Source organism: Pipistrellus kuhlii, unplaced genomic scaffold (genome assembly GCF_014108245.1).
Source record: "Pipistrellus kuhlii isolate mPipKuh1 unplaced genomic scaffold, mPipKuh1.p scaffold_m20_p_8, whole genome shotgun sequence".
In the NCBI taxonomy this organism is placed as follows: Eukaryota; Metazoa; Chordata; class Mammalia; order Chiroptera; family Vespertilionidae; genus Pipistrellus; species Pipistrellus kuhlii.
In genome coordinates, this window is record NW_023425584.1 from 64145547 (window position 1) to 64433904 (window position 288358).

The 288358-nt window shown below is 40.9% G+C and overlaps 4 protein-coding genes and 1 pseudogene across 9 annotated transcripts; 2 read left to right on the forward strand and 3 right to left on the reverse strand.

Annotated features, from left to right (window-relative positions):
• Positions 1 to 5683: 5683 nt before the first annotated feature.
• Positions 5684 to 126140, forward strand: GALNT7 (polypeptide N-acetylgalactosaminyltransferase 7). Of its 3 annotated transcripts, XM_036423777.2 has the most exons (13): positions 5684 to 5889; positions 73158 to 73618; positions 101984 to 102150; positions 106841 to 106971; positions 107217 to 107296; positions 109870 to 110052; positions 110198 to 110380; positions 113316 to 113433; positions 116138 to 116260; positions 118184 to 118402; positions 119061 to 119159; positions 120129 to 120257; positions 124863 to 126140. In XM_036423777.2, exons 1-13 carry the CDS (start codon positions 5764 to 5766, stop codon positions 124998 to 125000), a joined length of 2157 nt encoding a protein of 718 aa, XP_036279670.1. In that variant the 5' UTR covers positions 5684 to 5763; the 3' UTR covers positions 125001 to 126140. The 3 variants fall into 3 exon arrangements, with proteins under 3 accessions (XP_036279670.1, XP_036279672.1, XP_036279671.1); XM_036423779.2 differs by lacking the exon at positions 110198 to 110380; XM_036423778.2 differs by lacking the exon at positions 109870 to 110052.
• A 4774-nt stretch (positions 126141 to 130914) lies between these two features.
• Positions 130915 to 131059, reverse strand: LOC118711970 (annotated as a pseudogene).
• A 6697-nt stretch (positions 131060 to 137756) lies between these two features.
• HMGB2 (high mobility group box 2) lies at positions 137757 to 140477 on the reverse strand. The gene is made up of 5 exons (XM_036424125.1): positions 140326 to 140477; positions 139524 to 139692; positions 139098 to 139243; positions 138836 to 139010; positions 137757 to 138292 (listed from the first exon to the last, which is right to left on the reverse strand). The coding sequence occupies exons 2-5, from the start codon at positions 139671 to 139673 to the stop codon at positions 138137 to 138139; spliced, it is 627 nt and encodes a 208-aa protein (XP_036280018.1). The 5' UTR covers positions 139674 to 139692; positions 140326 to 140477; the 3' UTR covers positions 137757 to 138136.
• A 16993-nt stretch (positions 140478 to 157470) lies between these two features.
• SAP30 (Sin3A associated protein 30) lies at positions 157471 to 172407 on the forward strand. 3 transcript variants are annotated; one of them, XR_004985665.2, is made up of 5 exons: positions 157476 to 158149; positions 159950 to 160075; positions 160491 to 160589; positions 163453 to 163648; positions 172395 to 172407. XR_004985665.2 is itself a non-coding variant. In XM_036424232.2 (4 exons), exons 1-4 carry the CDS (start codon positions 157811 to 157813, stop codon positions 163573 to 163575), a joined length of 687 nt encoding a protein of 228 aa, XP_036280125.1. In that variant the 5' UTR covers positions 157476 to 157810; the 3' UTR covers positions 163576 to 163784. The 3 variants fall into 3 exon arrangements, 2 of the variants coding, with proteins under 2 accessions (XP_036280126.1, XP_036280125.1); XM_036424232.2 differs by lacking the exon at positions 172395 to 172407 and having other exon boundaries at positions 163453 to 163784; XM_036424233.2 differs by lacking the exons at positions 159950 to 160075; positions 172395 to 172407 and having other exon boundaries at positions 157471 to 158149; positions 163453 to 163784.
• SCRG1 (stimulator of chondrogenesis 1) lies at positions 169648 to 178941 on the reverse strand. 2 transcript variants are annotated; one of them, XM_036424234.2, is made up of 3 exons: positions 177943 to 178941; positions 172329 to 172582; positions 169648 to 169857 (listed from the first exon to the last, which is right to left on the reverse strand). In XM_036424234.2, exons 2-3 carry the CDS (start codon positions 172565 to 172567, stop codon positions 169803 to 169805), a joined length of 294 nt encoding a protein of 97 aa, XP_036280127.1. In that variant the 5' UTR covers positions 172568 to 172582; positions 177943 to 178941; the 3' UTR covers positions 169648 to 169802. The 2 variants fall into 2 exon arrangements, with proteins under 2 accessions (XP_036280127.1, XP_045432407.1); XM_045576451.1 differs by having other exon boundaries at positions 172329 to 172579; positions 177937 to 178941.
• Between the last annotated feature and the right edge of the window lie 109417 nt (positions 178942 to 288358).

Sequence of the window (288358 nt, forward strand, 5' to 3'; positions counted from 1 at the left end):
GGTAAGGGAATACAGTCATGACAGAGATATGTTCTGAAAAATGCATCCTTAGATGATTTTGCTGTGGGAACATCATAGAGTACACTCACACAAACCCAGATGGTAGCCCACTACATACCTAGGCTGTATGGTATAGCACGCAGGCGTCTTCAAACTACGGCCCGCGGGCCACATGCGGCCCGCAGAGGAGTCTGATCCGGCTCGCCAGGTTTTTTGGGCAGTGAGCGCAGCCAAGGTGTTACAGTAGGAATTAGTAGTTCATATAGTCTGGCCCTCCAGCTCTCTGAGGGACCGTGATCTGGCCCCCACTTTAAAAAGTTTGAGGACCCCTGGATAGCACCTTTGTATGTGCAGTCGGTGTTGACTAAGGTGTCGTATAGACACTCTGTGTGACTATACTGTGCATGAAAGCCTAGGAATGAGGACTTGGCCTGTTCCAGAAATGGAGAGAAGGCCAATGTCACTGTAGTTTAAATGGACAAAGGGGAGATAACTGACCAGCTATGAGACTGTGGAGAAAAGCAGAGGCAAGCTCACCCAAAAAGGTCTAAGTAATGAATAGGGAGTTTGGGCTTAATTTTAAGAGCAACGGGAAGCTGCTGAAGAGGTTCCAAAGAGTGGTCAGATATAAAATTCGTTTCAGTCACCTCTGAAAGAGATGACTAAATCAGAAAAGCACTTTGGAATTGTGAGTGTCCGAAAACAGTGCCGAATGATGAGGAGGTAGTGTCCTACAGTGTTAAATCTAAGAGGACATTTAAATAAGCATTGTTGCCTTCAAAACACTGTAGGAGACCATTCACCTCACCAAATGGAAGCCATAGTGACAACAGTCTTTTATTCCAGATGAGCACAACTCAGGAGTTATCCGTCTCTTAAGCTTATCATAGAAATAGCTATCCATGTCAGAAAAAAAATTCAAAGGCAAAATTTGACTTTGTTGTATTCCATACAAGTACAAATTTAAAAGTGCTGACCATATATTAACATCACAGGACCATCTCACAATTTCACTGTTGGAAGGGATGTTAAAGATCATTTGGTCTAACTTCTTCATTTACAGATGAAGAGAGTATAGAATTGGTTTTTTTCCCAAGATAATCAGAACGAAGCAATTTTTAAGATTTGGATTCTTACAGCATATCATAGTGGTAATTTAATTACTACAAATAATAATGCAAAAAACTAGTTTTCTGATCCAGATATTTGATTCCCAATACTATTTCCAAGACTTCAAAATGGCCTCCATTGATCTGCATCCAGCTAAGCCAGTCCTGGATTCCTGACCTTCATTAACTCCTTGAAATAAAAAGTTAGTTTCTTAAAGTGCTAGATTTTGGGGTAATTTGTTATGCAGTAAGAGATAACACTCTACAACACCAGTGTATGCTTCTTTATTTATTTTATTTTTCATTTATAGTTGACATACAATATATTATACTATTTTCAGGTATACAACATAGTGATTAGACATTGATGTAAATTACAAAGTGATCACCCCAAAATCAATATATCTTTTTCACAAACTTAAACTACAAACACTTACAAAAATATCTAAATATTAATTCTTTTCTAAACAACAAAATACATCTTTAACTTAAAAACACCACCACTGGTGTTCTTCCTTGAAAGAGGTGATTAAATGGTTTACAGAATGGGCAATGGGATATTTAACTGTTAATTTATAGCTAACCTATTCTAATTTAACCAGAGTTTTTGGCAACCAGACTTAGTTAAAATTGAGATGTGGTTGCAGAGAGTAATTGCCCATGGCTACATGTTCCCATTTCAATACAACTTAATTTCTTTCCTTGGTTTGAAATCTCAGTAGATACAAAAATGTGAATTTAAATTAAACAATCACTTTCTTCTTAGTCCCGAGTAGCCATAGTAGGATACAGAGTTAAGAAGAAAACAATAGCCTACCAGCTAATGATGATACAGACATGTACAATAATCACTTTTCTAATTAAATAAAACCTCCAGATAAGGAGGAAAAGGTAGTTGAAATAGCCCTGACCCCTCTTTGAAGTTTCATCTTCCCTGTATATCCTCAATCCAATTATTTATTCAGCATTTTATAAAAAAAAATATTGATTGAACCCTTTGTATAGACTAGACATAGGGATACAATGATGAACTAGATAGGCAAAGCTCTACCCTCATACTTTTATCTGGGAGTGAAAAAAGCAATGAAGCAATGACAATGTTCTGGTGATTATTGGGGAAGGAAATACCTACCAGGGTACCTATCCCACCCAGTATGTTGGTGGGGAGGGACATGTGGGATGGGGATGAGAGAGAGTGTGGGAAAACACTTTGTTAAGGTTTCATTTTGGGCAAAAAAAAAAACTTCTCCCTGTACAAAGGCCTGAAGGCAAGGAGATTCAAGATACAGTTAGAAACTCAGAAGTTCAGCTTGGCAGGAAGGAGTGGTAAGAGTCCCAGGGAGTACGCTACACCTTTAAGTCACAACCCAAGCAGGGGCACAATTCCTTTTGGTGGGGGTTCCCTTTAACAGAGCAAGTGTAGGGGAAAAAGAAAAACTAAAAAAAAAAAATGTTTAGGCCCTGACCTTCTGCATCCTGTCTGAGAACGCCTATTTATAATCCAGGTCCAAAAAGCTAATACCGTTTGGCAAGCAGTAGGCACATAGTGGCAAGAATTCTGAAGTTAGAATGGCCTGCTTTGAATCCTAGCTTGAAAACAGTAATACCAACCTCACTCGGGTCGTGTCAAAATGAAGCAAAAATATCAAATGTAAAGCGTCTTGCCCACTCGAAAAGTCTCTTCTCTCCCACTGGCTTGCTTCTGAGCCCCCAGCTGGAAGGCACCATGTCGCCATCCACTACTTATGACCCTTAACCTGGCAGAAGACAATGGTCTCTTGGCCGTCTCCTATATCTCTTAAATTCAGTTCTAGTCTACCCTCCGTGAGCCCTGGGTTAGAGAAACCAGAGGTATTCCAGCATAACAATCCCTGTCATAGAATAATGGTAGCATTCATAAAGAGGGAAAAAAAAGATAAAATTATGCCATACACAACTGAGACTTGCTTATCACATTATCTGTATATTTGCGTGTGTAATTGACCTCCATTATTCCTTGTGACAATATTGTGAGGTGAGTACTGTAGCCACTCTTTGGCAGATAAAAGTCCTAGGTTCAGAGACAGCAAGTGACTGACCCAGACCTAAGTTTTGAATGTAGCTCATTTTCTAAACAAAGTTGTGTCAACTCTACAAAGGGTGTCTCCCAAGAAATGTTACAATGGGCATACAGTTTCTTGTCCTTTTAAACATTGGTAAGACTCAGAGAAAGATGTGTTTTTACAACTATATGCCCATTCCTCAATGTCTAACTTTGTGTCCTAGCACACATAAGTTCAATTCTCTGCGTACAATTAAAGGGGTAGCAGAATTTCCCCAAAATAGTACCTTTTTTTTCTACCCAAGAACCATCCCAATCACATTAGTGATAAGTACCACTTCTGCTTTTCACATCTGCCCACCATGCTCAGAATAGTAAAACTAAAGCTTCCTAGTTTCTAGAGGTAGAAACCTGTCTTCTCTGTGAATGTGAGAGCACAAACGAAAGGTTTAATGACTTCCCGTGGACTTTGGTTGCTGATTTCAAATGGAATCATTCCCCCATATGATTGGAATAAGAGCTCTTGAAGGTCACCTGTTTCTAGCCCAGTCTCGGTTTAAGGAACTGTCTACTTTGCAACAGAGACCTCCTCATTCCTGCCTTGTAAGCTTATCTAAGTAATATTTCCCTCAGTACGCCTTCCTTTCAGTATTTCGCCAAAGGTGGCGCCCAGATGAGCTGGATCAGAATCACCAGGGGACTTATTAATAGGCGATTCCTGGGTTCCAACATGGATCCCAGTCTTCACACAGGAGTGGGGCATTAGTTTTTTTTAGTAGTTGAATTTACATTACCCAGTAAATTCAACGTGTTATTAGTCAAATATTTGATTGTTTTTCACCAAAAAAAAAAAAAAAAAAAAAAATCTTCATTAAAGTCTCCATTATCTTATACTAAAAGCAACTGGTTTTTAACAAGTGGTTGATAACACTGTTGAGTCAATCATTTGTGAAAGACACCTGATACCCCTCCTCCAGGTGCTCTGAACGTTAGGCTTTTGTGAAATTCTATGTGCAGTTATTCAGCCAACCAAGATTATATCCAATTATACTGTCATCCATTCTACATTTGCCTGTGTTGTGCATGTGGATCTCAAGTATTTTGCAGAAATTTGTAAATGCTGGCACTTACAGAACTCCCCAACAGACTTAACCCAAACAATGAAACAGGGGAGGTTAGTTTGGTACTACTAATTAATTTATCTTGATGATTCAAATTCCCTACTTCATCCAGAAAGTTAAATCACCCGGGCTTACTTGTTTTAAAGTGCTAGCAAATTGGAGAATTAGGAAAAAAGGATCAACTTTTGCCATCCTAAAACGTAGGGTAATTAAACATTCTGTTCAACTTAAAATTAGGCAGTTTCGGGGATGTTACCTTAATTAGGTCATTACATACACTTGGCCATATAGTAAAGTGATTGACATCTTCCCTGGGAGCTACAGACACAAAAACCTACTTCTCCAGGGTGAGTCATGTTGGGCAGGCATTTTTCGTTATCCTTTCCTGTATAATTCATGTCTCGGTCCGAAAAGGCGTTTGAAAAAAACACACACACACACACACAAAAAATCAAGGAACCTCCCATCACGTGGCAGAAATCTGGTACTGCGAACAGAAACTTACCAGCCCATGAACAAGGCTGACCTGATAGTGCTTGACTGCCTTTTTAGTCCTTGGCTCAAGAGAAAGCTCAAGCAATATCCATTTCCCAAGGGAGCCCCTCCACGCCAGTGACAGTCACACCTCCCACCTGGGCCTTTTGGTTGCAAATCCACCTCCTTAAGGAGCCGTGTGGAAAAAAAAAAAAAAAAAAAAAAAAAAAAAAAAAAAAGCAAGATCAATAAAGAGGGGGGGGGGGGGGGGGGGGGGAGAAAGAAAACCATCCTCCCAGCTATAAATCAGCCACGTGGAGCTGCTGCGGCGGAGGCGGCAGCCCCGACTTCCTGGTTCGCTTCCTGCAAAGCCGGCGGCGGGGGGCTGGGGCGGCGGGCGCGGGGGAGGGAGGGGCGGCCCGGCGGTCCCGGGACCGGGGAGGGGGCGGCGGGGGCGGGATCCCGCTAGGGCGCGGGCGTTCAGGGAGCTAAGGGCCCAGCCTTTCCCTAAAAGTTTGGGGATCTGGGAGCTTCAAAAGAGCTGAGCTGTGGGGCGAAGGCTTAAAAGCTAAGGACCAAGCATAGACCTGGGGAAAGTCTAAGTTAGTTACAAGGTAACGGGAGACAGAGAAGGGAGAGATTCGTGTGGGGCCAGCGGGGCAGAGAGGAGGGGGACTGCGGGTCTGGAAGGGGGCAGGTAGGCGGAGAGGCAGCGCAGAGAGCGGGGCGCACGGGCCGGTCGGTCGGTTGGAGCTCCGCGGAGGCCGCGGGCGGAGGGGGAGCGCGGGGCGCGGGGCCGCGGGGCGGGGGCGGAGGGCAGGGCCGGGGCCGGGGCTGCCCAGGGGAGTTCCGGATCGGGAGCTCTGGGAAGGGCGGGCGGCGGAGAGGGCGGCAGCCGAGGCGGCCGGGGCGGGGGAGGGAGGAGGCGAGGAGCCGGAGGAGGGGGAAGGAGGGAGGGGAGAGCAGCGGCGGCGGCGGCGGCTGCGCCCGGCTGTGTGTCTCCAGCCGCCGGAGGAAGATGAGGCTGAAGATCGGGTTCATCTTACGCAGTTTGCTGCTGGTGGGGAGCTTCCTGGGGCTGGTGGTCCTCTGGTCCTCCTTGTCCCCGCGCCTGGACGACCCGAGCCCGCTGAGCAGGATGAGGGTGAGTGACCCGCCCGCCCCCTCCGGCGGCGGCGACCGGCAACTTGTTTTGTTGGCGCGCGAGTGGCGGGAGCGGAGCGGGAGCGGGAGCGGGCGCGGCGGGGGCTCCGCAGGTGGCGCGGGCGATCGCGGCCGCCGAGCCCCACGCACTCGGTCCCCGCCGCCCGGGTCCCCGCTGCCGCCGCCGGCCCGCCCCCTCGCCGCCCCTTCCTCCCGCGCTTCCCCGCCCCGAGCACCCTGCGCTGCGGCGGCGGCTCCGGCGGCTCCGGCGCCCGTGCTGCTCGCCGGGACCTCGGGGCGGAGCGGGTCCCGGGGGGCGGGGGGCGCGGCGGCCCAGTCCCCGGTCCTCGGGGTGGGACCGCGGCGGCCGCTGCGGGGGATGCGGGGCTGGTCCAGGCTGCGGCCTGTGGCGCGCGCGGGCCTGAAGGAGGCGAGATGCCGCCGCTGCCATCGCCGCCAGCCCGGCCCAGGCCCCTCGGTCCAGCCCTCCCTCAGCCCCGCCGGCCCGGGGTGCTGCGGCCGGGGCTCCCCCTGCCCGCCCGCCGCCGGGGGCGGAGGGGGCGGTGGAAGGGATGGCGCTCCGCCTCCGGCTCTTACGGGCAGCGCCGCCGCCCCCGCCTCTCGGGGGCCGGGGGCCGGGGCAGGTGGTCGGGGGCCGGGGCCGGGGACCGGGCTGCGATGGGCGCGAGGCCTCGCCCTGCACCGGCCCTGCCTCCCGCTTCCCTGGCGACGGGAGGGGCGGTTGGCCCGATGGGGGGAGAGGCTGCCCCTCCCGCTCTGGGACCGGGTTTCTTCCCCCCTTCCCTCCCCCCGCCCTTAGACACCCCCCTTTTGGGGAAGCCCTTCTCCCGGGCCGACGTCGCTGTTCCTCTCCCCGGGCTGCGAGCGGACCGCCCGGCCGGGAAACTAACTTGTGCCGGCGCCCCGCTCGCTCAGCCCGGCGCTGTGCCCGCCGCCCGCGGAGCCAGTGTCCGCCCCAGAGCCTCCCCGCCCCAAAGGGTTTGGTCGGAACTGGACTGACCGAGCCGCGATGGGGCCGCGGTCAATGCCCGCTTCGTCTCCCGGCTGGCAGTGGCTGGGTCACCGCAGGTTGGCAGCTGCCCGGGCTCGCCCTCCTGCCTGACATCCCTTCCTTCCCCCCCCCCCCTCCTCTCCCCGCCCCAAGGAACCACTCCCCTCCCTCCTGACCCCGGGCCCTGGGGTGTCCCCGACCCTGGAGTGTTCCCCGGAGCAGCTGCCCTGGGGTGTCCGAGAGGGCGTGGGAAGTATGGGGCCACCGAGAGGCCAGGGGCCTCTGGAAGAGAGAGCTGTGCTCCGTTGTCAAGTGCCTTTTTTTTTTTTGTGCAAATATTGTGTGCGTTGCATCAGTGTGATCTCCTTTATTAACTTTGCTTCTTCCGGGAAAGTTAGCATTAGGGAGTGGATCGAGAAGGCATTTTTTTTTTTTTTTCTTGAATAAGAATCTTAGGAAGAGATTTCCCTATTAAGTGCCTGCCTATATGATGACGGGGTTTACTCTTAGGTTTTAGTATCTGAAGTTTTTTACGGTAGTGGAATCTCTTTAAAATATCGGTGGTGGGTTCCTATCCAAGCCACCTACTTTATTTATTTTTTACATTTTTTTATTAAATTATTATCTGTGTACATATTTTAACATTGCCCCCTCTCCCATACATACCCTCCCTCCCTAGAGTTTTGTGTCCATTGGTTGTACTTATATGCATGTATACAAGTCCTTCGGTTGATCTATTATCTCTCCCAGATCTCCCTACCCTCGCTGCTGTAATTTGACAATCTGCTTGTTGCTTTACTGTCTCTATATCTATCTTTTGGTTCATCAGTTTATAATGTTCTTTATTATCCATAAATGATATGATATGAGGTCATGTGGCCAAGCCACCTACTTTAAAGTTAATGGGGGTGGAGGGGGACAAACAAATTTTGCTTTTGTGGTTTTAAGCCTGGCAGCTCTCAAGGACTGGTGCCAGCCTTTTTATGACTTTACTTTAAAAATGACTCACATATACAATACAGTTGTTTGAGAGTATTTGTTTTAAGTTAAATGGCCTTTTACAAAGAGCTAGAAATGTTAAACCCATTTTCCGGGAGAGAAATTAAGGAGAACTGACAAAACTAGTCATGTTCACAATGCCCCCCAGTTCAGATGGCAAGTCTCGACCAGTGGTGGAGCATCAGTACCAATGCCCACCCCCTAACACATTTTATTTGTGCTGACATGTAAGTACCGAGTACCGTGCCCATTTAATAGCTCTTGGAGGTGGCGATATATTGATTTCGGTCAAAATTACAGTCTTGTGCCGCATAATGACATTCCAGTCAACTAGGGACTGCATATACGATGGTAGTCCCATAAAATTATAATGGAGCTGAAAAATTCCTTTCAGCTAGTGACATGGTAGCCATGGTAATGTCACAGTGCAACATGCTAGTCCTGGGACTGTGATGCTGCCATAAAAAAACCTGTGCTGCCGATTGTGTAAAAGTGTAGCGCATACAATTACGTGCTGAACACAATACTGATAATGATAATGACTGTGTTGTTAGTTTATCTATTACTGTACTTTTATCAGTATTTTAAGAGTGTGCTCCTTCTACTTACCGGTATACAAAAATAGAACTTTGCTCTAAAACAGCCTGAGCCCTAGCTGGTTTGGCCCAGTGGGTAGAGTGTTGGCCCATGGACTGAAGGGTCCTGGGATCGATACCGGTCCAGGGCACATGCCCATGTTGCTGGCTCGATTCGCAGTAGGGGACAGCTGATCAATGATTCTCTCTCATCATTGATGTTTCTATCTCTTTCTCCCTCTTCCTTCCTCTCTAAAATCAATAATGCACACTCACACACACATATATAATGTGTGTATACAGCCTTATACATGTCCCATTTACCATGTCTCTTGATTGCATCATTTTCTCTTGTGCATGATTTAACCTTATGTTGTTTTTTGTACAGTAACATGCTATCCAGGCCTGTAGCCTAGCAGCAGCAGGTTATACCATATGTAGTCGACTATACCATCTAGGTTTGTGTAAGCGCACTCTATGACATTTGCACAATGGCAAAATCTTGTAAGGACACATTTCTCAGAAGGTATCCTCATTCATCATTCAGTTTGTCAGTGGATCCAATGTAATTTTGTTTGCCAAAGACAGAAGCTAGCTTTAAGACTTTTCAAACATAATTAACATTGAAAAGAATGCTTATGGATCAGAAAAGCCAAACCCTTTTATTAACTTTGCAGGCAAACAGTAAGGTATAGAATACAGATTATAAGTCATAAGAGCATAAATAAAAGAACTATTGTCTCCCATTAATGAAAACCAAACTAGGCCCTGGCCAGTGTGGCTCAGTTGGTTGGAGCATCGTCCAGTACACCAAGAGGTGGCAGGTCTGATTCGTGGTCAGGGCGCACACCCAGGTTGAGGTTTTGATCCCCATTTGGGGGCGTCTTCAGGAGGCAACTAATTAATGTTTCTCTATCATATCAATGTTTCTCTTTCTATCCCTTCCTCTCTCTAAAAATCAATTTAAAAAAACTAAGAGTTTCTGAGATAAAGCATTAAAAAAAAAATCTCCATAATTTATGGAAGATTCTGCCCCCCCCCCCCCTTACCCTCTGGTTCTTTTACTTTGATTATAATGGTAGATTCCTTCACCCCCTGCAAGACACCTGCCTCTCCTTTAATGCTGACCCATATATGGACATTTTTGGATGTCTATAAATGGCCTGAGATAGGCTGCGGAAATCCAGTTTATCAAACATAAGTTCTGCCACGCTTCCAGCAAATTTATACTCATGGTTCTGCCCTGTGCCACTTGTCTTGTACTTGCAGTGTTCCAGGTACTAACGTCTGTTGCAGCCTGGTCCTTTTTTTTTTTTTTTTAACCTGGCCTACTTCCTTGCTTTAGATCAGCCTAGGCACTATTGCAAGATGCATTATCTGTGGTCAAGACAAGAGCAATACATTTATCTTCCTTCAATCTCGGGGCCTCGTGTCCTTTAAGGTGAATGGTGTGAATTGTACTCTGTTCAAATTGTCCTTTGTTGTGTACAGTTTGGTAGTCAGCATTTCATTTTTGAGTGCCTACTCTATCAGTGTTAGTTGTTGAGGAAACACTTCGTGCCCCTAACCTTAAATCTTGCAGTTTAGTCAAAAGAAGAAGAAGGAAAAAAAGACACATTAGTCAAGGCTCCATAAATCAACCAATACAAAGTGTGATACATGCTGTGTGCTGTGAAGGAAAACCATGGCGGGGGGAGGAGGAAATAAGAAAATGGAGGAGCTTGGTCATAAAAAGGCTTACCTGAAGACAGGGATTTTGAGTTGAAATATGAAGATTTGAAAAAGTAGTTGGAGTGGGAGAAGGCCCTGAGGTAGGAGGCAGCATGGTGACCTGGGGCGCTGGAAGAAGATCTGTGTAGTTAGAACATGCAGAGCGAGAGGAGAGGTAGGCGAGGGTGCAAATTTAAGAGTGGGTCTTGTACACCATGCTAAGGGTTAGGTCTTTAGAGCAGTGGGGAAGCCACTAAAGGTTTTTAAGTAGCAGAGAGACAAAGACCAGCTTTGTGTTTTGAAAAGATTGCCTGCAGAAAGGATGAATTGGTTTGGAGCAAGAGTAGATACTAGGCCTCCTGCTGGAGGTTTGTAACAGTTCAGGTGGGACAGGATGTTGCTTGGATTGGCAGGGTGACAGTGGACGTGGAGAAAAGTAAATTGATTCAAGGGCTATTAAAGATACAGAGGCGTCAGGACTAAGTGATTGGATGTGGGAGTGACGGAGAAGGAAGGCGTCAGGAGGCTTAGGATGATAGAATATGTATTTCATTATTGAAAGTTCTGAAGACAAATCTCACACATTCTTATGTCCTATTTTATGGTTATGGGAAAGCTTATATTTTTTTAGGCCTTGTCCTCTAGATATTTTAAGGTCAGCATTGATTAATACCATCTGTTTAGCACTTGCAAAATACAAAAAGTTCCTTTCATTAAATAAATTATTTCCTCCCAGACCATGTATCCCCGATTTATCCCTGAGTGAGTGTTGCAAGTTGAGTCATAAGCCTCTGAAAATAGAGGTTTGTAATGGAAATGTTGAAAGATCGTTAGTGGTGCTAATACAGCACACCCAGTACTGGTGCGAGCTGATGATTCTCTGTGCTGTTGCTACTTTAGTCAAACCATCACTGCCACTTGGGTTTAGAGTGTAAATAGTAGGACAAATCCAGGAACCATTCCCCAGGCAGAGGAGTTTTATGCGCTGGGCAAGTTAAGACGGGTTGACATGAGTATCACCAGGATGAGTGAATGGATTACCCTGTCACATTCCACCTTATGAAAGCCATTTTAACTCGGTGATGATTGGTTGCAACTTGGAAAACTCTGCCCTTGGCCATGAGATTTTATTTCCAAGCGAAGTGCCATGTATACTATTAGGGATGGAGCTATCACTTAGCAAAAGAATATGGTATCTGAAGTCCCTGGTGGACACTTTTGCCTCAGTTCCCCAGGCAAAATGCCTGGAATTGGTTTTTGTTCTATTTTGCTGTCCTCTCCCAGCCCTGCAATAAAAAAACAAACAAAAAAACTTCCTCATTGCAAAGTCTAATAAATTCAAGGTTTGTAGACCTCTTTAAATTAATGCAGACTTTTGTATTCACATATATTCTTCTGAGTCAAGAATCGGAAGCTGCCAGGACCGGTTTGGCTCAATGGATAGAGCGTCGGCTTGGGGACTGAAGGGTCCCGGGTTCGATTCTGGTTGAGGGCATGTACCTTGGTTGTGGGCATATCCCCAGTTGGGGGGGGGGGGATGCAAGAGGCAGCTGATCGATGACTCTCTCTCATCGATGTTTCTAACTCTCTATCTCTCTCCCTTCCTCTCTGTACAAAATCAATAAAATATATTAAAAAAAAAAAATCGTTTCCAGAAGTTGCCTGTAAATCACTCACTGAGCCATTTGGAGTTGGGATTCATGTTTTCTGCTCATGGAGTGTCTCCCAAGGTGCTAAGTCATTCGCAACCATTCACTCATGATACCCCCATAAGTCAGGAGACCTGAATATGCAGACATTCCTGAGAATTGCTGTATCTGGCCATTCTGTGGAACTGTTTCCTACTTAGTGGTCAAAAATTACCTTACCTTCTTTCCCCCAGTAAGACCCCTTTGGAAAATACCAAGAACACGTGAAGCAAAAGTCCCTGCTCTCAAGGGGTCACATCCTAGTGGAAGAGAAACCATGGGCTGGGTTCCTTCCGCTCCTCCTCAGTCCAAGCAGTATAAGGAAACAATGTGAGAGCTATCTCAGGGATACGTTCCACCAACAGCCAAAACAGTTGGTGGTTTAGAAAAGCATTCAGGGAGAGCACAATTACTAGTAAAGAAAGAATGAAAACTATTGAAAAGTCAAATTAAGATAACTATTTTGTGTATTCCGCTAGCTGTATGGAATGGGAGATAAGGTGCGGGTGACAGTGGGTTTAGCATAAGCTGTATTAGATCATTTAACAGTAAATTGGAATCCAAGAGAGAAAAATAATGCATCATGGGGATGAAAATCAGAATTCTGAGGCTGGGCCATTTGCAAACAAAGTATTTGTAAATTCTAACTTCAGAGTTACCTGAAAGAGATGGACATCAAGTTTTGAATAGCTATTGAATGTAAGAAAATGACTATCTTCAACTTTAGCCTAGATCATTGTCTTTGTTCAGATTTTGAATTCTGATTTTCATTCTGGAAGAATCTGACAAAAGGAAAAAAGTTACATACGGGGTGTGGCTAAAGTAGGTTTACAGTTGGTTTCTTGGAAAATAATGCAATAATTAAGAAATAATAATACAAGAATAAGCTCTGTTTCACATACAATTTTAAATCTACTTTTGCCTGACCTGTAGAACTTAAAGTTTAGAGAATAAAATGGCTATAGCTTGAGGCTATGAAAGAAATGATTTTATAGTTATATTATGGATGGTGGAAGAGGGAGAACGGTGGGAAGGTGGACTATATATTAGCAGTGTGGACAAACTTTGTAAGAATCGGAAGATAGGTTATAAACATGGCACTCATTCACTCAAGGAATATTTCAGATATTTATTGTCTAGCATGTGCCCATCCATTGCTTTAGGCGGTGGAGACAGTATACTGGACAGTGGAGAGATGGAAAGTTTTGGCATCACAAAGATGTTACTTAGGTCTTAATGACCACACAGTAGGTGTTATATCTGTACTAACAGCAGTTTTCTTTTGATGTGTTTTTACAGTACTTCTCAACCTCCAGCCATCCATACGCTCAAAATAACTTATTGAGGGTTTTCTTCTCTGGAAGGCACTGGGGCTGGATGCTGGAGATGGCAAGAACACAAACTCCAATCTCCTCTCAGAAGTGAGATAAATGCTGTGAATATAGAATAGTCATAAAAGGGAGATTTTTACACAGCTGTAGGATGTGGATGTTCAGAGACAAGGTGAAGATCATGGCATTTGGCTGGACCTAGAGTGGGATTTTGACAAGTACCAATGAAGGGAACATCATTCTAGACCAGCGATTTTTAATCAGTGTGCCGCAAGAATTTTTAAAATACAATACATAACTATTTAGTCAGGGGTTCTGATCTCTTTTCCTTTAGATTGTAAAATAAAATGACAACATCCAACAAAACTATAGCTGTCCAGTGCAAATGAATCAAAATTTTATCTATTTTTTGTCAAATCGGCAAAAAATGCATTGTTTGACGTGAACAGAACTTTAGTAATTAGTTTGTGTGCTATGAGATGAAAAAGGTTGAAAATCAGTGTTCTAGAGTCGAGGAATATGGTGAGACTAGAAAGAAGTCTGGTTTTCTGGTGAAAAGTGGTCAATTTAGGATTGGAAAAGCAGGTTTGGACCATGTTTTGCAGGGAACTAAGTAGTAGGATAGGGAACTGGCGTGGGGCTTTATCCAGCAAGACAGAAAAGCTCCTTGGAAGTTTTGAAGAGGAATTGAGGGATTGGTGGCATTCATTTTTTTCCATCAACTCTTGAATCACTAATTCATTCAACAAATATTTCAAATAATGATTTCCTATTAAGTATCATCGATTGTCCTAAGCATTGGAGATGCCATAGAGTAGTAAATAATAGCAGCAGTAATAGAGAACATATATTGAACCCTTACTTTGTGCCAGCTAACCATTCTAGATGTATTATGTTATTTCACCGAAACAGTGGCCCTCTAATGCAAATTTGATATAATCCCCACTTTATAGATGAGGCCACTGAGTTACAGAGAGGTAAACGCCTTGTCCAAGGTCATTTACTTGGGAAGTGGTAGAGCCAGGATTCAATGTCAGGTGTTCTGACTTCAGAGCTTTGCTCTCTGGCCCTACCCTATGGTTTTTAATAGCATAGACGAGACCCTGCTGGCTACAGAAAGGGAGACAGACAATAGCGAGGTCATTTCAAATAGCAACCATCACTGTGAAGCCAGTACAGGTCCGTGTGAAAGAGAAAGGGGCAGCAGGAACCACTCAGGCAAGGTCCGAGAGGATGATGGCTGAAATGAGGCCTACAGAGTATGAGCCTGTAAGGCAGTTCTGAGGAAGAGCATTTCAGACAGAAGTGTGAAGCCTCGGAGCTTGAAAAGGGGGCCTGTATGCTTGAGAAACAGAATGAATTCTAATCATGTAGTTTTGATAATATATAATATGTACTATGTGTAATGTAGACATATGGAAAATGATTAAAATGCACAGTGGGCAGTGTTTTGTACCCTTTTAGGCTGTGCCCTGGCTGGTGTGGCTCAGTGAGTTGGTTTGTCCTATGCATGGAAAGGTGGTGGGGTCTGGTTCCTGGTCAGGGCACATGCCCACGTTTTGGTCTTGATCCCCAATAGGGGGTTTGTAGAAGGCAGTCCATAGATATTAACCTGTTGATTGATGTTTCTCTCTTCCATCAATGTTTCCCTCCCTCTCTCTCTCTCTCTCTCTCTCTCTCTCTCTCTCTCTCTCTCTCTCTCTCTCTCTCTCTCCCTCCCTCCCTCCCTCCCTCCCTCCCTCCCTCCCTCCCTAAAAATCAATAAAAAAAAAAAAAAAATAGAGGGAGGGAGGGAGGAGGCCAATGTAACTGGAGCATGGGGAGTTTGGAGGGAATACAGTACTTGATGAGCTTGCAGATGTAGGCAGAGCTCTGGGTTGGATGACAAATTATACAATCATTGCACTCTGTGAGCTGGTCCTAGATAAACAAAATGAGCAATAACTTGTTTTGGCCACAGGTTTGTGGGCCAGACACACAAATAGCAATTGCAATGGGTGTGACAGAGCAAGCACCATCTTAGGGCAGGGATGAAGGAGCTATTGTGCAAAAGCATGAAAGATTGAAGCAAATCCTGGGGCCTGCATGGCTGGAAGATGGGAACGGAGTGGAGGGATGGAAGAGAGGACCTTAGAAAGATCATTAGAGCCGAGACTGGTTTGGCTCAATGGATAGAGCATCGGCTTGGGGACTGAAAGATCCTGGGTTCGATTCCTGTCAAGGGCATGTACATGGGTTGCAGGCACATCCCCGGTAGGGGGTGTGCAGGAGGCAGCTGATTGATGATTCTCTCTCATCGATGTTTCTAACTCTGTATCCCTCTCTCTTCCTCTCTGTAAAAAATTAATAAAATATATTAGAAAAAAAAAAGAAAGATCATTAGAACCTGAACCCTGAATAATTGAACACTTTATTATATATATAATAAAGAGGTAATATGCAAATTGACCATCACTCCAACACACAAGATGTCTGCCCCCGTGTGGTCAAAGACGGTCGCCCCCATGTGGACACAAGATGGCCAGCTGGGGAGGGCAGTTGGGAGTGATTAGACCAGCAGGGGAGGGCAGTTGTGGGCTATCAGGCCAGCAGGGGAGGGCAGTTGGGAGGGACCAGGCCTGCAGGGGAGGACAGTTTGGAGGGTCCAGGCCTGCAAGGACGGCAGTTGAGGGTGACTAGGTCAGCAGGGGAGCTGTTAGGCATTGATCTGGCTGGCAGGGGAGTGGTTAACTGGTGATCAAGCTGGCAGGCAGAAGCAGTTAGGGGCAATCAGTCTGGCAGGCAAGTGAGCGGTTGGGAGCTAGCAGTCCTGGATTGTGAGAGGGATCCCAGATTGGAGAGGGTGCAGGCTGTGCTGAGGGACACTTTTCTCCCCCTTGCACGAATTTCATGCCCCGGGCCTTTAGTAAGAAATAATTTGGAATCAAGTGCGGGCTAGATTTCAGTATGGAGAGAAATGTCTCTGTAAGAGATGTTGAGACATAACCTGGGAGAGGGGCTGCGAACATGAATATGAAAAGAGAGAGTATGGAAGTAGAATTCCCCAGGGTAGCTGATGGGAGGAGGAGTCCTACTGGCATAGGAAAGGAAGGCTACCTTTAGAAGACCAGCATTGTCTGGAGCAGTGGTTCTCAACCTCAGCAGGCATCAGAATCGTCTTGAGAATGTGTTAAAACACAGATTACTCAGCCTCGTGCCCAGATGTTCTTATTCAGTTGGTTTGCGGTGGGGCAGAGAATTTACATGCCTGACTAGCTCCCACGTGATGCTGATGCTAGTGGTTCAAGGACCACCTTTGAGAAGCACAGGTGTAGAGAACAGGTGTGTTTGGAGGCTGCAAAACAAAGCATTGGTTTGGTTTGGGCATATGGTATTTTACAGACTTGGGTCAGTCAGGTGAAGGTGTTTACCTGGTAGATGGAACTCAGAATAGAAGTCACTATTGGATGCAGAGGGCCTAGCTCATTGGCAGGAATATGATGTCTGCAGCTCAGGGAGTAGATTGATAGATTAAGGGAGCTCATGTGGATGGAAGAGAGAAACATGGGTAGGAAAAAAGAAACATGGAAAGTGCCTTATTTTAGGTGCTAAGAAGGTCCAGGCAGAGGTAAAATGCTTTACAGAATATTGCCCTCTCGAAAACAGGAGCAAAAGGTACTCTCCTTAAGGGTGGGCCCATCAACAATTTCAGATGCTGCAATATTTGAGCAAGATCTGATTAGAATTAAGGAAGTAGCAAGTGGCTGTGGAAGTATTAAGTTCACCTGTTGCCAAACTAACCAGTGGTACTTGAGAGGGACTATAATAGCCTCTTCATTGGCATTAGTAAATAAGATGACCCAGGAAAATTGGATCACATGACAGAAGTTCAAGGGGTGAAGGATGGATTTTTTTTTAGAGAACTAACTATCAAAGAGGAACATAATCCATTTGGGACTGTATCTTTTCTACTTTCACCTCCCCCCAACCATTCTGTGTCTGTATAGACTTATGTGTATACAAGGATGGGGCAAAAGTGGGTTTACAGTTGCATATATGGAAAATAATAAAATAATTAATAAATAATAATACAAGAATAACCTGTTTTGAGTACTCACCACTATAAACCTACTTTTGCTCCACTCTGTATATTTTTAATTGAATTATACTCGTGTAGTTGTGACCCCGATGTTGTAGGCCCAGGACTGGGATTTGGCCCTGTCCCCACAGGCCAGGCCAAGGCACCCACCGATGCATGAATTCGTGCACTGGGCCTCTAGTATGAACATAAGGTCTTTGGTTAATCTCTTCCTCACCCCTACCCGCTTCTTTCTGAGATCCATCAGTCTGTTCCATGTTTCCATGCCTGTGCCTCGAGCATCTTCCTCCTAGTGGTCAATGCATGTCATAGCTACTGGTCAAATGGTGGAACAGTCCCTTAGGCCAGTGGTTGGCAAACTCATTAGTCAACGAACCAAATATCAACAGTACAACAATTGAAATTTCTTTTGAAAGCCAAATTTTTTAAACTTAAACTTGTTCTAATGCCACTTCTTCAAAATAGACTTACTCAGGCCGTGGTATTTTGTGGAAGAGCCACACTCAAGGGACCAAAGAGCAGCATGTGGCTGACGAGTCACAGTTTGCTGAACACGGCTTCAGGCTTTTATATATCTAGATGCTATATGTAATGTAGACATTATATTAAAAATATGCTTGTAATACACATTAGGCATTTTTGTACTCTTTTAGTCTGAAATCCAGTAACTTGTAAAGTTGTGCTTAGAACAACACTTTAATATTTGAAGTTGGGAAAGAAAAAACAGAATAGCAAAACAGTACGCTCAGCATTTCAGTAATTCTAGCTAAAAAAAAAAAAAAAAAAAATGAGGTCTGCCGCTGCATTCCAGTTTAGCCTGGTGATCCCGAAAGCAATGCTGAGACAAGTGGAGCTGCAATTACCCAGGGCTTACATCTTTCTTGGAGAGGGAAAAACTTCTAGTGGCTAAGAATCCTGAATATTTCAAAATGAGAAATGTCCTCATTTCTGCCCCATTATAAATTCTCTTCTGGGCTTCCCAGCCTCTGGTGCATTTTTTTAAGCGTTGCTCCTGAGAAGCATTTAAACATGCCAACAGGAAGACCTGATTGAGTTCCCTGAGTATAAGAGCTGGTACAGCACAACTTGAGGAAAAATTAACTCTGCGTTATCTAATTAGGTTGATGGACTTGCTGCAGAGCACCCTGGTTTCCCAGACTGAGAGGTACAATTAGCGGCAGTATTATATCAATACCAACCAGTCCGCTAATAGGCTTCCAAGCAAAGCTATTGGAATTTGTTATTACCAGGGATATTTTCAACTGGATGGATTAAAATTAAATCACATACCATTGGGAGCAGTTCTGTTTGAGATTAGAATGGAATAGATGACCTAAGCTTTCCCCCCCCCCCCCCCCCCCCCACCTTTAATCTTTTATTGAGTCCCTGGGTTTAAGAATACATTTGGGTCTCAAGGGGTATGCTACTCTCTTCAGTATTAAATGTACATGTTTAATGATTATTTGGCTTAGACATAAATTGTAGTTCTTGTTTTTATAAAATATTTTATGGTTTGGGTTAGTGCTTAACTATTGAGGTGCTTACTATGAAAATATATATTTAGTAGTATGTGTATACTTTATTAAAAGAATTGGTATTAATTAAAGAATAAGTGTGTCTTAAATAGATATTAATTGAGAAATTGCCAAAACTTTGTCACTCTATGAGAAGGTGGATATGTCAGCATTTCTGGTTTTTAAACTATCTGTAATTATCCTTAGCCTCTCGAGTTTCCTTTTTAATAAAAACATACAAAAGCAAAAAACCTGTGATGAGATGTTCTCTTTCATGTGAGGCAGGTTTGCACATTGCTTTTGTGGCTGTGTGGATGCCTAACCCCCCTCCAGCTGGTGCCCTTGTTAAGTTGGAAGCATTGAGTCTGTCTATTGAAGTGAAACAGTGGACTCGGGTTCTCAGTGTAGCAGGAGACCCTTTAAAGAGTTTTACAGAATTTTAGGAATGAACACTTGTTAAGAAGTGATGCTGTAATATCTGTGCACTGTCTCTGTGCTTCTGTGAGAATTTCTCTTTTTTATAAACTTTTTTAGAAAAGCTAAATAGAAAAAATAGAATGCTACAGTTCAGTTGTACTTTAATAAAAATAAAAAAAAAAGTTGTAAGCCATGATGTTTGAAGTGCTCTAAAGGTTCATTACTTGTCATTGTTGACTGTTGCACTTAATAATTTTAGTCTGTTGAATTTGAACATTTCATTTATAGTTTATTAGAATCTATTATAGAGAAATAGTCCCCTGTAACCCTGCACAAAACAAATGGATCAGTATACTTAGTGAGTCACACAAATTTTATTTTGCCAGAATCCTATAGAATAAAAGGGTAATACACAAATTGACCCTATAGCTGGAACAGCTGGGAACGACCTGTCACTATGACATGCACTGACCACCATGGGGCAGGCACTCAATGCAGGAACTGCCCCCTGGTGGTCAGTGAATTCCACAGGGGGAGTGCAGCTCAGCCAGAAGCCACCTCACGGCTGTCCAGCTCAGTGGTGGTGGGAACCTCTCACACCTCCGTGGCAGTGCTAAGGAAGTCCAACTAATGGCTTAGGTCCACCTGCCAAGGGCTCCCAGGCTGCCAGAGGGATGTCTGACTGCCAGCTTAGGTCTGACCTACTGGGGAGTGGGCCTAAGCTGTCAATTAGACATCCTCTGAGGGGTCCCGGACTGTGAGAGGACACAGGTTGGGCTGAGGGGGGACCCCCCCACCTCCCCTCCTGAGTGCATGAATTTTTGTGCACCGGGCCTCTAGTAAATATATAAAAGATATCTGACAGAGATATTCAGATAAAGAAAATTGGAAGGGAGGAGCATGATATGTAGATTCTTTTTCTATTTAGATTTATATTTTATTAGTTGTATAAACATTTAAAAAAATGACTCGAGGACACATATAATATCTTAATAAAGAAATTTAAAAATAAATAAATAAATAAATGACTCAGAAACAGCCTGCAGTATATCATACTGTGGTTCTCTGTCAATATCAACCCATGTACCTAATTTAGACATTTTCTAAAATATTTGGCTCACCTGCCCAGCTAGCTCAGTCGGTAGAACATGGGACCCTTAAAATATTTGGCTTATTAAGTATAGATTTTAGTTATGCTTACTTGGAATTACTTAAATCCAACCTCCCTCCAGTATTTCTTCTGGAAATTCTTATCAGACAGTCTGATCATCATGTTTCTTAAAATTTAATCCGACAAAATAAGTCTCTTAACCTCTAATACAGGAAGGTGTCCTGTGGAAATCTTAGTTTTGATGGCTTTACAATCTGTACACAGGATGTGTTTTTTTAAATCATTTTTATTTTTCAGTTACAGTCAACATTCAGTATTATATTGTTTCAGGTGTACACCCCCATGATTAGACATTATCTAACTTATAAAGTGATCACCCTGGTAAATCTGATGCTCATCTGACACCCCACAATAGTTATTAGAATGTTATTGTCTGTAGTCCCTATGCTGTATTTTACATCCTCCCTCATGACAATTCTGTAACAACCAATTTGTACTTCTTAATCTCTTCACCTTTTTTTCTTTCTCACCACCTCACCCCAACTCCCATCCCATCTGGCAACCATCAAAATGTTCCCTGCATCTACTAGTATGAGTCTGCTTCTGTTCTGCTTGTTGGTTTATTTGTGTGTGTGTGGTTTTTTTTAGATTCAATTGTTGATATATATGTTTCTTTTTTTTTTTTTTTTTTTTTGCTTTTGAAAGAAAGCATTTAAAACCCACTGTTTGCAAGTCTGCTAACTCTTGCCAGAGTGATTTAAAATGAATAAAAAACCCATTAGATTTTTGGCAAATAAGCTCTCAATTATGGTACAGAATAAATGACTGCAAAGTGCTTTTTAATGTAATGGCCTGGAAATGACTGAAATCTTATTACTTTCCCATGCAGATTTTTCTCCTATGGTGGGGTGTTTCATTTTTAAGCTAAAACACCAGTGTCGAGATTGGAAATGTTGATCACTTAAAATATATAATTACATTTTAACATTTAAGCCAAGATTGGTAGAATTGGGAAATATAGGCATGCAATTTCATTAACTGTTGCTCTCTGCATGGTGGCCTCCCAGGAAATTCTAAGTCCAGTATTTGTAAAGGAAGGTTGAAGGAGCGTGTTCTTATTGTGGTGGCCAATTAAAGTTGCTCACAGTCCGAGGAAGTTCTAGTGGGTGGTAAAGAGAAAAATACTTTTAGCAGATACTGGTTTTCTAAAATTCTGTATCCTAAAAATGTGCTAAAAGAAGGTGACTTCCAAATACCTTGGTACATTTTCTGTACGCAATTAAAAAGCTCTTACTCTCCTTTCCATTGTTAACATTTTAAAATAAATGTAGCACAGTTGTTAACTTTGGAAATTTTAAAGAGCAGTATCAAACATTCGAAGATATTAGAGCCGCAAATACCACCCCTTTTCCAGGTCCTGCTCTTGAAGGAAGCACAGATGTCGTCTGAAGTATGGGCGAAACTGTGTATGGGCCACAGCCGTGTTCTCAAACCCCTTTCCCCTACATCTGCTTTGAGTTCTGAGGATGGTTTTCATGAATGTGGCTTCATTTTCCTTTCCATAAATTGCTATCGCAGGAAGAGTGTCGGCCACTCTGGCCTGAGCATCCTATACTTGTGACCAAGTTGAAGAAAATCACAGCCGACAGTCTAATAAATAGCTTCACGGTAGAACAATCATGTTCCATAAGAGGCAGTTAGCGTCCTTGACCTCTGCTCAATTAACTGCTAACACCAAGAGGAGAGTAAATGTCAAAATCTTTGTTGCATGTTGGCAAAAATTACTTCCTGACCATCAAGTGAATGGCTTGAAGTATGTATTCTGATTTGCACATGTGTGCTTTTTTAATCTTAAATATAAGGTACTTGTGTTTAAAAGTAAACATGTCTAATGCGATGATTTATGACTTGGAAGGGCTGATAAAATGTAGAAAGAGTAGCTAAAAGAAAATTGTAAGTGGCAAGAAATGGGTTTTTAAAGTTGTAGAAAATTTGAAACTTAAGGTAATTGCACAGATAAGGTATAGCTATCTGTTCAGTATTTTTGTTTTCTAATGAATTTTGATACCTTTCCTACTGTTCCTTCAGGATTTCATAAAAATAACCTGAACCTATTGAACTATTTTTTTTTTTCTCCCTCTGGACAGAGCATTCCTTCCTTTGATTGTGAGACATTTGTTGAGCGGTTGGTCAGTTTCTTTGAGTCCTAAATGTGAGAACTATTCCTTCAAGGTTAAAAATGTCAGTCATGCAGCTAGATAAACCGTGGGAGCCAGGAAAGCCACGCCTGCCATTTGGGCACACAGCGTGTCGCCTTTGACGGATGAGGCTAGCAGCTTAGTCATAATTTTCTAACACACTCGGGTTGCATTTTCTGAATAGTCCCAATTCATTTTAATTAAAGATAAGTGAAGCTTCACAGTCCTCTGTCATACCCATAACTCTTGTGATGGCTCAGTCCTAATGAGAAAGTAATATATTTCTAAATTAGGTATAATGAACTTTTTAAAAATTTATGCTCCTTTGGTAATCTCTGTGTACCAACTCCCACAACTCCTGTCACATGCCTCACTTTTTATTATTTATTATTATTTTTTATATTATTATTATTATTATTATTATTATTATTATTTATCTTTATTATTGAAAGTATTACAGATGTCCTCCTTTTTCCCTATAGATCCCATCTAAGCCTGCACCCATCCCCACCCCAGGTCTTTACAATGTGTCCATGGGATACGCATATAGATGGCCAAAAGACATATGAAAACACCACCCACGAGATGCAAAGTAAAATGACAATGAGGCATCCCCTCATATCTGTCAGAATGGCTACCACTAACAAATCAACCAATGAAAGGGCTCCTGAGGATGTGGAGAAAAGGGAGCCCTAGTGCACTGCTGGTGGGAATGCAGACTGGTGTAGCTATTATGGAAAATAGTATGGAGGTTCCCCCAAAAATAAAATATGTAACTGCCATTTGACCCAGTGATTCCACTTCTAGGAATATATCTTAAGAAACCCAAAACACCAATCAGGAAGAATATATGCACCCCTATCTATGTTCATGTCGGCGCAATTGACAATAGCTAAGATATGGAAACGTGCTTAACTGTTTAAACAGAATGCTTTAAGAAGCATTTGCTTCCTGTGAAATAGCAAGAAGGAATGGAAGAAAGACTGGAAAGCTGGTTTCCTTGCAAGAGATTTTCTGTTCAAGGACTGCAAGTTTTTCTTGGTTGGCATGGGCAATTAAAAATTGCCTCATATATGCAGTGATGAAAATCAAATCACATGTAAATTTCCAAGTGGAACATTTTTGTGATAAATTTTTTAAAAATGAACAACAGCCCTAACTTGTTTGGCTCCGTGGATAGAGTGTCTGTCTGCGGACTGAAAGGTCCCAGGTTTGATTCCTGTCAAGGGTATGTATGCTGGTTGTGGGCAGGAGCCAGCTGAATGATGTTTCTCTCTTATCAATGTTTGTAACTATCCCTCTCCCTTCCTCTCTGTAAAAAAATCAATTACATATATATATATATATATATATATATATATATATATAATATATATTTAAAAATGAACAACAGATTTAGAGCAGGGTTATTGTTGCTTTGAAGTGTTAATATTCTGAAAGTTGAAATACCATTTTCCTCTCTTTCTACCACCTCTCATTAGTGACTGTAAGCATTGGTTCACTTCTCAGAGTTAAGTAGTAAAAATGATGAGAACATACACAATGCATCATGAAGTCAGGTTCCTGATTTATTTAGTTCCCCATCTAAATATATATTTGATTTACTTATTTTATGTCCTCTATCCATGGGCCAGTATTAATAGTCCTGGCTGTTTTTATTTAGGATATGCAAATACACATCTAAAAACATAAATGATGATGGGAAGAGATTTGACTTGGGGTGAAAACACAATACAAACTGAAAACACAATATAACATACAGATGATGTATTTTAGAATTGTATACTTGTAACCTATATTATTCTGTTAACCAATGTCACCTCTATTAATTCAATAATTTTTTTTCAAAACCATATTTTTTATAATCGATGCAGTAATAAAAATTTAAAACAGCAAACAAAACCCACCATGCTTTCACTGGTTTATGATAAAGCATGAGAAATTTGCTGCATTTCAACCTGCTTATTATCATTTACAAATCAATTTCTTGCCCAGAGAAGCCTTAGGCTGATTGAATTCTCTTCCTTGCTCTGTGGAAACATGTAGCAGTGGGCATGACCTCATTAAATGTTTATGGAGTGACACCTGGACTCCTGAAAGGAGAGTGCCATTTAGATGCCTAACTTACAGCCATGAGTAAAGATCAATAACTTGCAAAAAGCAAAGTGGAAAAATTTATTTTGGGGAGGTTAGGACTTGGATTACTGTAATTTACTGAGCGAATTTCATGATTATCTTTGAATACAGGCATTACATTGTATGATTTTGTAACACTGCTCAAATGTTTCCTGTCACACTCAGCCTAATGAATTAGGATATTCTGGAGATTTAGCACAAGCTGCAGCTCAGGAATACTAAACTCAGAATTTCGTACTGTAGGCTGGTTACCAGGAAGTAGTGGAGGTCAAATCAGGGCTGCTGGGAGGTTTTCATTTCCTTCTTGTGTGAGCCTAGAGCCTTCCCATCTCCTGTTCTGCTTGTGTAAGTGATAACAGTTTCTGTGGTTACTCAAATTGTATGCTAGTCAGGTAAGAGACATAAACTCTAAGTTTAAGAAATTTGGTAATCTCATGGTTTTGGAATAATTTGATATTTTAGTGGTTTTTCTTTTTCTTTTTTTCTTTCTTAATTTCTTTCTTTCTTTTTTTTTGTCACTGTCTTATAAGTCCAGAATTAGTAAAAATGATTCTAGAGAAGGTATACTGACATTGGTTATAGTATTCCTTATTAGGGTTTGTGTGTAGGAAGTAGAGTAGAAAGTCCTATTAGAAGGAGGAGTGCCCAGCTAGCATGGCTCAGTGGTTGAACATCAACCCATGAACCAGGAGGTCATGGTTTGATTTCTAGTGAGAGCATATGCCTGGGTTGAGGGCTTGCTTAATCCTCAGTAGGGGGCGTGCAGGCGGCAGTGGATCAATGATTCTCTCTTATCATTGATGTTTCTATCTCTTTCTCTCCCTTCCTGTCTGAAATTAATCAATATATATAAAAGCCTAAGTGACTGGTTGACCGTTCAACTGGTCGGCCTGTCAGTGCACACACTGACCTCCAGGGGGCATACGCTCAACACACAGGGCCCGGCTCCCTCCTGTCTGGATTGGGCCTGCAGGGATAGGTCCAAAACTGGCCTCTTTATTTTACTGTAGAAATATTTTAATTTCTATATTGTTTCTAGGATATATACTGTTTTGTAAATAAATCTTTTAACATCTGTTAAGTTTAGGATTGAGTGATTTAAAGATCAGGAAAACAGAAATTCCTATATTGTTGTGTAAAACACATTGGCAAAATTGTTTTTCATCTGCTCCTTTCAAAATGTATAGATATGATTCTGACTTTTATAAGATGGTTATAAAAGTTGCTGTTGAAACTGATTAGTGCTTCCTTGCTAAACCAATAATTAAGTGGGGAAAAGCAGAAGTGAGCTGAGGAAGAATAATACTGAAAGAGCAGTTTTTCTTGGCAGTGACTTATTTCGCTCTCTTCCTTATTCTCGCCCTAGGAAAGTCCACACTTAATTTTGAGTTGCAGTTACTGGACACTCTAAAACTTTTAAGCTTCTGCTTAAAAGACTAAGTTCTAAGGAATCTTAAGTCACTGTCATGGGGTTAATTATGCTGTGTGGTAAATACATTGTTAATTTTATTTATTAACCTTGTTCCCATTGTTGTGAAGAATTTTTCTTTCTACTTGTATAAATCAGCCATTTCTGTATTTTCTCAACTATTTTCCTCCACATTATTAACATTTTTAAAAAATAACACTGAAATTATGCCCTTTTGTTTAGTCACCTCTTGGCTAGACTACACCTATTTCACTGACAGTGGAGTGGCTTCTTTTCTATGACGGTGAGTCTAATTTTGAGTCCACACACAGATTTTGTTTGCATATTTACTTAAACTTATGCAACAGGTCAGCACTGTCTCTTTCTACCCATGAAGGGAGCCAAAAATGTGTCTGCAAATTGGTGGGTAAACAGCAAGTACTAATAAGGAACTTTTATTGAATTCTTACTGTGCCCGCTCTTAGGCATGTTTGTCTTCTCAGTTTAATCTTCTGGCATTTTTTTCAGATGAGGAGATTTGCAGTTGAGAAAAGTTAAACACCTTGCCTGGGGTCACTGGCCTTGTAGGCCATGGAGCCAAACCTTTGAGGCAGGGCGGGTCACTGATTCCGTCTTAGAGTTTGCTAAGAGCTGAATCAGAGTAAGGAGTTACCTGGGTTATATCACTAGCCAGTGCTTTATGGATTGGTGTCCCTGTCTCCAGGGCAGGAATCTAGCTGCCCGGGCTTACAGAATTCTGCCTTTAGGCTGTGACTCTATGTCTCTGTTTGGCATAGCATCAGCTATCTAAATCTTCTTATATCCTTCTAAAGCTTTCTTTAACAACCTTAGACCACACTGATATCTCCCATCTCAGAAAAGGATCCTCATTATGATGCATGATTGTAAATGGCCATAATACTCTTTAGCACATGGCTGCTTCCCCAGTTAGCCCCTAAACTCCGGGAGAGCAGGCCCTGTTATTACCCTACTCCCTTGGGACCCTGCTAATTAGCCTCTGGTCTTACTCGCCTAAAGAACAGAGGTTCAAGTTCTAGTGGCTTATTTTCAGTTGACAAATGCTCATTGTTCCCTGGTCCTGACCGCCCTCCCAGTGAGACTTGCGCTTCATTCTTAATCCTCAGATTGAGGAACTTGGGTAATCATTTTACGAAACACTGACATCAATAGTCATACTCTTTTTACTGCTTTCCAGTGGGACACCACTCTCTGATCTTGCTGTATGATTTATCAAAAATGATTTCAGTTCTGTTGTAAATTATAATGCACAGTATTTTACAATTGCAGAAAAATCCTACTGATAGGTTAAACTACGTGTCTTAGAATAGCCCCTGCCAGGCAAGTCACCTACATCTTGCTCCATTGTCTCAGCAGCCCAGTGACTCTGCTAAGTATTTGTATTTAAGAATTTCTTTTCTATGGATGTTAAACAAAACTCGTTCACAGGCCAGAAGCTTATCTGAAAGGAAGGGTTTGGGGAGCCACATGCTAGTCAGAAAAGGAGCCAGCATGAGGCATGTGGCTGAAACCCCCAGCTCAGGGCTGCATGGGGAAGGCAGTGTGCCTGCCTTCCTGAAGGTGGTGAGCTCCTTCATGCATCCTGTTCTGGGGAAGACAAATGTAAGTGGTTTTGAAATAATTGAGTACAGATAAGTGGGGGAGGGGAGGTTAAGTGGGGGCAGTTCTGGGATAGATGCACAGTCCACAAGGAAGAAATAGTTACTACTTTTTATTGGTTGTGGACAACAATCCTGAAAATTCATGCATCTGCAGGAGGGTGGTGGCTGGTGGTCTCTGCTGCTTTCTAGACAGCTGCCTGGAACTTGTTTCATGGCTTCAACAGACAGGCAGGGATGTAGGCAGTCTATTGTTAATCAGTCTGCAGCTCTTGCCTCTTTCTCTCACTCTCTGGCCTGCTGTTATTTAATTTAAGACATCTCTGAATTTCTCTATTGTCACAGGGAATCCCATTCCTGTTGACTTTGGGAGACAAATGACTTTAATAGTTATTAGATTTATGTTCATATAGCAATAGACAGATGTTCAGTGTTTAAATTATGTTTCAGGTGCTGGAAACTCATTTCAAAGCAGGTCTCCAAATAAATGCTTTTACAAACATTTTGCGGACTCATAAAATGCCAAAGCAATACCGTGTATGTTATGTGGGGGCATTTTTCTGCATAGGCAAGATTGAATGAAGCTTCTTAAAATATGAGTCTAATAAAGTTTGCAGTGAAAGTGCCACCTTTTCCTTTGGAAACTCCCTGCAGTAATCATGGATATTCTTCCTTTGCTCTAAGAAACTTCTTGTGTACAAAATTAACATCATCTGTCTTGACCAGTTTCACTCCGTAGTCAGGGTACATATCGCCTCTGGAAGTCTGTGTGGTATCTGCTGGGAAACAGACAATTTCCACCACTATCCCAACCCTCCCTGGGAAATACAGGAAGAGCAGACCAAGAGTTCAGTGATCAGTTGGCTTTTTTTTTCTTTTCTTTTTTTTTTCTTTTTTTTTGGCTCAACGTGAATGTTAAGGCGTGGTAACTAAATATTTGGAGTTTATATCATTAAAATATAGATTTGACTACTATAATAGACAGACATCTAAAATGTTAGGGTTTTCCCCCCCAACCCCCTTACATAAACACCCAAACTGATCCAGCAACTCTTCATAGCCCCCTGTATGACACCATCAGGGACCATGTCCATTCTCCTTTGTTATTCTGTCACTAGAGGCCCGGTGCACGAATTCATGCTCGGATGGGGTTCCTTGGCCTGGCTGGCCTTTGGGGCCTGTCAGGGGGGCCGGCCGGCCGGCCTGGGGAAGGAACTGTGGGAGGTTGGCCAGCTGCAGAAGGTTGGCAGCCACAGGAGATTGGCTGTGGGAGCGCATTGACCATCAGGCAGCATCTCCTACATTGAGGGTCTGCTTCCTAGTGATCTGTTCACATCGTAGCAACTGGTTATTTGGTCGTTCAGTCATTCAGGCTTTTATATATATAGATTCCCAGAGAGTGGCTCTCAGGTGTGTGGTTTGAGATTTACCCACCTTGTCCACACTCCAGCAGTAGGAAGAAAGGAAACAGAAGGGGCTTTTGCTTTCTCCATCTGTACATATTTCACTTTCAGTTGCATTCCATTGGCCAAAAAGTAGTCACTCTAAGAGAAGTTGAAAATCTTTATTATGGGTGGCCATGTTCATAGCTGAAAATCGGTGGTTAAGAGGTAACTAATTAATGAGCGAGAAAGCGAGAAAGGATATTTGGAAGAATAGTAGTCTTTGCCCTAAGGTAATAGCATATGTTTTTTAGTGATAAAGTAAAAGCAAGGGTCAAAAGTCACATTAGCTCAAATTTTAGTTCCACTTAACTTTTCCTTCTCTAAAAAAGGTCAGCATGCTCTTGGTATCAGGTGTAGGTTTGGTCTTATCACCCAAACATAATTTTATTTTATTTTATTAGCTGTTGATTCCAAAACTCATTTCAAACTTGTTTGCTAAGTTCACATCAGCAGGACCAGGTTTTGAGTTTCTTTTATATACCAATGATCAACAAGCCATGCTCTCTAACATTGGTGTTCAGTAAATTTATATCACATGGAATTATGACAGATTATTAATATTCTTCCTCTTTTGTTTATTTGGTGTGAATAGAATCAGTGGTTTCTTGTCTTTTTTTTTTTCTACCAGCTGGAACAGTCCCTACTTCCTGCATCAGGTGCTTCTCCCACTCTCAGCAATGTAGAGGAAGAATGGACTTTTCAGGGTTGGTGAAGATGTATCACCAAGTCATTCTCAGGCCCTTCGCTGCAGACAGTCAAGGGACCATGGAAAGGGTTATGGGTCATTGGAGGAGGTAGCAAAAGTTTGTATTCCCATAGCAGCATTAAGAGGTACGTCTTACAGCAGGCACAGTGTAGTGGAGAATTGAAAAAGCAAAATGGGAATACTGAGGAAACACAGAGAGTGATTGCAAGAAGAGCTACCACCCATAAGGTGGAGGGGGTGGGAAAATAAAGAAGTTGGGATTATCAGTTTACAAAAATGGCCCTGCAAGTTGGGGTTCAGATCTCTAGGAATGGCTTTGACCTATTGTTCTCTAGTATAATAGATCATCTGGAATAATAGATCATCTAGGGATGGCCTTGGCCCTGGCCAGTTGCCTATTGTTCTCTAGAATGTAATGAGGCTGTTGGTAGGATGGAGCTGGGCTGGATCAGTGCCAGAAACTAGAACCATTCCAACTGCCTTGGTGAAGTGTCTTGACTTTGACAGCAACCAAAGAATAGCGATCTCTTCTGCCAGCCCGTCTCCTTCTAGAAGCCCTTGTTGGTGAAGCCTAACAGGCAGACAGTTGCACAGAAGAAATGTCTGCAGCGTTCCAGACTGTAGAGCAGAATATAGAAGGGTGGGTTTGGAGCTGAGAGATAATTGTTTACTACCCTACACAGGACAGTACTGGACATAAGGAAAGTTCATGTGGAAGGTTTAAAGTCCAACAGTTCTATGAGAGAATAGTGGCCAGCCCAGTCTTGCATTCTGTCTTATACCCATGCCACAGCCATTTCTATGCAAGAAAATGTGACTTCCATTCTTTCATCCTCAGAGATGAGGGATGCAGCTTAGATTTTCCTTTCAAAACCCATTCTGAAATTATCATTCATAAATTTCCTTGAGTCTTTCTTGAATTGGTTTATTTCTAGCGTCTGTAATTCATTAAAAAAAACAACAACAACAACAAAAACCTACCATAAAAGGGATAGGCAGAGCAATCTTCCAAAAACTGGAGGGAATCTGAATGACTGGCTCTAGTCCGAGGCTAACTTGGAAGTGTTTCCAATTTGGGACAGTTCTCTGGACCTCAGGTCTGTCCATTCCCAAAGGCCTTCAGATGCTTGAGTTGGTTCTCCATCTTCACTGGAGTGAACTTGGTAACTTCTCCAGGATCTTGGGGTCATTCTGCAAAGAAGCACAAGTGGCACATATCCACCCTGTACACTTCTCCATGCCTTCAATATCTGAGTGTAACTTGGAAACCTGTTTTCTTTCTTAGGAACACCAGATCCTGTAGATAATTTCTCATTCTAGGACCATAGTTGTCCTTACCCCGATTGATATCTTGCACAAACTGTAATTCTGTTAAGAATTGTTTTATCCCAAGCTTATGATGAATGTTGTTCCTCTTACACAGCTATGTAAATAAGTTGATGACTTGGATGAAGTAGGGAAAGGAAATTCTGCTTGGTTTACTCATATGCATAGTCTCTTAGATAGTACATCTGGCATGGAATTCAGTGAAGCTTTAAAAAATGTCATGTGGGATTTAGTAATGAGGGAAAAGAATACACATCACCCTGTGGCTTCTGTTGACATTTTAATTTAAACCCTAAAACTAAAATGCGCCAAGAGTAGCTGTCTTCAAGTTAATATGGAAATAACTAATAACCCTAGCTGCTTACTTTACTTGCTTTCAGACATGAATGAGATATTTATAGTTATTTGACAATTACATAATTAATAGGGCAAAATTAACTCTTGTACAATGCATCACATTAAGTCACATAGAACTTAATTACAGTTTCCTAGTTCATATTTTAATAGAGAGAATCTGAAGTTGGGATGCATTGCTAGTAAAGTTGTTTAAAGTGGAAGCATTGTAAGTGTTGCACATAACCTTTTAAAAAGAACTTGGAATTTGGAGCAGACATAGGCACTATTCATTGGTAACATGAAGATTGTTGTTTGATTGTCATAAAAATGAATTAGTTTGATGATTATGGTGCAATAGTGTAATAATGGCTTAGCATCAGAGCCCTTTCCATATTGTGGACTTTGCTTTGCTTTCTAACATTCTCTTTATTCATTCCTGTTGTTTAAATATCAGATGGATGTATGTTAAAGCTGGGTTCTTTGCCCGGATATTTAGAGGTACATTTGAGAGGTATTGGAGTTTCAGAGAAGGTGACATTTTTAGATCATCTTTTTTTGCTGGTTTTGCAGAAGGAGCTATCATTTCTGAATTGCCCAGGATATAAGTAGTAGGGATCTAATTCCATGAATGTTTTTTTTGTTTGTTTGTTTGTTTGTTTTTTTTGTGTGTTTTTTTGTAAGCTCTGAAAAATAACCCCAGAATTTCATACTCTTATCACTGGAATTTTGTTCCTGTCTTAAACAAAATAGTACTGCTATGAAAAATTTCTATAACCTAAGCTTCAAGAAATTTATATTGCATCTGAAGGCTATTATAACATTTTCTCTTAGAACAGTAAAGAAATGTCATATATATGAGGAAAAAATAGAAGCTAGGAATGGTTTTGATAAATTCTGGTACAGACATGCATGATACAAATAATTTGTTTTCTAACCAACTTAATTCAGAAAAAAAGTCTTTCTCCTCTTTCTCAAATCCTTCCTGTAAAGGAATGAAAAATTATCATACTACTAGTCATCAGATGTTCTTACTTTGTTTTGAGCTTAGATTCCGTAGTACCTAATGTTCTCAAATGTTAAAAAATAAATAAATAAAATAAATAAATAAAAAATGCTCTCACCATAGTTTTTCTCGGCTGGGAATTGTACCAGCAGCAGTGTAGGCAAGTGCCAGGTGTACTCAGCTCTGCTCGGTCTGGGCTAGTCCCCCCCAAAGCCCAGACTCAGGGATGACTTGGCTCCGGTTGCAGAGAAGGTGGAGGTGAAGAAGTGGAGTGCACAACGCTGGGAGGTGGCTAGGCTTTGGAGCCAAAGCTTGCTGAATCTGAGCCCTGGTCCACCCTCTTACAGAAGCTCCCAGGTGATGGGGGCATATTACCTAGTCTTCCAGAGCCTCGCCTCCCCTGATCTGTCGAGGGGAGATTGTACCACCTTCACAGGGATGCTGAGCGGATTAAATGGAGCTTAGTGCATAGTTTACATGTTAATTCTTGGCCTCCCTCACCCTGTGACATTCTGGGGAGTGGTTAGAGGAATGAGGAAGCAGATACAGGTTGGTGTAGCAGAAGATTTGAGGAAGTAAAGGAGGAAAGTGAGAAGTCTCCAGGAATATACACCCTAACTTAAAAACCCAAATTTCGCCAAAATTTGGCTCAGTGGATAGAGCATCAGCTTGTGGACTGAAAGGTCCTGGTTCAATTCCGATCAAAAGCGGGCACATCTCCAGTAGGGGATGTGCAAGAGGCAGCTGATCGATGATTCTCATCTATGTTTCTAACTCTCTATCCCTCTCTCTTCCTCTCTGTAAAAAATCAGTAAAATATACTTAAAAAAACAAACAAAAAAAAACCAAATACAAAATGTCCATAACATCACAACTGTGGAAAAATAATACAATGAAGAGAAGTAGTCTGTACAAGCCAACACTTTTAGTTGACAGTAAAATATTTCTTCTTGCATTTGGCTATTATTTATCCTCTCTGTTCAGAAAAAAAAATATCTGAAGGAAAACCTCTCCCCTTTTTTTGGTTGATGTTAAGTGTTTAGACTCATAATAATGTGAAAAGGGGGAGGAGTCTTACTTAGTTTATCCAGGGAAGGTGGGAAGTTTATCAAGTGGGGGGAGGGGGAGTATAAGTCAGTTAACGGTACTCAGCCTTACAGCCCTGAATACTCTCCCTAACACTGCTATTCACTTGCTTCAGTGACATTACTGAACCTGTTTTTTTTAGTAAAAAGTGCTAAATTGATTTTTTTTTACAGAGAGGAAGGGAGAGGTATAGAGAGTTAGAAACATCTATGAGAGAGAAACATTGATCAGCTGCCTCCTGCACACCTCCTACTGGGGATGTGCCCACAACCAAGGTACATGCCCTTGACCGGAATCAAACCTGGATTCTTGAGTCCGCAGGCCGATGCTCTATCCACTGAGCCAAACCGTTAGGGCAAGACCACTTCTTAAAAGAGTGTTCACAGCGTTGCTCAGAGTAGATACATCTCTATGTGGCCCTTCTCAGAATGTTCTCCTGTGAGGAGCTGAAAAGGTGATGTTCATACTGTCATCATCTTCATCACAGAAGACCACATACTATCATAGCACAGCCCCGATGCCTTCAGTCCCTCCTATTGGGGCCCAGGCTTGCCCATGAGAGTCTGATACATCATCACCCACGTAGGCATTATCCTTACTCAGCAAAGGAGAATAAAACTTTCTTCACCTGTTTTCTACCTACGTTAATTTTTTCAGTTAAAAAAGTTAGTTCTTGAGAATTTATGTCTTAAACTCAGTTATCTTCTATTTTGAGCAAGGAGAGAGGTGCTCATAGGGTTGAGACTAGGGTAGACCAAATCAGAATCTGCAATTAGCCATTTGCTGGCAGGATTTGTTTAGATCAGTGGTCGACCAACTGCAGCTCTCGAGCCACATTCGACTCGCAAGCCACGGTTTGCCGACCACTGGGATAGGGGCTTAATCACAAGGAACAACAGCCTATAATTATTGGAATCGAGGGTCTAGGTCAGTGGTCGGCAAACTCATTAGTCAACAGAGCGGCAAACCATGGCTCGTGAGTCACAGTTTGCCGACCACTGGGTTAGATGAGAATCATAGTTCTGAAATAATAACAGATTATCCTAAGTGCTTGTGAGGCACTAAAGGATCTTTCATGTTTCTTGCAGTCAACAAATGTTAAAATTAATTTGGCACAGTTTTCGCATTTTATGGATTTCTAAGTCTTAGAAAATTGGCAATCCACTTATAGAACTGGAAAGTCTCAGTTGCTATAAACATTGAAAACCTGAAGAACTCATTTCCTAACCATTTAGATAAGTGAGAGATTTTTACAAAGCTGAAGAAATTACAAAAATTATATTTGTACATGAAGAAGCCATTTAGCTAACCAATTACAATATATGTCTAACTTTTGAAGCAGCCCTTTGGAATTAACCTAATTGCGTTCTATTGAAAGTCACTCACCTTTTGTAACATGACAGTTTCATGACAAGAGAACGAAATGTCATGTCAGGTCTTTCCATTACCACAAACCAGATTTCCCCTTGGAGATTTAAGGCAGAAAGAAAGCCACTCAGATTCATTTGTCTTAAAATTGTTTTCTGTTATCTTTGTGCATCATATATGCTGCCATGTTCAAAGACCCCTTTGTTCTTCTCGGATACTGCTTTACCAAAATCTGTAGTTTTTACACTGAAATGTTTTTTTAAATGATGTACTCACTTGACATATTATCCTGGGGAATCCTAATTACACACTACTGGAGAGTTGACAACCTACATATTATTTTAGGATTCTATATGCAAGACTGTTATTCTAGTTATGTGAATAGCATACATTTTCCACAATTTGCTAGTAGCAATTTTATTATTCTTTTTATATTTATGCCTATATGGTCATTAGAGTATGCTAAGGAGTGGGAGGTGAATGTGTTCTCATAAAGGATGTTGAAGGAAAAAATTATTGCAGGGTATAGTTATTTCCTTTTTTTTTTTTTCTCCAAAGATTCCATAATCCTGTGATTCTATATAATAGAGTGTGTTGAATGTTGCTTTTAATTTCAGTGAGATAAAATTAATGTTCTGAATGAGAAAAGGATTAGAGTAGCATTTCTTAAATATCACTTTTGAGCCTGAGCTTAAAATAGAGAGATGTAGCACAGAAAAGCTCAGGAGAAAGGGGGGGAAAGAACATGGGACTGCTACTGTGTGCTAGGGATTTCATAGAGGATTTATTTCTTAAAATAAACCTTCAAGATCAGTGATAGTGCCTGACCGGCGTGACTCATGGTTGAGCATCAACCTAAGAACCAGGAGGTCATGGTTAGATTCCCAATCAGGGCACATGCCCGGGTTGCAGGCTCAATCCCCATTGGTGGATGTGCAGAAGGTGTCTGACCACCGATTCTCTCTCATCATTGAGGTTTCTTTCTTTCTCTCCCTCTCCCTTTCTCTCTGAAATAAATACAGTATATATATATATTTTTTAAAAAATCTGTGATACTACTCACCTCAAATAAATTTTTTCAGAATAAGTATGTTGCCTGATTGTTTTATAAATTATAGTTTTAACATTGTTTAATTCTTTAAAGTTCAGAGCCAAATTTTTTACTTACTCTTAGTAACTATATAATACCTGTAAGAATGAATTTTGTGCGTATATTCTTTTCCCCAATTGTCCTATTTTCATTTTTCTTTCCTGCCTGATAATTTCATTTTTTATTTTATTTTTGCAATATGTTTTTAAATATAGCACCTCATATCCTTTTCAGTGTAAGCTAGGGTTATTAAATTAATGAATTCATTACACATTTAGCCAGAGTCACATGGGTAGAAAATGGAAGAAGAAAATATTAATATAAACCCAACCACATATGATTAATTGCAAAGTATTTGCTGTTCCCAGTGCACCTTGTGGGATCCAGATAAAAATAAAGAAAAAAATTTAAGTGCTTTGAATGAGCTCACAGCTATTTGTCTGACTAGAATGCAATCTATTTTGAGGAAAGGAACTGGGTTATATTTTATTTCTATTCTGAGCCAAACTAGAAACTCATTTTCAGTCTATAGGATTCAGTCTACCATTGTATTAACTTAGAGAAATTGCCAACTCCCATTCAGGCCGGTGACCACCAGCAAATAATATCAAAGAGGACATCTTAGAAAAAGCACCCTTTTCCTGGTAATTACTGATTGTGTCCTACAACTTTCCGTGTTAATTGGCTTGGGTGCTTAGTAATGTTTCAGCCAGGACGTCCAGAACCCCACAAACATCTTTTTATCGATTCCCATTAGGATGCCATTGTGTGGCCTTCCCTTAATAGGAAGGTTGAGAATTTTCATGCTTCTGTGTCTCTTAGTAGCTTTTGAAATTTTGAGAAAAGTGACAGTTTTATTGTAAATGAATGTTTGACCTTCTAAAGAGAGGAAGAGAGAAAAATCTTTCTTAAACACATGAGAGAGAGAGAGAGAGAGAGAGAGAGAGAGAGAGAGAGAGAGGGAGGAGGTTGGGAGGGGAGGGGGAAATCTTTCTTAAACACACACACACACACACACACACCCTATATTTATCAAGTTCATAATAATCATTGCTTTTTCTTCTTTCTTACCATGATCATTGCTATTTCATAGCAACCTCGGTACTGTATGATACTAATTGTTGTCGTCGTTCCTGGTATTTTTTGTGGGGTTTTGGGCAAAGGGTTACACTTCTGTATTTCTGGAAACTTGAGAAGCAAACATGATTTAAAGTGCTTTTCCTGGCCCGTCCGCATTGTCGGAAATGTGGCCTGATACCAAAGAAAGCTACTCAGACATCCAGGGTGAGTGAGATTCTCTGAAACAGAAGCACAAGCCATTGTGAGTCCGGCCCATAGCAGACGTTACAGAAGTTAGAAACCACCAACTTCTCTCCATCCCCTCAGGACTTCCTTAGGATTTTCATTATTTGTAGGATTTGTAATTGTTGGGTCAAAGGGTACATACAATTCTAATAATTCATTTGCTTTTTAGAGAATTTATGTAAGTTTACTCTTCCTACTAGTAACTAGAAACCTCACCAATACTGGATATTATCATTTCAGATGTTGTTAATTTTATAGGTAAAGAAAGACATCTCATTGTTTTTAATTCATATTTTAAGTTACTAGTGAAGTTGATTTTAAAATTAAAAATCGCCTTCCAGCCAGCTATCATCTGCTTCTATCTTCCAGGGAGGCTCCTTCCTGCCCTCTGCCTTTCTCTCCTCTGTTTCCAGTTTTCCTTCCTTTGTTCCGTCTTTTTACATGGATTCCCAGGAAGATGAGAGGCAGCTGTGCCCAGCCTGCCATCTGGAACTGAACTTTATGGTGGCTTTGGAAGTATGAAATTCAAGTTTTCTTTTTCTCCAATCAAACCTACAAATGATGTTTTGCTTTCTACCTTTGATGCAATGTTTAGAAAGTCCTTCAATTTAAGGTTGTTTTCTTTCAGCACTTCCATGAATTCTTTCTTGCTTGTAAGTCTTTGTTAATTTCCAAGATGTATTTTGGTAGGTGGGATAGTTTAGAGATCTGTCTTTTATCCACATGGTTAGCCAATTGCTCCAATATAGTCTATATATAAAAGCCTAAATGACCTTTATGACCAGTCAACTGAATGACCAGTCGACCAGTTGCAATGGTGTGCATTGACCACCAGGGAGCAGATGCTTATTGCAGGAGCTGCCCCCTGGTGGTCAGTGCACTCCCACAGCCAACCTCTGGTGGTCCCTCCCCCTGGACTGGGAGAGATGGCCCTGATCAGCTCCGATCGCCAGCTCCGATCGCCAGCCAGGCCAAGGGACCACACCGTGCATGAATTTGTGCACCAGGCCTCTATTTTATTAAATAATCCAAAGTTTCAGAATACCACCTTTTATTAAATACTAAATTCTTACCTATATTTGTATCTGTTTCTGAACTTCGTTTCATTAACCTGTCACCTGTCTACATTGCTGGCAAACTTAATTGTTGTGACTTCAGAATTTATTTTAATACCTGGAAGGCAAGTCTCTCTCACATCACCCATCATTGCTCTTCTTTTTCCACGTGTTCTTAGCTGATGTTGTGTTCTCTCTTCCCTTCAGCAAGAAACAAAGTGTCCTGTATTGTACATTTTGAATGAGGCTGAAGTAGGTCAGCCCACTTCTTAGCTCTTTCTCAGTCATTTTTTCCAGCTGGGCGGGAGAAGTAGAATTTCCATGTTATACTAGTTCCCTATCCCATCTCGATTTTGTTTTCACTCACTCCCAAGAGTAGGATTGAGAAACACAGTTCATTGCCAATAATTCGAACTTTCTCTGATGTTGTGAACATGCACCTTTGCAGACATTTCTGTGTAGTAGCGTGGAGCCAAAAGAAAAGCAGTTACTAGCCTGATTACACTATCAACACTGCAGGTGTGTGCTTCCACCACCTGGCACCCGCCAGTACCTCCGGGCACCTAATATACTCTCCCTATCTCTGGCAATCTCCCCCAGCCTCCTTCACTGCCTCACTCAGGAATCTTAGATGACCTCGAGGCCTTCTCGGCAGGTTCCTTCCTGCTCCATCTGCCAACCATTCCTTGGCCTTCCCTTTCAGGGTGTGAGCACAGAAAGGTCCTGACCTCTGTACTCAGGCAGAGCTGAGCACCTAGCAATTCAAGAAAGACTCACTGAATTATCCTTACACAGAAACACTGCAGCATGAACATACTTGCTCCAGCCAGAAGAATGAGTGCTGTTTCCTGGCAGGAAGGATGCCAGGAAACCTATGCTTTGGAGTCTCTGTGGGCACAGAGCCCATGTTCGAGGTGAATAGAATTTAAGCCGTCGGAAACTCACCTTCATTGACTCTTTCATAAACATACTTAGAGCAAAATGAAAAGCAGTCACTTTTGCACAAATTCTGTCAGAAGCCACCGAGAGCAGAAAATCACTTACACTGTTTCTTTTTTCTTTTACATTGGTTCTTCAACAAAAAATTAAAATATTAAAAAAAATAATTTTTTCTGCAGAAAGTACTTTACTGAAACTGAATTCTAATGCTATTCAATAAATAAATAAATAAATAAATGCAAATCACGCACATAAATTACATTCTAGTAGCCACATTAAAAAGTTTAAAACACCCCTGCCCAGCCAGCATGGCTCAATAGTTGAGCATCGACCTATGAACCAGAGGCCACAATTCCAGGTCAGGGCACATGCCTGGGTGGTGGGCTCAATCCCCAGTGTGGGACATGCAGAAGGCAGCCAATAAATGATTCTCTCTCATCATTATTGTTTCTATCTCTCCCTCTCCCTTCCTCTCTGAAATTATATAGTTTAAAACACTCAAGTGAAATTAACTTGAACATATTTTATCCAATATGCTAGTATCTATTATATCCATATAAAGTTTTAAAATACTTTAAATTGTTTCCCTTCGAAATCTGGTTTATATTTTTTACTTATAGCACCTCACTTTGGACTTGCCACATTTTAAGTGCTCATTAGCCACATGTGCAATCATCTTCTAAATTTTAGATTATCTTAGTTGTTTTTGTATCAGAAATAACCATTTCTAGGAGTGCTTACCTCTAGGAGTGCTCATGTTAGAACCGCCTGGAAACTTTTTCAAAATAGGTGTTCCTGTCTGAATCCCCACTAGATCTACTGAGGTAAAAATTCTCTGTGTGGCCCTCATCTGTGTGGCTCGGTTGGGTGTCGTTATCCATACACCACAAGGTTGCCAGTTCAATTCCCCATCAGGGCACATACGAGGATTGCAGGCCAGATCCCTGGTAAGGGGGTGTGTAGGAGGCAGCTCATTGATGTTTTGCTCTCACATCAACGTTTCTCTCTTTCCCTCTCCCTTTCTCTAAAAATCAATAAACTATTCTTTTTAAGAACAATTATCTGAGTATGAGGCTGGGCATATATGTTTTTAAAAAGATAGGTGATTCTTACCAGTACCGTTTAGTAAAAACTGCTGAGCTAGTTCAGTTTTTGTTTTGTTTGTTTTTTATTTTACCTATGACTAAACAGGCCCAGTAGCGGATAGTATTGATACAGACCTGAGTCTTCCAGTGACATCCTTTTTGCTCTATCACGCTTCTCATCATTTTTAATATACTAAGTAAGAAAGCATACTATCGATAATATACATAGATTTTCAGTAACAAGAAAGGGACTGGCAACAAAAGGAATTTTTAGATTGCCAGAAAATCAAATGTCAAATACCATAATAGTGCGTGTGCAAGTGTGTGCATGTGCACACACATTGTCTAAGTGCTCTTGTTCATTGACATTTCATTAAGATTTTATATGTACTTCCATTCTCTTGATGTCTAGCATTATGGACTGCTATTCTGAAACTACTTTAAAAAAAAAAAGTTATGTCAAGATCAAAATAATGGTGGACACCAAGGGAAGAAGGAATAGATTTGAAGACAGCATACATACTGGTCTATCTAGAAAGAAGTGTTCAAAGAAACTGGTTTGGCTCAGTGGATAGAGTCGGCCTGCGGACTGAAAGGTCCCAGGTTCGATTCTGGTCAAGGGCACGTACCTTAGTTGCTGGTACGTGCCCGGTAGGGGGTGTGCAGGAGGCAGCTGGTCGATGTTTCTCTGCCATATTCGTTTCTAGCTCTCTATCCCTTTCCCTTCCTCTCTGTGGAAAATCAATAAAATATATTTTTTAAAAAGAAGAAGAAGAAGTGTTCATAGAAAACCCGAATAGGGCCACCTGCCATCTACACATGAATAACAATGAAATTCTTATAAACAATGCCTCAAAAAATGCATGTATTATGACATTACAACCTCAGAAAAGATAGATTTTATAACCCTAAAAGCTCAACAGTGGGGAGGATAAACAAGCTATTCCATGGCAGAGTACTAAAAATTGTTGAAATTCCTTTGGAGCTTTAACTGGATAGAGTCACCAAAATGTTCCTTTAAAATGTATATATCAAAATAGCAATCAGGTCTGTTGCAATTATTTGAATGTATCTCTGGGCAACGTGACCTAATGTAAGAGTTCTTCAGCCTATCAGTTTTAAAGTGTGAAAAATACATTGAACTCTTCAGTTTTCAGGTTAAAATTTCATCTCTTTAATGACAAGACGGCCAGATACCAGCAGGGAGTATGGTTGACTGCTCTGTAATTTTATAGGGATTCTTCATAGGGTGAGTCACAACAGCTTTCTTCTCTCTCACATACAGCTGACAAGAGCAGCTCTGACTGAAAGACCATAAATCTCAGAGAGGTCACCCAAAGGTAATGGCAGATTATTTTAGAGGAGTTGACAATATGGAGAAAATATGTTCGCTTTTTTTTTTTAATGCTTGCTTTTTAACACTGATTTTGTGTGAAGTGACTAAACTTAAAGATCATCTGACTGTTTTATTTAAGACAAATGAATTTAACAGTTAAGTATTTTCATAGTTCTTTCATTGATATCCTTGCTTATTAAAAACCAGTTTAAGTCAAGAAATTGCAAGTAATTAACGAGGCTTATTAAATGAAATAATGGCATCTATAGTGCCTTGCAAATAACTACTTGACTTTTAGAAAGCATTTTTAAAGTTCCAGACTGCTTAAACAGATTTTTAACAGTAATCAGGATGGTTATATAGCTCCCAGTTGAGCTTTGCGTATAGATTATCTAGATTATCTTTTTCTTTTTTGTAATGATTTCAGAGAGGAAGGACGAGTGAGAGGTAGAAACATCAATGATGACAGAGAATCATTGATCGGCTGCCTCCACACCCCACACTAGGGATCTAGCCGCAACCCAGGCAAATGCCCAGACCAGGAATGGAACCATGACCTCCTGGTTCAAAGGTCAACACTCAACCACTGACACCGGCTAGGCTATCTTTCTTTTTCATTATTTTTATTTATTTTTTAATAATATATTTTATTGATTTTTTTGTTTTTTTTTTTTTTTTTTTTTTTTTTTTTTTTTTTAGAGAGAGGAAGGGAGAGGCATAGAGAGTTAGAAATATTGATGAGAGAGAAATTTTGATCGGCTGCCTCCTGTGCTACTGGGGATGTGCCCGCAACCAAGGTTCATATCCTTGACCAGAATCGAACCTGAGCCACTTCAGTCCACAGGCCGACACCCTATCAACTGAGCCAAACTGCTTAGGGCTATCGTTCTTTTTTATAAATGACTTTTTCACAGTAATTTTGGATTCAGAGCAAAATTGAGAGGAAGGTCTAGAGATTTCTCATATACTTCCTGCTCACTCCCTCCCGAAAGCTGCAGAGACCCTCCATTATCAACATCTCCCACCAGAGTGGTGTGTTGGTTACAGTTGATGAACCTACAATGACATGCTACCATCACACAGAGTTCACACTTTACATTAGGACTCACTCTCAGTGTTACACTTACTATAGATTTGGACAATTATGTCATGTACTCATCATTATAGTATCTTACATTGTATTTTCGCCGCCCTAAAATTTTTCTATGTTCTACCTAGTCAACCCCTCCACCATTGATTTTTCTTTTCGTTTTTTTACTATCTCTAATTCTTTTTTTTTACAAATGGAAAATTTAGACTAAGATCCAGAAAGATCAAGGTGTTAACTCCTGGTCACATAGAGATGCCTTCTGCTCTGCCACTGTCTTCTGACTCACTTCACTGACTTTCCTCTTTCACTGGCTGTGATGACTTTTTTGGTTGGAATGTAATAGCATATTAAGATGTGACATGCTATGACAAAGTGATTAAAAATATTTTGAGACCTCCCTGTTGGATTTACACAGACAATAGCATAAGGACAATAGCAGCATGACTTCAGTGTTTCACAGTTCCGTCTGTATTTCCTTCTGTTCCTCTCCCATTGGGCATTAAATAGAGAATGATTATTTCTTCAAAATAAGTTTCTTCTGCCTGAAGGCAGGAGCCACATTTTTAAGACACCTTTTTACGGAAAACATTAAACATGGGACCACAACTCTTTTCTTCCCTTTGAACATACTTGATCAATTAGGAAAAATTTCACTTTGGGCAAGTGTATATGGTCATATACATAATGCTCTGAGAAGTACCAGTTGCTCCTAATTGACATCTAATATAATAAATATAGGATAAAAGTGTATATATTTTATTAATAATTTTAACTTGACCAAATGACAAACAGAAGACTCCTCATTGGGAGTGCTCTGATATATTCTTAGTATTCATGTTCCTTTATCTAAATAAGAAAAAATAGCATTTCTCTTCCAATCCAGTAGTACTTTTTTATGCTGGACAATGTTTTTATTGCAGAATTAAAATTGATAAACCTGACCCTCAGCTCTGTGTGCTATTCAGGTTTGCCCAGTGAGTGACTGTTCCCCATAAACCTTGAGTTCATTAGCAGCTGAGCAGTTGCCATTTGAGAATGTTAAGGACAACTAGGCTGAAGCTGGCAAGAAAAAGAGAGTTATGATTTCTATGGCAGTGTTTGTAAGAGTGGTCAGGCATTGGGCAGTCGTCTCTAAGATAATTGGACTCTGATGGACACATATGAATAATTATACATTATCTTAGAAGTGTTCCAAATTAATATTTTATTATGTGCTGTACTTCACAATCAAACAGGGAATCTGTAATTTTGGAAAGTCTGCCAACCAAAAAATTTGGAATAAAACTTAGTCTTATGAGTTTTACAAAAATACCTCTGTTCCAATAAATATTAAAGCACCAATAAGCATATAACACATCAAATCTAGTTGTATTTTCCAACTTTAGCTTTAAAAGTTTTTTTTCTCCTTAAATGAATTTCCTATTATTACTAAAAAGGATTCTAAATAATTTTTTATAGCAACTTTGATTTTAGTCGGAGGTCTTTTGGATAAATTGAAATGAATTCTTCCACCATGTGATTCTGAAATGTTAACCCCTGCACTTTCCTAACGTAGTATGTCTGACTTTATAAAGCTAATAGAGGGGATTTTCTGTTGCTCCGGGCAAATATCATAAATCACAAACAATATCTGGGTCCGCCCCAAAAAAAGATCAGAATAGCTAGGAAAAAACACACAACACAATATTTTGGGGAATGGAGGTTTGCAAGATAAAAGTAAGATGTAATTGTTGGACTGTATCATTTAATCTTGATGTTTTAGTAGAAGTTCAAGTGTTTCCTTTTCAATAATAAAGTTCAGTCCAAAAGGCAGGATAAATGCAAGACTCTTTAAAAACTCTTAAAAAAGTCCATATTGTGATAAGTATTTTAGCCTTTGGCTTTTGATAACCTAAGAAGCTTTATTTGGAGAAGTCATTAACTTGTGGTTTGACCCAGATCACTCTCTAAGGTGGCAGTAGTTTCAGGCTTATCTCACACTGGCCTTCCCTGTGGAACGAGAAGTGTGTGCCAAGAGAGAGAGCAAGATCTCAGTGTGATTAAATCGTGTCTGCAGGGCACTCAGGAAATACCAGATTTTAAGAAATCTTTAAACAACAACAAAAAAGGGTTGGGTAGACCCAGATGAGCCCTGAGGAAAAGTGAAATGCTTGGTCCATGTACACAGTGTGTACACTCTGACTAGAGCTGTTCCAGCCAGCAATCCAAATCAGTTCTCAGGCCGGGTAGAGAGTTAGGTTACTGCACCTGGCACCAGGCGCATGTAGAATGCCTCAATGGATTCAAGTAGTAACCTGTCTCCTTTATCTTTCATTTGTTCCTGAACTTAAGCTTCATGGATTTTTTTCCCCCCATTACATTCCTTCCAGCCCCAGTAGTTGGACAGCATTTTCCAAACTATTATTCAACACCTCTCTAATACCAGAGGCCGTACCAGCACACCCTGGCCTCCAGCCCACAGTCGTACTTCAGGAATACATTGGTTGCCTCAGTGATGGCCGGATGCCAGCTCCCAAAGCCAAGTTGTGGTTTAGGCGCGTGGACCCGTTCCTTTCTGTAGCCTCTCCTAATTGCCTGCTTTCTTTCCCACCCCCATCGGAATGGAAGCACCTAGAAGGCAGCTGCTGTGACTTTCGTCTCTCTTACCTCCAGAGCTGAGTCTGAAGGGGAAGTGGTGGGTGCACAAAGAAAGTAGGTCGAAGAAGCAGATCTGACTGTCCAAAGGGTTCTGAATTAGTCCCCTCAAACCCCAGGTCTTCTCTGCTTAATACCCTGGAGCCCTATGGGAACTGGATTGAATAAAGATCAGAGCCACTAGCTAGGGGAGCATTCCTTTAGATAATAAAGTTCAGGACAAAAAGCAGGATAAATACAAAGCTCTTTAAAAACAAAGAGCCTTCTGAAGATGCCTTGGGCACTCAGCTCTTTGGCTCCTCAGGAAAGTTCTAGAGTTGTTCCAGGGTCTGGGTTACAGTCCCAGCAGCAGCAGTAATATTAGTATCTTCCTCCATCTGTAAAGACAGTAATCTTACATTTAAAACAACAAGCAAAACAACCAAACCAAAAAAAGAAGCCTGTGTGAATCCATTTCTCTGGCTAACCTTGCAAAGGCATAAAATTAAAACGTGCCTTACGTCTTCAACTATGAGAAGGTTAAAATTACATGAAAATGGGATTGATATGAAAAATTCAGGAAGCAAGGTCATTTGAGTATAGAAATATAATAGTGCTTTAGGTATAGCTGTCATTGATAGGGTGCCAATTGCAAGACTTCTTCAGGTATGTGATACAGTAAAACTTAACCTTTTTTACTTAGCTGAGAAGCTTATTTCTACTTAATGAAATGTTAGAATCATAGAACGATATAAACCTATAATTCTTTTGAAACTGTTGTAATAATTAGGATTGGCTAGACAATATCGACTGCATTTTTACAGACATTTCGTTTTTGGAGACTGGCTTCATTGATTACTGAGAATGATGTCTATATGTTGTTTCTACATTAGATGATTCAGTATGTTAACTTTTCCCTTCTATAACATTTTTCAACTACTGATTTACTTTAGCAAACACTTCATAAAAAGTGCAAAGGTAAACTTAAACCTTGTAAGTAATAAACAATTCCAAAGCAATAGAAACTAAATAAATGAACTGTTTTATACATCCTACTTTAATAAAAAAAATATCACTTTCATTTCTTGTGGCAATTGTCCTTTCATTAATTTATCTTACTAAATAATAAATATCTCACATCTATCTACACTAATAAAAAGAGAAAAATGCTAATTGACCGTACCTTCGATACGCCCACAGCCAATCAGAGTGAGTATTCAAATTAACCCAACAAAGATGGTGGTTAATTTGCATGTGCTGAGGGAGGGAGGAGTGAATGCTGAAGACAGCATAGAACACATGTGTCAAACACAAGGCCTGCGGGCCAAATCCGTCCCGCCAGGCCTTGCAATGTGGCCCGCACCGCGCTATCATCACTGCACTCTGCTGCGTTTCCATCACAATGACAGTTTATGACTGTTCAGTAAACCATTCGGCCCGCGATTTAGGCTGGATTTTAGATTTTGGCCCCTTCTCTGATTGAGTTCGACACCCCTAGCATAGAAAGAAGAGGAAGGAAAAGCAGAAAGCAAGGTGGCTGCCAGAGGGAAAGTGTGGATGGGGCGGACAGCGGCAGCCACTTGCAGGAATCTTCCTGCAACGGGCTCCTAGTAAGAGTATATGGTTGAAGTGAAAAGGATTCTTTAGGTTGTGCGTTTTAAAACAATTTTCTACAAAAGAAAAAACAACTAAAATTACCTTGCATACCCTTCTTTAAGTTGGATTTAATATCTGAAGTGCCCAAAGGTCTTTTACATTTCTTTTCCTGAATGATAGGAGGAGGTGGTTTTGCCATTGGTATTTTTTCTTAAATCTTTCTATCCCACAGTAAGGATGGAATTTAATAGACATTGGACTTTTTATTTATTTTTAATAATTCTTTATTGTTGAAAGTATTACATATGTCCCCTTTTCTCCCTTATTGATCCCCTCTGGCCCACCCGGTCCCGCTACCCTCAGCCTTCACCACCCCATGAGTTATGCATATATGCATACAAGGTCTTTGGCTGGTTACCTCCCTCCCAGCCCCTTCCCTCACCTTCCCTCTGAGATTCTGCACTCTGTTCCATGCTCCCATGTGCCTGGATCCACTCTGTTCATCAGTTTATTTTGTTACTTAAATGCCACATATGAGTTAGATCATGTGATACTTGTCTTTCTCTGACTGGCTTATTTCACTTAGCATGATACTCCCCAGGTCCCTCCATGCTGTCTCAAATGGTAAGAGATCCTTCTTTTTTACTGCTACATGGTATTCCATGGTATAAATAAATGCACCACAGCCTTTAAAAAAAAAATTCTTTATTGTTTAAAGTATTACATATGCCTCCTTTTTCCTCCATTGACCTCTCCCCGGCCACTCCCACCCCCCCAGCACATGCCCTCAACCCCTCACCCCCACCCCACTGTCTGTGTCCATCGATTATGCTTATAGGCATGCATACAAGTCCTTTGGTTGATCTCTTACCCCCACCCCCAAAAAATTCCCCTGCCTTCCTGCTGAGGTTTGATGGTCTGTTCAATGAGACATTGAATTTCTGTTCCAATTTGGTGAGGCACAGATATTTTGCAGCTGGACTTCGTTCTGTCATTAAGGATTTTGCCGATAAATTTGCAGCCTTGTTTATAAATGCTATTAGATGCTCTGTCTTAAAAGGAAAAAAAAAATGCTAAGTGTGGTGACAGACATTTATAAAATACCTTCATAAAGCCATCAGGCTCCCGAGAGTTCTCTGATTAAATTTCATAATAACCTTAATTTCTCTAACTGAATCGCCTCATTAAATTTTCTCCTGGCTTCTGGAGATAGGGTAGGAAGATGAATTAAATTCCAATACCTTATGCTATTCATTGGGTTTGGCAGAGTTTCTTAAAAGGCTTAAATGAGAATGAAGATGGATTAGGAACTCTGGTTCATCCTCAAATCTTAGCATAGATGTTTTCTGTAGATTAGAAATAATTTCATTTGTGAATGAAAAATGGCTTCTGATATTTAAAAACATGAATCTTATTCAACTGCTCCAGGTTTAGACGAGATTGTTGGAATTGGGGTTGGGTGAGTGGTTTTACTCTACTTCTCTAAATAAGGAGACATGAGAAAGGTTTTCTGAAAGCTCAAAAGCTTTATCTTAAAGTAAATTTGAGAGGATTCTCTTTTATTATGAAGAACATAATAGCATCACACTTGCCTAAAATTCTCCCTGAATATTTTGTTTCCTTTGCTATGGAGACAACATCCAGCATTGACCATTGACAAGGCTGTGTGTGCTTTAATGAAGGGCTATTTGCAGGAAATACTCTATACGTACTCTACAAAGGACACCGTGGGCAAGTTTCTCAGCCACTTAGATTTCCTGTTTCTTTTTAGTTTGAGCTATACCAATTCACTGTGTTGCTTGTAGAAGGATTGATAGTATCCAGTACAAACAATAATAGTAAATAAAACTTTTCTGCTCAGAATTCATTGTAAATATTAAAATATTTTAAGTAGAGAGTGAAAAGCCTGTGTGTACTTTTACATATTGACAGTTGCCCAGTGCACCTATTCATTCATTCATTCATTCATTCATTCATTCATTAGTTTATTCATTCATTCTATTCAACAAGCAGTTACTGGCGGCCCCTGCTGTTTCTAGCACTGTGCTAGATGCTCAGCAGTCAAAGATGTCATGGTCCCTTCTCTTAAGGAGCCACCAGCTTCCAAATGCTTGGTCACTTTGGGTCTATTTTTACTTCTTTTCATCAACAACTTCCTGCAGATCTATTAGGTACTAGGGTTATAGCAGTAGGAAGCTAGGAATAGTTTTTTTCCTTATGAAGTTATTCTCTGTAGCCCAATAATAAAAGACAACATAAATAAAATAAAGAAGCAAGCAATTCTGAGCTGAACTTTTCAAATAAAGCAGAGCTATCAATCAAAAGAGTATGGAGAATAATCCTTTGGTGAGAGGCTAATTAGTAAAAGAAATAGCCGAAACCAGTTTGGCTCAGTGGATGGAGTGTCCGTCTGTGGACAGAAAGGTTCCAGGTTCAATTCCTGTCAAGCGCATGTACTTTGGTTGCAGACACATCCCTGGCGGGTGGTGTGCAGGAGGCAGCTGGTCGATGTTTCTCTCTCATTGACATTTCTAGCTCTCTATCCCTCTCCCTTACTCTCTGTAAAAAATCAATAAAGTATATTTAAAATATATATAATAATAAAAGAAGTAAAATTAGAGGTGTTTTTTTAAATAGGCTTCCTTTTTTTAGAGCACTTTTAGGTTCACAGCAAAATTAAAAGAAAGGTACAGAGATTTCTCATATGTCCCATGACCCCACCCCATTTATAACCTCCCCCATTATCAATATCCCCCACATTTGTTATAATCAGTGAAACCTATAATGAGATATCATTATCACCTCAAATCCATTGTTTATATTAGGGTTCATTCTTGGTGTTGTAACTCTGTGGGTTTGGACAAATATATAATGAAATCTATCTACCATTATATCATCATACAGAATATTTTCACAGGCCTAAAAAGCCTCTGAGTGCCACCTGTTCATCATTTTCTACCCTGGCCCCTGGCAACCATCAATATCACTGTCTCTATCATTGTGCCTTTTCTAAAATGCCTTATAGTTGGAATCATATAGTATCTAGCCTTTTACAACTGGTTTCTTAGTATGCTCTTAAGATTTCTCCATGCCTTTTCCTGACTTGACAGCTCATTTCTTTTTAGTACCGAGAGATTCCATTGTCCTTAGGCACTACAACTTATTTATCCATTCACCTACTAAAAGACATGTTGGTTGCTTCCAAGTTTTGGCAATCATCATAGCTGCTATAAATATCTGTGTACAAGTTTTTGTGTGAATACAAGTTTTCAGCTGCTCTGGGTAAATACAAGGAGTCTGATTGCTGGATCATGTGGTAAAAGTATGTTTAGTTTTATAAGGAACCACCTTATTTAAGAAAGGAGAAAAAGAAAAGAGAAACCATTACACTGTTTTCAAAGTGGCTGTACCATTTCGCATTCCCACCAACAATGGGTGAGAATTCTTATTGATCCATATCCAGCCAGCCTGTGGTATTTTCAGTGTTTTGGATTCTGATCATTTTAATAGGTATGTAGTGGTAATTTGTTTTAACTGGCATTTCCCTGATAACATGAGGAGGAGTATCTTTTCATGTTCATCTTTCCCAATTATTTATCTTCTTTGATGAGGTGACTGTTAAGGTCTTTAGATCATTTTCTTTTTTTCAATTGGAAAGGGTGATTTTTTAAAATGTTACAGTTTTCAGTTAATAATAATTAATAATTTTCATGTGTATAGCACAGTGGTCAAAGTGCTTTCCCCAATATTTCCAGCACCCACCTGGCACCATCCATAGTTACCGTATTACAATATTATTGACTATATTCCCTATACATCACCATGACTATTTTGTAACTACAATTTGTATTTCTTAATCCCTTCACCTTTTTCACCCAGTCCCTCCAACCCCTCTCCCTTCTGCAACCACCAGTCTGCTCTTTGTATCTATGTGTCTTTTTCAATTTTGTTAGAGTGTTATTTTTTATTTTTTAGATTCCGCATATAAGTGAAATCATATGGTATTTGTCTTTCTCTGACTTATTTCACTTAGCATAATACCTTCTAGGTCCATCCATGCTGTCACAAATGCCAAGATTTTATTCTTTTTTTATGGCCAATACTCTATTGTATATATGTAAGAAGGGTGATTTTTAAGTGTCTAATTGAAGTTTTAGAACCACCAATAGAAATAACAAAAGTACATTCTAAAGTAGCAGTTTTTAGACTCAGACTTGGGATATTCCTTACTTAGCATTTGACTTATTAAAAGCTTTAATATTCAATAATAATTCAATAGTATTAACTTAAATAGTTATTAAGCTGATTGGCTTTATTTAAAAAATAAAGCTTTAAAATCCACTTCTGACTCAAGTGCTGGCAAGTTTTGCTGTCACATCAGACTTTAATACATAGGCGAGGATATTAATTAATTAATGCAGGTACCTCAATGTTGTGTCATTTGGATTGATTTGGCTCTACCTATTCTTTAATTACTACTATTCAAAGAGATTGATCTAGTGAGAGATAGACTTAAATTTTACCATGAGCCGAAACCGGCTCAGTGGATAGAACGTCACCCTGAGGACTGAAAGGTCCCAGGTTCGATTCCTGTCAAGCGGGCACATCCCCAATAGGGGGTGTGCAAGAGGCAGCTGATTGATGATTCTCTCTCATCGATGTTTCTAACTCTCTATCCCTCTCTCTTCCTCTCTGTAAAAAAAATAAAATAAAATAAAAAATCAATAAAATTATATTAAAAAAAATTTTTTTTTACTATGAATCATAAAAGAGCCAGACACTTTGTTTTCATCACTTTATGTTTTATAGTACTGCTTCTCAAACTCTCTGTGCAGAGGAACCACATTTGTGGTTTATTTGTGTGGTTTTTTTTTAATCTTTCTATCTAGTCACAAATCAATACTATACTTCTATATAATACAAGTGAATCAATAGAAAAATGGAAAATTTGAAACATGCAAACTGCAGCCCTTTTTAGATTCAGAAGACATAAAATGAAGCTATCAGATTGCTTTAAAGTTTCTAAAGGCTGCCTTTTACCTTCTGTACCTACCGCCTTACGCATCCATAACACACGTCCCACCGTCTCCATGTTCTACAGCTTCAACACATGTTTGGCAGCCTCTCAGTAATGGAGGGTATTTCCCAGAGAAGATAACATGATTGTAGTATTCTATAACCCACACTTATATTTGTTATTGATTTGTTTTAAAACGAGCTATTTTTTTTTAAAGTTATGGATATGAAATGGTCAAAATTCTTACCTGCTGAACACTTCTTTGAAACTTTACACCAGTTCTAGTCCTTAATCTATTACATTGAAATAGGTCTTTTCATGTGAAGTGCTCTCCAGGGCATTCTCTCTCGGTCCTCTTGACAGCTCTGAGGTTGGAGACTTCTTATTTCCCCCATTTTGCCATCGAGTTAACTGTGACTTCTCTGAAACTTTATAGCTAATTAGTGCAAGACATGGACTGGAAACTAGAATTTCTGACTCCTATTTAGAGCTAAGATCCATCTCCTTCTATCATTGACCTCCATCAGTGTTTTAAATAAAATTGCTGCTAAGGTCAAAGCACCAGACTGCCTGTTTCTGACTCTAATCTTTTTTTTTTTTTTTTTTGGCAATAGCAATATAATTTTTTTTCACAGTGAGAATCATTCTTTAAAATTTTTATTCTAGCCTCAGCATTTATCGCTTCTCAAATTCTCAGTTCTAGAAATGACTGTAGTTCAAACCCTTCTTTTTTAAAACATTCTCTTTCAACACTCAGCATCCATTCTTTATCCCGTGATTTTCTGTGAAGAAAGGTACTGGCTTTTGTAGCCTGCTCCCCACCTGTCCCAGCAGCCTGTCCTCTCTAGGAAGCTGGAGGCAGAGCGTTGTCTGCTCTGATACGCCCGGTTCATAGAGTCCCGCTTTCACTTGGATCTGTGGATACAAGGCAGGAAACATGGTGCCACTGATCACTGCCCGCCATGGCCCTTCTGCTGGTGTACCTCGTCCCTGATGTGTGGGGGAAGGGGTGCCCTCAGCAGAAGAAATGCCTGGTTCAATTATATATTGTTAATGAGCTATTTGTTAGCTTCTTAGTTTGGAGGCATATCTCTGGCCTTTATTTTGACCTTGAAATACTCTCAGTATGTTTGTTATATAGTTTTTAAACTTAGTCATTTCTCCATGCCCTGAATTTTGGCACCCAACAACATACTTTCTTTGCTTTACAGTATTTTCAAATCTAGAAATGAAGTGCTTTAAAATTAGGCACATTTCAGATATATCTTAATATGTGATTAGTTAAAAGATAATATATATTTTTTTAAAGACCTCAAAATTAATGCTAAAATTCAACTATTCCTTCTTTCTAATTTCTATGAATACCTATTGCTTTGGAGAAAAATCAAGATGAAGGCTTTTAATTTAACCTCTTTTAAAATTTTAATTTTAAAATGTAACTCCTTTTAAAGAAGTATCTTGAAGGTGAACTGGGAGCAGGTATAAGTAGGAGAGGACAGTAGAGAACAAAGTATAATAATGTTTTTTAAAAAGAGGTCTGTCTTTATATGAAGTACTGAGGGTGTAGCAGGCTTCCGCCTCAGGAATGTCTCATTTTAGAAGATGTCATATCATACAATTCACTCTTGTTTGCTTTTAATCAGTTGATAATTGATGATTGAGTGCTTAATAATTGAATTCTTTGCATTCTGGGTTTTTTTTGTTGTTGTTTTTTTGCACTTTTTATAAAAAATTTAGAAAAACGGGTAGTTGGAAGTGTTTTTTTAATATGTGTTTACTGATTTCAGAGAGAGGAAGACAGAGGGAGAGATAGAAACATCTATGGGAAAAACATCTCTTGGCTGCCTCCTGCATGCCCCCTACTGAGGATCGAGCCTGCAACCTGGGCATGTGCCTTCAATCCTCAGGCTGACGCCCTATCCACTGAGCCAAACCAGCTAGGGCTATCCGGCATTTTTAAAAGCTAACATTATATCATAAGGATTTTCCACAATAGTTATTTTTAAACAGTTTTATAGTTCTGTATTATTGAGTCATGAAAGTACAACATAATTTTCTTGACTTCTCTTACTATAGACATTCTGTTTGTTTCTAGTATATTTGGTGATACATGCTGCAGTGAACATTTATGCATGATCTTCCATAATTAGAGTTATCTCTCTAGCACATATCCCCAGTTCTGACATTTTGTAATCAGAAGGGACGAATGTTTTTGAGGCTTTTGATACATACAGCCAGATGGTCCTACAAAGGACTCTACCAACATTATACTGTTTATATTTTTTTTCTAGGAGAGGGTCCAAGATCATTGTCACCCTAAAAAGGTTAAGAACCACTGCTGTATGTTTATAAAAAGCTATTTTATGTTTCTTGAAGTCATCTTGCCGTTTGGCTTCCTAGAAGCCTAGCCACAAGCATCGCCTGAAATAAAGTGCTAGGAATTTGTTGAAAACACGATCGAAATGAGACCTACATGTTACCACAACTGAGGATGCCCACCAGGAATGCCAAGGTGCCGCGGGGAGTGGGAATGGTGGTAACTCTTCCTTAGGGTCAATTTGAAAAACCTTATTTTATTTACTTCCTTTGTCAGTGGCAGACAAATAGATTTTTTGAAAACCATTCCATGTTTCAGTGAGACCAGAACAACAAGCATAGCGGCTCAGTGTAATGTTCCTGTATGCTAAAGTGACTAACCGGAGATAACTTCTACTTTCTCTGTAGAAATAAAAGCACACGAGATGAGTATACCATTCCAAGGTATATTGCGTTTTTCTACAGCCTGGTATTTACCTAGGCCAGTGGGCCTCACTGTAGGTTCTTACTTTTTGAAGTACTGATTGTAAGTTTAGGAGTTTCAGAAGCTTAGCCCTTTCTAAACTATGTTATTAGTAATTTTGGTTAATAATTGTATTGGTTTCAAAATAAAGGACATTGTTATCAAAATGAACATACTAAAAGTAACAGTGATGATAAAGAATATATTGAGGCGTTTGCATATTAAAAATCTTGAGGATAGTTTATAGACCTAAAAGTTAATGAAAAACTGTGGCTGTCTCCTTCTCTGGAAAGAGGAAGGTGGTTAATTAGGAACATGGGCTCTGCAGTCAGAGACCCTGGGTTTGAATTCTGCCTCTATCACCCCCACAGTTTATGGCTTTCAGACAGTTACTTAAACTTTGTGCCTTGGTTTTCTCATCTGCAGAATGGGATCATGATGGTACCCAGCTCAAAGAGTTATTGCAAGGATGAAGAGATAGGTGGCATGCAGTTGGAACAGTGCTGGTTATATTGTAAGGGTTCTTCTACCTCTTCTTCATCCTGTGATGATCATCTCCGTTGTGGTCTTCTTCTTGGAAATCAGCATAAAATAAAACACTTTCCGTGATAAATTGTTTTACTTCCTGTTGTTGTTGTTGTTGTTTATCTCTTCTATTTTTCTTGTCAAGCCTTTGGAGGTTCCGTGTTAACTTTGACAATGCTTTGACTGACACCTTGGCAGATGGTGTGCTATAGTAGCAGGAACTTCCTTTTCTGTTCCTTTATAGATACCAAGGCAACTGTGTTGCTTACCTTCATTGTACAAGGTAAAAGAAGGAAATCTTTTTTAAAGGAAAAAAAAAATACCGGCTTACTTAGTGTCAACAGAAGATGTAGCAAAATAAAACTGGTGTGTTTGGTTAAATTTGGCTGTTCTAAGTACTGTGCATATTATTTGTCAGAATTTTACCCTCAGATTTCAGTTGTACCACTTTGGCAACCACCTGAGGTGGGTTGGAAAGTGTCAGAGCAGCCAAACTTAGCATATCTGCCTGACTGGCTTCTCTCTACTAATTGATAGAATTGCTTCCTGTTGCTCACCAGCTGCTATGGTTCCTTCTTCCAAAGCCCAGACAATTTCTTGAAATGAAGTGATCGCTAATTATTTATAAGGTATTGTAGAAAGAAGTAAAGTTGTTTTGAAAATATAGTTATAAAATTAGAACATTATTTCCAATTCCTAACAGGTAATGGTTAGCAAGATTAAGTGGAACTGGTAAAATTTCTTTTTTATAGCTGAGTAATATTCCATTGCATATATGTACCTCCACTTTTTATTCACACTTGTCTATTGATAGGCACTTGGATTGCTTCCATATGTTGGCTATTATAAATAATGCTGCAGTGAACATAGGGTGCATATATTCTTTTGAATTCGTGTTTTGAGTTTCTTTAAATATACACCCAGAAATGGAATCGTCTGGTCATAAGACAGTTCCATTTTTTTTCTCACTGAGGAAGCTAAAACACTGTTTTCCATAGTAGCTGCACCAGTCTGCATTCCCATCAACAGTGCACAAGGGGTCCCTTTTCCCCCCAAGCTTATCAACTCTTGTTTATTGATTTATTGATGATAGCCATTCTGATAGGTGTGAGTGATATCAAATTGTGATTTTAATTTGCATTTTTCTGATGCATCTTTTCATATTTCCATTGGCCATCTGTATGTTCCCCTTGGAGACATGTCTATTCAGGTCTTCTGCCCAGTTTTAATTTGGTTGATCAACCCAGAGGGTTTTATGTAAAATAATGTAGACATAGAGAGAAACGCATACCATAAGATGCTATTTATACAGAGGTGTGTATAAGAGGTATATATCTAAAGAACAAAATGAATGAACAAATAAAATTGAAACAGACTTATAGACACAGAGAAAAAAAACTGATGGAGGTCAGCCATGGCCAGGTCACTCAGTTGGTTGGAGCATCCCTCTCTCTCCCTCCCTCCCTCCCTTTCCTCTCCTATTCCTCTCCTCTCCATGGAAATATCTTCTGGTGACAATTTAAAAACAAATAAAAATGATGGAGGCCAGAGGGGAGAGGTGTTGGGGGCTGGGGTGAAATAGGTGTTGGGATTAAGAAGTACTAATTGGTAGTTACAAAATAGGCAAGTGAATGTAAGGGAATATAGTTAACAATATTGTAGTAACTATGGTGCCAGGTGGGCACTTAGATTATCGGAGGGAACACTTTGTAAACTATATTACTATCTTAAACTATACATCTTAAACTAATACAAAATAGTGTTGAATATGAACTGTAATGAAAAAATAAAATAATTTTTTTAAAAAAAGAAATGGAACTGGAAAGAAATGGAAAGCCAATTTTAAGTTAACTGCATCATTTTTGTTTAATCCTCACCCAAGGATATTTTTTCCATTGATTTTTAGAGAGAGTGAAAGGGAAGTGGGGGGGGGGGGAGAAACATCAATGTGAGAGACACATCGACTAGCTGCCTCCTGCTCACGCCGACTGGGACTGAGGATCGAGCCTGCGCCTGAGATACAACTGCATCATATTTTTAATGTTCCCATATAAGTATAATCTCTTCACTGCATGATAAATCAGAGACTAAATTAGGAGGGCTCACCCACCCCTTCCCCTTTCCCTAAATGTTACCTCTTACCCATGAAAGGAAAAAGCTGTAGCTCTGGTCTTCTGTGTGCCCTGCATGTCTGAGAAATGTCTTAAGTTCCTCTCTGATTATGTGATTATTTTCTGTCATCTCCCGGTGCTCTTACTTGATAAGTTTTTGGTTAGAGTAGAATTTCAATGAAGCCATAATCATGATCTTGATCATGAATAATTTGATTTTGTTCCATGGCCCCAACAATACTTTTGATCCCAAAAAGACATGCATATCCTTCAGCGGGGGTCAAACAGCTCAGAAGGGCAAAAGAACACGTCAATGTTTACCTATGAGGGAGACTGATTTAATTATTTGGGTAAAATTAGTTTAAAATGTCTTTCCTCCTATTGTGTATGCTGCCAAAGGAAATCATCACATAATACACTGAGGAAGCAAAATCAAAACCAAGCCTTGACCAGGCATATCTCATTGTGTAGAGCGTCAGAATTGTCTGTTATGTCTAAAAAGTTGCCAAAGACAGACTTTATAATGTGATCAAAATCGGAATAAGGAGTCATTAAAGTAACCGAGACCGGTGTGGCTCAGTGGATAGAGAATCGGCCTGCGGACTGAAAGGTCCCAGATTTGATTCCAGTCAAGGGCATGTACCTTGGTTGCAGGCACATCCCCAGTGGGGAGCATGCAGGAGGCAGCTGATCAAGGATTCTCATCGATGTTTCTAGCTCTCTATCCCTCTCTCTTCCTCTCTGTAAAAAATCAATAAAATATATATATTTTAAAAGAGTCATTAAAGTATAAATCAATTGGACATTTTTAAGCCACTCAAATTAATTTTTTTTTTCTTATTTCTAAAAGGAAAAGTCATCATCAAGTAGTTTAAGTCAAGTGGTTAGCATTGTGGCTAAATGCTCAGGGTTAGTAGCCACACAGACCAGGGTTCAAGTCCTCGATCAGGCATTTACCAATTAGGCGACATTGGACATGCTATTTCATTTCTCTAGTCTTTGACTTCCTCTACTATAAAATGTGAAAATAAAACTACAGAGTCTATTGTAGGATTGTTATGAGGACTGGAGCATGTAACATACGTAACAATGTCCAGTTCTTCTATATTTTTAAGGCAACCTTTTTGTTGTCTCCCCTCCAAGACTCATTAAAACGAAACAAAACAAAACAAAAAACATAAACTACATTCTCCTTTAGAAATATGGAGCCAAGAAGACATCGTGTTTCCTGTTAAATATGATTCTTTTTTACACTTGATCTTAGCCAAAAGGCCGAGAAGCGATGAGACATGATTCTTTTTTATATGGGTTTAGGAATAAGGGAAATCGAAATGTCAGAGAATTTAGGAGAAAAGAAGATATACGTTGCTATATGAGACTCTCCTCAACTAGAGCTTTTAATCTGGTTGCAGAAGAAAAAGCTAACACATAGAATAGTTAGAGGATTATAAACGTATTAAGGAGCAGAAATTCATAAGAGAAAAATATCCCTGGAACTAGAACAGATGGCAGGGGCTGAGTCGTTATAAATGGAATTGGAACTGAACCTAAAAAGGAGGAGGAAACCAGGGCAGTTCGGGGGCCAAGGTTGGCAGGATGAGCCAAACTCTACTGGCAGGACTGAGAATGCCTGCTTTTTTGTTTGTTTGTTTTTTTAATTTTGTTAAATTTGTTGGGGTAACAACATTGGTTAATAAAATTGCATATATCTCGTGTACAATTCTATAGTATATTATCTGTGTATTACACTGTGTATTCACCACCCCAAGTCAAGTCTCCATTTGTTACCATATATTAGACCCCTTTTTTCCTCTGTTACCTCTCCCCACCCCCTTTTCTCTGGTAACCACCATACTGTTATCTGTGTCCATGAGTTCTTGTTTGTTTGTTTGTCTTGTTCATTTTTTTTCAGTTTTATATCTCACATATGAGTAAAATGTATGGTTCTTGCCTTTTTTTGACTGACTCATTTTGATTAGCATGGTATTCTCAAGATCCACCCATGCTGTCACACCTGGCAGTATTTCATCTTGGCTGATGGCTGAGTAGTAGTCCATTGTATGTCAGTTATTAGCTGCATGAAGATGTCTGCCAAATCTCTAGCCTCCAGTCCAAACTACTTTCACTGAGATACATAATATATGTTCCCTTCTTCTCCTGAATGTGTCAGACTCAGCATATCCAAAAAGGAATTGGTTGTTTTTAGTTTCGGCCTTTTTCCGTGTTTCCTCTTCCCAGATGTACAAATTGGAAACCTTAAAGCCACCCCAACACCTCCATCTCCTTCACCAGACATATCCAGGCCATCATTAAACTTACTCACTTCCCAACTAGCCTTCATCCACTCTGGCCTCTTTCAGGCTCTCTTCAAAATGCAGCTGTTTCTTCCAGGAGCATCAAAACTGTGGGCTGGTTTTCCATTGCTCTTGTATTGAGACCACACTCGTTACCCTGGACACCAGGCCCTGCTTGGTGTGACCGCTGCCTGTCCTCAGCCTCAACTGACCAGATCCCCTGACTGCTCTCTCCAGCCACACTTAGTCCTTCTTACTTACTTTAGGCCTTTTGTTGTTGTTATTTAGCAAGAGCTTTATTTCTTTTAAGTTTATTGTGGTAACATTTTATATAATAAAGAAGGAATATGCTAATTGGTCTGTTAGGTTATCTGAGTCACAACCAGTCAAAGGTGTGCACCCACAGGAGCTGAGGGGGTGGGGACTTGTGCCACCTGGATGTGAGGCTGCTGCTGGGGGCAGAACCCCATGGGAAATGTGCAGGCCCGGGGCACCACCCGGCCCAGTGGGGGGAGGGGGGGAAGGGGGTATCAGGATGGGGGCGGGATCTTGGTGGAGAGCTCTCAGCACTCCTGCACTGGATTCTGAAGGCACCAAGAGGAAGGGAGAGCACATAGTCAGTTAGGGGGTTTAGGCCAGGAGGGGAGTGCAGATAGGCAGTTAGGGGGGTCAGTTCAGGAGGAGAGAGCAAATACGGTATTTTCCGGCGTATAAGACTACCCTCCCCCCCCTAATTTTACAGTTAAAACATAGGTCTAGGCCTATATTCGCTGTATAAGACTACCCCCACTTCCAAGGCAACACCAGTTCTTTTTTTTTAATAGACCGCCTCTCTGACTCTGGCCAATCTGAGCAGGCTTTTTTTTTTGTTTCAAAAGTCATCTTATACGCCAGAAAATATGGTAGGCAGTTAGGGGCATCAGGCAGGCAATCAGGCAGGTGAGTGCTTAGGAGCCAGTGGTTCTGGATTGTGAGAGGGATCCCAGATTGGAGAGGGTGCAGACCAGGCTGAAGGGACCCTCCCCCCCCCTTCCCCGTGCATAAATTTCATGCACCGGGCCACTAGTTGGTAATAATATTATATAAATTTCAGACATACAACTTTATAATTCAGTGTCTCTGTATTGCCTGTTTACAACCAAAAGTCTAGTTTCCTTCCATTACCGAATATGTGACTCCCCTTTATCCAGTTTGCTCTCTTCCATCTCCCACCCCCTCTGGTAACCAACATTCTGTTGTCTGAATCTATGAGTTTGTTTCTGTTTTGTTTTATTAGTTCATTTGTTCTTTTCTTTCTTTTTTAAATATATTTTATTAATTTTTTTACAGAGAAGAAGGGAGAGAGATAGAGAGCTAGAAACGTCGATGAGAGAGAAACATCGACCAGCTGCCTCTTGCACACCCCCTACCAGGGATGTGCCCACAACCAACGGACATGCCCTTGACCGGAATTGAACCTGTGACCTTTCAGTCCACAGACCGACGCTCTACCACTGAGCCAAACTGGTTTTGGCCATTTGTTCCTATTCTGTTTTATATTCCACATAGGAGTGAAGTCATACCATAGGCCTCCTTGCTGTAGGGACTTTGCACAAAATGTTCTCTACCTGGAATACTCTTCCCTCCTCTCCTTACCTATAGTTACCTTCCCCTTGTCCTTCAGCTCCTGCTCAGTGATCCATCATTCTCAAGGAAGCCATCCCTGAATTCCCAGATTAGATGAGGCCCCCTGAAAGGCTCTTTCAGTGCCCTATTTGTATGGTTATTTGATTATATGTCTCCCCCACTGGACAGAGCAGGGACGCATTTGCTCATCCTTGTACCCCTAAAGCCTGCTGTAGAGAAGGTACTCAACATGTTTGTCAATCCATCAGTTAGACATTCCTTTCAGATGTCTAGGGCAGAATAAGAGGGTCTCAGAAGTGCCTCTAGCACTTTAGATGATAGAACATAGTAGGGTATTTTCCTCTGCAGCTGAGTAGGAAGTCATTGGGAGCCTGGTCTCCCCTACCCAGCTCCTGGGGCCTCCCCCAGCGGTGTGCATCACAGAGCTGACGAGGGAGCCATGCTGCAGAGCTGAGCCTAGAACACTTCCCTTGCCCGTGCCTTCAGGCCTGGGAGTTCCCATCAGTTTAACAGCTTGTCTGCAGTTCTTAGCCTGGTTGACCACTCCTTTCTTGAAATTCCTTCCCACGTGGCTTTCCCCCGTGTTCTGTTTCTAAATATTTTCCTTCTCCGTCTGAAAACATCTCCGCTTCTCTTTGCGTTCATTTGCTCCATCAGAATACTCTTTCCAGCATTCAGCCCTGATCTGGCATGCTCCCCGCTCATGCTGCCATTTGTAAGAGGATAGAGTCTGAACCTCCTGGCATTTCCTGAGAGGCACTGCCAGTATCTCCAGTCTCATCTCCTGCCACCATCCCATATGTTCCCTGTGCTTGTTACATCAAACCATTTGGAGCTTCCTGAATATTCCATGTTCTTTTATGCTTTTGTGCCTTTGCCTCCACCCCGAATGGCAGCCAAACCCCCTTGCGCCCATGCCCTTCCCTGCCATGTGTTCCCACCATCTACGTGCAAGGGAATGCCTGCTGTTTTTGAAACACAGATCATGTCACTTACGGCCTTCTCAACCATCCGCACCCCCACTCCCTCAGAGGCAGGAGAGTGCCTGGCAGATATTAGGCCTGTAATAAATATTTGGATAACTGAAAGAATGGTTCCTTTATCTTTTAATGAATCAGATAAATACTAACCCTAATGCCAAATAACGCTCATGACAAACTAGTGAATCGCTGACCGAGCATTTGCTCCTGAGATCAGGCTTGTTGATAGCCCAACAGTAAAATGTCAGATTTATTACATAAATTACCGCAACCTACTCTGAACGTGTTTTTTCTGTCTCGCATAGTAATGTTTTCTTGTCACTCCTTCCTAAGATAAATTTCTAGTCATGACATGGTAATAAAATGTTGCTCCACACTTTAAATTTGCCCTCAAAACTTTGAGGAATGTTTTTTGAGGTGATTTTTTTTTTCTTTTTAGATTTGCAAGAGAAGATTCTTATCCCCAACAAAATGTACGTGTTCCAAAGGATCACGTCGCCATACTTCTTTATGAGCTGTTACAAAAGCCGAGCTCCAGGGCAGAGCAAGGAAGCACTAGAGGAAAAGCTGTTTTATGCATTTCCAGCTGCAAAAAGTAGTAACATTTCATGTGGGCGTGATGTATTCATCCTAGAATTTCTCCCCTCGGGGATAATAGGACATTGCTTTTTCAGCTTTCAAAGGGGTATTACAAACATTCACTCCAAACACAAATACCACATTTGACCTCATTCTACTCTCACTCAGTAAATGTTTTTTCCCCGCTATCATAAGAATTATTGGTGATTCTGTTGGTGATATAATTTCTAATAAAGTTTTTCAGGAAGCTTTGGAAATCATTAGGTGCTTGCACTGGGTTGCCAGCTGTGAAGCAGAATTAGAATTACATGGTTTGGCTTTGGCTGGTATTACATTATGAAATTCATTGTGATTAGAAACAAGATTCAAAGGATAGGACTACATAAGTGCTTTCCTGGTTTTTTTTAAAGAAGTGTTAACAGTGTGGAGCCAAGGGTTGATGCTGGGATTGCTCTCTTAAAATATTTACAGTTGATCTAGTAAAGAGAATGAAAGGAGGTTTTTTTTAAATATTTTTATTAAATATGTATATGTATTTTTATTGATTTCAGAAAAGAGAGAAAAAGAGATAGAAACATCAATGATGAAAGAGAATCATTGATTGGTTGCCTCCTTCACCAGCCTTCCCCTTGCCACCCTCCCCCCATCCCCATCCCCGTGGGGATGGAGTCTGCAAACCTGGCATGTGCCCTGATTGGGAATCAAACCATGACCTCCTGGTTCATAGGTTGACACTCAAACGCTGAGCCATGCTGGCCTGGCTGAAAGGAGAGTTTTAAAATCTAGGAGGAAAGTAGAGTTGGTTGGCACAAGCTGAAAGAAAGTTCGACAACATTATGTGTGGGCAGAAGAGGAGCAGATGGGACCTCATTTCAATCAATTCAGTGTTTAAGTAGTTCCTCCTTTCTCCACCTGATGAAATGGTGTGATGTTCTATGGAAGGGTCTTATTCTTATTTCTCATCCTACTAAAGCTATTTGGTTTTAAAGTGTATATTTTCTCTCACCATGTGCATGCATAATATATATGCATACATAAGTTATTCATGTGTTTAAAAATCTTCACAGATTTTATTTTATAATTTTTCTGTCATTGCTCTGCTTTCATGTTTTTCTGCTCCTTCATTCCCTAATACATTTCTTATTCTTAGACAGGCCATTTTGTGGGAATAATGAAGTAGGGTATTTATTATGAAATACTGACAATTTTATTAAAATATTCTGTGTTACTTTCTTTTAAGAGTGAAAATATCACTCAGGAGCTTTCTTTTTAAAATTCAGTCATTACTTAGCTCCCAAACAGAGTTAAAATCTATCCATTGTATCCTTTTCTGATATATTTTTAAATATGCATGTTAAATATATTTTAATATATTTATATATTTTAAGAGGTATTAAATCTGCCTTTTACTACCTGTGGGAGATGGGGTTTTTAAATTAATTGGTGTACCTTGTATATATAGCCCTGTCTTAATGTCTGTGCTCCTACCACTGAAATAATAGCATAAATTTGACAAGAAACCTTCATCACCTTTTGAAATATACTACAAAATTATTTATTGATCATTTGTTTCATATTCACGTTTGATTCAGCAAAAAATTTAATATTAAATATTTGTAATAAAGACTTTTTCAACCTGCAAAGTATACACATGATTCAGTCCATGAGCTGAGGCACAAATATGTGTTAAATTCTCTAAAAAACAGATATTATTTTGATTTCATAAATATGTTTAAAATGTCATGTGCTTCATAGACTTTTTGGTTAGCTGTCGATGATAATACTATAACTTTGACCTGACCATTACACAGTCTTACAAATAAAAGCTTTAGTAAAAGAATAATGAGTTTGTTGGTATTTTCCTCCTACTGTAGACTTTAACCTGTATTTTGGTCTTTTAATTGCTCATTTCCTCTTTTGAGTATTACCTGATATTTTTCTGACCTGACTTAGAATCTCTATCCTATTACTGTTTTTCCAACAAGGACCAAAATTAGCAGTAAATCATTTACAAGATAAATTGGCCTAGACTAAGGACCAAGACTAACACCTGAAGATTAACTTTCTCATGTTTAAACAAAGTACTCATTTTCCAAATTTCACTTGCAGATATGCTTCATTTATCCAAATCTAAAGAAGAGAAGAAACTAAAAAAAAAAAAAAAAGAATTATTCAAATTTTAGATGTGCAGAGAGTCATGCTCTTTAGTTATCTCTTTTGGATTCCCAGAATGCTAGCTGAAACCAAGCCAAGCAGTGGCATAAGACAGTGGATCCAAAGTCAGTTTTATATTGAGGTGTTCTTCATTTCCTTAGTCCATGAAGAACCACCAGGTACCCACCATCTACCAGGTGCTTGGGACACACAGATTAATACACTCACAATCCTCAAAGAGCCCTCAGTCTAATTGGGGAGAGATATGTCAATAGATACTAAATCAGATCCAGAAGAGCAGTGCTAGTTAACATTCACCTGATTGGAAAGAGGCAGGGGGGTTACCTGGAGCCCATCCCTGCATTTAGAACTGCTGGCCTCCACCAGTGGGTACTGAAATGGTAATTTCACGCTTCACAGTAGAACATTAGAGAATGTAGTGTGAACTCAGAGATGGGTTTTGTGTGAAATCTCCCTTTTTTTCCACTTGTAATTTTAATTTATATGTTATAAATTGACAGTTTTTATTACAAATTTGCCATTTTCCCTGATACCTTTAAAAATGCAGTGTGTTGATATGGTTTTAAAGTTTTTAAAATTTTATTATAATTTTAAGCAACTTGATCACTTACTTTAGTTGAACTCATTTTTGCTTTAAATTGTAATTACTTTTGAGGAAATGTAATGGATTTTATTACCCATGCTTACTGATATCACTATCAAAGCCACTTTTAAACTATACCTTAGTCACTAGAATAATCTACAGTATAAAAGATCAAACATAAAAATTACAATAGTTTTATATTTCAAAAGTTTTTCTTTTTAGTATAGCCTCTTATCTATGAAATATTTTAAGTAAATATATGTCCTATAAAGAAATTCATGCCTGACTGGTGTGACTCAGTGGTTGAGTGTCAGTTCCCAGTCAGGGCACATGCCTGGGTTGCGGGCTCGATCCCCAGTGTGGATCATGCAGGAGGCTGCCGAGCAATAATTCTCTCTCTTCATTGATGTTTCTATTTTTTTTCTCCCTCGCCCTTCCTCTCTGAAGTCAATAAAAAAAATATTAAAAAAAAAATACTGAATGAAAACCCAAATCTGCAAATGCTGACTCACTAGTTGCATAACTATGAGAGTGATTGGGAGATTTCTTTATAATGGAAGAAACCTTATTAAGATGACTGATTAAATGTTCAAAAATGTGATACAACCAACTTTTTAGGAAGACATATTAATTTCCACTTATTCACGATAGTATAGAATAGATCTGTATTATATCCTGTATTTTATATTTTGCTTATTTGGTTAGGAGAGGTGGTATTTAAGTGACTCAAAGTGCCCTTTTATGAACCTGGTAAAACTTTCTAGTAGGTGGTTAGAGCTGCAGCCCTAACTTACCCATTTGTAACTGTGATTGCCATAGTATATCATAAATTTTGAGAGGAAAAAATAAAGGAGTAATCATTAGCTGTTATGTAATAGCAGCTCTCCACAGTCCAGAGTCTCAGTGATTCAGTTCCTGGGGTAGGTCTGGGTTGGGCTGGCTTATTGTGTAGTACTTAGCCTTGAACCAGTGGTTATCCTGCCAAAGTCTAATATATAGTGCTAGAGTTGCTGACCTGATTTATTTTGTTGGAGCAATTACTGTGATGTGTGATGTCAACCATGCTGTTTTCTCCATTCTGTTACCTGTTGGCTTATAACCTGGCCTGGTATTTTTTTTTTTTTTGGGGGGGGGGGGGGGGAGATAGTGGGAATTTCTCCCTAAGTTGTTTCTTTCAGGAGATAATTCTTCTATGAGAATGTAATAGTTTTTCCATACTGATAAGCCACACCCTTTATTTCAATTCTGCCCTACTTGCCAACAGAGATATGACCATTGATTGGCCTTAAATCTCTTCCTAGTTTACAGGTCTTTAAGTGTACTTGGAATAGGGTCCTTGTCCACAAGGGAGGACATCCTAACTATTCAAGGACTGGTAAAGCCACTGTTTAACCTTGGGTTGATCCATTTGAAACCCTCATTAAGTAAAGACAAAGTCCTTGACCCTTGCCCCTCTTCCAGTGCGCGGTAGGGCCACTGACTCCCAGTAAGGTGGACTCTCAGTGCTCTGAAAGGAGCAAAACTGGATGGTCTTCAGACTTATTTTAGTATAAAGTGGGCAGGGGCAAACCAACTTTGAATCCAGCTCTAGAAAACCAGAGAGAAACAAAGGTACTGCCCCTGGAGCACCCTCCCTTCCTCCCCCCCTCCCACACACACACACACACACACACACACTCTGCCACACGTAAGAGTCCGGGAAGGCCCAGCCTGCATGCTCACCCTGTTTCTTCTGAACCCCAGCGCCTCTTTGTTTTTACCACCTCCCTTTCTGCTCTCTTTGCCCCTGTTTCTTCTCCTTTAAGGTGAGTGTGTGCAGCTAGAGAAAGGATGCGGGTGTGATGTTTTCTAAATAAAGGTGTTTTTTTAATTAAGAGGTTTTTTTAAATCATAAAATTAAATTTGACTTAGTATGTTTTCAAGTTCTGTGGCTCATGCAGAATAACCAAATAGTGTACATCTTGTTAGCAGTGGCCACTTCCTAAAGCTAAATTGTAATTTCTCAAGAGATAGTGAGACTGCAGAAGCTTATCATGAAGGGCTTACTTTTCCAGGGTTTACCTATAATTTCAAATCCAGACAAGTCTATATTGCTTTCATTTGCTCTAAAGACCATTTTTCTAAATCCCTTCATATAATATCTTTTCTATAAAGGCACGGCCATCTCAAACAAATATCACACCTAAGTATGATATAGGGGTGAGGCAGGAACTTTGTCAATTGTGATGCATAAAGTGAATAGTCTGACCTGATTTCTAATAATCCCATATTTCCATCTAGTGATACATGGTTTTATTTTTTAGTGCATTTCCACCTTTATGAACATACTGATCTTAGAAGATTATCTGCCGATTCTCTTTTCCATTTCTAGTCTCCAGTGATTCATTAACTTTGACTTTGAATCAGCTGGTGCTTATGAAGGTATCACAGAACCAGTGAGTCACAAAGGCATCTGCTAATTTTCATTCATTCTCAGAAAGGAAGTAGTAGTTTTCCTTCTCAGGGGAGTTGAGTGATTATACAGCTTCATAGTCATTCTTTGAATCATATAACATTAAGATTTGACATGATTATTCTTAATTGACTTGGGACTAGACAGACAAGTTTCATATTTGGTTTTCCCTTCAGATTTATTTAATAGCATACAGGCTTTGAGAAGTGAGCAAATTTATTTTTTCTGCTGAATTTTACATAACATTATTAAGAGTACAATACTGTGCAGAGAATATAAAGTTATGTACCATTCTTTTGCTGAATCCATAAAGTATTTCCAGAAAGCTTATCTATGCTCCCCTTTCCCATTTCATATTCTCTATTATCTCTTCTCTTTTTCTTCTCAGAGTCTCTCTCAGACAAAGAAGAATTTTTAGGATTCATTTATTTATTCAGTAAATATTTACTGAGGGTTTACATGCCAGGATAAGCACTGGGAATGCAATGATGACAAGCATGATTGCACCCTTTCATAGAATTTATAGTCTAATGCAGGGGTCAGGAGCCAAATCTTCCCACCGCCTATCTTTATAAATAAAGTGTTATTGGAATACAGCCATATCCATTCATTTACATATTGTCTGTGGCTGCTTTTGCACTATATTGGCAGACTTCTATTTAAATAATTGCACCAGAGACCCTGAGGTCTGCAAAACCTAAAATGTTTACCACTTGGCCCTTTACTTATAAAATTAACCAATCCCTGCTCTGATAGGTATGGTGGAGAAATAAGTGCAGGTGGGAACCTGAACAGCCTTATCAACCTTGTTAAGCAGGATGAATTCTCCTGGGGGAAGTGGGCCGGTGGTGAAATGTTGTAAGAAGAGAAAGTATTTTAGACGTCACTGTGGCTACTGGGTAGAAAAATAATGAAGAAAGACAGTGAGTGTATGTGTTAGGATGAGCAACATCAAATAAAGCATAGTGGTTAAGAGCATGGGCTCTTGAGACAGATGGCCTAGATTCAAATTTTGAACCCCACTATGTACTGATTCTGACATTAGGTAACTTCTCTGTCAGATTTTCTGTCTGTAAAATAGGGATGGTAATTGTAGAAATTAATTCTTGGGATTAAGTTATAAATGTGAAGCACTTAAATTATAGTGTTTGTAATGTCAATATTATTGCTGTTGTGGTAATCCTGTTAAGAGGTAAGAGTAGAGGAGAGAAGTGGCAGATGTAGGTGCTGTACAGGTGACATCATTGGCAGGAATTCATGAGAGATTGGATGTCAGCAGGGCTGATAAAAGAGAATAGGTAGTGAGGATGAAATGCAGGTGTTTTCTTGATCAGTTGAGTGGATAGTGGTTCTAGTCCCCAAAGTAGGAAAGACAGTAACTGAAGCAGGCTTATGATGTGGGGTCAATATTAAGTTCAATTTGTGGTTTCTTAAATTGAGGAACAGGTTGATATAAGCAGAAGTGATCAGGAAGCAGTTGACGATAAGGTCCAAAGATCAGAAATGTGGTGTGGGCTAAAGAAATGGAAGTAGGAATGATCAGTATAAATCTGGTTGTCTAGCTTAGAAGCAGTATAATGCACAATGAAGGTGGAATGACAGATAGACTTTTAATAGAAGTGTAGAAAACACCAATAGTTAAAATTTAGACAAAGAACCCTTACGTTAAGAAAAGATCAAAGTAGTTTTTGGTGGAAGATAAGCATGAAGTTTGAGTCCATTAAATTCAGCTACCTTGGTGAGGTAGCTGAATTTGAGAAATATTTAAATTTGTAATTTTTATGTAGGCATAGGCCAACCTACACTATACTATCTATAATAATAAAAATGTAATATGCTAATTAGACTAGACATCCTCCCGGACTTCCTTCTTTCCAGACAAAGCTGTAACGGGTGGGGACCAAGGCAGAGGCAGCAGAGGCCCCAGGCTGTGGTGGCAGTGGCAGGCAGGGACCGGGACCAAGGCCCTTGCATGAATTTCATGCATCGGGCCTCTGGTATATTTCATAATTTGGCCATCTTGATTTTGTGTATCATCATATTCCACATTCTTCCAATATGTAATTTTTCCCCTATGAGATATTAGACAACATATTGGATGCAATGGTTATGGATGTTGACATCTGATGACCTGTTTAACCTACTTTTTTATATTTTTTTGACATTTTCTTCCTCTCATTTTTACCTCCCCAGTTACTGATTTACTGGAGCCTTGTTGTAAAAAATTGAAAAGGGGGAGAATGTGTTTCTTCTTTTTGGGGTCCAATATCTTAGAGTTGTATAATGATTTCTCTATTTCAGTTTGTTTACAACACTGCCATAAGTGAGTATAATTTTGGAAAGAGTCGGGAGGTAAATTGGAGAAATGGACACTTTTTCCAACCTCACAATCACTTCTCAGCTTCGGTGCGTGCATTTCTAATACAGTGATATCTGGCTTCCTCTCCTTAGTAAGAGGTGGTTCTCAAAAGAACCCTCAGGACTTCATGGATATAAGATTTCAGGCAGGACTGCCTTCTACCTCTTCCCCTCTGATCCTTAGGTTCACAGGTCAGGCTCCAGCCAAGTCCCTCCTGGAGGGTGTGCAGATCAGAAAGGCCTGATGCAGAAGCTTTATCTGCCTATAACACATGCCTGAAGGAAGGCAACATATTTATAGAATCAGGCTGAGTGTTGCATTTTTTTATGTTCAGTTTTGTGTTATCAGGGGAAAATTGTGAAACAACTTTGAAATGGACCAAAAAGATTACTGGTTATATTATCTGTCTCAGCTTTCTAAGGTTACCTCGCCCTTTTATTATATTTTAGCTCTTTTACAACCCTGTGAATGATAGAAAACTGAAAGTAATGCAAAAGTTTCCTGTTCATTGAAAAGGAACTTGTGTACTGTGGAATGCGATTGGTTATTGCCCTCTGGATAGCTACCAATTTTACCAGTTTTGCATCTACTTGTAAGTTCTTTGCAGTACTCTTTTTTTTATTTTTTATTTTGAGATTTTAATTGACCAAAAATCTATTCCGATCTCACTGTGCCAAACTGGAAGTTGTCAGGAGTGCTCCCTTTTTGCTGTATTCTTGATGTTTATATATTTGTCTGTTCCTTGAATTTCCCTTTTGACCAATTATAACATCTATGGGTTTCCCTTTTAATGAATGAATCAGTTGAACTCTATGTCCCATGTGCAAAAAGAATTCTCTCACTGCATATATACATGTATATTTATATAGGCATATAACATCTCTAGAAAAATTAATAGAAACTGCTGGCTATAATGGCCTCTACAGAAGGGAAAGCAGGAAAACTTGCTTTTTACAATTTGCCCTTTTGAATCCTTTGGATTTTGTATCATATGCTTACATTAAACAATGAGATAAAATTTTAAAATTCATTGCTGAACTTTAAAATCAGTTCTTAGCTAGCTCTTACCAAAACATCAACTAGATTCACATTTGAATTAACGGACTCTCTGAAAGATCTTTGTCCCTAAATAAACTACCAGTACATAACAACCTACCTGTCAACATCCTACCTAGAGCCTTATTTCTGTACCTTTTAAAGCAAAACTTTCAATTCTGTTTTTTTAAGATAACTCTAACACTGGAGAAACATTTGGTCAGATGGTACCTATTCTATTCTGCATCTATTAAAGGATCACAATCTTAGTGTAGAGTGAGGTGGTAGACCAGTTAGCCTGTTTTGCAGTCGTTCTGAATTCACATTATAAATGCGCCTTGCCTCTTGCCCAGCTCTGCATACTCAATAATTCCTCTGGTCTAATTATAGCTAGCGGCTCTCCCTTTAAGCTAGAGGTTCTCAAGCTCGGATGCACAGTGAAATCTCCTGGGAGCCTTTAAAAATCGGGATGCCCAGAACAATTAAATCATAAAGTCTGGGGGTGGGAAAGTGGTACATTTTAAAGCTACTGGGATGATGCTCAGGTTGAAAATACTGCCTCATGCAGAGAACAGTACTGCTTCAGCAGAAACTTCATATACTGCACCTTGGGAGCAAAAGCACTGTGAGTCTTGGACTGGAAGAGCAGCATCCGTGCTGAGAACGGTCCACACTGAAAAGGGGGTGGGGATGGGCAGCCTTTACTGAGTCTCCTTACATGCAGAACCTGTTTTCCCCAGGGCCACATCTGGAATGGGAAAATGAAGGGATTGGGTGTGATTAAAAGCCCAAACTGACTTGGTTACAGTTATTAGAGCTTTTAAAAAAAAATTAGTTCTCAAATCAGCTGAGGTTTCACTGAGTAGAAAATACCAAATTGGGACTGCTGGGTGCATATGCCTGCCTTGTTCCTCTGCCATTAGGGGCATGTAGCCAGCCTAGTGAAGGGTGGCATCTAATACCGCTGCCATCAGCCGGGAAAACCACATATTGTACATCTAGAGGCCCGATGCATGAAATTCATGCAAGAGTAGGCCTTCCTTCCCTCAGCTGCTGGCACTGGCTTCCATCTGGAACCCGGGACTCAGGCTTCCCTCACAGCCCCAGCTTCATCCTGAAGGTCATTCGGAAGGACATCCGGTCTAATTAGTATATTATGCTTGTATTATTATAGATGTGACCTACTAAGTGTCTATTTTTGTCACAGGTCCTAGAACTTCACTGCTCTACCCCACAACAATGGGCTTTGTTAAGAGATCTTTGATAGTTTTAGAAGGGGAGAAGTAAACAATGCATTTCCTTGGGGATCTTTGATAGTTAGTTTTAGAAAGGGAGAAGTAAATAATGCATTTCCAGGGAAATAGTCTATCTCTTGCCATGCCCTTCACTCCCTGCAAGGTATCTTCTCATGGAAGTCCTGATTACTGGCCTGCTTCGGTTTCATGCGTTAAGCCGTTTTATTGTTGCCTCCTCCATTTTAAAGACATGAAAATTGGTATCATAAACTCTGCTGTGGTTTGCCTTCATGTACTCATTGTATATCCCCCTCCCTTTTGTATAGGAAGACAGAGATGTCAATAACCCCATGCCTAACCGAGGAGGCAATGGACTAGTTCCTGGGGATGACAGATTCAAACCTGTGGTACCCTGGCCTCATGTTGAAGGAGTAGAAGTGGACTTAGAATCTATTAGAAGAAAAAACAAGGCCAAAAATGAACACGAGCACCATGCTGGAGGAGAGAACCAGAGAGACGTAATGCAGAGGCAGTATCTCACTTTTAAGCCTCAGACATTCACCTACCGGGATCCTGTGCTACGCCCCGGGATCCTCGGTAACTTTGAACCCAAAGAACCTGAGCCTCATGGAGTGGTTGGTGGCCATGGAGAGAATGCCAAGCCATTGGTTTTGGGACCAGAACTCAAACATGCAGTTCAAGCCAGCATTAAAGAGTTTGGATTTAACATGGTGGCAAGTGACATGATCTCCCTGGACCGCAGCGTCAATGACCTCCGGCAAGAAGAGTAAGCACACGTCCTCTTCTTTCTAAAACGGGGCCCGCTGTTGTTTGATAGAGATTTAGTCAGATGCTTAGAATGGAGAGAATATCTGTGCCTTTATTTCAAGGAAATGAGAGGATCTTTGGTCCGCAAAATGGCCAGAAGGAAGAGAGCTCTCCATTTATGTCTGCTATGATATGGAAGGTATGTCCTAGGGAATTCTGGGATCTTCCCCATGAGCCTGGCCCAGAATCTGGTCCTCAGACTGGCATCAGGCTGTGAGATTGTTGGTACCAATCTACAATGAGAAAATGCGCTTGCACCAGGGTGAAAATCAACTATTAAATACTTTGTTTAGTTCAACTGACAACTTCATGACAACATTTTGTTGGTATCTTGCTTTTCATTCTGGATCTAGCGCCTTATTTTGTTGTGGAACAATAGCAAATAGTAACACTGCTCTAGCCTAATACAATTTATCGGATAGTTATGTGCCTATTCATTTTTTTTTAACACCTCAACAACAAAACTCCTGAGTATGCAAAGGGAGCACGCAGGCAGATAAAATTATGGACTAAACTTTCAAATGCTTTTCCTGTAGTTTAATTTAAAATAAAAGGTTTCCCAAGTCTTAGCTTTCAATAGGTGGTAACTATGGAATGAACTCAAAGCTTTTCTCTTTCAGTTTATTCCATAACTGGTTCTACTCCTTTAGGATCTAAATTGTGTCCATTAATGTGGATGCATATTTACAATAATTCACTGCTACTGGAAAACTCACAAAATGTATTCCTGATGATGCATTATTCACTAATCCTCATTTTAAAAGGTTAACACAACATGTGCACACTGGACACACACAGCAGCATGCTTTACGACCACAAAGTAAAATTTTGTACCTAACGTAGTGCTACTCAGTAGATTTTGGACGTTAATGTTTATTGGAAAAGTGAGGGGGAAGGGGGATGTGAATGAAATATGTGAAAATGTAGAAGGTGTAAAAGTATAGAGCCATGATGGTGAGAGGCATAACCTCTTCTACGGACAAGAGTTTGAGCATCTTAAGCAACTGTAAAAGGGAGAACCTTGGGTCACTTTATTTCTAACCAAAGTAGAAATTTGCTTTGTTCCAGGGCTGGCAGATTCCACAAATGGAAATAGAGGTCTCTCAGTTAAAACTGAATTTCAGATAGCAATGAAAAACATTTAGTATAAGTATGTCCCAAATGGCGCATGGGACATACGTAGACTTAAAAATTTTATTATTTATCTTAAATCCAAATTTAACTGGATGTCCTGTATTTTATTTGGCAATTCTTCTACTCAGCACAGTGAAGATGCTTCTTAGAGAGCTAGAGCTGCCCTGCACGGACCCTTTAGAACCCATAACAGGATCTGCTGACCCTCCTCTGGAGTGTGTTCCAGTGAAATACAGCACTTGCCTCTGTTCTCCAAGAGCCTGCTGGTGGCATCTCATCACTGTAACGGAGAAAGGATGGGGACGGCCTAACATTTATTGGCTTTCCACGACATGCCTGTACTTACCATAAGTTATCTTATTCCATTCTCACGGTGAAGAGAGTTCTTACCCGTATTTGTAAAGTCTGAGACGAGACTTAGAGTTGTGCCTTTTTTATGTTCTGCCTAGCAGAATGGTGCAGCTGTGCTTCCGCCCAAGGTGGTGTAGTGAGAGCCCCTTCTCTTTCCAGCACACACCGCAGGGTGTGGCAGCATGCCTCAGTGTGGTGTTACCGTCAGAGGGTGAGCTCGGGGTAGAAGCTGAGATTTTAGCACATGAGTTATTTACAGAAGATACATCTTTGCAAACACCAGTATAAATCTAGCTCACCTTCCTATATAAGAAACATGCTAAGAAAATCAAGTGGCGTACAAAGCAGAGCAGTACCCAGGATTAGAGATATCCTTTGTGCCTCCTCTCCTTCACCCCTCACATCCATTCTGTCTGCAAGACCCCTTGTTGCTGCCACAAAACCATGTCCCAGATCATGTCTGAGTGCCCTTCTTTCATCTCTACTGCCATCACCCAAGTCCAAGACTACTGCGAGAGCCTCCTTCCTGGTCTCTCCATTTCTACTCTTGCCTCCGACCTTACTCACACAGAAGTCATTGTGGTGTTTGGTCCCACAAATAGCTTATCTAAAACCAACCTTTGCCTTCCCAGTGAACCTGGAATAAAACTCACATTCCTAACCAGCAGCAGTCCCCATGCCAGGACCCTTCCCTGCCTTGCCAACCTCGTCTGCCCCCGGTGCTCCAGCTGCTCTTCCCTCCTCCAGGAATGAGTTTCCCTTCTTGAGGCTGGCGCCTTCCCATCCTTTAGGCCCTGGTGAACCTCTTGAGCCATGCTGTCTAATTTGGTAGTGCCCTGCTTAATTTTCTATGACTGCCCTCTGGCCATTTCTTTCATAGCATTCATCAAGTTTTGTAACTAGATATTGGTTTATTTAGTTGTTTATTGATTACCTTTCTTACTAGAAGATAAGCTCTTGAGAGCAAGGAATATGTCTGTTTTCTTCACCAGCTATTGTAAGTAACTAGGAGGTTGGTAGTTCTCAGTTGGGAACTACCCAACTTATATCTGTTGAGAGGATGGTGGGAAAGGTGGGTGGGTGGATGGATGGATGGATGGATGGATGAATGGATGAAATGGTTGGATGGATGAAATGGATGGATGGATGGATGGAATGGTTGGATGGATGGATGAAATCTTCCAGGGTTCAAACCGTGATTTCATTAACAGATATGAGATCTTAGACCAGTTATTTACCCTCTCTAATGCTTAATTACATAATCTTTAAAATAGGTCTAACAATACCTATCTCCAAGGATTGGCATTATCCTTAGATGGCATTAGAAACTTAACTATTATTAATGGTTTATATTTCTGTGGCACATTTGAATGTTTTCAGTTACTATTTAACTTTGATGTCTCTGTTGCTTTTTGAAAAACATAAATGCCACACACTGCCTTATCTGCATCATCTTCCATAATGGCAAAGCCTTCATCTCGCATTTGATCATCTCAGACACAACGGTTGCAACCCTTCCAGCTCTCTGAGCCTTCCTTGCTCTCCTACAATTTCCTTCCTTTCTGTCTTTGTCTCTCCCTCCCTCACTCCCTCCTTCCTTCCCATGGTGTATCTCTCCTTTTTCCTTCTCTCCTCCCTTTTTTCCCCTTCCTTACTCCCTTCTTCCCCTCTTTCTCCCTCCCTCCCTCCCTCCCTCCCTCCCTCCCTCCCTCCCTCCCTCCCTCCCTCCCTCCCTCCCTCCCTCCCTCCCTCCCTTCCTTCCTTCCTTCCTTCCTTCCTTCCTTCCTTCCTTCCTTCCTTCCTTCCTTCTCCCATGTTTTGCCAATTATTCCCTATGTTCTTCTTTCTTGCACAACAGGAACAGTTCCTAGAAATAGGATTATTGCAAATTTCTGTTTGTCATTCCTCTATGTATGTGGGTCCAATCAAATAAAAGGACCAAGGCAATCTTAGCAGATGTTCACAACCCCTCTTTAAAATTCTCTACTAGTGAGAAACTTATTCTTAATACTTCAAAATACTCAAACATGATAACCCCCAGAAACTTTAAAAAAACTGAATACAGATTGTTTTTTAAACTTGATTCTTTCTCAGACTTTTTAAAAAATGAAATAGGCTTCATTCCTCTTTGAGCACATAAAATTCAGTGTAGAGTAGTGGATAATTTCTAAGGAATTACTAATAAATGAGAATGTGGACATCAAGAATTTTCCCTGAAAAAAAAGAAAAAAAAGAAAAGCCAACAACAAAGAAAACACTCCTAAGTTTTGTACATTATTTAATATGCACTAGCACTTTCCTGCTTTTACTGGCACCATGCGCCATGTTAAAAGCAAAACATACATCCATATCTCTCACACACACCCCTTTATACCTTCATACTCCTTCCTTGTGGAGAGCATGCTACAAGGAGCCCCTCGGTGACTGGCTTGGCATTGCTGACTCTCTGAAGCTCTAGAATATTGGCCTTCTCAGCCTTGTTCTCTCGCCGCTGTCAGACATATAAACGTGCCACCTGCCTGGCTTGGAAACCACTGCTGTGGGCAGTTTGTCCAGCTGTGACATCTGACACTGTGGTTAACTTGTTCGTTTTTGTGGCTGCTCCATAGTCTTTTCAGATGAATGTTCTTTTCCTTACCAGCAAGACAGAACTGCCCAGCTGCCAGCATGACTCATAGTTATGTATGCTACAGCTTTGAATTACACTCTCTGGCTGACTAATTTACTGGCTGTTGATTACTTGTTAAGAGTGAGTAACAGTATTTTGCATGAACTGGAGGCACTCTTTTTTAAAAACTTGAGCCAAGAATGACTTCACTTGCCTTCACACTTATTTTCTATAAAAAGACACATATGATTTTCTTCACAGTTCAACAGATATTGAGGATGTCCAATGAGCAAGGCACTGTGCTAGCCCATCGGGGGATGAAACAATGAGAAAAATATAGCCCCTGCCTTCAAGGGGTTCACCATTTACCCTTAGAGAGGGGAAATGATACCATAATATAAAAGCCATAGGAAAGATGTGAACAACATGGCATGGTTCAGAGGAATGGGAAGCCACATGGAGTTACAGGGGAGTCAGAAAAGGAGTCATTGCCTGGCCATTGTGGCTCAGTGGTTGAGCATCGACCTATGAACCAGAAGATCATGGTTTGATTCCCGGTCAGGGCATATGCCTCGATTGTGGGAATGATCCCTAGTGTCAGGTGTGTAGGAGGCAGCTGATCAATGTTTCTCTCTCATCATTGATGTTTCTATCTCCCTCTTCCTTTCTCTCTGAAATCAATTTTTTAAAGAGAAAATGATTCATGGAGGGGACACCAGGGATGGACCCCAGAAAATAAGTAGGGTTCCCCCAAGAAGAGGTTACAAATATTGAAGACAATGAAGATAGGCATTGACGAAGAGGAAAGCAAGTAGTATCGATTACTTGGATCAGGAAGTGTGTGTAGAGAAACAAAGTTGATAGGGAGGCTCATGTTTAGAAGGCCACGATGCCATGTACAAAGCCTATACTGGAGTTGGTAGTCAGGGGAGACGCACTGAGTGTTTATAAAGGGAACTTTAGGAATAGCAGAGCGGTAGAGGTGTCTAGAGTAAATTGGGATTGGAGACCTTTAATTATTAGAAGCTTAATAGCATTACAGTGGGAACATCAGTGAAGGTTACAGACCAGAAAAAGACTCAATGTAAGAGAACAGGGTTAGGTAGCATCGGTAGCTGATCGAGTAGAAAGAGGAATTAAAGCTAAATCCAAAACCTTGGAGCCTAGTAACACAAAGAATGGTGCCATTGACAGAAATAGGGTGGATGGAATTGAACAAGCTTCTCTGCCCAAAACTGGTTGCCTCAATCAGTTGGTTCCCTTCACGCAGAGCCAGTCAAGGAGCCTGTTTGTGGGGAGAGGTGGAACGTTCCATTTGTGAATATTTTTCTTCTAATAAAATTTGGGGTTTCATTTTCTTTACTGTGAGCTAACTGCTGATGCAAATTCATGGAAATTAGGTTTGCCCTTTTTTCAGCCCAAGAAGACAATCAGAGGCATATAATGCAAACGATTTTGTTTCAATTGAATTAAATATTTTGACTTGTTGAACAAATTCACCTGTTTTTAAAATTTAACCTTTCCTCCTACCTACATATCTATTGCACTTCTATTTTGTAGAAAGTTATGTTAGTTGCATTTACAAAGTGAAATAATAGACATTGAGGTGCTTCAAAAATGCTAAGAGCTATGCAAATGTTAGTTATTAATAACTCCTTGCATTTGTTGGAAATTGAGGAGTGTTTTAAAAAGAGATTTTAGTTTAGAATACATTTACACTTTATACACCAGATAACTTTCTTTTTACCTGATTTCAAAATGCTGATTTTTTTATACTGTTAATTTTATTTAAGGTGAACTATGGTCATGAGCTTCCCCCCCCCCCCCCCCATCTATATTAAAGGCTCTCTTTGATACTTTTGTTTAGAAAGTAGTGCTGTAATTACAGACTAGATGCTATTTTCAAAACATTGATTTAAATGAAATGCTATAGATTCTTATTTAATTTCAGTTTCTACATATTCTGACCTAGGGGTTTCAGTTAGAACTCACTGAAACTCTAAGGACTTGCTCAAAGTGATTAAAACAAATCGTCAGAATAATATACACATCATATGCGCGTGCGCACACGTTATGAATCACATATACACATATATATTTCAGTACTTTGTCCCAGTTTCTATTATCAGATTATATAGTGGTTCCCTATGACCCCATCTAAACTACACTGGTCACAATTATTAACAGGCGATCCTTTTCTTTAATAGATTGCCCAAATCATGTCTCATCTCTCAAAGCGCTATTTGATGGCCTTAGATCTAATCTGTAGGAAGCACTTTTGAAATTGGTGTAGATGGCCCTTGATAGACATGTTGCTTGCTTTATGTCCAAAAAGTATTATTTTCTGACTGGCCTAAGAAATTTTACTCTTAGAAGCTACTTTTTGTGAGTTCAGAGGTTTTCCAGATTTAAAAAAAATTTTTTTTTTACTCTTAGAAGCTACTTGTTGTGCGTTCTGAGGTTTTCCAGATTAACTTTGAAGAAGAATTGGGTTCTGATGCCTGGTTTCTGCTTTCTCCTTAGCACACACACAGATACAAACACATACAGCCTTTGCCCTTTGGGATTATCTCAATTATGAGGGCAGAGCTGACTTTTAAGTTTCTGGCTGCCAACAAGATGTATTTAGCCAAATTGAAATTATAATAGTGGTCAGGGGGTAACTTAAGTCACCCCAATTTCCACAGCAGTTTTAGAAGGGTACCGCATGTTTGAGTAAGCCTACAGGAAATGGAAACGGGTAATTTGTTGCTCTAAGTCACCATGAGAAAGTAGCAGCAATCTTGACTCTCCCTGTCCGTGTTAGCATTTTAGGGTGGCGAAAACCTTCTTCTACTGTGGAGACCTCAGATGGTCGATAAGGTCCTTCCCATGCTCTGGTCATTTTCCAAGTTGCTCTATTAAAAAGTGACTTAGCTCCATTTCCCATCCCTTTAGCCTCCCTGCCCCCCAAACTCCACCACCAAATGCTCCCAAAGCGTAAAGTGTGCCTGGTAGAAAATATTGTGAACGTGGGTTGCTAGCTGTTGTTTGTCTGTTTGTTTGTTTGTTTGTTTTTGTAGTCCTTTGCCCCCAAACCAGAAATTTAGAATAAGTTCCTGGAGGCTAGCTAGGAAAATACCTATGGAGGCACCACTAGATATTCCATAACATTCCACACCATTGACAGGCAATTTCGGGAAAACCTTGACTCTCCTCCCCCACTCCAGTGCTCCCACCAACGGGAGCACTGACAGGGAGACTAAGGGGTGTTTTTTATACCCTCTCCTACTGGGGCATCCCAGTTCTGGAGCTAACAGTCACTTCAAGGTGTTTAGTCATTGTCCTCTGCTATAAGGTTCTGCCCATAGACTCAGACATGCCACAGTGCAACGTGTGGACTTCAGACGCATGCCCCTCCCTCAGAAGGTTGGCATGACCCTCTTGGGGAACTCGGCTCAGACTAGGGATGCAAAGGGCCCTTAGACACAGCCTGCGACTCTGATGTGCGTTTCCTTGATGGACATTGGCTCGCGTATGTTTGGTTAATAGGGAAAGGGTGTCAATTCAGTGTGACAGCCCTGGCATTTCTAGATTTCCTCCCGCAAGTTAGTGTGACCAGGAATTTGGAAGTGATCAGGGGTGATGTTGCTCCCCGTGACAGTGAAGACTCCGAGCAGCCCTGACAGTCCTGAAGAAGTGGTTCTCTTGAGTGTGTGAGATGGGAGGCGTGTAGTGGCTTAAAGATACTCTCCACTCACCACTGTGCTGAGCTGCCTGGGGAGCTGCCGTGCAGCCCGAGGAGCGGAGAGGAAGCTGATTGATGAAAAAGGCTCTCTCTGGATCATACTCTTAATTTTGGCAGCATTACTCTGCATTCGGAGCGAATGTCTCCAAGGACCTGCAGAACGGAAAACAAAAATCCCTTGTTTTAAAGGTTCGTGATATAAACTGCAAGTGTCTGTGGCGATTTTAACTGTGCTGATGGATTTTCCTGAGGGCTCTGGCCCCAATGTTCCCTCAGATTTGAGTGGTCTGGTCCTATCCCTGTTTTTCCTTTAAATCCTATAGTTTTCTTTCTTTTTTAAAAAAACATAATTTAACAAAAAATATATATGGCCTGGTAGCAGAAGTATCTGTCTTGTACCTGTAGGGTAGTCAAAGCCAAACGGCTGGGCATTGGGCATAGTGTGACTGCAAAATCATAACGTGTTTTCCACATTTGAGCTGAGTAAGTTATATGAAACTGGTTAGCTGGTTAGTGGTTAAACCAAGCATAAACCAACACTTAAGAAAAAGAAGAACCCCAGCCTTTCCATGTATTCTAGAAGCACAGCAGCCGTTCTGAAAGATGGGCAGTCAGTGAGAACTCACATTGGCTGCTCATCCAGGAGAGATTGGCCCACGTAGAGCCAGGCCTCACTCCTGCTGTGATAGGCTGGGAAAACCCCACGTGACAGCCTCAGCCCTTCCACATATACACGTTTAGGTTTTCTCTGAAATAGCTGGTGAAAGGGCTGGTTTGGGAGAGACGAAGAAGTAGGATGTGGGGGGAGGAAGGTAGAAAAGAGGCTTTATAAGTAAATGAACCAGGTCAGAGCTTGCCTTCCTCTCAGGTTAACTTTCACGCTGATGCCTACAGCTCCATCTATGGGGCACTTTTGACAGCTCCCCCTTGGAAAGGCAAGTTCTTGGAGAGAGCTGTAAAGCAGGGATCATCAGTACCAATTGTCTTTCATTTCTAAAAACATATTTCTATTGATTTCAGAGAGGAAGGAAGAGGTAGAAACATCAATGATGAGAGAGAATCATTGATCAAGCCTGCAACTGGGCTTTGATTCCCTGACCAGGAATCAAACTGTGACCTCCTGGTTCATAGGTCAATGCTCAACCTCTGAGCCACACCAGCTGGGCCCAGTGTTTTTTTGGGTTTTTTTTTTTTTTTTACTCAAGGATTGTGGATGTAGTAATATGAATAATTTGTTGCACAACTTCTTGAATGCACTTATAAGTTAATTATCTTTGTTCATTTTATGTAAAAAATGCCCTTGGTAAATATTATAAACAGAATTGCCTTTTCATCATTCCTATGACATAAGGTGAACAAACTGAAAAAGTAGAAAGGCCAAACTACACTTGAATTATATAAAAATATCATTTAATTCAGTTATATCTTGTAGTATATCACTGAGAAATGGCCCATAGTTTCTCTTTCCTCTTCACTGAACCATGAAGTTCATGTGTAGGGGGAAAATTACACTTTTGATAACTTGTAACTTATTTTAGAAAGAACACTGCCATTTTAATCACAAGAAAAATATCCATATTCTCCAGAATAGCAAGTCCCAGTGAGCAAATCAACGTCCAGGAGAAAGGGCCGGGGAGGAAGCTTTGAGAATTTAAAACTGCACGTTCTTAAGACCCTGGAGATACACAACCGTCACGTTAAAGGAAAGAGCTGTCACATCTTTAGTGAAGGAGAATGTGAACCAGCTGCTGCTTTCATCCTCTGTGAGGCACGAGCTCCCTCCAGAGCCCAGACATGCTCAGCGGCCATCCTCGGGAAAATGGTTACACCGGCTGCTGCTTCTTGGAATGAGCGTGAGAGAGACACTCTCTCCTAAAAGCCCAGACCCCTTGTGTGTGTGTGTGTGTGTGTGTGTGTGTGTGTGTGTGTACAACAACATATTTGGAAAGAAGCATCAGATATTCTTATTTAAATCAAAGAAGAGTCAGTTTTCTAAGCAGGTAATAAAACAACCTAGATTAGGGTCTGGCCTGTGCTTGACCTATATTCTGTCATTGTGGGGCTGCCTTCCCTGTCGGATGCCAGGCAGGGGGCTGGGGAGGAGGGCTGGGATTGAGGCAGGTGTGCTAGGACATGTCCCATAGACACAGAACGACCCAGAAAGCAGGCTCCAGCCGCAGGACATTTTTTTTTTTTTTTTTTTTTTTACGTTTGTTTATGTGGTTTGGGAGAAATATTTCTCACTCGCTTTAAATGAGGGATCAACTGTGTCTTCCACTTCCACATACTTCGCTCTGTCACTGTGATGGTGCTCGGGTCCCTTAAGACAGAGGGGTCCTCAGTAAATGACAGTGGAGGTCAACAGCATCATTATCCATTTACTGACCACCTACTATGTGTCTGGCAGTGTGCCGGGTTCTTGAAAACACTGTGTCCAATCTTATAACCACACTGAAAGAGCATATTTTTGCACAGGGTTTTAGAGTGCAACTGAGGCTCAGAGAAGCAGATAACCCGAAGTTCATAGAACTAGAAGATGGTGGCGCCGAGTTTCAAATGGGGCTCCTACCCCGCATCACCTTCTTAGTGATGCTCTACTAATGGCCAGGAGGTGCGTTACGTACACCACAGCACCTTAACTTTTTAAAGGAGAAAAGGTTTTAGAAAGAGGGAACAGGGAAAGCTTTATGCCTCCTTATTGTAGAACGGTTTCCCGCCTCTCAGGCAGGAAGTCTTAGTCTCAGCATTGTTGACATTCTCTGTCATGAAGACTGCCCTGCACATTTCAAGGGGGTTAGCAGCCTCTCTGGGATCCACCCTCCAGGTACCACTGATGCGCACACACACACACACACACACACTGTCCCCGTCCCTGGCTGTGACAGACTTTGCACCTGTCAGTCACCCTGTGCGGCAGGCACCCCTGGTTAAGAATCACGGCTCTGAGAGGTCAATCAGGCTGATGCTGGGGGAGGGAGTGTTATTTCTAACACACTGTGAGTATCAGAGGTGGGATTTGTAGCAGTGTGGGGAGGAAAAGAGGGAGTTGTCAGTGTTTTTAACTTGTGTTAAACCCAGAACCCTTTGCTCAAACGACTTCCCAGGCAAACTCTGTGCTTGAGTTCTTTGCACCCTCCTGGCTTCTCAACCCAGTTTGGAGAACACTAGACTAGATATCCTCCAAGGTCTCTTCCATTTTGAAACTCATTTTTTGTATGTCTCTACCTCCCACACCCCACCCGGGTCTCCCACGCTGTTTCTCTAAATACAAAAGCTGAATAGGACGGCCCGGCCCGCCAGCAGCTGGCAGGCAGCTGTTATCCCTCCAGCTCTGCGGACTGCTTTCTGCTTGGGTTTTTGCCTCTTTCTGCTTCCTAGAAGGGCTGAGAGGCCTGGCCATCCCTGGGCCTAGGCCAGGTCTGACACCTCTATTTGGAAAGTGACAATAGATAGGATGGCTGCCGCCTTAGCCGTGCAGTGTCCGTGCAGAGGCGAGCCCTGCTGGGATTCCAGCTCTTTAGCCGACTGCAGTTTGGCAAAACGTGCACTTGGTCTCCAGCCCCTGCACCCTGTGCCTGACCTGGCAGGCAGAGCATCAGGCTGGCTGCCAGGACACAGGCTCAGCCTTCTTTGATTTCTCAGAAGCAGGAAGGGGACCGGGATGGACTAGCGAGAAGACAATCAGCCGTTTCACACTGCCATTCTCAGCCCTGCTCGCATCTCAGGATATAATCCTGCGCCGAGCACGTCTCCCGTTAACCTTTATGTGTGCCAGCTGCTGGGAAGCCCGTTTGGCCACGTCACCCAGGAAGTCAGTCCCCCTTCTCCCTTTCCAGGGGCAGCTGCTGTGTGATGAATATTTATATACATATGCTCATGGTTTCTAGAACATAAAAATGTGTTCTGTGTTCTAAAAGCTCTCCAAGCCTGTGCCATGGTTAGCACTCTGGCACCTGGGCAGCAGCGAGTAGTGCCAGCTATTTAGAGTAGTGAGGTGGTGCAGGCACTGTTTGAGTAATGGGATGGTGTAGGCACCCTCACGCTCTGCTTTCTTCTCCCACTCCCTCCCTTTCTCCCTCTCCCTCTCCCATGCACTCGGGAATTGCCTTGAATTCCTCCCACACTCCCATTCCCAGTTCCTGCCTCTTCCACTGCTGCCCTCGGAGGCCAGTTCTTTGCTTTCATCTCACCCCTCCAATGGCCCAGATAAGATCAGAATGGATGGGAGGCGAGGGCATAAGATTACACTCTTCGAGTTGCATGGCAGTTTTCAATGGGAATTGCTTAGACGCTTCAAACCTTGTTCATAAGGTATTAAATACTTCATAAACTCATAGTTTAGAACTAAAGGGGGCCAGAGTGGTCACTTGGTACTGTTCCTTCATTCTGCAAAGAGGGGACCACGAGTCCAAAGAATAGTGACTGTCCAGGATTATATGATGGCCAGGAGAGAATCCACATATCCTGGGGCCTTTCACCAAACCAGATAAAAGATCAGGAATATTTGTGTTCCAGAGCAGTCATTTTGTTGTTGTTTGTTTGTTTTTTAATTCTCATCCGAGGCTATTTTCCATTGATTTTTAGAGAGAGTAGAAAAGATAGGGAAAGACAGAAACATTGATGTGAGAGAAGCACATCGATTGGTTGCCCCCTACACGAGCCCCAACCAGGGCCCGTGCTGGGGAGGAGCCTGCAACCGAGGTGCATGCCCTTGACTGGAATCGAACCCCAGAACCTTTGGTCCACAGGTCTGCGCTCTATCCACTGAGCAAAACTGGCTAGGGGCAGAGCAGTCCTTTTAAATGTAATATTTGCCACATTTATGAAACATCTTTATAGTAGTAGAAATTTTATTTAGGAGCACAGAGTATGTCAGTAAGACCCAAAGTGACTCTCTAAACGTGACCACTAAAAATTCCAGCCGTTTGTAGCAAGGGCCACTGTGTAAATCTAAGTTGAAAGGCGCCATCCTGAGAAGAGAGCAGAAGGCCCGAGGTGTGGTCCCAGGGCAGATGTGGAGGGAGTGGGCATTGTACCACGCCTGGCACTTAGATATGTCCCAGGCCAGCTTCGGAAAATCTCCCTTGGGTGCTAAGGAGATGCTGTGAAGAGCTGTTCGCTAAAATGGGAGGACAGTTCTCCACACTTGAGAGTGTGTGCAGGTCACTGTCCAGTGGTTCTGCAGCAGCAAGAAACCATGGCCATGGCACAGACTGGCAAGCGTCTTTGGCAGTGGCCCTGCCTTCGAGGGGGCACAGCAGTGGGGCCAGCATCACAGGCCCCTTTGCAGCAGGGTAGCACGTCAGCAGCCTGAGCTAGCAGAAGAGGTGGCACTGCCTGGCGCCTGTGGGCACCGAATTCATGAGTGCACTGGAGGTATACCTGGATCCCACACAGTTAAAAAGAAAAGGATGGTCATTGGTAATGTAGAGACTTCCGGCAAATGTGGGTAATAATGTCTGCCTCATGCCGTTATTGTGGACATTAAATGTGATAAAGAGGATGCATAAAAGGCAAATATCCACCAAACACAGTGGGGAACGAGAGCCCCACTTGCTGGAGGTCACGAGGGTTGGAAGCCATCCTTGTCCCAGGCGTGGCCCAGAGAACCCTCCAGAAACTCTCCCTCCTCCGTAGCTCTCATCATGCTAGGTGTGTCATATGCAGCCTCGTCTCTAGAGTGTACGACCCTCATTATTGTCTCATCCTGTCACCCTGCTACATAAGAGGAGGGGAAGTCCTAAGGACAGGGAGAAAATACAAAGGTGTTCTTGATGTCACTTTACAGTGAAGAACTACCTGCTTGAAGGTACTGGGTGACTGAGTCTATGAATTGCATCAATAAGAGGAATAAAGGAAAAATTAAGATGCATCAGGGCTGTAGGGTTTAATTTGTAAATATTTCATAATAAACACATTTGTCATTTCTGAAAACATAAATCTCTTTTCCGATTTTACCCTTTATTTCTTTTTTTAAAAATATATTTTATTGATTTTTTACAGAGAGGAAGAGAGAGGGATAGAGAGTTGGAAACATCGATCAGCTGCCTCCTGCACACCCCTTACTGGGGATGTGCCTACAACCAAGGTACATGCCCTTGACTGGAATCGAACCTGGGACCTTTCAGTCCGCAGGCCGACGCTCTATCCACTGAGCCAAACCGGTTTCGGCTACCTTTATTTCTTATAAGAATCTGTGAAGCCTAGACTGACATCTAAGCGAGAGACCACATTGCCTTTTAAAGGGAAAGTTTGTCATTGAAACAGGCTCTTTTCTCTGTGGCTGGTGCTTGGTTACTTCCACTGCTCAGCTATCAAGCTCTCTTTCCTGTAGTTTTCAGGACCCATTTCACTCAAGGCATCCCTGAATATGTTACAGAATGTTCCCAACTTACCCTGACTTTTTATAACCTTACTGACTAAAGTTCTGTTTTCTGGCATAGTAATTGTTTCAGTTGAGAGAATGTGATTGTCTCCACCTCTTACATCTTGCAGGTTACGTTGGCACTTGCCCACAGAATAGAAATGCATCCACCTAGCACATTGCCCTTTATAATGGGCAGTCCAAAAGGGCAACAGACTTCATAGCTGATTTTTTATAACTGTTCTTTCTTATTGGTGAAATGTGTTCTTAAAATGCACGTGCATTCTGATATGTAGTCAGTTCTTGATATTGAAGTAGTTCTATAAAGTCATCATGAGCACTGGATTAGGAAAACAGAAGCATTGTTCCTAGGAGGGAATTCAGGGTTAGGTTCCTGCAAACCCCTGGTCCCATTTTGGTCAACTGATCAATACATAATGTGGTGTTTTGTGTGCTTCCGTTTAAACACGTTACTTATCACACGCTGTTAAACCATAACATTGACCTCTTGGCCAGCAGTACCTCAGACCTCAGGGAGCCTGCCTGACACACATTTTCTCCATCAGGCACAGCACAGCCTTCTCAGGCCTGGAACACGAGACAGCACTTCAGCACTGTGTTTCGGAGCCAGAGAAACCAACGAAAAGCACAAAAATGAGAAAACTGTGGCACTGAATAATAGACTGTGAAAAGGACACCATTTACAGTATCAGTTTGGAATCAAGAAGGCAGAGGCATGGTCTTGTACCTGCACACAGGTGTCTCAAATTGTACTTCACATTTTCCACGTCTGTGCATGTTCTCGGGTGACTTTGGCAGTGCCCCAAGTATTGATTTGGGGGTTACAAATAAGTTTTAGGGAGTAGACAAATACAGAATCCATGAATAATAATTCCCTCCATGTTTTTATATTTGAATACAGATGAATCACAGAAATATTCAATATATAGTTAATATGTACTGAATGTCGTCCAATACCCATTATAGTAGAAGCAGATTGCAGTAACACTTAAAATGGCAATTCCAATAGGCCAAATATGTTTTACCTATTAATTTATGCCACAAAGAAAAACCTGATAATGGCTTGTAGAAATGTCAAGGCCTAGAAGCATAGGATAGTAAGTTCTTCCACTCAACGAGCAGAAATAAACTGGCCTAGTTATTATTCAGTGTATCCCCATAATTCATCATTCCTTTCTCGTCGTGTACTCCTCCCCCCCTCCCCACTCTTCTCCTCCTCTATGAGGTCTTGCTGCTAAAACTGGCTTGGGAAGGATGCTGGAATCTAGCCAAGATGTGCTCCACAGAAGCCGGGCAGTCAGTGACCGGTGCAACCCAGGAGGGGTCTGCTCTGTGGGAATATGTATTAGACGTAGTGCTCACACAGTCGCTGTTGATCAGCAGACCTAATCTGAATGCAGAGGTGCAGATCCCTCGTAAATGTGATAGCATCGTACTCGCAGACCTCAAGCGCATCACCTTACCTAAAGGGTAAGATGCTGTGTTAGATCTGTTTAATTCTGTGGTAACTAGCCTAGACTTTTTTCTTAAATATATGAACTATGTTAATAGCTACTTGCTAAACACTCATTCAGATTGTATTGCCCCTCCTCAAGAGAAGTAATTTAGCCTTAGCTGGTTTGGCTCAGTGGATAGAGCATTGGCCTGTGGACTGAAGGGTCCCAGGTTTGATTCTGATCAAGGTTACATGCCCAGGTTGTGGGCTCAATCCCCAGTATGGAGTGTGCAGGAGACAGCTGATCAATGATTCTCTCTCATTCACGGTTCTATTTCTCTCTCCCTCTCCCTTCCTCTCTGAAATCAATAAAGAATTTTTTTTTTTTTTAAGAGAGAGAAGTGATTTAAATTCTTCCACACCTGTTTCTTACTGCAATCTTGGTCTCAAAGAAACACAGCAGTCTAATAGACCCTGGCCAGGAAGTCTAATTGGAATAACACAGGAAAAGAAATGAATGGTGTTTGAGGATCAAGAATGGCAGGCATAATGCTGAGGGTTTTCACATACTCTTGGGATTAGTAAAAGCACAGATATTTATCCCCCCGCTGATTATGGGGAAGTTGTTTACAAAAGTCCTATGTAGAAAAGAGCAAGATAATACAAATGTGTGCATATTTCTAGAGCCTGGAAATATAAAATGCTAATAAAATGTACTTTGAAGTATAACCACCCTTTTAACAATTCTGCAGCGGCCCAGAGCTACTGTTACTGGCAATATGTAAGGATGTGGTTATTTCATGGAGAGACCTTTAAAACTAAAGTGGGAATAATTTGGAGTAACTATAGACAAACTTTTTTCCTTTCAACTATCAGAGTAACCCTTATAGTTATCTGTGCTCTCCAGTCAAGATTTAACAGACTGACCTCAGCTTCAGGAAACTAGACTACAGGTAGCCAGGGGATTCCATTAAATTGCTCCTGAGGTCTTGAGTTTAGCAACTTGATTTTTTTTTAAAGTGCTATTTTTATTTTTATTTTATTTTATGTTTGGGGACTGTGTTTTGTGAATGAAATTTTAAGTGTTCTGCATTCTAATGCATCAGATAATAAGGAAGCGGTGGAATCAGCTTCCTTGCTTTCAAGAAAGTCTTTAGTGTAAAAGATCTCCTTTGAGATCGTGGCAGTGACACTAATCTGGGGAGTCCGACCCCACCACCAGCCAGCTGTCAGCAGGTGGCCCGATGGCGTGTCAGGATCGCTCAGAGAGCAGAGGGACTGGAAGTCAACTACACGCATTACATCTATATGGTTCTGAGATTACAGTGAAGTGATGTCCAATTGTAGTTATTTCAAGGAATTGAAACCTTTTTTCTCTTGAGAAATGTAATTGAGCATAGCTTGATTGCCACAGGCTGTCTAAAATGTTTAAAAAAAAACAAACTTCTTCAAAATACCTAGGATTTTTACAGCTTTTGGTAGATTTTCAGGAGATATAATTTTTCCACCCCATGCAGTACTTTATTTCTCAAATGGTGATTATTAAGCACACTTAGTAATAATATTGGAAACATTATCCTGGAACTCAGAAGAGCTGGCTTTCCTAGTTGGATTTATAAACTTCTGAAAGTTGGCAACTGGCCCTCATAAAAGATTCTCTTCCAGCGGAGCTCTTAGATCTTGTTTGTGTTTTCCTTTCCCACTTGAGCACGTTTATCTTTGCTGCTCGTTGCTGCAGCTCTGAGGAGCAGGGGCGCTCTTGGCAGTGCTGTCTGCGTAGGCTCCCGCTCCATCGGTATGACCTGTTGGCAGCTAGCTGGAAGATTATATAATCAGATAATAACAAGCTGGTGTCCGGAGGGGAAAGACCAGCGGGAGTGAAATGCAGAGGCACCGTCAGTATAATTTGCAAAGCCGTCCAATATCCTGCTACTGAATCAAAATGAGAATGGGTAGAAATAGTGATGTTTTTTAAAAATGTGCCCTAGCTCCTCAGAATAGAGATGCCTTCCAGCAAAGTCATGGACAAATGAACACCAGAGTTTGGTCTCATTTTCTTAGTATGTGGCGCTCTGGTTCCAGGAAAGGCCCGACTGTGATTGTTTCAATAAGAAAAAAAATCAGGGGTTTGGGCTGCTTATGAAGCTGTCACATAATGTTCTGCTCGCTGGAAGCAGACTTGAGTAGCATTTTTATTTTAAAGTGTTTTGCAAAAGGAAAGTGTTTATGTTTAACAGACTATTTTTAAAGGCATAAAAATCACCCAAGTTCCCTCGTAGGATTTTTTTCTAACTTTTTTTTTTCTTTTAACATAGATATTCTACTGCCTAGATGACCTCCATTGATTTCCCCAGTCCTTTATTTTGGGACATTTGGGTTGTTCCAGCTCCTCACTATTATATTCAGTGCTGGGATGAGCAGGCCTGTGGCTCCATCTTTGTGCCCACTTTGATTATTTCAGTAGGACCAACTCCTAGTGGGATTGCTAGCTGGAAGGATTAAAAACTGTTTCCTTTTACTTGGTAGTATTTTTTTTTTACTCTGGAGTTTCTCATCCATTGACCGCCACATCCCTGGTCCACACTGGTATATCAGCTTTCACCTCACACAGATTTGTTTTGCCCTTTTCCTTTTCTCTTTCTCTTTTTTGCAATGATAGTCTCCCTTGCATATGGCCTGTAGACATATTAGGAACCCAGGGACTCAGTGGAGAAAAGGTAACAAATTGATAATATATACTGTCTCCAGATGACCATTGACTGTAGGAAACCTCACTTACAGTGTCCACATGTGTTTAGTCACTCTGTTTCCTTGTCAGATTTTAATGAACTAAAATGTTTTCCAAAATCGTGGTTTGAGATTTCCTGGCATCTGCCTTTTCAGGGTCAGAATTAACATACTCTTTCAGTTTTTATCTTATAATTCCATCCCATTTGGGGGCTATAAGCCTTTTGAAGAATAACTCAACTCACTTTTGTGACTAAAGAGGATTTTATTTTCTGGAAAATTAGTAATGAAGCAAAGATGTAAGAGAGAGAGAAGTAAAGATAATTTAGTCAGTGCAGGAAAAGAGGCAGACTACTTTAATGATTTCTTGAAATGCTATCACCAAATTTTCTCCTCCACAATATTTATTAAACATCTCATGTCTATCAATTATGTTACATGTTAAATGAGCAACCTGGCTTCCTAATACCTTTAAGAAGATAAATTACTAAACGTAGTTAATGTATTCTTATTAGCCCCAGAAATTGCCTGTTCTATGAATTAATAAATGCTAACCATTATAGATTTGTCCTCTTTTCCAAATCTATATTCAGAGTTTTACAGTGGAGAGAGCCTTCAAAAAATTATCTACTGCATCTCTTCATTTTGCTGTGGAAGCATTAGTATCAATCAGTGTTTAAGACTTCCATAAGTAAATATTTTAGACAGCTTATATTGGTAGCTCCTTAGATACATATCTAATATTTCTCTTCTGGGAAATGATTTACTAACTCCAACCTGAAGTTACCAGCTACCACTGTAAGTTCATACCCTTTTTTTCAAAAGTCAGAATTTGCTTTTGGAAATACAAGTCTTCCATACGGTCAACATGATTTCCTGATAGTAATCAGAGTACATTGAGAAGACTTACAATCTCTCACTGAGTGATGAAGCATGGAATAGGAGATGACTCAATAAACATTTTAAGGAATGTTTGCAAAGTGTGATTTTCAACTCTGTGTTGAACTTAAATTCCCAACTTGGTCTCTGCACAACTGTTTTTACTGACTTTTATGTTTTGGTATAATGCCATTGGTCTCCATTGACAGCCTCCATGAAGCACAGCTCCGTGAAACTCATTACTGCCTTTGCCATAAGGAAGCCCCCTAGAAAAAAGTCCCATCTGGTCTTCACACCGAGAATATTGTACTCCCTCTGAACAACTGGTTTTTTAAACACAGCCCTGACCAGATTTCCCCGGTGGGAAATTCAGCCAAACCGGCCTACCCATAATAAATACAGAGGCAGGGGGCAGCCTCGAGGCCACTGAATCACCCAACTCAGGGTGGTGCCATTCATAGTGCATTCTTTGTGAATGGTGCCCCAGAATTATGCACACAGGAATCCTTGTACCCCCATATGCATTTTTTTTTTTTTTTTAGTTTTAAATTCTTTATTGTTTAAAGTATTACATGTGTTTCCTTTTTTCCCCATTGACTGCCCCCACCCCGTCTGTGTCCATTGGTTATGCTCAAATGCATGCATACAAGTCCTTTGGTTGGTATACAGTTTTAATGTCTCATTTTTGGTTCCTCCTTTTGTTTCTCCGTCTCTTTTTATGCAAATTTCCCCCCTGCTACTTTTACTTTTTGTAATATTATTGCATTCTGTGTGTCTCTGTAAGCTGCCTGGAGTCCTCTGTGGAATAAGATGCAGCACATTAATAACTAAGCAGCAGATTTAATCTTGTCCTGGTTCATTCTGTTATATCCAGGCCACGGCCCCCAAGCTGGATCCTTAATCCTGCTGGTGGTGGTGGTTTCAGCTGAAGTTTATTAGTGTTTGATAAGCTGGTACTTCTGTAAAATTAGACTCTGGTATGCAAGCTCATTTGAAATGAGAGTCCAATATAGCTATAAACATATGGCTCACACTGTAAAATATTCATTTTTCTTTCCCGGGGAATTTTGGAGAAATGTACCAGAACATATGTCCAGTCCTAGGATTCCCTGCCGGAATCTTTTTCTAAATTGTGGTTTGACATTTTAGATCATTAAGTGGACACATCTGTCTGAGTTTGTTTGCCTTTTCAAAAAAAAAAAAGAATACTTGAAGACAGCAACCCAATGACATAGGTCAACATTGTTAGTTCGCCCCAAGGTATTTCGTATGCTCAACCCTTAAAACCAGGCAGAAATCCACAGAGCTGTGTGCAGTCATTTTGGTTAGTGGCCATGTATTCCCTGGGTACGGAGTGAAAACAAGGAATTCATGTTCCTGTTTTCTTTACATCCATATTGTGAGTAATTCGTGGTAAAACAGGGAAAGAACCTTGGAGTCAAATATTTCATTTTAAATCTCACCTCTGTCATGGTGGCTTTCAATCAATCATATAACCTAATGTAGCCTCAGTCTCCTTGTGTATAAAATAAATAATACCGATGCCTGTTCCACCTACCTCATAGGCACCCTTGGACACTCTAAGAGCTACTAGAACTCTGGGATAAAATATCACAAGAAATAAGAGCAAATATCACAGTAAAAATAGCAAAAACGCCATTTCTTTGGCTCCACTGTGCTAGAATTTTAGCTCCCTCAAACTTTCCCGACTAGTCCTGGGATTCAGTTGGGTTGTGGACCGCATGCGGGAAGCTTGTCTTCATGGATTGATTCCTCAGAGGCAGGCTTTTGTGTCCCCTCTCCAGGGCTCCCTGCAGCGGGCTTTCCATTGTGCTCACACAGAGCACTCACTCCCCTGCTCACTGACTCCATGGCCCGAGGTCCCTGATGCCACTAATGTCCTCCCCAAAGGGACATCCGGTCATCCCTGTGTGATCTCTCTTGGCACCTCTCAACTGAGCAGTTCTTTCCTGTATCTCTCTAGTATCTCACAATGGAGACCCACCCTCACGCCGCATACCTAGTTGGCTTGGCAGGACCCTGAATGAATAGGAGCATCAGCAGGATGGCTGAGAAAGAGGTGTTCTCTAAAGCCACGCTCCGTGTTTGCCCCAGAGTGTGCGCATTATTGTAAAACGGTTGCAGATACCGCCAGCTGCGCAGCCCAGGGATGGGGTGAGCCTTTAGGAAGCCTCTGGCTGTTTAGTGGCTGGGAATGCCAACCACTCTGTGTCAGTGTTTGAGGATCATTGGCAGCTGAGCTATCATGACTAACGACTGGACAGCTGTCTCCCTCTAACTGAGGGGATGCCAGGAAACTGGCTAGCTCAGAGAAGGTAGAGAATAAATGCAGGTGCAAGCTTTTCAGGGAGCCCTATGTCACAGGAGGCCACACTTGGTCCAGGCAGATAGTGGTGTTATTCTTTGTTATATACGCCACATAAAGCCGTGGTTTTTGTAGTTCTGTTTGTAGTTTCTTGCCTTTGCAATCAGCCATGGTGAGCCAGAGAGTTTCTGGCCCTGGTGGTTCTGCTCTGCTAAGAATGTCCCCCTTTCCTCCAACATGAAATAAATCTTTCTATCTCAAAGCTCTACCTCAGAAATTGAAATCCATCCCAGAAGTTTAGGTGCAACTGCCTGGTTGGAACTGGGGGTACTTGTCTTAAAACCTTGCACAAATGGCATGTTTTTTATTTGTTTGTTTGATTGCTGTTGTTTTTCTAGATTTTGCTAATTGGGAGGGTGGACCTGGTAGAGATCATAGGCATGATGAGCTAAAGTCATGCATGGGAATGCATTCCCAAAATGCATTCCAAGCAGTGTCTTCTAAAAACAACCATAAAAAAATATTCTTTTCCTACCTATCTTCATACCCATTCTGGTTTCTTACCTTCCAAGTATAGTACCACACAGTCTACTCCAAAACAAGTGTAGCAAACAGTGGTACTTTCTCAGTCACCTAGTTATACCCTGAAAGGGGTTATACCTGAAAAACTTCTACAAGACCCAATCATTAATTCTGTGTTCATCAGGTGTTTTTACTTTCAACCACAATAGAGAAGTGAAAGGTTTATTATTCTCCTTTTCATTGATACTTAATTTGTTAAATAAATTTATTGATTTAAAATAGTGAAAAGCTTCCTTGCTGGTGGCTCAGTGGTTAGACTGAAGGAGGCTCTTGTGTTAGATTCTGGTCAAGGGCATGTACCTCGGTTACAGGCTTGATCTCCAGCAGCAGTGGGGGCACACTGGAAAAGCAACCAATTGTTGTATCTCTCTCACATGGATGTTTCTCTCTCAGCCCCTCCCTGTCCCACCTTCCCTTCCACTCTTTCAGGAAGGAAGGAAGGAAGGAAGGAAGAAAGAGAAAGGGAAGGAAGGAAGGAGGAAGGAAGGAAGGAGGAAGGAAGGAAGGAAGGAAGGAAGGAAGGAAGGAAGGAAGGAAGGAAGGAAAAGAAGGGAAGGAGGAAGGAAGGAAGGAAGGAAGGAAGGAAGGAAAGAAAGGAAGGAGGAAGGAAGGAAGGAAGGAGGAAGGAAGGAAGGAAGGAAGGAAGGAAGGAAGGAAAGAAAGGGAAGAAAGAAAGAAAGAAAGAAAGGAAAGGAAGAAGAAGAAAGAAAGAAGAAGAAGAAAGAAAGAAAGAAGAAAGAAAGAAAGAAAGAAAGAAAGAAAGAAAGAAAGAAAGAAAGAAAGAAAGAAGGAAGGGAAGGGAAAGAGGGGGGAAAAAATCAAATGTAACATATTAGACAATGGATTATTTGCCGGAAGGAAGGAAGGAGAGAGAAAGAAAGAAAAATCAAATGTAACATATTAGACATGGAAGGAAGGAAGGAAGGAAGGAAGGAAGGAAGGAAGGAAGGAAGGAAGGAAGGAAGGAAGGAAGGAAGGAAGAAAAATCAAATGTAGCATATTAGACATGGATTATTTGCCAGAATCAAATCTACTCAGCTCACTAAAAAGGGAGGAGGGGGATATGAGCACCACTTGAAAGGATATACGTAGGTTATCTCATAGAACCCAAGGTCAGGAGGTATACCTGATTGAATCAGAAAATGAAAAATGAGAATCAAAATCATATTCTCTTTCTCTCTGAGAGTTTATGAACTTTCATCTCTACTTCTTTCTCTGCTTCTCCATAAAAATAGCTGCCCAACCCTTGCCTCATGATACCATTCAAGAGCAATAGAAAACAGCTAGGGCCTCAGAAGCCCAAAGTCCCCAGAGAGGGCCTCTGATTGGCCCAGGTTGGACAAGGGCTCACTGCTAGTCCATCCTGGAAAGGAGATGACAAGATGAGGTCTCTTCTACTCAGTAACTCTGTTTTAAGGAGACTGTTACAGAAAGGAGCCTGGGCAGAACTGTGAGTGCTGGGCAGCTTTTGGAGAGTGGAAGACATTCCTGACATGCATTCCAAGTTGTGTCTTCTAAAGATAACCATAAAAAATGTTATTTAAAAAATATGTTTGGAATAAAGTAAAGAAAAGGCAGGGTAGGCAGATTATTGGAGCAAATTACATGATTTTCACATGAGAGAAAACAGATATGTGAAATACATTTTTTGTTTCTTAGCTCTCTGCAGGAGTGATCTCCATATTGAAAGTTTTATAGCCATCATGCTAAGAGGGAATTAAATTTAAATATAATGAGCACAGAATAAGAAAGTACTCGAGTCGTGCGTTAAACTTGTTGAGACCTTTAAAGCCTCTCATAGGACTAGATATCGAGGGACTTGCCAGATGACTGTGAGAGGAAGCGCCGTCAGTAATCCAGAGGGATTGTGGGGAAGAGGAGAGGTTTTAGGAAACTGGAGGTGGGGAAATGTTACCTTGTACTTTCCAAAGGGGAAAGAGAATGTCTGGTTCTGGAAACTTGATGTTGATGCACTGTTTAGATTCCAGGAAGGATCACCTATACATACTGAAGTAGCAGTCACTCTGTGCCAGCATAGGTCTAGGAAAAGGAGTCAAACCAAACTAAGTAACTAAGAAAAGACATGAGCTTTACACTAGTGGACCAGGAGACTGTGTGATGCCTAACACACTTCGATGCAGCAGCATATCTAAGTAAAGTCTTCAGATCCCTGCAGTCAGGTAAAGAAATGCAGTCAGCGATAGTGCAGTGAGATGAAGTTGGTGAGTGGAGTAATAGCAGCCTCTCAAGGATTACACATAGCTTTAAAGAACTATATTTGATCTCATATTCGTTTACATAAACAGTAGATACAGAGATAGCAATCTTACTAATCCAATTTTCAACACAGAAAAATGGGGAGTGATGTTATAATTGACAGAATTATCAAAAGAGCAAAACCTGCTAGACATACATCTAAACTAACAATACATGTAAACATGGTATTGTTTGCTGAGTTCAACTGAAAAATAAAAAACAAGAAACATTGGGCGTCACAGTAATTTGGGGAGAAAAGTTCCAGGAAACTTGTGAGCCAGCAATATGATGTGGTTGCAAAAAATAAAAAAAAACATATAGTGCCAATGTAATTTTAAATTATATATTCAAAGGATTATATCCAGACTAAGGATTGTAATACTTACCTATTTGGCAATATTATGAATTACTATAATAACTTTTCTGGGAAATACATTGACAAAATGGAACACATCCAGATGATCAGGAAGTTTAATTTATAAATTTATTTGATGCTCAGATTCTTTAATTTGTTGTGTGTAATGGACTCTGAGGAATAAAATCTCCCATAGCGAGTTTTCAAGGAGTTTACTTGGTATCATTCCAGTCAAAGTACATAGGAACTGCTACTTGGGTAAAAACCACTCCCCTCAATCTGTTTACCTTGAATGATGGGTTTAACGTTGAAAATATATATTGACTTTTGAATGCCAAATTAAATTTTATATTCTATATTATTAATTTGTTCATTGGGTGCAGCACTGCTTCATGTAAATTATAAGTATTTTCCCACTCCCTTTTATAATGGGAATGGGTAAAAGTGGTTTTACATGGACACAGGAAAGATTCTCAACTTATTTAAAAATAAAATTGTGTATTATAGTTGTTGTTATTTTTTAAATCAGTGTTTCCCAAATTTTGAGAAACTGTTTCCTATCCCTAAAGAATATTCCCTATTATACAATGCAAAATTAAAGGGAGAAAATCCCAAATGACTCTATTTATTGAGACTCTCAGGAGTAAGGGAGTAAGATACAACCTTTAAAAGGGGTAAGATGAGTAACTTCAACACACAAATACATAAGTGTGTACACAAATACACTCACACATTACTGTAGATTAATGATAGTACATATGGGTTTCAGGAACTTGCAGCCTAAAAATGTAGTTTTTCATAGTCTGCTGAATTAATGTATGTGTTTATAAAGACCAAATACAGCCAAAACCAGTTTGGCTCAGTGGATAAAGCGTTGGCCTGTGGACTGAAAGGTCCCGGGTTCAATTCCAGTCAAGGGCATGTACCTTGGTTGCGTGCACACCCCCAGTAGGGGGTGTGCAAGAGGCAGCTGATCAATGATTCTCTTTCATTGATATTTCTAACTCTCTCTTCCTCTCTGTAAAAAAATCAATAAAATATATATTTTTAAAAAGTTTGTACCGCCGGGACCAGTTTGGCTCAATGGGTAGAGCGTCGGCTTGGGGACTGAAAGGTCCTGGGTTCGATTCCGGTCAAGGGCATATCCCCAGTAGTGGGTGTGCAAGAGGCAGCTGATCGATGACTCTCTCTCATCGATGTTTCTAACTCTTTATCTCTTTCCCTTCCTCTCTGTACAAAATCAATAAAATATTTTTTTAAAAAAAAAAGTTTGAACCAAAACCCATTCATTTAAGTGTGACCTTCTATTCTCAGTTGTTCTTGAAGGAAGACCAATTCTATGCCAATAATATGTGACAAATGATGCAAAATAGGGGGTTTTACCTCAATATTATGAGTGCTTCTTTCCATACTAAGCCTTAACATCATGGTTTTGTTTATTATAAGCTCTACTCTGTGTTCTACCCAATGGCCTCATCTCTACAGAAAATCAGGAAAATGTTGCCTGAGGCTCCATGTGGGTTAGTTTGTTGGTGGAGTGGGGATTAATATCCCTATCCATCTAAAAGTCAGACATACCTTGGTCTGCCCAAGTTAGTGTCTCTCCAGAAACTATCTTCTTTCAAGATCTGCATTCCTCCACTTCTGTATTTTTATGGGTATAGCTAGTATTTTTTTCTTTTTCTCTTATTCATGTTTAACAAGATTTCTTATAAACTTACTATAGCTTTTGTTTATTTCCTGGCTTCAGGACTTACTAGCTGTGTGTTCTTAGGCAAGTCATTGATCTCTGAGTCTCAATTTCCTCATCTGTAAAATGGGAGATTAATAGCACAAAACTCAGAGTGGTGGTGGTAGATTACATAAGTTAATAAAAGTAAAGCAAATAGAATAGTGCCTGGCACATAATAAAAATAATGCTGTTATACAGCACATGCCTTCCTGGTAATTTTTTCCTCCTTATATCTATTTTTCATAGTTTAATTATACCATCTGAAGTTATAAATCTTCCATCTATGTATTTCAAAGTTCTCATAATTTCTGAATCAAATGCATACAAGTCATTCTTGTGTTTTCATCTTTTCCTCCCCACTCCCTTCCCACTTCTTTGGACTTGGTACTTTTTTTTTTATCATCCTTTTGGTTTCACCCTCTAGCACTAGCTCCAGCCTTCCTTCTTGAGGCCAAGTAGGGTTTTCCCACCAACACAGTCAGGGGAATTTTTGCTTCGGGTCTTGGGGAGGGGTGAGGGGTGGAGGGCCTCATAGGAGCCAGACCTAGAGTGTCTTCCTTGAAGCTCTGGCTCCAGTGCCCAGCTCTGATCATGGGCATAATAGGCACTTACTACTCACTCATTCAGTGGAAAGATGCAGATGATTACCAGACAGTCTGCATTTCTGAAAAAACAGCCTCTGTGAACACAGTTTAGAACAATCATGAAAGGTAACAATCACCTGGAGAAAAGGTTATCTCCCTGTACTTTGGACCAGGCCCTATGTTCGATAACAATTGCTGTTCTAAATGCTGGAATGGGTTATCAGGCTGATAAAGTGAATTATTGCTTTTATGGCTTTAAATTTAATCTTGGGATCAAGCTTATTTATGGTTCACGGAGAGCTTTGGGGGAGGGAGGAAGAGCGAAAAGCTTTTGCTTCCACTTATCAAGGAGAGGGTCATAGGCTTCAAATGCTAATCCTAAAAGTTAACTCCTGCAGAAAGAACATGGGTCTCAAATCCTTCTTGTTAGTCTGTCTTGTTTTTACTATCTTGTTCTTTCCCCCATAACCAAACTAAATATATATAGGATGTGGGTATACCTATACATCAGATATACATACACACAGAGACACACACAGATATTTATGTGTAAATGCATTCACACTTCTGTGAAACTCACTGAGCCTTCCTTAGCTCCTTGAGTCTATCAGTCCTGTTTTGAGTTTCCTTCCAACTAGAAAAAGGTTTCTGGCAACTTTAATCCTGTTACAGTTTTAAATAGTTCTGTGTCAATAGCTAGAGATCCTCTTTAGCCAATCTATAACTGTAAACAATACAAGATCTCTGCTATTCATTCATGTTAATTTTTGCTACATGCCACGGTTCAGCCTTAAAAATTTTTTTCTTAATAGTTTAGTCATATTAGAATAGGATAGCCTTTCGAACACAGTTATATAGTGGTTTATTCTTAGGAAGTGAAGTAAATGCCTTGCACCAGAAGCTCAAGTTTTAAAAAGGAAAATAAACTGAGTTCTAAGTCATGTTGTCTAAAACTACAACAAAAATCCCTTATATCTGTAAGTATTATTTTATGCATCCCAGCTAAGGAGTATAAATTCACAAATTACTTGTCTAGGAAGTAGCTTTGTCTATGAATAATTTCATCTTATAGCAGCTTCTCTCTTTTATCTTGTGTTCCTATAAAATGTAAAAGGTTGTATTTTATTCACTTACCTTAGTTAAGTCAGTCATACTTCTTCCAATCAGAAAACATAATGATAAGTTTGGATCCAAGCATTATAAGTTATTGCTATATAAATATGATGAAATGTCTCTTTTGCAGGTGCAAGTATTGGCATTACGATGAAAACCTGCTCGTTTCCAGCGTTGTCATTGTCTTCCATAATGAAGGCTGGTCAACTCTCATGAGAACAGTCCACAGTGTCATTAAAAGGACTCCGAGGAAATATTTAGCAGAAATTGTATTAATTGATGATTTCAGCAATAAAGGTAATGGCTATGGAATTGACATTTTGTCCATAAAATAAGTTAATTATGAGTAATTGCAAAAAACATGTGATTTCACAATAATTAGTCTTTAAAAAGTAATAGCATCTACTGATAGCATCTATTTTCAACAGGTGGGCACTATATCAAGCATTGTGCAATGATTATTTTGTTTAATCCTGATCGTAACCTTTGCAGTGGATATTGTTATCTTCATTTTACACATGAGGCTCAGAAATGTTAAGTAACTTAGCAACAGTCACATGCTATTCCTGTCTCAATAATGAATAGCTGTAGTCAAATCTACAGGCTCTAAGTCTGTGTATTCAACCACCTTCTTACTCTATTCCAATTCTTTGGGCCTTGGATTGTACAAAAGTTTGTCATAGAAGTAATTTATTGAAAGACTGAAAAAAATGTAATTGCACATATACTGTAATGCCACCTGGTACTCCAACCATAGTTGTCCAACTAAAATCCATATACCTATTTAATAGCCTATAATTTGCATTTTAACAATACAATATTGAATTTAACCAGAAACCATGGGCTATTTTTATTTATAATAGACAGTATCCACTAAAATTTATTTTGCTTTATATTTGATTTAGTATATTGAATAAAGGGAAATTGGTTGGGTTTTTTTTTTATTATTATAGCATTTAGGGAGGCATTGGTTAGTCTTGGTTCATCTTGGCAAGAGAACGAGATTAAGCATTGATTTTTCCCAATAAGTAGGTTTAAGTTAAAATGGTTTTTCTTTAAATAAATTACTGTAAGCAGAATATATCTTCCTAATGACATGAGTATCAAAAAAATAGATACTGCTACAGCTCAGACCCCAGAGTGGCATCCTAAATAACAAGGTGGTTGTGCTGCTGAAACCCAGATCTGGGCAGTTATTCTCTTTTGCTTGTCACAAAACTGAATTGGGTCCTTTGAAATTTCATCAAAGAACTCAGGCTAAGTAACAATAGGATATTTGTTTTATGGCAAGTAAGTTTTGCCAACAATTTTTGTGTACAATTAGTAATACCACTGACTATATGTCAGAAGACAGAACATGGGTAGCATGAAAATAACATTCAACATGGCTTTACAAAAGCATCCTCCAAAACTTCGTGTAGAGCTCCTATTGTCTGAATAAACCTCTACTATTTATACGAGGATGTGACCAGATTTTGATCTTGTACACATATGCTAGGGTGGAGAAGAAATAGAAATATGGCCTATTTCCTTTCCCCCTCATTTTTGTTCAGCTGATCACTTTTCATCCACTCGTTTTTAATTATACTAGAGAATGTATAACTTGCACTTTTTTAGTCATCAAATGCCTTTAGCTTAGACATCTTACCTTGGTTGCAATTTTTATGACAGGAATGTAGTCATTAAAAATACTTTTATGTATTTGCCTCAAGATAAATACAGGGTGAGGCAAAAAGTAGATTTACAGTCGTTCTAATGGAAAATAATACAGTAATTAATAATTATAGTAGAATTAACTCACTTACTCACAACTGTAAACCTACTTTTGCCTACCCTGTATTTAAAAATACGTTTTACTGTGATATTGTTGGTACCAATAATATTTTAGATTTTGAAAAACTTAAATCTAGAAAAATTACTGAGAAATCCCCTGTCTGTGATTGTTCTTGTTTTTAACAAGTTCTGTATTATTAACACAAGTAATATCTTAGCATATTATTTTTTAAAAAATTGTGACAATATACCAGAAAAGGAGAATAAAATTTTGGGTTTAAGTTTTTTTAGTCCATTCTACTTAAATTTTTTTGTGATCAGAGCTTCTGTTAATACAAACCTCTAATATTTATAAAGTCCATCATAGGGCAGGGTCTGCTTAGCTTATAGCAGTAGCAAGTACAGAGGTACAGAAGGCTTTAACTAATTTTCCCAATTTCGAAACAACCTTAAAATCTGTCAGTCCCCTCCTCAGTAAAAGTATATAGGCTTTGGTAAATCTGACTGGAGTGAAAATTGGTTCATTCTTTCCCCCAATAAATTCAGAAACTAGAACTTTGAGTTAGCAGTTTTCTTATTTTAAAGACAACGTATTTTACCAATATAAAACTTCACAAAGGAACAGGCTGCTCATAGCACTTGGGTTTCTGGAAATCAGAGTATTCTCTTAAAATAAGGTTTGGGGCCTTTAAATAGAGCACACCCCTGTACACATGTGCATCAGCCAGCTGAGACTGAGTGGGGTCAAAGCAAAATGCACCCCACACTCCCAGTGGCTTGTAACAACAAAGAGTTACGGTGCTGTTCTCTTGCTCTTACATTCCCTGCAGGTCAGCCCTGGTCTGCCCCACGTGGTCACCGCAGGGCCCGGGCTGGCAGAGCAGCCTGATCTCAGGCACTGCCTGCCTAAGGACAGGGAACAGAGAGACACGGTGAAGCGCTAGTGGGGTTTTAACAGTTCCACTCACAAGCACCTCAAGTCATGTTCAGCCCCTTCTCATTGGCCACAGCAAAGTGCATGGCCCAGCCTGACATCAGCGGGTTGGGGAGGACAATCACTTCCGAAGGAAAGGGGCAAACACTTTAAACACTAATAGAGTACAGGCTGCCTTAGCCTAAGATCCCAAAGAAGCCGGAAGTCATTTCGTTCCCTCTGGGGCCATCTTTCTACACATTTAAATTTGAAGAACACACCATCCACTTGGTTTTGGCTGTAAAACATTGTCACAGATTTATTTAGATAAAAGCGCCTAAAGCAATTCAGAAGGGCCTTAAAAAACAACAACTGTACTGGGCTTTAAAAAATAAATAAATAAAAGGAAGTTTTAAAAAAAAAAAGTTCAAGTTGAAGGGAAAATTACTTAGATTTTTCTGGAGGAAAAAATATAGTTCAGCAGCATGAGAATTTTGTTTATAATTGTCATTAAAAGTGGATGGCAAAATAGAAAAAGGGAAATGTTTTTCTCCTCAATTTTGAATATCCATGTGTGGGTGTCTTGGTAATTATAAGTCCTCTAAAAATGAGTAAAGTAGTAAGTATAATCTGATTTGCCATTTAGCCACTAGCTCATCACTAATTACAGCTATGTTTTCATCTGTTTTTGTATCCATGGGCTCAAAGTTTAAACAATTTAAAAATAATTTTTGGGTCTACAAGAACTATCTCTAAGGGTACAAGAGCTAGTTGTGGCTGAGATGAGCCAATTTCATGGGCTCACAGTGATGCAAACAAAAAGTGTTCTCTTGCACCTGGGAAGCCAAAATGGAAACTTAGGCAAATGTATCTTGTTTTTATAACACAAAATTTTCTCTATCAAAATGAAAATATTTATTGTTTATTTATCATGTATAAATATTATGTTATATAAATGTGTATATACTTATTTGTAAATATACATACATTCATACATAAATATTCCTGTTGATGCTTAAAATGCAGAAAATAGGGTCTCTCGATTGTTTTTTACCAACTTGATGGGAACTATATTCATTACACCAAGACTACAACCTTAGCCGAAACTGGTTAGAGCATCATTTTCTGCGGACTGAAAGGTCCCAGGTTCGATTCCGCTCAAGGGCATGTACATTGGTTGTGGGCACATCCCTGGTGGGGGGGGGGGTGCAGGAGGCAGCTGGTTGATGTTTCTCTCTCAAAGATGTTTCTAGCTCTCTATCCCCTCTCCCTTCCTCTCTGTGAAAAATCAATAAAATATATAAAATAAAATAAAATAAAATAAAATAAAATAAAATAGATACGGATTATACTTGGAGAAAAATGGTCCAGAAACAAATGTTTACCTACATCCTTTGTGGATTACTTTGAAGTCACACAATATTATTTATAAGCAGTGTATCTCAGACATCCTGAACTATTGCTACTGCCAAAAGCAAATAAAATATCATGCCTGAAAGCTTTCAAATATGACATTAACATGTGAATTTTTGAGTTTTTAATTAAAATTTTTTAAGTTTTTGTGTTAATTGACATAGTTATAATTTATTTTATTTTCAGAGAGATGTTTGATCTTTCTCATGCTAATCAGTTCTCTGAAGGCATGTTAAGTTCAAAATTTTTTTTAATTTTTAAAAATATGTTTTATTGGCTGGGACTGGTTTGGATCAATGGATAGAGCGTCGGCTTGGGGACTGAAGGGCCCCGGGTTCGATTCCGGTCAAGGGCATGTATCTTGGTTGCGGGCATATCCCCAGTAGGGGGTGTGCAAGAAGCTGCTGATCGATGACACTCTCTCTCGTTGATGTTTCTAACTCTCTTATCTCTCTCCCTTCCTCTCTGTACAAAAATCAATAAAATATATATTTTTAAATATGTTTTATTGATTTATAGAGAGGAAGGGCGGGAGGGGGGGAGAGGGAGAAACATCAGTCACATCAATGGGCTGCCTACCTCCTGCATGTCCCCTCCTGGGGATTGAGTTTACAACCCAGGCTTGTGCCTTGATGGCCTTCTGGTGCATGGGACGATGTCAACCAATTGAGCCACACTGACCAGCATGTAGTAAGCTCAAAATCTAACTCAAATTCTACCTCCACCTAATTTCCCTAGAGATTAAACATTTAATCTGGTCTGTGTAAAATCATTGAGTGCCAAAGTACTTTTGCCTGTCTCTATTTCTTGAGAAAAATAATATTATAGTTTAATTGGTTTAGATACATACATATAATTTATAATGCTGTTTGAATTTTTTATTCACAGAACACTTAAAAAAACAACTGGATGACTATATTAAGCAGTGGAATGGCCTAGTAAAGGTATTTCGAAATGAGAGAAGAGAAGGTTTAATTCAAGCACGAAGTATTGGTGCCCAGAAGGCTAAACTTGGGCAGGTAGGAAATAGTTCTTATTATTGATATTTACAATGTCATCATTTTGGATTTGGTAACTAAACAATCATATTTGTTGTAAGTACTTTTTAAAAAAACAAAAATGCTGGCCTAAACAGATAAAACTTATACTAGTATGTTAAAAAATGACTCTAATGCTAGCTTATGTTGGTATCTAACTTTAAATTGTATGTGATATATGATGTGCCATATATGAGAGTTCTTCACCCTGCCTCTCTTTTTTTAAGGTTTTGATATACCTTGATGCCCACTGTGAGGTGGCAGTTAACTGGTATGCACCACTTGTAGCTCCCATTTCTAAGGACAGGTAACATCACCTTGCTTTTTTGCTTTCCTGGTTGAAAAGTAAACCTCATCCTAAGACAGATAACATTCTCATTCTTCTGATTTCAGTTCCAGTCAACAGATAAAGTGTTCTGTTCCGAGTGTTATCACTCAGCCAGTTGTTTCCCAGGGTGGAGTTAGACTAACATTTGGGCTGATTCAGATGCAGGCAGTTGGGTGTTTGGGATAAGCCTTGGGCCATAGTCGGCAAACTGCATCTCGAGAGCCACATGTGGCTCTTGGGCCCCTTGAGTGTGGCTTTTCCACAAAATACCACGGCCTGGGCGAGTCTATTTTGAAGAAGTGGCATTAGAAGAAGTTTAAGATAAAAAATTTTGGCTCTCAAAAGAAATTTCAATCATTGTGCTGGTGATATTTGGCTCTGTTGACTAATGAGTTTGCTGACCACTGGCCTAGGGTGTCTGATTCAAGAATCATCTATGGTTGAGAAACTGCCTCTAGCTCCACAAGCTTTCTCTAAGAGTAATATTGATTGCTCCCTATACACCATGGTAACGATTCTAAAGATTTGAAGGAACAGGCTTTGAAATTATATTTATTGGTTTTTTAATTATTACTCACGATAGTAAGGAGCAGTTTTACTTGTGTCAAGGCTTTGGGATCCTATAGAAACTTTAGGATCCTATAGAAAGTTTAGAAATGGGCAGCTATTCAATGGCAATGTGCTGATCCCCATCAAATTTACAGAAATATCTGAAACAACCTCCTGGTTCCAAAAGCCTTCCCTGCCTTTAGTCCAGAATTGTCACTACTTTAGGCAAATAAGACATGGCCCTATGGCAAATGGCATGGCTCAAAGGAGCCCTCTGGAGGACTGACTCATCAGAAGAGGTAATGTAAGGCCTATTCTAAACAACTAGAGGCCTGCTGCACATATTTGTGCACGAGTGAGGCCTCTCGGTCTGGCCTGCACCCTCTCGCAGTCCAACGTTCCCCAAGGGGTGTACAGTGCCAAGCGGCAGGTGGCTGGGGAAGAGCCTGAGCCTGGGGCCTGGCCCCTGCGCTGCTTCTGCTCATCCTGGCCCTGCTGCGCCTTTCACCACTGCCACTGCTCAGTAGCACTGCTGCTAAGGCAGGAGAGGTTCCCACCACTGCAGCTGCACTCTCCAGCTGTGAGCCTGGCTTCTGGCTGAGCAGGGAGCTCACTGACCACCAGGAGTAGCACTGAGCATCTGCCCCCTAATGATCTGTGTGCTTCATAGCAACCAGTTGTTCAGTGGACCATAACACTCTCTTAGGCTATTATATATGTAGATTTTTCCATTTTTAGACCAGCTGTCTGGTTTAATCCTCACAGCACCCGTGCAGAATAGGTATTATTAGCTCCATTTACTGAAGAGGATACTGAGGCTTAGAGAAGTTAATTAATTTGTCCCAAATCAGATAGCTGCTAATCAACTGTCAAACTGAGACCTCTCTGGGACATCTTACACAGCACCATTTATTAAGAAATTTGAGACTCAAGAGAAGTGAGGAAAGAAAACCAACCTTAACCTCTCCAGGTGGAAACTAGCAGTCCTCTGGGGCAGTCAGGAAGTGATTTTCCACAGGATTTTGTGGCAATGCCACGGATCCCAGAGTGACCCTCCACCATCTCATAGGAGTGACTCCAGAGGGAATAACACACCCTCTCAAATCCACTTCCACCATATCAAAATTTTCAGCACCTAATGTTTTTCCCTTCTTGGTTTCTAAACATTGAAAAAGCACTTAATGTCCATTTTAGGAAATGCATTTTAAATCCTCTGATAAAATGAGCAATGGAAACTTAGAGTTGTAGAGTTGACTCTGCACCAAGTTATATAGTAGTAGCATTTTCCTAAAGTCAAACGCAAGGTGTGTTTTTTTACTTCACATTCTTGGGCCACACTTAAATTCTTTAGGTTTTGAGGGTTCTTTTTTTCCTTATTTTTTTTAAAGGGTAGGAATACAATACAGTATTCTTTTTTTCTCTCTTTGCAATGAAAACTGTTTGTTGCAATAAAAAGAAGTAGGACAAAAAGATCAAGAAAAAGTACCGAAACAGGTTTTCACAACTACTTCTAAGAAATAGAAAGCAACAAAGGATAGGGAGAACTGCTAAAAATGGAGCAGTATTATCCTTTTATACAGACACATACACACACACATGCACACACACACTTAATGGAGGATTATGGAGGAAAAGTAACAGGCAGGAAAATCTTGTGAGCAATACAAAATTATGAAGGAAAAATTGCCTATAGGACCAAGGTGAAAATGAGACAACACTATTAAGCTAAAAGACATGGCTCTTTGTCCCTGACATTTGTCTGTAAGCTGAGGGATAAGTCTCCTTCTTCTATCCTTCCCTTATGAAAACGGGCTCTTTGACTTTTATAGGCCATTCATTTACTTTACTTTAAGTCCCCTAGTGCAAAAAACAGACAAACAGACAAAAAAAAAAAAAAAAAAAAAAAAAAAAATCAGTGACAAAAGAGATAATTTATCTAGGCATGCTAAACTAGTGAGTTTTGGGTTCTTAAATGCTTTTTCCATTTTCTGTAAATGTTTCAGAACTACATGTACTGTGCCTCTAATAGATTACATAGATGGGAATGATTATTCCATTGAACCACAGCAAGGTGGGGATGAAGATGGTTTTGCCAGAGGGGCCTGGGACTGGAGTTTACTATGGAAACGTATTCCTCTAAGCCACAAGGAAAAGGCCAAAAGAAAACATAAAACTGAACCTTATCGGTAAAGATTACTCCTTTATTTTCTTATGTGGAATGTTTATCTAAGTCCTTTTTTGTTTTTCCTTCCCCATGTACTCATGTATATATATGTGGGTCCATGCATACCCTTCCATTTCATCTTTGCTGCTATCATCAACAAAATACAGAACCACTTGCACTGTGCCGATTATAGATGTCATAAATGGCAACACATACAAAATTGTGCCCCAAGGGGGTGGTGACGAAGATGGGTATGCCCGAGGAGCATGGGATTGGAGTATGCTCTGGAAACGGGTGCCTCTGACCCCTCAAGAGAAGAGAATCAGAAAGACAAAAACTGAACCATATCGGTAATCACTAAATCACTTACATATGTTCTTTTCTCCATTTGCTGCTAACCTATTAACCTCTTGCCAAGCTATAACATTTTTTATTAAAACTGTAGGTGCTGTATTAGATTCTGAAGACTAATTTCCCCGCACTATTTCACATGTTTAAATTCACATTCCCTTCTTTATAATTGCTTTTTCCCTAAATGCAGGTGCCACTTTTTTGGGGGGGAGGGAGAGATGTAAGGGGGGCATTTTAATGCATTAGTTCCAAATTCAATCAAAAAAGAAAAATCATCCTGTAAATTTACAATGCATAAATTATCCAGGTGCCTTAGATGTAATGTTAGCAATGAAAGCAATATCAAGAGATTTGGGGGTGTTTTGTTTATTCCTTCCTTTTGTTTTATATGCTAATTTTGTACCAGTTAAATCTGATGCATAAAAATACATGACTTTGGCAAATGTTGCATACACTCCTTTATTGTTTCCTTCTCAGAAGAGCACTTGATAAAAAGGAAACTGTATTCCAGAATCAGCCTTTGTCCTTCCCGTGACTCTTCTAATAGAACAATGTCCGCTCTTCTGTGCTTTTCGGGGTCTTTTATCAGCAACAGTTGACTGTGACTCCAAATGAACTGTTTAGTCAAATGTTAGTGTAGGCTTCTAAATGCGCCTAATTTTATTTTTCTGATCTTACAGTTCTGCTTTTGGTCTCTCTTTCCCTGTTATGCTACTGATAATATTAGAACTCTGTTTTGGGAAGATGTTTCCACTGTCATGCAAATGCTGGTGGGATTTGGGCATGTCACCATATCAAAATACTGAAATGGCAAACATAAAGAAATTATAGAACTTTAAGCTTTACTTAACATTTTCCAAATTTTTCTTTGAAGTTCTTTTTTAGAATAATTCAGGAATTTACTGCTTACCTGACTAATATAATCCTGGGAGAAAAAAATAAGGGCTAATGATTATGTTTATTTCTGACAATTCCATAGACTAGTCAAAAAAAATTCTTTAAGTGGGTTAGAAAAATTTAAGGGAGGTCTCCCTGGAAAGAACTCACTGGTTTTTATGTTAAGATGCATTTTCAAATATATGCTGAGATAAGTGGGAATATATTTAAAGATCTAAAAGGCAGAGTTATAGTAGAGTAATTTTAAATGACAGTTAAATAAATGTGACATGAAAATGTAACCAAAAATGTAATAGTGCTAATATTTAGTGAGTTAGGCAGTATACTCTAAGAAGAAAGGTTGTGACAGAATAACGTTGCCCCAATGGGATTTTTCTTTAATATTGAAAATATTACTTGATTCATTATTTATCCACTCGACAAATATTTAATGAGCACTTACTGTGGGCCAGGCACTATTTTCTGGGAATAAATTTTTAAAAGATAGGTTCTCTTGTTTCACTTACATAGCTGGTGAGACAGAAATTAAACAGAAAACTACACATAAAACCCTGGAACAGAGTTGATGGAAAGGATAACCTCATTCAGCCTGGAGGGCCCGAATGGCCTCTTGACAAAGTGTCACCGGAGCTGAGACCTGAAGGTTGAAGGATCAACCCTATGGAGGAGGGAAACATTCCGGGCTTGTGAACAGCACAGGTGAAGGCCCTGAGTCAGAAGAGAGTTTGGCAAGTTGAAGGCACGAGCCCAGCAGGGAAGAGGAACTCAGGACGGGGAGCCAGCAGAGTCTGAGAGTGGAGAGAGCTGGCATGTGGGACCCCTGTTGAATCCCTTCTGCCTGTGGGCAGGGGCAGAAGAGAATAAAAGACACAAGTTACACAGTTAATGCAACAGTCCTAGCACTGGTGGCGTGGTCCAGGAAGGGAGCAGTGAAGTTGGAAAGAAGTAGATTCAAAATATGTTTTCAAGGTAGAATTAATAGGAACAAGTGGTAGATTAAATATTAGGTGTGGTGATTTTTTATTTTTTATTTTTTAAATATATTTTATTGATTTTTTTACAGAGAGGAAGGGAGAGAGATAGAGAGCTAGAAACGTCGATGAGAGAGAAACATCGACCGGCTGCCTCTTGCACACCCCCTACCAGGGATGTGCCGCAACCAACGTACATGCCCTTGACCGGAATCGAACCCGGGACCTTTCAGTCTGCAGACCGACGCTCTACCACTGAGCCAAACCGGTTTCGGCGGGTGTGGTGATTTTTAAAAAAGACACTTTATTAGAGGCATCTCAAGAATCATGATACGTTAATTATTTGTGGTGGGAGATATAGGCAACAGGATATAAATCAGGCCCATATCTCATCTAATGATTGAGTGGCTTGTCCCTAAAAAGCTACCCAATGGTTTTTATCTTGTCCCTAAAAAATTCCAAATTCACGAGGCCGCACGGATCGCCCTTCTGAAGTCCTACCCCCGGCACAGTAAATGGCTATGTCTAATTCTTCTGTGTCGTTTCTGCCCTGCATTTGCAAACTCTGAATGAACTGTGACTGTTCTAAGATGAATTACACCCTTATTTGGCAAGCCCCCGAGCTATAAAATTAAAAAACGACACACTGCTTCCATGGTGTATGGTTCTGCTCATCCCGTAATGACTCATGAATCATTGCAGGAGCAGTTAGCAGACCAGGGCTGTATGGCTCAGTATTTTTAGGAGTGAAAGAGAAAATGCGACTTCTACTAAATCTAAAGGCTTAATTTTTAAATTAACACAGGAACCAAGGCTCCATCTAATGGTGAAATGATGCAATACTCTAATTTGCAATGAACTATATGATTCTATTTCCATTAGAAATTTCAGTAAATTCATTGAGGAATTATGAACAGATCATTTCACAAGGTTTTAAAATTTCTTAATGTTTAGCCATCAGTTTTATCTCTTCTGTGCATTATCTCGATTGTATTCCAAAAGGGTGTGTTGTCTATTGGTGAAGGGACTTATCCTTAATAGTTATTCAGCTGTTTCTTTTCCTCAGGTCCCCAGCCATGGCTGGTGGGTTATTTGCCATTGAACGAGAATTCTTCTTTGAACTGGGTCTGTATGATCCTGGTCTCCAAATCTGGGGTGGTGAAAACTTTGAGATCTCGTACAAGGTAACCATGCATTTAAACAAATGGCGTTTTCTCAGTAGTGACTGACTTTTGTGACTTTCAGGTAAAGGCTGGGTTCTTTGAAGGGGGGAGGACGACAAAACACTGTTCAATGCATTTCTTTAAATTATAAGGAATAACTAGCAAAATGTATGCCTTTGGAGGAAAGTAGACAAAATACTTACATGGCTCGTCTGAAAAATGGGGCCAGGAGGCTTCAGAAATAAAAACACCTCCTCCTCCCCCGCACCCAAAGCTTTCTGGACTTTGGAGCCTTTTGCTGTAGAAGCCCTTTGGGGAGTCTGCATGTGTTGGGGCCACATCTGACCGTCCACTGACACAGTTGCCCTTTATTACTGTAGGACATGACTCAGGACAGAGGCAGAACCCAACGACGGCTGTGTGTCCTCAGTGACAGTGCAGCTGCCTTCCTGCAGCACCCCGCACTGGGCCAGGCCTGGCGCACTAAGGCCTTCCATGCTCCAACACAACCTCATTTCCCCAAAGAGGGAAACAGAGCTGTATCCCAGTGTGAGTTAAGCAAACATGCACTGCCTCATGTCTTAAATGTCTAGTGCCTAGCACTGTGAGGAAGAAGAAGAATAACTCAGTCTTTGCTCTCAAGGAACTTACAGTCAGTAAGAGATTAGAATTACAGTAGGTCCTTGGGTTTCGTCAGAGATCTGTTCCTATGACAATGTAACTCGATTTTTGCTGTAAGTTGGAACCCACCTACATAAGCACCTTTGTCACGCACATGGAGCACATACACAGCAGTAATGAACAATTAAAAAAAAAATTAAAAGAAAGATAACAATTCCTGACCTTTACTTGTGGTAAATAATAAAAATCATAAAGCACATATGTACATACATCAAAATGACGGAATATATTTTTTATAATAAATGGGAGATGGTGAGATAACCCAAGGACTGCCTGTATACTTAACTTCATAATATGGTAAGAAGGTAGAATGCCATTTGGTTGGTGTGATTAAGAAACAGCATCTCGCTGGAGGAAGAATTTGAGGCAGAACAAGAAAGATGGATATGATATCAATAAGTAGAGGTAAAGGTGTTACTGGCAGTGTTGCCTCTCAATTCTTGAGTTTGGCAAAGAAAGAATTCAGAGCCAAGAACTCTATAGCATTGTGGAATTTTATTTAGCATGTAAATCAAAGTATACTCCAAGAAAATTGAGTGGCTGCTCAGAGAGCTGCCTTAGCCTTTTGGAAAGTCACAGAGGCAGCAGAAGTGAGCCAGCTGGGCTGCGTGGGCTCAGGAAACAAGTTACAGAGGCAAAAGAAAGGCCTTTGAGACAGATTCACCGACCCGGCTAGCCCAGATCAAACTGCCGCTGCCCACTGCTCTCCTGGTTGCAAGCCTCATGGGAACCCTTAAGAGCTTTGGAGAGAGAAAGCAGATATACATGCCTGAAGAAAGAAGGTGTGTGTGTGTGTGTGTGTGTGTGTGTGTGTGCTCTTGAGAGCACATACTGGGTCCTTTGTCTTAGGTGTCTCTATATGTTTTCTAAAGCAGGAATTTTAAGGGAAGTCTTGCGGGAAGGATCTCAATAGAATATTCATCAGCTTTCCAGGTGTGTTCTTTAATATGCTGATCCATCAACATGAGCATACAGGGTCAGGATCGTGGTCTGTATTAATTGGTCCATGCTAGGTTAGGGGTCACTGGTCATTGCATCTGGTCCTGATGCCAATCATGACATTTCTTCATCTGGTTTTACTGCTTTTCTGGGCCTGGAGCTGAAACACAGTTGAGGCCTGTTTCTGTGGTCAACAAACCTGAGGCTTTGTTCGTAACATTATGCACATTATTCGATGCTGATCAGAAACTCACTGTCCTGAGGGCTTAATGCTTAAGGGAGTGGTCATGCCAGGGAGGACGCGGGAAAATCAGGCTGCTGGATGAGGCCAGTTTGAATCAGCTGTCTATTTCAGTTTACCCATTCTACCTGCCAAGGAATTTTTCTGGCTTCTCACTTGCCTCAAAGGAAAGGGAGGAGGACTTCTAAGCAAATAGAATAGGAAGAGGTATAAAGGTGAAACGAAGAATGTATTCAGGAACCTGAGGAGAACAGTTTAGCAGAATCTGGCAGTCTGAATAAGACAGACATCCAAGAAGGTAAAGTGGATGTGTACGTTAGGACCATATTGAAGAGAGTCTTTCATGCTGAGCGAAGAGATTTTTATTTAATTTAATAAGCAATGGAAACCCATTGAAGATATTAAGCAAAGGAATAACATGACCCAAACTGCCCTTCAACTAGAATAATCTCTTGCTATAAATAAGGATAGCATTGAAGAGAGAGAAGTTAGAGGTGAAGAAGCCAGGCAGGAGATTATTATAATCACCCAGGTGGGAAATATATTAGCAATGGAAATGATGAGTGCTGTTAGGAATGGAGAATCTGCATGGTTTGGCAAGGTTACTCTGCGAAAAGGTTGCTTGGAGCTACAAGTACCTAGGAAAAGGCCCCTTAGCAGCAGTATATTACTGCTTTCCTACTGCCTCCTTTGTTATTATGTGAGTTTGGAAAACAGGCAAGTTATTTTAAGATTTGTTTAGTTTACAAATTCCCTGTGGACACTGTATCTAATTAAGATTTCAGATTTACAGTTACAAGACAAATTTTTAGCCATAATTTATTTTGGCGTTTGAAACAACTTCCACATGTTTTTTCTTGATAGATATGGCAGTGTGGCGGCAAATTACTGTTTACCCCTTGTTCTCGTGTGGGACATATCTACCGTCTTGAGGGCTGGCAAGGGAATCCTCCGCCCATTAATGTTGGGTCTTCTCCAACTATGAAGGTGAGTCTTCTGGCTGAAAGCGGAGAAGGTGAGGGAACTAACATTTATGTACCACGTGCTGTGGTACTCAGAGTACATGGCGGAGTACAGGACAATCTCTTAAGCAATCAAACTGGTCCTCGCTTTTACCCTAGGCTAGACTTACTTATGAAATATCTTATTGTTCTTTGAAATTATTCATTATATCCCATTCATGAATGTTCTCCATAAAGACATCGTAAATAAATTCCAAAGGACTGACACTCTATAGGAAAGGAACATAGTGGAAATGAAAATACCAACTTCTATTAGTCACAAATGAGGAAAATACTATTTTATTTAATATATATATCAAAATGACAGCCATATCCCACAAGGCCTAATTTCACAGTAGCATGTGAAATTTTTAAAATTTTGCCGAGACCGGTTTGGCTCAATGGATAGAGCGTCGGCTTGGGGACTGAAGGGTCCCGGGTTCGATTCCGGTCAAGGGCATGTACCTTGGTTGTGGGCATATCTCCGGTGAGGGATGTGCAAGAGGCAGCTGATTGATGACTCTCTCTCATCGATGTTTCTAACTCTCTGTCTCTCCCTTCCTCTCTGTAAAAAATCAATAAAATATTTAAAAAAAATAAATAAAATAAAATAAAATTTAAATTAATTTTAAAAATTATGAGTTTTTCTAGTAAACAAAATAAAATTTTGAGTAGTGCTTATGAAAGATTAATATCTTTTGTCCCTCAGAGCAGGACAAACCAGGGAAGCTCCATACAGAGGCCAAATGTTCCATTGCTAGGATAACAGCCTCTGTTGAAAGTCTTGTTGAGCTGCTGTCATAAGTTCTAAGAGCCCGCTGATGGCTTTCATTTTCTGGAGTCCTTAACCAAGTCAAGAGCACTCTACAAATTAATTGTATCTTGTTCATAAGTGTCATGTTCGGCATATTATTAGAGAATGCCCCAAATATGCCAAACACTTTCTTTTCTCCAGTTTTAGCACCATACACGTCAACCACCAGGGTGCCTACCAATGGTTTTTGTGGATTTATCTAGCCCATTTGTTTTTCAGCTTCAGATATTTATAATTAATTGTCTTCTTAGAATTATCCTCTTAGATATTTCAAACTCAGCATAGTCAAACTATTTCTCAAAAATGATTCCTTTTCCTGGTGTTCTCTATTTGCCCATGAATAAAACTTGGGGGGCATGTTAGGGTTGTCCAACTCACTTGACCCTTTGCAACAGTTTGCTGATGCTGCCAGAGAAGACCAAGAGACTAGATTGAGTGTGTACTAAATCTGTCCCATGTATTCATGCCTACATGCAGCATTCCCTAAAACCTTAGAAGTTAGGTCTTTGTCAGTTATCACAATGCCAACTGATTTTTATTGTTCATTACTTACTTTTTCTTAAAGTGCACCAGTGGGGAAAATACCCAGGTAATTCTGGGTTATGGTAAAAATGGTCCTTCTATAGTTGTTGAGATGTGTTTTATTAAAGCTATTGTTTTTCATGATGGTTTCTGAAATGGGATTTTTTTCTTACAAAAATTTGTTTTTATTAAACAAAACTATTGTTTTTCATCATGTATGAAATGGTATGGAGATAATTCTGGGAGGAGCATCAGTGTCTGGCCAGCCTCTCATAAACCCCCTCTAGGTAGCAAATTCTTCTTCTAGAAGCAGGACAGAATATATTCTCTTAGAATAGATATCTCTTGCAGCTAAGAGTTTATGTCCATCACTTTTTAGTTAAACAAAAGTGATGATTTTATCCTTGGCAATTGACATATTAGAGTCATTAGCTCAGTTGCATTTTTGTTTAAATATTAGGTCTTATTGAAATAAGTGTGTTATATGTTGGTCCTATTTCAGGTGTCTAAGATAAGCTGTTTATGATATTACAAATATTTTTGTTAAAATGGTATTAATTTTTTCCTCCACAGAATTATGTTAGAGTTGTTGAGGTCTGGTGGGATGAATATAAAGACTACTTCTATGCCAGTCGTCCTGAATCCAAGGCGTTAGCATATGGGGATATCTCTGAGCTAAAAAAATTTCGAGAAGATCACAACTGCAAAAGTTTCAAATGGTTCATGGAAGAGATTGCTTATGATATCACCTCACACTACCCTTTGCCACCCAAAAACATTGAGTGGGGAGAAGTAAGTATCAGTGATATTCAGATATTAAAGTGCATTGTTTGGAGATGAGTTTGGGAGAACGCAGAGAGAGGTGAAATGTACGAGGGAGAAGAATCTTGAGGGAAAGTTTGGGTACATCTGTCCGGTCCCTCCCCCTCCTTCCCAGTTACAACCACCCTGAGCAGCTATGAGTCCTCTGCTCTCTGCACATATGGCTCCTCTAGTCCTGACCACTGTCCACTCTTGCCTGCCACTTCTCTACCCCTCAGTCTGACTCCCTTTCTTGGCTAATTCCAACTTATTATTACTGCTTTCAATGTAGGGTTGGGTAACTTTAGTTGCTTATTCATGTGAATTATCTGAGTCTTAGACTGTACTTAATAGTTACTATCGTTCTTTTTCTTCCGTGGTATTTTATCAAAATCTATAGGCCAATGCCCTTCCTGAGAATGAGCGCATTCTAATATTGAGTTAAAGACCCTCAATTATTTCAAAGATGACTACTATACTCTAAGCTATTCCAGGACTAACAATAAATACAGTAATAACCTGGCATTACACATACCCATATGTCCACTATGAACCGTAATCTTTAACATGAAACTCTTTTACGCTGATGTTAGGTCATAATAAAAACTAAATGGTTGCCTGCTATTGGTTCTTTGTTCCTTGTCTTTAGATCAGAGGCTTTGAATCTGCTTACTGCATCGATAGCATGGGAAGGACGAATGGAGGCTTTGTTGAACTAGGACCCTGCCACAGGATGGGAGGGAACCAGGTAAATCACCTCCTTTCTTATTTAAGTTGGTTCTGCAGTGAGAGCTGCCGGCTTGTTGATCTTGGGAATTCCTTTGGTTTTCAATTTGGTAATTTTCTTTGTTTGGTAAAGTAAGCCATTCTGTAAAAAACAAAACAAAAAACTGAGCTAAAACTTTTAGTTACATGAGGGTATAATAATAACAGCACTGCTTTTCAACATAAGCAATCGCAATCTAGAACTTAATATAAGACATTCTGTCCTATATATTAAAAGGCTCGTATGCAAATCGTATGCAAATAGACTGAACAGTGGGACAAACGGTTGCTATGATTGCACATTGACACCCGGAGGCAGACGCTCAATGCAGGGGCTGCCCCCTGGTGGCCAGTGTGCTCCCACAGGGGGAGTTGCCACTCAGCCAGGACCGGGGCTCACACCACGAGCGCAGCCGCAATGGCGGGAGCCTCTCCCCGCTCTGAGGCAGCACTAAGAACATCCGACTGACAGAGAGGCACCATCTCTAGTTAGAATGTATTCTTGTGTGAGTCTATAACTATGCAAGCCTTGCTCCCTAACAATTGGATTTGTAAATATTATCCAGAATTCCACATTTCTTCCCAATAAGCTGGAATGTTACAGCCAGTAATGTATATTCCCCTAATACATTTTCCTAATTCCTTATATAGTTTTCTTGCCTCCAATTTAGATTGTAAGACAACAGATCTGTTTTCACTTGTATTTTCTCACATTGTTGGTACGTGATAAATATGTGTTAATGATCCTTCTGTATCTAAGAGGGTAAAGAACATAATCCTTCCAGTGTTAGTTCATTAACATCAAAATGAAAACAATTCTGGTCTTCGGATATACAGTTCTGAACATACAAAAATATTATAGAAAAATAAGGTAGCCATTGAGTTAGTTTTCGTGTATCAGCAGAGAGGGTGCCTGTGTTGTTTTCTTATTTCTTTTCTTTTTTTTTATTAGCTTTTCCGAATCAATGAAGCAAATCAACTCATGCAGTATGACCAGTGTTTGACAAAGGGGCCTGATGGATCAAAAATCATGATTACACACTGCAACCTGAATGAATATAAGGAATGGCAGTACTTCAAGGTATTCTGCACTTCAACTTCCCAAATAATAATTACATGCTATTTCATTTTAATAACACCTACCTTGTGGAATTTAAATGTATAAATCTTAAAACCTCAAATTGACTTGCATTTCCCTCTCATTTAATCATTTGTTTTCCTGAGTACTCATGACTCCATAATGAAACATCATTTTTATCCTCTGGTACAGTACTGTCGTGTAACGAGGTCATGAGATATCCACAAAGGCCCGCTAATGTTAGTAACCCGGGAAAATCAGTGTTCTGTGAGGGCAAATATATGTAACAAAAAATACTGTGTTTATATTTCATGTTGTCCAGAAGGTGGCGCTGGAGACGGACAAATAACACTTGAAAATCTAGGCCTTCACTACTTATCATTGTTTTATAGATACAATTGTTAGATAAATGTTGCCTGTTTCTTGCTTTAAAGGTCATATTTATTTGCTACTGTGGGAAGGAACAGTTTTCTATTTTAGCTCTTTAACTATTCGAGAGTTTTGTGCCAAGTTGAGGATTCCATCATGTTGATGGATTTATGTAGAATTTTTAAAGTATGCACTTGGCTAAAATAAATATATTGTAAAACAAAGTTCGGAAAGCTGCCCCAATCTGAAATAACTTGGCAACCTCAACTTTATTTACTCATTTAATATGTTATCATACCCTGACTGTCATGCAAGCATTTGTTTGCTATGTTGGTATGTATTATGACCTAGCTTAATATTTCCTGTCATCAATATTCATAGGTAATTACTGTAAAATGGTGAGTGTGTCAATTGCTGATTTTTTTATAACAAGTTAGGAAGAAGATCAGCATAAATTTTGAAGAACAGAGCATTTATTTCCACAAAGAAATTAATAATAGCAATAAGTGAGAACAATATTAGTAAAATAGTAAAAGAAGACTGAGAGATCAGAAATTACCATTGAGAAGTAATAGATAAAAAAATGGAATGTGCATATTTTATACGTTTTAAAGGGCACAGCACTAAATATACATTTGTGCATCAGATTTACTAAACATACAGGTGGGCAAAAGTAGGCTTATAGTTGTGAGTACATGAAAGAATTTATTCTTATATTATTATTATTTCTAATATTATTGTTGATTTTATTATTTCATATCCTTACTTATAATTTATCTTTTAGGTAATGGTGGCGGATAATTTAACTAATGACCAATGAAAGTGGATAGTTAAACCTACTTTTGCCTACCCCTGAATACTGGGGCCCAATGAGGTAGTGACTTCAAAAACTAAGCACATAATACTACAATAGCAGAAAAGGGGGGAGGAAGGTAGAAATTAAAATAAACACAATGCCATAAGACGGCAGAAGAGAGATTAATAGGAATTATTTCTGATGAGTTTCATAGAGGAAGTATCATTGTACCAGTATCACTGAAGTATAGAGAGACTTCTTGTGGAAAGTAAGTAAGACAAACAGGCGAGCAAAGGCATGGCATGAAGGTGTAGAGAGAAAAATGCTAGGAATCATGTTTAGAATTGCCCTCCCTATGACAGAACATTGAACTTCGCTTTGTAAGTTTAGGAGAGTAGTTGGCATTATTTGAGGAATGCAGTGATAGGAAACAATGGATACTTTTAGGAAAATAATTACGGAAACATTGTGAAATATGAATTGAAAAGCTTTGTTAGAAGTTCTCAAATGTATCTGTCTCTGGATTCCCTTTACACTCTTAAAAATTATTGAGGCTCTTCTCCGACAGATTATGTTTATGTAAATTATAGCTAACAAAATATCCAAAATTGGAAATTAATCCAATAAATTTTACAGGTATTTATGTATTCACTTATAATTAATATAAAACTAATACTAGCCCTATTGTATATTAATATAAATAATACTTTTAATGAATAATAATTTTTTAAGTGAAAAAAACATTATTTTATAGTTTTGCAAATCCCTTTAATATCTGGCTTACTAGAAGGCAGCTAAATTCTCATACTACTTCTACATTCCATTTGAATTATATTTTGAGGAAAATCCAGCCTCGCATAAACATGCAGTTGGAAAAGAGGAATAATTTAATAGCACTTTCAGATAACTTGGCTATTCTTTGATGCTACTACACAAGACTATAAGTGATCGTTTCTTGTTATTGGTCATGTAAAATCTGAAACCATACAAGTGAACACTGTTCTATGTTAAAATCCATTGGTCTTTGAGTGGATTTTTTACCCATGTCAGCTTTTGTAACATCATGCATTGCTCATTTAGAAAATCATGGTTCACTAAGTTATAATCTTGCAAATGGTGACAAATTTCATTGTGCAATGTCAAAAATACACATATTAGGAAGCTATCATGTTCACGGTGGTGGTTGCCAGTTTTAAAAAATTCTTAATTTTTGCTTGAAAACTCAACTTATATCAATGGCAACAAATACTGTCAGATTTATGGATTTATTTTTTGTGATTGTTGTTTTTCTTCTTGAAGGAAAAGGCTCACTTCCTTTTCATGAAAATGTCTACAAAGTTTGAATAATTGTAGTTTGTCTGTGAGTTGACCTTTCTAGTCAAAATGACAAATCATGGCCCTAACTGGTTTGGCTCAGTGGATAGAGTGGCCTGCGGACTGAGAGGTCCCAGGTTCGGTTCCAATCAAGGGCATATACCTTGCTTGCTGGAATATCCGCAGTAGAGGGTGTATGGGAGCTCATCACTGTTTGTCTTTCATTGATGTTTCTAACTCTCTATCCTTCTCCCTTCCTCTCTGTAAAAAATCAATAAAATCTTATCTAATAAAAGAGAAACATGCAAATTGTACCTTCTATACGCCCACAAGCCAATCAGGGCAAGTATGCAAATTAATCCAAGATGGTGGTTAATTTGCGTATTTGGCTTACAGCAAAGACTGAAGACAGTGTAGAAAGAAGCCAAGTGCTGCAGAAGGTAGCGAAGCTGCAGAGAAGCAAGCAAGTGGGACAAAGGAGAAGGGAGGGATGCAGGTGGGGCAGCGGAGATGACAGCAAGGAAGCCCTATTGCAGGAATCTTCCTGCAACAGGCCTCTAGTATACTTTAGAAAATAAAAAATAAATAAATAAAAAATGACAAATCATGAAAAAAGCAGCTAGTTGAACACTCAAGTCAAACAGTTGCATATGTACTTTCCTCAAGATAACTGTGGTAATCACTATACAGAAGTGCCATGCATATTTTCCATTTCATCTTATAGAATCTTTTAAAAATTATACCCAAGGCTCAAGATTTAGTAAAACTAGTAAGTTTTACTGCTTCATCAAGGACATTCTTAAGTGAAACTGGCATTTCCTTTTTTAACTATTAGAATGTGACTATTAGCAGTTTTGTGACACTGCTTAATTTATGCTGAAGCACCAGCACTTTTACCCACCATTGCTTTTGCACTGTCAGATAAATGTCAATACGAGGAAAAAAGGCAAATGGGGTCTTTGTATTATTATGAAAATAGTTTTGACCTTACAGATACCATCTTAGATAGTCTGAGGACCACCCTGTAAGAAACCCTGAACTATGTGAAGAAACCTACAACAGATGAGGGCTAAACTAAGACATTGCAATGGAGATAGGAAAGGGTACATGCCAGTGAGATTGCAAATATCATACCTTGTGACTGCTCAAAGGAGGGAGAGAAAGAGGAAGTGAGGAAGGGAAGGAAGGTACAACATGAATGCCTCTATCATGAGGATTGTAAAGCTGATATTGTCCTTAGAATAGGAACTAGAAAAATAGATTTGGAGGGGGAGATAACGAATTTAGGTTTGTGTGCACTGAACTTGCGGTACCAGCAGTACATTATAAGTCTTTATATAAACAATAAAAGTACTTAGAAGACTGACTATTAGAAAAATTTGAAGTCTGATATATGGTTGGTTGGTTGAAGCCTGTCCATCTTGCTTGAATTATCTATTTTTTTTTCTCCAAAACATTTTTTTCAAGTACAGTTGACATTCAATATTATATTAGTTTTAGGTGAATAGCATAATGGTTAATCCCAATAAGTCTAGTACCCAGCTGACACCAAACATAGTTATTACAGTATTATATTTCCTATGCTATACTTTATATCCTTGTGACTATTTTGTAATGGAACAGAATAGAGAACCCAGAAATGTATCTATGCCTATTTGGTTAATTAATCTATGACAGAGGAGACAAGAATATACAATAGGGTAAAGACAGTCTCTTCAATAAACAGTGATGGAAAAACTGCATAGATACATGCAAAAAATGAAACTAGATCACTCTTCTACACCATATATTAAGAATAAACTCAACTTGGATTAAAAGGTTAAAATATAAGACTCAAAACCATAAAACTCCTAGAAGAAAGCATAGGAACTAAACTCTCTGACATGCTCTTCTGAATGTTTTTTTGGATATGTCTCCTCCAGCAAGGGAAACAAAAGAAAAAATAAACAAATGGGACTACATCAAACTAAAAGGTTTTTGCACAGCAAAGGAAACCATCAACAAAACGTCAAGACAGCCTACTTACTGATTTGAATTTACTTCCATATGAAAGCCAAATAAGGACTTCTTCTAATGTCAGTAATATCAAAAAAGTACAAATTTAAAACTCTTTTTTCTGTGTTTTCCAGAACCTGCACAGGTTTACTCACATTCCTTCTGGCAAGTGCTTAGACCGCTCGGATGTCCTCCATCAAGTGTTCCTCTCCAATTGTGACTCCAGTAAAATGACTCAGAAGTGGGAAATGAATAACATCCATAGTGTTTAAAAAGAATAAAAGAAACCAATAACCTACCTACTGACACACAAATTTTCACAGGACTGAAAACCGCCTGAAACCTGCTGCAACTATTAATAACTCTGTACAGCTCCAAACCCAGCACCTCCTGATCGGTTTGAAGGACATTGATAAACTGTGATTTTACAATAACATTGTCATCTGCAGTTACTGTTTACAAAACTGCTTTTACCTTAAACTTTATAGATGTTTACATCTTTTTGTTTTGTTTTGTTTTAAGATGATGTTGGTAATTTGTGCATTTATATCTGTTCAGAACAGAGCTAAAAGCACCGTTGTCTTCTTTGGGATTACACTCAGGGGTCTGACAGGCAGTTTGATTTTTTATTTTTTTTTTAACACACTTGAAAAAGGTTGAAGTAACCAGACTTTCATATATAACTTGGTAATTATCAACCTGTTGTGTCTTTATTTAATTTTACATCTTTTTGAAGCACTGCCACAGGTTATTAGCCAAGGTGGCCTTCCTTCACAGTCATGCTGCTTTTTTGAAAGGTGAATTTCAACACATTTAGTGCCTCTTTCATTTTCTCAGTATATATTTCAAGAGCTTTCAGAGATATATAGGATGGTAATGACGGAATGGTCACCAGTAAATACTTTTACTACCAAGAAATGAATTTATGTGCTACCATTTGCTCTGAGATCGAATGTTGTATGGCTTGAAAGAAATAACAACATGAAATCCCAAAGAATTCTCATAGGAATTGAAGATTGTGTGGCATTAAGTTCCCTACTTGCTGGCATTCCCACTGCCCCCTGTTAATACCAACTCCTAAACAGCAGAAGGGCCTGCCAACTAGAGAAAATTTGACCATTGACTTCTGGAATTTACTTTCCCCCAATACCTGTCATTTTAGAAAACTATAATTCTCAGTTTCAAATCTTAAAATGGGGTGGGGGGAGGTAACAAAAACAACAAAACACTGCTGTAAACAAACATCAAAGGTTCATTCTAAAGAAAGAATTTTCAAGACCTTGTTAAATTAAGCCTTACAAAGCTCCTGTGCATTATAACCTAAGCTGTGCAACCTTTCAAGCCAAGAGTGAATGGATGTTTTATTTATATCTCCATCCAAATGAAATTCCCTGCACATTTTTTAAAAATTTTTAAAGGCTATTTAAAAATACAGTTCATTAACAAATATAAACTCCTTTCTGTTAGATTAAGTGTTAGTTCCCTAATCTTTATTTTTTTATTTTCCCCCTTAATCTTTATTAATTTTTTTAGGAAATATATTTCTATTAGTATTTTTCCAGTAAAAAGAAGACTTGTTTGGATTTAAACATTTACTAAGACAGTATAGGAAAACCAAATACTGGAGATGATTGGTTAGGTTTTTATTTCTAACAAAATACTTTTCTTACTCAAAATATTAAAATGCTATATTAATAAGCCTCACCAGCATGACTCAGTGGTTGAGCATTGACCTCTGAAGCAGGATGTCCCAGTTCCATTCCTGGTCAGGGCACAAGGTTGCAGGCTTGATCCCCAGTAGTGGGTGGGCAGGAGACAGCCAATTAATGATTCTCATCATTGATGTTTCTCTCTGAAATCAGTAAAAAATATTTTTTAAAAAATAATGAAATGCTATGTTAAGTGGTGGGCAAATAACATGGGTAGGGAAATGGCAAATAAATTAAGCATTTTTGATCCTGTAATCATGATATCATTACAATGAAAGTAACTCACAAATTACTGCCAGAGGGAAATATTTTTAATTAAAGCTCAAAAAAGAAAAGGAAAAAAAAAAAAAAAAAGCCTACATTTTTTTAAAAGAAAAGTCTACAAATCTGTTTCTTCCAAGGCTAATCCTTAAATTTGGACAGTGAGTTAAACATCCTAAACAGAATTTTATTTATAATTTTGAACTATTTGTATTTTGCTACTGATCTATAATCAACCATTTAACTTTCATTCATCTCTAGAAATGTTTAAAAAGGAGTAAATTTATATGCTTAAATAATTGCAAAATAAATCAACTATAAGAAAGAGAATTGGTACTTTAATTACTTGTATGTTTGCAAATAGGTTCCATTTTTCTTGTCGAATAAATTATAACCTTAACTATGCATAGGCCTAAGAAAGGTGGCACATTATCTGTGCATGTAAATTTTAAATAGATATTTTGTGCAATTCGTTAAGATAACCTATGAAAATGATCCTCTATATTGAAATCAGAAACCTTACCAAACACACACACACACAAAAAAAAACACATCAGAAGCTGCTGCCATAATGACTATTTTCTACTGTAGACTGCTTTGGAAATAATTCCCATATCCTTGCTTTGTAAGTTGATAATATCACTATGCATTTCTACACATTTTATAAATTTGATTTGTGCAGATTTTGATACACTGTATGTTTCTGTAGAAATTGTATAAATATTCAGAATTTTATTAGGGATAAATTTGAGAAGTTTATGTATATCTTAATTCTGGGTTGCTTGTTTTTTTAGATGAGAAAAAATAAAATACTGTATTTTAATTCATGGGTTTTTTGTTGTTGTTCTTCAGTAGTTCTAATCGTTTCTAAATCTATTCACCGCACATTTGAAGTAATAACTGGATTGTTCATAAGATAAACAAGTAGAATAGCTAAAGTATCATAAGCCATACGTATATATTGAGTTTGTTCTTGAGTTTGTGGTTAAGTTAGGGTGTGCTTAGGATACTCAGACCTTATCTACCAGTATGTGTAGAAAGGAAACAAAGGTTTATTTTTTGCCTCTGATTACCTATGTGTAGCATTTTTTTTTAAAGTCCCATATCCAATTATAAAAAAAAAAAACAACCCAGCAACATGCATCTTTTTTGACAGTATATTCTACAATATAATTGCCTATTTAAAGCAAAAATGTCTTTTAAGTCAAAATTCTCTACAACTGACTGAGTAGAAAGAAGGGAAGCCTACGAAAATGAAGTTAGACATAGGCCATAGGACCTTGTGGCACATCACATGGCATCTCAAGAAGATTGGCTACTAACATCCAAGTAAGTGGCCCTGTTGATTTGGGAAACTTGCTCAAAACTGACTTGGCTATTGTGTCTTCCAATTCTCAGCTCCTATGCCTAAAAAATATGAAAAACTGTTAGCTCCAGACTGGAGTAAATGTGGGCTCACATATTTCTTAAGATAGTGCCTCACAGGGATTTTGAAATAAATTTCATTTCTGGACAGAATGTAATTGGGGGGGGGGGGGGGGGAAATCCACTTACAATTCAATAGAAAATATGACAAGTACCTGACCTGAGCCAGATACCCAGCAGGCCAATAGTTTGTGCATATAAAACTTAATCCATTTAAAAACACTTTTAGAAAAAAAAAATTTAAAAATAAATAAATAAAAACACTTTTAGAAAGTATTGAGCATTATAAAAATGCATGTTATTCATTAGAATCAATCTGTTGCAAGAAAATGGACTAAAGTCAGAATGATTTGAGGGGATTGCTATCCCTAGAGATTAAAAGGAGGGACTATTTCTAAATTCAATAATTGCTTTGCGGTTTTCATTTTAAAAATTTTAAAATGCCCATAATTAAGGTTGCTGGATGTCTCTTTTCTAAGTGAATCAGGCCTGGTAACCACATTTGAACAGAGGTAGGATAAAGGGTTCTGCAATTTTCATAATGGAATGGTGTTTCAATTTGGTCATCTGAATAGTAGTATAGTATATGGACTTTATTGTAATCCCTACTCCCCTACAAATTACTAGTGTGATCTTGGATAAATTATTTAATCTCTATGCCTCAGTTTTCCCTTTTTAAGTGCTTATTTCATAAGATTGTTATTAGAATTTAATAAGTTAATATACATAAAGTACTTAGAATAATTCTTACATATATTCAGGGTAATATAAATGTTAGCTATTATTACCTCATTTCAAAGTTTTAAAATCTGTCAATATCAGATTTAAGACAGCTACACTGTATACCTTTTATAAGGCTGTGTGTGTGTGTGTGTACCTGTTCTTCGTATATGAGATATTATTATCCCTACTTTACAAGTGAAGAAATGAAGTTTAAAGTTAAGCTTCCTCTTAAACCAGGAGTGACCTAGTGTTCAATAAGGGAATAAACTGTTTAGATCACAATTCATATAGCATGTGTAGGATGTAATCTTCAGTGGTCCAATTTAACCCTTGGATAAAATTACTAGTAACTGCATCTTAAAGAACATATTCTTTAAATTATGAAATTTGTCCCTGGCTTTTGATATGAGCAAGTAAACTCTAGCTGTATTAACAAATAAATGCACAAAGCAAAACTAAAACTTTCAGTAAAATATAGAGATCAACAGCAGTCCATGTCTGACCATACATAGTAATGAATATTGGACATATACTCCTGTCCTAAACAACTATAAGACTGGACAAAATATATGGGGCAACTGTTCTCAGGGGTTATATAAGAGGCAAAGCCAACTGAGATACTTGAGACAGGAAGCACAGCAGGTGAATCCCAGGTTCACCATGTCTGTCTACCAAACATGGTACAGGAACATGGAGCTCAAACAGCGGTCATACAACTAAGGAGGCAAATTGTGAGTTTGGGGCCACAAAGACAGCTGGAATTTACAGGAGAGGTTACTGGAGAGGAGTGAACTTGACCACCAGGAGACCTGCACAGAAGTTTGTATAGCACTGCCATTTACAATAGCAAAAGCCCTAGGAACACCAGGGGAATGGACAAATTGTGATATAATCATACAATGGAATGTTACAAAGCAATGTACATGAATGAACTAGTCATCCTATATGATAAAACCTTAATATGCAAATCGACTGAATGGCAGAATGACCAGCAGTATGAACAGTTGCTATGATGTGCACTGACCACCAGGGGGCAGACGCTCAATGCAGGAGCTGCCCCCTGCTGGTCAGTGCACTCCCTCTTAGGAGCACTGCTCAGCCAGAAGCAAGGCTCAAAGCTGGCAAGCACAGCAATGGTGGCAGGAGCTTCTCCTGCCTCTGTTGCAGGCAGGCAGTAAGGTGCGAGGGATCCTGAACTGTGAGAGCTCTGGACTGCGAGAGGGATGTCTTACTGCCAGCTTAGGCCCGATACCCAAGGTGATTATGTTGGCAGGCGGACATACCCTGAGGGGTCCTGGACTGCAAGAGGGCACAGGCCTGGCTGAGAGACCCCCCCCCCCCAAGTGCACGAATTTCATGCACCAGGCCTCTAGTATATTAGTAAGTCATTAAGATACTGTTGAGGGACAAAGACAATTCCCAAAAGACTATTCAACACACACTTTTTGTAAAACCAAAAGCAACTAAAATTAAACATCCAGTCACACATTTATATGTGGTACAGAGGTTAAATAAACTTGTCCAAGCTTACAAATTTAGTATTGGAGCCAAAGTCATAACTCTAATGTTCTATGTCCTCAGAACCCTGTGGGATAAATTTCTATCAGTGTTTTCCATGTTAACTGCAGTTTTCCTCTCCACCTTGATTGTCAAGAATCTTAGAACTAAATCTAATATTCTTATCATAAAACTATATTAACCCATAAATATTGGTATGTATGTTTAAACTAATATTTATTGGCCATTTACTTTTTCTGGCCAACAGGACAAGTGTTTTAAATGCAATGCCTTATTTAATACTAATAAATAATAAATAAATAAATAAATAAATAAATAAAATTCTCATTTTATAGATGGGGACACTGAAAGGTTACATGACTTGTCTGATGTTACTGAACCAAAAAGAAACACAGCCCAACTCTGACCTAATTCCAGGTATAAGCTTTATTACTTTACTCTTAATTTCTTTCATAACCTTGTTTTTCCTTTTGTACATGTGTATTTTTTTTTTCTTTGTATAAGCAATCCCATCTTTTTTTTTTCTCTCCTTTTTTTCATTTTTTTTATTTTATGTGCCTCAGGCATGCAACAGCTCTGGCTACCGACAGAGGCATCAAGTTAGGATGAACTAACGACTGTATATCTACTTTTCCCCTGATTGATATAAGAGCAACACCACTAATGAGGTGTCTCCTTGCCCAATGCCAGGGGTAGCGATCCCATCTTGATTAGAAAAAAACGTGGAGAATCAAAAAATAGCACATAAATTTGAATGAATTAATATTTGACTATCTCTTACCAGCTGCCCTAGGACATTCTCCTAGTTGACCACCATGTCTCCCTGAAGGAGACTGGTCCAACTAATATAAAGCTCTTTTCCAGTTCTGAAATTTGATGCTACATATTGCTTGGAAATTCTTTTTCCTCTTAATGTGGCAACCTAATTGTGCTCCTGAGCCACTATTTTTTTTAACTAATGTCAGAGAGGAAGGGAGAGGGAGAGAAAGATAAAAAAAGCAATGATGAGAATTGGCTGCTTCCTGAACTCTCCCACTGGGGATCAGGCCCCAAGCTGGGCATGTGCTGGACCTGGAATTGAACCTCGGCCTTTTGATTTATAGGTTATGCCCAACTGCTGAACCATGCTGAATGGGCCTGAGCCACTATGCTGTAGTAGATGTAAGTCCCAGGATGAGACTCACTAAAAGAGAAGTCTGCACTGTAAATCCTCAAGAAAAAAGGCCGAGGAGCACAAGGTAATTCCATTACAACCTCATAAACAAGGTCTATGTTTATGTTTACTACAGGATAAGAAGATAGATGAGTTTCCATTGAGAGCAGGAGAGTTTCTTAGACAACTATAAAAATAACTAGTGGCACGGTGCATGAAATTTATGCACATTAAAAGGGAATTAATTAGAGGAAATGTTTTAATATTGCTATTTGCCCTTTATAATAGAAATGTCAGAGATGAAATTAGTAAAATGCATATGAAAGTCTCCCTCCTGTCAGTCAGAGTCTGGGGCATGCCACGGGACCTAGAGTCAAGTCCCCACTCACCACCCACACGAGCTTCAAAAATGCAGGAGACCCAGACCTGGCCGGCCCCACCCTCGTCAATCCCCTCTGGGCAGGGGGGTGCAACCTCAGGTCCCCCATCAAGCCCTGCCAAGTGGGGGGCATAGCCTGAGGTCCCCTGTCAAGCCCCACGAGGCAGGGGACATGGCCTGAGGTTCCTCACCCCAGCCAGGTGCCATGCAGCCTCAGGTCCCTACTGTTTGGTTGTGGTGTTGCGGTGTCCCAGTTAATTTGCCTATTCCTCTATTATTTAGATAGATGTTTAGCTAAAAGGCATACATAAACTTTTCTCAACAACCCTATTTCAAGTAAATATTAATAATCTTATATTCACCTATACTATTCAATTTATAAAAGGGACAAATTGGTGAACCTTGGGCAGAATTTTACCTGTAGACATGTTTTCTTTGGACATTTGAATTCATTGCTAATATTTATAATTCAGATTTCACAGAACTAGGACAAATACTCCAAAAATTTATACGGAACCATAAAAGACCCCCAAAAGCTGTAGAAATCTTGAGAAAGAAGAATGTAGTTGGAAGGATCACAATACTAGATAACAAACTATACTACAAAGCCATTATAACCAAAACAGCCTGCTACTGGTACAAGAACAGGTATATACACTAATGGATTAAAACAGAGATGCCAGATACTAAATCCACACTATTACTGTCAATTAATATTTGACAAAGGAGTTAAGAATATACAATAAAGATAGTCTCTTCAACAAATGGTGCTGGGAAAACTGGACAGACACATGCAAAAAAAAAAAAAAAAATGAAACTAGACCACCAACTTACACCATACACAAGAATAATAAACTCAAGATGGATAAAAATTTAAATGTAAGGCATGAAACCATAAAAACCTTAGAAAACATAGGCAATGACATATCAGACGTCTCACGTAGCAGAATTTTTGCTCTACATCTCCTAGGGCAAAGGAAATCAAGCAGTAAGTAAATGGGATCCCATAAAAATAAAAAGTTTCTGCAGAGCAAAAGAACCCACCATCAAAATGAAAAGGAAACCCACTGTAAGGGAGAAAACATTTGCCAATAATATATCTGATAAGGGGTTAATCTCCAAAATATATAAAGTACTCTTACAACTAAAAAAAAGGAAGACAATCCAATTAAAAATTGGGCAGAACACTTGAATAGACATTTCTCTGAAAAGGACTTATTAAAAAAGCCAAGAGACATATAAAAAAAATATTCAAAGTCACTAGTTATCAGAGGAATGCAAATTACAAACACAATAAGATATCACCTCACACCTGCTAGAATGGCTAAATGGCTATCATAAAAAAAATCAGCAAGTGCTTGCAAGGATGCAGAGGAAAAGAGAACACTAGTCCACTGCTGTTGGGAATGCAGACTGGTACAGCCACAATGGAAAATAGTATGGAGTTTCCTCAAAAAATTAAAAATGGAACTTCATTTGAACTAGCAACCCCACTTCTGGGAATATATCCTTAACTCCCCCAAAACACCAAGCAGAAAAAAATCTATGAACCCCTATGTTCATAGCAAAACAATTTACAATAGCTAAGATCTGGACACAGCCCAAGTGCCCATCAGTAGATGAGTAGATAAAAAAAGCTGTGGGACATTTACATAATGGAATAGTATGCAGTTATAAAAAAGATGGCTCTCTTACACTTTGAGAGAGCATGAACGGACTCATAGACAATGCTAAGTGAAATAAGCCAATCTGAGAAAGACAAATATCACTTATTTGTGGAATCTAATGAACAAAATGAATTGACCAACAAAATAAGACCTACAGCATGGAGGCATGGAACAGATTGACATACTTTGATGTGGGTTTGGAGGGACAAGAAAAGATAAATCAAAAAACTTCTATACTTACTAGTGGCCCAGTGCATGAAATTCATTGACGAGGGGAGGGGTGGAGTGGGGTGTCCCTCAGCCCAGACCACACTCTCTCCAATCTAGAACCCAAGAGATGTCTGACTGCCGACAGACATCCCTCTCACAATCCGGGACTGTTGGCTCCTAACCACTCGCCTGCCTGCCTACCTGCCTGATTGCCCCTAACTGCTTCTGCCTGCCAGCCTGATTGCCTAACTACTCCCCTGCCGGCCCAATTAATGCCTAACTGCTCCCCTGCTGGCCTGGTCACCCCTAACTTCCCTCTCCTGCTACAACCCACCTTCTCAGGACCAGCTTCCTCCACACTGTGCGGAGCCATGGGACCCCCAGGACTCACAGCACAGAGTGACCGCCTCCACCATACGCACTGCCATCTTGTGACATCACGTGAGAACCACCTAGGCTTTTATTAGTATAGATACGCATAGCCCATGCACACGGGCAATAAAGTGGTAAAACCTGGTGGGGGTGGGGGCTTAAAGCCTGGGAGGAGGGGAGTAAGATGGGGTAGGGGAATGGGATATATCTGTAATACTACCAACAGTAAAAAAAAAAAAAAAAAAAAAATTTAATGGAGTGCAATTTAAAACATGAATTATTTCTGGAAATTTCCATTTAATTTTTTTGACCAAAGGTAAAACCAGGTAAGAGGGGATCCCATTATACAAAAATTAACTGTCTTCATAGAGCTTACTTTCTTGTTCCTCACTTCACCTCTTCCCTAGTCTCTAATAGGAATCTCATGAGAACTAGTCCACAAATGGTTGATTTCCAAAGATGTGTTTTATTTTAAAGGGACTGAATGTTATATAGTGGCAAAACAGCTCCTTTAACTTTCTTCTTGCTATTCCCCAAGAAATAAAATCATTGCTGCTTTGTAAAAAACACTTTCAGTGGCATATATATAGTAATAGAAAGCCAGGTTTAAGATAATGTTCTATTCATACTATCCTAAGACAAAGCAAAACACAACACAAAAGGCACACTGTCATCTGAGCAAGTTTGCAAGTGACTGCTTTGATATGTAAAGTTCTTAGGATCTTCTAACCCAGCACCCTGTTTCTATAGATTAAAAGATCAGAAGCAGTAGCTAACTAGAAATGAATTTGACCCCTACCTTGATCCTTGCACCAAAATTAATTCATAAAGGATCAAATATTGAATCAAAAAATTTTTAAAAGAAAACAAAGACACATTTTTAAAATATTTGAATGGGGAAGGCCTCCCAAGGCCACTAAATAAATTTGCCTACATAAAAATAAATCTTTCCATGATAAAAGCATCTAAGACAAAGACAAATAACAAAGACAAAAATATTTACAATGCATGTCACAAAGGGTCATTTTCCTTAATTCCCACAAATGATCAATTAAAGACCAATGAGACAGAAAACCACAGGAAACACAAATGGCTCTTAAAACAATTATAAGCTAAATTCCTAATAGGAACCATTTTTAACGTGTCAGTAGCAAAGATTAAATTTGAGAACTATTACATTGCTGAGATGAGGAAATGGGTAAGCTATTATTCATTGTTGTGGAATATATATTAGTACAACTTCTGAGAGAAATTTTGGCAGGCTTCAATAAGGTAAAAGCAGAAGAGCAGTTTCTAGCATAAACCAAGTACAGATTTTAGCTGTCAGAATTAGAAAATTTTAAAATGTACGCACTTTAATCACTTCTCAGCTTTTTGGCTAAGATCAAATGTAAAATGTATGAACTTTTATTTTTATCGAGTTTAAAATATATTTTTATTGATTTCAGAGTGGAAGGAAGAGGGAGAGAAACATCCATGATGAGAGAGAATCACCAATCAGCTGCCTCCCAAGTCCCCCACTGAGGATGGAGCCCACAGCCCAAGCATGTGCTGTTGACCTGAATCAAACCCGAGACCCTTCAGTTTGGAGGCTGATGCTCTATCCACTGAGTCAAACCGGCCAGGGCAAAATGTACAAACTTTTAAGTATTTTTATAGGATTGTTTAAAATCACCTACAATGATATTCACAACATTAACCTTAAAACAAAAAACAAAACAAAAAAAACGCAAAAACCCAACTTTAGGGAACTGGTTAAACTATATCCAATGGGATACTATGCAAATAGCTATTTAAATGAATGTGAAAGAACAATCTCTACCATGATGAGAATAAGGTGCATAACATGTACAGTAAGCTTCGATTTATGGAATATTAAAATATAGACCTATTATGTTAAAGGGTGTATTATTGCATTAATGGGATTGCCCCCTGGGAAAATCATGTAGCTGGGAATCAAGGTCATAAACTATCCAACACATAGCCCTTTCACATTTTATACATTATCTATTCTATAAAAGGGAAAAAAGGGTCTTCATAATATACCTCCAAGTACACACTGGTCTGGGATAGAACCTCATTCATTACCATTTTCAGTACTTTCCAATATAACTATTCCTCTAAGTCACCTAGTCTTGGAAACTTACTGATCTAATCTTTAGAGGGATTTGAAATTTTGATCCATCCTTACAAAATACAAAACATGTATTTTGAAACCCTGAGTGTATTTTGGAGCACCTCTTGATCAAGTCATTCTTAACTTGGAAACATATTTTATATAGAGAACAGAAGGAAAGCAGGCCAAAAGCTCCTCAAAAAGTAACAACAAAAAAAGGTAACAAGGAACCTGGTAAGTCTGACTCATTAACCTATAGTTTAGAAATCATTTACTGTAGCTCAATTTTAAAACTCCTAAACATTTCTTCTATGTATTAGTGGTTTTTTTAAAAAAAATACTTTATAACATTCTCATTTAATCATTAAAACACTGAAGAAGGTATTAATCCCAAATTACAAATGGGAGAAGCAAACTCAGAGGTAAGTTCATGCAGCTAATATTTGGTAGAACTGGGGAACTGGGATCCAGACCTAGGGATGTCTCTAAAACATACAATATTAGCCATTTTTTAGTATTAAATCACCTGAGAAAAAATTTAAAATATAAAATCAGATTTCATTCTATCACCAAAATCCATATTTAAATCTGACCATTATGATTACTATTGGGCAATTATAAAGAGGTTTAGTTCTACTTGAGTCCATTTGCTCTGATCACTATACTAATGCCTTACTTCTAACTAAAACTTTAGTATTTTATAAAATACTTACCAAATAGTAATTCCACATATAGCATGACAACCAAAGCTCCCATGGTTGGATATGAATTTTGGCTTTGTTTGAAAACTTGATAGGAAGCCAAGATTGTCAGGCTTAATTATAAAATTAACATTATTTAGCCCACAGATGGTCAGCTTTCATTAATAACCTGATAACTATTCAAAATACCTAAATTTAAACATAAACTTCCTCAAATGTACATTTCTCAAACATCTTTCCCTCCTAGTGAAATTCAGTCAAATTTGTTATAAATCACAATATTCATTATCAATTGCTTTCTTAGGTTACCCAAAATTCTAAAGCTTAAGACCACACTAATTTTAAAAAGACTTAACTCAAAATTCACCCCAGTACTTTACCTTGAGTAGTTATCAGAAAATGTAAAACTTTTTACTAAAGATGTTTTAAAATTTGTTTTTAGGTATAGATTCACTGTATTAGTTCCTCTGCTTCATATTATTAATGTTGCCTTTAAGATAAACTGTTAAAAAAAATAACCCTGAGTTGTGGACAAATTAGCTAAGAAATGTAAAAAAAAAAAAAAAAAAAGACATTTTGTAAACTGCATACAATTTTAAAGTTCTTTAAATTCCAGATCTGATTTTTAAATCACACTTTGGGTGTATCTGACTTCCTTTAAACCAAACACTTTACTAACTCAGGTATGTGTAAAAACATTGAGGCAGAAATACAAAAAAGTTGACAGGGATCCAGACGCTAAGTATTTTTAAAGTGAAAGCTAATTTAGCATATTAAGACAAAGACAACAGAAATAATATACATAATTTTATTACAAAATTTTTTTAAAAAACAAAATGCAACAGTCTAGAAAACCCAAAATTTACTATTGATACTAATTGCTATGAGTTTGCTGTGCTACCATACACAAGAAATTAAAGAAACCATTAAATATTTAGAAACATTTAACATCAGAAGCCTTAAAATCTAACTGTATGTAGTAGCCCCTCAAAAAGCTACAACCTGCATTTTTTTATAAAAGTATTTTCTCTACAAAGAATCTTATCAGCTATACAAAAATCTGTACAGTTTTTATACTGAAGCTAATATTGAGCTGCACTTGAATTCACATTCTTAGCAAAACAATTGCCTGAGAGCACACACATACTCCGCACACATCATTACAGAAGAGCCTTTATTCTTCATCTTCATCCTCTTCGTCATCATCATCATCTTCCTCTTCCTCCTCCTCCTCATCTTCTGGTTCGTTCTTCTTCTTTGAGCCAGTTGGCCTGCCTGGGCCCTTCTTACCCACTTCACTTTTGCCCTTGGCACGGTATGCAGCAATATCCTGAAATATTGTCAAGGAAAGAAAATCAACATCCGGTGTCATTTCTCAACTGAAAACCACTACGTGTAAACAATCTAAGATTATTGACCAATAACCCTGGCAACTGTCTAAAAAATTATTTTTTACAGCATTTTTGTTCCCTCTAGGCTTTAGGAAGCTTATGATGTAAAACTATGGGGGAGGCATTAGATCAATGTCAATACTTTCATTAACATCCATTTACCTCACTTAGCTCCTCCCCCCTTCAACTTCACAATTTTTTATGTTTCTACATAAAGTGCATTTGGCCCTTCACTTTTTCAAACTAAGAGGCCTATATAACCACAAAGGAGTCTATGCAGGAACCTACCAGGGCCACAACACTGATTTCAGTCAAAAGAGATTTCTCAATTAGTTATTCCTGCCTAAGTTGTACAAAGCACAGCTGACAGCTACTAATACATGATTATCTACACTTCCCAACTTTCATACCACTTTCTATCTACTTCTAACATACTTTAGGAAATATCTACCTAATTTTAACCCTAGCTTTAAAAAATGTACCTTTTCATATTTCTCCTTTAGTTTAGCTGCTTTTTGTTCATATGGTTGCTTATCTTTGGCTGATTGTTCAGACCACATTTCACCCAATTTTTTTGCAGTATCCCCAATGGATAGACCAGGGTGTTCGCTTTTGATCTTTGGGCGATGTTCAGAGCAAAACAGGAAGAAGGCAGATCTGAAAGGAAGTAACAGAGAGTTAATAAACTGAAAAACCTAGAGACAATTTGAGCAATGTAAGAAATAAATAAATAAAAACACTTACGGAGGCCTTTTGGGAGCATTGGGATCTTTTTTCTTTCCTTTCTTGTCACCTTTGGGGGGAACATAATTTTTCATCTCCCGGTCGTAGCGAGCTTTGTCACTCTTTGCCAGATCTTCGAACTTTGACTTTTCCTTGGCAGACATGGTCTGTGAGCATGATGAGCGCGGTTAAAAAAACACAGCAAAACTGTAAGCTCTACACTTCCAAAAGCCCATCTAAACGGCCCCATTTCCCCTCAGCTGACAGCATTTTGCTTTAATATACTCTTACGCAAACACCTAAAGTCATCCGCCTAAAACTCTAAACAGAATATTCGAGCCAGTCGGCAGGCTAGTAGAGAGCTGCAAGTTACAAAGTCAATTGCCTGCTTAATGGCCTGGCCCCCCCAACACACCTGAAAACTCTCAGTCCGTACTCCCGACTCACCTTCCATCTCTCCGAGCACTTCTTGGAGAATTCCGAGAAGTTGACGGAAGAGTCGGGGTGTTTCTTCTTGTGCTCTTCCCGGCAGGTTTGCACGAAGAAGGCGTACGAGGACATCTTGCCCCGCGGCTTGTTGGGGTCTCCTTTACCCATGGTGACAGACGGCGTCCACCTAGCCGGGAGAAAGCCGGGGGGTGGGCGCCGGCGGGAGTCGGCTTCCCGCCCAAATCCGCGCCCGCCCGCCCGCGTCCCGCCTCGCGAGAGCGGCCGCCCGAGCCCGACCGCCGCGCGCCGGCCCACCCGCCCCGGGGCCGCGGCGACACCGCTTCCGCGTACACGACCCTGCGCGGCCCGGCCCAGGCCGTCCCAACCGAGTCTCCGCGCGACCGACCGGCTTCGTTCCCCCCGGAGGCCGGAGACGCCGACGACGACGACGACGACAACGACAACGCCCGTTCCCGGCCCGGGCGCAGGAAGGGAACGCAGCGGGCGCCCTCGAAACCCCTTTCCTGACAGAAATGTCCTCCGACTTCCACTTCGCGAGCCCCACTCAAAGTTGTCTCGCGGCCGACATTTTAAAACAAAACTCCCGGAACCGAGCGCGGACAAGCTTCCCGCCCGCCCGCCCAACACAGCCCCCCTGGCCCTCTCAGCGGCCCGCACCCCAGATTCCGCCGCCCCGGAGAGAAGCCCCAGGGCCACAGCGACCATGCCGGCTAGAAGGCTGAGGGAAGGGCACAGCGGGGAGCCCGCACCAACCCCCCCTCCCCCCCCGCGGCCCAGGGGCGCAGAGGGGGGTTCTTGCCTGGTGGTAGGTCTTCCTCAGAGTCCCGCCGAGCGGCCGGGTCCGAACGAGACGCTCCCTCGCTGCGCTCCGGCGTGAACTGGTGGATCGCTAAGCCAATCCTCAGCCTCTTGTTTTGCAGTTTCTCCGCGCCACCGCAACTTGACGAGCTGCGCCGCAGGCCACGCCCCGCCTCTGTGATTGGGCCTGGTTATTATTCAAACTCGCGGAAGCCCCGCCCCTCCCCGGCGGAGGTCTCCTATTGGCCGGGGCCTCGCCGGGCCCGCCCCCTCGTCCCCAGCCTAGCAGGTTCGGTGGGTCTCCCAGGTCGTTAACTCCCAGACCCGTTAGAACCGGTCGGGGGAGGAATGTACAGCTACGTCCTGATTGGCGGCGGGAAGAGGGTTTGAAAAATGGCGGGCCTGACGCTGACTGGCTAAGGGCCGTAAACTGGGGGTGGGGAGCGGTTGGCCCGAAAGGGAAAGCCCCGCCAGATTTAAAAATTCCTAGTCGCCGCCGGGCCTGAGGGTCGTTGTCGAAGGCCGGCGGCGGCGGCGGCGGCGGCGGCTGCTCGCGTTGCGGTCGCTGAGGTAACGCGCGGCCCGCCCTGCCCCTGCTCCCGCCGCTTCCCGGGTCTAGAGCGCCTCTGCCCGGTCGGGAGGATGACTGGGGGGAGACAGAGGCGCTGGCCCCGCGGACCGGGTGCCCAGCTCCGCCCCGGGTCGCTGAGGTCGGAGGGCAGCTCCTGGCGGGGTCCCGGGGCCAGGTTGCGGGGGTTAGGGGGGGGGGTGTGTGTCACAAACCGATCTGAAAAGTAAGGCGCTCTCCGCCCGCGCACTTTCTCTCGGAAGCTTCCTCCCTCCCTCCCTCCCTTCGCGCTTTGTCCCGGGCGTCCAAGGCCGGGAGACAAACAGGGCGCCTCAGGATTCCCCAGGGGCGGCGGCGGCTGCTCTCCCCACCCCGCGCTCCCGGGGTTCCGGGCAGTGGCCGCTGGGCCGGGGCGAGGCGGTCCCGGTGACCTCCGCACCTTGGGCTGGCCCAGCTGTCACCTTGTTATTCCCTCTCTCGTCCCTCGAAAGTGATAGTGGGTTTTTGTTTGTCTTTTAAGTTTTTAATATAAAAAAAAAAATCCATGTGAGAGTTCCATAAAAGCAGCATGGATGGCCGAAACTGGTTTGGCTCAGTGGATAGAGCGTTGGTCTGCGGACTGACTGAAAGGTCTCAGGTTCGATTCAGGCCAAGGGCATGTACCTTGGTTGCAGGCACATTCCCAGTAGGGGGGAGGGTGCAGGAGGCAGCTGATCAATGTTTCTAACTCTTCCTCTCTGTAAAAAAGTCAATAAAATATATATTTTTTTAAAAGCAGCACGGATGATGCTCACCACCCCAGTCGCACATACAAACCGCTCACAGCTGCCTTTGCAGACCTCCCCCAGTCCGGGTTCGCCTCCCGTTAGAGCCGGCGCACCAAAGCGACCTTAATGTGGCGTTTTCTAGTGTCCCAAGTTTGACAGGATGCTATTTCTGTATTTGTATTTCGTTTGGAAGGCTATTTTTTTTTTCATATTGGCCCATATGTTGCCCCGACAGTTGGTTTTGACAGATTCTGAATAGGCTTGTTTTCTTATCAGTAAGTTTGCTGGTATTTTGGGGCCTTGTGTGCTCCAGCTGCGTTGGTAATTAGTAATCAATAGGAACTCGGAACCAGCAACTGTGAATCTAGATTTACTAAAGAAAAATTAGGTTCTTTAAACTGTGTTTTCCCTGGAAACACGTATTAGTTGCAGAGTATGCATGTACTTAATGTTTCTGAATTTAGAAATAAACTTGAAAAATGTAATGCATTGGTGACCTGCTTATTGCTACTTAATGTAGTATGATTTAGTTGGTTTGAATTTTTGTTTTTATAGCACAATTGGAACTGACTTTATTGGAGAATTAAGTTCATTGCAGATGTAATTAATTAAGAGGAAGTCATACTGAATCTAATACAACTGGTGTCCTTATAAATAGGGAAAATTTTAGCACAGATACAGCCATAGAAGTAAGTGAAAAGACACAATGAAAAGGTGGCCATCTACAAGCTAAAGAGAAAGGCCTAGGATAGAGCCTTCCCTTACAACCTACAGGTGAAGCCAACCCAGCCAATTTACATTCATTCTTTACTCCATCACAGCGAAGAACAGGAAAACATTTCTATGTTTAATCTACTTTTACCGTCGATGCCAAGACTTCACTCTCATGCTGTACTTCCTGAACTAGAAATAACATCGAGATGCACAGTGAACTAAGGTTTAAGTGTGATATAGATGGTTGTTGGTTATAGAAAACCCTTTTTAAAAATAAAAATTATATACAGAATCTGGTAGAACAAAAAACAAAATCTAATCCCAAATGAAGTTCTAAAAAGATGTATTAAATACACAAGAAACCTCGTTCACTATTATGAATTACCTGGCATACTAATGACAGAGAACTGAAATTCCTATAAAGAGGTAATACTAACGGTGTTTCTCATTGTGTTTCGAATCTTGTTATAGTTCTAAATGGGAAAATAAGATTGTATTTCTAAAACTCAACTTTAGAACCATTTCTTTGCAGGAACACATCAATTTCATATATTCTAAAGTAATTTTCGAAGTTTATTTTTATTAAAATGATGCATCTTTCTAAAGATGATAAAGAGGGAAGTGATTGCTCTTCATTTTTTAAAAAAGTAAAAATCAAAATCTAGCAAGGTCCCTAATGGGTTTGGCTCACTGGATAGAGCGTCGGCCTTCGGACTGAAAGGTCCCAGATTTGATTCCAGTCAAGGGCATGCACCTTGGTTATGGGCACATCCCCAGTAGGAGGTGTGCAGGAGGCAATTTATTGATGTCTCTCTCTCATCGATGTTTCTAGCTCTCTATCCTTGTAAAAAATCAATAAAATATTTTTTTTTAAATGTAGCAAAGGCTTGCTTATGATTTTGAATAGTTTACTTAATATTTCTAGGCTTTTGATTGAGAAATTATAAAATGAGATTTTGGGGAATCTAGTACCATTCAATTTTTAAATTTATGATTCTATAATTCTTTGGATATGTAATCATAATGTGGGGAAATACATATTTTAACTTTTGTAATAATTAGGTGGTCAAGAGATTATAATTAAAATTTTAAAAGATAACTTGGGTTGTAGGAAATTATTTGGTTATGAACACAAATTAGTTGTGAACCTCGCTACTTCACAACAGTATTTGACTACATAAAAGTTTATAGCTATCCAGTGTAATGAACTATATAGGCCAAACTTTATATATACAATATTGCTCTGTTACCTTAGTCTTCTAATAAAATAATCTTACCAGAGTTTTCCCTTTCCTAAATGATATCAATATAGCACTTTATTTGCCAAACTTTGCCAGAGTTCAGTATCTCACAAATTATAACATAAGTATTTAGCAATAAAATAATTATGAATTAGGCTTGAAACTATTTCCAAAGTAGGTCCCCTATCCTATAAGTGTAAGTAGCAATTCTGTAAACTGGAATTTATCCATAGCAGTGTCAATCTGGCAGGATTGTGTAGAAATAAATGATCTGAGTTTTGCTAGTTATTGAAATTCCTATCACTTATTCAGTTACCTTAAAAATTTGAACTTCTCATCCTAAGAGTCCCAGATTGGGGGGGAGGGGGGTGAGATTAGGCTATCAGTTGAGGGCAATTAGGGGTGATCAGGCAGGGAAGGGCAGCAGGGGTAAGCATTTTGGAGTGAGATCAGGCCAGCAGGAGAGAGCAGTTGGGGACAATCGGGCCGGCAGGGGAGCAGTTTGGTGTTAATCAGACCAGCAGGGGAAAGGTTAGGGGGTCATCATGCTGGCAGGCAGAAGCAGTTAGGGGCAATCAGGCAGACAAGCAGTTAGGAGCCAGCAGTCTCGTATTGTGAGAGGGATGTCCAACTGCCTGTTTAGTCCCAATCCCAACCAACAGTCTGACATTTCCCGAGGGGTCCCAGATTGTAGAAGGTACAGGCTGGGCTAAGGGACACCACACTCCTCCCCTGCAGTGTACAAATTTCATGCACTGGGCTCCTAGTCTGATAATAAAACCAAATAGCAAAATCCTGAGTGAAAGAGAATACTATATATATATATATATATATATATATATATATATATATATGTATATGTATATGTATATGTATATGTATATGTATATATATATGTACACTAGAGGCCCAGTGCATGAAATTCATGCATGGGAGGAGGGGAGTGTGTCCCTCAGCTCAGCTTGCACCCTCTCAAATCTGGGACCACTCAAGGAATGTCCAACTGCCCATGTTGGCCCGATCCCACCTCGGACATCTCTCTCACGATCCAGGACTGCTGGCTCCCAACCACTCGCTTCCTTGCCTGCCTGATTGCCCCTAACTGCTTCTGCCTGCCAGCCTGATTACCCCTAACCACTCCCCTACCAGCTTGATTGATGCCTAACTGCTCTCTCCTGCTGGCCTGGTCACCCCTAAATGTCCTCCCCTGCAGGCCTGGTTGCATTGCTTTGCTGCATTGCTTTGCTGGCCTGGTCACCTCTAACTGCCCTCCCTTGCAGGCCTGGTCCCTCCCAACTGCTCTCCCCTGCTGGGCTGATCACCCACAACTTACCTCCCTGCCAGCCATATTATGGCCATCTTTTGTCCACATGGGGGCAGCCATCTTTGTGTGTTGGAGTGATGGTAAATTTGCATATTACTCTTTTATTAGATAGGATTTGATAATCCCATCACCACCATAGAACAGTAAATAAATTCTCAATAATTATTAACTCATATAGTTAGCCAAAATGTAGTATACTCTACCTAAGATTAGTCGCATATAAATATTGTTCTCTCAAGTTGCATAGTTAATGTAAAAAACTGAAACCATTATTCTGCACATATAATAGCTTCTCAAAGATGAATCTTAATATTTTCAAGTTGTTTCAAAGACAGTGAGAAGAGTAGGATAAGCACTCTGAAGAATTATCAAACAGGCACATCCACTTAGGGGGAGATCTCTGGTCTTTAGGGCTAACTGCATATTCACTTTAGAGTTTCAGCTTGGTGATATAGTTAAAAAACATATTTTTGAATAAATGAAATGAAAATTCCAAGTTAAGAAAAAGTAAAAACCTCATTCCACTGGTAGCATTTTCAATGGAAAAAAAAAAAAATGGTAACCAATGTTATTTTGTTTTTCTTCAAAAAATGTTAACTGCCTGGGCAGCATGGTTCAGTGGTTGAGCATTGACCTATGAATCAGGAGGTCACGGTTTGATTCCCAGTCAGGGCACATGCTTGGGTTGTGGGCTCGATCCACAGAGTGGGGCATGCAGGAGGCAGCCGATCAATGATTCTCTGTCATCATTGATGTTTCTATCTCTCTGCCCCTGAAATCAATAAAAATATATTTTTAAAAAATACACAAAAAGTTAACTAGGTTTTGTGAATCATTATGAACTATATAAATGTCAACCAAAAAAGTGATTTTCTAAAAGCCCCCACTGCCACAATTGGGGCAGGGCAGGGGTGAAGAGGTGGACAGATTGCAAAATTCATCTTTTAAAATACATTGGAGTTATATTGAAGCAATCAGAAAATAATCCAAACTGAAATTCCAGACAGGGAAGAGTGCTTCATAGGTATGTTGATGATCTGGGGGAACAATTTGTACATTTTAGGTTCAAGAATCAATCTGACTAGGCCCAAGCAAAAGGACTTTTATAAAGGGAAAGAGAATCTACTAAGTTTTTAGCAATTATGTGGCGTTAACAATCAGTTGGAAACTAGAGGACACATAAATGTATATAATGATCTATTTTCCACACAGATAGGCTGAATTCTCAGGTGGTAGGAGAGGCTAGAGAATTGTGTCAGAAGCCTCTAAAAGACAAAGTGAAATCTAGGGTTTCATCGAACTTTGTAAACAAAAGTCTGGCTGGAGTGAGAGCCAAAAGCACTTCATTGGTCTGTTCCTGAAAACATCTGCTGTATTTTGAAGCTGTGTAGATAGGAATGTGGAAAGACAAGCTTCAAACCCCCCAAAGGGCAGAATGAATTTTCTCAGGGCTAAGGTAACAGAGATTGCCAAGACCTCAATTGAATCCAGTGTGACAGCCCTAGCTGGTTTGGCTCAATGGATAGAGCGTCAACTTGTGGACTGAAGGGTCCCAGGTTCGATTCCGGTCAAGGACACATGCCGGGGTTGCAAGTTTGAACCCTAATATGGGGTGTGCAGGAGGCAGCCGACCAATGATTCTCATCATTGATGTTTCTCTTGCTCTTACTCTTGCGTTCTCTCCTTTCCTCTCTGAAATAAAAATGTAAAAAAAAAAAAAAAAAAAAAAAAAAAAAAACAGTGTGACACAGGCAGACAATAGTATGATGAAGGATGGGTGAAAGGGGGAGGGGAGGGTAGAATGGGGGACATCTGTAATACCATCAATAATCTTAAAAAATTAAAAGTAAAAACAAACCCATGTGACCGTGTCTGAGGAATAGGAATGAGCCAGAGGTGAACTGGATCTTACTAAAACTTTATAACCCAGCCTGGATACATACAGCTCAATCTCTCACTGTTTTGAGATAATCATCCCCTATCATTCTACCTACTATAGGAGTTGATTCTGCCTAACAAGGTAAAGGTCAAATCTGCTCTAGTAGAAAGTATTATCTGGAGTGTGTCATAATAAAAAATTTGAAAACTAAAGGCAGAAAATCTTAGGAACCAGAGGGAAAAGATATAGTAAACTTTAAAAGCAGCACTAAGTCTGAATTCTAATTGTTCAACAGAACCAGGAAATCCAGAAGACCATAGAATGACATCATTAAATTACTGAAGAAAAGAAATGCTAATCCAGGGGGAAAGCTCTCAAGAATTAAGGCAAAATATAGATGTTTTCAGAAAAACAAAAGCTGAGAGAAGTTACTGCTTAAGGATATGGTCCTAAATCCTAAGAAAGAGAAAAAGAACATAGGGTAAGTATGTACAATTTAAGAGTATTATTTGTTTAAAACAGCAATAATAATAATGTCTTGTGGGTTTTTATAATGTGAAAATGGACTATATAAAAATAGTACAAAAGATAAGAGGGATAAGTGGAGTTGTTATAAGGGTCATTCATAGTTCAGAAAGTGATAAAAGTAATAATGTGAATTAAGTTGTAATATGCCTAGCATAATATACTTTGGGTGTGCAAAAATTTATATTTAAATATGTGCAAAATTTTATCCTCCTATTCATATTTATATTTAGATATGTGCATGTGCAAAAATTTATCCTCCTATTCATAAGATACAAGTCTTAGTTTATGCTAAAAAAAACCAATGACTAATGGCTACTAAGCATATGAAAATTCATGCAACATCACTAATCATTAGGGAAATGCTAATTAAAAAACCTTAGTAAGCAATAAGATACCACTTGGTGCCCACTAGGATGGCCAAATCAAAAAGAAAAAAGCAAGTATTGTTGAAGATATGGTAAAATTGGAACACATACATCTCTAGTGGTAAGGTAAAATGATAGTTACTATAGAAAACAATTTGGTAGTTTCTCAAATTTTAAATATACATTTACCCACTAGGAGATTCCACTCCTAGGCATCTACCCAAGATAAAAGAAAACTTAAGTTCACACACACACATAAAAAAATGTGTATGCTGGTTGTTTTTTTTTAAGACTATGACATTTTTTCACTTGCAGAGCACTGCATTCAAAATAGTCAAGAACAATTTAGCCCTTAACAATGAAAGCCGAAGAATACAATATGATTCCGAAAAATAAAGGAATCATTTGAGAGGAAGTGAGTATAACTTACCTATTTTTAAAAAGTTGAGTCATCGTTTTGTTATGCTTCATGCTATAAGCTCCTACATTGTACTCATAGATCCACCAGTTCCTGTCTTCAATAACTGCTTTGTAACGATATTGTTGAGATTAGGCTCAAACTCCAGCCTATGACCTGAGAACTCAAATGGCACATACTTACAGTCTTTGTATCACCATTTCCCTCTTTTGGGCCATTCTCCAGAAGCTCTTCGTATAGAGCGAGTAACTCCCTTGAGGAGTGTGACTGGCAGCCAAACTGCAAGTTTCCTCAGATAGCTACATATGCACTCTGCTCAGAATGCAGCAAGTATATCTTCTCTGAATTTCCTGAACTGGCAGTGTTTGCCACTTCTCTCCTCATCCTGTAAAACTGTTGCTGACAGCCAACAGCTAAGTCAATTTCAGGGAAGAAGAAGCATTTTGATACAGAAAACAATTCCAGGCACATTTGAGGGTTATTCTTAGCAAGATCATGAAGAATAGTTGATAAGGCTGAAGGAATAATGGCAAGTGATGGGAATGTGACAGAGTGGAAATTACTAGTTAACTGCTGGTTATGACAGAGCATAACCAATCCTTGTGAATGAGGATAAAGAGACTTGACTGCCTGGAAATAGTTATCATGACCTCTCTTGGCTATTTCATCTATCCTGTTAACAAATATAGTTACCTTATCAAACATTGAGACTTCCTACTTCTGCAGTGCATCTTCTACAAGGGCTGTGAGATAAAGGTGCACATGTGCTTTGTAAGTATCAGCAACTCCAAGCAAATGTGCTCCCAGTCTGCCCTAACCGGTTTGGCTCAGTGGATAGAGCATCAGCCTGCAGACTGAAGGGTCCCAGGCTCTATTCGGGTCAAGGGCATGTACCTTGGTTGTGGGGCACATCCCCAGTGGGGAGTGTGCAGGAGGCAGCTGGTCGATGTTTCTCTCTCATCGATGTTTCTAATTCTCTATCCCTCTCCCTTCCTCTCTGTAAAAAAAAAAAAAAATCAATTAAAAAATATATATAAAAAGTGCTCCTTATCTATTGCTAAGATTAACAACTGATAAATCTTCAATATGAAATCCCCAAGCCTTTTACATTGGTATTCAGTCTCTGAGAAGGAAACTGCAAGGATTACTTCTTGCAAATATTTTTCTAATATCCTCAGAAATTCTGTGTTATTGAGGATAACTGGGATGTTATGCTGAACTGGAATTGTTAGGTTGGATAAGGAGTTCCAAGCAGTGGACACAGCGTACCATACAAGTGAGGCAGCAACAGAGAGATCATTTCTCCAAGTCTTGGGTACATGGAATCTAATAAAGGAAATTATAAGATCTGGTCTGTTCTGCTAGCAGTTATTTCAGTCAGATTTCATTTGTAGGTATGCCAGGCTGACTGCTTCAAGTGAGTAAATTTCTACCTCAATCTTAGCAGAGAATGAGTGCTGGCTACCTTCTGGAGTAAGTGATATACTTCCTTGTTGGGGATAGTATTTCAGAACTACCAGTTTAGCGCAAAGATCAGAACATGTTTGTTCACTCCACTTGTAAAGTGGGTTATTTCTTGGGCTGAGGAAGGCTCTACGTCTATAGTTAAAGCGGAGGGAAGGAAGGACATGCAGAACAATGTTGTTGTACTTGCTAGAGCTATCTTTATGGTGTGAATTCCTGAATTGAACATTGGGGACTAAAGAAAAGTGTCCTGGCCGGGCCTACCAGAGGACAGGCCGTAGGTGACATGGTTTCACTATGCTGATTTTCTATCTAGCCAATGATAGTTTAAAATTTGGTAATGGCTGAAAATTGCAAATTCTGGGATAAACATAAACACTCATGACATATTTATACTTTATTCCCTATATTTTGTCACAATGTTCAATAGTTTGATTGTATTTAAAAACATGTTCACAAACAATATGAGATTTTCAGATGTACTTTAAAAGATATCTAACTATATTTAAAACCTAGAATTCTATTAGACTAAAAAAAATACAATTATGCATAATTGAAGATTGGACTAATTTAATAAAGATAGAGAAGTATTTACACCTTGGAGGACAAGCTGAAAGATTAAAGGTCATTAAGTTTACTTTGTTAAACTTCAACGGAAATTCTAGGAATTTCTGAAACAAATTCTTTGTACAAGCTACAGCAGAATTCTGTCTATTCAGTAATCTCTAAGCCTCTCATTCCTACTTTGGGTGACTGGTTTATTTGTTTTTGTGGCGGGGAGGGCCTTGTCTTCAGAATCTTGGTAATGGAGTAAATGTAGCCCCAGAACCTAAGTCTGCTCTCCCTGCTGAGTACAAGATCAAAAACAAGTATATTTTCAATATCTCAAAACTGAAGTCAATGAAATAACTCCACACAAGTGTAAGATACTCTTAGAGTAGATGCAATTTAACCAAAATAATCTATTTCTCAAGCTTTTCTTCTACATGAGGTCCCTCTACTAAGTTATATTAAAACCTGAAGATGAATCTAGAACCACTATGAAGGTTCTAGATTCATCTTCAGGTTCTAATATAACTTACTAGAGGCCCAGTGCACAGATTTTGTGCACCAGTGCAGTGCTTCATCTTGGCCTGTGGGGATTGGGCTGAAACCAGCTCTCCAACATTGCCTGAGGGGTCCCAGATTGGGAGAGGGTACAGGCCAGGCTGAGGGACCTCACCGGTGCATGATTGGGGCCAGGCAGGGACAGTGGAGGGTTTCAGGGTGTGTCTGGTCTGTCTTGCCCTGTCCTGATCGGCCAGACCCCAACAGCAAGCTAACCTACCGACCAGAGCGTCTGCCCAAGTGGTTAGTAACCTTCATAGGGACTGGTCAAACAGTTGGACACTTAGCATATTAGGCTTTTATTATATAGAATTGCCTTCCACTTCCAGTGTTGTTTCTCACCCTGCATACCCCTCTCACCACTGCAGCATCCTATAATACAATATTCATAAAAACACTTAATTCTACTGACCTCCCAAATGTCTATTTTGTCTAAAGCAAGTGAGAGAAAGACACTAAAAAACATATATGCTGTTTTATGAAGAAGAGTTGAGCAAAGGATAAGACAGGCATGATAGGTAGGGAAGTGATCATGATAAGCAAGGGAAGATTATGGGGTAGGTTGTACAAAGGGATGGTATATGGAGCAAGACCTTAGATTTTAAAAATTATATTGCTATTGCCATTTACATTAACAATAGAGTCTGAAACATTGCCATTTAACCATCATAGTATCTGCTTTCTGTCAGGCACTGTTCTAAGTGCTCTAAAAATATTAGCCCACTTAATCCTAATAATGCTAATGAGATATACTACCCTGTTTCCCCGAAAATAAGACTGTCTTATATTAATTTTTTCTCCCAAAGTTGCGCTAGGTCTTATTTTCAGGGGATGTCTTATCTTTCTATGCACTAGGTCTTATTTTCGGAGGATGTCTTATTTTCGGTGAAACACCGAATATTTCCTATTATAGGGAAGTCACAGAAGCAAAGAGAATAAATTACTGTCCATGGCCACATTATCAGTCAGTATCCAGTCAGGAAAAGAAAAGACACTTTGGTTATTTCAGAGGGAATATTACTTCTATTATCGAGGGAATCCTTATAGAAGGGCTAGATAAGCAAGAAGTGGTGGAGAACGTATTGTTATCAGAGGTAACTACCAGAAGAGCTCCTATGCTAGCACTGGGGGAACAAAGAGAAAGTAGTGTTATCCACAGTGCTGCCCTTCCGAGCTTTTGGAACATAACTGTTGCAGGATTAGAACTATCTCTGCGGCTGCTTTGCAGGAAGCCAGCTGACTTTAGCAGGCCCCCCACTCCGAGAGCCAGAGTAGAAAAGCTCAGTGCTGCTGAGGCTTCTGGAGCCTGAAGAAGAAAAATGCCTTCTATCCTCCTCTTGCCTTTGAACCTCCCATTAGCAGAACTGAACCTGACACTAGCTGGCAAGTGAGTCTGGGAGGTGTCTCTTTTAGGATTCCAGTACCCTTGCAACACAGAGGAGAGAGTAGAAGGAGAAAAGAGCTGAGAGACAACAGACAAATAACAAGCACAGTTTAACAACTGGCACGTGGCAGAGTTAATTCTCAAGCATCTGGCTCCCGAGTCCATGTTCTTAACTACTACAGGCGATGCTGTGATGGTATGATATACTTCAACAAGCGTATTTCAGACATTTAAAAATTAATGTCTTATAAATGTGGGTTAGCAGCAAAAAAAAAAAAAAAAAAAAAAAAAAGTTGTAGGAATTGTATTAATTGAAGAGTCTATAAATATTTAGCTAGTTTCTATTTTGTGCCAAGCACTGTTGTACTAGAAATACAAAAATGGGGACATTTTCAAAAAGAGAGGAGAGGTCTCTTTTCTCCCCTTTTTCCCAAATTTTGTTTTAAGAAAATCCCTGGGAAGAATTCAGATTGGCTTGGCTTGAATCATGTGCCCACCCACTGAACTGACACACAGCTTAGGGGTGGGTATGTGGAAATAACCTAGTGGAAATGCCCACTATAACCCTGAGACAAGGATTTGAGTGCTGGTAGTTTATCTGGAGGATTCAGGAAACACCCGTAGGAGGTGGGGACGTGAGACAAAGAAGGGAAGGCAGTAAATAAGGGTGCCTTACTAAGCCAGCTGCCACTAGTAATTACGAGTGTAATCCTACTGGAAAATTCAGGGGAAGTGTATGAAATACATGCCACAAAGTCATCCCATGTGAGGGGCAAAATAGTTTCTGTATGATATTGCATAATGGATGCTGAGATGGGAGGTTGATAATTCTCAAGCACTTCCAAATTGTCCTAATTACACTGGGTAGGACTTTCTTCCACTTTTGGAATGCAAAGGAATGCAGATTCCTGCAGCTGAACTCTGCCCTAGAATATTAAAGTGGTAAAAAGCCAGAGAGGTATAGGTAGGGATTTAGAGGGCCTACTATTTATCAGAAAAAAATTTCTTCTGTAAAGAGTTATGATTTCCAAATATTTATTGTATGTGAAAGAGTTTTATAAAGTAGAAAGTATAATACAAAAAGTTTTGTAGTAGTTTCTTGAAGGCAGGGAATATCATATTTTATATCTCTCATAGGACCTAGTACAATGATATACTAATGTCATTGGCACAAATATTTACTGAGTGAATTTGTCAATTTAATTAACACCTAAACATGTTTTCTAAGTTTAAAAAGGTGTAATTATTTTTAAATGTTCATTAAAATCCATAACTCATTTCTGCTAATTTCTGAAAGATTTTCTTTATGTTTCAGGAATTTTAAGTAGAATGGTCTTGTTCTATTCCCTCTGTCTATATTTCTTAAATCTAGACTAGGGGTGTCGAACTCAATCAGAGAAGGGGCCAAAATCTAAAATCCAGCCTAAATCGCGGGCCGAATGGTTTACTGAACAGTCATAAACTGTCATTGTGATGGAAACGCAGCGGAGTGCAGTGATGACAGCGCGGTGCGGGCCACATAGCAAGGCCTGGCGGGACGGATTTGGCCCGTGGGCCTTGTGTTTGACACATGTGATCTAGACCATTGCAGTATTCCACTGTGTAAATGTAAGAGAAGGAACTCTTACCCTTTACAATAGCAAGGATGGATCTGGAGATTATGATGCTAAGCAAAATACCAGTAAACCAGTCAGAGAAAGACAAATACCGTATGAACTCACTTACATGTGGAATCTAATTAACAAAATAAACTGATGAAAAAAATAGGACCAGAGGCATATCTCAGTGGGGAGGAGGGGAAGGTTGATTGGAAGAGAATAGCCAAAGAACATAGTATATGCGTAGCCCAGGGACACAGAAAGCAATGGGGTGAAGGTGGGTGGCTGGCTGGTGGGAGGGGAGCAATTGGAGGGGGAAATGGACATCTGTAATAGCATCAACAATAAAAAAATCTAGACCATTGTAGATAATTGTTAATTGCTTGTCCAACAATCATTCTCTTCTTCCTTCTTACTGTAAAAAATACCTTGTTTAGAAGGTATTGATAGATTATTGCTGGTTAAAAACAATCCTGAGTATCATGAGGGAAAAGCAAGAAAATCATAGATGCCATCCTTGACATTATTGAACTACAGAAGCAATATAAGGAACCATCTTCCCTCAGCCTTCTTATTATGTCAGAAAAATAAATTAATAATACTGTTGAATAGGTAATCTGTTCTATGCAGTCAGTGATTCATAACTTTTTAAATAGCATTTTACCCCTTTTGGGTAGCAATGCCAAGACAAAGTCATTTTATTTTTGGAGTAAATTATTTAAGATAGTAACTCATCAGGAAAAAACCCAACAGTAAGTGTTGCCTGGCTGATGTGGCTCAGTGGATTGAGCGTCATCCCATGGACCAAGAGGTCCTGGGTTCCATTTCGGGTCAGGGCACATGCCCAGGTTGTGGGCTCAATCCCAGTAGGGGGCATGCAGGAGGCAGCCAGTAGATGTGTCTCTGTCATCGATGTTTCTCTCTCTCTCCCTCTCCTCTATCTAAAATCAATAAAAAAATAATTTTTTAAAAAAGTTTTTGGCCACACTAGTTTTAATTCTGAATTTCCCTCTGGCAAAGGAAAGATCACAGTATTCATCACAGCTCTCTACCTGTGCTTTCCTTTTCAATATTTACTTTGATATTTTAAAACATCTAAAGAAACTTAGTAGGGCTCTATCACAGTGAGATGATGACCTTTCAGATACAAGTTATTTGAATCTCTCTACTACCCTTTGGCCTCCCTTTTGCGAGATGACCAGAATCCTGAAGTTGGTGTGTATCCATCCTGTCCATATGTTTTCATATTCACTATTTAAGAAATCTATATATAAAATCCTAATTAACATGCAAATAGATCTAACGGTGGAACAACCAAACAACTGGTTGCTATAACGTGTGCTAACCACCAAGTGGTGCATGCGGAACACTGACGGGCGTCAGCAGCAGGCCACAGAGCAGGGAACATGATGGGTATAAGCCACACGGTATGGTGGAACAGGTGAGCGGGAGTGCCAGACCAAGGCAGGGCACTGGTCACTGTCATCGGGTTGAGCCTCAGTGGTTACTGAAATTCTTTGCTCCCTGGCGCTCGCACCTGCTGCCAGTGCACTGCCAGTGCTGGCCCTGCTCACACCCAAAGCCAGAGCCAGAGATGCTGCTTGCACCTGCTGCCGGTGCCAGTACTGATTGCTTAGCTCCATCGGCAGGTACAAGCACCGGCTGCCAGCCCCAATTGTCCCTGAGGGCTTCTCCATATTCCCCTGCTTCTGAGGGGCAATCGGGGTAGCAGCCTCCCCACTCTACGCACCCCCCTGCTTGCACCAGCCCCAGTAGCTCCATGCCAGAGCAGCTGCAGTGGCAGGGGCGGGGGCTGCCAGCAGACAGGGGACAGGGCCCACTGCAGGAGGTGCCAGGTGGGGCTGAGGAGGATGGGCTGAGACCCACCCCTGTGCCTACCACAGCCTCATGGCCCACAGTTCCTTTCAAGGTGCACGAATTCGTGCACTGGGCCCATAGTATATCTATAAACAAGGTAGTAGTATTCTGTGTTTTAACACTTTAAGCCAGCCTTATCTAATGCAAATATGTCAGCCACGTGTATAGCTTTAAATGTTCCAGTAGTCCCATTAAAAACAGGTAAAATTTACTTGTAATCAACATAAAAATTGTTAATTTGCTATTCAATATTCTGTGTTTTAAATTTCTGCTACTGTCTTTGAAATCCCACTATTAGTTGATACTTACAGCATATTTCAATTCCAATGCTGAATTTAGATTTCATAAAGTTTAAGTTGAAAAAATAGACTCATATATTTTGGTTGTTCCACACATACTTAAAAAAGTTTTCAGTAACTGAAATCAGTTTTTAAATTTTAAAATAAACATTAACAGTTCAATTTTTCAGTTGCAATAACCCTATTTCAAGTGCTCAAATAGCCACAATATGCCTAGTGGACACCCAGTGCAGATTGGAAATATAGCACAAGGCACTTACCATTTCGCATCTTTCTTTTGACTGTTCAACTTATATAATATTTTAATTCTTCCGTTTTCCTTTGCCAAATCGTAGAACGGAAGCCCACAGGTAGAATAGATGGCTTTGAATTCCAGAACAGAAGACATTTACATTAAAAAAAAATCACTAAATTTACTCAGGAAGTCTAAGTGAACTTTCAAAAACACCACCACCAAAACCCTATTGGTTTGTATTTTCTTTAAACAATGGGATTGTTAAACAAGGTACATTTACTGATTAGGACATGCAGTAACTAGCAAACGTGCAGCTTTTGTATTTGCCACTCCCATCCTTCTGCCTGGCTCTCCACAAGCACGCGCCCACATGCACGCACGCACAGCCATGTGTGCACACACACAGACACACACACACCGCCAACACGCGCGTGCGACAGCCCAGGAAACGCGGTTTCTTTCTCCCCTGCAGAAACTTTGTGGAGGACCCTCACACTAACTCGGTCTTGGTAGGGTCCCACGTTCCCTTTTTCAAAACGTTAGACTCCGCCCTCTCCAGGTTCCTTCCAGGAGAAACGAAAAGGATTGGGGGTGGCGGCGAAAAAAAGGCCTGTTACAGTCAACAACTAGTCGGTAGCTCCACCTCAGGAAGCCGCAGACGTTGTGAGCCCAAGAATAAAACGCGTATCCTTGCAGGGACGTGCAAACAATTTCGAAACGGCCTTCTTTCTGCCCAGGCGTCTGCGAGGAGACTGACCCTGAGCGGGCGTTCTGAAGTCGCGTCAATGAATGGAACGGCTGCTCAGCCCCGGGGTTTGCAGCGGAACCTCCCGGACCCGCCAAGCGCCAGCTCGCCCGAGTGGTCTTTGGTTTGGGTTTCCCACAAAAGCGTGGTCACACACACACACACACACACACACACACAAAACCTCTTTTTATCACACATTCCATAACGACCCCGAAACTTTTTCCAGCACCCTCATCCCCCTCCTCCCCTGCCCCCCTCCTTTTGCCGCTTCGCTTCCGGAGTTGAGTGACTTCGTCGTCTAGAATGCCAACTCTGCAAAATTCCAGGAGCTAAACAACCAACCAACCAACCAACCAGCCTCCCCCAAGGGCTTAGAAACTGGAAAACGTAGCAGCAAACCCCTACAACACGCCCCTGTTTTCCCCGAGGTTTCAAAAAAATAATTAAACAGTCCGGCCCATTGCGGCGCAAAGCATGCTAGGAAACGTAGTTCCTCCCACCTGCGCGGCGCGGGATCGGGACAGAGTTTAGGTGGACTTGCCCAGAAGAGTACTACAGTTCCCGTCGTGCCTCGAGGCAGAATGGGCGGGGCGCGGCGGCAGAGGGCCCAAGTGCGCTTGCGCCGGTCCAAGGGCCGGAGGGAGGCGGAGACGCTGCGGTCCAACTGCTGGAGAGTCTCCATGTGACAGGGAGCTGGGTTTCAGCTCCTGGCGCCGCCCGGCTCTGCTTGCCGACCCTCCTGAGCACTGTCCGCGCTGTCCGGAGCCCGCAGACCCCAGCAGGCGGGGAACGCCCGGTGTCTGGCTGTGCTGCCCAAAAGGACTCGGGGTGCAGAGTGAATTGCCGCCGCCAGGCCAAGGGGCCAGGGACCCCGCCGAGACCCCGGAGTATCCGGAGACCGCGGAGCGGTGCGGCGCGGCGCGGCGGCGCGGGGGTTCTGTGGGCGCCGGCGCCCCGCAGCGCGGAGGCATGAACGGCTTCCCGCCGGAGGACCTGAGTCGCGGCGGGGACGCGGCCGCTGCAGTGGCCGCGGTGGTCGCTGCGGCCGCCGCCGCTGCCGCTGCCGCCGCCGCCGCCTCGGCCGCCGGGAACGGGGCGGGAGCGGGTGCAGGGACCGAGCTGCCGGGCGCCGGGCCGGTCTCGGCGGCGGCGGGGCCCCCGGGGGCGGCCGGGCCGGGCCCCGGACAGCTGTGCTGCCTGCGGGAGGACGGCGAGCGCTGCGGCCGGGCGGCGGGCAACGCCAGCTTCAGCAAGAGGATCCAGAAGAGCATCTCCCAGAAGAAGGTGAAGATTGAGCTGGACAAGAGCGTAAGTGACGGCGGCGGGACGGCCCGGCCCGGCCCTGCCCGCCCCCTTGGGGGTCCGGGGGCGGTTCACACTGGGGCCTGTTGGGCCGGGGTCTCAGGGCTCCCCCAGACCTGTCAGCGGTGCAAACCGGTGGTGGTGGGAAGGGGGGGTCCCTGGTAGGAAGCAAACAAAGTCGCAGCAACTCCGGCCGCCACTCCCCAAAGGCACACACACACACTTGCACGCGGCGCTGCCTCGCCCCCGCAGCCTCCGGCCCCCCGCCCCCCGCGTCCCTCCCGCTCCCCGTCTTCCCCCTCCCCACCCCTCACCCCCCTTCGCAGAGATCTGGAAACGAAACAAAGGGAACCGGCGCTCGGAGGGAGGCCCCGGAGTAGTTTTCTTGTAGCCCCGCTGCTCCTTTTGGAATGGAGGCGCCTTTGTTTTGCTGCCCCGCGAGCTGGCTGGCGTTTGGTCCCGGGAGTGGGTTCCCCGGGTCTCGGGGAAAGTGGGATCCTGCAAGGACCTGCCTGACGCTGCAGACGAGGAAGATCCCGCTTCCTGTCCCCCTGAGTGCACGCACGCACACACACACACACACACACACACACACACACATATATTCACACACACACACACACACACACACACACACATATATTCACACACACACACACACACACACACACACACACACACACACACACACAGAGGGCAGCCGAGCACCCCCTGCTCTCTGCCCGGAGCCGGGGGTGCGGACGGCGGCGGCGGAGTCAGCCTCTGAGGCCGCTGCTCCGGCGTGGCGAGCACGTAGTTTCTCTCTCTCTGTGGCTTCGCCCTGCCACCAGGATTTCCTTCAACGCCCTTTCTGCACGTCTGTTATTGTGGCCATCTGTGTGTCTGTGAGACTTTTAGAAACAACCATTGCCACTTTCCGGAGCTCTGGCAGGCGGTCAATGAAGAACAAGAAGTCAGAATCTTAGCATGCTTCCTGCTCTCAGTTGTAACTCGCACTTAGCATACAAGTTCATGTAAAAGCCTGTTAGCTCAGTGCTTTATTGTTGTTGTTTGTTTGTTTGTTTTTTAAAGAAGTGGCTGTTACTATACGAAGCCCAGGATTTCACATGTTAGTGTACAGCTCTCAAGACTATATGTAATTAACTTTTCGGAAGGTTTGTGATGCCTTCTGCTTGCTTAAACAGTGCTTCAGTCATGTTCATGAGAAACTTTCTAGGTGCACTCGAATCATTTCCCATTGCTTTGGTTGGGGAAATGTATTACAGGTAAATACATGTAATACTCAGGAAACTTTATCGTTTCAAATCTAACTTTAGTTATTGTGAAAATCAGCAGCTCGTTTGTAAAAAGGAACAGTTTTATATTTGAAGTATTAAATTAGAAAGATTAAGAAACATATATTATGCTACTAGCTGCTAGCGTATGCTCTTTAAATAGAGAAAGTACTATCAAATAGCAAAATCATTGTGGGCAACATCATTATTCCCCTTGTTAGCAAAACATCATGACTTAACTCATCTAGTTGAAACTCACTGACAAAGTCTAGAGGGTTGGAATTTCTCCTTCTTTCTTCCTTCCTGACGGTCACCCCTCCCCACCCCACTTCCCAAGGCTCTTAACAGTATGGCCAGACAGACATGCATGTGTTAACTGTATGCAGGACTCCAGGAAAAAAAAAAAATTCCCTTAACAATGCCCTGTTTTGACTTGTTTTTTAAGTGATTCACTGTGGTCTTATGTGTTTTACTAATACATAGATGTGTTTTACTGTAATTCTAAATAGTATGTGAAACTTTTCTGTTTCAGGTAAGGCATCTTTACATTTGTGATTATCATAAAAATTTAATCCAGAGTGTTCGAAACAGAAGAAAGAGAAAAGGGAGTGATGATGATGGAGGAGATTCACCAGTTCAAGATATTGATACTCCAGAGGTAGAGGAAAAAACTTGTGTTAAGTGTAAATCCTAAGTAGTCCATTCTCAAGCTTTAATAAAAAAGATATGAACACATTTGAAAAATACTTAAAACATATAAAAAATCTGGAAATGAAAGCAAAATTAAATATAGCCAGTTAACACACAGTTACACAATTTGACTTGTTATATTTTTATTTTTATTTTTTTATATTTTTAATTGTCAAATCTTATAGTTCTGTGGTTTTACTTTCCCCCCCAAACAGTTTTTAATATTTACCCTCAAAAGATCAAAATGTTGATTACATTTATAGTTTTGATTCTATAAAATAATAGTGAAAATTTTATTGTGCAGTAATTGAAATGTTATGCATATCAAAGATAAGTTTTTAACAAATTGCTTGAACTAATTCATATATGTTAATTTTTTCTAGGTTGATTTATACCAATTACAAGTAAATACACTTCGGAGATACAAAAGACACTTCAAACTACCAACCAGACCAGGACTTAATAAAGCACAACTTGTTGAGGTATTTATGAGTTTTAAACTATTTAAAGCAGAACTCTGTTCATACAAAAAAGGAGTCATTAAATGCTAATGAAATGTTAACGGGTATATTAAACAATATATTTTAGTTAGAAAGATCAATTTTAATTTTTAAAAAGTCTATTGTGGAAGAATCTAGTTACCTAGAAATTTTGTCTGACTCTTAGTAAATTTCTTTACGTAATGACTACTCAATGGATATAGCTTTCTAAACATCTTCTTTTTAAAAAATATATATTTTATTGATTTTTTACAGAGAGGAAGGGAGAGGGATAGAGAATTAGAAACATCAATCAGCTGCCTCCTAGCCCCCCTCCCAACCCCTACTGGGGATGTGCCCCTGACTGGAATTGAACCTGGGACCCTTTAGTCCACAGGCCAATGCTCTATCCCCTAAGCCAAACCAGTCAGGGCTAAGCATCTTCTAATAATAGGTTTCTGGAATATTTAATTTTTTATTCTTATTCTAAAAATTTATTTTAAAATTTCATTTACTCAACAAATATTTATTGAACGTCTAATTGAGGAATAATAAAATAATAAACTTTGATATCTTTATCAGAATTTTTTTAAGTTTCTAATGAAATAGTTCTACATATAAACTCCTAAACAGTATTTCCATAACTTTCTGATTTAAATGTTTCATAATTTGCCCTTGTTAATGTTAGTTTGTTTTATTTTAGACATCCATGTTTTCTTTTTTAAGATATATTTTTGTTGACATATTTTTATTTCAGAGAGGAAGGGAGAAGGGGGGAGAGAGAGAGAGAAAGAGAGAAGCATCAGTGATGAGAGAGAATCACACCTCCTACTGGGGATCAAGCCCACAACCTGGACATATGCCCCTGACTGGGAATCACTTTTCTTTAAAAAAAAAATCTTTTTATTGTGCTTTTTTTTTTTTAGAGAGAGAGAGATGGAGAGAGAGAGAGAGAGAGAGAGAGAGAGAGAGAGAGAGAGAGAGAGAGAGGGAGAGAAACAGATTGGTTGCCTTCCTTCCACACCCAGACCAGGAATTGAACCTGTAACCTATCCAGTATTGAACCAGTGGCCCTTAGTTAATGGGGCTAGGCATCCAGGTTTTCTTCACATCTAGAAGATGCAAAGAACATATGAGCAGGGTGTTTTACTTAAATAGTTTGTTTTGATGTAGGAGTTCTAGTCCTTTAGTGAATTTTGAAAAGTTGAGTGTATGTGTGTGTGTTTATGTGTGTGTGTTCTCAGGAAAAATAGAACCAAGCAGTCTGTACTTCTATTGGTAGTTTAAGTATTATATTAAGATGTTTATTGAGTTATATATTTATACTTTAATTATATTTAAAATAAAAATGTTAATCTAGGCAGAATAGAAATGTAAATATATAAATCACTTTCCTCATAACTTTAATGGCCCAGTATTTTCTAAAATATGCATATTGAATAAGGTAAAGGATGAATAGCAAGTACAGCTGTTTTACAGAATGAAATGCTTTTTAACATTGTTAAGATCCAATATTATTTTCTTAACCAGAATTTTTTCTTACTTCTTGGCTAGGCAACAAAAATCAAGTTGTCTTTAAATCTGATTTAAAATATCAAGTCTGGTTGGATTATATAGCACATTAGTATAACATAAATATAGTTATTATCTTCCATGATGAAATGATACCAAAATATACATATACTAATTGAATGGAAATACTTTGTTTTAGGACAAATCAGAACCAAAGAAACAATTATTTTAAATGTGTAAACCAAATCTGAAGTTTTTGATAATCTAATCTAAATAATTACTTTTTTCCCTAGAGGTTTTTGTTTTTGTTTTGTTTTTTGTTTAATGAGAAATAGCCATAATCTAAATAGCCATGAATGGTAGCCCTTGCCAGGTAGCCCAGTTAGTTAGATCATTGTCCTGGTACACCAACTTTGTGGGTTTGATCCTCAGTCAGGGCACAGAAAAGAATCAACCAATGAATGTATAAATGAGTGGGACAACAAATCTCTTTCTCTCTCCCTTTCTCTCTCTAAACTCAATAAAAAAAGAAGTAAACAAATAGCCTATTAGTGTTATAGTTTATTTAGTCAGAAATATAGATATTTATAAGTGATTCCAGAATTGAATAATGATCCTCTTTAAGTCTCTTGTCATTTGGATAATGTTTCTTTAAGAAGTTTTATCTTCCAGAATCTAGATATGCTCTTGAGCATCCCAGTTTAGTTCTTTTGGTAGTTAATTGCCGTGTACATGTTAGATTCGTGGAAAAGCAAGCAATCAGGAAAATATTCTTCAGTGAACATCCCTCTTTTCCCTATCATTTTCCATTTGTAATTTTTATTCAGAAAAAATTTTAAGACCCCTTAACAAAGAATATTATCAATGAATGAATGAACATAATTCATAGAAAACATATTTGTATCATATTTCATGGTTTGTTTCTATAGTACCAAACTTTCAACTTCATATTTATTATTTTTCTATGAATAGGGCCTAAACCATTACATGACACATGTGGATTCTAACATTCTGTTTTATTTCATTGATATTTAAAATTTAAAAAGTAAAAATACTGCTTTCTAACCTAGATTCCAGTTATAAAATTTAAAATAAAAGTAAATATATATATTCTAATTAATTTAATTGAGTGGGCTAAAGGGTTTTGGAAATCACACTGTCTCTTGTTCATACCATCTTATTCTTATATGCTTTTTGTCCTGTTGGTATTTTGTTAAATACAGTTTATTTTTAAATGGAAATAGCTCTTATTATCACACAGTACTTTTTCTTTTGAAGAAAGTGTTTTTTACCTAGTTTATGAAATCTGTTAATATCTATAATTTAATTTCCTCCATTTTTTTCTTCTTCATAGATAGTTGGTTGCCACTTTAGGTCCATTCCAGTGAATGAAAAAGACACCTTAACATATTTCATCTATTCAGTGAAGAATGACAAGAACAAATCAGATGTCAAGGTTGATAGTGGTATTCACTAGGAGAGATGGAATTGAGACTAAGACTTGGATATGCAGATATTAAGACTGTTTACTGTTTTTCACATGTAGAAATGTTCCTGTGTATTTTTTCTACAGAGGATTTTCTCTGGTTTTATTTTCTTTGTTTCTGACTGTAATAATTAGTTGGAAACTCATGTAAAAAAGCTTTCCTAGATTAACAAGTATTTTAAATAAAAGTATTACTATTATAGTTGCTTCAGTGTATTTATTTTGTGAAACTTGATTTTTATTTTAAACTGATTTTCAGGGATCTGTATTAATTGAGACTTTAATATAAAAATCATTTTGTTACCCCTTGCCCCCCCCCCCTTTTTTTAATTCTAAGAAATTAACAGATTAAGGGACAATCTGATTTGGAATTAAGAATATTCTAAATATCCTAAAAGTGCTTTTTAGTGCTAAGAAGTTTAAAAAATAGAATTCCATTTGAATGCATCTTTTTAAAAATTTTCCTTATTATTATTGCTATTGCTTGATATAGTATCAGGAAGAAAAAACAGTTTAATTTAATGCATACCTCCTTCTAAAACAAACTTAGTATGCCAGCAAAGGCAAGCACAGTGGTGAAAGTTCAAATAAGAACACAATTAGTTATAGCTGTTTCTTTAAATTTTGTCTTACAGGAAAGGTATTTACATGTCATGAATATAGAATGAACTTTTGCAATACCCATTAATTTTCAGTCATGTCCTATACTGTTTACATTTGTTTACATTGCAAATTAGAAGTTTAACGAGAGCTTTAAATTTTGGTCATTCGTAGCTATGGTTTGATTTATATTTTCTTTTATATTTCACTCTGTCAGTTTTCTGTTGAATATTGTTACCCTCTCCTTCCTGAGATTGTATTGCTTACCCAAGGTCTTATAATTACAAATCAAAGTTACATCTTGCACATTAAAACCACTTCAGTGAAGAATTTTGAGATTGTGATGTAGATTTTAGGCTGGAAATGGATGAGACCAGTAATGTAGCTCAGGGATTCTCAAACTTGACATTCGGGTCTGATAATTCCTTACTGTGAGAGAGTGACCTGTGTGTTATAGATTTAGCAGCATTACTGGAGTCCACACACTAGTGCCCGTAGCACTTGGAAGACGTCACAACCAAAAATATCTGTCAACATTGCCAAACATTCCTTAAGGGGCAAAGTCAGCGTGGTTAAGAACCCCTGATGTAGCTAAATTTAAAGTACTGGTTCATTAGAAGGTGAGTCTATATTTTTAGTGTTCTCAGTGTATTAACGGCTAGAAAACAGTGAGCAACAAAGCAGTTGGTCTATTTGCTATCACTAAGAATTTACTTGTTTTTTCATTGATGAGCAGAGGCTGTGATAATTACAATAGTATTATCAAATGCTCTCATACAGGATAACCCAAAAAATGTATATACACTTTAAATGATTATTAATTCCAATGGGTTAAATCTGAAAAGAAAGAATTTGAGCTATCAGTTTTAAGTGTGTACGTTTTTTGGGGACACTATCTCACATTCCAGAAATGTGTGTGAGAACTTTTTTCTTAGCCATATGAAAATGAACCGCATAGCAACAAGATATGTTGGTTTATTTAGATAAAGTATTACTTCCAAATTTGTTTCAGTTAAAATTTAATTTTAATAATTCTTGTTATACTTGAACAGTCAGCAATGCACAAAGAAAATTATCTTCAGAGGATGTTTGCCCATAGTATGAACATATGCTTTAAATATGCAGTGGAGGAGGAGGGGTGAATTCAGAGTTAACAGAGCTTAAAAAAAAAATCCTTATAAATTACACAAAGCAGATAAAAATATTTCTCTGAATGCATAGATTAAGACTTTAGACTCACCTACAGGAACTGTGCAGACTTTGTCTACAGCTATAGGTAGAGGTCACTGGACCCCAGGGGACATTACACAGTAGAGACCAGGGTAGGGCCATCTTTCAAGAGACACCAAGCCCCGGCTCCGTCTGTTCCTAAGCCCTGGAAATGCCTGGAGCTGCTCCGCTCTAGGCCACCCCCCAGCTGGTCCTCCACTGTGTCTGAATCTAACTGATCTGAGTGGCTGGAAGTTTTAACCCCAGTGATTTAGACATGAGTTAATACTGAATTTATTTCTTTCAGGATAGATCTTATCATTAAACTTTTTTTTTTTAAAGGAAAGGAGGAAAGGTTAGTATGTGTAGATAAACTAGCTTCTGATTGGTTGAAACATAAGATATGTCAGGGAGGTTTAAATTCTAAGAATAAGGGAGGTTTCTTATTTAAAGTACTTTTACCTTAACCTGCAAAGATTTAATTTAAAAATATTTTATTTTAGGAAGGGGGAGAGAGAAACATTGATGAGAGAGCATAGCACCAATCAACTGCCTCCTGCACACCCCCTTCTGGGGATCAAGCCAGCAACCTGGGTATGTACCTTGAATTGGAAATCAAACTGGCAGTCTTTTGGTACATGGGATGATGCCAAACCCAACTGAGCGACACCAGCCAGGGGAAGACTTAATTTTTTAATAAAAACTTGACTGTTGATTTACTTTTTCCTATAAAACACACAACATTCTTGTGAAAAAAGTTTACTGACATTGAAGTGTCTATGAATATAACCTTGGACTAGCAATGTTCTTTTCATATAGCTAATTATTTAAGTAAAATGTAATTGGATAAAGCGTTAATAAGAGTTCTGAGCATTGATTACACCCAAAAATTAAGTTCTTGTTAAAATAATCCTATACAATAAAACCCTAATATGCAAATGAACCAAATGGCAGAACGACTGGTTGCTATGATGGGCAGTGACCACCAGGGTAGCTGCAGTGTGGGGGCAGGGCCAGCTAGCCGGGCAGCATCAGGCTGCCAGTCAAGGGAGGTACCAGTGGGGGGCCCCCAATCACCCTGCCCACTAGTCACTCCACAGGTGGCCCTGATCGCTGGCCAGGCCTAAAGACCCTACCCTATATATTGGGGACAGTCTCTTAGATTTAAAAATTAAAATCTGGCTAGGCTACTCTAACACTGAAAAAACAAGTCAATGCAGCGATGACATGCATTGACTCTGGCTTGCACATTTTGTGGTCAGTCCTGATTCTGACACTTATAATGGTGTGACAAAGCCAATTACTTAGCTTACCTCTGCCTCAGTTTTTCCACCTATAAGATGGGAAAAATGGTACTAATTCCTCAGAAGAATCATGTTATGTACTACTTTTTATAATCAGGGCAAAAAAAAATGTAGCTGCCCTTACAACAGCAAGATGCCTTTCACCTGTATAAAAAGTATGGTCACTGGTGCATGCTGCATCCTGGATTGCAAGAGGAATCTCAGCCAGTTTAGGCCTGACATCCCCTGAGGGGTCCTGGATTGCAAGTGGATGTAGGCTGGGCTGAAAAACTCCTCCTCTTACCCCCATGCATGAATTTAGTACACCGAGCTTCTAGTTTAAAACATAAAAATTGTGAACTTAATAACCTCATCAAAGCTGAGGAACTCAAGAAACTGCAACATAAACATCAATTTTATCTAAAATTTAAAATTCTTTGCTGTTGGGTTTAGAAATTGTGAATTCACTAGAAATTTTAGTGTTACACTGGCAGCAATCTGTCAAGACCCACAGGTTGTGTACCACTAGCAGGGTCACCTAGGAGCATCAGAAAATACAGATATTTACATTACAATTCATAACTAGCAAAAGTACAGTTATGAAGTAGTAACGAAAATAATTTTATTTTTGTTGGGGGTCACTACAACATGAGGAACTATATTAAAGGGTCACGACATTAGAAAGGTTGAGAACCACTGCTCTAATGGCTTTGGATTAAATCTTTCCTAGGTCCTTAAGCTGTAAAGTTAGGTTGCTGATTTAAGATCTTCTATTTTAATGTAGATGTTTACATTGAAATGGAATATAAATATGAATTTCCTTCTGAATACTTTCACTTCATCCAAAATGTACCAAAAGTTTTGGTACATTTTGTTTTTGTTTTCAGTCATCTCAAAGCATTTTCTGATTTCTCTCGTGATTTCTTCTTTGACTCATTAGTTGTTAAGGATGCACTATTTAATTTCTATATATTTGCAGGTATTCCTATGTTTATTCTGTTATTGAGGTCTAGCTTCATTTCACCATGGTTAGAGAAAATAGTTTGTATGATTTCAATTTTTCTAAATTTAGGGAGAATTGTTTTTTTTTTTGTTGTTGTTGTTTGTTTTTTAATATGTTTTTTATTGATTTTTTTACAGAGAGGAAGGGAAAGGGATAGAGTTAGAAACATAGATGTAAGAGAATCATCAATCAGCTGCCTCTTGCACACCCCTTACTGGGGATGTGCCCACAACCAAGGTACATGCCCTTGACCGGAATCGAACCTGGGACCTTTCAGTCTGCAGGCCGATGCTCTATCCACTAAGCCAAACCAGTTTCGGCGAGTATTGTTTTTATTTCTAATCCAGAAGAATGCTCTATGTACACTTGAGAAGAATGTGTACTTTGCTTTGGTTGGGTGAAGTGCTCTGTGTATGTCTGTTAGGTCTAAGTCAGTGGTCGGCAAACTCATTAGTCAACAGAGCTAAATATCAACAGTACAATGATTGAAATTTCTTTTGAGAATAAAATGTTTTAAACTTAAACTTCTTCTATTGCCACTTCTTCAAAATAGACTCACCCAGGCGGTGGTATTTTGTGAAAGAGCCACACTCCCTTAAAGGGAGTTCATACCAAGTAGAAAATTAAACTGGCTTACTGCTGATTTTCTTTATTTACCTATTCTATGCACTGTTCCAGAGAGGATATATGACATTCATTATTGAGTTAGTCCTGTTATAATACCACTCACTTCAGTGAAGGAAGAAACCTGAATCAAATCATGTTATACTGATAAGAAATTTGATTTTTAAAGACAATTCCACTTCATGCGTTTTTGTAAGAGGCAACACTATTTGAAATCAGGTTGTAACTTATATTTGTGTGAATTTTAAGAGTAGTTGAATTCTGACTACCTCAAAACTGTTTGGTCCAGCACAGTAACACTTATTGAATATTGAATATATGGGAGTGGTCTTCATAAACAGATTAGAGACCTCAAAGGATCTATTTCCATTAAATCATGTAAGCTTTATTCATAAAATATCTAAGTTTACTACAGGTAATGTGCTTCTCAAACCATTCCCCACAATACTTTGTATAGCATCCTATACCTTTTCTCTGTAGCAGGCTTCACATTTATAAATAATTTGTATATAATTATTATACTTTTGTTATACAATTTCTAAGAGACAATCCGTCTTATTCATTGCTATGTGCCCAAATCTTAATAATAGCTGACCCTTAGCAAGCATTTAATCAATTTTTGTTGCATAAAGAACTTTCTGAAATCACCACTAATGGCCACTGGTCAATGCATACCTCCTAAGATATGAGGACATAGTCCAAAACTGTCTCTGACAATTGGAAAATATTTTTGAAGGAATCTGTTTTATTTCCTTTTAAAACTCATTTCACTTTTTAATTCTTATCCATTATCTGTGATTTTTTAAAATATGAGCTGTTTTCACAAAAAATTGATACATTGGGCATATGTATCATACTTTTTAAGAATAGAGCTGTTGTGTGTGTGTGTATAGTGTATGGGCTTTGGAATTAGGGACCTGTTCAAATTTTTGCTTTGATTTTTAGCAAATATCTTAAACTTAAGTCAGCATTTGAAAAACAGGTTTAAGAATGCTTACCTTGAAGGTTTTTGTTGTCGCTGTTTTTAAGAGAATAAAATGAAATTGTACTTAAAATAGATAGCCTGCATAATATATCCTCAAGTACTGGCTTCCTTTCCCCCCCTTACTAAAAAACTTCCAATTTTCCTTTTAAAAATCTCAATTTATATGTGGTTATTTCCATTAAGTATTAGATGGTCAATAACTATCAACTAAAAACTAGAAGATTTCAATCTTTGAGCAAGCATTATGTCTGCTCATCTGCAGAACAAGATTCTTTTATTGAATGTAGTAAGCACCTCGTAGATGAAGCTTCTAGCCAATATTTTTAACCAATGCCAGCAAAGTCCACAGAGAAGCATTAAACTGAATTAACTTTTATTACTACTTGTTTGACACAAGTTTACTTGTCTTAGACAAGTGAGAATTTATAAAATCTGTGCTTTGCACATGGATAGAAAGTAGAAATGCAGGTTCTGTGAAATTAGCGATGGTGCTCTCCGGAATACATGAAGATTTTCAGTGACTATTGCAAGGAATCACAAAGGAGATCTTTGGTCCAAAGAAGATATCTCTGAAAAAACAAACAAAAAAACAAACAAAAAAAATCATCAGTTAAATCTAGCTATAAGCTATGGTATATATTAGTTTTCTGGGTTAAAATGAACAGTGATTTGCAGGATTTCAGATATGATTATTCGTTTTAGGTGAATGAAGTAGAAAAAGAATGAGTGGGAGGACTTGCCACAGGAACAACAAAGACCAAGAAGGTAATAAATTCTTCTACTTTTCCTTTTCTATTGGTAATATGCTATCATTTCTTAAAAAAGGAAAGGCTAGGTGATTTCAAAACCTTATAATCATACCAAAAAATTCATTCCTCTGATATGAGTGGGATGGATGGACATGAACTTTAAATCTACAGGTAAAACACAGAAGATTCAAATTTTCCTAGAAAGTCAAGAAATAAATTTCTAGCTTTTACAGGGAAAGGAAAAGTGTTAAGCTACTCTACTCTTGTTGGAAAGATCATAAGGTAATGTATAAAAATGCATGGAATAACATAAAATTGTATATAAGTGTAAGGTAGTATGAATATGGTTTATTAGAAATATATTTAGTATATAATGTATAACATGATAACTATTGTTAGTACTGCTGTAGAGTATATTTGAAATTTGCTAAGAGAGTAAATCTGAAAGTTTTCATTACAGGAAAAATAAATTTGGGGGGTAACTATATGAGGTAATAGATGTTAATTATAACTAAATTATTACGGTAGTCATTTTTAAATAAATATTAGTTGACTCATTTGCCATATACCTAAACTTAAAAAGTGCTGTATGTCAATTATATCTCAATAAAAAAAAATGAAAAAAAAATAGGATGACAAATTAAATTGTGTTTACAGGGCAGGAAAAAAGGAAATATGTACTTAGCAATGTAAATTTGTTGCCACTAGGAAAAGGATAACCCAATATTAAATAGAAATTACTTTTGTATATCTATACTTCTATTCTTATCCATTAACACAAAATTATGTCATGAAATAAATACAAATACATTTTTGTAAATTGGAATCAAGTCTTACAATTACAAAAAAAGCAAAGATGGCATTTTAATATTAGATGATATTTCATTTATTTGGTCTTAGAAAAATTAAATCATTTTGTGGAATCAGTTAACTCAAGTCCTTGATATAATCATTAATACAGTGATTCCGAAACATTGTCATACCTCAGAATCGCCTAGGAAGCATTTTAAGCTATAATTGCTATGCTTCACCTCCAGTGTCCCTGATATAGTAGGTCTGATCTGAGGCCCAAGAATGTTCATGCACTTTTTTTTAATGAATGTTCCTCTTTTCCTTCCTTTTCTTTTTTTAAGTGCATTTTTATTTATTTTAGATAGGAAGGGAGAGGGAGAAAGGGATAGAAAAATCAATGATGAGAGAAAATCATTGATTGGCTGCCTCCTGCATGCCCCCTACTGGGGATTTAGTCTGCAACCTGGGCTTGTGCCTTGACTGGTAATTGAACCATGAGCTCCTGGTTCATAGGCTGATGTTCAACCACTGGGCCACACCAGCCAGGCTGGATATGCACTTTTAACAAGAACACAGGTGCTATTGAACCTGCTGTTCTGAGAACCGCACAACTGGCATGGTAGGGGGAAAAATATCTGGTCCAAATCAGAAGACCTGAGTTCTAGTGCCAGTACTGATATTAACTAGTCACGTAGGATGGTGCTGGTCATTTGATCTCTCTGTACCTTTTCCTTGATCAGATGATTATATCTGCCTCTTCTATCTTACAGGTTTTTTGGAAAAATGAAAATATGATGACATGTTAAAAGTAATTTGAAAAAGCTAATTTAGGTATGAAATAGCCAAGATCATAGTATTTGAAAGATTTCTCAGTAAACCTAGGGTTTAAAATCAAGAGTTGGAAATATTTATTAACTTACCTACTATTATATTATACTTAAAATTTGAAAAAGCTAATTTAGGTATGAAATAGCCAATTCTTCTACTTTCCAAGCCAATAAGAAACTCTTATTTAGTTTATTTCTGGTTAACTCATACCCAGAGCTGGAAATTTTTTTTTTGACCATTACCAAACTTTTCGGTCCAGTTAATTACTTGATCCTGTTTGCTGACATCTTTTATCTAAAGCCTTTTATTAGTTTTCAGATTGGTTTAAAATATCAACCTTAAAGCTGACTGCTGCTGCTGGTAGTTTTGTGTGTGTGTGTGTGTGTGTGTGTATGGTAAAAATCTGATAGGGGATTTAGATTTTAATAGATTGGAGTGTTATTAATTTTCTGGATTTCATTTAGTTTTATTAAAATCTACCAAGTTCTGTTTCTTAAATGAAAACATTTAGTTCTATACCCAATGGAGATGGTTCTAGCTAATAGCTGAGGTTTGAACAGGATTTTACTAAAAAAGGTGATTATTTTCAGCAAACTCATTATAAAGGTGTCAAAAAAGAATCGTTACCCATAAGTTTCATAGCAATATATTTTGTGATTACATTTCCTTACTTTGGGCAGCAGAGCAATTCGCTGAAGTTGCAGTAACAGATCATCTCACATCCCTTTCCATCCCAGAAATGATCCTGGACGTTTACATCAATCTTTGTCAGGTCAGCTACCCCTTCTGGAAGGCTGTGACAGTTGCGGTCTTTGAGTATCTTTCTGTAGCAGGAGAGGCGACTTGCAGGCATGGTTTGGACTCCTAGCAGCAAAGTTAGCCCAATGGTGACAAGTACTATAAATTTCATTTTGGCTTTTGGTTCTGAGATGGAAGAAAAACCAAAATGTGTTAGTGTTAGTTTGTTTTTAAAGATGGAATTCATCTGATTGTAAACTTCTTAGCATTCTCATACACTCCTGGGTAGAAAGAGTTGATCTTTTCTACTCTCTTCTTTGTGGTTCTCAAAGTGTATTTAAAGACCATCTACAATAAAAATCACTTAGAATACTTGTTAAAAATTAAATGCCTCAGTTCCACAAAGAAACACTGATTAAGAAATGCTGGCCAAAGCCAGTTTGGCTCAGTTGATAGAGCATCGACCTGTGGACTGAAGTGTCCGGGGTTTGGTTCTGAACAGGGGCATGTGCCTTGGTTGCGGGCACATCCCCAGTGGGAGGTGTGCGGGAGGTGGCTGATCGATGTTTCTCTCTCATCAATGTTTCTGACTCTCTGTCCCTCTCCCTTCCTCTCTGTGGAAAAAAAAAAACCCCAATAAAATATATTTTAAAAAAGAATAGCAAAGAAAAAAAATGCTGGATGAGGGGAAGAGGTGGTGGTAAAACCCAGAATTGGCATTTTAAGTACCCAAAGTAATTTTTTGTTGGTATATTCAGTAGAGAAAAATTGCTTTTAAAAATATTTCTATTAATTTCAGAGAGGAAAGGAGAGGGAAAGAAAGAGATATAAACATCAATGACGAGAAAGAATCACTGATTGACTGCCTCCTGCATGCCCCCAACTGGGGATTGAGCCTGTAACCCGTATATGTGCCCTGATCAGGAATCAAGCTGTGACCTTCTGGTTCATAGGTCGACTCAACCATTAAGCCTCACTGAACAGGCAGAAAAATTGCTTTTTATTGTGATACAACTGACAAATTTCTAGTATGGAAAGCTTTACTAGGGCAGTCTATTTTTTATCACTGCATACCCAATGGCTAATACAATGCTTGGCCCATTTTTCTAGTATTAGGAAGTGCTTCTCTGAAAACACACTTTTTTGTTGTTGTTGTTAATCCTAACCTGAGAATATTTTCCCATTGATTTTTAGAGAAAGTGGAAAGGAGGGGGAGAGACACAGAGAAAGAAACATCAATGTGAGGGAGAGACACATGGATTGATTGCCTCCTGTATGCACCCCAACCCGGCCAGGGATTGACCCTCTAATCAAGGTATATGCCCTTGACCGAAATCAAATCTGGGATCCTTCAGTCCGTGGTCTAATGCTCTATCCATTGAGCAAAACTGGGTAGGGCTGAAAACATATTTTTAATCCTGAGCAAGAGCCTACAGAAGTTTCATATTATCTAAAAGACTGTGAACTTCTTAGGCCTAATCCTCTAGTCTCCCTTCCTTCCTTCCTTCCACTTCTCCACACAACTTATTCATTAGTGCAGTTAGTAGGCCATCAGACATGAAACTTCTTCATGTGTCTTTGCCTTGTTGCCCCCTCTAACCTCTTCCTTTTACATTAATTTCTGGTCAAATCATCCATTAAGGACAAACCTCAAGCTCATCTTTCCTAAGAAACCTTTCTGATACAGCCCATATTATTCTAGCAGTTCCCTTGCTCTCTATTTCCATAACTCTATATGTATATAATCTGTACTGCAAAAACTGTGAATTTGACTAAATAATGCCTTGTCATTTGTCAGCATTTTTCATAAGCCAGTGAACCATATGGAGTATATAGCTACAGCTGGGAGTGGAAAATTCACAGAAAGCCATTTGACACTTATTGAATTGGTCATTTTATGGATTTACCTAGAACCAGGAGGGAAGATATGGAAAGATCATAAAGGGCCTTACAGGACATGATAAAGCCTTTAGGTTTTATTGATTATACCAGCCTGCAGGGATCGGGCCAAAACTGGCTCTCTAACATCCCCCAAGGGGTCCTGAATTGTGACAGGTCACAGGCCAGGCTGAGGGACCCCACCGGTGCACAATGGATCTGGAAAGGAACCATGGGAGGGCTCCAGGGCGTGTCTGGCCCATTTCACCTAGTCCTGAGCAGCCGGACCCCAGCAGCAAGCTAACCTACCAGTTAGAGCATCTGCTCCCTGGTGGTCAGTGCGCATCATAGCAACTGGTTGAATGGTCAAATGGTTAGACACTTAGCATATTAGGCTTTTATATATATAGATTGAGAAACCATTGGAAGATTTTTATTGAATAGTAATATGATCTTATTTATGTCTTTTAAAAAAGTTTTGTTTGTTTTTTTAGCTCTTTGAAGGTGTGTTATGGTGGGACAAAATTGGAAGTAGAAGAAAAGAGGCAAAAGTAGATGGAAGATGTGACACAAGAGGGAAAGAATCAAGAATAACACTTAATTTTTTTTTTTTTTTTTTTTTTTTTTTTTTTTTTTTTTACCTGAATGCTACTGACTTTTATTGATCTGAGAAAGAATTGAATGGAATCAGTTTGGGGGGAATGCAAGATTAAATTTTTGGACAAGTTAAGTTTGAAATGTTTACTACACATCCAAGTAAAGATGTTGAGTAGGCAGCTGACTACAGTCTGAAATTTCAGGGCTATAAATACAAATTTGAGAGTCACCAGGATATTTATTGATAGTATTTGTGGCTATGGACTGGCAGTATAGATTCAGAAGAGAAGAGGCAAAGAACTGACTAAAGGTGAGCCAACACTCAGAGGACTGGAAGAGAAGATGCCAGCATTATAAAGGCAAGGACTGTAACTTCTTTTCTTTTCTCTTCTTTCTTTCTTTCTTTCTTTCTTTCTTTCTTTCTTTCTTTCTTTCTTTCTTTCTTTCTTCCTTCCTTCCTTCCTTCCTTCCTTCCTTTCTTTCTTTCTTTCTTTCTTTCTTTCTTTCTTTCTTTCTTTCTTTCTTTCTTTCTTTCTTTCTTTCTTTCTTTCTGCCTCTTTTCTCAGAGCGCCTGCTTCAATGCTGGGCTCATAGTAAGTATTCAAAAAATATTCACTGGAGTGAAAAAATAAATTGCAGGAAAAGTAAGTCTGTATGCTGCCATACCACACACCTCTTCTGACTGTGTTCATGCCAGGGCATAAAATAGTGTTTCTGTCACAGTCTCAGTCACATACTAAGATGGAAAGTTCCACATCTGGCAAACACTTACTGGTAGTTTTTTTTTTTTTTTTTTTTTTTTTTAACACTTTAGAAATTACATGTTTGAACTGACATCTCTCTTCTTCTTTTACTTAAGTGCAGATAAATAGCTTTAACTCTTATGTAGCCAGTGGAATAATGTTTGAATGTTCCTGTGCTACACTGCTTGGTTTTTTCATTAGAAGACACCAACCTTAGTCCTTGGCAATCCATCAAGACCATATATTTTCAAGTTCCAACAAGATGAAATGACTTTGGCAAGTTTGAAGCAAACTGCTCTATTTTTTTCTTTTTCAGTTGAAGTACATGCACATAAAATTCCTGCTGGAGTATGTCCAAATTATAAAAGAAAACAAAGCTAAAAGCTGAATATCTGAAGAAAAAGCAAGAAACCCTCAATCTATTGGATTTTTGGGCTAAATTTTATGTAATTAATGTTGTTCCTTATGTATGATACCATTCATATCCCAATATTTAATAGATTGGCATGATATTAATGGGAAAATACATGTCATAGATATTGCCATTGTTCCACTTGATATATATATATATATATAGATATAGATATAGATATAGATATAGATATATAGATATATAGTTAATCCTCACCTGACGATATTTTTCCATTAGTTTGTTTTTGTTTTTTGTTTTTTAGACAGTGAAGGGGACAAGTGGAGGGAGATAGTGAATTAGTTGCCTCCTGCATGGGGCCAAGGATCGAACCTACAATCCAGATACATGTTCTTGATCAGGAATCTAACCTGCAACCCTTCAGTGCATAGGCTGGCACTCTAAACACTGAGAACCACTGGCCAGGGCTAATGGCATAATATTTAAAAGATCAATGCAGAGCATACAGAATTAAAGGCAAAATGTTTCCAACTAAGCAATAAATCATTGCCACCACCATAGGTAGGGAATTGCAAATCTTGATTGTGTAAAGGGTATTTGGCACTAGCAAGCTTTTGAATGGTTGAAGGTAAATGGAGACTTAGAAAGAAAAATTATCTCACGTGATGGCCAAAACTAACAGAACTCTGTAGTTTAAGTGTTGAGACATTTATGGTGCAATGCTCATATAGGCAGCTGATGTCAGTTCTGGGAACTGCTATTTTAAAAAGTGGAATGAGACAGAGTTGATGAATTAGACAGAAAGGGCAGTCCATTTTCAGATTTCTTTCAAAACAACAGCAAAAGAGAAGCAAAAGCTGCTAAAGCAAATGAAAAGTACAGCCCAGAACCTGACATTTAAAATTATAGCTGGAGGAGATTAAAATTGCTAGCCTGTCATGTTTTCCATCATCTTTCTTGGAGGACAAAACTCACTGTTGTTTGAAAAATTCTTTCTCTTTCTTATTAACTGTGATACAAGAGGTTCATCTTAGAATGGCTGAGTCCTGGAGTGAAACTTCTCCAAGGGCAAGTTAAAGGAATCAAAGTGGTATTAGAAAGAGGAAAAGCCTTTCATTAAAGATCATTAAAACAGACATGATCAGCCCAAATAGCCAAAAGATATTCGTCGGTGGACAAATGAAGTCCATATCCTCCCTGAAGGTGACCTGCCTTCGGGATGCTCAAAGAATGCTAGAAGATGATATTACTATTCAGTCTTGCATCATTCTAAATGTTTTCCTCGCACAATAGATCATCATCATGAAGAATAGGACCAGCATCTGGGAGAGCTTTTCATAGACTGTACACCTAAGTTGAGGAATGTTAAAGGGAAAGTTTTATAAGCCCCCAGAGGGATAAGGGTTCCCTTTATCTTAGCAGTACAGACAACTTGTTGTGCTCCAGGATGGGAACACCAAAGATGAATTCAATGAATTCCCTCTTTGTATCACACATGCATACCCGTCTCTTTTTAGGAATCAGGATTTTTTAAAAAGCAATAGACATTTGTGTTCTTAGATCTTGCAGTTCATATTGAGTAGGTAAAATACACAAATGTAGCTACTGCATTAAAAAAAAAAAAGGATATACTTCAGCATCTTCAAATAGTCTGAGACGTGGAATAAGGTCCTATTGTGTGGACCACATTCAGAGTGGACCTGTGTATTCATAAGAAATAACAGAGAGGCAGCTGCCTCTTCCTCATGATTAAGTGACTTTCCCAGTATCTATTCTCTTAACCTGATTTTTTCCCCTTTATACTAAGAAGCATTTGTTTTTCAAAGTACATACATCATCTCTTTAGAGGGTCTCTTTCTGTCTGTCTGTCTTTCTGTTTGCATAAATACATTTCTGCTCTAATCTATAGCAATAGAATAAATGACATTAAATGATTTTTAAGAAAAAAAAGTTACATACCTTTTCTTCTTTCCTTCTGGTCTTCTTGTCAGAGGGACTCTTAAAATGCTCCAACTCGCTGGGTGAGCTTGGGCAGAAGGAGAAGAGAGGAGGTGCTGGAAGGAGTTTCTTCACAAATGAACCTTTGTCTGCCTTGTCTCCCGCCTGGGATTGACAGACTGGCTGCTCCAGCCAAGACTCTTGGGGCGGGGGGTGGAAGACTGGGCTGCAAGAACTGCCTCCCTTGGGCTCTTACACACCAGGCGAAGATGGACTAAACAGCTTCTTTACAGAGAGGAATAACGAGTCTATACAAGAACCTCAGGGAGGCAGACTTAGGGCAATAAAATATTAAACCCGAGGGATTTATAAAGAACACAGAGAGAGTGATGTTTTTCTTTTACCTGAAGAAAAGTGTGTGCACACAGGCACATATGTGTGTGTGAGATGCAGACAGAGAGACACTCAGAGAGATAGGGACAGAGAACTAGGGAGAGAGGGAAGGAACGGGAGAAGGAGATGGAGAAATGGCTAATAGGATTTAGGAAAACAGCTGAGAGCCTCTTCCTCTCATAGTTTCTTTGTGTTTTGTCACCAAGTTTTCTTCACCATCTATATCCCTTGTTATAACATTTTGATTGAAATTATATTCCAAATCTCATTACCAGCCAATGGAAAGCAAAACGTACAATGACTTAAGAAGAAATCTATTCTGTGTCTCAGAAATAAAGGCACAAAAGAAATTTCATTCTGTGTTGAGCAAAGTGTACTGGAATTGTAGCATCTGTTAACTATCCTTCAGTTGCTGGTTTAAAAAAAAATTAATTTGGAATAGTGTTGCTGGAGTTGGAAATGTTATAATAGAACAGGGATTATCTAGACAGAAAATGGAGAAAAGGTTATTCTAGGGTGTATTAACAAAAGCATGAAGGTGAAGGACTGGGTAATAAGTTTGGGGATCACAGGTAGTTTTGTGTCCTGGAACTAGTGATGGTGGAAGATAAGATTAGAGGGAGAGAGACAAGTTGATGAAGTACCTCATGTCCTTATCCTAAAGGTAAATGGAAAGACCATGACACATATTAAAGAGGTCAAACCCCTGACTGCAGAATGGAAGAATTACTGTGTGGGAGGAAAGAGACTGGAAACGGGAGAAGAGGAGCTCTAGCGGTGATACAGGAGAGAAGTCAGGAAGTAACAGTGAAAAGATCTGGTGACCAGTTAGGTGTTCATGTTTAGGGCAGAGGTAGCTGAGAGGAGGATAGGAGACTTTATTAAATTTCAGAAGTTTGGACCCTTGGATGAACAATGCTGTTCTTCATCGTTGAGGGGGGAAAATGCAAAAAGAGCCGTTTGGGATGGAGCAGGTGTGGGAGATAGAAATGAGTTAGTGAATGAGTGTTGGATTTATTGAGCCCTAGATGGAATTGGGAATGTTTAGTAGGCAGTTTGTTAAGTGTACACGGAGCACAGAAAAAAGTATGGGGTAGAATGTTAGAATTAATTGGTCAACTAAATAACTAATCGAGTTATGCAATTATACCCTTAGGCCTGAGGGTCTACGCTCTAACCACTGAGCAATCGACCAGGGCTGGATTCATTTTTATATTCAGTAGTATTCAAATCCATACAATACTAATAATACACCTAACATTGTATTTCTTGCATGCCTGCTTTATATGGTACCCAAGACTTCTTTGATAATTACCCACTGCTTCTGGATTATGTTCCTGGTCACTTAGAAAAAAATTGCCCTAAAAAGCACATTTGGATCTTGGTTTCCTAGTCCCTGTTGTCTGTCAAACATTTACCTATTACTAATTGGGCTTCCCATCATTTCAAGGGAGAATTGTTGAACATTATTAAATTAAAAAATATTTTTATTAATTTCAGAGAGAAAGGGAGAGGGAGACAGAGACAGAAACATCAATGATGAGAGAGAATCACCCATCAGCTGCCTTCTGCATGTCCTCTACTGGGGATTGAGACTGCAACCCAGGCATGTGCCCTTGACCGGAATCAAACCCAGGACTTTTCAGTCCGAAGGCGGACGCTCTATCCACTGAGCCAATCCAGGGTAATATTGTTAAATTTTCAAATGCCTGCAGCTGTCTGGCTGTTGTTGAGCATAATCCCATTCACCAAGAGGTCATAGGTTCAATTCCTGTAAGGGCACATGCCTGGATTGCAGGCTCAGTCCCCAATAGATGTCTCTCTTCCTTTTATGTTTTATCTCTCTCTCCCTCTCCCTTCCTTTCTCTCTACTCAACCAAAGGACTTGTATGCCTGCATATAAGCCTAGCCAATGGACACAGACACCAGGGTGGTGAGGGCATGAATGAGTGGTTAGGTTGCAGGGGGAGGGGGGAACAATAGGGGGAAAAGGTCAATATGTAATACCTTAATCAATAAAGAAAAACATTTTTTCTAATGGTTAAGAAAATAAAAATCAATGAAAACATATTTTAAAAAAAATTTTAAGTGCCTGCTGCGATTCATCCTGATGTCTATTCCATGCAGCTGCCCATTTGAGAAGCAACTGATTGCAAAGCAAGACCATGCGATTGCAGAGGCTGCCCTTGTGACTTTCAATTTAGGGCTCCAATTGGAAAGCACTGTTTGTTTTCTTGTTTGTAGAAACTTCAGCATTTTTGTTTTGTTTTCTCTCCTGATTGCCTATAACTCAGACCTTTTGTTGAACCCCAATTTATGTTACTCTGGAGGCCATCTGTCTCTTTGAGATAGCCTCCCAAAGTAAACCTTTTATATGAGATAGGTAAGGCCATTCAGACACACTGTCCAGATTTCTAGAAAGCATGCCCTGCTATATTTTTATAGGACAGTCTCTCTCTCTATGTGAGTGCATGTTTTATTTATATAGGCATATTTTATCATATCAAATCTAATCAGATTTGTTACAAATAGGAAATCCCCACAAATTAACGACAGAGCTTAAGCAATTTGATCTAGAACTTAAGCAATTATGTTAAAAGTACTGGCATTAAAAAAAGTGCTGGCATTTCATTCGAAAAGCAAGCTGATTAGCATTTCTTAAAAAGCAAACAAACAATAACTACATTAAAATCCTTCTAATCAGACGAAGTCTCAGCAGATATTTAGCATCTAAATAATTGTAGACATCCAACAGCTAAGCTTGTGAAAAAAAAAAAAAAATGGGAACGTGCAAATTCTTCCCCTAATTTCCACCTGGGAGCTCATGCATATGACCTGATTTATAATAGAATCTGCTGCTCCTGTGTTCCGTAATTGACCCCTTTCTCTCATTTCCTTCAGGCTTAAATCCTGCAGGAGGCGCAGAGAGAGTGGCAGTGCAGGGAGAAGAGCAGCAGGTTTCAATCTTCATAGGTTCTTCCCAGGAGAGAGGTAAGACCCGTTTTATGTGAGTCTCCTTGACAAAAGGATTTCTAATAATAAGGCTAATGGAAACCTAATTCGTGGCATGTTTGTTGAGACAATAATGAGCTAGAGACGAAATTACCTTTTAAAATCCCCTTAAAATAAGTTAAAAGGAAACAATCAACCTGTTTTATTAACTTTATTATTATTATTATTTTAAAAGATATTTAATAGATTTTTTATAGAGAGGAAGAGAGAGGAATAGAGAGTTAGAAACATCGATGAGAGAGAATCATCCATCAGCTGCCTCTTGCACACCCCCTACTGGGGATGTGCTCGCAACCAAGGTACATGCCCTTGACTGGAACCGAACCTGGGACCTTTCAGTCCGCAGGTCGACGCTCTATCCACTGAGCTAAACCAGTTTCGGCAACTTTATTATTATTTTTTTTTAACTCAGTAGAAGAGTATTCTTTTTTATTAAAACGATTTAAAGTTTTCTTAAGGTTTTCTCTGAACTTGGAGCAATTGTGCTAAGAATGAACTATGCACCTGGGTGGACCGAGATCTCCTCTGTTACCCAAACTTGGCTTTCTGCCACCAAAGTGAGACTTAAGGAAACAGACTCCATTGAGGAGTCTCAAGTGAGGCCCTTGAGGAAAGAGCTGAATCCCCCAGGAGCTGTTGTGTAAGATGTTGAGCTGATGCCATGACAACTACTGGATGAGAACTATTTTCTAGAGGCACTCATAGTGGAATGCATTTTTAAAGGTATGATGTACTTGGATTTCAGACAGGCAGCTGTGGCTATGGTGATGATTAGAGGGGGAGTCTTCTTGCTCAAAAACTGTAGAACAGTAAACACAAGACCTCTTTTACCTGGGCTTAGAGAGTATGATGTTCCACCGGGAGTGCTGGGCTTTTCCACAGCATTTCTACATAGAGGTTGTGAGCACCCTGAAGAATAGGATCTTTAAATACAATAGAAATAAAGTCAGTAAAATGAGCATCGGGAGTGAAATGCATTAAGTAGGAAAGAAACTTGAATATAACCCCTTTAGTTTTCTAAAAATCTAAAAGGGACATTGGACTAACAGTGAATGGAATCACAGCCCAGATCCCAACCATAATTTTGTGGTTTGTTAGAAAGGACCAGCTTATCAAACCTAGAAAGATCAAAAGAGCTATTAAGTGTGCCAGCATGTGAAGCGTTTGCAGATCCTGAGTTCTCGTCCTAAGCTTCCCGAAGTTTTTTTCACAGCTACAAGCATCTGGTTGGTTGGCAATGATAACAATAACAGTATTGATACTACTAATAATAATGTCATTGCCAAGTGTACTAAACACTTTAGAAGCATTGGCTTATTTAATGCAAACAACATTGTTTTATGAGGTGATTTTTCAAAGTCTTCCTTGGACATATAAACTTGAATCGGCTAAGTAGAGTTTTTTACAATGTAAGATGTGGAAAATTGCCAAAATGTCAGTCATTTGAGTAGAATTCCTAAGTGATTATTATTCTAGAAGTAAAATCATAGTGCGAGACATTCAGTAAATACTTATTAAGTGAATGAATGAGTCAATAAATAAGTGAGCAATGGATGAAATACTTGCAAGAGATTAGGTTTGGGGGACTTATTCACCTTTCAATAGTTACTTATTGATTTATTGATGGTAGCCATTCTGGTATGAGGTGATACCTCATTGTAGTTTTAATTTGCATCTCTCTGATGATTAGTGGTATCTGATATCTGACAGATCTAGAACAATTATTCCAAAAATGTGTATGGAACCAAAAAAGACCCCGATTAGCAGCAACAATCTTCAGAAAGAATACTAAAGTTGGAGGAATCACAATACCAGATATCAAACTATACTATAAAGCATTATAATTAAAACAACATACAGGCATAAGATTAATGGAACAGAACAGTGACCCCAGAAATTGACCCACATCATTATGGTCAATTAATATTTGACAAAGGAGGCAAGAGCATACACTGAAGTAAAGAAAATCTTTTTAATAAATGGTATTGGGAAAACTGGACAGGTACATACAAAAAAACAACAACACAAAAAACAAAAGAGAAAGAAATAAAGAAACTAAATCACCAACTTGCACCATACACAAGAATGAAATCAAGCCCTAGCTGGTTTGACTCAGTGGATAGGGCATCGACCTGCAGATTGAAGGGTCCCAGGTTTGGTTCCTGTTAAAAGCACATGCCAAGGTTGCAAGCTTGATTCCCAGGAGGGTGTGTGCAGGGGGCAGCAGATCAACATTCTTTCTCATCATTGATGTTTCTGGCTCTCTCTTGCTCCCTCTCTGAAATCAATAAAATATTTTTAAAAGAATGAACTCAAAATGGATAAAGAACTTAAACGTAAGTCACAAAACCGTAAAATTCTAGAAGAAAACATAGGCAGTGACATCTCAGACATCTACATAACAGAATTTTCATCAATATATCTCCTAGGGCAAGAGAAAAAGAGGAAAAAAAATAAACAAATAGGACTACATAAAAAAAAAAAACTTCTGCACAGCAAAAGAAACCATCATAAAAATAAACAGAGAATCCACTATATGCAAGAATATATTTGCCAGTGACACATCTGATAAGGGACTAATTTCCAAAATACATAAAGAACTCATACAGCTCAACAAAAGGAAGACAAATAACCCAATTAAAAAAAAAATGGGCACAGGACCTGAATAGGCATTTTTCCGAAGAGGACATACAGATGGCCAAGAGACATATGAAAAAAATGCTCAACATCACTAATCCTGTTCTTTTGATATGCCCTCTCATCAGGTGTTTTGTTTGTGTGTGTGTGTGTGTGTTTTTATCACTCAAACACTTCCTTACTTTCTGGCACTACAGGATGCTCCAGGCTTATCTTATACATTTCCTGTTCCAGTCCCAGAATCATCCATTTCTCCCAGGAACCCTGGTGCCTGCAAAATTGTTCCTTTAATGAGGCACTATGTGGGCTCATTGCTTCTGCTGTGTCCCAGCTTCTAGGCCCTCTCAGTTGACAGAGCAATGAAAGATATATGTGTATAGTAATCTGTATATATGAACCCATATCTATTCATATTTCTCTGTGTAACCATTTATGCTTATATCAAGCTAAACATGAGTTTATATTGTTTCCAGCGCTAATCCATTACTACATGAAATGTTCTAGCCTCCTCCCCTTTCTTATCTGTAACCTCCCATTCCAACAGTAAGAAGCCTGTCTCCCACCGTCTGTCATTTAGTTGTTCAATTCCCGTATACAAACACAGAGAGCAGTATCATTATTGCTAACTCATACTCTGCAATAAATAATTTTACCGACCAGAGTACAGTGTTTTCTGACTTCAGTTTTATAGACTCCATTTCCAAAGTTACTTATGTCAGCACCTTCCCCACTACCACACCCTTCAGCGAGGTGGTTTCTTTCATTTGTAATAGTTAGATTGCTTTGTCACATTCTGCATTCCATTCTGTGATACTCAATCTCTTAAATATACTGTTATTCATTCAAGTTCAGTCTTTATGCTGTGAAGGTATATGGATTTCTGTTACATGCATCCACCATGCAAGTATCCACTATTACATTATGATACATAATAGTCTCACTGCCTTAAACTATCTCCTATGATTCACCTACTCAGCCCTCCCCTTGTCTGAAACTCCTAGTAACTACTGATCTTTTTAAAAAAATATATTTTATTGATTTTTCACAGAGAGGAAGGGAGAGGAATAGAGAGTTAGAAACATCGATGAGAGAGAAACATCGATCAGTCGCTTCCTGCACATCCCCCAACTGGGGATGTGCCCGCAACCAAGGTACATGCCCCTGACTGGAATCGAACCCAGGACCCTTCAGTCCGCAGGCCGAAGCTCTATCCACTGAGCCAAACCGGTTTTGGCACTACTGATCTTTTTTACCATTCCTATCCTTTTACTTTTTCCAAACTGCCACAAAATTGGAATTATATAGTATGTAGCTTGTATAGACTGGTTTCTTTCATCATCAATATGTATTTAGAGTCATCCATGTGCCTGGCTGATGTGGCTCAGTAGTTGAGCATCAACCTATGAACTAGGAGGTCACAGTTCGATTCCTGGTTTGGGCACATGCTTGGGTTGTGGGCTTGATCCCCAGAGGAGGGTGTGCAGGAGGCAGCTGATCAATGCTTCTCTCTCATCATTGATGTTTTGATCTCTCTTTCCCTCTCCCTTCTTCTCTGAAATATATATATTTTAAAATGAGTCATTCATGTATTTTTTATGGCTTGATAATTTATTTGTTTTTATAATTGAATAATAATAATATAGCACATGTTTTTTATCCTTTCATCTGTTGAAGGATATCTTGGTTGCTTACAGTTGTAATTATGACTAAAGCTGCTAAAAACATTCATGTGCAGGTTGTGTGTAGGCATATGTTTTCAAATAAGTTGATCTGTAGCTGTTTAACATTCAGCTTTCAGGTTGATTACAATTGTTGATTTGTAATCATCTGGCTTTTATGACTTCTCAAATATAGCTATTTAAAAATAATAAACACTTTCAAGTGACAAATCTGTTCATAATCAGGCACCATTTTTTATAAAAGTATAAACAATGAATCCATAATATTTTATGGAATAAGAGAAATTTAAATATAGGGCACTTTAAAGAACATTTACATTTAATATCCTTTGAAATATGTGGTATGGTGTCACCATTTCTTTTACATCACAAACAGGAAAATTTATAAGTGTTAACTTAGCTACAAATTGTTCCTTTATTGCTACCTCACTAATAGAACATGTTAAAAATTACATGTTTGGAAATCCAAATACAATAAAAACATATGTAAGTTGAAGTAATAAATACAACACAGTATTAGATAACTAAAACCAGCTCCCTTTACATGTCTACATATCAGACAGAACACATGAAATGCCACAAAATAGTAAGAAATGAAAATAATTTCCCTGGATATTTCATTTCTAAACACATGATGTGTTTTACTTACAGTGTAATCCTATTAAAACACGATTTGTTGTTCCATAGGATATGGGTGTGCATTAGAGTGGGAGGCAAATGTGTCCCTAGAAACCTAAACATAACAAAAAAATAAAAGGCCTTTCTATAACAATATTTTGTATGAAATGTCAAGTTAGTCATTGTCTTTCATGCTACTATTCTAGAGACTCCTTTTTAGATGAATTAATAAAAATTGCCCCCACATTGGTACCACCAATGTGGTGCCAAGTGACTTGTGTTGATTGGTCCAGTCAGGCTGAGCATAAAATATCCTGGTATCAAGAAAGCTTTAACAGTGTATGCTACATTTTATTCTGTGTCTTAAGGTATTTAATGTAAAATATTTGAGAAAAATAGAGAAAGGCCAACTACTAGGGAGAATGAGGGGCTTTATGAATATCATACTTGTTCGATGTATTTCTCCTCTCCATAAAAATTACCGCCTTGTTGGTGTCCAAAAATTGAGTCTAAAACCATGTTGGTAACTGCTGGGATTTTCTTCCCCAACCCCAAAGATTCTGAGATTTATTCATTGCCATTAAGAGTCTGACTCATTGAAAGATGAGGACTGGCTTTTCAAGAAGCCTGGAGGGCGTTAGGACTTTTTAGTTTCATGGAAGAAATTCAAGAGAGAATTGTTGTGAGTCTAATTTCTCTGAAGGAGAACACACTTTATGATGTGAGAGATAGATAACACCTCTTATAATATATAAAATTATAATAGGAGAAAATCTTCCTCTGTCTCTCTCATTGCTCTTCTTTCCCCTCTGTGATCAGGGAACCTTCAGATACTTGACTGCCTCCAATATACCAGAATCTTTTTTCATCCTTTGCTACCATGAAACTTTGTAAGTGCCATGCTTTATATCCTTCCAGATTTTAGATACCTCTCAAATAAAAACTTGGGCCAAATTAGTCATTATTTTTAAGCATACCAACCCAGAAACATTTATAGTGATTTCAAACCTAATATATGTGCTAAATTAAACTCACCTATGGCCAAGCATCCTCAAGAAGAAAAAGGATCAAGAACCTATCTCCTGCCTGACTGGCGTGGCTTAGTGATTGAGTGTTGACCCATGAACCAGGAGGTCACGGTTCAATTCTGTGATCACATGTCCAGGTTGTGGGCTCAATCCCCACTGAGGGCATGCAAGAGGAAGCCAACCAATGATTCTCTCTCATCGTTGATGTTTGTATCTCTCCCTCTCCCTTTCTCTTTGAAACATATATATTTCAAATATATCCTATCTCCTTCCCTTTTGAGATTCAACTTAATTAGAGCTTTCTAAATGGCTGGGATATTTCTGAGAGAGGTCCTCTGTTAGCAAAAAACATTCAAGTTCCCCCAAGAAAAAAGAGGGAGTCTGGTTCAGTGACTTAGGCTCAACCCCAGGGCATTGAGGTTTTTGGGAGACAGCATGTTCTAGGTACAGGGAGCCCCTGTGGTTAGAAACCCAATTATATGGGGCCACCTGGGCAGAGCTGTCGTGTTTGGAAACAGTGGCTGATTGAGCATAATTCCAATAAGCTGTCATCTTGAGAGTCCTTGTCCTCAGTGACAGCCTGCTGCCTACACAAGATTCTGCAGCAGAAAGGACAACCTTAGGGCAGGACAAGGACTCTTTTGAGCCTTTTGGAACCAATTTTCAGCAGTGACACCATGCAGAAGTGATTAAAATCAGAACTTTTAATGAACTAACCAATTCCTTCCATGTGATACTTTGAAACAAGTGCTCCCTTTGGATTAAATAAGTTTCCAGGATTTGTGGACAATTTGGGGAATGAGGAGACTTTAAGAGAGATACAGAATAATCTTTATTATAGAAGAATGAATTTCTTTTTAAATACTTAAGCAAGTAATTAAAAAATAAAGATAGCCCTGGCTGTGTTGGCTCAATGGATAGAGCGTCAGCCTATGAACTGAAGGGTCTCAGGTTCGATTCTGGTCAAGGGCACATGCCAAGTTGTGGGCTGAATCCCCAGTGGGAGGCATGCGGAGGCAGCCAATTAGTGATTCTTGACCATCATTGTTGTTTCTAGCTCTCTCTCCTTTTCCTTTCTTCTCTGAAATAAATAAAAACATATTAAAAAAATAAAAAATAAAGACAGATGCCCAAATATTGAATCCAAAACTAATGGAGGTCATACAGTTAGTATTTAATAGGTCATACAGTTCATTGTGAATTTCTAAGAGCAGAAGTGTTATCAAACTTGTTTAAGCACTGAATCTTTTTTTTTAAACTAAGCATTTTGAAAAACTGGATTCCAAGGAACACTTGGAAAATGCTTCTTTCACGGCAGATTTCGATTCTGGTTGGCTGCTTCACTGGCTCAGAGTAGATTAGGTCCTAGCTCTGAGGTGTTAGTCACAATGTCCTAATGACTAATCCAAGGAAGGCAGAGTGCGCAGGAGACGGTGCTGAACTGAAATCATAGCTTTCTCCTTGGCTCCAGCTATTGTTTGCCTTTGAATAAGGAGCACCACTTGCAATCACTTGTTGGCTCCGTAAGTCAGAGTTTTTGTCTATTTTACTCTGTTATGTATCTTTGGTGCCTGGCACAGCTGCTCAATAACTATTATTTGTTGACTGAGTGAACTTCTGGCCTTCACTGTCTTGGCAAAGTTACTAAAAACCTCACATTGCCATTTCTTTTGTTTAGTGTGTCCCTTGCAGCTGCAAAACAGATCCTTCTGAAGATTCAGGAAGTATGAGAACAGTAATGGCATCTCATTTGTAAATAAAATGAAGCCCATATTTGCCCAAGTCAGACCAACCTGAGATGAGGAGCAGGTTGGTCTGACTTGGAGAGCCCCACCAGCCGAATCCCCTAGTTCCATATTACCCAGTGTATAAGAATGATCTTTATCAACTTGTATGGCAATGTAAGTTTTATAAAAAAATGCAATCATATAAATAATCAGTATGTAAAATTTAAAATATTTTCTTTCTATTCTCTACTAAACAATATGCCATGAAACTACTTACCATGTGATACAAGGTATAATGGTCATCAAATCACTCTAATAATTTCTAATTCATTATTGAATTTTAGAAATTGCTGGCATAAACTTATATTTGAGAAGCTCTCATAAAATGAAAGGTGGCTTGTTTCTAAGAAACTGGGCCAAACTCTCCAATGACCTCACCATTAAATCAATGGTCATTAGATGCTTCAGTGGCAGGGTGATAGGATGGGCTGTCCCTCATGTTCTGGTTTGCTACTGCTTCTCTATAGCCTGAACCTGAAGGGCCTCTGCTTCCACTCCCACCTACAACACTGCCACCAGCCAGGCCTGTCCCACCACTCCTGCCCCTCCTGAGCAGCAGAGACTGTGTTCCCTTCAGCCACTCCCTTGGTCTGCTCAGCTTATGCCCCAGTGTCAAGATGCACCAGTCCCAAGTTCCATCACCAACTATGCAGTGGCTGTTGGATGTTGGCATTCTATGACATGTGGTCTAACTTAAGCTATTTGTCCACCATCAGGGCAGTATATTTAACCTGTAGTAACATCATGCCAGTGTAGATTAGCTGAATAGCAGCCATGGCCCAATCCCTTCTGAGTAGTTCAGAAAGTCTCAAAGTCTTCTCCCACATCTATTCAAATCAACAGTGGATGCTTTTCTTCTATCACATGATATCTACCATTTCTTCTTCTATCTCTCACCTCCATAAAATGGCTCCCATATTTATATGTTGTTTCCTGGAAGCAGCTACTGAGTTTGCTTTATCTCCTAAAAGTCACTCACGTAGTGTTGCCCTGCTGATGCTCTATCTCTGAGCAAAAGCAGGATAAAATCTCTTCTATTGGCCTGAATGCTCATAGCTGTCAAGCTAAGGCTGCCTTTTCCTGTTTATAACTTATTCCTTCCTACAACCCCAAGACTCATGATAACAATATCAGAAAACAACCATCATACCACCCTTAGTTTACTGTTGCCTCCCATAGTTCATCATCTTCTGCATTAAACCTGTACATATTTTCCAGTTTTATTGACATATAATTGACCAACACCACTGTATAAGTTTAATGTGTACAGCATAATCACTTGATTTACATATATTGTGAAATCATCACCACTATAAATTCAGCTAACATCAGGTAGACTTAAGAAGAAAAATATTTTCTTCTTGTGATGAGAACTCTTAGGATCTACCCTCTTAACCAACTTTTCACTGTACCCTACTAGTGCAGTAGTGTTAATGATAGTCATCATGTTGTACATTATATCCCAGGTACTTATTTATCTTATACCTGGAAATGTGTGCCTTTTGACCACCTTTATCCAATCCCCCCACTTCCAACCTCCATCTGTTACCTCTGGTAACCAAAAATACAATCTCTTTTCCTATGAATTTATTTATTTTTAAGATTCCACATATAATTGAGATCATACAGTATCTGCCTTTGACTTATTTTTACCTAGCATAATGCCCTCAGTTTCCATTCAGGTTGTCACAGATGGCAGAATATTCCATTGTATTAATATACCACAACTTCTTTATCACTTCATCCATTGATGGACACTTAGGTTGTTTCCATATCTTAGCATTTGTAAATTATGCTGCTAAATAGCACTTCAACAGAGTGTTTTTGTTTACTTCTGATATATGCTCAGAAGTGCAATTGCTTAATCATATTGCCCATTTTAAAATTGGATTATTTGTGGGGGGGGTTTGCTACTGAATTGTATGATTTCTTTATATTTTTATTTTTAATATATTTTTGTTGATTTCAGAGAAGAAGGGAGAGGGAGAGAGATATAGAAACATCAATGATGAGAGAGAATCATTGATCAGCTACCTCCTGCATGCCACCTACTGGGGATCGAGCCCTCAACCTGGGCATGTGACCTTGACCAAAATAGAACTTGGCACCCTTCAGTCCACAGGCCGACACTCTATCCACTGAGCCAAACCGGCTAGGACTATATATTTTAAATATTAATCACTTATCAGATACATTATAACCAAATATTTTTCCTATTTTGTAGGTTGTCTTTTCACAATAGTTTCTTTTGCTGTGCAGCCTATACATTTTTTTTTCTGATCAAGCCTCAATTTTATTCTCTGAAAACAGCCTATACATTTTGACACTCTTTCTATCCTGAATAATTCTGCCCACTCCAATAGCTTGGGAGCTTAAGAAGAGGGCTCTGATCCCCAATGGTTTAAGAGGAATTGTTCTCAACATGCTGGGCATCAGGAGTAGCCGGTTGCATGGTACTAAGGCAGGAAGATAGAGAACTCCATATGTGAATTGGATTTGCATCAAGGGTTGAAAACCCTTAGCCTAGGGGTCTGTTTTATTCAAAGCAAGTACGCAATTTCCCCCTCTATTTATTAGGCCTTCTGCTGGCTCTGCATGGGATCCCGTGCCTCCATGGGATCTCCTAGGAAATTCATATACAATTTGGTTGTTACTCTGCAACCCTTGCCCCTCTCTGAACCACTCCTGTGGACACTGGTGCACAATTTCCTTTAGGTTAATTCTGTAAGTTGCATTAAAAAAAAATCTGACATCACAAGGAAACCACTTTTAGTTGCTCCATTTCCTGGAGCCTACAGCTGGCAAAATGCCTAAGACAAGATGTATTCAAGTCAAAGCAGAACTGTGTTAGGAGAAACAGATGGCCCACCTAAGGTGACAAAATTGCTTTCTTGTGGGGAGACGTGAGGTGGTGTATTCGCCTCTTCCTCTAGGAAGGTGGGGATGTGTGGAGGCAAAATAAATAAAACGTGTTACAAATGCACCCCACAGATGAAGAGAATAATCGGTGCTGAGCAAGGCTACAGGAGGCATCTTTCTGCCTCCAAGCAGGCTGTGGGAACTTGTCACAGGCATATGAAAATGCCCCCAGAACTTGAAAATCATTTAATAAGAGGAAGGAGGAAGAACCAACTCATAATTAAGGAAACCAACCATCAGTAATCCTCTCTGAGAGCTGGTGATGAGGGGCTGAGAAGATTGGGGCTAAGCCAGGAGGTTCAGGAAAATGACTGAATATAAAACAAAACAGCGAGAATTGTCGTGTGTTTCATCTGAAGGAAGCCGGGATTTAAGTGGTTGGGGGTGTAGGAGATAGGTAATCTGCCATTGTTTAGGAAAGGGGAGGCAAGGCAGTGAGAAATGGTTGCAGATTACCCAACCCTTTCCAGAGGAGAGACACTTTTCCTGGCGGTCACTGGTGTTCAGATCACCTGAAAAACACATTCCATTCACAAGGCTTTCCAATGCCCGGATGAAACACCCCTTAAGTTTATCCAACTCTTTTGTTCAGAATCGTGGGTCAACAAATAACATTCTGATTGTGAATTGGGTCTCCCAGCTACCCTGATAATGGACAGGATTAAAGTCACTGGAAAGTTATTTTATAGTTATTACAAATACATCTGTGTTCAGTTTGGTTAGCATAGGTTAGACTGCAAACTGACTGCCTGGGAGTACAGACAAAATCCACTCTTCGGACCTGCACAGCTGAGTGCCAAACCCCAGAACTCTGTGTCCTCTCCTCCGTGTTGCCATCCTGTGAGGCGTCCTTGAGCAACCCTGGGCCTGCTTCCCTGAAGTCTGTGCCTCTCTGTAAATTCAACACAAACCATCCTGTTTAAAATCAGCCCAGGGTCACTCTACAGTATCTTCTCTATAATGGATTCTGGTATCTCAGAGCCTGAAGCCTTAGGAAACGTTGCATTCTCTGTAATCATACTGTGAGCATAGGTTTCATTAAGTAACAAACTTACAGCTTCTTGTGGTTCCCGCTGACCTCTTTATCTTGAGAGAGTGGTCCATGGGGAGACCACACGATAGTGTACCAAGGGTCCTTCAGCAAGGGGTGGCAAAGGAAGGATGATGCTACCAAGCACAGCTCATACCCAGACTCCTTTGCACCTCTTGATCAAGTAACTTGAAAGGGGGAGTGATTTGAGTTAAATGAAGAAAGGGTGGAGAGTTTTCCTCCATAAGAACAGAACTCAAATGCACTTCTCTCTGTCAGCTGTGCTCACTGTAGCTATGGAAGGTGCAGAGCTTTGCCCATTCCCCCCATCAGAGAGAATGTATGTGTCTGTAACTTGCTCCGGCATACTCATTCCTGACTATAAAGGTGGAGCACCAGCTGCTGCTCTTTCTTAGTTGTTTTCTTCCCAGGAAGTAAGTAGTGGACACCCCCGGATGGGTACTCCACACTTGTTTGCTCTAGGACAGTGGTTGGCAAACTCTTTAGTCAACAGACCAAATATTAACAGTACAATTAAAATTTCTTTTGAGAGCCAAATTTTTTAAATTTAAACTTCTAATGCCACTTCTTTAAAATAGACTCACCGAGGCTGTGGTATTTTGTGGAAGAGCCATACTCAAGGGGCCAAAGAGCCATGTGTGGCTCAAGAGCTGCCATTTGCCATCCTGTGAGGTGTCCCCAGTAACCCTATATAGATTAGGACATTTGCCCATTGGTCTTTTGGGGAGAGACAGAGTGGTTTATTCGCCCCTTCTAGGAAGGTGTGGAGGTAGAATAGTTTATTCACCTCTTAGGAAATTCATATACAATTTGGTTGTTAATTTGGAACCCTTGCCACTCTAATAGTTTTGCCCACCTTCAGAATGAGATGGAAGCAGCAATGACCCAACAACTGTGGAAATTACATGCTAGTCTTACATGCCAGAAATTGCCCCGCATCCTTTGAAAAGAGTGAGCTATTTTCCCTTTAAATGAAAAATAGAAAAACATTAATATTTGCATATGAATTCCTGCTGCTTTCCTTAATTTGGAAGTTGGCCAAAGGACTACTAATGATAACTATCATAATTCTCTCAAAATATAGTCATTCTGTAAATAAAATAAGAGATATATCCCCTGATACTGAGATTTATAGAAATTCTGGGAAATGGCAAAGTGGGGTTTGCAATTCAGTATGCTTATTACTCTCTAGGGCTGTGGCTAATCTCTCATGAAGCAAGGGTTCCGTTGGGCAGAGACTGCGCAATGAGAATAGAGATGCCTTGCGCAACTCCTTCTTCCCCTTTACTTATTGTGGATCAGTGACTGTCACATCTCAAGCTACAGGCCAGCTTAGTAGATTCAGTTTTTTAGTATTTCACATTGTGAGAGCTCAGCCATAGATAACAGAGGCCATTGTTATCTGTCTCTATGCTGACAGATTCACATAAAGGCATTTTGGTAGAATTTTCTTTAATGAGAAGGAGAACTGATATTCAACGATTACTTATCCTATAGCCACACCACCTTTATTTCTCATGGCAAATCTGTGAGATCTATCTCATTTTCCCGAAGTTATGGGTGGGATTGAGACTCAGAGACATTAAGTAACTTGCTCAAGGCAATAGAGTACCTCCAAAGCTGAACACAAACATCCTCTCTCTGGTCAGGTGTATGCAGGAGAAGTGAGGTGATAATGTTGTAGAGCTAGAGGTTAGGATTTAAACCTTGGCCTATGGGACTCCAAAGCCACTGTCCCTCCTGTGGGACTATGTAACAGCATTACCACCTTAACTCCTTAGTCCTGCTGCTGTGAATTTATTCAATGTTTAAATATTGTGATGAAAACACACACAACACAATGTACCACCATAACCATTTGTAAAGGTTCAGTTCAGTGGTTTGAAATACATTCATAATGTTGTGCATTGATCACTAGCATCCATCTCCATAACTTTTTTCATCTTGAAAAACTGGAACTCTTTTCCTATTAAACAATAACTGCTCTTTCTTCCCTCCCCACAGACCCTGGCAACCAGCATTCTACTTTCTATCTCTATGAATTTGCCTACTTTAACTCCCTCATATAAGTGAAATTATACAGTAGTTGCATTTATTATGACTGCCTTATTTTACCATAATGTCCTCAAGTTTCATGTATGTTGTAGGATACTGTCAATTTTAAGGCTAAATAATATCCCATGAATAGATGTACCACATTTTGCTTACCCATTCACTTGTCAATGGACACTTGGGTGGCTTCCATGCTTTATCTATTGTGAATAATGCTTCTATAAATGCTGATAAACAATACTTCTTTGAGACTCTGCTTTCAATTCTTTTGGGTCTACACCACATGGTAATTCAATTTTTAATTATTTGAGCAACCTCCATTACTGTTTTCAATAGCATATGTACCACTTTACAGTCCTACCATCTGTACACAGAGGTACACATTTCTCTACAGCCTCACCATCTCTTGTTTCAAATTTTTTATAGAAGCTATCTGACTGCATATAAAGTAGTATTTCATTATAGTTTCAATTTGCATGTCCTTAATGGTTAATGATATTGAGGATTTCTTCATGGGCTTATTGGCCACTTGTATATCTTTTTTTTGAGGAATGTCTATTCAAGTCCATTGCCCATTTCCGATTGGGTTGTTTGTTTTTTGTGTCATTGTGGGTAGACCTGGTCTGTTGGAAGAGCCTCCTAAACAACTCCCCCCGGACCCTCTTACCAGACAGCCCTTGCTGCCATCTCCTGGTTACTAGATGTATCATCCTAAAGCACAGCTCCAGTTATCTCGGACTTCTGCTCAAAGAGAGGAAAGCTCCCAAATTCCCAAGTCAAACCCTAGAAATTGTCCCCCAGGTTCTCTCTCAAACTGAGGTTCTAGGACTAGAGTGCTTATTTCATGGTTTTGCCTTTTTAGCAAAGTAGTGCTTTCCCAGGAACTATAATATGCAAGAGTTCTCTTTCATGACAATCTATAAGAAGAAAAGAGTAGTCTAGAACTCTCTTATTGTCACTACACACAAAAAAGTCTTTTTCCTTTAAGTTGTTTTCTTGCGCCACCTGGTGTTAAAACTAAACATTGGCAAAGCAGAAACATACTTATAAATGTTATCACTGAATTGTGGACCTTTAGCACAGAAGGGGAAATGTAGAGATCATTTAAACAGCTGCCTCATTTCGTGGATTAGTAATTTATCCAGGGTTTACAGGAAGGACTGAATCTAGATTTCCTGAATCCTAGGCTCCTCCATTTCTTACTACAATACATCAGTGGTCGGCAAACTCATTAGTCAACAGAGCCAAATATCACCAGCACAATGATTAAAATTTCTTTTGAGAGCCAAATTTTTTAAACTTAAACTTCTTCTAATGCCACTTCTTCAAAATAGACTCACCCAGGCCGTGATATTTTGTGGAAGAGCCACACTCAAGGGGCCAAAGAGCCGCATGTGGCTCTTGAGCCACAGTTTGCCGACCACCGTCTACATCACCATAGCCTCTTACTTAAATAAGCCTCAAAAAGAATTGGGCCAGAGAGATGATACCACCTTTGGAAGAAGACCAAAAAAAAAAAAAAAAAAAAAAAAAAGGATACTAACATTTATGTACCCTTATTATAAGCCAGTTATTGTGCTAAGTACATTTAAAAACATCTCCTTTGTTCTTCACAGGGCGTTTGTTCTTATTTCTGTTTCACAAATTGACAATATTCAGAGAGGTTGGGTAGCTCATTAAAGTTATAGTGTATTATCCATTCATAGTTATTAATTCCTTCCTTGACCTTGCCACAATTCTGGGCATGGGCCGGATATATACTTTCTGCCTGTGGTGACTTTGTGCTTGGCCAAATCGACTTTCTGTGGTCAATGAGATATGCATGCGCTGATATGTGCTGCAAGTGAGCTAAGCTTTAAATTCCGTAGTTTGGGTGCACTTCCTCCTACTTCCTCCGGGAGAACAACATGCCTGGATAGTGGTAGTTTTTTTTCAACCCTGGTTCCTGGAATGAGATGATACATGGATATGAGCTGAAGCCAGGTGAGCTGAGCTGACAGTCACACCTGGCCCACAGTTAACCTGCAGCCCTTGCGAAATGCGAATAGTAAGTCATCAAACTATTGGGAATTTGAGGTTGTTTGTTGCTCTGGCAAAAGCTGACCAATACCAGAGTTTGAAAAAAGTCTGACTCCAAAATACCTGTGGGACCTCACTTTGAAAAAGAACCATGCTCCCAGGAAGATGTTTAATTTGACTAATTCAAGAACCTGCCTTAGATTTTACATTGCTGACATTCTCACCTCTTTGCTTAACTCTACTCTCTCACTGACACTTATCTTGAGCCTCCATCTTAATTATGCAGCCTGCTCCTCTGGCTCTGCCTGCCCAGTACTTTTGATTTCTTTTTCCTTGGTTTACTTTTTTATCCTTTTAAAAGCACTTATTACCACGCAGCATACTCCACAATTAACTTATTTATAATGCATATAGTTTAAACGTCTCCCCAGCTGAATTTTAAGAAGGAAGATTTTTTCTCTTGGTCTGTTTTGTTTACTGTCATCACTAACTAAGGTAAACAGTGCCTGGCTCACAGTAAGTGCTAAAAAGTTTTTGTTAAATGATGAATGAATATATGAAAACACTCCTGAAAGAAATGGAAGCTGGTGTATTTTAATAATATGACCAGTAGAGGTCATAGATGAGTTCTTTAGGCCATCTTGGATCAGCAACTACTTTTATGTCTGCTTTTATACAGGTCCTGCTCATACTGGTTTGTCTCAAGGATTTGTGTGGATGGCAACGTGATCAATTTGGTGGTGGCAGTTGGCATAGGTGATGAGAACTGCTGAAGGCTCAGATTGGTTTCTCTTCCACATATGATCTAGTCTTGGGAGCTAAACAACAACAATAAAAAAGTTGTATCTACTTTAATAAATTTATAAGTTGCTTATAAATAAAAGTTAAATTCAGTAAAACAACCAGAAAAGACAGCTAACGCCGATTTTTAAAAAGTTCACACATCGATTGGCTGCGTCCCATGGGTACCTCTAACAGGGCTGTAGAACCTATGACCCAGGTACATACCTTTGACCTGGCATTGAACCTGAGACCCTTCTATCCTCAGGCCAAAACTCTATCCACTGAGCACCAGCCAGGGCATAAATGTATATTTTTAATTGCAAAGCTTCCTGGATTAATAACAATACAAACTCCCAAAAGTGTAAGTGCGTGTGTGTGTGTGTGTGTGTGTGTGTGTTTATAGGTAGAGTCTATTACTATTAGGACTCTTTACTGGTCTTTTCCTCTCCTCTCTAACAATGGCAAGTCAAAAATCACAAGCCAGGATTCTGCCTTAGTATGGTTTATTCACCCTGACTCAAAAACTAAGTGCCATAGTATATATCTACATAGAGGGAGGGTATAAAGGAAGGTTGGCACTAGTTTGGAAGCAAATAATTTTCTTAGATTTGAATATTGGTTTTGATTGACTGATTAGTCCAAGTATAAAAATTTGAGAAAAGAAATTTAATTTTTTGACTGCCTCCTGTACATCGGGCATTGTGATAAGTGGTTTTACATGTTATCTGGCTCAGTCCTTGAAATGAACAATATCAATGATAACACCTAGAACTTAGTAGGACATCGTTAATTACTAAATAAATGAGTTAATGAGTGAGTAAATGTTAGGAAAAGGATCTGTTTTTTTGTTTTGTTTTGATTTGTTGGAGAGAGTTGCTTTTATTTCATTGATAGGACTAAATTCAATTTAAACCTGAAATGTGGATATATATTCGATGTTCTTTTTGTATTTCTTATGTTCATTTACTGGGCATTGAAAAATATGCATAGAAGATGGTTCCTGTCACAGACTCTGAAAAGTAGGCATGAATGGAGAGCTAAGATGAGCAGATATTACTTCTGCTCCTGCTATGAAATTGACCTTTCCTTCGGGTTCTGTACAATGAAAATAATAATTACATAATTCTTTTAAAAAAATATATTTTATTGATTTTTTACAGAGAGGAAGGGAGAGGGATAGAAAGCCAGAAACATCGATGAGAGAGAAACATCGACTAGCTGCCTCCTGCACAACCCCTACCAGTTATGTGCCCGCAACCAATGTACATGCCCTTGACCGGAATCAAACCTGGGACCTTTCAGTCTGCAGACCGATGCTCTATCCACTGAGCCAAACCGGTTTCAGCATAATTATATAATTCTTACTTCTCTACTTTACAACATGTCTCAAGATAAATATGGGGTGCCATACCAAAAAATTTTTGGAGTGACTCAGGCAATAATTGGGGGTTAATAAAATTTTTCTACGATGCCCCTTGGGGAGGGAATGTGACTGAGTCACAAACTCCATTCTGTTACATTCCTTGCCCTAGTTGACTTTCTCTAACTGAACAATCATCTCAATGTCTATCCCTGTTTGGCCTTTATGGGTGTGTGGATTTCCAAGCTGAAGAAATCCAATGTGTTGGAATGTTGGGGATGATTATTTTCTTGAGCTTTGTGTTGGTAAACATCCAGATAACATAGTTTTCTTCTATTGTGAGGCTTGTAGGTAGCTAGAGAAATGCAAGAGTAGATTCTCTCATCTGATGACATGAAAGAAAATATGTAAACTATTCAAAAATATTTTTAGTGGGAGCATGTTGGGTTGGAGGGTGGGAACAGCAGACGTTGGAAGAGCTCCCTCGGTGAGTTTGTGGAGGTTAATTTTCACTCCAACAGAAGTGAAATAGGACTTTTTTCTTCCTCTCTCTCTTTCCTCCCCTTCTGCACTTAGAGCTTTAGTTAACTGTTAGGCATGAAATACATTCACTACAAGCAAAGTCACCACACAGAACATAAAGATGCCAAGTGTACATGAACAAATTAGATGTTCTTAGTTAAATCCAAACAAATATATACCTGATAATGGCTTTGGCTGGAATATATTTTTATATTTTATAGCATGTTCACATTTGCCAGTGGTTAGCAAAGATTAAGCTTGCCAAACCTTAATGTGGTACAAATGCCATGTTCAAGACAGAGTAAGTGGACTGCTACAGGATCTGGCAAATCAAAAGCATTATCAACAGCTGTGGTTTTCAAATGCTTTGTGAGACTGAATAATAAAGCACATGTGCATTTAGAGTCGGCATTACTTCTCTCATTAATTTTTAAAATATAACTTATGATCACTGGTAGTTTCAGATGGTTTTTTGGTTTCAATCAACTTCCCATTAGATGTGATAATAGCCAGAAGGCAAAAATTGATCAAGTCCCTAATTAATTAATTAAGAACTTACTGAAAGACTACTCTGTTCAGAGTCATACACTTGGTGCTAATTGTGGCCAATAACTTCAGACCCCTCCCCATCCATACTTTTGCCAGGATTGCCATGAGTATAAATGTTCATGTGAATTTTACCTCTTTCCCTTGATCACCATTAGAGAACATATCTTTAGAAATGAAAAAGTCAAAAGGTAGAAGAATTGCCATAGGGATAATAATGAAAAACAGTAATTCTAAATTTTTAAATAATTGATCTCTATAGCTTAGGATTCTATATATGGCTCCAACTATCCTACATCAAAAACCATTTGAAAAGTGACAAAATAACATTTTGCTGATCTAATGACTTGAATTAATAAAGTTTCATCATAAATATGACCGTAGCCTGGCCGGTGTGGCTCAGTGGTTGAGCATTGACTTGTGAACCAGGAGGTCACAGTTTGATACTGGGTCAGGGCAAATGCCCAGATTGCAGGCTCAATACCCAGTAAGGGGCATGCAGGAGGCAACCAATCAATATTTCTCTCTCAACATTGATGTTTCTGTCTCTCTCTCTCTCTCTCTCTCTCTCCCCCTCCCTTCCTCTTTAAAATTAATAAAAACTAATTAAGATCATATATGACATAGATAATTATTTATCAATATCTTGGCTTCTTATTTTATACTAGAGGCCCAGTGCATGAAATTTGTGCATGGGTAGGATCCCTAGGCCTGGTTGGCAATCAGGGCCTATCTGTGGGGTGACTGGTGAAGCAATCAGGGATCCCCCCCACTAGCACCTGCCTTGGCTGGTCTGGCAACACCTGCTCCCCAACCCTGCCCCCCACTGCTGCCACCAGTCACCTCCCTCTGTAGAACAACCAGGGGGAGATTAAGGGGCCCCTGCTGGCACCTGTCTTGGCTGGCCTGGGGCCTGTGGGCTGGGGGCAGCTCCTTCATTGAGTGTCTGCCCCCTGGTGGTCAATACCCATCATACAGACTGGTCATTTTACCAATCATTTCACTGTTTGGTAGATTTGCATATTAGGCTTTTATTACATAGGATTTTAAAAGTCAAATCTATGCACCCTAATTACAACACTGTACAATCGATTGAAAATTTTCTGTCAGAGATTGTTTAAAGACTAGAATATCTCCATGGGGCCAGAATTCACTGTTTTATGCAGAACAGGCTCAGGGGATCTTGTTTTATTGCTCCAAACCTCATGACATGAGACTAGTTGGACAAAATCTGAATTATTAAATAATTTGCTAATTGTGACTTTATTTTTAAAAAGTGATTTTATTAATTTCAAATATTTTAACAACACACTTGATAGTTACCAAAGTTGATTTAATCACCAACTTGCCTAATAAAAGTCCTTTGCAAAAGTTTTTTGTTTTGTTTTTTAATCCTCACTGGAGAATATTTTTCCATTGATTTTTAGAGAGAATAGAAGAGAGAGGGGAAGACAGAGAGAAATATCAATGTGAGAGAAACTCATTGATTGGTTGCCTCCTTCATGAGCCATGACCAGGGACTGGGTCAAGGAGGAGCCTGCAACCAAAGTATGTGCCCTTCATCATATTCGAACCCAGGACCCTTCAGTCCTCAGGCCTACACTCTATCCACTGAGCCAAAAAGTTTAGGGCTGTAAAAGTATATTTTAAAGAAAAAACATTAATCAGAGTTATCAGTAAGTTGCCAATTTCATGACCACTATTTTGTCTTACTATTTTGGTCTTAGGACATTTTTTTTTTTCATCTTCCAAAAGTTTTCTTGTTACTAATTAGGAGGGTTTAGCCACAAACACAGAAAGCAAAACTGTTCAACAAGATTGCTTTTCTTGAGTTTCATTCAACAGCAAGGAATTTTCTTGTTGTTTCCATTGGTAGCTGGCTTCCCAGCAGTTTTCCCATACAGTAATACTATTTCATTCCACATAATTAAAAAATATATATATTTTATTGATTTTTTACAGAGAGGAAGAGAGAGGGAGAGAGAGTTAGAAACATCGATGAGAGAGAATCATCGATCAGCTGCCTCTTGCACACCCCTACTGGGGATGAGCCTGCAACCAAGGTACTTGGCCCTTGACCAGAATCGAACCTGGAACCTTTCAGTCCGCAGGCTGACGCTCTATCCACTGAGCCAAACCAGTTTTGACTCATTCCACATAATTTAAAATACACCCTTTTCTGTGTCTCTCCCAGATCCACTGGGGCTCTTCTCGTTTCCCCTAAGGGAAGTATGATGGGTACTGTATTTCCCGGCCGTTATAGTTGTTGGTGCTGTTAGAGCTCTGTGTTCGTTGATTCCATTGGCTCAGGGCCCATCGAGATGCCCACGAGGGCTGGATTCAGAACTTTCATTCCGTAAACCAGCTTGCCTCACCACGTTTTTATCTTACATAAGCTTTTCCAGTGCCAATCCACCCCTGGAATAATACTCCAATAATATTAGCCCTATTTCTTCTCTTCTTAAAAAAAAAAAAAATTAGTTTTATTGATTTCAGAGAGGAAGGTAAAAGGAAAGAGAGATAGAAACATCAATAATGAGAATCATTGATCAGCTGCCTCCTGCATGCCCCCTACTGGGGATTGAGCCTGCAACCCAGGCATGTGCCCTTGACTGGAATCAAACCCTGGACCCTTCAGTCCACAGGCTGATGCTCTATCCACTGAGCCAAACCTGCTAGGGCTCTTCTCTTCTTGACAGCTGCATTCCCTAATCTTTGCATCTTCTCCAGGGACTGAAGAGGGCATTTCATGATTGTTGTAATGATAATGATAAGTGATAGTTATTAATGTCAGTAACATCTAAGAACAAGATTCCTTCCTTAGGCCTACCTGCCGACTCTCGGGCTGATACTACTGTGCCATAGTTCCCTTGCCATTGGAGGCTGGGGTCCCAAGTTAAAAGGTCCCCTGGACTAGAGCTGCCAGATTTAGCAAATACAGGAAGCCCAGTTAAATTTGAATGACAGATAATAGAAAAAAAAATAGTGTAAATATGTCCCAAATATTGCATGGGAGGTACCTGTATTTAAAAAAAATAATTTGTTATCTGAAATGTAAACTTAATTGGGCTTTCTGTAGTTTTTCTGACAGCCCTATCTGGGAGCCCTCCACGTTGCACAAGGAAATGAGCCACAATCCTGATGTCCTTCGCCAAGCCCCTCCAGATGTTTGAGGTTGGGCCCAAGGTTGGACAGAGAACTGACTTCCTCTTCTTCTTTTCCCCTCCACTACTTGGTTTTGCCTTCTTCTACTTCGTATCTTCCCATTCTCTGCTCCAGGTATGCCTAAAGCTCTATGATCTTTAGTCTTACTCATTTAAATTGCTAGCATGGATGAAATAATTGCAATTTCTCACACTAGTAGACCTATGAGTAATAAAGGGTAATTAACATAGACCAGCCACATAAACAGTTTGTCAAATATTTTTCCAGTTTCATAATGGAGATGTAGAAACTAAAATTCTACATTGGTTAATTAACACTATTTTCTTTCTTTCTTTCTTTCTTTCTTTCTTTCTTTCTTTCTTTTTTTTTTTTTTTTTTTTTTAATAAGAATCTCCTTTCTTCCAATAGGAAATTCTTATATATATATTATTATTGATATTTTACAGAGAGGAAGGGAGAAGGATAGAGAGTTAGAAATATTGATGTGAGAGAAACATTGATCAGCTGCCTCTTGCACACCGCCTACTGGGGATGTGCCCGCAACCAAGGTACATGCCCTTGCCCAGAATCGAACCTGGGACCTTTCAGTCCGCAGGCCAATGCTCTACCCACTGAGCCAAACCGGTTTCGGATAATTAACACTATTTTTCTTACAAGTTGTACTTGTTACAAGAAATTTCTATAATTATATCTTTATAAATGAACTATTTTGATGTATATTCATATTTCAAATATCAAATATAAGTGTAAACACAATATATACTATTGAAGAAAAGATTAGTTATTCAGTCAGTCCTCTTCAAAGGGTTTGGTAAAAAAACAAAACAAAACACACACACACACACACACACACACACAAAACAACCCTGGATTTCAAGGATTACTATCTTACTGTTGACTTGGAAATCCTATTTAGATGCCAACAACTAAATATTAAGTCTTTAGTTAATCCTCACCTAAGGATATTTTCTTCCCCATTGATTTTTAGACAGGGAGTGGGGGGAGAGAAAGAGAGAGAGAGAGAGAAAGAGAGAGAGAGAGAAGAGAAAGAAGAAAGAGAGAGAGAGAGAGAGAGAGAGAGAGAGAGAGAGAGAGAGAGAGAGAGAGAGAGGTGAGAGAGACACATCCATTGGTTGCCTCCTGCACACCACCTGACTGTGACCGAGATTGGGCCTACAACCCAGGTACATGCTCTTGATTGGGAATCAAACCTAGACCCTTCCGGTCCATGGGCTGATGCTCTAACCACTGAGCCAAACTGACCTGGGCTAATATTAAATATTTAAATCATTTTGCATTCCTACTGCATTCCTGTATCCCCTTCCCCATTCCTTAGCCAGACATCCCTGGCTAAGAAGGATAGCAAGAAATGCAAAAGAGAAATGCCTATTGGTGTATTTGTGGGGAGAGAGATTTCATCCATTACATTATACATATATTTTATCTTATTGTCTGTCTTTCCCCTTTCCTTCCACCCCAATCTAGAACTTAATCTCCATGAGAACACAACCCTGGCTCTGGAAATAACACTAGGCACATAGTAGCCACCTAGTAAATATTTGTTGGATGAAGGAACAAGCTCTCAATTTACAGTGAGGCAAATGAGATTTAGGAAGTTAATCTGCCTGATTGGCTCTGCAGTGCTGTGTTTCATATGTCGATCTCACTAACAGAGGAGGCCCAGCCCCTCTCCTGTCTAGCAGCTCAGACAGGCCTCCTAGTGTGTTTCTTCTCTTGAAACTTTGGTCTCAATGTGAAAAAGGCAAAAACACAAGGTGCATTTCTTTACTTTGTTAGTTAAACAAAAAGGACTTCCAAACAATAGCAACCAAAAGTAAAGAAAAACTTTAGGAGAAACAAACAAACAAACAAACAAACAAAAATCTCAAAAGCATAAAACCATCATACTTATAAAGTACTACTTTCTGATCCTGCAATGACCAACAAGCTCTATTGTATTCCACAGAACAGAGGAACGATCGCAGGGTCCATACAAATGCTTCGATCTTTTTTTAAAAAAAATATATATTTTATTGATTTTTTACAGAGAGGAAGGGAGAGAGATAGAGAGCTAGAAACGTTGATGAGAGGGAAACATCAACCAGCTGCCTCTTGCACACCCCCTACCGGGGATGTACCCGCAACCAAGATACATGCCCTTGCCCGGAATCGAACCTGACACCTTTCAGTCCGCAGACCGATCTCTACCACTGAGCCAAACCTGCTTCGGCAAATGCTTCGATCTTGAGATAGTAATTTCTTGGTCCGGGCCAAGGAAAGCCTATGACTTGCCTTTGTGTGAATTAGAAAAATATGCACCTTTTGATGACCAGGCAAAGTGCCGCTCCACGGCACACAGTGAGGCAGGGGAATGCAGACTGAACTTCAGGCGCCGTTCTCCACGCTAGCCAGGCATCTTCGTAGAGTGAACGAACAGTCCACACCTCTGTAGGGAACGGCTTCGTTCTTGGTATAGCTGGCCCATTGACTAGAGTTCTGTTAAAAGTTGGGAAATCTTGCCCGGCTGGCATGGCTCAGGGGTTGAGTTTTGGCCCATGAACCAGGATGTCAGGGTTTGATTTCCAGTCAGGGCACATGCCCAGGTTTCGGGCTCAATTCACAGTAGGGGAGGTTCAGGGGGCAGCCAATCAATGATTCTCATTCATCATTGATGTTTCTATCCCTTTCTCCATCTCCATTCTCTCTATGAAATCAATAAGAACATATATTTTTTTTAAATGTTAGTAAATCTTTCTTTCCTTCTAGGTATTTGTTTTGCTTTCTTTCTTTCTTTCTTTCTTTTCTTCTTCTTCTTCTTCTTTTTTTTTTTTTTTTTTTTTTTTTTTTTTTTTTTTTTTACCAACTGCTCTCTGGGCATCTTAATTGCATCCCTTCCAACTTGAGCTGGGACACTTCCCCAGAAAAGTTACTCAAAGATTTCCTTCCATTTTTCTTGTCCAATTTCAATCAGGCAGGCAAGCTCAAAGTCTTTCAACTTCCTAAGCCCCTCCCCCATGTCTGGTTTCACCTTTCCAATTCTCTACTAATGTCCAGGGCAAGCTAATTGTTGCCTTTGAATAAATAACCTTATCTTCCCCAGATCAGCTCAATGACTCTACCTAATTCTTGAACTTTCTGTGATAACTCACTCCCCAAACAGAGAAGTTGTGTTAAAAAAAGTTTTCCTCAGAGTAAACCATATGAAAATACCATAATTGCTCAGCCGGCGTGGCTCAGTGGTTGAGCATCAACCTATGAACCAGGAGGTCACGGTTCAATTCCCATCAGGGCACATGCCCCGGTTGTGGGCTCAGTGCCTTGCAGGAGGGGGCCTGCAGGAAGCAGCCAATCATCAGTGATTTTTCTATCTATCTCTCCTTCTCCTTTCCTGAAATCAATAAAAATTTATTTTAAAAAATGCCACAATTGTATAATTCTAGGTATACTCTGTAAGTCCAGGTGCAATGTGTGTTTTCTTAAGACATATAGATAAAAATAACTTAAATTTGGAGTCAGCATGCTATGGTAGAAAGCACGCAAGCTTCAGAACAAAACAGAACTGTATTAAATGACAGTCCTACCACGGACTACCCATATGACTCTGGTTAAGGTTTTCAATGCCTCAGTTTCCTTGTTCATAAAAAGAGATTAAGACTTAAATTGTAGAGTTGTGCCTTGATTTTCTAGGGCTGCAAAACAAAGTACCACAAACTGGGTGGCTTGAGCAACAAAAATTTATTACCTCACAATTCTAGAGGGTGGAAGTGTGAAATCAAGGTGTTGACAGGGTTGGTTCCTTCTGAAGGCTGTTGGTGCCTCTGAGGGCTGAAAGGCCTCTCTCCTTATTTCGTAGATGGCTGTCTTTATAGTCACATGGCATTCTCTCTGTATGTGTGTCTTTGTACTCGAATTTCCCCTTTTTATAAGGACACCAGTCTTGTTAGAGTAGGGCTCACCTAATAACCTCACATTAAACTAATTACCCCTGTAAAGACCCTCTCTCCCAATAAGGTCACATTTTGAGGTACCGAGAGTTAGGACTCATTTCTTTTTGGGAGAAACTAATAACAAGTTGCTAAAAGAGTTAAATACAGTAATGCATATAAAATACCTAGTAGAAATCATGGGTAGTAAGAAGTGCTCAATAAAAAAGAGGGACAGCATGGATGGACCTGGCGAATATTATGCTAAGTAAAATAAGCCAATACGAGAAAGACAAATATCATATTATATTTGTGGAATCTAATGAATAAAATGAATTGACCAACAAAATAAGACCCAAAGCATGGAGGCATGGAACAGACTGACACACCTCGATGTGGGGGTGAGGAGACAAGAAGAGAGAAACCAAAAAACTTATATATATTTATATACATAACCCATGGACACAGGCAATAGGTTAGGGGCTGGGCAGAGGGGAGTAAAGAGGGGAGGGTGGAAATGGTAGACATCTGTAATACCATCAACAATAAAAAGTATGTATTCAAAAAGAAGTGCTTAATAAATGATAGTTGTTATAGTTATTATTAATTTTGTCTTCTGTACTGATTTTATAAATACATGGTAACTCTCTGGGATTAATGGACATATATAGGGAAAGGGCCTATGTGGGGAAAATATGTCAACATCCAGAAAAGTAAGACATAAGAATCAATTATTGAAAATAAAAAAAGAACAACTTTCCATTAATGAGTGTGTTTGGGGTGGAGGTGAGGGAAAGAGTAGAACAACAGGATAAGTGGTAATTAGAGATGATGGAAGTTAACTACCCAGATCAACTTATTTTGAATTAATTAACACTCCATGTTACTTCACTTTGAAAACAGAGTCAAAAGAGAGATGGAATCAAAGTCTACCCATGAACAATATAATTTGTGCCAGTAACAGTCAGACTCATTGTATTTTTAGAGCCAAAAGGATCATTAAATGTCAGCCACTTGATTCTGATGACAGGGAAAACTCGAACTATAATTATTGCAAAAAACAGCATTACTCAAAAATGTTTACTAGAGTGACATTTTCAGGCCTCTCTGGGGATAAAAAGAAATGCATTTTCTGTGGCACCTTTGGTTGCATTATGTTATTTGAAGAGAAATTCTCATTGTTAATAAAACTAGAAAAGAGGAAATTATATTTGTTAGTTTATGAAGAGAGAGACATCTTGTTTGATCTTGAACTTTTCCCTCAGGATATCCTCCATGGCGGCTGGGTAACTAAGACAATGCAATGGAATGCATGGCTAAGTGGGTGGGTCTTCAGGAAGATGAAAGGTTATTATGTAAGAATCTGGTCTCCATTAGGAATACAACAAGAGGAAATAGATTTGATTTGCAGAAGGAAGAATTTAGGCTACATCCAAATACTCTCTGTATTGATAATCAGTAAAATAACTGCACAAGAGAGGCTAAATGATACATTCCTGTAAAATTATGATGGAAATTACATTGCTAATAGCTTTCAAAAATCATAAAACCTTATGAGTATTCTATCCAGCATATGAGATTTGCATTATTCTACCCAATTTTTCAATTGCACTCTCTTTTCTAAATAATCTTTCTTTCTTTCTTTTTTTAAAATATATTTTATTGATTTTTTACAGAGAGGAAGGGAGAGATATAGAGAGCTAGAAATGTCGATGAGAGAGAAACATCGACCAGCTGCCTCTTGCACATCCCCTACTGGGGATATGCTCACAGCCCAGGTACATGCCCTTGACCGGAATCGAACCTGGGACCTTTCAGTCTGCAGACCGACGCTCTATCACTGAGCCAAATCTGTTTCAGCCTAAATAATCTTTCTTATTACTATTATTAAACTCCACAAAATAATATATATTTAAAAACTGGATTGTTCAGTTTGCATAAATTGGTCAAACTGGAAATGAATTTTGATGTTCTAAGTGCATGGCCATATAGTTTTCCCACTCAAAAATTTCCATTAAAGTTAAGCAAAAAAACAAAAACAAAAAAACAAAAAAACCCCTGAAAAATGGAGAGGGTTTTAAATATTAAATGTAAGATCTAAATCCTGATTTTCCCAGGAAGAGCCTAGATTTCTTTAAAAATGATTTTTTCCTTTCAATTTTTTAAAATATATGTTTTTATTGATTTTTCTCTTACAGGGAAAAGGAGAAAGAGAGACAGAAACATTGATGAGAGAAACATTGATTGGCTGCCCCCCTACATAGCACCCATTAGGGATCGAGCTCACAACCCAGGCATGTGCCCTGACTGGGAATCAACCCTCTTGGTTATTGGGTCTACAGTCAACCACTGGACCATACTAACTGGGCCTGGATGCAATTTATAATACACTAATATTAATAACTAGAGGTCCAGTGCACGAAATGTGTGTGTGTGTGTGTGTGTGTGTGTGTGTGGGTGTGTGTGTCCCTCAGCCCAGCCTGCACCCTCTTCAATCTGGAACCCCTCAAGGATGTCCAGGTCTGCAGAGGAAGGCAGTTGGGAGGGCCCAGTTCTGCAGAGGAGGGCAGTTAGGGGTGACCAGGCTGACAGGGGAGCAGTTAGACATCAATCAGGCTGGCAGGGGAGTTGTTAGGGGGTCATCAGGCTGGCAGGCAGAAGTGGTTAGGAACAATCAAGCAGGCAGGCAAGTGAGTGGTTGGGAGCCAGCAGTCCTGAATTGTGAGAGGAATGTCCGACTGCCCATTCTCACAGGGATTGAGCATTAATGGGCAGTCGGACATCCCTTAATGGGTTGAGGGACATACACCCCTATGTAAGAATTTCATGCACTGGGCCTCTAGTATATATATATATATATATAATGGTTCATTACAACTTAGTATGTTAAGTTCTATGAGTAGACAAGTACAAAAAGGCCTTTCCCAGGATGGGAGTTGAGAAAGTTTTGGAGATGACATTTGTGCTAAAGCTTGTTAGATATGAAAGAGAAAAAAAAGGAAAAAAAAATTTCAAGTTCAAGAAGCAACCTGAACTAAGCTATATAAAAGCATGGAGTACTTGGCAAGGAGCAGCAATCAGAGCAGCCCAGAGTGCCTGGGTGGTTGGCAAGGTAGGCTGGAGGCCCCAGTCAGTGCTGAGTATCCCAAAGGACAAACTAAGCATGTGCTGAGGGCACTAGCAAGACAAGGCATCCAAAATAAAATCAGAAAAGAGGACCTCTGCCCGACTGGTGTGGCCCAGTGGTTGAGTGTCAATCCATGAAACAGAGGGTTATTGTTTGATTCTCAGTCAGGACACAATGCCCAGGTTGCAGACGTTTTTCTTTTCTCATCTCTACTTTTTTCTCCCTTTCATTTCCTTTTTCCTCTCTCCCTCCCCCCACTTCCCCCGTCCTCTCTCTTTAAGCTGATTCCAAATATCCTTCCCATAAGAAAGCATGCATATTCTGATTTAGGCCAGCAGATAACTGCACAAATCTTCTTTTCACCTTGCCTGAGAAGATATTTTCTTTCTTTCTTTAAAAAAAAAAATATTTTATTGATTTTCCACAGAGAGGAAGGAAGAGGGATAGAGAGCTAGAAACGTCCATGAGAGAGAAACATAGACCAGTTGCCTCCTGCACACCCCCTGCTGGGGATGTACCCGCAACCAATGTACATGCCCTTGACCGGAATCGAACCTGGGACCCTATCCACTGAGCCAAACCGGTTTCGGCCTGAGAAGATATTTTCAATGTAAGTCTATAAGCGACCAAAAGTGGTTATCAAGCAAGCCTATTTTAAGAAGTGATTTCATACACAAAGAAATCTTGACAGATAAGAACAAATATGTCAGAACTATAAATACATAAAAAATAACATCAAAGGACTTTCATTTCTAACAATATTACTGATTAAATAATCTGAAAACCCTCTTACTAAAAATCGCTTAAATATACTGAATAAAAATATAACAAGTATGCTTTTAAGTGATAATAAAAAAGTAAATTAAATACTCCAGAAATTGACCTTTTGACTGCTCTGGTTTTATTTTTTGCTAGTCTAGTTAACCATGGGTTTGGGTTTTTAATGGTGTGAAAGTATAGGTGACAAATTTTGAGGTCCATGAAGGGCAGAAATTTGTATCTAAGACCCTCAAATAAAAAAAAACATTGAATATATCTGTGAAAAGGGAGAACTGAAAATGTTTATCTCCTCTCAAAGGGAGGCTTAAATAAAACTTTTTTGGTTTGCCTGATCTATTGGGAATTGGGGAAGGGAAGGAAAAAACTGAGAATCTGGAAAAAACCTGAGAACCTCAAGCTGCTCTCACTCAAATTTAGGATTTGAATTTATACTGTTTGGAGGGCCTAAATTATCCAACAAAATATCACAAAAATAGACTCCAGCAGATAGCAATGCTGGTGCCTTCAATAAAAGTAATTAAAAGCCTTCTCTAGAAAGACTTAGTTTCAACCCTGCACAGAATTCCTTTATATGAAGTCCCACCGAGCATGAACTTACAATTCTAAATGACAAAATACATGAGGCAATCCAGAATCATCAGCAAAAACAACCAATATAATTTGACCCTAAGAATTTCATACATAGGTTATAAAGTAAGTTTACTTAATACTGTTAAAAAGAAAAGGCAAATACTGCTGAAATATTTCCTAAGAGTAATTTTTCAGGCCTGTGAAGGGGTTAATTTGTGTGCTCTCCCAAAGGTCATTTTACTTATGAAATAGCTCAGGGCCAGAGTTCGGCTTATGACCTAGAGGGCACTCCATGTTATTTGCAGACCACCTCCTCCTACACAGACTGGGGTTCAGTGAGCAGAACTGCTGGCCTTCAGTTGTGGGCCACAAGCAAAGTGAACACACTTAGTATTCCAGCTGAAGTCAAGCTGCGAAAGCAGACTGATTGATTCCAAAAGGGTGGAAAGAGGGAGGGGCAAATGAAAGAGAAGCAAGACAAAGCCAGTGAATTTAGAAGGCAGAGGATGTGGTGTTCCTTAAGGCAGAAGAATTCAGATGGAAACAACCCTTATAGGTCACCTTCAAAGAAGGCTGTGGTTGGCAGCCAGATTGGCCAATACTCAGACGTGTTGTTTTGACTGTGAAGTGAAGCCAGAGCCAGTGAAAGAAAGCTAATTTCAGAAGGAGACTGTTTGCTAGGATGTTAATAGAAGATTTTAATTCCTGGAACTATACATAGTGAACTGGACTTGGTTTCTTCTGCCTCTGCCCCCGGGACTTCAGTCCTTTGTTATGTGGATGTTGGAGACTAAACCACCAGAGTCTCCATCTATACTCATCAGCTTCCACATGAATGGGACAGAAAACAGCCTTTGTGTGTTCATATACATTTAGTATTCTGTCAGGTCCTCAGGTAGCACATTGTGATGGAAGGAATGCTGGAGTGGTGTGATGGTTACTCTCATCTACGTTCAATTGTTTGGCACATTTTGGTACCTGTTTTTAGAATTAGGAATGGTATAGGCAAATAAATAAGACCAATTCAAACTGTTTTTGCCTAAGAAACTTCCCTGTTTCTAAATAGGAACCAGCTTCTTTTTATGAATGAAATCCAACTCAAAGGTAGAAGCCAGATTAGCATAACATGATGGGAACACTTTATTAGTTGGACATTGTGGTGTTATAAAATGAAACGTTAAGCTGAAACCGGTTTGGCTCAGTGGTAGAGCATCGGTCTGCAGACTGAAAGGTCCTGGGTTCAATTCCCGTCAAGGGCATGTACATTGGTTGCAGGCACATCCCCGGTGGGGGTGTGCAGGAAGCAACTGGTAGATGTTTCTCTCTCATCGATGTTTCTAGTTCTCTATCCCTCTCTCTTTCTCTCTATAAAAAAATCAATTAAAAAAAAAAAAAAAAAAGGAAACATTAAGCCAGCCCCCATGGGAGCTGGAAAATCATCAGCTCCCATGGGGACTGATTTTTTTCCCCTCCCTTCCCCTTTTCCTCCCCCTCCTCCACTTCTTTTCCTAACTCTCTCTCTCTCTCTCTCTCTCTCTCTCTCTCTCTCTCTCTCTCTCTCTCTCTCCTCGTTGTTCCCTTTTTCTCTCACCATCCCCTTCTCAGCTGCAGCTGCCACGGGATGGCCTCAACTCCACTCCCAGAGTTTCTCTGTGCTTGGCTCCATGTCTGAGTCTGTAGCAGGTGTCACCAGTCAGATGCCTCTTCCGGCCTGAGGCAGGCATGGAATGGATAGAAATATCTTAGTCCTGAAAGTTAGGTAGAGAGTGGAGTTTCTTCTTATCTGCTTGAATAAAAATAGAGCACCTTTCGCCCCATGGGATAACTTTCTAGCCCTGTCTGTGATGGTTCGTGCGGTTTCATTTTATAACACCAGGGCTGGCAGGATGGTTCGTGCGGTTCATGTAACACCTCCCCCGTTTCTCTCAGATTTACTGAGGCTGGCGATCCTGGTGGTAGGCTGTGGTTAGGAATTGAGTGAGGAATTCTTCGGGGACAGACGAAGGTATCCCTTTTACAGGTACCAGAGAACATGAAAGAGAAATAGTTAGATAAAATACTTTGCAGATAAAATTTGTTTTTCTTTCTATTTCACTTTGGTTTGTTTTCTCTTCTTCCCGCCCCAGCTTTGAAAACTTACACGTTAGGTTTAGACTTAAGAAGTAAGCTTGAGAACAACATTTACAGCATAGTTTGCATATTCTGAGGAGTATTATATATGAAAAAGTAAGGAATTTACACCAAATGGATTTTAGAAATAGTTCATTAAACCAATTAAAGTAGTTTCCTTTACTGCAGGACTTTTCAGACCCTTTATTATGCTAATGCCATCATGATTACAGTTTTTCAAAATGTATTGACCATCAAAAAGCACAGTTGTGCTTTTTGTATTGACCAACAAAGGCTTGTTGGAAATATATTGACCAACAAAGGCTTTTGACTCTGTTCTTGCAAATGCAAACGTCACTACTCTCTTGATCCAAAGGATTGCCCGATGCTCTGCTTGATTAGATAGGACCTCCAGCTCCAAATGTTCCCTTTTCTGCTCTGCCTAGTGAGACAGAGGCCAAGACTCTTGGAAGCACATTTTACTGTGGTCAGCTGGCTTCCTATCCGGTGTCCACGAGGGGAAAGGGGCAGCAGGAGGAAGGGAGGGGAGTGTTCCTTCTTCCTTTCTGTCTGCTGTTTCTAGGTGTCACCCATCCATGGCCTTTCTCTGTTCAGCCTCCCCCATGCTCCAGAACCTCCCTGCGGTCTGTCTGAGGCAGCGGTGGCCCAGCCAGGACCCCCTCTCGTGGGTCAGTGCCCTGATCCAAGAGGCCTCTCCTCCAAGCGCCGGAGGTACCAGCAGTGGCTCGGCACCGTCCACCCTGAGACCCAGATCCCAGCTCTTCGTGGCCCTGACAAAACTTCTAATTCCGGTAACTCCAACCTCCTCCCTGAGAGTAGGAACTGCTTCCTGCCTATCTCTTGTTATCTTAATGTTTCATTTCTCTTTTTTAGCCCTCCAACAAGTGTAGCAACTTTCCATATCATGTTTGCTCTGTTAAAATACCTAGCATGGACCTTGGCGGGTGTGGCTCAGTTGGCTGGGCATTGCCTGTGCGCCAAAAGGTTGCCAGTTTGATTCCAGGTCAGGGCACATACCCAGGTTGCATGCTCAATCCACAACAGGGGGCATGCAGGAGGCAGCCAATCAATGGATCTCTCTCTCTCTCTCTCTCTCTCTCTCTCTCTCTCTCTCTCTCCCTCCCTCCTCCTCTCTCTTTCTCCCTCCCTCCCTCTTTCTCCTTTCCTCTCAGTCTAAAATAAATAAAAACATATTTTAAAAACAACAGCACCTAGCATGGTGTCTCTTTTCCTAACTAGGCTCCGGTGGAAAAGAATGCCTATGCGAGCTTGTCTGCCACAGGCTTTGGTGATGGAGGCAAGATGGGTGAGTGGGTGGAGGAGCAGAGAAGGAAAAGCCTTGGATTCTTTCCCTGAACCTGAAGCAGCGTTCTTTAAACTTTAGAAATTAAACTGAACCCAAAGGAATTTCAACTGGAAAATTTTACGACATCCCTTGAGATAATCGGAGACATTGTGGGGTGTGATAAAATAGAATCACGAACTCCTTTCTCATCCATTGACTCACGTTGCACAGCAATTTTAGTGCAACGGAGGGAAATGTGTCCTGCAGGGCTATTCTGGCCACATCTATACACCACACAGTGGCCATTCGGAGGCAGCAGAAGGAGCTGGTGTGACCTGGTCAAGTATTGGCATGGGGAGTAAAATGCAAACAAACTGTGTATTCCAAATGGAATATCCAAAGATGCATTTTAAAATATTTGGTTTCAAAAAGTAAACTTAGTCTCTGGTTCTCAGAATATGGCTGATGATGAGATTCATCTGGGGGAGCATTAAAACGATGGAGTGCCGAGTTTGATCCCTGAACCGGGGAGTCAGAGTTGCCTAGGTTGGGACCCTGGAACTGGTATTTTCTTTTTCTTTCTTTCTTTTTTTTTTTTTTTTTTTAATATATTTTATTGATTTTGTACAGAGAGGAAGGGGAGAGATAGAGAGTTAGAAACATCGATGAGAGAGAGTCATCAATCAGCTGCCTCTTGCACACCCCCTACTGGCGATGTGCCCACAACCAAGGTACATGCCCTTGACGGGAATAGAACCCAGGACCTTTCAGTCCCCAAGCCTACGCTCTGTGCATTGAGCCAAACCGGTTTCGGCTGGAACTGGTATTTTCTGAAAACCTCATGTGATCAAGGGATTCTGATAATGAACAGGTTTCGGATCCATGATGATATAGAATGTAAACTTTTAGAATTTTTTTTTTATTAGAACTTAGATGCAGAGTTCAGTGTTTTGTTTTGTGTTGTGTTTTTCCCATGCAAGGCCTGCACTGGGAACACGGCCGTGCTGACAGCCTCTCTCCTGGCGGGGGAAGCACAGGCCGGAAGAGAAGAAAGACAAGGGCGCTCTCTCTCGGGGCTGGTGTTTGAGGGGCTTTTGATCCTCTCCACCCAGTGTCAAAGCCAAGCTTTGGTCCCCAGGGCGTCACCTCTGCAAGCTTGAGGAAATCAAGAGCCTTCAGCTTACAGCCAGGGGAAAGGATCAAGAAAAATAAGGGTAAAGTGAAGTTTAAAGTTTGGTGCAGCAGATGTCTCTGCCCCCTGGCAGACACTCAAAGGGAAGGCAGAGAAACGGAGGCAGTCCCTTGGCCCTGGATTTTCCAGCGAAGGCACTGAAGTAAACCAGACAGACTGGTTTAACTGTGTTAAAGTTTTAAAAATTCAACTAAACAAACATAGAAATTTTAAAAATCGTTAAGGGGTGTACAAGTGACTTGTTTTCCAGTTGATCTGATCGGCCAATCCCCCTGTGGTGTCCTGTTTGGGTCATGTCGTTGGGTTACTCCGGGCGGAATAGCGGGTCCTGGGTTTGATCAGGAAATTCAGCAGGCATGTGGCTTTTCAAGAGTGGAATCTGTTGACACAAAAAATCCTCAGCACATTGGGCGATTCAAGTGCACTTTCATAATTGGCTCTCATTTCCCCCCCTTTGTTATTTCCACATTCCGCAAGAATCCATCAGCCCTCTGAGTTATGTGCTGCTCGGGACGGATGCTCATACCACCCAGCCAGGGAGGGCAGCCTCAGCTTCTCCAACTCACAGAACCCATTGTTCGTCCCTTCCTTGCCCAGCGCTGTCCCGGCAGCCCTCTGCTCCAGCTGGGCGGGCAGGGGAACGACTCCCCAGAGAGCCATTCATCATGGTAATAAATGCTCTGTGTTTTACTAAGTTCCATCAAAGTTCACGTCCACACCGAAGCAAAACAATCATTCTCTATGCATTCTTTTTTTTTTTTTTTTTTTTTTTGTATGAACATATATGGTGCCCGTAAAAGTGCATACACTATTGGTGCATGTGTGATGGGACCACTTGAAGCTGTGTGCACATCTGTCCGCAAATTGTGTGTGGGCCCGTTTGTCTCTTTTTCTCAGTTTATATGAGCACTGGCCATTATGTTAGCACTTAAAGACACCTTAATGACTGGCTGGACCACTGCCTATGCAGGCTTCATATAGACCCTCACAACTACTTATATGCTTGGAGCTTCACTAATTACTCTTCTCCAATTTTCTTCCCAGCCTCCTGGGCGTGTTGATACTAATTGCTTCACTCATTTAAGCATCTTCGAAGACTACAGTTAGCAGCCTGTGGTTGGCTTTCCCTTCTCTCCCCCTCCTTTGCCCACACACCCAGATTAACAGGAAATGGTCATTGCTCAGTAATGATGTTGGGATTCCTTTCTATGGAGTCCAGGAAGACATAAAAGGCAGGCTGTCTCAATGTCACCGTCCACTCCTGCTTCCATTGCCTCCTTTCTACTGTGTGCTCTCTGCCGACTCACTTTAGAAAAGAAGCAAACATTATCCCAGCTTCCCAGAGCACGCAACCTTGTTATTGAGTAATCTTAAAACAATTTACTATAGAAGACACCCAGAACACAACAACACCACACACACACACACACACACACACACACACACACACACAATGTCAAAACAAAGTTTGGACATCCTTTCTTTAGTTCCAAACGTCATTTGCTCAATAGTACATTTAATAAAGCATGTACCAACTTATTTTATCTGGCAGGATTTAATGCAATAATTTAAACCACCCCAAAAGCTCTGAACATTTATAACCACAGATGTCATCAGCTAAGGGAAAATAAAATTTGTAATAATGGCCTGTAATTTAAAATTTAGATTTTGAGAAACATGTTAAGAAAAACAAAAGGGTTTTATTAACTCATTTGCCTTCCTTATTAACTCTATTTTTGAATTGACTGAATAACACCCAATCAGAGTGATAATTTGTTGGGTCATACATTAGTTGAAAAGAAAAGTATGGCAGAATCTGGGAATTGCCAAAGGCTTATTTTGTTTGAGTTAGGGTCTGACATGTTTAAAGTAGGTTGATGGCCCTGAGCAGTTTGACTCAGTGGATGGAGCATTGGCCTGGGGACTGAATAGTTCCAGGTTCGATTCCAGTCAAGGGCATGTACCTAGTTGTGGGCACATCCCCAGTGGGAGGTATGCAGGAGGCAGCTGATTGGTTTATCTCTCATTGATGTTTTTAACTATCCTTCTCCCTTCTTCTCTGTAAAATATCAATAAAATATATTAAAATAAATAAATAAATAAATAAATAAAGAAATAAAGTAGGTTGGTGGCATCCTATCTAATAAAAGAGTAATATGCAAATTAACCATTACTCCATCACAAAGTTGGCAGTGTCCATAGCCACAGATGATGGCACCTAGTCCCTTCAACCTCGCCAGAGTCCCCAGTCCTGGAAGGGCTGCCGCTGAGAGCAGGCAGAGTGAGTAGCCTGGTGAATGCTTGTTTTGTCACTGCGGTGATGCCCTGGCCGTGGAGGGCCTCTGGAGGACAGGGGAGCCAGCCCACAGCCTCCTTGGCTGAGTGCAGGCCCAGAAGGGAGATGGCAGGCCTGCCTCCCACAGAAGTGGCATAGCTCCCTCCTGGCGCCCATGCTCGCTTCCACCTCCCACTGAAGCTACATGACTCCTGTGGAAGTAGCGCAGCTCCTGTGGAAGCATGCAGATCCCGGCGGGGTACTGTGGTTCCCACCGGCTCCCTTGGAGGTGGTGGGCAGCCTATTTCACACGATATCTTGCAATGGGCTACTAGTATTAAAGATAAGTGACTTAGACATAGTTCCCACCTGGCTATCATAATATTGGTTGCAGGAAAGACAATGTCAACCTGTTTTTCAATGAACCTTTATTTTTCTTTCAATTATTGCTTTTGGGACTTAATAGATTTACCTAACGTTTGCAAGACATGATCATGATATTTTGCTTTTTTAAATTTATTTAAGACTTCTTAAAAATGTTTGAGATGTTGTAGTAGACAATAATCACAAATAGTAAGACAGAGACCATTGATTGTTCACCAAACCCGATTCCTCTTCTTCCTGGGCACACACATCATCTCCAAGGCCCCCATTATGATTAGGCATGAACAAGGGACCGAGTCCTGAGCCAATGGGATGTGTGCAGAGTGATGTGGCTGCTTCTGGGACTGTTCTTCCAAGAACCTCCCAAAATGGGTCTTCTATGCTCCTCCTTCCCTCATCTGCCAGATTAAGTGCAAAATAATGCAGGGCCTTTAGAAACCATATTCTGAAAGTGGCAGAGTCACAAAACAAAAGGAACCTGGGTCCTCAAAATTACTGCTTCAAAAAACACTTACCACTAGTCAAGAATGCCTGTTTACATAGTCAAGGAATAAAATTTTTTTGTGTTAAAAATATATACCCAAAGATATATATTCATTGACCATATATAATACAGAAACTACTCCAGCATATAAAAATTTGAGGCAAAGTGTAGAGATCTTTACCTCTTGCCACTGTAGCTAATCGATAATTCTTTAAAAAGATATATAGATTGATTTCAGAGATGAAGGGAAAGGGAGAGAGCAATAGAAACATTGCTGATGAGAGAGAATCATTGACAAGATGCCTCCTTGATCATTGGAACAAGCCCAAAACCTGAGCATATGCCTGATTAGGAATCAAACCATGACCTTCTGGTTCATAGGCTGATGCTCAACCACTGAGCCCTGCTGGCTAGGCTAAAGGATAATTCTTGTCCCTTCTCCCTGATGGGAAAAGCACAGCCATGTGGTCCTCAACCAGTCAATCAGATGTGCCTGCCGGAGCCTTTGACAGGAAGTGACATGCTTACGCATTCTTGTTTCTTTGTTTTGAAGAAGGATATGTGACACTGTCTTCAGAGAACCGATTTTCCTTTTAGGTTCTAATATGGGCCTGTAATTTCATTTACCCCTGTTAACCCAACTAATCAACATGTGATCATCTCTAGGGGAAGATGCTTCTGAGATGTTTGACAGAAAATATTGTGACATTTCTATCAAAATCAGGAGATTCAGGTTTTAACGTGTGCCTAAGCAAACGTCTTACTATCTCTTTTTTTTTTTTGCTGACAAACAATCTCTACCTCCATCTTCACATGGCCTTTTCCCTTGGTCCAGCTGCAAGTTTTTTCCTCCTTATAAGGAGGCCAATCATATTGGATTAAAGACCCACCCTAATCCAGTATGATCTCATCTTAACTTGACTGTGTCTGAAAGGCCTTATTTCCAAATAAGGTCACCTTCACAGTTTCCAGGTGGAAAGGAATTTAGAGGTGACACTATTCAACTCAGCATAGGTTGACAAGTCAGACGCACACAATGTCAGACAAGTCAGAAAGATGATCAAAGGATATTTCCTAGAGAAGATGACAGCTGAGTTGTATTTTGAGGGATGTATGAGATGGTTTATCATCTAAACATGTGTGATACCATATAAAACAGATTTAAAAATACTTTCTTGCCCTAACCGGTTTGCCTCAGTGGATAGAGTGCCGGCCTGGGGACTCAAGCGTCCCAGATTTGATTCCAGTCAAGGGCATGTACCTTGGTTGGGGGCACATATCCATAGGGGGTGTGCAGGAGGCAGCTGATCAATTTTTCTCTCTCATCGATGTTTCTAACTCTATCCCTCTCCCTTTCTCTCTGTAAAAAAATCAATAAAATATATTAAAAAATAAAAATACTTTCCTTCACGCATTTTTTATTGTTACTATTTTAATTAAGATGAGGTTCAGCCTCAAACATTTACTTTGCCTTTCCCCATAGAAATGCTTCCTTCACTGCTCTAATCCAGGCAATCCTACTTGATTCTCAGCTGTGAAATGTTTAGAGGCCATGTGCTAAATATTTATCACATTAACACTTTCTGGTGCAAGAATCTTTCTGTAATCTCAGCCCCTTTGGCCTTATTCTAACTGTGAACAGGGAACACGTGTAGGACTCACACCACTAATTTTGGGAGTAGGACTATCCTCATTCTTAGGGAAGTATAAAAGATGTCTGCATCAGAAACAACTCACTTCATCCATTCATTTATTCACACATTCATTCATCATTTCATAAACTTTTTTTGTGTATTAACTGCTTGCAAACCACTGTGCTAGGTGTGGAGGAGATTAAAAAGATAAACATAACATATGTCCTGTCCTCAAAAAGCCAATCATCTAGGACAGTGGTCGGCAAACTGTGGCTCGCGAGCCACATGCGGCTTTCTAGCTGTGGTTTGCTGCTCTGTTGACTAAAGAGTTTGCTGACCACTGGTCTAGGAGAAGAAAGATAACCTAATATATGCAATTTCTGGCACACAATAATTATTCAAGAAATACTTGCCGAATTGAGTAAGGAGGCTGAAGCATAATGGGGCAGAGGAATTATTTCCAATCTTAAAACTCCTGAGAGCTGGACTCTGGGCCCTTGCCTGCCTGAATATTTGAAACATACTTAGTTTCTCAGGCCTTTGAGTCACGTCAGCTTTGAAATCCAGTACTTAGCCCTTCTGGGATCCCAGCCACCTCGCCTGATTTCCGTTGTGCCTCTCACCCTGTTTTGTGCAACTTCCTAAAGGCAGCCATTTCTCAGATGTGTCTCTCCCAACTTCCTGCTAACAGTTGTGAGTCACTGCTGAGGCAAGTACATCGTGACTACTCTTCTTCAAATACTATGACTGCTTCCCATCTAGTTTTCACCTCATGAAACTCATGACAAATTGGAAGTCATCACCTAAACTTCAAACTGAGGAGGCCTGTAGGACAGATGGGATAGGAATTTTCAGGATATTTCTTCATATTCTTATATCCTTTTAATACTAATCTTTTAGCATAGTGCTTGGTGCATAACAGTTCATATTTGGAAGTAGCAGGTTAGGAAAGTGCTGGTTTTGAGGATAGTGAGAAGTAGTCACAGATTTCTTTCTAGTTCAGTTCAAGGATTGTGTAGTCTCTTTTAATGTAAATCTTCTTGACTGGAGTGAGAATTCTAGTTTTACCTTTGAACATGTATGTTTTCAGACCCTTTATAAGACATTCTAATAGGTGAGAACAAGAGAGTGAAGGGATTAAAAATATACATATTCATACATATATAACACACAAAGACACAGACAACAGTGTGGTGATAGCCAGGTGGAGAAAAGAGGATGGAGGTAGGCGGAGAGGGGCCAAGAGGGGAATAAATGGGGATGGAAAGAAGCTTTGCTGTGGGTGATGGGCACACACTGCAGTGTGCACATGATGTTTTTGTTGAGTTGTGCACTTGAAACCTGTATGGTTTTGCAAAACAATATCTCCCCAATCAATTCCTTTAATCAATCAATCAATCAATGAAAAAACAGAGAGGGATCATAGAATAGGAGGGAAATGATAGAGGACTTGAACCAACAAAGTTGGGTGACAAGGATAAAGTGCCACCTTTGCATTTAGAATCAACCCTGGTCTTATGTAATGATTAAAGCTAAGGAAGACATAAGGAAGCCTAGGGGGATCTTTTTTGGAGGGTCTGTGGTCCTAGCGTCCATGAGTGGAGAATGCGAGAGAAGACCTTCACAAGCTGCTCACCTTTCTTTCAAAAGGTAACACCAGGCCGAAACCAGTTTGGCTCAGTGGATAGAGCGTCAGCCTGCGGACTGAAAGGTCCCAGGTTTGATTCTGGTTAAGGGTTCATACCTTGGTTGCAAGCACATCCCCCATGGGGGGCGTGTAAGAGGCAGCTGATCAATGTTTCTCTCTCATTGATGTTTCTAACTATCTCTCTCCCTCTCTGTAAAAAATCAATAATATATATATATATATATATAATAACACCAAACCATGAGGAAGAAGAATAAAACAGTGCTCTACTTGGAACAGCATTCTGTCTCTGTGTCTCATGAGACATTTTAGGAGAGAATACATGTACTTTGAAAATATAAAAATACTTTGAAAATACGTTTTATATGAAATTCTCATCTTAGATTTTCATAATTTCTACACTATGTTTACTACAGAAAGCATAGAAAACACTTATGCAAGTTACAGAATCCATTAGGGTTTTCAGGGGACGTTTCATAAGACTTTGAATTGACTTTCAAAGGCGATTTGGGCCCTCATGTCAAATTCTTGAGACATTATTCAAGTCCCCTCTACCCCCACATTTTTGATGGGGACACACTTCTAGGCCAATTTTAAAAAATTAATTTCAAGTCATACAGGATCACTCTTTTAAAATATATATATATATTCTTATTGTGGAAGGGAGAGGGACAGAGAGATAGAAACATGAGTAATGAGAGAGAATCATTGATCAACTGTTTCCTGTATGCCCCCCACTAGGGACTGAGCCTGCAACTTGGGCATGTGCCCTTTTCCAGAATCAAACCTGGGACCCCTCAGTCTGCAGGCTGACACTCTATCCACTGAGCCAAACCAGTTAGGGCCAAAATCATTCTTAAAAATTCTGATAATGAAGAAATAAAAAAGTAAGGTTTTTCCCTCTGAATGCTCTTGGGGATACAAGCATTTCTTTTCTTTCTTTCTTTTCCTTTTTTTTTGTTTTGTTTTGTTTGTTTTTTTGTTTTGTTTTGTTAATCCTCACCTGAGGATATTTTTTCATTGATTTTTAGGGAGAGTGGAAGAGAGAGGGAAAGACAGAGAGAAACATCAATGTGAGAGAAACACATCAATTGGTTGTCTCCTGCATAAGCCCCAACCAGAGCCTGGGCCACTGAGGAGCCTGCAACCAAGGTATGTGCCCTTGATCAGAATCGAACCCGAGACCCTTTGGTCTATCCACTGAGTCAAACCAGTTAGGGCTATTTTCTTTGTTTATGATTACCTACAGGCATTTTTCAGGTGATCTATGAGGTCAAAACCATTTTTATAGTAATAATGACATTATTTGCCTTTTTCACTGGGTTGATGCTTATACTGATGGTGCTAAAGCAATGATGAGTAACACTGTTAGTATCTTAGCATGAAATAGCCATGGCATCCAACTACAATAGTAATCACTGTATTCTTCAATGCCATGCAATCATAGGAACAAAAAAATATTATTTCAATTAAGAATGTTATTGAAGAATCAATAAAAATGATTGCTTAGCTATGGGGGAGAAAAAAGAGGAACAACTGTAATAATCTGAACAATAAAGATTTATTTTAAAAAATGATTACTCTCTAACTGGTTTGGCTCAATGGATAGAGCATTGGCCTGTGGACTCATGGGTCCCAGGTTTGATTTTGGTCAAAGGCATGTACCTTGGTTGTGGGCACATACCCAGTAGAGAGTGTGAAGGAGGCAGCTGATCAATGTCTCTCTCCCATCAATGTCTCTGGCTCTCTATCCCTCTCCCTTCCTTTCTGTAAAAAATCAATAAAATATATTAAAAATAAATTTAAAAAATGATTACTTTGATCAAATCTCAACCCTGAGTATACATGTTTTAATATTTGGAGAAACAAAATGGGACGCACACATAGAGTGCTTTTGCTGCAATAGTTGTCTGGAAAGTAAGCACTTGTGTCTTTATTTGTGTGGTGAGCTTAACTACCCCCTTTTCATAGAGTGCCAGTTTTACTTAAAATAATAACAGACAGACAGACTATAATTATTCAGATTAAATCTTGGCAGGCATTTTTCTCTAAAATGAATCAAGTAAGTTAGTCGCTTCAAGGAATGTCAGCAATGATAAATTTGAGCTTTCAAGTAAAAATTTGAATTTTGGAATATTCATACCTGCCACTGTGAGATTGATAGCCCCTCAATGCTTTTTAGTGACATTTCTAATGAGATTGGTGGTGTTATTTATTAATGTTATAAAATCATATATGAGTGCAAGATCAATTCAAAGCACAAAATGGACCAATAGATTTTAGTGAAGCAGGACCACAAAGTGCACTGCTATGATGTCAGACATCACATTGTAAGTAATCTCAAAGAAACCACTACAGTACTTATCCATTGTGGTGCAGTGTCAAAGAAGAATAACCACAACAATCTAAAAAGGCTATTAAAATAGTCCTCCCATTTCCAACTATATATCCATTTGAGGATGGATTTTTTCATATATTTCAACCAAGACAACATATATATATAACAGCTAGATTGCAAAGGAGGATAGGAGAATATACCTGTCTTCTGTTAGTTCAGACTAAGAAAATTTCCAAAAGTGTTAAAACAATACCACTCTTCTCCATGATTTTTTGAAAATATATTTAAGCCCAGGCTGAGTAGATCAGTTTGTTAGAGCATCATCCCACTATACCAAAGTTGTGGGTTCAATCCTGGGTCAGGGCACATACAAAGAATCAACCGATGAATACATAAATAAGTGGAACAACAAATCAATGCTGCTCTCTCCCTTCCTCTCTCTAAAATCAATAAAATAAAATTATATAATCAGTCTTCTCATATTTAGTAAATATACAAATATTTAAGTTGCATATACATATGTCCCTCCCTTTGGAATGAAATATGTCAGTTAAAAATAAAAATATATATTGAAATATATATTTCAAATATAAAAACAATACTTACAAAGAATATTATTAACATAAAATGAATAGTAAATATATATATTTTAAATTTCTCCATTTTAATTTCTAATGTGGTTAATATCAATAGGAATAACATAAACAAAATCTCTTTGGGGTATTCAATAATTTTTAAGAATGTAACAAGATCCATAAACAAACACTGAATTAGAAGAATACTTAACGACAGACAAGATTATCAGAAATACAATGTCAACAGGTAAAAACAGAATACTAGAAAGAATATACAGTCATTCCAATTATGTAAGAACTATATGTGCACACACACACAAAAAAGGAGTAGGTTGAAACACTACAAAATAACAATTTAGCTAATTCAAATTTTATTTTATTTTCATAGATATCTTATGTTCCCTATAATAAAAATATTTTAGCCCTCACTGGTTTTGCTTGCAGACTCAAGAGTCCCAGGTTTGATTCCGACCAAGGGCATATGCCCAGGTTTCAGGCTCAATCCCCAGTAGGGGGTGTGCAGGAGGCAGCCAATCAATGATTCTTTCTCATCATTGATGTTTCTATCTCTCTCTCCATCTCCCTTCCTCTCTGAAATCAATAAAAATGTGTTTTAAAATTAAAAATATATGTTTAGCCGAAACCGGTTTGGCTCAGTGGTAGAGCGTCGGTCTGCAGACTGAAAGGTCCTAGGTTCGATTCCGGTCAAGGGCATGTACATTGGTTGCGGGCACATCTCCAATAGGGGGTGTGCAAGAGGCAGCTGGTTGATGTTTCTCTCTCATTGACATTTCTAGCTCTCTATCTCTTTCCCTTCCTCCTCTCTGTAAAATATCAATAAAATATATTTTAAAAAAATAAAAATAAAAATATATGTTTATAAAAATGCCTTGCTTTTTTTTATCATCAAGAAGAATAAAATTTCAATTCCAACTACACATAATACATTTGCTTTCTAATAGTGGCAGCCTTATAAAGAACATTTTATTTTCCTTTTATTAGTCATATAAAGAATGTAATATGTCTGATCAAAAGAAAATTAAAGTTTTTAAACAGAAAATGTTCTGAATCAAATAAGTATATTTCTTCCTAGTAGTTCCTTTGAGCCTACTTATTTAAATGATGATTTTTGGAATGTTTGTTGAAGAATTGTTTGTGGAGAGAATCAGCCACAGAAGAAATTGATCTTGTATATTTATAAAGATACAGCATTCTCTCTCCCTCACCCCTCTACCAGCTTAAGCTAACAGTTTTTGTGATTGTTGGTGCTCACCTTGCAAGCTGTTCAAGGCCAGGAGGCTATTTGTGAAGGCAGAACCCAAAGACTACAAATAAAAACTAGTCTATTTGTGGATTACAAAATCCTAGTAGCTGTTCTCTCTAAAGGTGGATTAAAAGAAAGTGAGGAATTCATTGCACTTCCTTTTTATCACTGCTCTGTACCTAACATAAAGCAAAAGCTCAATTAATAAATACTAATTAGGTATCTATGACATTGTGCCTAGTGCTTGTTGGAGCCTAGATGATTAATACAAGCTTTTTATTTATCTACAGAAAAGCTAAAAATGATGTTTCTGTAGATTAATGGATAACTCAGGTTTCCTATATAGCCTAGAACTTGGTCTTCTACTGGGGCCACCAACCTGTCCCAGTTTTTCCAGGACTTTTCTGGTTTTAGCACTAAGACTCATGAGATCTTCTCAGACCCAGGAAAACTGGGATGGTTGATCACTCTATCCAGCAGCGACCCAACTTTATAACAATGTGATTTCTCTGTGTTATAGTTTGACTTGGCTTCCCTAGCCAAGCCCAGGAACCCACGGCCTACTATGCTGGATGGAGGCATCTGCTGGCCTGGCCATCAGACCTGCTGCTGAATGTCCTTGTCCTGCAGCTGAACAAGATAGAGGACAAAGGAAATATAATCGCACAAAGGCAGATTTATAACATGGTTTTAATTTTCTCAGGAAAGCCTCAGGATCCTAGTTTACCCATCCACTCCTTTTAAAGAAAGACTGCTTTTCAGATTGAGTCATCTCTGCTATTTTGCTCTACTATTTATAGAGAGACAAACCAACAAGTCTAAAATGACCCCCCTAAGAACAGAGTTTTATGCCAGGGTATAAAGTGTTTGACCTGCTAGAAAATGTGTGCCCCTCGAAAAGAAACTCCAGACTTTACATCAGCAAAATGAAGACTTATTTTTATTTTTATTTATTTTTGCATTCAGAGAGGAATGACGATGTCATCCATGTCCTGGACACATCTTAATTTGTGGATTTTTTTCTTATTCGGCTCTCTTAATTGGATGAACATTTGCTGTTGCTGATTTATGGATCTCCAGTTGTGCACAGCTGCTCTGCAGTAGTTTAACTTGGCAGATAGTATTAAACCATTGAATTGTGTCATTTATTTGTATATGCCTACAATAGTCTCCTTGTACAGGTTCTTTAAAAATCCTTGCAGTCCTAGTTTCGACTGGGCATTTAAGGAGGCTCATAGAGTAGCAATTTCCTACCTTTTTCATCTTCTGGCCCACATAAAGTAATTATTAAAATTCTAGCCGGGACCGGTTTGGCTCAGTGGATAGAGCGTCGGCCTGCAGACTGAAAGGTCCCAGGTTCGATTCCGGTCAAGGGCATGTACCTTGGTTGCAGGCACGTCCCCAGTAGGGGGTGTGCAGGAGGCAGCTGATCGATGATTCTCTCTCATTGATGTTTCTAACTCTCTATCCCTCTCTCTTCCTCTCTGTGAAAAATCAATAAAATAAAATAAATAAATAAATAATTTTAAAATTCTGCAGTACTCTAAAAAGTATATAATATTTTTGTCAATCTGACAACAAAAAATAGGATTATTGACTCATTCACTCCAAATGGCTATTGTGTTGACTGGTGTCATTTTTTTTTTTTTTTAATCTAACAAGCTAAGAGAAAGGAGGTCAGTGCCCCTGACTAAACAGTTCAGGTATTGCATGTTTTAAAAGTCTTGTAGCACATAGATTGAAAAATCGCTGTCATATGGTGAATATAATAGAATCAGAGTTATGGAAGGGGAGTGGACTGACGATTCTCGGGGAAAAGGGGAGTGGGGGGTGCAGGAAGAAACTGAACAAAAACTATGCACCTATGGATGAGGACAATGGGGGGTGGGGAAAGGGCAGAGAGTGGGGTGGGAACCTGGTGGAGGGGAGCAAGGGAGGGGAAAAAGGGAAACATTTGTAATAATCTGAACAATAAAGATTTATTTTAAAAGAAAAGAAAATCGCTGTCATAGAGTGATTTATTATAATATTTTGGAAGGCTTTCAAAGTTTTCAAAATGAGGTATCATTTTTGTGCCACTGGTAAGTTCTCAGGGGAATCAGAGAGACAGGCTAAAGTGGGGAGGTTAACAGAGTGAGAGGTCTCAAGCTTATGTTTGGGAACTCCAGTGTCAGTGGTTGTTCGGGCCATGTAGGACAAGTTCCTGCTGATAAAAGTCTCACCTTCAGTATGACATGCCACAGGGAAGCGGCTAGAAGAGCAGGGTGATCTAACACAAGTCGTTGCAGTATAAATAACTTGAGAAGCTCCGTTGACAACAGAAAATCTGGCATTCGCAGCATTAATACCGCTATCTTCACATTCAGAGGGCCCTGAGCTTTGTCACTGTTGTCCTTTGTAGTCCAAGATGATACTGTTGACAATGTGGTTATCCCTGTAGGCAAGTGTGGCTGAAAATACCTGAGTGTGACAGATGATAAGGCCTTTCTGCAGACTGTACCTGGAGAACCTTATTTTGGTTTGTGTCTCTGAGCTTCCCAGCACATAGTTGGCCTTGATGAAGAGCCACATATCTCTGCCTATAGCAGATCCAGATGCTCTGGTCCTAGCCTATTGGCTCTAGCATCCCATGAATGTCTGTCGCTTGAATGTCCTTCCTCTGGGGTCTTGTGACGATTATACCTCCTACTTGATCTGCTTCCTGCCTCCCATGCCACGCCTAGCCAGGCAGGTGAGTGCCAGGCCTTTTCTTAACAGTGGCCTCTGAGGCAGACTGTGTTCCTCAATTGCTTTGTTTATTCATGATTTTATTTTCCCCCTGGAAAACTCAGTGTTTTCTTTTTCTTTTTTTTTAATAAACCTTTATTGTTCAGATTATTATAGATGTTCCTTTTCCCCATCCCCCCAATAGCTCCCCTCCACCCAGTTCTCACCCCACCCCATGCCCTTACTCCCCCTTCCACTGTTCTTGTCCACAGGTGTAAGATTTTTGTCTAGTCTCTTCCAGCACTCCTCACACACCCTTCCCCCCAAAATTGTCATTCCACTCCCTTTCTATGCCCCTGATTTTATTATATTCACCAGTTTATTCTGTTCATCAGATTTTATATATATATAAATATATATTTGATTTTATATTAGGTCTAGTAACAATTAATGTCGTTTTCTAATACCTTTTTTAAATCGAATTTATTTAAACAATACAACAAAATTTAATCAACAATATAGTTGCCGTTGTTTTCTACTACTTGTGCCCAACGCTCAGGAAGCATTTTAATCCCTCTGTTGTAAAATTCTTGTGATTTTGATGCAAAAAATTCGGTCAATGCATTTTTGAGGCATTCTTCATTATTAAATTTTTTTCCAAGAAGAAAGTTTTGCAAAGAACGAAACAAATGGTAATCGGAAGGGGCAATATCAGGAGAATATGCAGGTTGAGGGAGAACTTCCCATTCCAACTGGTGCAGTTTTTCAGCAGTGATTCTTGCAGTATGCGGTCGTGCATTATCGTGGTGAAGAATTACGCCCTTCCGATTAATCAGCGCGGGTTCTTTTTCTCTTAAAGCCTGGGCTAACCTTTCCAATTGGGCACTATACACTGCACTTGTAATGGTTTGGGTAGATGGTAAAAGTTCATAATGAAGAATTCCTTTAAAATTCCACCAAACACACAACATCACTTTTTTCGCATGCAAGTCAGGTTTTGGCGTGGGCTGCGGAGCCTCATTTTTGTACAACCATTGAGGCCGCCTTTTCAAATTAACATACAGCACCCATTCTTCATCTCTGGTAACAATTTGCTCTAAAAACAGCAAACGGTTTTGACGAGAGAGGAGCGAACTGCAAATTGTGACTCTTTGATTACGGTTGTTGTCAGTCAACTCATGAGGAACCCATTTTCCAAACTTTTGGACTTTGCCAAGTGCACACAATTGATTGGAAATTGTTTTTTGTGAACAATTTAAAGTTGTCGCAAGCTCTTGTTGGGTAATTTGAGGATTTTGCACCAAAAGAGCTTGAAGAGCTTCTTGATCAAAATTGGACACACGGCCTCGACCACTCTTGTCATCTAACGAAAAATTTCCCTCGCGAAATTTCTCAAACCAACGCTGGCATTTTCTGGCGCTAACTGCATCTTGACCAAGAGCACTACAGATGTTTTTTGCAGCCTCACTTCCTTTTCTTCCTAATTGGAACTCGTAAAGCATGCAGTGCCGAATATGCTCTTCATCTGCCATCTTCTTAGCCCTAGTTTTGCAACAAAAACCAAACCAAACACAAACTTTTTCAAGCAAAACTTGTTAATTGCACTTCACATGTTCTGTAGATACCACGTGTTTGAAGGTTATGTCAATACAAGTCAACACCAAGCAAGATTTTAAACGAATGTTTAAAAACGACATTAATTATTACTAGACCCGATATATATATATATATATATATATATATATATTTTTTTTTTTTTTTTTTTTTTTTTTTTTTTACAGAGAAGAAGGGAGAGGGATAGAGAGAAACATTGATGAGAGAGAAACATAGATCAGGGGCTTCCTGCACGCCCTCTACTGGTGATGTGCCCGCAACCAAGGTACATACCCTTGACCTGAATCGAATTTGGGACCTTTAGTCTGCAGGCTGACACTCTATCCACTGAGAAAACCAGTTAGGGCTGTTCATCTGATTTTTTATTCACTTGATTTTTAGATTCACTTGTTGATAGATGTGTTTATTATCACTTTGTTGTTCATAATTTTTACCTTTACCTTTTTCTTCTTCTTCCTTTTCTTAAAGAATACTCTTCAGCCTTGACCAGTTTGGCTCAGTGGATAGAGCATTGGCCTGTGAACTCAGGGTTCCAGGTTTGATTCCTGTCAAGGGCATATACCTTGGTTTGGGGCACATACCCATTGGAAAGTGTGCAGGAGGCAGCTGATCAATGTTTCTCTCTCACTGGTGTTTCTAACTCTCTATCTTTCTCCCTTCCTCTCTGTAAAAAATCAATAAAAATATTTTAAAAAGGTGCCGAGACCGGTTTGGCTCAATGGATAGAGCGTCACCTTGGGGACTGAAGGGTCCCGGGTTTGATTCCAGTCAAGGGCATGTACCTTGGTTGCGGGCATATCCCCAGTAGGGGGTGTGCAAGAGGCAGCTGATCGATGATTCTCTCTCATCTATCTCTCTCTCTCTGTAAAATATCAATAAAATAAAAAAATTAAAAAAAATATATTTTAAAAAGGAAAAGAAGATATCTTAGTACAAATTATATATATATATATATATATATATATATATATATATATATATATATATTTTTTTTTTTTTTTTTTTTTTTTTTTTTTTTTTTTTAAGAATACCCTTCAGCATTTCATATAATACTGGTTTGGTGGTGATGAACTTCTTTAGCTTTTTCTTGTCTGTGAAGTTCTTTATCTGACCTTCAGTTCTAAATGATAGCTTTGCTGTGTAAAGTAATCTTCATTGTAGGTTTTTGTTATTCATCACTTTGAATATTTCTTGTCACTCCCTTCTGGCCTGCATAGTTTCTGTTGAGAAATCAGCTAACAGTTGTATGGGTACTTCCTTGTAGGTAATCAACTGTTTTTCTGTTGCTGATTTTAATATTCTCTCTTTGTCTTTTGCCCTTGGCATTTTAGACGAGATTGGGCGCGTTCAGGGTGGTATGGCCGTAGGCCCTTGGCATTTTAATTATGATGTGTCTTGGTGTGGTCCTCTTTGGATTCCTCTTGTTTGGGGTTCTCTGTGCTTCCTACACTTGTAAGTTTATTTCTTTCATCAGGTGGGGAAGTTTTCTGTCATTATTTTTTCAAATAGGTTTTCAATATCTTGCTCTCTCTCTTTTTCTCGCATCCCCATAATTTGGATGTTGATATGCTTCAAGTTGTCCCAGAGGCTCCTTACACTATCTTCATATTTTTGGATTCTTTTTTCTTTTTGCTCTTCTGGTTGGGTGTTTTTTGTTTCCTCATATTTCAAATCTTTGACTTGATTCTTGGGATCCTCTAGACTACTATTGAATTTCTGTATATTATTATTTATTTCAGTCAGTATATGCTTAATTTTTGATTGGCCCTTTTCCTTTTTTTGGTGTGTGTGTGTGTGGGGGGGGGGTGGTGCTCATTCTCACTAAGATCCTTGAAGGTCTCACTAAGTTTCTTGGAAGTTTCTAGGAGATTCTCGAGTAACCTTATAACTATGGTTTTGAACTTTATATCCAGGAGTTTGCTTTCCTCCATTTCTTTCATTTGTGCCATGTTTCTTTGTCTCACATTTTGGCTGCTTTTCTGTGTTGATAGAGTGGCCTTGTTTGGTAGGTGTCCTATAGAGCCCAGTGGCTCAGCCTCTTCAATCACCTGAGGTGGAAACTCTTGGTGCACCCTTTTGTGGGCTGGGTGCACAGTGCTGTTGTAGTTAAACCTTGATTGCTGTTGGTACACTGAGAGGAACTGACCTCCAGGTCAATTGGCTGTGAGGACTTGCTGTGTCTACAATGGAAGAATTGCTGTGCTGGAGACACCCTTATGAGGTAAGACTTGCTTCAGTGGTGCTTTGGTGTATCATTACTGAGTCTGCTCTTTGAGTGTATCACTTATGGATGTGAAGAGTTGTAATCTGATATGGTCTCACATTGACCACTGGGTACACTGGCTCTTGGATCTCCAAGGAGGTGCAAAGTCAGCCATTGCCTGAAGCCATCCAGCAAAAGCTACAGAGAGATCTTCAGATTTCTCCTCTTTACTTGGGGTTTGGAAGTACCCAGATGAGCCACAGATTTGAAGCAAGGAAGGATGCTGCTGCTGGGCCTTGGGCTTTCTTTTGTAAGCTTTGGAACTCTCTGACCCAGCTGTAGTTTGTTAAGTTTTAGGCTGCGACAGGACAGGCCATTCAGATGCAAAAGCCTCTGCGTGCAGCTTGGGTGGGGTTGTAAATTAGATGGGGCAGGGTCTCAGGGAATCACCAGGGTGGAGCAAACAGCAATGGCTTTCAGTCAGCCCTGCACTGGAGAGGTCCCTGCATCTCTGTGTCCTATGCCCCCAAGCAGGAACAATGATCACTGTGAGCACCTCTGAGAGGAAGCCGCCCTCACATTCTGGACCAATGCCAGACAGTCCAGTTTCTTCCCATATGAGTCTAGGTCCCCAGAGTCTTACCCAGAACTGAAGTTCAGGGCAATTGGGAGCTTGTATCTCCTTTCCAATTAAAAAACAACAACAGTGCATCTAGTTGCCAGCCCATTTCATGTGCGCCTCCGCATCTCAGCACCTCCGCACCTCCTACCAGTCTCAATGCACTTTTTTCTTTCCTTCTAACTGTAGAACTTCCATTCAGCCAGCTTTCTTTTGGTTTTGGATGATTGTTGTTTTATCTTTTAGTTGCAGTTTTGTTGTAGTTGTGAGAGGCAGCAAGAATAGGTGTTTATCTATGCCACCATCTTAGTTCTCTAAAAACTGAGTGTTTTCAACTGGAAAGATTTTAGGGGCACATTTATTTTCCCCTTTCTCAGTGTTTCCTATCTTAGGACAGGAAACAACAGATAAAATGCTTTTGGTTTCCTGTAGGTGGATAGGTGGACACTTATATAGTCTGTAACTTTAAAGAAATATTTGCACACCAGCCTATACTCAAAAAAATTTTTTTTCTCTAGCTTACTTTATTGTAAGACCAGTGTGTAATATGTTTAACATACAAAATATGTGTTGATCAACTGTCTATGTTATTGGTAAATTTTCCAGTCAAACAGTAGGCTATTAGTAGTTAAGTATTTGGTGAGTCAAATGTTATGCATAGATTTCTGACTGTGCAGGTATCCATGCCACTAACCCTTTTGTTGTTCGAGGGTCAACTGTATTTCGGGGTTATTCACTATATAAACATTTAGAAACTGTAATCAATATCTTTGCTTGCAAGATGTGCAGAAACATGAGAGATCCATTGAGAATTGCCTCCCAATTGATATGTGGCAGTGCATGCCATGTGCTACATCAGGACCAGAAACACTACAATTACAACCATTCCCCTTATAAACGAGAGGTAAGCACTGGCGGCTGAGCAGTCTGGGTAAGCAGGTGGACTTTGAAGGGGAAAGAGGAGAGAGCTTCTTCTGTCAGGCGCAGAGACATGACTAAGAGGACGCATTCGCAAACCTATTATACAACAGGTCAATTTGGTTGAAAGAAAAGTTTATTTAGAAAAGCTGTAGGGGGGTCGGGACTGGTCTCTGCAGGGCCTGGAATGCCTAAGAAACTTTCCTAAAGTAATGAGGAAGGACAGGATAGGGATTAGAGGAGACTACCAAAAGGTTATTGCAATGATCTGGGCATGAAGTATTGAATACTTGAATTTTTTCCATATGGCAGGAAAATTTCCTGTATTTTTTCAATTTAGTTTTCTTTACGGTAGAGAACCAAAGCAAACTTTCTAGGTAACTTTATATGTGTATGGATTGATTTATAGCATCATTAAATTAATCTGTTACTTTAAGTGGCACTTTCATAGACTTGCTCATCCAAATGTGTGTAGTGCTGGATCCTCTCATGCATTTTGGGATCGGGCCATTCCCTGAAGGTGTAAGAGGTCAGGTCTAAAGGACCTGTGGAATCCTTCCCAGTCAGGATAAGGGAGGGCTTTGGTGTATGGGCAGACTGATAAAAATGACACCTGTTGTACATGGGCGACCAGTTACAGTTTCAACACTCAAAGTGAGAAAACTAGTGCAACGTACATGCCCACTCCCAAAAAAACACATCAGGGTATTAACAGCAAATGGCTTGAATGGAGGGAGGCCCTTGATAAAGTAAGTGCTAAACATCCATGTCTTTAACCCTAAGATTATAGATTGAAATGTCCTGTTGTGGTTTCCTATTATTCTTATGTAATAGTCTTGGCTTCTTGACCTTGCTGTAAGAAACATGAGCAAATCTCACACCTGCCTCTCTGCAAATGAATGAAGTGCCACCTTACATGTTCCCAGGCTCCCACCATCCTCCAGGGACCTCCCACAACGCTGTGTCCTCAGCAGTTCCATAGTGAGACCACTAGATCATCATTGAAGGCTTCACAGACCACCATGTAAGCAAACTCCTACTTATTTTTAACAGAGACCATGGCTGATGCGAGTCAAACTTTCTATATGAAGGGAGTATTTAAAACACAGCTATTTCCAATAATTTATTATGTACATGCTCATAAACACATTACACTTGTCACGGAACATATACCTGCAGTAGGCCTTCTGGAAGGGAATAAATAACACTCACCTAATGAGAGGGCGGATCCTGTTTTGCAGAAGTCAAGTGCACCAAGTTTCCAGCATCGAGGGAGAGTCACAGTTTGCAGTCTTTTAATGAGAAGTCCCTTGACCATTGGCCACCTGTGGTGAATAAAGTCACTGACTGGGAATCACTGCCCTTGGAAAAAAGAACAATATCCATCATTAAACTGTTCCCTGAAAGTGAGCCTGGAAGTTTTCACAGCCAGTGGCCAGTGTGAGCTGTCGAGAACTGGAATGAATGTTGAGGGCTCATGCTGAAAAAAAAAAAAAAAAATCAGTCTGTTGCAAGGAGGAAAACCCTTCCTAGTGCCGAATTATTGATGGAAAATATTACACCCAACAGACTGTCTGATTTCAGACACCGCACTTCAGGAGTACTATAACCTCAATACTATGATGCATTCAGAGAGGATACATTCAACCAGATTGGTAAGGGGACACAGCCATGTCACACTGGGAACAGACTGAAAAGTAGGATGCTTGGAAGGAATCAATACCTGTCCTCAAATACTCTGGAGGTTGCTGAGAGGAAGGTCTTTCGGGAGCAGGGGAAGTGGAAACCAGTGATAAAGGGCAAGGACCACAAAAACAGATTTAAGATGAAAAGGGGGATAACCAGGAAGCCCTTTTGAAGATAGAGCTCTTTAGAAACGGACTAGGTAGCTAGGGAGACACTCAGTCCTCTGCTGTTTGAGACATCGAAGCTCTAACTGTGGGACTGTATTGGAAGACCATTGCAGAAGGAATCTACTGACATCCAATGAATGACTTCAAGTCATTCTCAGCATTCTGTGATGCCATGTTCTGGGAACTTGAATCTGAAGCAGAGTAGCCTCTCGAAACCTTCATAACTTGACTGACAGTAAATACTGAATTAAAACCTGTAATGAAATTCACAGGCATGAAAAAGAAACATCCCTGAATATATTTTTATATCCAGTTGTAGATCATTGTGTGAGCTGATTTGGTCTCCATGAATCTGAAGGTCTGATTGGGTCTCAAAAAACAAAAAAACACATCATCCCACACTCCGTGCTTCCTCCTGGGAATTCCCTTTTCCAGCAGCAGCATCTCATTTGGTTGTCTTCCATCACCTAGAACATGCACATGTGTGCACATACACATACAAATATTGCTATAATTCACACTTTGAGCTTCTTTATTATATTTGAAAACCAAACTTTTATGTTATATAATGTGCATTCATTTGCAAACTTATTGAAAATTACACAGTTGCAGGTGGACACCCTGTATTTCAGCAATGACAAAGTAATAGGTATATATGTTGACCAGCTAAGAATATGTACAAAATTAGGTAGGATTTAAAGAAAGGTAACTATAAGGTTTAGGAAAAAGTAGCAAGAGTAGGAAAGGTTGTACTGCCAGAAGAAGTGAGAGGTTTTTGTTGGGTGTCCTAGAATATAACTTCTCTTCGCTGTGCTTCATCAGGGCAGAGGTGAGGGACAGAGCTGCTGTCAGGGTCCTTGCCTCCAGCGACTATCAGCTTGGAGGTTGGTTTGCTTGCTTTATAGCCATAGTTGACCCTGCATATTAGAGGGGCTCAGAAAGGGGCTCAGGGAGTCTCTTTTCTCCATCTCTACATTGAGACCAGAGAAGTATAGAAGAGAATTAGGAGCCAGTGCATTTGTGTTCTTCCTACCAAAGCTAGATCTGAATGTTGCTTAGCAGAGGAAAAATTAGTGGGTCAGGAAGGGCTCACCACTAAGCCCAGCCATGGCCATGCAACTACAGAGGAATGAAAATGAGACCTCTTGTAGAAAAATGCAGCAAATTATGAAGACAGAGATACACACAAATGTTCAGATGTTGACAATGCTTATGATGCCACAACAAAGAAAAAGTGTTTCCCCACACTTCAGAAGACTTGGGAAGTGGAGCCAATTCCCTGTTTCTTTGCTGTTAAGGGTGGGGGGGGGGGGAATGTATCTTTTGCTTTTGACTTGCGTTTGCCTTTGTTTTGCACAGAGAGTCAGAACATTGAGTAATCATCCTTAGTCGTTAAAAGCATAATTGATCCTTGGGGCCCAGACTGCAAACAGTCTACCCACCAACTTGCCAATGAGGTGTCTGTCCTTCCAGATCTGGGCTAGCAAGGCTTGCACTCAGAACTGAAATTTCTTGGAGACCTATAATCAACATTCTTTTGTTAGTCCCCTTAATTCGGGTTTTATCTAAAAGACCTTGCCATTTATATTATTTCAGGCATATATACATCCTAAAACAGTAATCATAAGCTTGTAGTAGATAAGGAGTCTGTGAAAGTTATAGATCCACTACTCCTGGATAGTTTGATTCATAGGCTCATCTATATTTGTGTCCTATTTTCCCTCTTGCTCCACACCCCATCCCTCTTCACCTCTGGAATCCTCTCCCTGAAAGGAATTCTTTTCCCTGAGTGAGAACATTGCATTTGTCTGAGGTCTGTCAATGTTTCTAAATTCTGGGGGCATCATGGGTTGCCCTGAATTCTAGAGTACCTAGCAGGGAATGAGAATGAGAGATACCATAAACCAATACTACCAAAGAACAGGCCTTTGCTGGGCTGTGAATGGAATGCCCTCTGAATTCCCTAGATGGGAATAGGAAGCTCAAGATCACTAACTGCCCCAGGATGGCCAGAAGTGACTGAGATGACCTGAACTCAAAGTTGAACATGCACCTAATAGGGCAATTAGGGGTTTGGGGTAAATCAGAGGGAGTCCAGCCATCCTGACACTCTTTCAGGGGAATTTCAGTCCAGCAAGTGAAAACAAAAATCAGATAATAACTAATTGTTCAGTCTTACACTTGTCTTATATAAATACTAGAGGCCTGGTGCACAAATTAGTGACAGGCTGGCTGACAATCGGGGCCAATCAGGGCCAGCTGGCCAGGTTGAGGGACCACAGGAAGTTGGCTGTGGGAGTGCACTGACCACCAGGGGCTGCTCCTGTATTGAGGGTCTGTCCCCCTGGTGGTCAGTGTGTGTCATAGCGACCGGTTGTTCAGTCAAGTGGTCTTAATGGTTGCTTAGGCTTTTATATACATAGATGATGCAAGTCACACATGTGATTTTAAATGTCTTAGTAGCCACACCTAAAACAGTAGAAAGAAATGGATGAAATTAATTTTAATATTAATTAAACACTAGCTTAGAGACAGGCTTACTTCTCCTTTTAACCTAATGCAGCTAAAATAATATCATTTCAATGTATAATCAATATAAAAGTATTTATGAGATATTTTACATTTTTATACTAGTGTTCAAAATGTGCTGTGTATTTTATACTTAGAGCAGATGTCAACTCATACCAGCCATATTTCAAGTGCTCAATAACCACATGAGGCTATTGACTGCCATGTCAACAGTGAAGATTTAAACAACGACTCAATCTGCCAATTCTGTGGCCTTATCTCCTCAATAAAATCATTATTAAGGACTACTAATCCATTGGCCTGGAGTCTGTATGTATTCTATTCATAACTTTTCATTCAATAACATTGTTTCAGATACTTGGGATGCAGCATCCATGACCTTTATGAACAAGATCCCTGCTCTTGAGGAGTTTACATCCTAGTATCTGACATAGGCAATAAGTTAGCAAAAAAACCCAAAAGATTATATAATAATAATTGCTGCTTATAAGAAGTGATATGAAAGAAAAAATACAGAATATTGGACAAACATTTTTTCAGGCTGTCTGAATTCTTGGCAAAGCTGAACTTGTCCTTTGCCTTGACAGATTCTATAGTCTGCACTGAGGAAGACACAAGTATTAGTCCTGGGGTAGAGAAATGGGATTGAGGACCATTCCTAGGTCTTGAGAGATACCATAAACTTGCATTCCCATAATATTATCTCTCACTGAACAAAATAACCATCAAATTAACCAGAAGTGTGGTTGTAAAAAATACTACCAGAATAGTACTTTTTAAGAAAATTTTTTTTATTTATTTCAGAGAGAAAAATGGAGAGGGAGAGAGAGATAGAAACATCAATGATGAGAGAGAATCATTGATCAGCTGCCTCCTGCATGTCCCCCACTGGAAATAAAACTGTGACTTCCTGGTTCACGGGTTGATGCACAACCACGGAGCCACACCAGCTGGGCAGAATCGTATTTTCTTTTGTCAAAGTATCATTTTCAAAATCTTAAAAATAAATGAGTGGGCACACATCCCTTATGATGACTCTTATTTTTAAAAAGGGAAAATAATAAATGTTGGTGAGGATATGGAAAAATAGAAAATCTCATGCATTGCTGGTAGAAAAATAAAATGGTGCAGCTGCTGTGAAGAGCAATTTGGCAGTTTCTCAAGAATTTGAACATGAAACTACCATGTGATCCAGCAATTCTATTCTTAGGTATAAAAGAATTAAAAGCAGGAACCTAAGCAGATACTTATAGACCAAAGTTATAGAAGCAGTAGTCACAATAGCCAAAAGATGGAAACAATCCAAATGTCCATCAACAGATGAATGGCTTAGCAAAATGTGCAATATACATACAATGGAATAATATTCAGCCTTTAAAAGAATGAAGTTCAGATACATGCTACAACATGAATGAACCTTGAAAACATTATACTAATGAAATATGCCACACACAAAAGACAACAGTATATGATTCCATTTATACAAAGTACCTAGACCAGTCAAATTCATAGAGACAGAAAGTAGAATAGTGGTTACTAGGGACTGGAGGGAGCGGAGAGCGGGGAGTTATTTAATGGGACAGACTTTGAGCTTGGGTAGGTGCAAAAGATCTGGGAAAAGATAGTGCTGATGGCTGCACAACAATGTGAAAATATTTAATGCCACTGACCTATACATCAAAAACAGTGAAAATAGTAAATGTTTTGTAAACAATTTATATATGTGTGTTGAGAGAGAGTGTGTGTGTGTGCATAGACAGTACACACAATGTCTTGACCTTACTTTTCTTGCTCATGGGGCAAGTGGTCCATTTTCCTTTAAATAGTGAGAAAATTTTGCAATAGGGGAGAATTGGTGCTAGCTTAGAGGCAGGCTGTACTTCTCCTTGGCTTAAAGAACATTTATGGATGAAATTACTAATCTTTATTAAAAAATATATTTTATTGATTTTTTTAAAATAGAGAGGAAGAGAGAGGGATAGAGAGTTAGAAACATCGATGAGAGAGAATCATCAATAAGCTGCCTCTTGCACACCTCCTACTGGGGATGTGCCCACAACCAAGGTACATGCCCTTGACCGAAATCAAACCTGGGACCTTTCAGCCTGCAGACAGATGCTCTATCCACTGAGCCAAACCGGTTTCAGCTGAAATGACCAATCTTAAGTTTTTTTGTGTGTGTGTTTTTTTTAAAGTGGGGGAGTAAGAACAAGTTTAAAAAAAAAAAAAAAAGAGGAAGGAGGAGGAGGAGGAAAGAGGAGCGGAAGAGGAGAAAAATCTTATGAAACTTGCAGTTAAATGGAACAAGTTTCTTTTTTAATTTGGTATATAAACTTGTCCTAAGTAGTGCAGTCAAAGGGAAAATTCTTAAGCAGCCTTGCTGGGTTTGAAGTCATTTGTCAAGTTAACCATGATATATTTCCTTGCCTTGAATAGCGTCAGCTGGAATATGTTACATTCCATGCTGGTAAGGGAATCCAAATGAACAATTCCCAAAAAACAATTGTTCCGTCTACAGAGAGTGAAAACCTCCAAGTCCTTTCATTTACTCTTTACCACATTTTCCCATGATCTTCCAATTGGGGAGATATAGTCAAATAGGAAAACAAGGATTGGAACCTTACACAGAGTTTTGGAATCAACACTGTGTTGGTATTAGGGGAGATAAAGATTTCAATCAAAAAGCAATGTTGGGTTTGGTACAAGACATTCACTTAAGGAGAATGGAAAAAATAATAAGTCAGACCTGATAAATAGTTGACACAATCTTTTAAGGTCCAAACGTTTAACTCAGTCTGTTTTTCAAGTACGTGAAATAAAATAGATGGTTTAATAATGTAATTTTAGCATTCAGCCATGTAATATTTGACAAAATAATGGAATTGATACTCCAAACTGCAAAAATGTAGTGAATTGTAAAACTGAATATCAACTCAAAGACTATAATATATTTCAAATGTAAAAGTTTTTAATTCTAAATGTTATTATGCTCATTTATTTCTTTTAAAGTAAAACTTGCAGTATTCTATTTGACTCCACAAACTTAATGTAACAACCTTACCAAAGAATATTCACAAGAAAAAAAATGAACTTGGCTACAAACTACCCTGTTTCCCCGAAAATAAGACAGTGTCTTATATTAATTTTTGCTCCCAAAGATGCGCTAGGTCTTATTTTCAGAGGATGTCTTATTTTTCCATGAAGAAGAATACGGTACACATTTATTGTTAAATGAAAATAAAGGAAATTTATTACCTGTATACGGTACGGTAGTACGGTAGTTGTCAATACAAACCAGACAAACTGTGAATCCTACAGTACCAAGAATTTACTCATTTATTCAGTGACAATCATGTCATCATCTTCTGGAACATCATCATAACAATCCAATTCCTGAATTTCCTGGTGAATTTCTTGTGACTCCATTTCTTTCAAAATCAGTGGACCAAATCTCTCATGGTTAGCAATAGCATTCTGAGACAGAGCCAAGGGGGGGGCCTTATTTTTGGGGGGATGCCTTATATTTCACCCAGAAGGAAACCTGTAAGTAGGTCTTATTTTCGGAGGATTTTTTTTTCAGGGAAACACGATAGTTTCTCTAGTTTCTGAATATTGTCAGCTATGAATTCTTCTTCCCTCTCTTCCAAATCTGGGCCTAATATTAATTAGTACAACGGGGGCATATGAATCTACACATGAAAAGTAGGAATCTGGAAATGTTCTGGATCATCTGCATTAACAAAAAAAACTTCTCATGGAATATACAATAAATTGAAGTAATTTTTTTAAAGAAAATGTGCTTTTCTTAATTACAATTTATCAAGTTTATTTTCTCTATTTTTCCTTGTTTGGATGTCTACTGATAAAAGATATTTTGTTATTGTACTAAAGAATCACATCATCTAGTATTTTGGCATTGGTCTAGAATCTGGACATCTCTTATCTTATGCAAATAGAATCACTAGAATTTAACATAATTGACTACTCAATTCATTAGAATAGAAGTGAGTGAATCCACCCAGGAGACCAGCAAGCACAGACACACAGCAGTTGATCCTTAACATACTAACTGTGGTTTTTGGTTTCATGTGAGTAAGAGGAGGATAGAAAAGACTGAATTTGTTGACAAAAATTACTAGTCACCCAAGACTAGATTCTTTGCCTTGGATTGTTTTGGGAGAACTTTGCCAACAATTTAGGAAATATGATAACTTGGACATTTGCCTAAAATTCTTATAACCCCTCCCAGCTGGAGCTAACTATTGGCATCAACACACTCATGTTAAAATGGTCCTCTGAGGTTTTGTAGCTCTAGGCTGACTGAGTCTGCTTCCAATTCCATTTCACCTGAATTCTAAAAGCTACATGTGTTCTGATAATCCAATGATGTTGAGTCACGTTGAGTCAGAGAAGCCAGAAAGCTTTGGGAGTTGGTAGAGAAGAACATTTTGAAATAATCTAAAAACAACATGCAAAAAAAATAAATAAATAAAAATAAAAAAACAACATGCTTTTTAATTATGAGAGAGTGAGGAGATTTCTCCCCCAAGTAATTGGACCCATATGGAAATGAGACTTTGCAAAAAAAAAAAAAAAAAAAAGGAATTATTAACAAATACCGGTAGAATGATTTCTAATTGTTAAGTCAAACAGTGGCTCACTACATACGTTAGCCTAAACAGGCCCACAAAATCCAGCCACTTATTCATTTGCTGATGAAAACCTTTGCTGCATGCTTACTATGTGCCAAGCACATGGCTGAGTATTAGACAACACTTGATATGTAATGGAAATAAAGAAGAAGCACCATGTGGCATTGCTCAGAGAACCATTCTTAGAGATGGGCTCAACCAGACCTGCACAGCTGCCTGCTGCCATGTAGTTTCTCTACCACTGATAATGTTCTCTCGATCCAAAAGGAGGAGACTGTGCTTCAGAATGACTGTGGACGGATTTCATTGATCATCCCTGTTTATATTGACAGGCATCGGAAAGAAATCTTGACAACGGATAGTTTCCTCGATTGATGATACGTGTGGCTTGTAAGAAAACTCATCCCTTTTTAAAATATATATATTTTATTGATTTTTCACAGAGAGGAAAGGAGAGGAATAGAGAGTTAGAAACATCGATGAGAGAGAAACATTGATCAGCTGCTTCCTGCACATCCCCCACTGGGGATGTGCCAGCAACCAATGTACATGCCCTTGGCCAAATCAAACCTGGGACCCTTGAGTCCACAGGCCGATGCTCTATCCACTGAGCCAAACTGGTTTTGGCAAAACTCATCCCTTTTTGAAGCCCACTGATAAAAACAAACATTTTGGCCCTGGTCAGTGTGGCTCAGTTGAATGGGCATGGCTCTATGCACTGAAAGGTCACTGGTTTGATTACTGGTCCTCCAGTAAGGGGTGTGCAGGAGGTAGCTGATCAATGTTTCTATCTCTCTCACCCTCTTCTTTCCTCTCACTCTAAAAAAAACAACATATTTACAAACAAGCTTTTTGCCTCTAACGGCATAGTGATATCACATTTCTAGAATTTATTCCATCAAATCAGGGACTGAACCTGATTTACCTTTGTATTTTCAGCACCCTGTGTTGCTCAGAGTAGGTGTTCAAAAATCTTGTTTTATCTAAAATGAAAGGAGGAGAAACCTTCTGCATGGGGGTGTACATAGTAGAGGCTTAGAAGTCTCCTCAGTGCAGTGATTCATGTACCTTAAAGTTAATTTTGCCACCGTGTATAAACATCGTGTGCTCAGGGTATTTTTATTTCATTTAGTTTGGAAGTCACTCAAGGCAGAGTTCAGAATTAAGAAATTAGATACTATCTTGGATATTGGTGATGGGCCATAAAAAATAAATTAGCTCCTTTAAATAGTAAGTGTATATATATAAAATAAAACCCTCAGGAATTATCCAGAGAAAAAAATGGTGAAAAAAAATTTTAAATACATTTTCTGTAATCCATTGAATCCTTTTCGAATTCAGACAATATGTTGTCATAAAAATAAAACTGCCATAACAATAATATAAATAAATGCCAAATACTTCATTTTTTAATGAATTTGTTTTTTCAAAAGAAAATAGAGTCTCAGCCAAGTTATCCCTTCATAACCTTCCAACCGTGTAAAGCATTAAAATAATACATCCTATTTAAAAATTATTAGGAACCCATTAAGTTGACAAGTACTCAGGTTTCATGTAGTCAGGATCTTGCCTTGGTGAGAAGCAAATTCTATAAGCTCCCTACTGAAATTAGATATTTTTTGTATGTGAGCAACAGTTTTCTTATAACTGAAGGAAAAATATTGCATAAGTTAGAGAAAATAATAAATTTTTATCTGTTCAAACCTTCTTTTAGCATAAGACACTAACAAAACAACCCACAGGAAGTAAAAGGAAACCATCCTCCCACTCATAGATTCTCCCCGTCAGAGGAGTTACATACACTGAGGGGAATAGTTCTTCTCCAGCTCCTTCAGTTTATGGCTGAATGAGGGAGGCTTATTTCTGCTGGCATTGTGGTTTATACAAAGATAGAGTTCACTATGAGGGGCACATACTGTCACTTTGTGTGTGTGTGTGTGTGTGTGTGTGTGTGTGTGTCTTCTGGGAGTCTTATCTTCTGCTGGAAGTCTGAATATCTGACCCATCTCAGGTAGAGAACCCAGACAGAGTTGGGAACATATAGTGTCTGCCCCCCTTTTCATATTTTTTTTCCTTCTTCTGTTCTGCTTGCCCTCCCATTATCATTAGTAAGCACCGCCATATATACTGAATGGCCAGATTATTATGATCTCTGAATGCATAATAATCTGGCCACTCAGTGTATATCCTATATCATAAAAGGCTAATATGCAAATTGTCTGCTCAACCAGGAGTTCGACCAGCAGGTAGGCCAGCCAACCGCTGATGTGTTGTCGTCGTCCCCCAGCCCCCCCGCCAGACTAGCCGGACCCCACCCATGCATGAATTCATGCACCAGACAGAGAGAGAGAGAGAGAGAGAGAGAGAGAGAGACCAGATTAATATATATATTGAGTGGCCAGATTATTATGCGTTCAGAGATCATAATAATAATCTGGTCACTCAGTGTATGTTTATCAGGTGGCATGGCATGCTTATTATAAGTCTTTTCATTGGTACAGAAACTATATTGGGCATTTCTTATATGCAATCTACCATGCACGTCACAAGGGAATGAGGCCTGATTCCTCCCTCTTGGAGTTTGCAGTCCAAATGACTGAGACCCGCTCACAGGTGATTCGGTGTTTCTGTCAGATTGATTTGGTTACTCAAATAGTCTTCGGTTCCTGAGCAAGTAGTCATCAACACTCTGAAAAACAACAACAAAATCAGTCTTCCGCCAAAGCAGATTAACCATTATCTGTGTTAAATGTAAGTTGTTGTTTTTTTAGTGAAAGGGAAAAAATATTCACAGCAACATGTTGTCCCCATTTTCTCTTCCCTGTTAGGTGGAAGCTTTTCTTCTGTCGTTCACCAAATGTTTCCACAAGGTGTCCAGGTGGAGGCGCATCGATAGAATGTCTGCCTCTGGCGAGCTGGGATCGTCTCCCCTTCCAAAGCAGCAGGTCCCACACGGAAGCAGCTTTCAATTGCAGGGGACACTTTGGGCTTGAAAACGGGAAGGTGAGTTGAGTGAATCTGATTAAGCTCCTAACCTGAGATGTTCTGCACGTGTGGCCTTGTTTTTTATTTTCTTTAAAGGAATGATTCTAATCCCCAGCGACTGTTTTGGCTCCCCTAAACACTTGAGAATTCAAGCTAATTAGAAAAACACAATTTGTACTTAATAAAGCTTTTATCTGCTGATTTTGATTTAATATGATTTCCCAATGTTAATTTAAGGTTCCCAGCACAGTCTCATATAATAAGCTCACACAGAATCCCATCCTTTCATGTCACTAATTCTACTGCAGATAAGTGTTCCCTGGGCTCTGCAGGCAAGTCCTTGTAATCCTGGGAATCTGGTCCTTAAGAAACTAACCTCTTATTGAAGAAAAAAAAAATAAATAACCAGTCCTGGTCTTCATCACATTTCTATACTCGACTGAGCCCAGGTTTGGGCAGTTTCCAGTGTCCTGTGTCTAGAGACTTCAGTTGCCTGAATATTTGTTTCCTTCACACGTCTGTTGGGGAGCATCTCACAGTGTTAGCTCTCCTTCTTGCTGGCTCTCGTGCCCTCTCTTTCCCCTCTCACCCTGGGAATTAAGGCCCTTGTGCCCCCTCTTTCCCCTCTCACACTGGGAATTAAACTGAGTATGTACTCCACATTCTCAGTAACACTGGCTTTTAAGCGAGACCACAGTCCAAAATAACAAATGAGATTTTAAACTATTATATGTTTGAAGTGGGTATGAACCACGTTGTACATTTCAAGGCTGATATTCTTGCAGAAGCCATTGTGGAAGATGACAGAAGGCAAATGAATCGCAGATGAAAGTGAAACAAAAACAAATGAAGTAAAGAAAATGAACAGACACTGAGTTAGAAAGGATTTTCTATTCCTAACTAGACTTGATACCACCATGTTTGGTTACTGTTGTGTTTTCACTCTCGTCTGTTGGCCTTCTTAAAAAAAGAAACAAAGAAGTCACTTCAAGGCACCCACATTTCAGTTGTTATGTGGGGCCTAATTAGTTCATGGTAAGAGCCTAGTAGCCCACACCTAGAGTATACCTGTCTTCTCATTCCTCCATCTTCTGTATACCCTTTGGATCTAGAGCCTTGACGACATTCTGTGCTGCCCGGATCTCATTTCATTACTATTCTAGATTAAAAGAGATAGAAGACATCATACAGTTGACTCTTGAACAATGTGAAGCTTCGGTCCCTGGGCAGTTGAAAATCCATGCACAACTTTTGACTTCCCAATTATTCCTTGATCAAAATACTGTTTTGATCTGTGGTTGATTGAGTCCATGGATGCAAAACCCAGGGATACAGCTACAATATCACTAGGGAATATGAATTTTTCAGCTCTGTTATAAGATGACCACAATAACAACACGCCATAGTTCATGTGTGTCAGTGAATAATATTTTTAGAGTGGTAAATTAGATACGGAGTTGCAGCAATCCTGCTCTAAAGGTATTGACTGTTTCCCCCTCCCTGGATCTGGGCTGGCTTGTGACTTGCTCTGACCAATAGAACAAAGGAGAAGAGATGTTATGTAACTTCCAAGGGTTGGCCTTGAAGCTTCTGCTCTCATTCTCTCTTGAGGCTGCCTCCCCCATGTAAATTAGCTCTAGCTCTCTTGCTGGAGAGAAGTGACTCAGCTGGCAGCCAGCAACAACCACCAATGTGACGGAGGCTGTCTTGGGCCAGCTGGCTTCAATTAAACTCTCAGATGGCTTAGTATTGCGCATCCCAGATCAACCAGCAGAAGAACCACCCAGCTGGGCCTTAACATAATAGTAAATTGCAGAATTGGGAGCAAATTAATGGTAGCTGTTTTAAGACACTAAGTTTTGGGATGGTTTGGTATACTGTAATATCTAAATACTTCAAGAAGTTGTTTAGCTTTTATCTAATTCTCAAAAATAATGAATTACTGTATTTGAATCAGATTATTAAACATTGTATGTTTCTTTGCTCATTGACTTTAGAGAGAGAGGAAGGGAGAGAGATAGCAAGAAACATAGATGTGAGAGAGAAACATTGGTTGGTTGCCTCCCTTACACAACCTACCTGGGAAATCAAACCCATAACCTATGTATGTGCCCTGATTGTGAAATTGAGCCCAAGGTGTACAGGATGATGCTTTAACCAACTGAACCACTTGGCCAGGGCTTGCCTCTACTCTCTTGATAAGCTATGTCATAGATATGATTTAACTTAGCATGTCTTGCATTCAAAGTGCATTTTAAAGTAAATTCCAGAATTTTTAAACAGAAGAATCAGCATATTTTTGAATCTGTAGTTCAAAGACTTTTTCCACTCTCTTTTTGAAAAGGCACCTCTTCATTCTCCATTTTTTTTTTATTTTAAAAATATATTTTATTGATTTTGTACAGAGAGGAAGGGAGAGAGATAGAGAGTTAGAAACATCAATGAGAGAGAGTCATCGATCAGCTGCCTCTTGCACACCCTCTACTGGGGATATGCCCTTGACCTGAATCAAACCCTGAACTCTTCAGTCCCCAAGGGCTCCACCCATTGAGCCAAACTGGTTTCGGCTCTCCATATTTTTTTTAAAGATGAAAGCAATTTATTTGGAAAGTTCTATGATTATTCTGGTATGTTATAAGTTGTTTAAACTTCTTTAGGAGAGCTAACATTTGTTCCTACGTGATCTTACCCTTCAATTTTTCCTTACTAAACTTTGCCCCAAGCTTTCTAATTTAAAATGTAAAATAGTCTGAGGGTGTGGCCACCTGTGACTTCCCCATTGACCTAATATTCGCAAAACACCAGCACAGTCCTGCATGAATTTTTATACTTGCTTTTGTTTCCATCAGTCCTCCTCATCATCTAAATCCTCCTGGATTTAGTCTTTCTGACTTTTTGCACCTATTATTGACAGACTATACTAGCTTTTCTAGATCACCTTTCACATTTTACATACACCATTTAAAACTATATCTGATCTAAGCAGACAACTTCCTGCATGAAGATATTAAATCTTTTTCGCTACCTTTTCCCATTTTATTTTTCTCTTCTTCCCCCTTCAACACCCTTGCCTTGGACCATGTACAATATTAGCATCAGAGTTTTATTTTGAGGACTCTCCTCTGCTTCTTTTTGGACTCTCAGACTGGCAGGTCAAAGCTTTTATGATTTCCTGAGATATTTTAAAACTCAAACTAACCGAGTGTGTGTCTGGCAGTGACCACATCCCTCTGGAATTTTCTGATGGCCAGGTGGCCCTCTTCCAGGATTCCTGTCACTTTTGATTTTCCATTCGGGGCCTCTGAGTTGGCCAGAATTAGAAGCAGGGTGTTAATCCTCTTCATCACTTCCTCTCCCTTCTGAAAGATGAAATTATCATGTTGTTAGTAATTCCCAACCTGGCTGCACATTCAAATTACTTTAAAAATGTCTGGGGCCCCAACCTGAGAGACTCTACTTTCGTTAGAATGTGGAGCTTGCCTTTCATTTTTTTTTTTTTTAATTATGGGATTATTCTAAGGTTCAGCTAGGGCTGAGAACTCTAATTGGGGCAAATCATGGTTTTATCAGATGTTCTAAGGTTAGAAATGAGACATCTGGAAGATGGCTTCATAAAGTCCCCATCATGAAGATTTTGAATACTTCTCTTCTCTTCTCTAGTCCATTACGTTTCTACGCCCGCAACCTCATTCTAGCATGTCTAAACAGGATAACGACAATCAGAACCATATTACTTTCTGATTGCTGATTTTAATCTCAACACAGCTCTAACATCTTTAAACGAAGGTGAAGCTAGACAGCCAAAAAGTCCACTGAAAAGTTTAGAAGACAGTTTGGGATATTTGCTTTTCTAAAATCCAAATAAAGATGAAATACGTTGCTCTTGATGGTTTTTCTTATTAGCAAAGAGAATTATTGGACAAAGGAAGTGAGTTTAAAATAAAATATAATAAAACACCACACATTTTCTCCTGTCTTTGGTCAGTTTTCAGGATACAAATTCTGTCTTAGTCAAAAGGCAATTGAGATGTCAAATGTATTAGATTTTTGGAAAACTCTCTCTCACCACACATTGCACTCACCACACATGTGGGTTTTTGAAAGCTTTAAATTCTAAGTGGTAATTATTATCACCAACTATGCAGATGCAATTTTCCTTGAAGCTATTGTTTTCTTTTCACAAAGGAAATGGTCTTATTTCTCATTGGTGGCAGAGCTAATTTTGGTGTCACTCTCAGAAGTAAACTAAGTGCCAGCCACAATGTGATCTATGACTGAGGGGCAGCCCTGGCCAGTGTGGCTCAGGTGGTTGGGCATCATCCCAGGCAATGAAAGGATGCTGATTCAATTCCCACTCAGGGCACATGCCTGGGTTGCAGGAAGCAACTGATCGATGTTTCTACTCTCGCATCAATGTTTGTTTTCTTCCTTCCTCTGCCTCTAAATACCAATAAACTATTAGAAAAAAGAGAGTGAGGGGCAAATCAACCCTGAAGTTATGTGACTTGGACTGTACTTGTCTTTCAAAGGGTCTGCTGGGAGCCTGGCTACATCTTGGTCATCACAGCATATGCTGGGAATGGACAGATGTGATTATGCAATTTGGTTAGACACTGCAGGCACGCAAGGAAAGTCAGACTCTTGGGGAATTAGACATGGGAGAGCAGGGATGCATTTTCCTGAATGCTTACTCAAGAAATAAAAGTCAGACAGTGTTCTAAAACTCTGGCTCTAATCTGTTCTGAGTTAGCTGTGCAGAAACTGCTATCTGGGGACAGCAGAAGTCCAGAGGTATGCTCTGTAGGAATCTGCAAACAGACAATAGAAAGGATAAGCAACATTCTCATGTTGAAATACTGCAACTGCTTTCAATCGCTCAAGCCCTTTTGGAATCACATGCATTTTTGTCAATAATCAGTTTTGCAAATGTTTTTTCTAAAGAAAGCACATGTAGAAAATGGTGTCAAATAGCACTAAAGGGTGTGTTTTGAAACTGTGGGCACTATGGAAGCTAGTGTTGGTTCTCTCTCTAACTCTAACTCATGCCATCTTGAGCTGGGATTGCAGGAGCCTGAAAACAATGCATGGGAAGCTGGTGGGATGGAAAAGAATGCCTGACCAAGCAAGACAGCTCACAGCAGAGTGAAGACAACAGATCCAAAATTTCCTAAAATTGGTAGACTCAATTTCCACTCCAGACTGAGAGTGATTTTAATGTCTCTTTCATTTTACTCAGACGGACATACTTAAATACACACAAATGTTTCACCATCCACTGCCAAACATTAACGCTGAAAACAATGTATACTTTTGTTCTGTATCAGGGCAAAAAATGGCAAGTCCATGAACAAGTGTTTACAGAAGTAAAAAAAAAAAAAATTTAAGTTAGCCTGGCCAGCATGGCTCAGTGGTTGAGCATAGACCTATGAATCAGGAAGTCACGGTTCAATTCCTGGTCAGGGCACATGCCCAGGTTGCGGGCTTGATCCCTAGTGTTAGGTGTGCTGGAGGCAGCTTATCAATGATTCTCTTTCATCATTGATATTTTTCACTCCCTCCTCTTTCCTCTCTGAAATTGATTTAAAAAAAATTTTTTTAAAGTCAAGTTACATTTCTGCTCCTACCAGAATTGTACAGTCTTTCTAAACAACTCTGTTGACTCTCCTGGAGAAAAGAGAAGATTCCCACTGCTTCAAATTAAGGTCCACATATTAGCAGAGGAATCATTTGTTATGACTGATTAAGAACAGATTGGGTGTTCCTTCTATTAGAAATAAGAAGAAATGACACTTGTTTAGTAAATAGTTTTCCATAGGAAAGCAAACATGTTCAGACCTCAGGTGGACATCATGAATTGCTTTTTCCACCTCTTTCTGTAGTAGTGCAGGAAAAACCATATTTGGTATCTCTCATGTTTGTTTTGGTTTTGCATGCAATACAAACAATCTCTAGATTTCATCCTAAACCCGTAGGCGTAGGCAGGACTTCCAACTCTGATACAGTTCAACCAGGATTGCACAAATGACTGGGGATCAAAAGAAGACATTGCAGCTCTTCATTTGGACAGTCACTGTGAATGAATTTAAAAGGTCAAACGTGATTTTGATAAAATGGGCTTGAGAAACAATACTGTCTGGGTATAACAGAGGTTAATGAGGAAAATGCAATCCCCACTCGAATGCCTTCGGAATGCAAAGCCACATTTATTTGCATGTGTGGTATCTGTAAAAGGTCCAAGGAATTTTGCTTTTGGTGTTTTGAATTGTTCATAATGTATTTTCTTTTTATTCCCATCTACTAACAATTCCCAGAAATGATGGGAATCAAAAGATGGAAAAATGTAAATGCATTTGGGTTCTAAGAAAATTACCAGTTGCAACATCAGCTCTAGCCACAGTTTATGAAGCAGGTGATTATGGGGACAATAAAGAAAAATGTTATTAAATCAGTAACAATCCCTTGAATCTTGCCAATTCCTGTGATAGCGCCTAAAAGTCTGACACCCCAAAATATTCCAGGCCAAATTTTGCAACAAAATTCCACTTAATAATGATGTTCATTTGCAAGCATACAGTGTAGATATTCCAGGCTGCAGGACATGAAACACACTAGATAATTTCTTTGACGTTGTTAGGCTTTATTAAATCATTTACCAAAATAAATCTATTATTTTTAAATCATCTCTGGAAGTGTCGCTAACTTTTCAATAGAGCAGTGTTTCATTGCACTTTTAGGTTATTTTCCGGCACATTTCAGGGTCAGGAACTGCTTCATTAAGAGCTCTGTGTTTCAAAGCAGCCCCATTTCCCTCAGGCCCGGCAGCCAGAGCCCAGCCAGAGCCCAGCCCGCGCTGGGAGCCACAGGCCATCAGTTAACAATGAGCCAGGCCCTCAGCGCAAGGGCTGTCTTGGCAGAAAGTCAGTCCTATTAATATTCAGGCCTCAGTTCCCACTGGTTATGGGATCTCCGTCCTATTGCAGCAATGTGATAATAAGTGGCTTTTACTTGATGATAATGGTTAGGATTACCACTGCTTACACTTTTATTCCAATGCCTTGATCTGTTGTTACTTGAATGTTTCCCCCAGGCTTTTAAATATGCTAGAATAAAAAATGGGACCAAAATTAACCCTGTTAGGGCCTCTTCTGAGATTTTTACTTCTGGCAAATTCTTTTAGCTGCATAGAGTGACAACATTCTACAGTAATAAGGTCCTTTCAGACCTTTTTATTTCCCTCGCCTGAAGTTCTCAGGGGGTAGGGCCTCCTTTCTGAGTAATTCGAACCCCATTCCGCCGCCCCAGGGACAGCAGCTATTTGACTGGTGTGTCTGAGTGGAGAAACTGAGTCTACCTTTCACACCAAACTGCCGCCAGGATGACAGGTGTCATTTATTAGGCCTATAGAATCTCAACCACTTCACAGAAGCAAATTAACTAATACAAAATGAATATATTTTTTAAAAGACCTAGCCATATATCCATCCTGCCTGGCTCCCAGCAACCCTGCTCCGCAGGCTCACTCTGAGCCCTGGCTGGGGAGTGATCTCTTTCTGCGTCATTGCTGATGTGTGATTAGGACTAAAGAGCAAAAGCAGCATTTCTGCTCACACTTCATTGGCCAAAGGCAGGCCCCGGAGTGGGGATGTCTTCTCCTCCCACAGAGAAGGGTGTCTTGCATATGAGCAAGAACATGGCTCCTAGAGCCATTAATTACTTCTGTGCAAAAATTAGTTCAGTGACATATATTCCGTCTTGTTGAAAGGAGTTTTTAGGGGTGAAATAGGCAGGTTTAGGGAATTTTAGGAATTAAGGAGTTCATGGAAAAAGCACAGAGCTACAGAGATGCAAAGGGTACATTTCCATAAGATAAGGGACCTGGGAGCAGCAGAAGGTACATTTCCATAAGATAAGGGAGCTGGGAGCAGCAGAAGGTATACATTACAGAATAAAGGGAAGGAAGGGAAGACCCTCGTTCAGAAAGAGAATAGGAGAGCCCAAAGGGAATAGGAAAACAATAAGGGAGAAGATGGAGGGAACCTCACACACTCCCCATGAGGTCTGAGCTCAGGGGTTGCTATAGTGACCAATCTAAGGGGGATAGTGACCAATCAGAGGGGATATCAAGGCACAGAGATCTGCAGCATTAATAAACCGAAGAGAAAAGGAACTCAGTGGGACTCTTTTCCCCTCCCCACGTGGGAGTCTGTGTTTCTCAACACATTTCCACCTTTTGCGACACCACTTTTCCTCTGTGGTTTCATTTTTAGATTCCACTGGGCAAAGAACCCTGGGACAATTCCCCCCAAGGGAGCTCCGTGCATTCCAGTCCAATTTTCCTGTGCCATAATCTCTGCTCAGGAAGAATTGATGAGCCAAAGGATCAGCTCGTGAGTAATATCTGCAGGTTTGGGGCATTAAGGGGAGTGGGGGTGGAGGGGGATGGAAGTTTTGGGGAGGGAGGCAGGCAGAAGAGGCAGCCCGATTTTCTGCAGTTATGGCATAGATCTGCATGTCCTTCCAGCTCTGGGTTCATAGTGAGCAAAGCAGACTTGCCCAAATAATTTGTTCACCCGGGGCTGCACAGTGAAAACTCACTCTCTTCCCTTCAGTAGGTTGTATCCTCACTAGGAAGTGAATGTTCAGAAATCAGAGCACAATCCAGGACCATATGCAATTGAGTATCAAAAGGGGCAAACAGACATGGAGCCCTAGCCAAAATTTTGTCTGAACTCTCGCCAAAAATTGCCCCTTTCCCTGCTTTGCTGTGAAAATCCAAAAGGGAAGCCAGTGGAAGTGAGGCTTTATAGTATAGACAGAGACGCATCTGATCCAGTACACATCCCTTCAGCTTATGGTTTGAAGAAAGCAGGCAAGCTCTCCTGGATTGCACTCACCAACCCCACATTTCTCCTAACTGAGGACAGTCATCTCACCCTCTGCCTACACCAATCCAGCCCTCATGCACAAAGCACTCACACTCATTCCCTGTGCCAGCTAGGCATCTGTCCGTGCCACAAACAGAAAACATTCTGACCTTTCAAGCTTGGAGGGACTTCGTACACATTTTCAAGTGGAAGAGCTGGAGGAGTGGAGTCGGGCAGCCATCAGAGGCCCTGCACTCATGAGACTGGTGACTTGTCAGTGGACCCAATGCGGCCACCACCCATACTCATGCCTTCCAGAGCCTTCTTCTGCACAACTGAAGAAAGCAAACACCTTCTTTTCTGCCTTTCAAATCCCATGTGACTACATCTCATCATGAGATCCTAAACTTGGTTCTGAACTCCTGCTGCCACGGTGACTGGGAATGAGAGCTTTTATATTTCTTGGCCCTTCAAGGCCGTGGGGAAACCTCCACATGCTAAGTGCTGTGGACAATAGCTGGCACAGCTCTCCTTCACGCACTTGACCGTGAAGTGAATCATTCTCCTTAGTGGCCTGTCCTAGAATAAAGTGCCCCAGAACCTGCCTATTCTCAAGAGGGAGAGTCCCCAAACAAACCACTGATTGATGGTGTTATGATAGAATCAACCTCCTCCAGATGTGAAACTCTGGAAGCCTTGAGCGTCAGGGGCTTGGCTGAGGGGGAAGGGGAGCAGGGGTAGCAGGGTTCACAGGATTAAGAGGGTCTTCAGACCCAGAATTCAAGAGCACTTTCATCTTGCCCTGCCAGTCACCTTCCCACTCCACACCCTTCTCAAGATTTTACAAGCGATGGTTCTCAAATCTGATTCTGAAGCAGAAACAGCAGGGGCAATACCCCCTGGGAACCTGTGAGAAATGCAAATTCTCCAGCCTCACCCCAGACCTGGTGAGTCCAAAGGAGGGCTGGAGCCCAGCAATCTGTGTCTTATCAAGCCCTCCAGGTGATTCTGCTGCCCCCTAAAGTTCCAGAACAACGTCTGCAGGAAATCAATATTCCTGGAACAATAGTTAACGGGCAGGAATGCCCACTTGATGACTAGGGCTGAAAACAGAATAAGCCTCAGTACAGAGCTCCAGTCAGACTAAGATGGAGCCTGCACCGAGGTCCATCTCCCACGAAGTCCAAACCTGTACCTCCTTTCCCTCCAGCTGACCACATGGCACAGGTACCCAAAGCCCTGTCAGGGGAAGAGAAGGGAGGTCACTCCCAAGCTGGCTTTTGGTTCAGATAGCCACTCCTGATATCTGGGGTGAAAAAAAGGGAAGGTTGTCATTCCCGGGGGCAGGTTCTAGTGAAGTATGGTAGTAGGAACTGCTGTTTGGGTTCCGTACTTATGTGTTTGCTAAAACAATAGAAAGCTATTTTGATTTTCTGAACTTGAGTATGCTACCTCAATACTCCATTGATGATGGTTTGTATATCCCATTGATTGTGATCTCACAGGTCATCGAAGCACATTCCTGGGACCCAAGACTTTTCAATTATCCTAAATTGCCTCAGTAGCTACAGATAGTGCATTCCTGCTGACTCAGTGATCCCAGAATCTGGACAGCACAAATACTGTCAATTGTCCAGGTGGTCCGTCCCAGATAATGTGCTTCTGTTGATTCAGTGATTCCTAGATACTTTAGATAACTAACTTGCTCAGTTTCACTTCTGTAAAATCGTGAAACAGGTTCCTCATTCCAGACCCAAAGATGTAATCGATACTTTTTGATATTCTGCCAATATAAGCCAGATGTGGCAAACTGTTCGGGGCTGCGGGATTTGGAGCTTTAGCCCCTCGTATGCCACCGGCCTTTAATAAATGACTCCATAATTCGACTTTTGAGGCGTCCTTTTTAAGATGGGGGTTACACTACCACACTAGTGGGGTCTCTTCCCAGGAAATAGGAGAAAGAGCCAGAGAATCATCACCTTTTAACACAAAAAGTTAATGATGAGCCAAAGGATCAGCTAGTAACTAGGGTTTCATCAGTGCCCTAAAACTTGAACAATAAAAGTATCTGCTCTTCTTAGATGGAGAGGAAGAAGAGAGATAGCATTTCTGAACCCCAACATCAATTGCTGGGCTCCTAAATAGTTTCCCATGGTTCCAGACTGTTCTGCTTTTCCCTGGTGAGATAATGAATCCCCATTCCAAAATTTCTAACTCTGGCCAGACTCCTCCCACTCCCTACCCCAGCTTGAATAAGCAGGCTTCTGCGTTGGTCTTTTGCTCTGGAGTTCTTATTCTATCTCCCCTACTGCTTGCCACCAGTCTTCTCCGAGGCCTGGGGCTTTATGTCATTGTGGTTTTCCAGTCCTTCCCCTGGAGCCTGAACCTGATGTGATCTCTTATCCAGTATCAGTTTCATAACCAGGAAAGAAGCCACTGTACTGAGATTTTTAACTCCTGAATACCCACCTCCCAATTTCATTTTCATTGAGGGTCACTAGCATTGTCAAGTCTATACACTCAATGCAGTTCAGTGTAGTATATCAGGGGGCACCTTGCACCCCAAACCCAAAGAGCATAGCCCTGAAGGGAAGGAACCTTGTAAGAGAAATAGAAGTTTCTAAAACCACAGCTTTCAAACTTCGTTTTAATGTAATCCATGATAAGATATACATTTTATATTGTGACCCCAGGACTCACAAATGTATGAATACACTTCCTATCCTTCTGACATTTTCTATTTCATTTTAAAAATGTTAGTGAGTGGCTCAGTGGTTGAGCATCCACCTATGAACCAGGAGGTCATGGTTTGATTCCTGGCCAAGGCACATGCCCAGGTTGTGGGCTCATTCCCCAATGTAGGACATGCAGGAGACAGCCAATCAATGGTTCTCTCTCATCATGGATGTTTTTATCTCTTTCCCTCTCCCTTCCTCTCTGAAATCAATAAAAAAATTTTTTTAATAGTAGTAAAATACCACATTCTTGATCACATGAGTTACAAAAAGTTGATAACCTGCAGTATGGAAAACACTGCTCTCGTGTGCACACTGAGATAAGCGAACCATGGGCACCATAAGAGCAGCAGCAGCCACAGCACGCTGTCATCATCACTAATGTTGCTGAGTGCTCTGTGTGTCTTGACTGTATGTTACTGTCATTTCAATTAAAATCTCCAGACTGCTATAGGCCACAATACAAACTTTAATCTCTTAGCAGAAATCCTCTCAGCGAATTAAACAAACGTTACTTTCATTGGATTCGTCTTAACTCGGTCGGGTGATGACTTGCAGCAGCACATGTGGACGGCTGAGTTTTCATCACCGGGCTGGCAGTTATTTTCTAAGTCTCAACAAACATTTCTGTACGGCGAAGGTTGGTTGAAATCAGGTAAATCAATATGATCGATATGATTGCATCATGGGGTCTGTCCCTTCTCCCTGTGAAATAACTGTTGTTCAAAGACTGCTAACATTTCAAGGATTAAAAAAAAAAAATTAATGAGGTTTTGAAAACGAAAACGTGTGCCTCCCTCATAGATTCAGACCCTCAGCTGTCACAGGAGGGAAGCCCTCCTGTTAACCATGCTTCTGCCTCTTTTTAACCGTGCACCTACTCTGTCACTGAGCAATAGGTAGGCCACTGCACACACACACAGCACACCGCGCGGAGACGGCATCCCGCAGCCACAGCAGCCGCGTGCACACCAGGCGTGCGTGCCCTCTAGCCCCACACCTCATCTGCAGCGCAGACAGGTACAGGCTGCCGGCAGATGGGACCCGGCCTTCACCTCTCCTCGCTGCTCTCCCCAAATCAAAACCCACCGTGAGCACCGCGAAGAGCCCGGAAACCTCATGGATTTAATTAGGGCAGTTCCCCAAGCTCCATGTGGCACACAGGACACCCCGTTTCCCTTCAAGCTGGCCGTCTTCCTGCGAGGGGTGAGGGAAAAGGAAAAAGCCCAGCTCCATTTCCCGGGCGGAGGGCGCCGAGCGAGAGCGACAGCGGGACGGTGCGCGGCCTTCCCCGTGAACTCGGCTTTGCGCCGCTGGCACCGAGCTCCTCCCGCGCCTGCCAGCGGCTGAGAGTTGGCGCCACCTGGCTTCTTACAGAAGAACCAATGGCTGGCTGGAGGTCCAAGAGGTTGAAGTGGAGCCCACGCTCCCCTCTCCCCCACCCTTTAAAAAAACATATTTTATTGATTTTATTTATTTTTACAGAGGCAGGGCGAGAGATAGAAATTCAGAAGCATTGATCAGCTGCCTCCTGCACACCCCCTACTGAGGATGTGCCCGCAACCAAGGTACATGCCCTTGACCAGAATCGAACCTAGGACCCTTCAGTACCAAGACTGACGCTCTATCCACTGAGCCAAACCACTGAGCCAAACCGGTATCGGCCGGTGCTCCCCATTTTCCAGCGTGGCCACCTACAGCGCCGGAAGAAAGCCCGGGTGTGACTTCCACCCTGTTGGGTGATGGTCATGCACAGAGAGTAGGAGAACAGACTATGAGGGTGCAACAGAGACTAGAAATAAATTCTGTGCTGAGCATGATGAGTTTTTAAAAAATCTACAAAGGAGCAGATCTAGGGCCCACTGAAAAGGGGCACAAGGGAACTATCAGGGAGATGGAAATGTTCCCTATCTTCACTATCCCAGGGGTTATATCACTGTTAATACCTGATGAAATGCAAACTGTATAATTAAAGTGGGTATTTTTATTGCAAAAAAAAAAATATCTATAAAGGGCAGGGCAGCAGGGCAGCTGGGCAGCCGGCAACAGTGTGCTGCTGGAGGCAGCCGGGCAATTATCCTCCAGGGAATGGAAAACACCAGAGACTTCCCTCGCTACTGAGGTTAGGGTAGTGGCTTCTCCATTTAAAGCAGGTACAAAGGGCAGAAATAAGTGGCAACTCAGAGCAGTGCACTAGTAAATCTACTTTTAAAGCATTGGTCAGCTCTGGCTCCTTTGCATGGATCACCTTATTCTGCGCAAACTTCCTACACCAACTGGTGGGAGAAGAATGAAAACAGCAGAAAGCACATCCTAAGGTTCCCACCTCCACTCGGTTGCAACATTGGCAAGGAGGCGGGTTGTAAAACGAATCCCCGATGCCTCGGTTAGTTCTCGTGCACAATGGGGAAAACCTTGCCTTCAGTAACTGTTCCAAGTGACAGTGTGAAAATAAAGTGAAAGCCTGGTGGGGAAGGGCATTCAACATTACGGATTTTACTAGGACGGTAGGGTAATAGTCGTAGTAAAAATGGTAACGGCCTATAATTACCTGCTCAGGGCTCTATAAATTTGCGCCAAGTTTGTATTTGTGTGTGGACGTAATGAATTCACAGAATGGCTGCTAAGCAGAGACGCTGTGGCAAACTGCTTTATCTGGAACCTGGACTAGTCATCAAACGTAATTATTTACCCACCTACCTCAGCATGCCTTTTAAAGGCTGGGGATCTAGAGAAAGGCATGTTTGAAAACTGCTTTTCCAGGTAACCATGCAGGTGCACAAGCAGACACAGGGATGCATAAAATACGAAAGCAATAAGTGCATGTCTGAACATGTGTGCATGTGTGGGCAATGTGGGTTTGCATTGATTCTAGTAAAGACTCATGTACCGTGCCACACAGTTTACAGACTACTTTTGCATCGACTTTTCACTTTCTCTTCACAATATTAGGGGCATTGTCACTCCCCATTTTGCAGATGAATAGCACTGAGACTCAGGGGAAAAAAATAATAACTTTCCCAAAATCTTGATGATAAGAAGCTATAGAACCAAAGCCATTTATTCTAATTCTGGACCATTTTCATCTTCAGCATGCATGTGAGGGACACCTACGGTGTGCCAGGCATTAAAACATGGTGGCCACAAACACTAAAGACTTATTCGGCTGCCCTCAAGAACTCACACCTAGTGGAAGAGACAGAAATTGCAATGCTGTAGGATATAAACTCTGCAATCAGTCTGGGGCTTAGGGAAGGCTTCCAAGAAAAGGAGACAGCCAGGCTGGATCTTATAGGACAAGTAGAATGAAGTCCGATGGAGACAGAGAAGTTGTGTACCAGAGAGGAAGACATCACATGCAAAGACGTGAAGTCAAAAGGAACTAGGGTGTTCAGTTTAGTTCAGCAGAGACAGAGCTTGGCGTGTGTGCAGGGAGGGGAGAGAAAGGAGACCTTAAAGAGCATTATATGCTCAGAAGTTGGGTTTTCCTGGTCTATAGGGAGTGAATGAAAGATTTAAAGTAGAGAAATGACATGATCAGATTGCATTATATAAAGACCGCTCCGGCTGCTGTGAGGACAGACTGGAGCGAAGTCCACTGGCAGTGGGAGAAATGATGGTATTTCGCAGGCCAAACGGAGTATCTGCCATTATTAAGGTAGGAAATGGGGTGGGGAGAAGAGAGGATGGATTTGAAAGATATTTAGGAGGACCTGGTGACAGTTGCCATGTTACCAGCCTGAGTGCCTGATGGGTGATGGTCACTCACAGAGACTAGGAGAACAGACCGAGTGTGCAACAAGGACTAGAAGTAAATTCTGTTTTGAGCATGGTGAGTTTCAAAAATCTAAGTATATCTACAAAGAATTGCCATACAGTAGGGATTTGGATATTCAGGTCTCATGCTCCAAGGAACACTGAATTATAAAGAGATATGCCATCTACATCAACTGAAACCACAGAATAATTCATCATCATCATCAACTCCATCATCATTGCTAACATGCATCCAGTACTTAGTATGTATTTGGCACTGTGCAAATCACTTTTAGTAGATTACCCCACTTAATCCTCACAACCTTGGGAAGTACCACGACTAAGAATTGCCCAGGGAGAGGTTTTCATTGTGAGAATCAGGACCCTGAAGATTTCAGGCGTCTTCAAACTACGGCCTGCGGGCCGCATGAGTCTGATCCGGCCCGCCAGGTTTTTTGGGCAGTGAGCGCAGCCGAGGTGTTATAGTAGGAATTAGTAGTTCATATAGTCTGGCCCTCCAGCTCTCTGAGGGACCGTGATCTGGCCCCCACTTTAAAAAGTTTGAGGACCCCTGAATGGCAGGAGAGCTTTATCTACCAGATTGCACAGCTATGGCCCCAAAGAACAATTCACTAGTTTTATACATAACCATACAGCCTTAAAAGCAAAAGGCAACATGTCTACCGCCAGTTGGTTGAATTCTCAGCTCTGTTCTTGCTCCATTCCTGCCTAGGAAAACATCCTAGAGGGGCTGTCTGGGCTGCATACCCCACTCCTACATGCCTATGGTCCCTGCTGAGGGACCTCTTTCAGAACTGGTGCTTTGTGGGTTTATGTTTAGCCCCAAAGTCATCAAAGTGCCCCAGCCTGCAAGTGATAGAAAGAAAGACTGGCTGCTGGGTAGAGAAGTTTCCTGTCCCACCATACAGCCAGGGAAAACATGCCATGGCTGTTGTTCTGAAACACTTTGCAGTCCAGCCAGACAGCATCTATCAGGCTAATCAAAGTCAACCCCGGGCCAGACAGGCAGGAGGACAAAGTGCCCTAGACTTAATTTTCAACATGGTGACAGTGCCTCTAGTCATTTTCTCACATCAAAAAAGATGCTCCCCCGCCGAGACCGGTTTGGCTCAATGGATAGAGTGTCGGTTTGGGGACTGAAAGGTCCCAGGTTCGATTCCGGTCAAGGGAATGTATCAATACATGGGTTGCGGGCACATTCCCGGTAGGGGGTGTGCAGGAGGCAGCTGATCGATGATTCTCTCTCATCGATGTTTCTAACTCTGTATCCCTCTCTCTTCCTCTCTGTAAAAAATCAATAAAATATATTAAAAAAAAAAAAGATGCTCCCCCAAAGTTAGAGTAGTTTTACTGTCGTGTTTTGAATGGTAGACAATTCCTCAGTTAGCTCTTCTAACCTGTCCCCAATATTGATAATTTGGGAGTTTGTTGTGTGAGGGGGAAAAGATCGGTTGAATATTATTCTGAACATTGGCTTTAACCTTCTTAATTATTATTTTGCCTCTTTATTAAGTGTGACCAGGGATTTTTGTCTCTGACATTGAATTCAAGATTCTAAAAACAAGTGAGTCTGATCATTGTGGCTCAGTGGTTGAGCGTCGGCCTATGAACCAGGAGGTCACAGTTTGATTCCTGGGGCACATGCCTGGTCGCAGGCTTGATCCCCAGGGTGGGGCATGCAGGAAGCAGCTGATCAATGATTCTCTCTCTTCACTGATGTATCTATCCCTTGTCTTCCTCTTCCTTCCTCTCTGAAACCAATAAAATATGTTTTAAATATGTAAATAAATAAAAACAATGAAGACTTGCTGCTGTTTTCTTCATTATAAGAACCATCACCGGCCAAAACCGGTTTGGCTCAGTGGATAGAGCGTCAGTCTGTGAACTGGAGGATCCCAGATTTGATTCCGGTGAAGGGCATGAACATTGTTTGTGGGCACATCACCGTAAGGGTTGTGCAGGAGGCAGCTGGTCGATTTTTCTCTCTCATTGATGTTTCTAGCTCTCTATCCCTCTCCCTTCTTCTCTGTGGAAAATCAATAAAATATATTTTAAAAAAAGAAAAAAAAAAAGAACCATCACCTTGTCCCAGAGGTCCTCAAAGGTCTCACACAATAGAGCTGGTATCCTATCTAATAAAAGAGTAATATGCAAATTGAATATCACTCCAACACACAAGATGGCTGCCACAAGATGGCCAGCAGGGGAGGCAGTTGGGAGGGACCAGACCTGCAAGTTAGGGCAGTTGGGGGTGACCAGGCCTGCAGGGGAAGGCAGTTAGGGGCAATCAGGCTGGCAGGGGAGTGGTTAGGGGGTGATCAGGCTCTCAGGCAGAAGAGGTTAGGGGCAATTAGGAAGGCAGAAAGGCGAGCAGTTGGGAGCCAGCAGTCCTGGATTGTGAGAGGGATGTCCAGCTGCCCATTTAGGCTCCATCCTACCGGAATCGGGCCTAATTGGGCAGTCAGACATCCCTTCAGAGGTCCCAGATTGAAGAGGATGCAGGCTGGGCTGAGGAACACATTCCCCCCATGCATGAATTTCGTATACTGGGCTTCTAGTGTTTATATAAGCACCACCCAAGTGAAATGGTACTGGCTGTGTTTTGCTTTAAATGTCTCGTCTAAGACTATTATATTCTGGCCCAGATATTCCTGATATAAATGAGAAAGTAGGATAGTTGGGGTGGTAGGAGGAGGTAGCCTAAAGACTTGATCCATGCTCATATAAAACTGACACAAACACTGGTGAGTCCATCTTTGCAGGAACCTTCTTGGAGGAGTGTGGCCCTGAGCAGGAAGCCCACCCGGGCCCTCCAGCTGCATGACCCAGGAAATCAGCTCTCTGGGCTCCAGTGTGCTCATCTGTGGGAGGAAGGGGCTGAAGCATCTTTAAAGCGTTTTTGCAAGGTTCCCATTCTCTGGGCACTTAATATGACAAGAATAAGCAGCATTCTAGTGTTGGCTCTGTCGCTTCTCCATCTGGTAAGGAAGGAGCTCATTGTATGTTTATACATACGCTCGCATCAGACAATATGAGAGCAGAAATGGGATTTGTGGACCAACAGATGACCTAGATTTACATATATATTATTATATATAATATATACTATATATATATTGACCTATATATGGGATGTGATCTATTGTAGAAAGAGAAAGAAAGATAGGGGTCTCTTGACTAGTCAAGAGATGCAATGGGCTGATGGCAAAGCCAGCTCCAAGGTCCAGGTTTTCTAACTACTTGTCAGGTAATGTATCCACTACTCTCTGTATATAAATCATATAAGTCACCAGAACATTGGGAGATTTGATAAGATGGGTGTTTAATCATCTCCATGTGTCATGTGCTTCCTTCCCCCACCATCATCGATGCTGCATTTCAGAAAGCTGCGGGTTCTGGAGACCGTATGAATCTTCTTTTAAATGGGAGCCTCAAGAATTTACCACTGCCTTTAATACTAATCCTACATGTAAATTTGCAGAAGGATAACATCCTGGGATCATTTTTCAGAGGTGATGAAAGGAGTCCATTTAACGGAAGAAGCTAGAGGAGAGGAAATTATTCAGCTTGTCCTTCCATTGAGGGCAATCTGGGGTAGTGAGCCCAGCAGGCAATAGGGATGAGAAAGAGGACACTCCTGCCCGCCTCCCCCCCCAACCCCTCCCAGCAGAGCTGTGTGCCCTGAACAAGGGACTTTACCTCATTGGATCTTAGTTCATCTTCAGGGAAGTTCAGAAGTTGAATTAGATCACTTTAATTACTCCAAATATTTTTAGATTTCATCTGGAGAAATTCCTAAGGCAAACTGCCTGAATTTTTAGCCAGCTGTCTCCTGTGTCTCTCTCCTGGGTAATTTAAAAAATCTGGGACAGTGATCTAGATAATAATGGTAATAATAATAGTAAATAGCAGCAGTTCATGTGGAAGAGAACTTTGCAACTAAATCTTGTTTAGACTGAAGTAAAAAAAAAAAAAGTGCTTTGCAGGCTATTGCCTTCGGTTAGTTCATTCAATCCTCATTGAGTAAAGGTTGAAATGTCCCCTGTGTTCTGAGCTACGCGCTAAGTGTATCTGGACCACATGAAGCACGTACCCACAGGAAAATATGCTTTTGCAAGGTATAATGCCAAAAGCGACCCAGGGCCTCTGAATCTGATGATGCCTCAGCTGGCTCTCGGGTCCTAGTCAAGTCCGGGCCCCGAGGGCCTGGATCTGCAGCCACCCCATCTTCACAGTCCCTTCCTGGGCTGCATTCAGTTCCAGAAAGGCCTCCTGCCTCCAGTGAATGCAAGACGCCCTAGGTAACCCGAGCACATGGCTCCCTCCCATTTGGGGAGGAAAAAAAAGGGGGGGATGGGGGAGAGAGAGAGAGAGAGAGAGAGAGAGAGAGAGAGAGAGAGAGAGAGAGAGAGAGAGAGAGACTGAGAAACATGTTTTGGCAGGCAAAGCCTTCGGAGACTACCATATGTGCTCCATATTGAGCAGCCCCTGGTCTTTGATGTTTTTTCTGAAATCGAAGACATTATTCTTTCTCCAACTGCGCCTAAGGACTGCAGACATTAAAACAATGAGGCCCGAACGTGCGGGCCGGGCTCTAAGTGTTTAATTCGTCCTCCTCCACCCAAAGCGCTGGCCATCGGTCAGCTCCGCGGTGGGCACCGGGCCGCGGGCAGGGCTGCCACCCCCACCCAGCCCTCGGCCCCACCCCCCCGCTTCCCGGCCCGGGTTTGTCTGGATCCCAGGACGCCTTTTGCGCCAAGCTCGGAAGTGAGTGCTTTCCCAAACGCTCGGCGGAGACAAAGTCGCCCAGATGTTTCCTGTGTCACGGAAACGCGCCCAGGTCGGATCTGAAGCATTCTTACGGCGGCGGGTCACGGGGCGCGCCCGGCGCCCGCGAGCCCGGCTCCCCGGCGAGCTGCGGGGTGCGCGCGCTCCCCCCACCCCACCCCACCCACCCCCTCACTCGCCGGGTTCGCGCCCACCCCGGCTCGGGGGCAGGAAGCCCGGCACAGACACAAATGGGGTGGTTTTTATTATGTGCGGAATTATGAATCGCCACCGACGATCCCCGGTAAATTTGCACCCTGATCCTTGGGGAGCTGCTGAACTAGTCGCTCCTGCGCCTGAACTATTTCGCTTTCTCTTGGCCTCCCTCTACCCACGGCCCGCTCGACGACGCCTTCAATTTGGGGTCCTGGGCAGTGGACAGCGTCAAGGACCCCGAGACCCTGGCCTGCGGCCCAGGGAGAACCCCGAGGCGGGAAGTTTCCCACGCCCAGCAGGAGGATGGCTCGCGCACGAGGTTTTGCAGAATGGGGGCCCCTCCAAAGTGGGCGGGAGCCAAAACCGGTTTGGCTCAGTGGATAGAGCATCGGCCTGCGTACTGAAGGGTCCCAGGTTCGATTCCGGTCCAGGGCATGTACCTGGGTTGCGGGCACATCCCCAGTGGCGGGTGTGCAGGAGGCAGCTGATTGATGATTCTCTCTCTTATAGATGTTTCTAACTATCCCTCTCTCTTCCTCTCTGTAAAAAATCAATAAAATATATATTTTAAAAAAAAGTGGGCCGGAGGGGCGCATCTTCCGGGAGGAGCTGCGCCCAGGCTCCCGCTGCTTCCTGGACTCAGCGAGAGTTTCCGGGGTGCGCGCACAGACGGTGTGGGCGCCTATGGATAAGATAAGGACACCTCGTCTAAGCGCAAGGATCGTGCCAAAAGGGAACAATAATGACCATGCCGATAATAGCGCGGACGCTGGCGACACCAGGACCCCCAGAGGGCACGTCAGCGCCTGCTCTCCGCAGGCTCAGAGAAGGAGGTCCTGCAGGAGCCCCTGGATCCGCGAAGCTGGGGACCAGAGCGCCGCCGCCGCCGCTGCTGCCGCCAGCCCCGCCAGCGGTCACAGGAATCCAGAATAAAGTCACTGGGCACACGGGGCACGGCCTGGCTGCCCTCTGGCCTCCTGCAGAGCCTCTGCGCTTGGACATCTGAGATGAGCCTGGACTCAGTGGAGTGGATTCCTCTCACCTGGACCCTGGAGGCTCAGGAGGGGAGCCGGACAGATGCCACAGTGTCGCATTGACTGTGTTAAATGGGCCATCTAGAGGGGGCTCCCCAGATGCCCATTCCCCCCCCCCCCCAGGAATCTGCCCTGGGTTGAAAGTGGCAGTAGATTGCCCAGGTGGCCTGGCTCAGTGGGTCAGCATCAACCTATGAACCAGGAGACTAGGTTTCCTTGGTTCCATTCTGGATCAGGGTGCATGCCTGGGCTGCAGGCTTGATCCCCAGGAGGGGACAGGTGGGAGGCAGCCAATCAATGATTCTCTCTCATCATTGATGTTTCTAGCTCTCTATCCCTCTCCCTTCCTCTCTGTAAAAAAAAAAAAAAAAAAAAAAAAAAAAAAAAAATCAATAATATATATCATTGATGTTTCTATCTCTCCTTCTCCCTCTCCCTTCCTCTCTGAAATCAACAACAACAAATATATATATAATTGATTTTTTTTTTTTACAGAGAGGAAGGGAGAGGGATAGAGAGCTAGAAACATCAATGAGAGAGAAACATCAACCAGCTGCCCCCTGCACAGCCCCCACCGGGTTTGTGCCCGCAACCAAGGTACATGACCTTGACCGGAATCGAACCTGGGACTTTCCAGTCCGCAGGCTGATGCTCTATTCACTGAGCCAAACCTGTTCCGGCAACAAACAAACAAACAAACAAAAAAAGTGGGAGCAGATTTCCCTGAAGTAATCTCATATAGGAGCCTGAAATTAACTGACTAGGGGCTCATGATATACACCTGCGTGCGTGGACTTACAACCGCTCTCCAATAATTGCCCCCTTTCCTTCGGAGCACCCGCCCTGACACCCAGGACCTATTGTCTGGGCGCCTGCTGCATTGTGTGCTCAGAACTTTAGCAGGCCCTTTAGGGGTCACTGTTCAGGACTGGGACTTAGCATGTTAGTGGAAGAAAGGGACGACACCCACTAAAATTACTTCTTGTGCTACATACAGTGTGTGTTTTTCTTGAACGAATCAAAGGCACCTGGAGGAGAATATACCATTGAATGCCTTGACTTTGAGGCTCAGCTTCCTTTTTCTGACCCTAGCTCAACCCGGCTTTCCCCTCAGGGGGTTTAGAATCCCCCTGCGAGTGGGTGGGGAAACAGCCAGCCCAGGTAAGTATGGGAGCCACATGGCCTCACGGATGGAAACAAGGAAATCATCTCCTAGTGCAAGCAGGCAGGTGGGGTTAGATGGAAGCTGAAAGGGAATAGGAAATCGATCAACCCCAAGGAGGCAGACTCCGTAGGGGTGGTGAGGTGTGAGTAACAGTCTACATTTGGAGCCCTGGGGTCAGAAGATGTTTGGCAGCTGTGAGAGAACTTCCTGGTCTGCAAAAGAGTCCACGTGACCAAGAGAATGTTTCCATAATTCCGTTGCCTGGCTACCTTCCTCTCTCTACGGGTCTGCACGTTTAAGAGATTGTACTGGGTTCCAGGTGAGTGGTGGTGCCCGACAAATAGGGGCTGGGAAAGGAGCCCTGGCAGCAGGGGAGTGCTCACCTAGGGCCAAACGGGGGTGAGGGGTAAAAGGGGGACAGTCCCAATCTCCTTGACTTGTTGCCACCCCAGCTCTCACCTGCAAGGTGACAGAGAGGCCCCATTTTCAGAATGGGGAGTCCAGGATCACCCTTTTTAAGCCAAGAACCTGTCAGTTCCAGGCTCTCCCAAACGGTCCAAACAGAACTTTTTCTTTCTTTTTTTTTTTTTTTTTTTTTTTTTTTTTTTTCCTATTCATGTAAATCACCAAGCGTCTTCCACCTGGCTCCCCCTGACCTCGAGTTTCTGGAATGCAATCTTCCATAATTAGGGCCTGGCCACTCCGGAAATATATGCAAGATGTTTACTTTTCTCAGTGAAAAAAATTAAAAGGAGCCCGGCTCCTGCAGTGGAGATCCCTGGGAGGCAGGGTGCACACTGAAGAGGGGCCCAGCAATCCGATAACCTTGAACCCTTCTCCAGCAGGGGAGGGGAGGTGGAGAAGGCCCATGCTGCTTAAATCTCAAGCTTTCTCCTGGCCAGGGATCCCGCAACCGTGCAGGTGTGGCCTCTCGGTCCCTGTGGCCGGCTGGCCCTTGCTTGGTTCGCACTCTCAGGCACCCTAGACAGGCAGGTGCGGACTGGCCCACTTCCCAGCTATGCGGAACCAGGCTGTGCTCCATTGGGGGTTTTGCATTGATTCCCGCTGGCTTGGAGGGACCACCCTCCAGGGCAGTTGAATGTGGGCAGCAGGAGGGTAATCGAACCTGCTCAAGAGCAAAGGCAAAAACCCAGGATCAGACATCCATGGCCAGGGTTGGAGAATGTAAACACAGGCAGGTAGGAGGATAAGCCTTTGAGACCCAGGGGAAAGGACTTGGAGTTCCCAATCAGGGGGTCCTGGGAACATGGGGGGAGCTCAGCCTAGGAGGCCACAACTCACAGTGGGAAAGAGAGATGGCTGGGACATCATATTTCCCGTATTTCTAGGAAGAAAATGCTGTGATTTTCCCAGAAGAGGAGTAAAAGCACAGAGTTGAGAAGATCACCAGCGCTAGGAGCAGCACTTTCAAACCCCTCCTTGGACAAACGTTCTTGTTTTGCAATCGCAAACTCAGTGAAACCAAGATGATGGCTCAGGATCACAAAGTCAGTGTGACCAGGAGCCAGGACCTGGGTTTGGCTCCGAAGCTCAGTCAGCACTGGCCACTCAGTCTCTGACAAGCAGCTCAAGCGGGATCTTCTGAGAGGTACCTAATCCTACAAGAGTTGCTGATCTGCCCCAAATCCTGACGGCTTTTGGGGGGGTGTCATCCTTAGCAGAGGAGACACTTACCTTCCACCTGCTGCTGGGGAGAGGAAGTGAAAGAGGGGGGCTGTGAGTACCCCAGGAGTATATTCTATTTTATGTTCATCCTAAGCACAGTGTAGTCTAGTTGTTTCAGCTAACTGCCTTCCAGCCCCACACAACTGCCAGCTCTGGAGCTTAGAGTCCACCTGCCAGCGCCTCTTCCCCCAGCCCTAGCGAATGCCAGGGAAGCAGCTGGGGATATTGTTAGCCTGTGCAATTCCCTGATCGCAGCCACCGCAGAGCGCCAATTACAATGGTTTTCTCATTTGGATCCATTTCTTTTGGTCTTGGCTTAAAAGGGATCATTCTGGTCATTACTAAGTGTAATAAGCTCATGCTGGTCCAAGCAGCCTGGGATGGCGAGGAGCCCAGGGGCTCTCCTGGGGTTTGGGACAAGGCACTCTTATTTGTAGCTGGGTGGGGAAGGACCTCTACAGTACTTGCCCGAATCTCCCAAGGCTTCCCCGTCTCTGCTACCATCTCTGCTACCTGTCGCTGTCCCCAGCTTTCCCCACCCATTGCCAGTGGGAAGCGTCCTCAGGAGGGGACCGGATCCACTTACTTGCTTGGGAATGTGCCCGTCCCAAGCAAAGGAGCCCAGGGATACTGAAGGAGGGAACTGGGCTGTAGAAACCACGTGGAGAAACCCCGTGAAGTGAAGACAAACATGCTTTTAGCTTTGGTTCTTAAAATTCCAGGCAGAAATCCAAATGCCCTTCAAGTTTTGTGCAGTCATTCCCCCTTTTCTTTCCCTCGCTTCCTACAGTTTCTTGTTGCTGTTGTTTTAATTTGCCATTTTAATTTCTTGATTTTCTGAGTTTTCAGACCACCCGAGTCCCTGATAAAAGAGGACATGACACTCCCAAGTCCCCACCATCCTGGCCAGAGTAAGACCAGGTACAATTCAAACTGGTAGCCTAATCCCATTGCCTCCTGGGCTTCTCTGGTCAGCCTCTTCTACTTGGTGATGCCACCAGCCAGAAGTAGCAGCAAACAAACAAAAATGATAGCACAGCATGATAGAGGAGAAATACAGGAATACAATGCTGATTTCATAACTTGGTTCATATTTGTCTGTCAGCATTGACACTATTGAGTGAGATAATAAATATCTAAAACAATATTTTGTGGACTTACTAGTTGGCTTTTAGGAAATCACTATAGCTCCTTCCTCTTCCACTCCAATGACTGTAAAATGAATTAATATACCCTGGAAAGGTTTAAAATCCTATTAAATGACTCATTTAGCTACCTCCAGGTTTGGAATAGTGCTCCAGGGGCAATTAAGGTCCAGAGGACTTCAGTTACTCTGAAATGTACCTGATAGCCCCAGAAATCCCCTCCATGACCAAAGGGAACGAGAGGGCTCAACAGGGATGACTGTGGCTTCAGGGACTCTTAACACAATTTGCCCTTAATGCCCACCTGGAAAGGGTGCCCTGGGCAGCTAACTGCCCCCAAAGGGAAAGGTGTGGGGGTTCCTCTCCCTAATTCTTATTACTCAGGCTCAGCAGCATCAGAAGAAGAAAAGAGGGAAGGGGAGAGTAGATAGACAATAGATAAGCTCTGGCTGAGAGGGTGCCTTTTGTAGGAGAGGAAATGGGGGGGGGGGGGGGAGGGGCTTTCCCCAAGGAACTCCACCTCCCAAACCACAGTGGTCTCCCCCTTCAGCTGCACACTCTCCTGACTTGACTTCTGGCTCTGCCTGTCCTGTCTCATCTCTCTTACCTTCTGCAGATGTCTCAAATCCCAAATCTGAAGATTTCCTCCAGCATGTAAGCAAGCAGTCCCTGCACAGCCTCTGTAGATCGGAAGAAAGCCCATGACACTAGGTAGCAGGGAGGTGGATGTGAACGTGAAGATGTGTGGGAGGAGGAGCTCCTGGGGTTCCATTCCAGAAGTGGACACAGGGGTTTCCAGAGCCCCAAGGCACATCCTCCCCAGGTTGGCCCTTGTGTTCTCGGGACAAACACCAGCCTGACAAGGAGAGAAATGGCTGAGGTGGCCTTGGAAGTCAGGAACCAAGTTAATCCTTTCTAGGCCTTCAGGTTTCTAAACCCTGGCCTTAAGGTGGAAGCTTTGGGCTCAGTGTATATGTTAGTGGCATGAGCAGAGATTCAAGCCCATTGAATCTGAGTTTAAGTCTTCTCAGCCTGCTGTACTGGGGCAAGAAAAGTGACACGGAGGAACACATGTGTGGTACGCTCTGGGCTCCATTGGTTAAGAGGGTCCTGGTGACTTTGGCTCTCTCGTGAATATTTTGGAGGAATCGGTATAAAGGTTTTACAGGGTAACATGGTACCCAGAGCTACAAATTCTTGGCATCTGAATCCCCAAATCACCCTCTAGGAGTATATGCTAGAGGCTCACGGAAGGCAGCTCATGTCCTTCTTCAAGTTCACCAGGAGACCTGGCCCAGGCTGGAGGACCCTCCTGTGTGCCACCAGCTGCCAGAACGGTTGCTAGAAGCGCAGAATGGTAGTGCGGAGGCCTGGCGTGAGTATGCTCCAGCCAGGTTACCCTCTCTGCACTTCAGCTTCCTTACAGCACACAGGGTTTAGAAATCCGCTCTTTATTGTTTGGGAAGATTAAACAATACACAGCCTGTAAAATGCTTGACACTTAATAGACTCTCATTAAAAGTTAGTTCCTTCCTCCATGTCCTGGAGGTAGGGGGCAGGCAGGTTTTATTATTCCTTTTTTCTTGATGAAGAACTGAGGTGGGGTCTTGAGGGAGCTGCAAAGGACCACCCCTAACTTCCCCTGACTTCCCAGCTTGAAGCCTGGCAGGGCCACCCCCTCAGTCCCGCTAAGGTGGCTCAAGGCTTTCAATGCCTGCAGTGCCCTGTAGGAGCCCGGGCACAGGCCTAGGCTAGGGCAAGGACCCTGGTATCTAGTGCACCAATCCTGGCCCAGTCCACTGTCACTGGACTCTGAGAATGCACCCTGCCACAGGTTGGGGAGCAAGTGACAGCCAAAGAACAAGGGACTCTTGGTTCAGAGTGGTGGCTTCCCTAGCACTTTTGTTCTTTGCCCTGAAGAGTTCATCGTTGCCTTCCCTGTTGTATGCCTTTAACCACCCCCCCCACCCCAAATCCAGGTTTTCAGAGCTGCCACCCGTGGGCTAGAGGTGGTATGTGTGTGTGGGGGGGGGTGGGGGGGGCAGGGGTGGTGGTATTGGGCTGGGCTGCCTCAGAACTCCTTAGTGCCCAAATGCTACCTATTGGGTCTGCTGCTCCTGAAGGAAAGGTCAAAGGTAGTGCGTATATATATATATATATATATATATATGGTATATATATACCCCATATATATATATATATATATATATATATAATATATATTACTTTTTACAGAGAGGAAGGGAGAGAGAGAGCTAGAAACATCAATGAGAGAGAAACTTCAATCAACTGCCTCCTGCACACCCCCCACTTGGGATGTGCCCGCAACCAAGATACATGCCCTTGACTGGAACCGAACCCTGGACCCCCCAGTCCACAGGCCAACGCTCTATCCACTGAGCCAGACTGGACAGGGCAAGGTAGTGCTTCTTATGTAGACCAGGCCTGCCTCCTTGCTCAAAACTTGGAGCAAGGTCTTGTTCTCTTCAAAATTGCCAATCTAGCCTCACAATGACTAAAAGTCAGACAGGTCCTTCCCCCGCCCCCTACAAATGCCCCTCCATCCATACCTGAGTACCCCCATTCTGCAGCCAGACCAGTACCACCTTACTAGGGTCTGCAGGTGGAGCCCAGGAGAGGAGAGAAATAAGCTAACAACCCTGCAGGAGGAGGAGTAGTCCTGGTCCCTATCACCAGGAGAAGGCAGCCAATCTGGATCTGTGGCAAAAGGGAAGCTTGGTGCATGGAAGTATTTAGCAGGTGCAGTGCTATTACTGGCTAACAGGGTGTGAAAAGTAATATGAATGTGAAATACTGTGGGAAAATGGAGAGTTTCCAAACAAAATGGAGAGTTTTCCCCTGCTTAGTCTGGAAGGCCCAGAGTCCCTGCTGTCCCTCTGCGTGGGGCCAGGAGGCGTTGCTAGTGACCTTGAACCAGAGAACATGACGGGGGCTTTAGGGACTAGAGAGTGAGGGGGGATCCGCACAGAGATGACGGGAGGGGGAGGTGGGAGTCAAACTGGCAGCACAGGAAATTTCATAAGGTCCTGTGGGCTTTCCCCTCCTGAGCACCCAGGTTGACACCAGGCGGCTTCGTAGAATTTCATTATTCACCGCCCCCCCCCCCCCCAACCCCAAATGTACAGAGACTTAGTGTTCAAAGATAGATAAGGAGCATATTGGAATTTAGATTGAAAACAAGATCTCACTGATCTTATGAAAACAATCTATCACCCACCCTGGGTAAAGATGCAGGAGGTATGTGGGTGCTTTCTGCAGGAGATGGAAGTGGGGGTGAGATGACAAGGTCCTGGTTGATGAAAATGTCTGCAATCAATGCTGGATCGAGAGCACACAAACCCGACAAGCATTTTCACATTGAGCTGTGCAGGCAAGGACACCTCCTCTTGGTTCAACAATAATCCCCACCCCTCCCCCGACACACATAGGGATTCGGACTTTTCCACCTCCAGGTTCTCAGCAATCCCCAATTGCCAAACCACAGGCCAACAACAGGGGGAGCCAGACCACAGGCAGCGCCCCCGCGCTAGGTCAGCCCAGAGGCAGGGCCCCATAGGAAGGCATTATAAAAGGCCTGCGGGCCAGGGAGTACCCTCCCCCCACCCCTCCCCCGTAAGTAAGTAAGTCATAGAACTACCCTTTAGCCCCCATCCCACTCAGCTCGGAGCCCAGCTCTGGATGGTCTCCAGCTCTTCCAGATGTGGCCGCCAAGTGCTGACTTCGCACGCAGGGCCGGGCCGGTTGGAATAGCACTGGCGACCCAGGAGGCCGAGGTGCAAAAATGCCTGCTCTGGGATAGGTGCCACCGCGTCTGCGCGGCGGCTTAGCGAGGCTCGCACCCACGCCCTCACGTCTCAGGGGCCTGTGCGAAGCAGGAGAGCGGCCTTCCTCCTTAGACACTCCCTGACATCAGGCTTCGCCCGAGCAGCCGGAGGATGGTTGCAGAGAGAGGTTTGGAAACAGACCCGGCAGCATATGACGTGTTGGACTTCACCAGTACTAAGGAGTATTCTAGAATGGGTGGTTGCCGAAACCGGTTTGGCTCAGTGGATAGAGCGTTAGTCTGCGGACTGGAAGGTCCCTGGTTCGATTTCGGTCAAGGGCATATACCTTGGTTGCGAGCACATCCCTGGTGGGGGGGGTGCAGAAGGCAGCTGCTGTCAATGTTTCTCTCTCATTGACATTTCTAGCTATCTATCCCTCTTCCTTCCTTCCTCTTTGTAAAAAAATCAACAAAATATATTTAAAAATAAATAAAAACAGCAAAACCCGGTTTGGCTCAATGGATAGAGCATCCGCTTGGGGACTGAAGGGTCCCGGGTTTGATTCCGGTCAAGGGCATGTACCTTGGTTGCGGACATATCCCCAGTAGGGGGTGTGCAAGAGGCAGCTGATTGATGACTCTCATTGATGTTTCTATCTCTCTCCTTTCCTCTCTGTAAAAAATCAATAAAATATATTTTTAAAAATAAAAAATAAAAATGTATATATTAAAAAAAAAAAAAAAGAATGTGTGGCCGCCATCACCCTAGATTTCTCAGGCAAATAACTCAACCAGATCAACCTTCTGGTCATAAATCAGGGCTCCCAGGCATGCTTTTGCGATGGGCGCGATGGGCGCGAGAACGGGGTGGGGAGTAGGGGGAGATTGTGCCTGTGGGTGCGCGTCCGCGCGCGTTGGGCGATGGCACGCACCACCCGCAGAAGCCAAGGCCGCCGGAGCGGACGGGTGGGGAAGGACAGGGACATGGGGGGCCGCGTTCGCCTGCATAAAGCGCTGGCGAGTCTCCATCTTCCGGCCTCGAGGCCTGAGCCTGGAGGATCCTGCCCCGCGCTGCTCCTCTCTGGAAGCGCGAAGGACAGAGCGCGGTTGGAGCTGCGTTGAGCGCTAGCAACCCCGCACGGCGCCAACTTCTCAGGGGAGAGGGGGAGGGGGGGCTGGCTCACTCACTCTGGGGGCGCAGGCCGTCCTCCCCGGGGGCTCGCAGCCCCTCCCCGGATCCCAGCGCCTTCCCCGCCGGCCTCCCCCACCCCCTTCCCCCATTAGCTCACTTCCTCCCCGCGCCGCCCGCGGTGCCACCCGATCCCCCTCCTCGGCCCCGAGGGACGTGGAGCGCGCGGGGCGCAGGGCCTTTCCGCGCCCAAGGACTCTTCTTAGGGCGACGTCCAGGAGCTGGGATTCCGCTGGGAGGAAAGGGGAAGCCGAAACCCCTGAAAAGAGAGAAAGTGGCTTCTTGATCCGAGGCCCAGCTCGGCGCTCGGGGCCCGCGTGGATGGAGCCCGAGGCCCATCCCGGAGGTTCATCCCGACCTCCTTGGAGCGGGGCCCAACAGCCCATGGCTCTCCCCTTCCTTTCTCCTTCCTTCCCCGCCCCCTGGCTCCCTTGCTTCTCCTTTAGTTTTCACATGTGTTTTAAAAATTCATACCTGGGCACGTTTAAAAAGCAATTTCGCATTTTAAAGTCGGCAGCAGCGGAGGGAGAATTACAAATAGGATTGGATTTAATTAGCTGGTAATGCTCCTCTCATGCCCCCATAATTAAACAGAGATTCTAGTGGCGCTTCAGGGCCCACAAGTGATTATTACAAGCATATTTTACATTTACATTAAAATGTTGTCCCGGGGGTGTAATCTAAGATCTGGCTCCGTTTATTTATTCGCATTTCGAACCTGAGCGCTGAGGCCAGAGCACTGCGCTCCCCAGCCATGGAGGCCGGCTCGTTGGGGCTGTTGTTTAGTTTCCACAGCTGATTTTTTTATTTTGTCCGGGTCTGTTTCAGGGGAGCAAGGAAAGACAGCTGATGGCTTCTGAGACCTCTTTGTATTGGCCAAGGTGCCTTTGGTCTCACACCCACTGAGACCTACTCCAGAAATTAATATATATATATATATATATATATATATATATATATATATATATATATATATATATTTAAGCTTGAATTTATGCAAAAATCTAGAGCCACTTTGGTGGTTCCCCATCAAACTCAGAGAGGTACACTCAGCTCCCACAGTGGACCCTGTTTTCCTATAGGAATCCAATAGCCGGGTTTGGTGACCTCTCAATCTCTCTCCTGTCCAGTTCTTTTCTCCCCCTTTTTTCTCTATGGCTGATCTACCAATCTCCCTCCCTCTGCCATCCCCTGGGAATCATAGCTAGTCCCCTAGCAGGGCCAGAACCTCTCTGGCCCAGGGATGTTGCCCGCTGGATGCCATCACCTTGGGAACCCAGAGTTCTAGTTGCCCCCATTCCAACTCCACCGCCTGACAGTTTCCAGGCTCTCACCAAAGCGCATGTCCGTGTTGTCACCAGATTCACTAGTGCTTTCGATGAGAGCTGCTTCCCTTTTGGAAACACATTTCCTCTCCCCAAGAGAGAAGAATCTGTTCTCCAGGACTGGCTTAAACACACACACAGCAGAGTTTCTGTGAAAACATTAGCCTCTAAGAGCTGTTTTGGAGTCCGGTAAAGACTTCCGGGAGACGAAGGTAGGCCTCCCAGATTGTCATTTCTGGGGCTACCTCTTCTCCCTTTGGCCCGTTTTTTTTTTTTTTCCTTCAAAACGTTTCTATCACAACCTCCTTTTTACTTATGCCCTTATCTTTCTTAAACAAAAGATCCCTCCCCCCACCCAGTTTCATTAATTAGTGGCACATGCTGGCCAGGTACCAGGAGCATCTTTGACTCTTAATATTTCCACTCTGTGAAGGCATGGTGAGAACAGGTAAACTCTAAAGACCAATTTCCACTCTTTAATCCTTTTTTTTAAGACAAAACTTCTCTTCTGAATGATTGAATATATATCTTAGTAATATTCTGCACCAAGATGCAGAGGAGCCGGCTTCCTCCCTGGGCACAGAAAGAGCCACTGGGGTGGAGAGTACCAGGGGTAGGTCTCCTGAACACAGCCACCACCAAAGTCCACTTACGTCACATGATTCATTAGGACCCTTCATCCTCATCTGACCCTGCTGATTCAAGCACCACCAGTGAAAACCCATAAAACCAGCCAAGAGGCTGGCCGGCATATGCCTGCATTAATTAGAGCTGCGTGGGCCTTCGCTTCCAGTCTGATGAACAGCTCCAGGGCTGCAGAGGGCAGAGGGTTTGGGGTCCTTTTCACCCACCAGTGCTCTCTGGTCCTACCAGGGCATCGGTGGAACACCATGGGTGGCCTGAAAACTCACCCCAACTCCCTTAGAGCATAATCACAGTAACTAAGGCTACAGCCTGGCAGTAGGTCCCTAAGATGAACAGGCAAGAATCTGTTCAAAGGAGGAAAGGAAAAGGGAACGAGCAGTGAGCTTTTGTTCTTATTGTTGCACCCAGTATAATTATGAGAGGGAGCAGAGAGAAGCGCAAAGAGAAAGAAAAAAAAAATGTCTGTTTTTTAAAAATGTTTTTAAAAATTTTATTATTTGTTAAATCTTTGTTGTTGAAGGTATATGTATATATCTGGTATTAATAGAAGGCATAAATATTTAGCAACCCTCTTTATGAACACACACACACACACACACACACACACACACACACACACTGTCATGGCTATAGTTTATCAAGAAGTTGAAGATTCTTCCAAACCATTTACAAGGATAAGGGAAGGCATGCTGGGAGGGAGTGTGGGTTTGAGTACATTTGGCAATGGCAATTCTGGCCAGGTACCAGAAAGTCACAGAACACTCAGATAACAGGACCGGCCCCATAACTGGCAGCATGCCCCCCCCCCCACCCCTGTGCATGGTACTTTTCCTACAAGGCTTCTTCTCCACCCACATCTATCTCCTAGATAGAGAATGGTCAGGGTCAGTCACTGTCAGGTGGCAGGACCCCTTAGCCTCTGGGGAGGGAGGAGCTGCCCTGATGTAACTGAAGGTGCCACCTGCTCTGTAGAGGGAGCAATCAACTCTGGCTGTATGCCATCTCTTGTTGATGTATACAGGACAAAATGCCTGGGGCCTGTCAGGCTTACATAGATTTACTTAATACACTGCATAATTTATCTCAGTTGGTATATAATATGTGAGCATTTCCCAGTTTCTCCCCCCTCCTTTTATCACCATACAAAATATCTAGGCTAGAACATGATAACACCTCTCTTATAATAGACGAATATTTATTTGTTACTTATCTGGTGTAAAAGAATTTAGTCTTTTTAAATTTAAGTGTGTGTGGTGGGGGATATGGGGACACCAAAAATGAGGGATCTGGAATTGTATGACTTCCCTCTTTCTGCTTGCTTTTCTTCCTTCCCTTCTTCCCTGGTTTCGTATCCTTTAAACTCAGCCCCAGAGAAAAGACATCCAGTTTGGAGTTTTAGGGATCCTTTGTTCTGCATGTGCCTTATCATCTTCTTTCAGGATATTTTTAAGTATTATCAGAAGGCATCTCACACCCTGACCAGATTGTATTTGGTGTGAGCCTCTTGAAGTTCTTCAAAGCTTCCAGCATCCACCCCCTTCCAATCCCTCCAGATCAGCAGAACAGATACAAGTAATTTGCATCCTTCTAAATAGGGATTATATTCCTATTTGCTTTTCCATGCACCAGGAAGCTCTTGAAGGATGTACAAGAAATAAACATCAGGAGAAGCAAATGGACAGAAATTGAAAGATAAACTATTCACATATACATTTCATATATTTTTGAACCATGAGAATGTACTACTGCCTATTGATTAGAAATTAATATAATCAAGATCTATATGAGAGTCGCTAGATGCTAACTAGTTTAGGCATAACATCACACGTGGAGGAGGAGGAACTAGAGGACATCTACTGAGAACATGGGATTGGAAATATGTAAAAAAAAAAAAACTTTCTGTGTTATGCAATGGGTCATAAATTGGTAATCTTACTAGAGAATAATATTTTCATGCAGAAGTATAAAACCATAGGTAAGGCCAAACGCATGCTACTCAAATACTCTTTTCCTTTTTCCCAGGTGGGGCTATTTGTCAGTTTAAAGCCATTTGCTCCTCCAGTTCAGTCAGGTCAGTGGGAACAGACTTCCCAGACTTGCCGAGCCCTCCATCCTAAGGGGAAAGTCTAAGTGGAACACCACAGAAAAAGGATTGATTTTTCCTAATGGATGTTTGAAAATGCACAATTTCTTGTACAAGGAAGACAAGGCCCTTCCCTAGAAATGGCCGCCTCAGCCCACTCCACCTATCTTACCCCTCTCAGGGAGAGCTGAACACTCTGCCCTAGAGTGTCTGCCTTTTTCCTTAGGCTTTAGCCAGGTGCAAAAGCTCTTGTTGGACAGATTTTACTCAGGAAACTTAATGTTTTAAGGCTAAATCAGAGAGGGGGGGGGATATTAAAAATTCTCTTAGTGATGTTAACTTGGAAACAAAGGAAATGAGAGATCAACTAAGCAGAGAGTTGAACAATAGACTCCCTCTGCTCCAGGTTACTGAATGGCCCCTGGATGGAAAAAATAAATAAAAAGGCTTTAAATTATACCTGCTGAGCTCTTTCAAAAATACGCAAATAAACAAGTCCACCCTACTAGGGATGGCAGCTCTTCAGCTCACACTAGTGTTTATGCCTCCTGCAGCTTTTCCTGTTGCATAGTCCCTGCTAGAAAACAAACGAAACCACTCTCACGGCAAAGGTCAAATTGCAAAATGAAAGAGACCTTTAAGACTCTGGCTTAAAGGTACGGTACATAGAAAACCACACGGGGAATAACCTATGCTCCACCCACTTGTGTTAATAAACAAATCCTCCCTAGAACAAAAAATCAGATCGCCTCTCCCCATGAAAGCAGGTGGTTAGGAGACTTCCAAGGAGGCACCGGTTATGTTAGAAACTGGGAGAGGGAACTGGAGGAAGAACAGGCCAATGTTTTCAAGACTCAAAAAGGTAGATCAGGAAGAGATGGGTGGGGCAGGAGGAAAGGGAAAGGGGAAGGGAGTTAAAAGTCCTGGGTTTCCCCAGCTGGAACATATGGCAGCAGGGTTTTCAAAAAAAATGACGAGGGATAGATAGTAAATTATATTTTCCCCCCAAGCAATGCCTTCCCCCAAATGAAGATATATCTTTCACAGGGAACGAGTGGAGCTCGCTTAGAACCAATTCTCATTTTTTAGTAAAAATACCAGAGCGGTTGTGGAAGCAACAGAAGGGGTCAAGGTGTTTGTGCTAAAAATCTCCAACATCGGGCCTGGCTTGGAGTGGGGATATCCAAACGAGTTCTTCATATTTCACGTTTTATAGACAGTCTTTTTCCCAAAGGATATACTTTCATTAGCTCATAAATGCACCAACAGATGAGAGGGAAGGAGAGGTGAGTGGTGTGTGTATGTGAGTGTGTGTGTGTGTGTGTGTGTGTGTGTGTATGTGTGTGTTGTACACACGCACTCGCGAGTGCTGGAACCAAGAAGCCATAGGTGGATTTGGCTGTGGTGGGGAGTAGAGGTAGGGGGCAAGAGCCTGGGTACTTGAGATTAGGTACTATGTACCCAGGTCAGAGGTCAGGGACAGGTGAGAGGAGGCAGCCCTGGGCACGGGCTACCCTAACCCTAACCCTAACCCTAACCCTAACCCTAATCCTATTGCTTCTGCCTTGCTTCCTGAGCTTCTGTGTCTCCCATGGGTTCCACCGAAGTTCCTAACTGCCCAGAGTCAAAGCATTTATTGCCCAGAGCCAAAGGCCAAAGATGTGGGGTGGGGTGGGAGAAACGTGTTTTTCCAAGAGAGTTTGTTGAAAATGTAACTCGGGAAGTTTATGAGTTGGGGCCTCCATGAATCAGCCTAGGTAGCAGTTGGAAAAGGGTTATCTGTGTCCTTTCACTTCCCCTTGGACGGGGATTCCTGAACGGGAGCGGCTGACCTGCCCCATCCCCAAGCCCTGCGACTTGGTGCCCTCAGAGGTACCCTGTTCCAGGCAGCAGAAGTCTTTGCAGACAGAATCGCCCTGTCACCGGGAGCCACGTCGGTTTCTTTTAGCGCATTTTTTTTTTTCCAAAGTGAGTCGGGTAGTTACGCAACTCCCATAACCGGCACCAATTAGCCCCCTGAACCGCGTCCCCGAGATTGTTTAAATCCGCGGCGCCGATTTCACACTCAGGAGCCGGTAGCAGTTTTGAAAATACTGTAAAAACACCAACCCGGGATGATCTATCATCTGTTGAGGCCAGATTAGCAGGACACGCGCGCCTACTCTCTGTTTCAATCACACCCCGAAGCGCGCAGGAAAAATATTTCAATCGGGATCTGCACACGCGACAGAGCCAAACTGGAGCAATCATTGTTTCCCTCTTTGGATTTCCTGTTTCTCCTGCGAGCCCTGGTATCAAGGACGAAGTTAGGTAACGTGAGCTCAAAAAGGCGAGCGGGACGCTGTCGTTTCAGCCCGATCACAGTTCGTAGTTCAAGGCGAGCTGCCTCTCATTGACACCGCGCGCTGTCCCTCCGCGCCGCCCGCGCGGGGCCGCCCCCGGGAGCGTGCATTTCCAGGGCTTTTGGAAACAAAACAACGGACCCGCTCGGCGGGGCGAGAGAGAGAGAGAGAGAGAGAGAGAGAGAGAGAGAGAGAGAGAGAGAGAGAGAGAGAGAGAGAGAGAGAGAGAGAGAGAGAGAGAGAGCGCTCCAAGATGGACTGCCGGGGAGAGGCTTTTTGACCCCGGTGGAAATTAGTCATAGTGACAGCCGCCGGGGGAAGGTAAATTACCCCGCGCGCTGACGCTACGCAGGAGCGCGCCCGCCCGATGGCGACTCCGCCGCGGCGCCGAGGGGGCCGGGGCTCCGGTTCTCTCCCCCTGATGCCTGCAAAGCCCCGCTGCGCTGCTCTGGGGCCTGACATTGAAACGTGAAGGCGACGGAGAGAGGGTTTTTTGTTTGTTTGTTTGTTTGTTTATTTTTTAAGGAGAAGAAAAGGGCAGGAGTAAACAAGCAAACAAACAAACAAACAAACACAAAGTGGAAGGGAAGAGACGTGTGCGCCCAGGCGCGGGCGATCTGGAGGACCAGGGAGAAAACGCGCAGAGTCCGAAGGGGAGGTAGGGAGGTAGGGAGGGAGCGAGGGAGGGAGGGTCGGAGGGTAGGGGCAGGGGAAGGAGGGAGAGGGCCGCGCGGCTCTCGGCTCCCAGGTTCACGACTTGGGAGGTCCGGGCCCCAACCCAGGCCCGGCCATACGTCCCCCCAGGGAGGCCCGCGCTCGGGCGGGGTCACAATTACACCTCGGCTCCAGGCAGTGACTTAAAAACCAGTGGCGGGGACCGCAGTCTGGAAGCAAGGCCCTGCGGTCATCCGAGGGGTTCGGGCCCGAGCGCAGGAACATTTTTACTAGGCATGTGGGTACCAGGAAAGAAAAAAAAAATCAAAATAAGCCACTTTCATCCAGCGTGGGCCGGGAAAATAAAAGCTGCCTTTTAGAGGGGGTGAGCGGGAGTTTTGAAATTCAGGGTGTGTTTTCCTTGTATATGTGGTTTAGTGTCCTAGGAGGAAATTGTCAGGGAAATAACATTTTTTTGAGGTGGGGGCGGGGGAAAGGGCTGCCATAAGGGTACACAGGTTTGTACCACATCAGCTTGTGTCCCAGGCCTGCAAGCAGCTACACATCTCCGGATAGATCATTATCCATCAGGGGGAGAATACTGGCGCGACCTGATTATATGGACATAAAATAGGATCTAGTGGTCCCACCTCTTTTCTTGATAAAACAGCCTTTAAAACGGAGTCTGCGGAGAGGGCAGAAGGGAAAGCGTCCTAAGTGTGGCATGGGTTTTTGCCAGAGGTTGGGCCTGAAGACTTCTCTAAGAGTAACCAGGGGCATGGGTACAAAACACCCGGGTCAGGGCACCAAGATAGGCCAAACCCGCCTGGTCTTCAAAGAGGAGTCGGAGAGCCGGCCAGGCCCATCCGATGGAGCAGGCGGTGGCCCCCTTAACTCAGTGGCACGGGCTGGGGAGGCGCTAGGTCTTCCCAGACCTAGGGCCCGGGCCTGGGGTATTTGTAGCGCCTCTTTGGGTTCCCTAGAGGCTCTTTTGTAAGCCCAAAGGAGGCTCTCTAAGCTGCCCTCCCTCACAGGGTGTGGGTGGGAAGTAGGCAGAGGCGGCTGCAAAGATATTTTGATAGAAAAATGACTTATCTTTACGTTAAAACAAAAGTCGCTCTACCCCCTTTCCCGCGCCCCCCCCCCCCCCAGGCTAGTGGGAACACGCCAAGTTCTACAGTTAAGAGGACCGACCTGGCAGGGATGGGTGGGTCTAGAAATCGGAACAGAATCCGGGTGCCCTGCGCCTTGCTTTCTGCCTTTCAGCCCTCCTTCCAGGCCTCGCAGCTTCCTGGGAGCGGACCGGTTACCCTTGGGAGGTGGGGGAAGGAGGGAGAAATCTCCGAAGCTTCCAAGGAGGCAGGGAAGCGAGACGTGTTTATTTAAAATAATAATAATAATAATAAAGGTTTAAAATAAGTCCAAGCGTTTCTGCAAAGGAGTTTCCAACCTGATGTATGTCCAGGAATGCGAAACTTGGGACCCAAACTGGCGAATGTTTATTCTGTAGAAAGCTGGAACTCGCTGCGCCCCGGGCTCACCTTGGATCTGCCCCAGCCCAGCTTCCTGGCTGCGGGCCGCCGCAGGGACCTCCTCCGCAGCCCGCCCCCTACCCCCCAGATCCCCCAGTCGCCTTCCCCATCAGGCTGGGCCCCTAGGGCGAAGCGATCTCAGAAGAGAGACACCCCCCCCCCCCCCTCTTCTTGGGCTCGGAGCAGTCCCTCCAAGTTGCCCGGGCGGGCGGGACGGAGCTCCGCTGGAGAGAACAAGGAAGGTAAGCGGGAGCCAGGCCCGGGTAGTTTGCTTCCGCACCCTGCACACCATCACCACCACCACCAGGAGTGTTTGGCTGGCCCTAAATTCCACCCCAACTGCCTGGGGAGCTCCAAGTCTTCCCCAAGTCCCGGACGCCGCGCCCCTACCCACCGGATTGCCTTCAGGGGGGGCCCTCGGTGCTGTGTCCACGGCGTGGCATTGTGGCCGGCGAACTGGAACCGCCAGGCCCGCCTGGTCTGCGCTCTTAGCAGCCGGGTAGCCCTGCGGGTCGAAGATGTTCAGAGGAGGAGGAAGTGCAGAGAAAAAAAAGAAGAGGAAGGAGGAAAAAAAAAAAAAACCACACCAAAAACCAAAACCTAACGCAGCGCACGAAAAACCAACTTTGGGGTTGGACCTTTTCAATTTCACACGAAGCGACTGGAGTATCTGGAGAAGGTTTTTGAAGACGTTTAGGAGGGAGGGTGAGTTTTCTGCTGAGAAACTCAATCTGCCATACAGTAGCGGCCCCATCTGGGATCTGTCACTGCTGACAGCACCACAGGGCACAGCAGTGATCTTCCGCACAGCCTGCACTCCCCGAAATACCCTCCTTAATCAAAGGATGTCTGCGCGCCCGCCCGAGCTCCGAGGAACGCGCCGGCGAATTCCAGCCCCGGCCCTCCCCCTCCCCACGGACACAGCCTCGGCCCCTCTCGATTTCCCAGCACATTAATTAAAAGCGGAAAAGGGACGGCAGCGGCTGATGCCATTGCTCTCAGAAGATCATAATCGTAAGAGTCATCCTGTGAGAATCCCCGAAAATGACTTTAATGAATAATTTCAGAGACAGTTATGGCTTTGGGTGATTACTGAGCGAGAATATGAAAACCAGATTTGCAAAGCAAAGACGATGATGGTCAGGCAGCCTGGAGGCCACTTTCCCATTAAAACCGCACCCGCTCGCTTTCCCTTAGGGCTGAGTTCTAAGTTGCAGGCTTAGGGTGCATTTTCTTCTTTAGAAATAAAAGCAACAAACGTCTCCCCTCCCCCATACACACACGTGTTTCTGCCTGATCCTACGGACAAAAATGTCAGCTCAAGGCAACAATAGCAATCCACTTTAAATAGACTGAAACCCCACCATGCCCTGGCCTCAGTGGCCACTGGCCTCCATCTTTTCACCAAGGAGGCATTCATTCACTGCCATCTTCATTTAGAATGATGTCCTTTTTTTTGGCATCTTCTCAACACTGTACTTGATGAAGGTTGAAAATGTCCTCTGCTGCTAAGTCCTCTGTTTGTTCTAAATCCTTTCAGCTGGTAGGGCAGCAAACAAGCAGCATCATTCTACCTCTCACAGAAGAATCTGTAGGTCTCCCTAACTCTTTAGTTCTTGTTCACCCATAGACTGAAAGGTGATTTAGTGCTACAACAAGGCATGCTATTTGGAAGCACTCCACCTGGTCACAGGGAAGCCCTAGGTTGGGTCCAGTTGGCTCATGATTAGTTGTGCATGAAATATACTATTTGCCAACACTGGATCGTTAACGAGGGAGGGCTGGTGAGTACCCTGTTATTCTTTATATTAATGATCTAGCTGCCTGCAAGCCTGATACCTTTGCTTGGATTTCCCTGAGCCCGTGGTCCATGCTGATTCATTCCAGCTAATTCAAGCAAAAGTGGATTTATGCTTCACACAAGAAAGTATTGGGGGCAAAAGCAATGAGGGTGTTTTTGTTGTTAGTGTTGTTCGTTTGTTTTTGAGTGGTCTGAATGATTCAGAAAACTGCCTCTGTGCCTGAGCAGAGACCGTCATTAAGGAAGATCCTGGAGAAGCCACTTGCCAGCACTGAGAAACTTCTTTGTGAAGCTATTGCCTGCCCTTCCCCCCTCTAGAAGCACAGATGGGTTCCTCCTCCTCCAATCAGTAAGGATTCAGTGGCCCAAAAGCCTCACTCTCTATTCCGGTCCCCTAAAAGACTCACCACCACCGCCCCCATCCCCCAGCTCAC

Excerpts from the sequence above, each read along its gene's own strand:
- GALNT7 (XM_036423777.2), top strand. The coding sequence starts at position 5,764 with ATGAGGCTGAAGATCGGGTTCATCTTACGCAGTTTGCTGCTGGTGGGG. Across the intron at positions 106,972-107,216 it reads AGAAGGCTAAACTTGGGCAG|GTTTTGATATACCTTGATGC; the intron begins GTAGGAAATAGT and ends TCTTTTTTTAAG. Across the intron at positions 118,403-119,060 it reads AAAACATTGAGTGGGGAGAA|ATCAGAGGCTTTGAATCTGC; the intron begins GTAAGTATCAGT and ends CCTTGTCTTTAG.
- HMGB2 (XM_036424125.1), bottom strand. The coding sequence starts at position 139,673 with ATGGGTAAAGGAGACCCCAACAAGCCGCGGGGCAAGATGTCCTCGTAC. Across the intron at positions 139,011-139,097 it reads AATGCTCCCAAAAGGCCTCC|ATCTGCCTTCTTCCTGTTTT; the intron begins GTAAGTGTTTTT and ends ACTTCCTTTCAG. Across the intron at positions 138,293-138,835 it reads TAAAGGAGAAATATGAAAAG|GATATTGCTGCATACCGTGC; the intron begins GTACATTTTTTA and ends ACAATATTTCAG.
- SAP30 (XM_036424232.2), top strand. The coding sequence starts at position 157,811 with ATGAACGGCTTCCCGCCGGAGGACCTGAGTCGCGGCGGGGACGCGGCC. Across the intron at positions 160,076-160,490 it reads AAGATATTGATACTCCAGAG|GTTGATTTATACCAATTACA; the intron begins GTAGAGGAAAAA and ends AATTTTTTCTAG. Across the intron at positions 160,590-163,452 it reads ATAAAGCACAACTTGTTGAG|ATAGTTGGTTGCCACTTTAG; the intron begins GTATTTATGAGT and ends TCTTCTTCATAG.
- SCRG1 (XM_036424234.2), bottom strand. The coding sequence starts at position 172,567 with ATGAAATTTATAGTACTTGTCACCATTGGGCTAACTTTGCTGCTAGGA. Across the intron at positions 169,858-172,328 it reads GAATTGCTCTGCTGCCCAAA|AGATATCTTCTTTGGACCAA; the intron begins GTAAGGAAATGT and ends TTGTTTTTTCAG.